General features: G+C 36.5%; 2 protein-coding genes and 1 long non-coding RNA gene across 16 annotated transcripts; 2 read left to right on the top strand and 1 right to left on the bottom strand.

Annotated features, from left to right (window-relative positions):
- The first annotated feature begins 81,033 nt into the window (after positions 1–81,033).
- On the top strand, positions 81,034–98,455 carry LOC127474708 (uncharacterized). Its single transcript, XR_007905965.1, has 3 exons — positions 81,034–81,778; positions 97,804–97,869; positions 98,407–98,455. It is a non-coding gene; the product is annotated as an uncharacterized LOC127474708 (long non-coding RNA).
- Positions 98,456–105,230: 6,775 nt separating this feature from the next.
- LOC127474685 (translation initiation factor IF-2-like) lies at positions 105,231–200,290 on the bottom strand. Of its 12 annotated transcripts, none has more exons than XR_007905940.1 (5): positions 198,707–200,290; positions 197,298–197,417; positions 192,683–192,901; positions 184,601–188,100; positions 174,442–175,028 (listed from the first exon to the last, which is right to left on the bottom strand). XR_007905940.1 is itself a non-coding variant. In XM_051795854.1 (3 exons), exons 1-3 carry the CDS (start codon positions 199,455–199,457, stop codon positions 148,521–148,523), a joined length of 870 nt encoding a protein of 289 aa, XP_051651814.1. In that variant the 5' UTR covers positions 199,458–200,290; the 3' UTR covers positions 148,153–148,520. The 12 variants fall into 12 exon arrangements, 1 of the variants encoding a protein (XP_051651814.1); XR_007905934.1 differs by having other exon boundaries at positions 184,601–184,692; positions 197,313–197,417; XR_007905938.1 differs by lacking the exons at positions 174,442–175,028; positions 184,601–188,100; positions 192,683–192,901 and adding exons at positions 105,231–105,341; positions 148,454–148,534 and having other exon boundaries at positions 197,313–197,417.
- On the top strand, positions 198,459–278,095 carry SLC16A7 (solute carrier family 16 member 7). 3 transcript variants are annotated; one of them, XM_051795822.1, is made up of 5 exons: positions 198,459–198,692; positions 243,273–243,516; positions 266,903–267,046; positions 268,672–269,484; positions 272,060–278,095. In XM_051795822.1, the coding sequence occupies exons 2-5, from the start codon at positions 243,303–243,305 to the stop codon at positions 272,329–272,331; spliced, it is 1,443 nt and encodes a 480-aa protein (XP_051651782.1). In that variant the 5' UTR covers positions 198,459–198,692; positions 243,273–243,302; the 3' UTR covers positions 272,332–278,095. The 3 variants fall into 3 exon arrangements, with proteins under 3 accessions (XP_051651782.1, XP_051651784.1, XP_051651783.1); XM_051795824.1 differs by lacking the exon at positions 198,459–198,692 and adding an exon at positions 237,808–238,430; XM_051795823.1 differs by lacking the exon at positions 198,459–198,692 and adding an exon at positions 238,474–239,457.
- The last annotated feature ends 10,263 nt before the right edge of the window (positions 278,096–288,358 follow it).

The following is a 288,358-nucleotide window of genomic DNA, read 5'->3' as shown; positions in this document are numbered from 1 at the left end:
ATTTATATTGATACAGATTTTATAGAAGTCTTTACAAAATTGTTTAAGAAGAAATTACTTCCTATTAAATCAACATTTTGGATATTTTTATTACATGGTTTGTAAAAAAAATTTCAATACACACAGGAGGACTTGTTTGTGTATGTGTGTGCACATTTTCAAGTGTATGTATGTATTTGTTCACAATTCAACAATGTTAAAATCTGTAAAAATAGTGATGTATTTTGGAACTATTAACAGACTTTCAGAATAAAGTATAATACAGACAAAGAAACAAGTGATAGAATAACAAAACTAGTCCTCAGTTTGTAGATTACAAATTATTTTAGTCATGAATTGCATAACATGAATGTGTTTTAGTTTATGTATTTTACCAAAAATACCAAATTTCAAATGGATCTCTTTTGGCAGAAGAAAATACAAGAGTGTTTTTCTACAGTGTTGTCCTTCAGGGACCTTAGAATGCTTTATAACCATTAATTGAGCTTCAGAACAGTGCTCCGATGTATTTTTTTTTTGTGTAAAATGAGGATCAGAGTGACTAAGTGATTTGTCAAAGTCACAAAAGCCTTGACTTTCAATTGTTTTGCTGACAAAAAGGAATTTTTTTACCACAGGATAACTGAAGGCAGGAGAAGCAGAGCAACATCTGTAGACTTCAAGTGCAAAATTGTCTGCAGGCAAAGCAGAATATGTATACACTTCCTTAGGGAACTGGCAGTAGAAACTACAATAGTTTTATTTATGTTAAAACTTTTAAAAACAATGAAGTACCACGCACATTTTTGTAATGATGTTACTTTCCTTCTAACTTAACACAAAGTCACTGAGGGCTGGTGTAATGGTCCGAAGAGGGGACGGGACACGAGGAAGGGTGCAAGTTCTTTATTCAGGTGTGCGCCCGATTCTTATCCGGTCAGGCAGGGAAAGGGGCAGGACATAGGGTGGGGATCAGACAGACAAAGGGGGGAGCAAATCATTAGGGCACAGGCAAAAGGGGGAGGAGTGGGGGAAGCAGGGAGCAGGCAAAAAGTCCCACCAATCGCTGCACACTTCTCTCCACGCCCGGAACTGTTCCCATCCTGAATCGTGTTCTGCCACAGGCTGGTGTTCAGATAAGCCAAGCAGAAGGAGGAAAATTTAGCATTATTCCCAGAATGCCTTGCTTTCAACCTGTAGACAAAATATCAATTTTCATATAACCCTGAAGAAATTAATGATCTTATGTACAAATATAGGCCTTTTTGTCGGTCCACGACTGTCCAGAACAGTATGTGGAGAGAATAAAATATACATTGACCTTTTTGCAAAGTGCCAACTTGAATTAGGTAGTTATTGCGCATTGCACAATGGAGCTCCCTGGTGCTTTTGCTTAGAATGAGCACTTTGTTCTCTATCAGATACAGATAGTTTTTATAAAATCTTTCTTTCAAAGTACCAGCCATGGTGCAGCATAGGATTGTGAAATTAATGGATACATTCTCCACAGATATGTACAACAAGTAATATTTACTTGTGACTATTTGTTCAGTCACTTTCAAAAAGCTCTGCATTTTGTTAATTGTCTCCCTTTATGTACCCTTAAAGACTTTATGTAACTTGTCACTCTTCTACCTTCTTTTTATTACTCTGCTGTGTTCCTGTTATTATAGCTGTTGAAGAGTACTGCAGCTTCCTACATTGACATTACTCACATTCTTATTTAGTCATGATCTGGTTGTGGAGGGGTAAGTGAAAAAGTGATGAGAGTTTGGTTTATCCTTAGCCTTTATTAACGGATAGCCACAAGGAAATAAAGCTTTGATCTACTTCCTTAGGAGGCTAATCCTGGTGATTATGTGGAGATATGTGTAGTGGGAACTACAGGGATATATGTCTTTAATCTCTTGGTGTTGAATACTTAATCCAGTAAAGACTCTTGGCAAGAAGATTTAAGAAAGAACAAGATAATTAAACTGTTCACAGTATTGTTTTCAGGAAAGCAGATTTGGTAGCTTACTACTGAAGGATCTAGGTTTTTTGTTTTTGTAAAAGGGCACTTAAATAATATAATTGTGTCAGTGTATTGTGAAACATACTGTTTTCATGGTTGAGAACTCTTAAACACTCAAAGATCCAGCTTCATGTTGCAGAAATAGGGCTCTAGTATGTGTAGATATGAACAGGGTGACTACAGCAGTGCAGAAATTTCATTTTTCTTCATTCAGCTTTAGGCCCAAATTTTCCTTTTTAATGCAAACTGACTATGATGAGCTATAAAGACAACATACAACTGACTTCAGATTTGTCCAAGTAATCAAAATTGGAACCTCAGTGCTGATCACTGACATATCTGCATACTTGTGTACACAACTCTTCAGTTACTATCTCAGGGAGATGAAATTATACCATGCATATCTTAGGAAAGAACATCATCCTGATTATCTGTGGGTTTGATTTTTTTTCAGACAGATTGATCTTAGTTGTGCACCAGTTATGTCTATTTGCAAGCTTTAGTATCTGGGACAGAAATCCCCCTCTGTGTGTGCATGCACACATACTCATGCACTCAAGATCTGGGGGTATGTACTTAAAGCAGACAATGCTAACATCATATTCTCCCTGGTATAAGACAGACTTTTAGATATCTATTACCAGTGTGGCTTTTCTCCACAGTAACAAATAAGAATAAATAACATAATCAAACTTTTTAATATTACAAATCTGCCTTTATTACAAGATGGTCACAGTTAGTTTGAACAAAAGGAATATAAGAAAAAAGACTTGCACTTCTCAGTGACATTTTAACGGTATTCAGTGTTTTATTAAAGATGTAACAATTATAAAAAGGCATTTCTTACAAGTTTAATTTATTCAGCTTAATGAGAAGTGGCAGCTGTTCTGAATATATATGCTCTTTATCAACAGGGGAGAATGAAGAATGTATCTATCTGTTAATGGAATAGTAGTGAAGCTCTTTTCTTTCTCAAACCCAGAATTACTCTACAGTTTTGTTCTTTGATAATTTATGGTAATGACATGGTGATTTAATGAATACTATGCTGTATATTTTAAATTGACAAACACGTCAGATGAAGTTCCTGTGCACACACAGAACTGGCTGAAATGAAAAAACATTATTTGCAGCCCAGAGGTAGGATCGGGCTTGCAGATACCATGGTTTGTTTTGTTTGTTTGTTTGTTTGTTTTGCTAGGAAGGTCATACATTAAGACTGTGTAATTTCAGTCTGAACAATTATCCAGCAATATATTTTTCATCCCTCTAAGAAAAAATTTTGCTTTTTAATCTTCCAAAATTATTGTAGTTCTTTCAACAAAGTTATAAATTACACTGAAAAACACACTGCAGGATCTTGTGTAGAGCTATGCCAAACTGCTAGCTATCATCTTCCCTAGCATTTATGAAGGCTAGGAGCACATCTTTTTTTGATAGTAGTGGACCCTGGGCTTCTCTATTGTTAAGGTTTATGAAAATGAACTCTTTACAGCCAGTCCAACTTTTAAGATTAACAGTCATAAGAGTTCCTAAAGTTCTAGTAGTCAAAGAATATATACTTACAGAAAAAACATGAAAGATGATTTACACAACATCATGTGAGTATTTTAGCATGAAATTAGAATGCTATTTAGCAATTTTAAAGAATTATATTAACCATAAAAACATTCACAAACAATTAAATGTTATCCCAAAACAAAATCCAGTTATATTCCTAGTTAAACTTAAATCTAGGAACAGCTTTGGTGAATATGATAGAAAACATTTGTTTTTCTTCATTCCTTGCTGTTATCAAGTCTTGTGTTTAAAGAACACAAGGAGCAATTAACTGATGAAACTCACTATCACAGATTATCATTTATGCATTGTTCACAAGTTCAAGAAGGAGTTAGATAAACATTCAGCATGGCTTTCCAAGCTTACCAAGAAGGATGATCCAAATATTGCCTGTGGCTCAGTCAATCTCAAAACTACTATCTGCCAGATGCTGACACAAAGGGATCACACTATAGGCAGAGGAGTAATCAGCCTCTTTGTGTACTGATTCCCATACTGTTTTGCTATCTGGCACTAGAGGCAAGATGTGCACCTAGGCTGATGTTAAATGTTTAGTTCAAACTAAGCACTTAAATTTTTCCTTAGCAGGGAGAGACGAGAGAGAGAGAAAAAGAATCTCTTGAAGCTATTTTACACCTCTCATTTTAACATAAACAAATATGAGATGAAATGGCTCCTGGAGGAGCCCATTCCTATACTAACTATTAAAGAACACTGAATAACTTACATTAAGACTGCAACCTGATCTAAATGATTTTCCATAGTTCGTCTATTCAACTTGAAACTTAAGTTCCATGGAGCAAAAGCATAGCAAGTTTCTCATGGTAATTAGATGCTTATATAATAAAAAAATATAAATGAAGACTTTTAGAGAGCCTGGGAATGATCAAGGTGCGAGATAGCCTCTCATAACGATGAGGAGGACTCTATCGCAAAGAAACTCCTTCCAAATAAATTAACCACTAGATCCTATTACAGATTTTCTTACCCATTCCAGTGAAATGGTTGGCAGTTTTGGCTATCACATTCCTGCCTGCATGCTGCTGAGGCTGCACTCTACTTCAGCCTGTCCCCTATTATTTGACACTGACATGAAATGGCAGTCTACAGGAAGTACTTAGCTCCTCCTTTCTCCTTCTTTGTTCACAGAGCAAATTCTTCTCAGGGGTTGTGCAGATAGAATTTTTTATTTTTTTTTTGTCAAAGATTGAAACAAGAAACTGAGAAAAGTTGAAAGAATAGGTATCAATCTAAAATTAATTTTTCCCTTGCTCAAGCAATACAATTTCTCATTTGTTTTTGTTTCTTACCTTTCAAAAATTCAATTTCATCCTATAACCTCATATGGAAATGAAGGTTCTAAATTCAATATATTCTCTTCCTCAAAGTACAGATTGCTGTGGCTTGCATATTGCCCTCCAGGCTCATGCCTTGACACCATGATCTGGTAACAATATTTTCAAAAGCTTATTTGTAACAACTCAGGCTTTATTTTCTTCCCTGTGGGTAAAATTTCCCATGTGATATTTGTGTGTCACTTAAGATCCAATTTTTTGGCTTAGAGATGAGAGGTGACATCTTCTGCTATCCTTATGTTTTCATTTTCCTCAGTACACTACACACAGGTTCACATGTGCATCTTTATCCATTCTTAGTCACACACCTTCCAGACAGAAAAGATTATACATCTTGGCTAGGTTGAAAAGAAACAAAAGTGAGAAACTGTGAGTGTTACTTCGGTTCAAATGTTGCTCAGACAGAACTGTTATGTTTAGGTCATAAGAGTATGTAAAGAGCACTTTAGTATCAGAGTAAAGGAGTGAAGTTTTCTTATTTCTGTCCTTGTATGCTAAGGAGGTATCCTCTTGAAAGACTAGGATGTAAATCCCATTGTGATTTCAGAATCAATATTATTAAGCTATTAAAAACATGTAATTTTTGATTGCTGATGTTCCTTCACTGAAATGTCAGGTTATCTTGATCAGAAGAATAACATAGCAGTGAAATAAAACTAAAAAATTAAGAATGTTTCCAAAGTACTTTGCTGTAAGAGTCAGCTTTATCTAAGTGACAAGGATGGTGCACACCTTTGATGTCTTGCTAACATGATTCAAGGTAATTTTCTTCTCTGGTCTACATCAGTCCTGTACCTTTCATTCCAATGGAAGTTATTCCATTTGAACAGAAAAGTGATCTAACTCCTGTTTAATGAAGACAGAGCTTACTAATTTTCTTTGAGAATAAAAATCTACTTTGATAAGATCCTCAAAACTCAACTTCATAATTTGGACAGGAGACTTTGCTAAGTAGTTTGCATTGTAGATAATACACCAGCTGGTTTCTGGATAACAGAGGGGATGTTCTCTATTGACTTTCAATTCTCAGTTTAAGAAGTCACACAGCATCATTGAGAAGGGAAACACTTGTTACAAATACAGCTGACAAAAAAAATAATCTATATTTTCTGTGATTGTTTTTCCCTTTTTTCCCAAAGAATAATAATAAAAAAATAAAGATATTTATGGAATTTTTGAAGGAAAGCAGTACATAGATGCAGAAATATCATTCAGTCACTACCACTGCAGTAAATTTACATGCTAATCTATATCAGATTCCTCTTCACAACAAGTCTTCAGACTAAGGCTTGCTATGATTCTCTTCCCATGCATATGCTAAACTTTTCTGGAAAAGCAGAAGGGAAAGACAGTGCACATAAAGGTCTTTCCCTGACACATACCATATCTCACTGTACCTGAGAACTAAGAAGCCTTCCTGGGTCTCTCATCTCAGGTCTTGTAGGTGTATGCCTCACGGGCCATAAGATCAGCTCTTCTCATTTGTTGCTCTTTGATTGAATCCCTTTTATTACTGACCATTTATTGCTGCATCAGACTGGTAAATAAAATGTAATTACCTTCACTGTGAAAGTGAGCTCTTCATCTGAACCACAATAAACTCTACAGTAAATTTCTAACCTTAAAGTGTGATGAATACAAATGCATTCTTCTTCTTTAAGTGGGAGTGATTCATACTTGTATCACGTCCATACCATAAGTTTTTTTTCAACATAGGTACAAAAAGATAAAACCTTAAGGATAAAGAAGTTCTCCCTCTGCCCTGAAGGAACCCTCATTTGGAAAATAAATAGAGACGTTTACTTTCTTGCTTTGCTTTCTTCCTGTTTTGTCTATGCTATGTGGAAAGAGATTTCAATTAATCCACCATTTACATTGAATACTCTTGTCTAGATGATGGTGTATGTCACATATATAATGTCCATGTGAAATGACACTTTGATTTATACTAAGACAAACCCATGGCTTTATATTTTTCTCAGTTTATGAGTGTATTTCACTCTTATTTCTGGATTCAAAACTTTAGGTAGATATTGCTATGGAGAATAAGGTCATGGAATAAAGTCAAACTTGAAGATGTTCCTGCTTTTTGCAGGGCAATTGGTCTAGATGACCCTTTAAAGGTCCTTTCCGATTCAAACTATTCTATAAATGAATGTACAAATCAGCAAAAATCAGTTTATTTTGTTTAGACTAGCAGAGAATGACTCCCCTTGAGGACTTTGGTGTCTGGCAAAAACATGTAATTTTTTTTAATTTTATTTTTTCTTTAATTTACAGCTGATTTACAATAATTTTACCACAGGACAAACATGATTTTACTACTTACTACCTAAAGCATATAAAGGATGAAATTATTAACTACGTGATGACCAATAATTCTCACTTGCATTGCCATGCATACATGTGTCAAGGCCCTGAGAGCACTAATTAGTCTTAACAGCCCTGACCAGCCTCACTTGGAGCCTGCTCCCACACCCAGTGAGTCCAGGAGCTCTGTTTAACCTCAGCCCAAGGTTTCACTGCTAACTTAAGCTGTGCTGTGTAAGCCCTAAAATGTGGGTCCAGTGGACCTGTTCCTCAGCATCTAGACATACCTACTGGCTGGCCTTTGGTCCCACCTTCTTGTAGTATCTCTGTCTGGCCTGGACCTGATCCTAACACTGACCTACAAATTGGCTTCCTAGACTGACCTCAGACCCACCTCATGAGTGTAATACAGGCTATGATCAGGACTCCTGTGTTTCCTTGGTTAGGAGCCGTGGGATGTGCCCTGTCCTGGCCGTTCCCAGGGACCAGCCTTGCTCTTGCTGCTTCTTACCAAGTTACCTCAGGCCTCCTCCAGCCCTGAGTTGGGCACCATGGACCCTGGGTTTTGTCCATGGCCTTGCCCTACAGATCTTCCCAAAGGTTTAGCCTTTGGGCCACTTGGTCTAGTGAAAATTGTCCCTGCCATGGGCAGCAGGGTTAAAATGAGATGATCTTTGAGGTTTCTTCCAACTCAAACCATTTTATGATTCCATGATTCCATAGTGAATGAAAAGCTGTGTTTTTTGGGCTCAAAGTGTAGCTGCTAAAGATTTGAAGTCAAATTGTCAACTGGTTACAAGTGGCACTGCTCAGGTGTTGATAGTGTAGGACCTCCCTAGGTCCCTTACAACTTACGTGATTCTATTTTTCTAAACCTGGGCAATGTTACCATCCAAAAAAGCAGCCCCACCTCCTCCTTTATGTGCCCACTAGAAATTGTGAGTCTACTATGCTGAGCTGCCTCCATTCATAGGAAGAACAGACACCTCTCCAAGATCCTGGTTAGCAACATCTAAGAACTTTTTAGATCAAAGCCAACACTTTGTAGAGTATGTGGAATTGAGAAAGCTGGTTCAGTTGTCAAATAACTCCTTTTCTCTCTGCCTTTTGGTAGTAACCTCCAAGAAGCAAGTCACGAGTTTTCTTGGATTGCCATTTCTCTAATTCCATCCAGTAAAGTCAAGCAAATGAGTCCCTGTAAGCAGACGACTAAGCCAAAACACATTTTCTAAAGATAATTTAGGCTTGAAGTGTAACCAGGGAATGAGAAAAGAGATTTCTCTACATACTCCCAACTAGAGATAGACAGGAAAAAAACTTGTAGTCAGAGACCTACCATTCAATAAACCAGGAAAAGATCTGACTTCATCCCTGACAAGAAGAGCATTGCAAACAACTTTGTTCTGTAGTGGTGACTGCAGCAAGGACTGGCAGACACTGAGAGCAGTAAATGACAGGCATTAATAATATTCCTTGTGGGATGAAACACTGACTGCTTAACAAAATTAGCAGGACTGTTCCAAAGCCCCTTCCCAGAGCTCAAGATCTGACCATACTCTGAATGCTGGGACCACACACGAACATGTTGCTCTGCTGTCTCAAAGGGACAAGACAAAATTACACCCAACTAATAAATCTTACTGTCAGCCAGGTCTCCTTGCTGTTGGTTATTTTTGGGTTTTGTTTGTTTTACTCCTAGCATGCCATCTTGGATAACTGCATTAAGCTGAAAATCTTATTTTTATCTTTAGAAGTATTTTTGTTCTCCCCTGTGGCTGTGAATGGTGGGCATGTGTGGAGACTGGGGGAAGGAATGAAGTATATTGTTTTTGTTACGCTGTTCATTTATCATCAATGACTTGAGTATATTTGCTCCCTGTATGCTATGTGTACATCCACTGGGTTGAAATCTCTCAAATACAAGAGTAAACTCTTTTTATGGGATGAGGAGAAGAAAAGAGAAACATTGTCAGGGTCTTTTGCACTGTTTATTATCTCTGATGAACCACACTTGGTATTTTAGGGTTTGGCCTAGGAGAGTTTGTCCATTCAGTAAATTCATCATAAGTGCAGTTGCATCTGGAGTACACTGTAGAAACTGGTTTTAATATTAGAAATTTGCATGTAACTGGAATAAGCTGTGCTGGTGCAAATCACGGCTCAGAGCAGCTTTGTCTAACTCTGTTAGAGGCTGGCAGCGACACAGCTGTTCTGATGGAGAGCAAGCAAAGGCTGAAATCACAAGAAATCCACAGGGCATTTCAAGTCCTTGCCTGAGACACTGCAAATGACAAGTGTTTTGCAAAGGCTGGTCCAGTAGACAGGGAAGACAGCTACCCAACAGCAGTGTCTGATGTGGTTTTTCTTGATTTATTTTTCATATAGATTTTTCATAAGACAGAAAATGAACCTTAAGATTAACACATTTTTGCAAGGTGTACTTGTTTTAAGAGAACGTTTCTTGAGAGAATTCCCCACCCTTCTTCCTTAAAAAAAAAAAAAAAATCACTTGAAAAGAAAGGGAAACATCTCTATGCACCTCAGAGTAAACATTTCCTGCTGGGCTCCTGGCAGGCACTGGGCCCACCCCTTCAGAAAGAAATCAGATCCTGAAGCAAACTAGGTAAAGGAAAAAAACTAACATACAACCTAAAAATGCAGCTGTTAAAACATTTGGGCTCTTCCTTCAACCTAGTGCTACAGATGTGATCATTTCAGTTCTTTGGCTTGTGTGCTTGAAGTCTCAGACCCTCTCCAAGGGAACTTTAAAGAGGATAACGTGGAACATTTCCATTTTGTTCTTTCTCACCACTGTCCTCTTCATCACTGCCTTCCTCTCCACATTCTTGGAGGACGCTCAGAAGATTTATTGCATAATTTCTTTGGCTGCTGTTCACTGAGTGTTCAGTTACATCTTGGTTTAATTAAGAAATTAGAGTGGGTTTTTTTATGTAGGTCACATCAGTTTTTGATTCCAAATCTCATGAAGTTCTAACCTTTCTGAAAAGTCAGCAGTGTATCTATAGGTTTAAAAAAATCACTTTCTTAAATGCTTCTGTTTTTTATGCCTGCAAATGTTATTGACCCTTTACTAGACAAATTGTCAGAGAGACCTTTTTTTGAATGTGGCATTTAGTGAAAGCTATTGTTTTACAGCAGAGTGTTTTCAAATAAGATTCATAAATACAGTCTGAGCTCCCAATTTTTTGAAGCATGACCATGCTGGAAAAGGAACAATGGATGATTTGAGTTTCTTTTCTTTGTCTCTCGTCACTACTCATATCAATTGGAATTACATAAAAATCAAGTATTCACAGCCTATTAGAGAATAATGATATGCTGGCTCAGAGATATGAATTTTTTTATATTATCTAAATTACTGACCTCACTAAAAGGGAGGAGCCTGATGCCTACAATGCTTATAAATTTATTTTTTTTTCTTGGTAATCAGACAGCATTCAAGTGCATTGGTATTGGCTACTGCTCTCAGTCATCTGTGTGACCACAACAAAAACAGCCACTCAGCAGCTCACTCCCCTGTTACATTAGACTGCCAACCTCCAGACTGACTCTAGGTCCTGTCACTCTGTCCATCCTTTCTTCTGAAAGAATCCTTATCCCTACATGAGATACTTTAAATCAATTTAAATATTTTAGAAAGCTTCCTGGTCTTTCTCTGACTCAATATCAGCAGAGTTAATGCAAGATTTGATGAATATTCCTTAGAGTACATTTTTAGATAATAAATGAAAAAAACAGTTATTCCTAAGTAGTACAGCATCTGGTCTCTGATCAAGGTTTTCATGTTCTTGAAGACTCAAGTTATTCAAAGAATTTTGTAACCCATTGAGAAGGTTATATCATCTTCAAAAACATCTTTATTGCTCAAGTAAAATAAGCAATGCACAATGGACAAGGTACAATGTCTTAATTGCTCAAGGACAGGAGGTGCCTCTACCAAAGTGCAACACTAATGTATACAGGAACTTGTTTTCCCAGTATTGACCCAAATCTCAGCAATTAACTCCTGCAGGAACTTAGGACCATCACAGGCTGCATTATCTTCTGTTGTGGAAAGCCTAAAACTGAGAGTCCTCTAATTTATAAAAACACAACAGCAGTAAATGCTTTATATTAAAACAAAACAATAAAAATCCCAAATAATGCCAGACACAAACATAAAAATCCTACTGAATCAAAGCCTTTGCTGAGGTCTGCTTTTCTTCTTTTGAGACTGGTGAAAGGACAAAGAGTGTGGCAAAAATGGTAGTCACACAAATTATTTATACTAAAAAAATAAAACTGGTCAATTGTGTGTCCCCAGGTGTGAAACTGGCATACCTACAGTTAAACATTTCCCCTCTCCTGTCCTAGTTCCTATTGACTTCTAGAGATCATCCTGATCTGTGTGTTCCCCCAAACCATGTCTGGAATTAACTGGGATAGTGCTTACAAGTTTAAAATATGTAAGGGATCATGTTGACATGTATACAGTACGGACAGTCACAGTCCAATGCCCCAACTCTACATAATTTTCTTGTGTAGATGTAGTGTAGAGTTAGATATATTGTAGAGTAAGAGCCAATGTAGTCTGTTAGAAAACAAGATACAGCAGAAATGAGAAAAAGGACAGACTCAGATGAAAAGATAAGAGCAAGTTCAGCAGAGTTTACAGCATATTACTGAGGGAAAAATCTCAGATCTAGGTGTTTAATATCACACTGCAGGCTAAACAGCACTATCTATATCATCTGGAGGTAGGATGCCAACATAATGAAGCACTGTTTATTAACCTTTTTGAAGGAGACTGGAAAGGAATGCTATCCCTCTATATCTGTCCAGGAAAATGTTTCAAAAAAGACTTACAGGCTGCATGGAGGGTCCTACTTTTCTTGCTAGTTCAATGAAGAATTGTGCTTTTCTTCACCCTGGATAGTATTTATCCACTCCTCACATCTTTTGCAACCCTTCCATGTGTACCTGCTTTCCTAGGCTGGCCCTGACAGCAAATACTTGTGAAACCAGAATTGCAGCAAGCAACAATTCTTAATACCAGTGCTGTTGCAAGCAGTGGTTCTTATTTCAAAGGCAGGTTTCTCAAAAGTGTGGAGGTTAGCCTTTTGTCAGATATAGGACTTGCAATGATATCTGGCATTATTTTCTCAGGATCGACCTGAACTGAATTAGAGGGAACCAACATTGTAAAACTCAGCAGTGGCAGTGAATTACAAGGAAATATTCACAAAGCAGCATCACGTCCTGAGATGCTGCAAAAATCACTCCCTAACATAGCTTTTACAGGGTCCTAGATAGCAGGAATGCACTTCTATAATTGAAGCTCCAGCAGCTTCTTAAATGAAGTGCTCCTTCATGCTCTGGTATCCAAAGTCCACTTCCAAAAATTGCTGGAGCCAAACTTTCTGTATCAGTACGTTTCTTCCTTCTGTAATGTTTCTGTGCCTTCAGCATTTATACTGAACATGAATTTGCTGAACAAGATAAGGAGGCACAAAAGTTTTTTTTTGCTGTACCTACAGGATGGATACAGGTGCCTCCTAGTCACATGACAGTGTTGCTGTAAAGCAGCTGTGCAGTTCCATCCCTCCCACTTGAAGGTCTGATTTGTCCCTGCTTCTTAGGCTGCAGCTGCATTTTGCAGAGGCAGCCACAAAGGTTTTCATCAAGTATAAGCAATTGTTCAGTATCTTTGCTTCCTTAACCAAACTTTTGCATGAGTTGAGACTATATGATTTCATTATTTTGAAGTGAAACATGAAAACCTGTCCTTACAGGTGAGAACAATGAAATAAACTTCTCATTGTTTCTTTTGGATTTAGAAAATCTAAAGAACAGTTTTAACTGGAACTTTTTTATGCTATTTTATTAATGTTTGGTTGTAAAACAGTTGGTTTGTAATTTTATTCCAGAATGTTTCCTTCCCTTCCCCCACATTTTTGCTGAAATAATCCGTATTTTCCAGCAGCAATAGGGAAAAAAACCTTTGCCCTGGAGCAAGCTCATACACACTTTCAAAAAGCATAATTCTTCACAGTCAGATATTCATAAGGCAAAAACTGGGTAGATTCATGCAGCAATAGTGAAGGGCTGCAGACAGGCTGTCTGGTGGATTGTGCACTAGGCTGGGATCCAGGAATGCTTGAATCTTAGTGCTGGCGCTTCCACCAGCTTTCTGTGTGGTCTTGGGCCTGGGCAAGCCGCAGCCTCTGTCTCACAAGTTGCCCATGTGTAAAAGGATGAAAATATTTCCCTGTTTCACAGGAGTCAACACTCCTCTGTTAATGTTTTTGCAAAACTCTGAAAAGCTTAAGAGCTGCCAAAGTGTTAAAGCTTTCTACTAAGAAAGGTTTTTGTCTTTACATTTAGAATGAAACTTGCTTTAGTGAGCAAAAACATTTCTACCACCTGCAAATCTTTACAGACACTGTTGGATATTCAGTGATGTTTTTAATTTACATGAGTCAAATCAGAAAGAATTTTTTAAAAAAAGGAACAAAGGAGTGGTTTTGCACTTTCTGTGCACTTCAGTTGACTTATTTATCCCCTTGCCCCATGTTCTGTACTTTATATTGTACACTAGCCAACTGCTAGATTCCTAGCAAGTGATCCACTACTGAATTTAGCAAGTGAAATCTATTGAACTCATATGGTCTGTCTTTCTGTTTGCACATCTGACATTCATGCAGTCAATCTTTTCAGTAAAGTTAAACTAGTTGACATTACAAGGTATGCAAAATAAAATCAGGATAGTCCATGATAAAATTGCCTCAGTCAAGGGCAATATTAATTCTATCCTCTTGAGCTATCAAAGCACTAAGCCTTCCAGGAGCAGAGTATGTCCACTGCCATGCTCGAGGTCCTGCATCTAACTTGACCCAGACATGAAGATGCACTTCTAGAGAAATTCTTTGAACAAGTTGTGTAAAATACATAGTGTGGAGCTGTGGGAGAAGAGAAGAGCTGATTTTAATTTTTTTTAATAGAAAATCCTCCTCCCCTCCCGTCCCCAATATAGCTCCAGGGGCAGATGAAGCCATATGTAAACTGAGGTTGAATGTCAAGATGCATTTTGGTTAACATGACAAATGTTTCAGAAACCATGAAGCATTTTGTTTAGATGTTTTTGTTATGCCATTTTTAAACACCTCTTCTGATTCAAACTTTAGAAGGGAGTGACCAGTGTTAAAAAGCCAATGCCCAGCAACTTTCCAATAAAAGTAGCATCTGCCTCTCTGAGTTCTTTCTCTGCTTCATTACAGTGAAACTTTTGATATTCTTAAGATTGTTCTCTGGTGCAACTCAACAGTAATGCAAAAGAAAAATAATTTTTCCCAGATTAAGCTTGGCCAGCCTGTGAGTTCAACTGTCTTGCAGAATGGTCTGGTGAATACATTGCACTGGCTCTGGCATGCCTTGGGGAGCATATTGGGAATACAGGAGAGCTGGATGACTGGAGAATAAGAGAAACATTGCCTTTTTTAGGGATCAGTAAGTTTGCACTTTAATTCATTTAGTTATCTAGAGTCTTAATAGGGCTACGACCGGCAATATAGGTATATTCCAAGTTGCAGGCTCAGTAGCAAGCAGGTCATAACTCCTTTCATATTGACTCAAGGAATAAAGGTGCAGTTACACGTGTTAGAGTAGCTAGTTGCAGCTTTTGTGGCTGCATAAATACTGAGTCCAATGTGAGGGAGGGGCAGAAATCCACTACCCTGAGTCAGTGTGGCAGGACATTACCTCCTGAAATGTAACCAATATAATGCCCTATTTGCAAATGTATCAGTGGTGGGCTGTGAGGAGCCAGGCAACGTTGAAACCAGTCTGGCTTCAACCCTGAATTAACATCCTGATGGTGAGGCAATCAGCAGAGTCAGGTGACCGTCAGTCAATCACTTTACACTGTAAAAGTCCAGTCCAGTTTCATACTGTAAGGTTCTTCTAGCATAACCCTTCTTGGGGGTGGAAGATTCTCTGTGTGAGGAGATTCCTCCCTTGGGTGGAGATGCCACTCTGAGAGGTTGAGAGAAGAGATTTCCCCACAAATGTTGGTATGGGTGAGTTACATCAGTTTCTAATTAATAATTATTTCTTTCTCTAGCTTTAATATAATTGCTTCTGTAATTGCTTCAATATAGTACTCTATCCTATAGATAATTCTAATCAAGGTCTTTTGTCTCATCATTTGTAATAATAAATTATTCATTTTATAGAAATATTCTCAGTTTGCCATCATTAAAACCTGCAGGACAAAAGTGGTTCAATCACACCTCTATAATTCCTTAAATTTAAACTGTTGACAAAATCTGAGGCTAAGACTGGATCCGGCTGCACGTAGGCTAGGCTCCTCTCAGAGAAGGAGTTTAGAAAGTAAGGGGATCCTTTCTGCACTTTGTGACTCAATGGCAGGACTTTTTAATAAATTTTGTCTAAGCCTTCCACTCCCACCCATGACAGTCAGAAAAGATGAAAGCTCCATGTTTTTTATCACAGACACCAGTTAGATCTGATTCAGCATAACCTGAAATTGTACCCTAAGAAACACCGCAGTAGGGAATTTTGAACAAATCTTAAAGAGAGGCCTAAGGTATAGAAAAAAGAATGAATCACTAGTGTTTTATACAAGGATGTAAAAATCTTGTGACAACCAAGATTCTCAGTTAGGAGCTATACTCAGGCCTAAAAGGTGAGCCACAGAGGGTAAAAGAAAGTTTTAAACCTAATTTAAGTGCTAATTGAAACAGATTTGTTTGTTCCTTCTGCTACACCTATGCCTTTAAATGCTCTGTTTGCTCTTTAACCTATTTCGGCTTAGCAAATATATACTTTTATCTTCATAGTAGTTAAGTTCAGAATGGTTTCAGTGTGGTTGCATAATGTTGAGGTCTCCCAGCTGTTGGAAAGAGCAAGTCCTTAAATTTCAGGGTGTTTTACAGGGCTTTTCTCCCCATTCCACCAATTCTATCTCGTTTGTGAAACCAAGCAACACAGTGCCAGCCTGTGCAGCACCACCAGCCAAGAATGGTCTCTGGCTTGCAATGATTTGCCACATAACATGCCTCAACCCCAAAGATTCCTGAAAGTTACTATCACAGCTCCTTCTCTGCCACGTCAATGGGCAGGGGAACTGCTTTTCCAAAAACTCTGGTATGCAACTGTTTATATCACATTACTTGTCCTAGAATCACAGAATCTTTTATATTGGCAAAGACCCTTGGGATCATCCAATTTATGAACTGCAGGGAGACATATTGCAATTACCTTATTTGAGTATTATCTATAAAAAAGGAGTTAGAACAAATGACTTTTGTTATTTGATATATGATGATATTGCATACATATACAACATTTTATTTTGTATAATTATATATGAATACATAACATTTAACTGTAACTTGTATAAGACATATTAAGTTATTAGAATAATAGAATCATAGAATGGTTTATGTTGGAAGGGACTTTAAAGATCATTTAGTTCCAACATTCCTGCCGTGAGCAGGGACACTTTCCACAAGACCAGGTTTCTTAAAGGCCCATCCAACCTAGTCTTGAACACATTCAGGGATGGAAATGTCAAATGTAGACAATGTGTAGCTGAATTTTTTACCACAGATTTTGACTTTCTGACAAATGACAAGGCTGGGCAAGAACACAGAGCTGTAGATCAGAGATTTACATTAATATGTAAGTATCTACCTTCTTCAGGAAAAGGATATTTTCAAATGTAAGAACCAATATTTTTTAAACTTTTTAAATATCTCTTACAAAATAATATAACTCAATATAATTCTTCAGCTTCTGACACCACAAATCAATTTCCTTGGTTTTATATCCAGATTTATTATATTTTATTTGTATAGAAGACATAAGGAAACAATCAAAATCTGTCTTCTCTAAGCTATGGGAATGACCGCACCAAGAAACATCTTTTTTGAGCACCTTCTTAAAACATCCTTTAAAAATTCCAGAAGTCTCACTAATCTGCTTGACAAAAATCTGCACACTGAGAGAAGAAGAAGAGGATTAAATGAAAATCTTTTGAGAATAATGAGAGAGTGATGCATATGGTTTCCAGGTACCATTTCTAGCAATCACTGGTTATTCCTGCAATTTTGTTTGAATTGTAAAATTTGCATCTTGCATTTAATTTATCCAAAGTCTCACATTTTTACAAGGAAACACTGATTTCCTTTACTGATGAGTTGAATGACTCAATGCCACAAATCATACACTATGCCTGGCACAGGCCCTTTATACTGTAGCTTCCACTTCTATAATTTTCTCAGTTGGTGACAATTGTGTTGCTATTCTATAGATGAGGTTGTGGAATGTGGAGATGGAAAAAATATATAGGTGGAAAAAAAATCACACTCAGACCCATTTATTTTTCTTGTTCATAGTGCAGGAATCTGTTTGAGACATTTTTTCCCATATGTTGTTCTTTTACATTTTAATAGTTCCACAACAAGGTCTGCTACTGCTTTCCTTAGAAAAAAAAAGGCATTCTAAATGATCTTCAAGATCAAAGTTTCAAATATGTGGTCTATATTTGACATTTCTGCATTTTTTTCTCTATACATTTCCTCTGTTTATATTTTCAGTAGTGTTTTCCCTTGCTGGTATTTTTTATAGCAATCAGATATTTGTAGATCATTCTTGAAATAGACAGGAAATTCAGGTAGATTTACAGTATGCTCAACTCTATTAACCATCCAAACTGTAATAGTATGAACTGATTTCTCCTAAACCTGCTCCTGCCCTTTTATGTTGCAGCTGCACTTGGAGAACTATAGTAGCACATAACCATATGTATAACCCACCATGTACAGCTACATAATCATTATCGCTTTCTCTCTTTTAGCAGATAATCTTGTAAGGAGTAAAATTAGTAGGAATTCTAATGTGCCAAGCAGAATAGGCACGTTATACACTACACACAGTGTAACCTCAGCTGAGGGTCTGTATTTAGTATAGAATACTGTATCCTGCTGCTAAAGTACTTTCTCAATAGTGCAATAACTGAGATTGAGAATTAGCAAGGCAGCTGGACACATGCAGAAGGTTTATAAATTATTGTTAAAAACAATAATTTAAAAGCTGTAATATGATTTAGATTTGGCTAGACTAGAACTTTTTATTTTACCTAATTTTTTGTCTCAAGTTAAAAGAGGAGTTTGAATTTTTCTACCTGCTTTTTCCTGTGTAACTGAAAAGGGGTTTATTAAAGGAAAAGAGAACAAAATAAACTGAATCTTTTCCAACACATTTTATTGGCTGTTGGGCTGGAAAAAGAATACCACCACACTAATGTAAAATAGCCATGAAAAATGCCTGTCTTCAGTTTGATTCCTTACCCTCTGTTTATATGTAACAGAATAACATTACGCTCACTGGTTCTTTATCCTTGAAACATCTTTGGAGCAGGGTAGTCTTTGAGTGCCTATTATTTTCTTTGTACATCCTTGTATTAGAAGTCATCATCATCATCATCATCATCATGGCTGGGCTTCACGAACGAAGATTTGGGAAGGGCTCTACCCACATTTGCTACAAGCACACTGGTGGCTAAAAAGGCCAATTCAAGATAGACAAATCCGGTTACAAAAAGCACAGTGGAAAGACTCCTTAGGTGGTATCGACAAGACACGGTTCTTTCTGCGTTGTCTTTTCTCCTTGAGAGTGATCCTGCGTGCATTCTCAAAAGAAGCAACAGTGTTATAGATGGTGTGTCTCCAGACCTCCCTATTTGAGGTCAGAGTAGACCAGTGATGATGATCAATATGGCCAAGGCTGAGATGTTGTATCTCCTCTTCAAGGCCCCTCTCTTGCTGCAGCCAGCGGGAAGTTCACCATAGAGCAAGATCTTAGGTAGCCGGTGGTCCTTCATCCTTGAGACATGTCCTGCCCAACGCAGCTGTGTTGTCAGCAACATGGTCCCAATACTTGTAACTGCTGCCTGTTCTAGAACAGACGTATTAGTCACATAATCTGACCAGTGGATGTTTAGGATTGTACGGAGACAGCGTTGATGGAAGCACTCTAAGAGTCACAGGTGGTGGTGGTAAATGACCCATGATTCAGATCCATATAAAAGAGTAGACAGCACTATGGCTTTGTAAACACTGATCTTTGTACTTTTCTTCAAGTATTTCTTTTGCCATACTCTTTTATGGAGTTTTCCAAAATCTCCATGGATTTGCTAATATGTTGTCTATCTCTCCGTCAATCTTACCGTCCGAGGAGATGAGACTACCTAGGTAATTAAACTACTGGACTGATTTGAGAACTGATTTGCCAATGGTGATATGGGGATGATGGAAGACTTCCTGAGGTGCAGGTTGATAGAGAATTTCTGTCTTCTTCAAGCTGACTTTCAGCCCAAAAAGCACAGCAGCCTCTGCAAAGCAGGATGTTAAACACTGCAGAGCTACTGCTGTGCGGGTGACGAGGGCGTCATTGTCAGTGTAAAGCAGCTCCTGGACAAGATAATTTAAGGTCTTAGTGTGGGCCTTCAGTTGCCTGAGGTTGAATAGGTTTCCATCGGTACAATATCGAATGTAGATATCATCTTCTTCTTTGAGGTCTGCCATGGCCCTTTGGAGCACCATGCTGAAAAAGATTGTGAACAGAATTGGTGCAAGAATGTAATCTTGTTTCACACCAGGCTTTTTGGATCCATAACTATTTCTAAATATCTAGAGCTTTTAAAAATTATCTAAATGTTATATTAAAGATTAGTTATGATAGGGCTTCAATAGGGTACACTGGGACTTAGTAGGTAAAAATGTTAGCATCACTTTTTTTTAATAACTACATTAATCTCTAAGACATACTTCTGCTTTGTTCATTGCTAGTGTGAAATTGATAAAACTGATTCAAACTGATAAAAGAACAGAAGGATCAGAGAGAATTAAAAGGAGATAAAGGATTTCTCAGCCTCTGATCTTTATATTGTCTTAAATAATAATAACTTCAGCCACAGTAATTGAATATGTCACTAACCTTGCAGGTTTTTTGATATATCAATTAAAAGTGAAACAAAGTGCCTCATGGAAAATAAAAGGAAATCAGATATCAAAAGAAGAACAGGAAATGTTCAATGAAAGACTAAGTGTGAACTGCTTGACAGAAGACTGAGGAGAAAAAAAGATTTGTCCTCATTCTCCGTAAGTGAAAACAGAACCTCTTTTGCGTAAATCAACTTCTTGGAAATTTTCATGACCTGTTGATCTCAAATTTTGAGGATGCATAATAGACCCTCACCATGGTTTGGTGAGAGGGACTGATCTTATTCTTTGGTGAAAAGTTAATTTACGCAGTGATAAAGCTTATGAGTTTTATTTCTGTCAGTAGGTGTTAAGTTCTGGCTAAGCAAACAGATTGTAATCTGTTGGATGTGCTTGGGGCCCCCTGGTGGTCTAGTGGTTAGGATGCAGCGCTCTCACTGCCGCGGCCCGGATTCGATTCCTGGTCTGGGAACCCCTCCGGGCAGATGGAGCTCGTCCATCTAAGGGAAGGTCACTCTAAACAAACCTACGTCCTGAGGACCTCGCTGCCACCGTCCGAGCTTCACTCGGCCCTGGTAGTTGAACCTCAGGATTAAAGGGTGGGCTCAGTTCAGCGCACACTGTGTCTCACCTAAAAAAAAAAAAAAAAATCCACTGCGCAGGCTCGAAGGGTAATGATCTTTCCCAAATCTTCGTTCGTGAAGACTGGCCATACCTGTTGGATGTGCTTAATGGGCAGGAACAAAGTTAAAATATTGTCAAATTCCAAGAACTGTATTTATTTCTTTATTTACTGTGCTTCCTCTTGCTTAAAAGAATGTTTGCTTTTCTCCCTATACATTTCCTTATTTTGGACAACCATTGGGATGCTTTGAACTGTAGTGTAATACAGACCAGAAGCAACCAAAGAGATCATCTAGTTTAGACCTCTACTCAAAGAAAGGCTAAGTTCAAGGTAAAGTAAGATTGCTCGGGGCCTTGCCTGGTCGAGTACTGTTATTTCCAAGGATGGGTATTCCACTACTTCTCTGGGCACTGATTCCAGTGCTTAGCTACTCTCATAGGCATTATTCTTTGTTTGCAGTTATCCTGAGTTACCCTTGCTGCAGCTTGTGATCACTGTATCCTCTCTTTTCACTGTATCCTTCTAGAAGTTCACTTTCATCTTCTTAATGGCCGCTTTTTGGTAGTTGAAGACTGAAATTGGATCCTTCCTTAGCCTCTTCGTCAAGCTGAACAAAGCCAGCTTTCTCATCCTCGTCTTACACGACATCTATTTCCCCCCTCCATCATTTCTGTGCCTCTGTGATGGTTTCACCGCAGTTCAACGTTCTCTGTTGTACAGAGAGGGAACAATATTCCAATTGTGGCATCGTGAATGCTGCATAGAGAGAGGTAACCACTGCCCACAGTCTGTTGGCTATGAATTTGCTAACATAGCCCAATATGCAGAAAATCTTCATCACCAACAGGCCAGACTCATTTCCTGTTAACTGGATTGTCTATGTAGCCAGAATTCACCTTTACAGTTATCACAGGAGACTTGCAGGAACTATTACCTAAGTACCTTAATTTCTATAATAATATACATGTTAAAGAAGTAGAGGCAACAATATTCAGATGCTTTCTACTAAAAATGTCTCCCCATCTTTAGACACATATATTTGTTTTCTCATGATTTGAACATCCACTGAAATTAGTGAGCATAACTCTCAGGTCTCAGTTTATACAAGATATATTCCTTTATGCAATCAGGTGTTGAACTGAGAACAGCCTCCATCCAAAATGCAGATATCTATCAAGAGGGGAGGTAATTCAGAATTGTATTAGTAGATTCTAAGTACCTGGAAGAAAAACATCAGTTATATGAGTAAAACCACAAGAGGGGCAGTAAAGATGAAAGGAAAGATCCAGTGGTTATACGATAGAGAAATGCCTGTACAGAGATGTTTTGTCTGCTTTGTCTGGAGAGACATTATAATATAAATAAAGATCAAGAGTAAAACACTTAGAATATACTGAAAGCATACTACTAGGAAGAATGGCTTTTTTCCAATATTAGCTCTTGCTGATAAATACACCCCTATTTGGCTTTTATCACTATTAGGAAGACATGACTTTTACAGAAAAATAATAGGGGTTTTTATAGTGTAAAACCTTTCAAGTGTCTAATTTGTTTGAAAAGAAAATAGCTTTACAACCTAACAGATGGTGAGCTTCAAGGAGAATCTACACACCAAAAATGTACCCATTCAAATGGTCATGTACCAACGCTGTACAAATATACCACTCCAAGGAACTTGATTTTAATGGGATGCAGTTTGATTACTGCAATAGCTTTCAGCTGTCAGTCTTGAATTAGTCTGGTTGGTTCATACTGTTATTTTTAATATAGTTAGGTATCCTTAAAGCAAAATTGACATAAGGGTCTGGGATTGAACAGCCCACAGCAGAAGTCTGAACTGATTTTTAATGATACCAGTTTACTTCCCTTGACTGTAGAAGAGAATAGAGCAATGAACATAGACATAGCCGTCCAGACTGAGTCAAATGAATCAGATATATGAATGAAGTCACTCAGTGGCTTGCCTGGAAAAAATGCCATTTCCTGCTACTGAAAATTAAGGCTCTTTCTGCTTAAATGCTGAGGAAGGGCTACATATATCCTTGAGGTGGTAAGGGTTAGTGTCTGAGAGACCCAGTAAGCATGTATACTGTGTAAGGGAATAGAGACATCAGTCTGACAATCATGGCTTTAGTGAAGACATAGGATCCATGCCATACTAATTACAACCCTTGTATATCTAAGTTAATGGCTTAGAACTTTTCTTTTTTACACATATTCCTGTAACACACCTATTTATAAACTGTATACACATGCAATAGGAACATCAAATGTTCTGAATATTCCCTCTCCTTTCCATAATACGTCATGCTACAGCAATGAAGGAAAAGTGCAAGTATGAGGTAATTTATTGTTTTCATAGAATTAAAACTTCAGCTTCCTTGCTTCCTTTCCTAGCTTGCCCTTTCCAGTCCCTGTTGGGCCCTGTTTATGTCACATACATGTGAAAGAGTATGCTTAAGTAAAATACGTTTGTTTTGAGAATGCACCAAGTAAAGAATAAACCTTTGTTTATCAATACTTTATGAGTCCGCAGTGTTATAACCTCACGTTATGGACTCAACTTGAAAGTATAATGCAGGGCAATTAAGGAAAAAAAATTAAAAAACAATTAGAGCCTATTTTGTACAATTTTGTCAATTATTTAAAAGGTCTTTTTGTGGTTCTCATGGAATCCAAATTGCCATGTGAGTCACCTGGATATCACTTTCCATTTTCCTAGCAGCAGTTCAAGAAAAGGGTGTTGTTTAAGATCTGACAGGGTTCAGCTTTACCAAACCATTGCTCACACCCAAACATGCACTAAATTGTGTGTTGAAATCACAAGAGAAACAAATGAGGCAAAAGTTGGCTGTGCAATTCCTTATGTTTTGTATTTAAATATGGGCCATTCCTCTGCCGTTGCAAATTAAAGAAAGGTCAGCAGGGAAAACGCTGTACCAGCACTGCTGTGCAGAATGCATGCTGTGCTCCATGGGGAGCTGCTGTTACTGCAGCATTCACTCACGTAAGGAGGCACCTGTGCTTCAGGCAGCAGGAGAGGAAGCCAGTATCTGCTTTCATGGTCGTGTTTGAGTGGCCCTGCCGGTTCATGCAGAGACAACATTTACACACTGCTACTCTGGAAGGAAAAGAGGCTTAAATTAATTCCCTGTGCACACATGAAAAAAGCCATATTGGTGGCAGCCTTGGTCAGCTGCACATGCATTTTTAACTACTCTTGTCCATCACCTCCTTCATGAATGTTGAGGTATCAGTTATGTCTGCTCATACACAGCATGCTCTTTTTGAGTTGACCTTGGTGGTGTAAGCAGTATTCCTTGCTTTCGATCCAAAATAGAAAAAAATATTATGAAATTCGCAATGAACTTGGTATTAATGTCTCAGTGGAAAATGTTAATGCACTGTGTTAATACTGGATGTTGGTATTTTATTCTATACACCTGCAGTACACTTTGCTCAGTCTGAAGTTGTTAATAACAATGATGGAAGAGGAAACACCTGACAAGTATTAGACAAACTGTTTATCATATTTAGGCTATAGATTGGGGCCCATATTCTATGTATAATCTTACAATAGGTAAAGTTAATAATGGAATCTGCAGGGTACTTCTTCCTCTTCATCTGACACACACAGGGTAGTCTGGAAATGAAATAACAGTAGAGGATTATGGTGTCACTCGGACATTTCTTTTGGAGCAAATTCTGTCCACAAAAGAGATAAAATAGTGTTGGGAATGATGATTTTAGAAGAAGGTGGTCCTGAGCTACAAAAAAAGAGGAGCATTTCTTCACCATTCACAGAACTTCAGTATTTTTAAAAGAGTGTGAAGGGTTTGTCAGAGCTGCAGTTAGCCAGAAATCTAGAATTCAAAGCTTAATTTGAAGGGCTTTTGGCTAGTCACTTTTTGGTTTTAGCTGATAAATGAGTATGAAACCTACCAGCAGCTACATATTTTAGTTCCATCTGAATGTTAGACAGAAAAAGTAGGATTACATAAAAAAGAGTGAGCATGACAAAGTGGAAAAGGGGAAGAAATTTGACCCCATAACAAACAATGGTGTGTTAAAGTGACTAATTGTTTATTCTAGGGGCTTGCTTTATTATTTGATATTAAGTCCTTGCTAGTTTCTTTGTACATATGGGAAATTTATATAAAATGGAAATTAATTTGTCAAATGGAGTTTATTAGCCATCTGCTGTTCCAGTTCTTGAAGGCAGTTCTTAATCAATTACAAGCCTCTGTGTTACTTTTATGACTCCATTCACTCACTGGTCCATGTATAACAAGTCAAAAATAAACCTGTTTCCTTCTGTGTGTGCTTTACTCTCTGCCTCCTGCTCTTGTACAATCAGGACATTACACTGTAAATGGTACAGAGAAGTGGGTAGAAGGCATACTACAGGATCACAGAAAGAATGACTGTTGCAGCAGCTAGTAAATCCTCACGGAGCATCCAAATACCTGGTATAAATAAATAAGACTGCAGAAACTGTGTACACTGGCCAAGGTCAAATGACAAGATCAGTCAAAAGGCAAGCAGACTTTATAGAGGAGTGTTTTAATATAAGGTTGTAAGCCTTAAAAGTATCTGTTTGAGTTACATGCACTAAGAGTAGATGAGTCCAGAAAGTGAGGGAAGGTTAGAAAAGCAAAAAGAGCTTATCATGTAAGAAAGCTAAAAGCCAAAGCAAAACTGACCAAAGGGTTTCTTAGGGGAGGGGGGAGGGGAGAGGAGGGGGAGGGAAGGGGAGGAGAGGAGAGGAAATTGTGTAAAGCTGGAAAGCGGGTTGGTGATGGAAGATCAAACCATGGTAGCCTGACCTTTTTTCCTCCCCAGTAACACCTGTGACAAAAGGACTGGTTGGAATAGTTAGTTGGAGTGTGGAAGTTCTACCTTCGCATATAATAAGAAATTTAAAAGTCAAATTCCTAAGTCAATGCCCTTACCAGTATTCTGAGAGCTGGTATTCTGAGCTCATTTGCTTTTTGTTGATGCTTTCCAACTCTGCATCAGCTGCTGCATCTGTCCTGGTTTCCAGGTTCAGTTCACTACCCACACTGCTATACCAATACACTTGAAGTATTGGTACAAGGGCAGAAGTAAATGACTGGAGTGTGAGAAGAGAGTAGTGTGCTGTCCTCACAACTGCTGCCAAAAGAGATGCAGATTAGGTCTGAGCTCAGGCTCAGCAATTTACAACAAGGAGCAGTGTTGCCTTGCTTTAGTTGGAACTGCACAATCTGACCCCCAGCAGACAACTGGAACCCGCCACCTTCAGTGGCAGCTGGCTGATCATTTTTAAGATGTTGCTGATACTTTAACAGAAGCACCCAAAGAAGGAGATGAACCCTGAAGTACTTTTGAAGATTCATACCTCTGTGAGCTTGGTGTACATAGGCACACATGTGGCAACTTTCAGCATATGTACACAGGAACTACAGAGCTGTACTCCTCTAAGTAGGTCAGTGTGACTGAGCATAGCAAGCCTCCTAACACATACTTTCTCTAGAAATATTTCAGCTGCAGAGGATTCACTGTTTGTTTACTGATAAAGCACCTCTGGTTTGTATGCAATGTTGCAAGCAAAGCTCAAATTTAGAAATTCACACCATTCCCTCAGTGAAGCAGCTATCCCTGCTGCTGTTTTGCTGAGGCAGTGATGTCTGTGTAGGGTCTTCTCTCAGCAAAGCTTTTGGTCAGGAGTGGGTACATCTTTGCTTGCTTTGCATTTTATCCAAAGCAACAGGAGTCTACAGTTTAGGCACAGTTATACGTAATGTAATTGATTTCACTTGTACTGATGTCCTAAATATGCATTTCCCCAACTGATTTGGGGAAGTGCTTAGCTTGGGGTTGTGAGAAAAATATGCTATTTACACCACTGGAAATGTTAACTGCAATCAAGTAAATTAACTGGAGAGGGAGAAAAGATGGACTTCATCAGGGGAAAAGGGAGCAGAGGAACTTAAGAAAAGTTGCTGTAAGAGGTGAAGAATCTTTTTATCACTGTAACAGCTCCTGCATTAGAGCTTCATAACAGTGGAAAACAAAACATCAGATCATTTACCAGTACTGCAACAGCAGCATGCATTTTACACACAGACCATGTCTAAGCCATTTAAATGCCATATAGGTGTGGGTACACAAGCTGTGATTTTTCTGCAGTTTCTAGATGAGCAGGAAGAGATCATCAAAAAGGTGATTTTGACTTTTTGAAGTACTTCTTTCTGATTGATTCTGTGAATGTGTATATGTGCCTGTGTGAAGAGACATAGGCATCCAAAGGAAACTAGGGGGCTTGTGCTGTGGCTTTTTGCTGTACTAGTGAGGAATACCTGACAGTTCCCTCCCCCTGTTTTGCCAGCCTGATGCTTAAAGGGTGAGGGGTATGAAGGGGAATGGCTGTGGAAAGCGCGGGGCTTGGCCCTAGACCAGGTACCACACCTTCTGCTTATTAAGTCCAGGGGGAGCCTCCCCCCCTGCAACGCCTGTTGAAACACCAGAGGAGGAAGATGTTTCTGTCCTCTTGCTGGACCCGGGTAGCCACAGCCACAGCATGGGTTCCTCTGGCCTCACTGGCCACCTCAGCTGTGACAGGCTAAAATGAGGCTGCTTTTTGTCAGATGTATATGGTGCAAAGCAAAACCAGAGTATATCACTCAAAAAGTGTGGGGACTGAGGTGAGCATGCCTGCCACAGGTGAGTAGCAGATTCCCTGGAATAAACTTCAAATTACTTTTTTTTTTTTTTTAATTTTTGTTCTTATTCTGCTGCTAGCTTTACCTCAAGGCATCTTTTTGGCTCTGTGATGGAGACACACTAAAGAAGCCTTGGAGTCTGCTGTGGCCTTTACTGGTTCTCTAGATGTATTTCCTCAGGAGGCCTTTTCTATGCATAGGTACTGCATTGTTGAGCTTCTGAGCCTCCTCAACACTCAGTAAAACATCCTCCCCATTCCAAAGGCTTGCATAGCTTGTGAGAGAATGGTACAACATCACATGGTGCCTCCAAATAGCTTGTGTTACTGTACAAGACTGTGTATGGAGCAGCAGGTCTGATGGTTAGGATTTTATAGTCTTTTTTTGTTCAGTTTAGTAAGGTAATGTGAGCATTGCTCAAGTGTCTCTTAAGGTGTTGCAGTCTCCTGCAGCCATGTGGTGTCACATTTGTTTTGAAGCAACCTTTCTGGCTTCAGCGGAGCTCTTTTGAATGCCTTTCTTTTAAACATCTTCAGAGAAATCAATCTTCTTTTGAAGGTTTAATCTATACATAAAATTAATTAATGTGTTGGTCCTGACCTTTGTAGCCCAATTTTGATTTTGATTTTTGATTTTAGATCTATGAGAGAAAATTAAGAAAAAATTTGATACAGAAGTCCTAAACTTCATATTTATTCCTAAATTTCAAAAATGTTTAGAGTATCACAAAACAAGAAGAAAGCACTTTTTTTTTTTTTTATTATTCCTCAAGAGATAAAGGAGCACAGGAGTTAAACTTGGGTATTTGGATCAGAATCTGCAATACTCCTGTCATTCTCAAAAACACAGAAGTACCTTACAGAGTCTCTTCCAGAGGCTTCCATGGCCTCTCTTTCAGTTTTTCCTCATAGTTTCTACATGAAGTTTTTCTTAATATTTGATCTGAATTTTCCTTGCCACATAAATCTCTCTACTGTACTTTTTATTTCTCTGTGAATTCTGTTATTCTTTGCAGATTCTTTCATTCAGTTCTTCCAGTCCAGTAGTGAGTAATGGATGTAATATTTCTTCCCAGCTCTTTACAGGCTTTCAATCTACAGAAAGATAAGCCTATAGGCAACTGCAATCATAGCTCTATGATTAAAGAATTTGCCCAGTGGGAAGAAAGTAAGACTCAACTTCTTGCATTATCACAGATCTTGCAATGCTGACGGTGAACTGTGTAGACCCACATCCAAAGAGGGTTTAGGCTCTCATTAAAAGCTTCTTGTTCTACTCAGCTACAAGCCTAGCCTCTCTCCTACATTACCCCTTTCATGCTGGCAAGTTTGTTGAGAGAATGCCTTTCAAGTTAAGGTATGCAGTGGAAATGAACGGGGGGACCAAGTTTGCTGGCGTTGATGAGGCTTAAATTGAGACAGAAGCCAAGCCATTGTCAGTCATGTCAACAGTGATTTACTTTTAAGGCTTTGCAGACCTAAAATTCAGGCATCTGAGGAAATGCAGCAATAAGAAATGAGGTGCTGATAGAGTGTGGGCACCTCCAAAGATTAGCAGGAGTTTTGAAGAGCTCAGTTTTAGGTTCCTAAATTGAAAGTCTCACTTAAAAACATCATCACCTTCCTTGATCCAGACCTTGTGATATCTGTGTTTCTGTGACTGTCTGTTTGGAAAGGGATTTGCAAATATCTACTCTCACAAGTATTTGTTAAGTGAGATAATAGCACTTGAATATTTAATGCAGTCCAAAGCTGAATATTATCACAGAAACTGAGAAAAGCTTGCATATTCATCTTTTCCAAACTGCAAGTTCAAATGAAAAAACTGCTTTAGACTTTTCTCATAACAACCTTTAATTCATTCCTTGGTTAAACAATCTAACCTGTAGGCTTGTCATATAAGCAGAGAAAATAAGGCTAAACTATAGAATCCATAGCTCTGTGGACGTGAGCTTCTCAGTAGGAAAAACAGGGTGTATATGGAGGTTCTTCTTCCAGGAACAGACATGATTTGAAGAGAATTGTTTCAAGATCACACTTCTGGATGTAGTCTCTTTAATATTGACATGACTCATTCTGCAAATATTTGGCACATATTTTTACATTACATATACTGAAATATATGACTTACTTCTAAATCTGAGAAGATGTTGAAAGTTGTGAAAAGCTCAGGTATTACAAAAGGATAGGTTCCAATAAAGCACTCAGGAGCTTGAGTTTTTATGAAAACAATAGAGATATTTTTATTGCTAATGTGCAAAACTGAGTTCAATTTTTTTTTTAACATGTCTTTATGAAATGTCTGGCACTTCCATCCTGGAAATACCACAGTCTCCTTCACACTGGAAGGAGATTCACAATCCTGTGTGTGGTCCCAACTAGAACTCCATCAGAGAAAAACCCAGACAGCTGGGGAGAAAGAACAGCTCATGCAGTTTCCATCCTCAGAAACTGGTTGGTCTGGGATACCTAGAGAGGTCACTTCTCAGATCTCAGTAGATATTTTTGGAATAGCATCTCCTAAAATTTTCTAAAAAATTTTCTTGAAGGATGTACACACATCTCTTTAAGGTAATGGAAGAGGTTTTTTACAGCAAACTATTTGTGTTCCTAAAATGCTATCTGCAACTTTTATAAATCCTTCAAGTGACTTTGAGGCTTTTAGGCAGACTTTCTGTAGTTTTTTCTGAAACAGAGAAGTGGAGACATAGAAAGATTGAGTCTTGTAGGTAGAAATGTGTTAAGGGTGCTATGACTTGCTCGGAAGAAACACATAAACAAACAAAAATTTATAGTGAATGATTTAATTAACCATTTTTTGTATTAAACTCTCTGCTGATTTCATAACTTAGTTTTTGTTACCTAGTGATGTGATAATACTTCTTTCTATGGAAATATTCCACTGATTAAAATGTAAGCAAAGAGGAACCTGGTTCGAGCCTCCAGTTTATTAAAAATATTAGTTTAGCTGTTATATACAAAAATATTCTAAAAGGATTACTGAAAAACAGCCAGTATGGTTAAACAGAAGAGAAAAAAAGCTTTCAGAAATAAATATATAGCCTTTCAAGGAAGTAGTATAAATCACTTACCATATGGCAATTTAAATTTAAAATGCACACAATATTCAAGGTGAGGCTGCACCAGTGCAGAGCAGAGTGGAACAATCACCTCCCTCAACCGGCGGGTGATGCTGTGCCTGATGCCCCCCAGGACACAGTTGGCTCCCCTATCACACTTCTATTTCTTTACCTCACTTCTGGCTGGGCACTCCCACTGTCCAGCAGCTCTTCTTCTCATCAGTGATTTTCATAAGCGTACAATATGCCTTCGTGTCGGTGCCCAAAGAGCAAGAGAAAATGAAAGTTGTTTCTTAAAAGGGATACCAAGAACAGTAGATTCCATGCAAGCTGACCAATAAAAAAATAAATTAAACCAAACTGAAATTAGAGAAAGAAAAATGTACAGCATGTAACAGGGAAAATTTACACAATTTTTGTAAAAGAAAACTAGGCCTTACAAATCTCTCACTTAAAATATATTAGGCAAATAAACAGAGAAGATCTACTTTGTACCTGCATTTTCACAGATGCTTATCTCTAGATGCATTATCAAATTCTTCTAAAAACCTATTAAAATCCATTAAAAGATCTCATTAAAATATTTAAAATAGTAGGTAAGTATACTATAATGTAAAAAGAAAAAAAAATACTCCTAACTGCATAATAAGAAGCACAAAGTTGAATTATTTAAGAACAAGATCTAAAAGCCATGGTGGATCATAAATCTCTGAAAACATCAGCTCAACATTGATTCAGAAAAGCAAGTGAATTATTGGAAAAACAGTGATATAATATAAGACATTAGTGCATTGCTATACACATTTTGATCTGAAAGTTTCAAACTGAGATTATATATAGGTAGCTAATATTTTTAGAAAACCACTTTTTTTACTAAATATAAATTCAATAATAAATTCAATAATAAATCCAAGTTTTAGAACAATGTAATTCTTTCAAAATTGCCGTTACACACATTCAAGTGGAAAAAAATAAAAAGGTAAACCAAAACAGTTTGATAGGTTTCTCAGGCTGTAGGTTAATAAATATTGTAAATGGACCTAAGTGCAGTACTGAAAGAGGAGTGCCATCATGCTGGCTCTTGTGGACTAGGCACCCTCTCCCCTGCTCTGGACTGCCCTGAACACCTGTACAGCAAAATTAAATAGCATCTTCTTCAATGAAGTTTCAACTCAGATTGTTTTAAATTGATCATGATCATGAGCTGGAACTTCCTAACACAGGTGCCTTTTTAGGTCTGGCTTTGATAGCAGGCTGAGAGATGGTTAATGTTCATCTCTATACATCTGTGAATTTAAAGCCTTCCTAAAACTACCACTTTATAAATATCCCCATAGGCTGTACTAGGTTAGCCCTATCCAGGTGAGATGAAAAGGCTGAATCTAAACTACTTCCAGTACCTAAAAGAGCCAACTTAGACATTTGTTCTTTACTTTCTTTATTTTTTACTGTTAAATTGCTATAATTTTAAGAACTCCAATTTCTTTTCAAGAATAAGCATGCTGCACAGAAAATACTACATTTTTTCCTCTCACAGCATATTTTTGCAAACTGCAAGATTAGCAAAAGGGTAGGGGTGAAGTTCTTGTGAGCAGTAATTCTGAGTAGGGACTGCTGTCACAGAAAATGTTCTCTAAAGCACCTGGTGTGTCTGTTGGTCTAATAACAAGTAAGAATTTTAAAAACATTAACCATATGTGACCCTACCTGACAAGACAGCTTTTTGTAGGCTCTGCTCCCTGTATAGGGTATTGTTTGATGATTGTCTGTTGGAGAGTTTTTATCCCTTGAAATCCTATTTGATCTCCCTAGAATTGCACTTAATGGGAAAGACACTGAGCAACAAATCAAGGAGTGATTTCTACAACCAGAAGGGACGTAGAGGTGAGTAGATTCATTATGTAAATAAGGGTTCAAAGACAAGCCCATAAATGTGTCTGAAATGTCATTTTTCAAAAAGTAGCAGAAAAGGAAATGCCAGAATAAAGATCATCTCTATTTTCAGTTGCTTGTGCAGTGTACCATTAGAAATGAAACAAAAGGAAAGCAAAGAACAACAATCTAAATTTTCTTTTGCCATTTCTTTGCTATAGTAGAAAACTGAAACACCAAGAACAAACTCACAAGATTCACCCAGACCTGGGCAATGCACCTGTTACATTCTAATGCTACAGAAAATACCATAGAAAGGAAACTCATTCTTTCCGTTCTTTGACCAAAGCCTGACACAGGTTTTCCACACGTGCAAATCTGTGGAGCCCTGAGCAAGACACCCTGTGCATCATTCCTTTGAAAGTTCATGGGTAATATTCTCCTGCAGATGAATACTGGGCATCTTAAAGAACATCCTTCATAGCTTCAAAGTCTCATTGGAAAAAGTTATAGGATGATCCATCTGCACAGGGATTGCATAGTTTCTGTAGAAGTCCTGACTTGTCTTGATTTCTCTGTTAATCCTGAAAATACACAAGCCAGGGACTTTTTAGTCTTATGCCATTTGCCTATTTCCATGTTATTGCTGTCCAGTTATGCCCTTTTGTTTTTCAGCAAAAATCCAGGTGGCTGTCTGTTGCTTACTCTGGGCTGAAACACTCTTGTGTGTTGCCAGGGCTTTGCAAAGAGCCACTCATCATTAAGGATATTTAAAAGCCCAAAGAAATAAATCCTGAATCATCAAATGAGAAGACCTTGTAGGGTTTCCCACTTTCCTACCTACTCACCCTGGTAGCCTGCTGTTGCAGCATGGCTCTTGAAAGTCTCTGGGAAACAGAAATTTGTAAAATGACGCTGAGAATATAGATCTCCTAGTAGGTATGTAACTCTCTAAGTCAAGAGCTTCTTATGGGAGACAGCCAAGCCACATAATAGGAAGGCAGTACCCTTTTCTGCTTTAAGGCTAAAGGTAAACCCCTCTTTATCCTGATGATAGAAGTAACAAAGAATCTTTAGATCTGAACAATTGATAATTTTGTTGAGCACTTCTTTTCTGTAGGAGGGCATGGTAATATGGTAAAAGCATAATGTAATTATCATAGCTAATGGAAAATAACTTCTATAAAGCTTTTTCTTATTACTAGAGTTCTCAGTTTTCTTCTTACTTGTTATGACTAGAGTAGGATGACATTTTCATTTATTTCTCTTTGTTCTCATTGAATATAGTTTGTCCAGTCACTGTCACAACTCCACAACTATTTGCTTCATGGTGTAAAACTTTGCCATTTTAAAAAGGAAACTACTTAACATGACAGCACAACAAGCAAAAGTAAGGATATTTCCGTGTATGTTACAGAGCTTAATTTTAGCTGACTAAAATCTTACAACTCTGAGTGGCCCCACAGTAGATTTCTTTTTTTCCAAAACATGGTTTTGAACAGTGAAACACTGTATTTTGTTGGCAAACAGTTACAAAAATTTAAACGTTTAATCAAGCTCTGCTAAATGCTTCAGTTTATAAATTGTTTATGAGTTAACCAGGACTTTCCACTCAAATCTGTTTCACTTTAATAATAGTCTGGAACTTTTCTACACAGTATTCTGTCTGGTACAGTCTTCTACTGTTCAGATCTGGCTACTGTTAGGATCCAATCCAAATTAGTCTTACTTACAGAAAAAGCTTAAATAATGTTCATGAATAAGCCAGTGCTGCTAATGTTGAATAATAATAATAAAAAAAGCTCTCTAAAGATCTTCCTTCTGGCTCCTGTCACACACTGTAAAGAAGAAAAGCAGGCACTGATTCAACTCTGTCTACCTGCCAGCCTGCCTTGGTAAGCCTGATTGATGCCTTGGCACAGCTGTTTCCCTTTGCCAGCCCAGGCTGAGGAGTTCTGATTTTGCTCTGAGCCTTACACAGATGCAGTTCAGCTGTGCTCCTGAGCCCCGCAATCATCCAGGGGGATTAATCAGCCGTACTAATGACAGGTCAGTCTGTTGGGTCAAAGCATTTTGTTATGTTGTTAAGTGCTTTAGGAACACGCTTAGACACTAAATACCACCAGAGGGAAAGCACACTGGGTCACCCTCCTCGCAGAGAAGTGGTGAAACAACCAGTGGCAAACCTGTTTGATGAGCATTCCTGCCCTCTCGTGGTAAAACTCCGCTAAATTTAGTTATTACATGGCACACAGGCTTGTCAACCACAAAAAAAAGACTAGTAGAAGAAAATGATAAAATATTTATACTCTCATATTGATTCACATATCTTTTGGTGTCTGAATTTCAAGAGGTCTTTGTAGGGCTTTTGCCTGCACCAGATGAGATTCTAATAAATGTTTTAAACTTTAGGTAAAAACCCCTGTCTCTAGTTTAACCAGATGTGTGAGTAATATTTCACATGGACAAAAAAAGTGAAGATTTTTCCAGTTTTATGGCTACTCAGAGATTATCTGTTTGGTTGTTTAGTTATTTTTTTTTTTTAATTTAAACAATTCTTAGGGAGCCTTTTAGTAACCAAAAGAAAGTAAAATTTGGAAAGAAATGTGTTGTAATTATATCACTCTCAAGTTTCCTCACAGCAGCAATATACACTTCGTTATGCTGAAACACAATGTACTGTTGCCCTTTATTTCCAAAATAATTTGGCAACTGTCTGAAAACTAAAGCTACAAGGAATCCTTGTGTTTATCAATGTTTAGAAAAAGACTATTTAGATAGAGAAAATCATGTCTTTTTGACAGTTCCAAAAATGGCACTCTGAAGAATCAATACTTTTTTCTATTTAAGATGTACAGCTTACATTCACTGTATTACCTCACAGTCTTGACAAGGACTGAATCATATTCATACTCCATCTCTACTGGCGTTTGTCATGTGATGTGGTAAAGTCAAGCCCACATTTAGACAGGTCTAGGAAAAACAGAAATATCATCTGGATTTACCTGGTGTGAACGTTCTTTCATCTTGTCATAGTGAACAGTTATCTGAAGGAAGTTTGTACATGCACACACTCAAGGGTATGTGCAGAAATATAAAAATTAGAAAATCAAATGGTAACACCAGGTATGAAACAAAGTATTACAAAAGTGGATAAGAAGAGTCAGCTAGCAACATGTCTATCTTCATTACACAAGCATCATATATTACATTTTCTTCTTTCTTTTCATAAAAAAGGAATCAGCCTATCCAAAACAGGGTGTTGAGAGCTTTCCTGTTGCACCTAAGAAAGAAAAAGTGTCTTCAGCTGTCATATGGGAAGGGACTGTAAACTTTTCCAAGAAGAAAAAAAAAACTAAAAAAATATTCCATTTAGCAGAGAATGTGAAAAGAAGCACATGAAAGAAAATTAATGTAGAGACAAATGTCATACACATTGCAATGAAGAAGGCAATTTTTTCACAAACTTGTCTCTGAACTAGTCATATACCTGTAACATGGAAATCTGGCATTTTTGGTTTTGGTTTGTTGGTGGGTTTTTTTGTTTGTTTTGTTATGTTTTGTTTTGGTTTTGTTTGTTTTGGTTTTTGTTTTGTTTTATTTTGTTTTGTTGGGGGGTTTTTTGAGTGGAATTTATTGCATTTGTATAGAAAGTCTGATCCATTAATGAAAAATCCAGGGCCAAGGTTTTCAAAAAGGACTAAAGATTTTGAGATCCCAAGTCCAAACACCTCAAATGAGTTTTGTGTTCACTCACACAAAATTTCCAGGTGGGGATGCTGGAAATAAATGCATGCAAAAGACATGAGACACCAGATCCGTGCACTGAGTTTATGGAAGACAACTCATAACAGCTTTACCCACTCTCGTAGTATAAAAGTTACTTTGTGAAACACATAACCCTATGGGACTCTCCATTGATGGAAATAATACTTTCTAAATAATACTTTCTGGAAATAATGCCTTCTTAAACAAGAGTTTAAGTTTCAAGAAGCTTATTTTGATTTGCTATTTTCTATAATTGCCTTTCATTTTAGGATTCTCAGAGTTTTTTTACTGCTCAGTATATTTATCTGGGTAATTGTTTAAAAGAAATACACAGTTTTAAACAACCTGCTACAGGCATCCTTTTCTTAAGGGTCATTAATATTGTGTGGTATTCTTAATTTGTTGCCTTATAATGAACTTTAAAATATGATTTACATGAAATAAATTAAAATTATTTAAAAGAGAATATTATTAGGGTCATGTTATTAACTCTTTCAGATGTCATAAAACAAAGATAGAGATCATAAAAATTGTCGTCAGTGCTAGAAATAATATGGCATATATTGGTGTTATCTACATTCCTTACTCTTGGGCTGCATCACAATCCACGCTACTGACCACTGCAGGAAAGAACGAATGGGACCTGTACACTAATGCCTCATGGACATATCTTTTTCCCTCAAGGCAAATTGATTCTTGAAAATAAAGTTGAAATGAGATTTTTATCCCTCTTCCCTTAGATTCAAGTAAGAGAATGAAGATAGTTGGATACTTTAGATATATAATACATGTCTCTTGTTTACCCTTGCTGTGTATAACAAAAATTTAAGGGAAGGGCCCCTTTTTAGTAGTGGAAAGTATTTTAAGAAACTGTGGGTTTTTTCTGAGTTAATTAGGGAGTACCACAAAGTCCCCATAGAAGTGCAGAACATTTTTCAGCCCACCTAACTTTAGATTCTACATTAAGATATCTACATCAGAAGCCTGCTCACACAAAGGTCCCTTAATCATTGACGGAAAGTAACAGATGCCTCCACACAGTAATTCAGATGGTGGGCTGAGTTGCCTTTTTGATTTACCCTCCCCTATTGACTGTGAAACTTTTTATTGATCCTCACCCACCAATTGTTGGACTTATTATCATGGCTCTTCCAATACAGATGTGAACTGAGTGTCGTTTTATTTAAACCTGCAGAAGATAAACTTGTTTTTCTCAGTTGTCAGACCTTTCTGACAACTGATTATAGATACAGAGGTTCCTTGGATCACAAGTTGAAAATCATTTCCATGTAGTAGCTGCTACAGCAGCAAGGTTTCAACAATGCTTAAGCAATTAGCCATATGTGGAATGAATCTGGGCTTTTATAAGCTGTTATACCCTGATTTAAGGAAAATAGATTTCAAGGCGTCGAAGATTTGTATTGAAGGAGAATATGTAAAATGCAAATTTGTTCTCTTCCACAGAATAAGGGAAGAATAACTTGCATTACTTAAAATAAATGTATCTGTCTTAAAGTAGGAGCCAGTAAAATAAGTCAAGGCTGTCTAATATTTCAGGAGTTATAACTTAATTGCCAGCTTTCAAGAACAAGCAATGTGCCAAAAATAGGCTCTATATAGAGAAAACAAGGCAAAGAAAATATCACAATTAAGTGGTAAATGTTTGAGCCTTAGGGTCTAAATGCTCATTAGAGTAAGCAGGCTTATTAGCTTGCAAATGTGGGAAATATACAGATTTTTGTTCCAAGGAAGAGTCAGCAGCCCTGTGACTGGAGCACTCATTGGAATAAAGTTGCTTGACAGAAATAGAAGTTGTTTGGAGCTGCCAAATCTGGAAGCCCAGTAGGGGCAAGGCTGCTGCAGCTTCCTGATGCCTGCAGGTCCAACTTGAGGCTGACCAATGTACTGTAGATAGCCAGGTACGTGTGCACATACACACACACACATAGACCCCAGGGTCTCTCCAGCAGTTGGCCAGACTGCCTGCTATCCCCTGCTCCCAGTAGACCATTTCTCAAGGTGCCCTACTGCCAGCAGCTCCCTCTGGCCACATGCCCCATCTGCCAGCTAGTCCAGCTTGTTGCTGGCCAGGCTGGCACCATGGACACACAGGATTCTCACCCCTGGTCCACCCCATATACACAGACAGTCCAGAGAGACCCACACCCAGGAAAATCACAGAAATAGAGTTCAGTGAGAAGATGGGACAGACTGCACTGGTCAGGTACAGGCATGGCCAGACAAGCTTCCTAACCTACACCTGTTACACAAAACTAGATCCTTTTCTTCCCTTCTGCCACTCTTTTCTCGCTCTTGTTACTCCCTAATCCACCTCAGTCTATCCCTTTCCTCTGGTCCTATGCAGTCCCCAAATACTCTGCTCTCTACCCCACAGGAAACCCTGTACCCCAGACAGTGCCCCAAGTCTGTCGGATCACCCAGAGAGTCTCTTCATTGGCTCCTGGTACTGGTGTCCCCCAGGCATATGGGACTGGGGCTGCTCCAGTACAGCTGAGGGGCTGCAGTGGGGTCTCTTGTCTCTGACTGGGACACTGAGGTTCCCTTTGCCATTGTGTCTTTGGGGTTGTGGGGATGAGATTTTGACAGGGTGCTGTCTCCTGTGAAGCCCCAGGAGGACAGGGGCCTTCCCCAACTACAGTGCTCCTCTGCAGTCCCTTGGTGATGGGGAGGATGAGGTGGGAGGAATTTTTTGTAACATAAGCTAACAGCAAGTTCAGGGACTTTCATCAAAATTAACATCTAATGAAAATATTTTAACCATTGGATTGTTAAGTGTTCAGGGTCATTCTCCGAAGTTTCTCATCCTGTATCCAAAAATTCTTGAATAAGCATTTTACAGAATTTTATATGCTTTAGGGGGAAAAGCTCCCAACATTTTAATGAATCAACTCTTTACAAGAAAAATTTTAACCAGCCATCATTACACAGCTCTAGTCCTGCACCTCCCAGCTGCTATAATCAGAAGTTGATGGTTATGCTTCTGTTGTACAGACGAGAAGAGAACATGTGTGGGTATTGATTTTAGCCAGGAGAGGAACGTAGTGGAGTCTTCCAGGAACACTTGGAAGTGGTGCTTTAATTTAATTATGTTTGCCCACATAACTTCCAGCCAAAAAAAGACTCCTACTAGCTAAGTCTTTTTTTTTTAAATTCCTCAGTTAAAACCTGTATTGACTTCATTCGGACTTATTCTTTGTGGGGAGCTATCGAATGTTACGTACTTGTGAATAGTTTGGCTTAGCACAATGACTTTCACACAGCTGCACAAATTGCGTTTGTACTTATAATTTGACCATAAAACATTGGCCATTCTTAAGAGAAGACTCATGCACTGCAGATGCACTTTATCATACAGGCTGCTATTTTCAATTGCATTCTAACTTATGCATGGTCCACTATGATATGCATTTTGATAAGTAGGTCAACAAAAATTGAACAGTGAAATTAATACATTTTTTTATTCCGTCTATATTTTGCCTGTATCTGTTAGTCTTATTTGCATGGTGTATTTTATCAATGAAATTGAATGAGCACCTCTCAGAGCTGCTTGAACAATGGAACTTTGAAGGCCCCAAGGCCTCAGGGCCTGGTTAATTCTTAATGGTTTCTAGAGCAAACATATGGGTTTAAGTATAGGTTTAATTGTTTATTCTCTAAACATATATATTTTCAGAATAGTTTCTAAATTGTTTAACTTATTTTCTTATATTAACTTGTCCTCATTTTCTTTTTGTTCCATGTTCCAGACATAATTTGTTTAACACAGTAAGTATTGGTCATGGTCCATGGAACTTTTAACTGTGAGGAAGAAATATACTTTCATTAATACAGATCTGCATTTGGTCAATATCTTCTCATGAAGTACCACAGTCTCCCCTCCGACGACTTTTGGCTGCAACCTATTATACTAGTGTTTTGACTGGTAGTCCAGCCCCTAGCAGAAAAAAAAAAGATCCTCAGTTGGGCTTTTATGTTTCTTTAAAGGAACAGAGCCGAATCAAAATATTTGGTTTTCGGGCCTCTGGTCATTAAGGAAAATGAAATAAAACAAAAGCAGTTTTCTATGGAATGCACATAGTTTTTGCTAAGAAAAGAAAATTGATTTGGTCAAAAGCCCAATTTTCCATTAAAAGAGTTCCAATGTAAAATGTTCAAGTAGCAATAAAATATAGTTACAAATATAAATTAATTGAATTTAATCTTTCAGGTATCTTCTTGCACTCACTCACACAAACACATATATACTCTGGAGGGACTGCTAGCAGGACTGTAGTATTCATTTGACTTGTTATTTAAAGAATCAGGAATAAAACAGTGAAGAGATATTTTCTATAATCCTCGAAAAATTTAAAAAAATTATTCTCCTGCAAGGTGTATTGAGACCAACATCACTAACATGATACTCCACTGAGGAACTGCTTCCTAGCTTTTAATGTAGACACCTGTAAAAGATAACTGAGCTTAGATAAATTTTTAGAATATTAGTTCACTGAAAAAGTGTGGGTTCTCCAACTGTATAATTTTAAAAGGAAAGATAAGTGTGGGATGGTTATGGTATTCCCTACACTGCTTAATGAGACAGAATTAGCTCGACTTCAGGTGTGTCATATCTGGTAAGTGAATGGATTATTAACTTTAATGCAGTAAATGCAATGTTAGTCTCACAATTAACCACATAAAAGTCCAAGATAATGGTTGGGAAACTCATGAAATAATAATCTGTACATTACAAGTCCATAGTAAAAGTAGTGACCTGTGTGTATGTTCAAGCGGATAAGGTGGATGGTGAATAACAGCAAAAGCAGTAGAGGAGAGGAGAAGGGAGGAATAAAGACTCATACAAGTGGCTATTTACAATGATATCATCTAGAAAGCAGCCATAACCCATGTGGTTTCTACTCTTGTCACTGGCTAAAGCTCAAACACTAAGTGATTATGCTATGCTAAGGAAGTGCATGAACCCTGTTACCAGGTACTGGAGAGGGCACGTATATGCTTGATTCTACCCAATCCATTAGGCTTGCACAGAAGATAGATCAATTAGGCCTTTGATTAACATTATTAATTAAGACATATTCAGAGTTTTGTTTTCTAGGCTGGAATCGTGCCTCAGGTGCAGCATAGATATACACAGATAAACTCCAATCCCTTGTCATGCCATACAGTGTTCCTAAAACTGCACAGGAGCATTCATTAGCTGACATAGGTGTTGGTCTGGACTGCCCAGCTGTGGGATTTTCTGGATGAGAGATCCCTGACTTTCACCTATGTACCTTGGGATCAGATCTCATGCGTTTAGCTATGAAGTCCTTTCAGAATGCACATAGTTTTTAGAGGTGGAAAAAAGGCAGTTGTATGACAGCTTTGCAGGAAAACAATTAGAATGTGGGCCAATACAGTAAAATATATGACTAACTTGCAATTCTAGTTTGTAGCAATCCTCAAGATGCTGAAGAAACATTAAGCTGCTGTTCTGGCAAGACAACAGAAGAAGTTATAAGCAAGTATGCAAACCATGTCTTTTATTTTCACATATCCTGAAACGACAGTAGTCCTGAAAGCCCTCAGGAACCAAAGATACCGTCTTTTGCTCATTTTCACACAGAGAGATCTTGAACATGCTGCCCTTGAAAAAAGCAGCAGTAGCACTATTCTGCAGTGCGGGATGGGACTCTTTCCAGGCAGTTGTTGGCTGCTCTCTGCTTTGATCTTAATAAACAAAATCTTTCAGAAATTAGTGAAGTAATGAAATTGTCTGAAGACAATTAAGCAAAGGGCTACAGATTCCTGTTTCTGTTATAGACCAATTAGTCAGCAAGCATGGAGTGAAATAAAGCCAGGTTAGCTCACTACATTTTATGTACTTGGGATCAACAGAGGTGATTTGGCTATTCCTTGTATGCTTTTGTGCTAAGTTTAGGATAGTTGGTTTAGTAAATACTTGCTTACTATCAGACATTTTGTTCCATGGAAAGAATCTCAAAGCAATAATTTTTATTTGTAGAAGGATGTTGGAAAATTTTATATGAATGTAGGTTTTGAGTATAGTGGTTTTGTCAAAAATTACTTTATCAATCTGAAAATGTAAATGCAAATAGTGAACTTTAGTTAAATTTTACACATATAAGCATCTAAGCACTATAGGAACATATGCAGTTAGATGCTGAAGTGAGGCTTTTGGACCGGTTTATTTTCACTTAGGTATTTCAAATAACACTCTGTTCTTCTGCTGTCTTTTTTTTCTAGGCATAATTACAGCTGTGTAATGTACATTTCCAAATAGGAGGTTGAATAAACATAAAAATTGAATAAACTTTAAAGAGAAGAATCCAGGGTGGGTTTTTTACCTGGAAAGGAAGAAACTTATTCAGGAAGAAAAAGACCAACCCCAAACCTTTATTTTAAGGTCATGCTGATTTTAAATAAAGTATTTTCAAGTTGTTATAATTTTTTTCTTCTTCTAAATAAATAAGAGGGTTGAGTTTTGGTGGGGGTTTTTTTGTTTGTTTGTTTTTTGTTGGTTTTTTATTCTGAGTGTACTAAACTTTCTGAAGAGTATCCCAAATGACAAAAGTTGGTGAGCATATTACAAGCTACAATAGTAATTCCCTCTCTGCAAGGCAACACATCAAGAAACAGTAAAAATGTAGAGATTTGAAGGATCAAGTAAACAACAGCAGAAAAATCTTAATAATCTCATGGAAGTATTTTGAGGTATCTTTTGAAATTAGAATTAGAGTATAATGACACTAGGGATCACTATAAAACAAGGTCATCTATAACTGACTTATATACTTCTTTTCTGTAGATGCAGCCAATGAGAAAGTCATAACATTTTGTTACCTCTCTCCAAGATTATGAAGTTCTCAATTGTAGCAATTTTTTCTTGTTGACATCTGACCCTGTTCTACCATGTCAGAAGAAAAACTATTGTGATTACAGTATATTAGTACAAAAGACTATAAAGCATAGTTGTAGTTTGAACCCTTCCTCCTCCCAAACCAAACTGTTTTATTCAGCAAATCTCCTTTCTATTTGCATTCAGTAATAGTCGCCTGTGCCAGTAATATAAATAAGCTTTCTCTCCTGCAGAGCCAGCACAGCTAGGAAATACAAAGCTGCAAATTTTGTTCCATCTTGTATATGATCAACAGACCTGTTTAATACCTTTCAGCTGGATACATCTGTGTGATTCTGTTGAGGGAAACAGGGTGATAGTGCTATCTATAGAGAGCTTGATTTGGAATTTAGTGTAGCACAGATACAGATAGGATCTCATTTGCTTTGCAGAACATTTATAACAAGCACTGATAAGTGACATGAAAACCACCCTAGAAAATCTTACTGGATTCTAAGGAATGCAGAGAAATCAGTCAGAAAAAAAAACAATCAAAAAAACCAAAACCAATAAGATGCCAAACTTAAATACCACATTTGATTTCTAAACTAAGCACATCTGATACAGAAATTCTTCAGACACAGTGATGTGGAACCCACAATGCCATTAGCACAGGTATTTTTCAGGACAGGGCCACTTATATTAATAAATCAAAAGCCACAAACTAAAGTACTGATTAGTCTGTACCAGGTCCTTTTTTTTTTTTTTTTTTACCACTCTGGAAAGAGTTTTATACAAAACTGGCAAAATATACATTCATTCTGATGGAAAAATTTGATAAATATATCCAATATAGCCAACATGACAAAAAATTAGAATTACATTAATTTTATGATAAGATCAGCTGCTCCCAAGACCTAGAAATATTTGTTAAGACATCTAATCCAGAGCCTTGTTTTAGGGTGAATTTTGCTTGGAAATGAGCTGTATCATGGTTTGTGTGGTAACCACGCAGAGCCATAGAGTAAAGAAAACTAGTTCTTCTAAACTGACTATAAAGTTGTATTCATTCATTGTCTTAGACATCTGTCCTACACCTGTGCATGTTATAAAATGTTGTCAGAGGATTTGTTTGTCTGCACCTGCCTGTATAAACAGTCTGATCACAGGTTTTTTAGACCCTGTATTGCTGTTAATCTATGAGTCAAAACTACAAAGACAAATATTTGTGTTGGAATTCTTAATGATTACAATCAAAAGCATTTGAAGAAAATTAAATTTTAGTAACTTTCCTTTTCATTTATTCAGGAAGAAAGGCAATTATTCTGACGCTGTGCTTCATGGGTCTTTTAGGAAATTTTAGAGTGAAATCATGAGAATATTTTTATGCATATATAGTCACAGAAAGTCTTTTATAATTGTAGATTTTCATGTATCTTAGTAGAGTTGTAGTTCATTATATCAATATTTTGTCGATGTAATTCAGTCTTTCAATCTATAAGACAGTTCTTCTATGATATTTTCATGTATGATACTAATTCTGCAAGTCCAAATTAACTATACTGATGTATAAACTGTAATCAGATTTGGAGATGTCAGAATTGTCAAGGTATTTCACATAGTATGAAACTTTCTGCTGCTTTGATGAAAGGGATATTAAGGTCTTCAGCAGATGAAAAATATCTCACTTCCAAATAATTTTTTTTCATTAATTATGTATATCCATCTATATTTTGGCTCTTGACAGAAAAGTATGAAATAATTACTCTGATGTTAAAAATCCAGTTGCAATGTAGCACTTTTCTATGTGCTTTTACTTCTCTATCTCTTTTCCCCTGCCTTCTCTGAAAAAAGATCTTGTTAAGGTCTTTCCTTGCCTGCTTTGATTTGTATTACTATGATCTTTTTATGTACTCTGACCTTTTTATTGAAACTTCTTTCAGATTGGATAGCCAGTATGATTTATTATCACCTGTTTCTTGTAGGATAAGCATTTGTCTTAGGTCCAGTAACAGCCGACTTGGTTTGTGCATAGATAGAATTTCTGATCCTTGCTTTTAAATTCAAAGTCATTAATTTGCTCTCTCACCAGATGAAGTAGAATATGTTATTAAAGTAACTGTACAGGAACTGTAGAGGTATCAGTGTCACTGTCTCTCACTGTGATATCCAAGCCTGGGGATAGTTTCCCTAAAGTCCCAGATTCTGGAGTCATGTAACTTTACAGATTTTGCAAAAATTGTACAGATTTCCTATGGCCCTAAAATTAAGTAAAATAAATGAAAACTACTGGTTTTAGCTCCACATTTTAAAAGAAATGGTGGTCTGACTCATGACTTTTGGCAATATTGATACAATCTTTCTGGCCAGCTCTGACAAAAGGGTTAGAAATGTAGGTGTACACTGACTTTTAAAACCTGTCTATCTAGAGACAGACATGAAGAGGAACTGGGGCTTGAGCAAACAGAAACAATAACTCTTCCAGACAAAACCAAATGAATAAAAATGAGGAACTTTACGTGTTGCCCAGTGTTAGGTGTGCCTTCAGCTGCTGGATGCGTTTCCATGGTTGAAACCTGTAACTACTATTGCTGAGCTGCTATTCAAATCCTAGCAATGCTTAGACACAAATATATCCCTCCTTACTGAGAATTCCAATTGGTGTTGCTCATTTAAGAGAGTAAGTTCATTATCTTCCTATTTTTGCTAAAGAGTCATCAGCAGAAATCACAGAGGAAAAAGTTGTTAAAGTCAGAGCAGGCCAGGCAGTCTGTTGAGGCATCCATTCTGCAGAGCCTGCAGACCACGGAGTCTTGAGCCTATTGATTGCTCCAAGTGAAGTTGGAATTAAAGATGAAAGTCCCTCATTTGCTATAGGAAGGGAATGGGAATGAATGTCCTAAGATTTAAAACAGTAGTGATGTTCAGTGATGATCCCATGAAGCAGAATGTTTTCCAGACAGTGAGGAAGAGACCTAAGCAGCTGAATCGTCATCTCTTATTGATTACAGAAATCATTAACTTGCAACATTATGTGTCCTAGTATAAATGACATAGGATAAACCCAGAATCTCATAGTTGGGTATAGATCATACTCTCTACATCATGACTTCTATGTAAAAAAGTCTACATTTGTAAATATGTCTCTGTATATCAATTTTGTAGATCAAAATATTTCAAAGTCACATGGGTGAACGCCTCAGTTATGAAATGCAAGTATATAATAAGTGTGTGTGCTCAGAATGTGTCTGCTTAGAAAAAACTGAAGTAAGCAGGATCCTATCTTGGTTATCATATAACAGTTCAAATAGCTAATGGGAAAAAACTATTCTCCAAGAATTATTTATATGACGTGCACATTGGCAATACTTCAATATTCAGTCTGAGTCTAGCAAAAGACATTTATCTCCATTCAAAGACACCTTAAAAATCATGTTTCCTAGATAAATCATTTTCATAATGTAGTAAAAATAGTGATTTTTAATTATTAAAACAATGACTCCTCAAAAGGACTTGAATCTGGAAAAGCATATCACAGGCAACCAAAAAGAACATCACAGTGGAAATCACTTCTCAAATCACAAAGTGGAAACAAATGGGGAATTGCTTTTTTTTTGCCTATGAATAAAATTGAGAGTTAAAAAAAAGAAAGAATTTTGAGGGAATATTTTATGATAACATGGACATAATATAATGATGATGAAAAACTCATAGTTGTGAGTGATTAATAATTAGGATTTTTGAATTGCTTAAACTTCTCTACAATGAAAGTGATTAAAATTTTCTGCATGAATCATGTTGACGAGTACAGTCACAATAAAATAGCCAATGTATATTCTACAGTTAGCATTTACTTAGCCCCCTACCTCTGCTAGCAGGAAACCTGTCTGGAAAAAAATGTTGGTGAAATGGTAAGCTATAAAGAGTAACATTGGTAAAGTCTTTGTAAAGAAAATATTTTAACAGTGAATGACTGCCAAGAAATTCAGAAAGTGATTCTCAGCAGAAGCATTTTTAATTCCTAATTTTGCAAATATATCCAAATGTGATTAAAATCAGTCTATTCTGCATGTAAAATCAATCATCTACACCTTTTTTTAAAGATAAAGACATTTTTCTGTAAATATCTATATAGACTTGGAAGACCCCAATCCTGCACACAATCAGTGGCATTCCAATGACAAGTAGAATGCCCTTTATAGCAGCAATCTAAAATTTATACTGTGGTGGCAGTGAGTCTGTGTGAAGTAAAACATTCCTTACTCAGGAATGCATTGAAGCACAACCTAAAACTTTATTCATGAATGTGCTCCAAAAAATGCTCATTAGGACTAAAATACCTAAATCCCACTGGCCCAGTTTTTTTCTGAGAGAGCCTGTGTTTCTTTCTCCTTCTCTATCTATGGACATTATACTCGCAGTCCAAAACCACACTCATGACACAGCTTCTGCTTTTAAAAAGTCAAGTTTGGGAGCAATCAGTTCAGAGAAGATAATCTCTCAAACCTGTCTAAACTGTATCTCTTCTGTTCCTACTGAACTGCTGGTAAAGCACTGTAATTTGCAGTAGTTTGATATATATCTTGAAACCGTAATTTGTGGCCCATATTGTCTCACAATTTAAAATATCAATAGACAGTCCAGAATTTACTAAAATGGATTTTTACTACAAATCTTGCTCCTGTGATTTTCTTGGGCTTCTTCCATTTTGATACTAAATCTATTTTATTCTGTTTGTTATTTTCACAGCAAGATGGACTGAAGTAGTTAGAAAATAAAGCAACATTGTGTGTCCATGCACTCAGGAAAATTTTGGTTCATACAGACTTGTCAGGGTATTAGTCTGATGGCCACCTCAATGTAAGCATGGGTATTTTTTAAAATACTTTTAGAAACAATACTACAAAAAACTAAAGTGAGAAAATATTGCAGACAAAGTATTCTGTTGCTCTTTCCATGTTGTTTTTTCTATGCCAAGATATTTCTTAAGCTGCTTTGGATGTTTCATACTGTCCCTGACAGAAGATACAATGAAAGGACAAGTGGGGGGAAGGTGTTTTTTAAGACTGTTTTATTTCTCGGTCTTTGGCTCTTATCCTGTTAGTAATAAATTTAAGTACTATCCGCACTTTGAGTCTGACCTCTCCCAGTTGTTATCTTAACTCATCTCTCTTCTCTGTCCAGTTGCAAAGGCAGAGTGAGAGAGCAGCTTTAGTGGGTACCTGGTAACCATCTAGGGTCAACCCACTACAAGGCTATAAGATTAGTGGGTTTTTTATAGGCTGATTTCAGTGTGAAACACAAATGGCTGCAAAAATTTTAGGGGAATTACTGCAGAGGAGGACTGAAGTGATTCTCTGTATTACAGAGAATCTGTATTACAGATAATATCTGTATTACATTTCATGTCCATGCTAATCTTTTGTGATTTGAACCAAGAAGTTTGCTTTCCAGCCGTTGTTGCCCCCACTGTCCCACAGTGACATCCAGCTGAATAGGAACCCTGGCTGGGGAGTTTTCTTCCTCTTCATTTTTAGCAGAGAGGTACTGGAAGGCTTCACCTATCTGGAAAAGAAATGACAAAAATAAGTACATCCTATTTATAATTACTTTCAAAAAGAAGAAAGAAAAATCAGATTCTTTTTCCCATTTGCCTCTCATTCTCACTTAACAATAGCAAGTGCCAGGGTCTCTGGGAAGTAGCCTCCATCAGAGCAGGCTAATAAAAGAGAGAAGAGGGAAGCTGCTAATTACTTTTACCCATCATTGCAGAGAGACGGTTTCTAATTCCCACTGCTCTGATGATCAGAAAGATTGTCTTATTTTTTAACCTAATTTTACTCCTGATTATTTAGCATATTCATTCTTTCATCAGTAATGCCTTTTATATTATGACAATTATCTCGGTTATTCACAGAGAAAGTTGTCTATCACAGTTTTCAGTCAGCAGTCCCCAAAGTCAAGCCTTCCTCCAGAAGCCAGGTTGTCCATTGGATAATTCTTCCAGGAAACAGTTTGTGTTGATACCAGTCACAGATGCACACTGAGTAGACTCCTCCACAAATGCTGACCCACGTGGCTAAGTTCAGTGGCACATACACCAATGTGTAAAGCAAGCAGCTGTGAGCAGTGATGAACCGCTGAGAGCTGTGTTTGTAAGTTACACTAGGCTGCATGCACATGGCTGTGTTGCTTCTGGATGCAAGCTAGCTTGTGTGGAACTAACTGGGATAACTATTTACCAAATTTTCTTGTGTTTCAAGCATCAGAACTACCTTATGTTCGCAGATGTGGATGCCTCTTCAGTATCCTTAAATTGTTCTTAATTTCTTGAGTACTGTAAAGGCATAACTTTTCTTGCCCTCATCTATTAAGCCAAGTGAGACAAAATACAACTGTCCAGTTATAGGGTGATTAAATCTGTCTTTTCTTCCTGGAAAAAAACTGTCCCACAAACAGTGAAAGCACACTTCATTTTTCTGCATTTTGAATACATTAACCCTCCTTGATGGTAATACCTAAAATAGTATTCTCACTGCCCTAATTTTTTTTAGATGTATTCATTAAAAAAGAAATTACTAAATGTGACATTATATCCACAGACTCGTGGATATTGCAGTCTTCCTGGAAATAACTACCATAACAAGCTAATGGCATCATTGCACAAGCAAAGGAATTTCTGCTTGGTTTTTGTTTAATGATGTGTTTGTCTTTAAGGGTTTTCTTTGCCTTTTCACTCTCTTATATTCCAAAGGCAGTATAAAATTTATCTTAATGAGAAAAAATACAGATCTATATAAAAAAAAATTGGCTGAAATAATGAATTATATAGATTTCCTATATTCCTGACATGTATGAGGAAAATTGTTCTGGATATACAATTCAAAATATTCCATCTATTTTCAGCATGAAGTTGAATATAATGACTCACAATTCTATAATGGGTTTCAGTTAACTGCAATTGAGCCAGCAGAATAAGTGATATTCAGTGCTCTTGTTTTGCTTAAGGAAAACAAAGAAATGATCAAAGCATCCTCATAAGGATGATCACTGCCCTTCGTTGATGCTCATTGTTAGGCTGGAAATTATTGTTAGATATACTAATGTCTTCTGAGGTTAAATAATTTGGAGAGTATGAAACCACAGCTAAATTAATGTGGTTTGCTTTGTCTTGAGAAGTTCTTAATGTAAACCTAGACATTGATTAACTGGGATCGCAGGTCCTTGGCCAAATAAGAGAAGCTTCTACTTCCATCTCCTTCCTCCATAACGTAAAAGAAGCAGTGATTAGCTGGCAACCTTAAGTATCTTCACAACTGCTTATGGGCAGTTCAGGTACCACCCCTTTGCTACACAGCAAGAATGAGTTAAAATCCCCATCTTCTTTACTGATCTATCATCAGAGATCTGCCACTTCAGCAGAAGTGGTCTTTCCTTTGTCTCAGTTTAATCACTTCCCCTCCATGGTTTGTCTCTGCTATCCAAAAAGAAGCATAGTGTAGAGTTGCAATGTTTTTCAGTTACTTTTTGCAAGTCACTGAACTAACACTGATTTTAACTCAACAGCACATCTTTAAACAGGATAAAAAAGTAATGTTTAAATCTATTTTTATTAATTTAAGGCTAATGTACAGCCCATCAGTCTGAGTAGCATCTGTGCCTCCATGAATGAGTATGTAATGTCTTGAGTGAATAAATGTTTCCATCTGTTACTGGTCCTTAACCGAGAATTATTTTTTTCAACAGATATTCAAGTGCTTTATTTGTAACATTTTCTTGATAAGGTATTACATTGTCCCACCGTTCCAACTATAAAACTAATTTCATCCTATTCCAAAATGTTATTTGAGTTTTTAAGATTGCTTAAATTATTATCTACTCCACTCAATTAACTGCACAGACACAGGGAAAATGAACTCATACTAAAATGTTGAAGTAAGATGTTTTTGATTCTTTCATTATCATTTCAGATTGGCAGCTAACCATTATAAAGTAGAAATTAATTTTATGTTCTCTATTGTTATGCAAACCAGTCCAGCTAAACTGAAAAGAGCTCTATAAGAAACCAGAAAAGTAACTAAATGTGAAACATGGCAGAGAAAAGTTTTTAGTTTCTAACCCAATGGTGAGCGCCCTCAGGTGGGAGTGAGAGAGACCCGTTGTACACACTTCTCTCAGGAAACATTGCTGTTGTGGTTTAACCCCAGCCAGCAAATAAGTACCACATACTCACTCACTCCACTCCTAACCTCTCCATGAGAAGGAGAATTGGAAAAATAAATTAAATCTTGTGAGTTGAGACAAGAACATTAGGATAACTAAAACAAAATAAAACAATAACAATTATTATACTAATAATAAAAATGATGATTGTAATGAAAAGGAGGGAGAGAGGAATAAACCACAAAAGAAACAAGTGACACACAATCCAATTGCTCACCACCCACTGGCCAATGTCCAGCCCATCCCTGAGCAGCCCCTCCCAGCCAACTCCCCCTAGTTTATATAATGAGCTTGATGTTCCCTCATGGCTTCTTGTGCACCTTCTCACTGGCAGAACACGGAAAATGGAAAAGTTCTTAACTTAGAGTAAGCACCACCTAGAAAAAACTAAAACATCAGTGTGCTAGCAACATTATTCTCAGACTAAATCCAAAAGACAGAACTGTCCCAGTTACTGAGAAGAAAATTAACTCTATCCCAGCTGAAACTGGGACAAATGCCCTGAAGATTTTTGCCAAGTCTTTCACATGCCCAGATTTCCCCTGCAAGACACTACTGAGCTTTGCACATTCCCAGGAAAATTAATGTGCAGGATATGTACTGCACATGCAGGTGTGCAGGTCCAGCTGATGGGACTAAGAATTCATCCCACTGATGATTAGGTCGAGGTGTCAGGGGAGATTACACCCAGGCAGACAAGCACTTCAAATCCTTCTCTACTCTAAACACAGTGAGGAGGGAGATGAAGAATTTCATGTTTGTTCCATAAACTCCTCCCTGACACTTTAACAGTATGTCTATGTCTACAGAAATGACCTCCAGGGGTGCCTCTTGAAAGAGCCTGAGGACGAATTTCCGTAGGGTATTTCTGTAGTCTGAGTTTTCCCTTATTCAGGATTATATAAGAAATTTCAGCTACATGCTTACAAAGCAGGTAAGTAAAATCAAGGTATGTTGATCTATAAAATTAGCTCTTGACAGGTCAGCAGTGCTCATGGTTTACTGTCTTTCCTGAGAGCAGATCCAAAAGGCCAGAGAAGGAGCTCTGATTTGCTCAATTTGACTAAACTTTGTCAATTACCTAGAAGTAAAATGCTTAATGTGATCATCTGGAAGAGATATTACATCCATGATGAACATTGAAGCCTGTAATTAATGGGACCATTGGTGAACAATAACCTTTTCCCATTCAACCCTGAGTCTGAGATAAAATTAAAAGCCAGGCTAGGTTATAGTACTAAAAAACCCCAAGGCCAAATGACAGTACATGGCTCACTTCTACCCACCAAAACAATTTTTTATGGAAAGACTTACTGCGTTCATAATGTTCCCTTTTGGGAACAATGCTTGTCATACAATCCTCTTCAACAGTGCCTGGCACTGTTTTAAATAGGCTATAACAATACTAAACATCTAAACCATGACAGCAGGTGTGCTGGTAATTAAGCAATATATCATGTCATTGCTTAAGGCTGTGCCTTGTTTTTTTTACTAGTTTAGTCTATGGGAACATTGACTCCACTCTCAATGTGTGGTTATGTCATAGTTAACTGTATGCTGTCCTTTCAGATTTTATATAATATACATATATAAATATATATATATATATATATATATAGTGGATTTTATCAAAATCCTGTCTATGTCATATGGAATTTATTTTTTCCATTTCCATTACTGGAAAGACCATTAGATCATGTAGTATGACCTCCTATATATCAGACACTTGCAGTTCACCTGTATCAAAGCCCATTAACTCCCATTTCACTAAAGGAAATGTTTTCTAATGGCATTTGGTCTTGATCTGAAGACATGTAAAAATTGCACTTGTTTTTGTATTTTGATTCTGTATAAAAAATGTTCTTCCTGTTATCATACTTTACTTCTAATTTAAACATGTCTTCAATTTCAACACAGCAGTTGTTCTTAAACATCTGTCCCCCATATTGGAAATTCCTTTAGCACTATGTAGTTTCTTCTAATTAATTAATTATGCATGGAAGCTAAATAATAATCTATTTAATAATCAAATATAAACATACACATGCATAGATGAATGTATTTCTAAATATCATTTTAATAAATATTAGTACAATATTTATTAGGGAATGCTTACAATGTCTTAATTTTTGTCCAAACACAGTTGTATTGCAGAGATATTGTGCTTCCCTACATAGATATATACTGTACAGAATCATTTTAGCTCATTTTGCTGACTAAAACAGAATCCTAGCCTAGAGCCTAAAAAATCACAGAATCATGTGATTTTTTTTTTTTTTTGAGCATGTGCATAATTTTTGTGTTGGAAGGGACCTAAAAGAACATTGAGTTCCAACTCCCTGCCATGGGTAGGGATGCCATTCACTAGACCATGTTGCTCAGAGCCCTGTCCAACCTGGCCTTGGACACTTCCAGGGATGGGGCAGCCACAGCTTCTCTGGGCAACCTGCTCCAAGGCCTCACCACCCTCACAGTAAAGAGGGTAAATTAAAGAGATATTCTTCCTAATATCCCATCTAAATCTACTCTCTTTCAGTTTAAGCTCTTCCTCCTTGTCCTGTCACTACTCACCTTCAGAAGCAGTTTCTCGCCCAGGGCAGTGATTCTGCCCCTGTACTCGGCACTAGTTAGGCTGCACCTTGAGTGCTGTGTACAGTTCTGGGCCTCTCAGTTTAGGAAGGACACTGAGGTGCTGGAGAGTGTCCAAAGAAGGAAACAAGGCTGGTGAAAGGACTGGAGCACAGGCCTTATGAGGAGAGGCTGAGGGAGCTGGGGCTGTTTAGACTGGAGAAGAGGAGGCTCAGGGGAGACCTCATTGCTCTCTACAACTACCTGAAGCTGGAGTGAGGTGGGGGTTGGTCTCTTCTCCCAGGCAACCAGCAGTAAGACAAGAGAGCACATTCTTAAGCTGTGCCAGGGAGGTTTAAGTTAGACATTAGAAATAAATTCTTTACAAAGTGATCAGACATTGGAATGGGCTGCCCAGGGAGATGGTGGAGTCACCATCCCTGGAGGTGTTTTAGAAGAGATTGATATGGCACTTAGTGCCATGGTCTAGTTGACAGGGTGGTGTTGGGTCATGGGTTGAACTCAATGATCTCAGAGGTCTTTTCCAACCTGGTTGCTTCTGTGATTCTTGTTGGTCCCCTTTAGGTACTGAAAGGTTGGTCTAAAGTCTCCCCAGAGCCTTCTCTTCTCCAGGCTGAACAACCCCAATTCTCTCAGCCTGTCTTCACAAGGGAGTTGCTCCAGCCCTCTGACCATCTTTGTGGTTCTTCTCTGTACTTGCTCCAACAGGTCTAAAAGCCAGGAAGGCTTATATTATTTTTTTCATTTTAACTGATCGATTTTAAAGCATATTTTGTAAGAATAATCCTGTCAATCACAAAAAAACGCCAGACATATAATATGATGGTCATTTTCTCTTCCTTGGTTTTCATCTAAGCATTCCTTCTTACCTGTGTACTTTATTGTCTGTGATTTCATGTTTGTTTCAATTTCATTAATGCACATATTGAATTCAATTCACAGGACAAAGTCAGTCCCTGGAGGACTTGCAAGGAAGCCCTTCTATAATGCTGAGTTACCACAGGCATTTTCTTTCTCTGCCTTATTCACTTAATAAATGAATGAAAATGTTTATTTATGCCTCATTGTGACAGTATGGTCACAATATGTAGAATGCCACAGTAGTGGCATATAAAATCTTCTGCCACTTCTAGACTATGTTTATTAGTCACCTTTATTGAAAAATTTGTATCTCATCAAAGAACGAATGCAATTTTCTTTGATAGTATCTCTGCTCTTTAAAAGCATGCTTCATCATATCACAGCTAGGCTTCACAAACGAAGATTTGGGAAAGGCTCTATCCACATTTGTTACAAGCATGATGGTGGCTAATAAGGCCAATGCGAGATAGACATGTCCGATTGCAAAAGGCACAACAGAAAGACTCCTTAGGTTGTATATTCTGCGAGGCACGATTCTTTCTGCGTTGTCTTTTCTCCTCAAGAGTGATCCTATGTGCGTTCTCAAAGGAAGCAGCAACGGTATAGATGGTGTGTCTCCAGGCCTCCCTATTTGAGGCCAGAGTAGACCAGTTTTGATGATCAATATGGCCAAGGCTGAGATGTTGTTTCAGAGAGTCCTTGTATCTTCTCTTCGGGGCTCCTCTCTTGTGGCAGCCAGTGGCAAGTTCACCATAAAGCAAGATCTTAGGGAGGAGGTGGTCCTTCATCCTGGAGACATGTCCTGCCCAGTGCAGCTGTGTTCTCAGCAACATGGCCTCAATACTTGTAACTGCTACTTGTTCTAGAACAGACGTATTGGTCACATAATCTGACCAGTGGATGTTTAGGATTGTACGGAGACAGCGTTGATGGAAGCATTCTAAGAGTCACAGGTGGTGGTGTTAGATGACCCATGATCTGGAACCATATAAAAGAGTAGACAGCACAATGGCTTTGTAAACACTGATCTTTGTACTTTTCTTCAAGTGTTCATTATGCCATACTCTTTTATGGAGTTTTCCAAAAGCACTGTATGCCTTTGCTAACCTGTTCTCTATCTCTCCGTCAATCTTACCATCTGAGGAGATGAGGCTACCTAGGTAATTAAACTGCTGGACTGATTTTAGCTCTGATTGGTCAATGATGATATGGGGATGATGGAAGACTTCCTGAGGTGCAGGTCGATAGAGAACTTCTGTCTTCTTTAAGCTGACTTCCAGCCCAAAGAGCTCAGCAGCATCTGCAAAGCAGGATGTTAAATGCTGCAGAGCTGCTTCTGTGTGGGCCACAAGGGTGGTGTCATCAGCATAAAGCAGCTCCCAGACAAGATGGTTTAAGGTCTTAGTGTGGGCCTTCAGTCACCTTAGGTTGAATAGGCTTCCATCAGTACGATATCGAATGTAGATACCATCCTGATCATCAAGGTCTGCCATGGCCCTATGGAGCATCATGCTGAAAAAGCTTGTGAATAGAGCTGATGCAAGAACGCAGCCTTGTTTCACACCACTGGTAATTAGAAAGGGCTCAGAAAGTGCATCACCATATCTGACTTGGCCACACTGATCCTCATGAAAGTGAGATGATCATTTTAAGGAACAAAACGTTCCAAAATCTGCCATAGACCTTTTCTGCTCACAGTATCAAAAGCCTTGGTGAGATCGACAAAGGTTACATAGAGACCTTTGTTCTGTTCCCTACACTTCTCTTGCAGTTGTCTGAGAACAAACACCATGTCTGTGGTACTCCTGTTGGCTCTGAAACCACACTGGCTTTCAGGAAGAATTCCTTCTGCTATAGCGGGTATTAGTCTGTTCAAGAGTATTCTTGCCAGGATTTTGCCAGCAATGGAGAGCAGAGTAATACCACGGTAATTTGAACAGTCTGATTTAACTCCTTTCTTCTTATACAAAGTGATGATGACTGCATCACAAAGGTCTGATGGTAGTTCGCCTAGTTCCCAACAGCGCACCACAAACTCGTGGAATTTGGCATGGAGTGCAGGGCCCCCATGTTTCCAGACTTCAGGTGGAATTCCATCAACCCCAGCTGCCTTGCCAATTTTCACCTGCTGTATGGCCTTAAGGGTTTCTCCCAAAGTGGGGGCAATATCCAATCTTTATTTCCCCTAATAGCCTATGCTTTCCATTGAATTCCTTTAAGTGTAGTATTAGTTTTGTTGTAATTTCTACTTTTACTGATCCAGAAGAATGTCTACCGAAATCATCTATTTATCTGTAAAAGAAACCGATTATTTCATAGATGCTTCTCAAAGGACCGCCTTTTATTCCTCTCACAAACACACTATGATTTTCTGATGGAGAATTGCAGACTATGTGCATCATTTTTTTTCAATTTTAGCAGTTAACTTTGCAGAATAGACAAAAGAAAAGTAGAAAATAAATAGAGCAAAGATGGAGGAGCAGCCAAGCAGCCCAGTCTCTGAAGAAGCCTAGAGGGGTGGAGGAACAGGCTCAGCGCCCCCTTGCCTCTGGGGAGGGGAGGGGTAGCTAAATCTTTGCCTCTTGGTCACTCAGTCTGGTGGAACCCTGTCACTTTGATGGGTCGCTGGCATCTCAGTTTTTAAGCAAATAGTCTGGAATAGAAAAAGAGAAATTTTCTTTCTCACAAAATGAAACTTTTGTAGAAATCTACTCCACTTAAATACATTCACTTGACAGGAAAATATTTTGGCTATTCCTTGCACATACAAATCAAAGAGGGTTTGAACCTCTACATGTTCCTTAAAGGTTAGATTAGGCCCTACAGAAAGACTGAAATGATATCACCTGAGCTGTTGTGTCTCTTCTGCAGGTCCATTTTATTCATATCCATTATGATTTTTAATTATAATTTTAGCTTATACAGTTCCTCAACCAAACTATTGAATTTTCCGGTACTTCAGGAATCTGACAACTGGAATGCTAGCTAAAATGTCAACAAAATTCTGTCAATTATAAAAGGAATATTATTTTTATTCTAATTTTTCATCTGAAATGATTCCTTAGTCAAAAATACTTTCAAGCACCTAAGAAAAAACAATTTTAAAATAAAATGACCTTTCTGAGACACAATAGAATACTGCATGCCTCATTTCTGAATAGTATGATAGGAAAATGGAAAGATGAGATTTATTTTTTTCATCTTTAATGAGCTGAGTAATAGTAGGACACATGGTGAAATATGAATAATATTTTCCCAGAGGCCATTTCCTTCTGATGCATAATGCTCTGTTTTCCTTTAGCAGGCATTAAGTTGGTTTTATACGGAAAATTCAAAGAACTGACAGTAAGGCCTAAGTTACTGTTCAACTAATTGCGGGGGGGGGTAGAAATTTAATCTTTAAGTACCATTTATTCTGGTGCTAAAGTGTTGATTTAATTTTTTTTTTTTAATGAAATGTAACATTTCAAATAAAAACAGAAAAATAAACATCTAAAATATTTTTTTCCTTGTACATTTGCTCCTATACAGTACTGTAATTATCATCTAGAAAAAATAGAATTAAAATTATGGAAATAATGGGTCAGTAAATTTGGAATTACCTCTTGGTTCATAGGCTAACCAGTTACTACACAAATATGTTAAAGAAATTAATTTACCACAGAGTATGTTATACAATAACTAAAAACTTAATTTTTGAGTATTTTTCCAGAAATAGTTACATTCTCCTTCTAGAAGGTCCCGATTGTCTTTCCACATTAAATTGGCTACCATTAATGTTTACGTCTTCTTAACCCAACCTCAGTATAATTTCAATATTGTGTCAGAGATGCTTTTTCTTCCTTCTACAGATAATGTGGATTCTAAAACTGATTTATCCCTGACCCTGTGAATACTTAGAGACACAAAAAGAAATTACATTAGCAGAGGAATAGGAATGGTGGCATTTCCATCAGGACACAAGTCTAGTCTTCCATATTTCAGCACTTTCCTACATTAAGACATATAATGTTCTGAACTTGAGTGTTCTTCACCATGTGTGAGGCAAGAGCTTCAGACTTTGCTGGTGAGCCTGGGACCTGCTTCTGTCTAAACTTTGCAAAATGTAATATCAATATTTTCAGAGGAGAAGTTGTTTCCGGGAAATTTTCTAACCAGTTCTGCAGTTGAATGGACTTAGCTGCTTAGCACACAAGCCAGTGGTTCTATCTCATTTGAAGTATCCAAGATATAGCCTTAACAAAGTAAAATATTCCTTTCCCTGACAACTTCAATGCTGACATTTTAAATGTTAGGTGTCTGCTTTCAGCTTCAGGTGCATTAGTGTTGTCCACTAGCAGACATCCCAGTCAGAAATTCCAGTTAGAACTGAATTCCTGAACAAGTGATGTTGATTATTAATCACATTTATTTGACCAGATGATTTTAAGTAAATATAATCTTTATTTCTTTTTGGTTTACATAATTCATCCCTTGATTCAATTATTTTCCCTTTAAATAAAAAAAGTGAAAAGAGCTCCAAAACAGTGAAAGAGCTCTAAAAAACTTTTCATGAGCTTCAAAGAATCACTGCTTAATTTTCATTGGTGACAAAGACCTTAAGAATAACCAATTAATTGTTTCAACCAAGAGAAAAATTCTTCTTGCAAAATTTATGACAAGAATGTGTTACAGAGATTTGTTATAATTGATCTGATCATGGTGCACCATCAAGTACCATTGATTCTTCTCAGCCTTCAGTATCTGGAAAAGGCAAGTTCACATGATAACCTTAAAATTGTATCACCAAATAAGAAGCTTTCCTTTCACCAAGGAAAACACACTTTGTTCCTTCCTCTCTTTTGTGACTCAGTACAGAGTTTTAATATCTCTACTTGGCAGCCACGTAGGTTTCAAATAGCTCTTACAGGGCTGTTGCTGCAGTCCAGATTCCTGTTTGAGCTGTTGCTATGCTTATTATCTAATATAAGGAACAGTTTTTTACACAGTTACCTCCTCTTCCTGCTGTTTCTGTTTACCCTGTGATAGGTCAAACTCATCTGAACTCACCTCAGACCAGACTTAAACTGACTGGAAAATTGTGTAAAGCTGTAGGAGATATCTCTGTGTTGCAATTTGTAGTATTTCACTTGCAAGGACTTCTTTGGTTACTAGTATGGGGTGTCATAAGTAAAAACTGCAAAAAAGGTTGTGGTATGCTATGAAGGATACCCAATTCAGATGACGAACAGTGATTTTCTAAATTGGACTATGTTACTAAGAATGTCTAAATTTTGCTCTTTTTTGGTGCAGTTTTTTTTTTTGGTAGAGATTTTTGTTTGTTTGTTTGTGTTTAGTTGATTGTTATAGGTCTGTTTTCATTTTTCATTTTTGTTTGTTTGTTTGTTTTGAAAGGAAAGCTGCTATGTTATCTCCAAAGTTAAATACTGCATCTACATGCCCATTTCTAGAAAACGTTGAAGCAGGCCTCGGTATAACTTCCCTGCAGAGAGAAGTTCCCCTGGGGAATATCCAGGCGGAAACGGAAAGTTCAACCGTTTCAGGTGCTGTATTATATTACTTACTGGACAGGAAAATTACACACAACAAATAAATTAGAAGAGTATGGATCAATAATGACACAGCACTCTTGCATATCTAATTACAGATATGTGCTAAACTAATTGAGCTTAATTTTACAATTCTTATGTTTATTTTGGTCAATTTTATTTCATAGCTCTCATTTCTTACCTTTATGTACAGAATATAACTTTTTTTGTTTTCCTCTGATAATTTGAGTAGGATTTGTGACATATCTTCAGAAATACCACTGAAATGGTAAGTAACCTACTGAACATTTTCCTACTGAAATGTTGTACACAGAAGATGAACAGTTGGCCAGAGTACAAAGCTGTGCAATTACAATCCCAGATGTTTTTTGTACTACAATCCATTCCTTCAAATTGTTTCATTAGAAGAAGAGACTCTTTGGCAAGAAAGTGTTCTCATAAAACATTGTAAGCGCTTCTGACTTTTAGCTAAGTCTATATGAAAGTTAGTTTATTGACAAGGTAACCTCCATCTGAAACTTCCTAGCTGCAAAGTGAGCTCCCAGTCAGGCCACCATGTCCTGTTGCTTTCCATGATGTACTCTCAAAACTGCTGTTGATTTTGTTGAGAGAAATTTAAGCTTCTCTAAGCCTTGCAATACCTTCTATTACATTTCTCCAGCTTTCATTATCTATTAAGAACCACTGTTGTAAAAAGCCAAGCATGGAGGACTTATTAGCAGATAAGAATCTCAAAGCATACGATGCTAATTTGATAATGGCTATACAATATATTAGAGTTGTTCATTTGGGAACTGTCAGAAACAGGTCCACCAGCCTCAACAACATAATCCTTAGCAACCGCTACAGTTTTCTTGCAGAGATACTATTTTGTGACTCAACAAGGATTCAATACATCAAGATATATTGCCTAAATTAGGCAGTATATTAAAATGTAATGGCAGGAAAATTTCATACAATTATAATTTTACCTGGGGGACTGTTCATTACTTGATTACATGATGCTGTTTTCTATTGGTTGTGTGATATATTTATAGCTGACAGTGAAATCAAATAGCCAATGAATAATTATCTCCCCTGAATAAGTGGCAAAAACCGTAGTAACTTTAGCATAGAGAAAATGTGACTCAGTATTATTAACAACTGTGATGGACAGATACATACTTGACTTCCTCAGCACTTGCAGCACCTATCCTTATCCTACACTTTGTCCACTTCATCCTTCCATCTGCCATATTACATGAGTGATGGACAAACATACACCCTAACAAGGCTGAGAGGGGATCAGCTCCCTCACTCGTAACCTCTCAGAGTTGGGGCCGGGTTGTGCAAGCCCCGGGCCGGTGGCAGAAAACACGCGGTACACGCTGTGAGGTTTGGTGGTGAAAAAGCAGTTTATTCAAAGCAGCAAGAGGTTTTTATGGGTTTCGAGGGAGGGCTTAGGAAGGAGGCCGTGATTGGGTACAGACTCGGGGGAAGGGGGTGGTTTGGAGACTCGGCTGGCCAACAGGGGAAACAGGAGGATAAAATCCAATAGGAACCCAGGGACTGGGGAGAGCCAGGTGAGACAACCAATGGGGTTAAGACAGGGCCAGGGGGCTGGCTCAGTGAAGAAGGCAATCATGGTGCTGTACAGGGAGACCGCATGGGTGAGGGAATAACAGAGCTTTAAAGGGACCCATACAATAAAACCACAAATAAACTGTGTTTTCAGTTCACTTCATTCCAGAGCTGCTTCCTTTCCTAAAGGCATTCTTTCCATGATTCGTAATTCACATGTTCTCCCACAACACCCCAAACTTCATCTATTATGAAATTTACCCAGTGACAGGAGAATCACAATTCAAATGGCACTCAGCATACGTTTGTTGCTGTGTTTGCAGGAAGTGTAGGAAATGGTGGTAGCCACCTCCTGATGCAGAGAGCTAGTCTGCAGCAGCCATTGTGAACTGTAAGGGACAAGAGGAACATTTTTGGAATGTTCATGATAATGAAGGTGGCATTGTCCAACTTTGCTGTTTGAACACATTGTCTCCATCTTCTTACGATCTGATCTTCATATCAAGATTTTTGTCAATATTTTTACTGGTCATAAAGCATACGGAGCCATAGCAAGAACCCAGTCCAAAAGCCTCAAGCTTTACTGAGAGTATTACTTATATTTAAGATTCCCAAGTTTTTCCACCAAACTTTTCCAGAGTCTTTTAGTTCTTTATACCTTGAGGTCACATAAAGAGAAAACACAGACATATTTTCTCAAGAGATTCTTTTTAATTTAGTGAGAAAATAGGCATTTTGGCAAAAGGTTCACAGGAGTAACATACAACCAAGAAGAAGATTCCACAAAGCACTCAGTAAACACCAACCCACAACTTAGTAAAATACCTGTCATTTTAAGTTACCCACAAGAGATTAAGGAAAGAGTAAAGAAAGAAACAGAGATTAAGAGGAGTAAAGAGAGAAGAGAAAAAGAGTAAAGGAAGAGAATGGAATAACAGAATAGTTACCGCCAAGAATCCTTCACGTGGTGACGGCCAGTGAGGAGAAAGAAGAGTCTTTGTGCCCCTGTGTTTACATGACCTGGCCACCGTGGCCACACCCTCCAGGCAAGATGCTGGGTCCACTGACCACTCAGTGCCCTCCAGGCCAGAGTGAGAGGTGGTGCAGCCAATCATAGGCTCTGGGGGGGTGGTGTGGGAGGGCTACCAGGAGGGCCACTTTGACTGACAGCTGCTCCAGGTGGGCTCCAGCCCGGCCATGTGAGTTCCATGCTGCCATGAGGCTGCCATGAGGATACAGGCCTGACCACGAGGGCTCTGGCCTCACCCCTCCCGCAATACACACGCACAGTTTGTTCCGACACAATAAATTATCCAGTGAGATTAATCCAGTCTCTCACAGACATTTGTAGAATTAATCAGATGGCCACTTCACAGCAACCCTTCAAAGGCTGCTTTTAGTACACAGCCTAAGGAGAAGTATAAAGTGAGATGGAGTTTGCATGGTGGATTGCCATCTTTCCTCACTTCTTTGATGAGTTTTTTTCATTCAGGTGCTTGAGAAAATGAGGCTGTGTGAAGAGTTTAAAACTATAAAACCAGTCAGGACAAGTCAAAAATCATTGAATGACAAGTTCAGTTTCTATGCAAAGATTTATCAGTGCCAACTTTGAATGAATCATTCAGTTTCTTCTGATCATTCTCATTCTAGGAAGGTCAGCATAGTTCCTCAAGCTTTGCTCATAGTAACTAAAGCCCAACTTATTCAAAAGGTCTAAAGAAATTAGTAGAGTAAAATACTGTTGCAGAAGTACTGGCACAATCTTTGGCTGATGAATATTTCTGTATTTTATTGCTTCTGAAGTAGTTTCTGAATGTCTTGGACTTGCATGGTATTAGGTTAAAAACTTGGTAGTTGACATAAGCAATATAATTTTTTTATTGCATTATTTCTTATTTCTCCTCTTTCACAAGTTGGTCAGGCAACTCACAGTGTTGATACATTTATTGGTATTTATTAGTCTGGATAGAGATGAAAATGGGATGTACAGGCTGCTGTGGCTGGTGATTTCTTATCATTAAACGAAGGAGCACATGTCTGTGTCTACTGACTCTCTTTGGTTTTGTTGTGACCTAGGTTCAAACCTCTGTAGGATGCCTTTTAGTTCTTTCTGTTTGTTGTTTTTTTTTTCCTCAGATATCAACATATTTCTGAACAACTGATTTTATTGTAACAGAATATCAGAATAACAGATTTTTATAGCTATTGATTAAGTATAAGAGCTTTTTTAAAACTGAACTGTAGTCAGTCATATTAAAGTGAAGTGTTGTTTGGTTGCTCAACAGAACAACAAAATTTGTGGCCATTTTTTCCCTGCAAGTGAAAAAGGCCAGATATGTTTTTAAACATAATTTCCCATTGGAAAGTCTCAAATGGAAATACTTTCCATTTAGACAGAAGATCACTGCAGTTTCATTACAGTGTGATGAATAATTTATAATAACAATATGCTTGGTAAGAGTAATTATTTTAATTCTGTTGGAATTTTATTAGATCTTGGATATAAGGTGAAGGTATTGAGAATAAAAAATAATAAGGTTTTTCAGTAACTTACAGTAAACACTTTAATAAAGTCTAGACTTACTTATCCTGCTCTGAAAAATTCCACAGTACTTTAAGTGATGTCTGATAGCTCCTTCAGATTTGTTTGCCTCGACAACATAAAATATAAAACTACTCTAACAGGCTCTGAAAGTCTGCTCAGCTTTGTGCTGAGAAGGCTGGGGAGTAGGGAAGGTCTGTTCTCCCACATTTAGTCCTTATTTTACTTATTTGCTGATAGTGTGGAAGACAGAGTGTTGCTTCTGAAGCCTGGCTGTTAGGTGTTCAGAAAATATTGCAGGATGTGTCATGAGACTAGTATATACCATGCTCTTGAAATTATTCCATCCCTATTATTCTATCCTGTGATGCCAGACTGAATCAGCATAGACTGGTAGAAAAAAGGTCCATAGTAGATATTGAAATTACTTTTTCAGACAGACAATGAAAAACAATGGGAGGTGGAGGGAAGATTTAATCAGATTAAAGGAGATAGGACACTAGAGCAAAGCATTTATAAATTAAAGTTTCAGGTACTGTACTGGTGATCCGGACCTACTGAACTCACTTCACATCTTTAACAACTGCTGGGTCAGACAAGTTTTTGGAAATGTAATGGGCAATGACAGATTTCCATGCTGACATTCCAAACTGTATTATATAGTGCAACACAGTACAAAAATTTGTAAGCATCAGTCAAAGAACAGCAAAAGAAATAAAGCATGTCTTATGGGTTCTTGATTATTACTCATTTAATTCAAAATAATAAAATATATATTAATATATTCTTATTTTGAGGAAAAATATTGTAAAATGTATAAGCTGTATTGATTACACTTTTAAACTGATACAAGCATATAGTTACATATTTACATAACTAAGAAGTGTTTATTTTTAAAACCTTCACAATGAAGCTGTATGGGGTAGGTCATGCCTGATTAAATTTATGGATTGCACTGGATAAGGCTTGGTTTACTTGCTGAACTCAATATTGTAATAAAATTTTCACTGCATGTTTGAGGACACAGAGTGCCATTTTATTGTCTTGTGTAGGTTGCTGTCTAGAATTCTTCAATATTTCAGGAAAATCTTTTGGCATAGGTATGTTTTCCTCTTTGGAAATGCATAAACAAACAAAAGACTTTATTGAAGGCAAGTGTATTTAAGTGGAAACTGATCACTGCCTTCAGATCTGCTGCCTGTTAGTAACAGTAGACTCTGCTGGTTTGTTGGGGTTTTTTGGGGTTTTTTGTTTGTTTTTTGTTGTTTGTTTTGGTTTGGTTTTTTACTATTGAAATTAACTGCAACATTGCAGTACAAAACAACTCCATATCCCAGGAGCTGCAATGGAAGAGATATCTACTGTCTAAATCTGCTTTTTGTTTTCTATTTCCCTCCTGCTGCCTTGTATGTGCAGAGATGCAGAAGAACTGGATTGGCTACCTTTTGTGAAAAGAGATTTGGAATCAGTGAATGAGATGTTGTAAAATTATTACATGGCATGGAGTGAAATAGGTACTTCGAGAGCATAAATACTCTGACTCTTTAGACAAACATCATGGAATGAGATTAATTGCCCTCTAGAGAGTCTTACTTTTCTTCATGGAATGAGAAGGGAAATAGAATGACTAAATTAAACTTAGATATCTAACTTTTGGATACTTAAATTAGGGAAGGTATACTGCACTGTTTGATCCAACATATTTTTATAATATATTTTAGATCTTCTAAACACCCACAGCAGTCTCTTTCTTTTTAGTATATGCACACTGTATCTTCTTTTCGTCCTTACTGGAATGCTCAAATCTCTTGGAATATCTTTTATTTTTGGGTCTGTTTGCACAAATTCAGATAATATTTACCTTCAGTGAAAACCCAGCATAGCTACATACTCTGATTAGGACTTTGACTTCATGGCTCTGGAAACAAGACAAGCTGAAAATGTGTATAATTTATGGCCCCATTTTATTCTGAAATGTTGCAAATATCAACTTATGTGCCTGGAAATAAACTCAGGACACAGGACATTAGAAAACCTATAAGCATTTTAAATCATCTTTTAGTGAAAAACCTATCATTGAAGAACTATCTGATTAAGAAGCACTGTCAAGAATTCTATACAAAAGACAATTTCATGATATTATAATTTGTGGGAAAGAATAACACTTTTTTGCAGATGATGTGCAAAATTTTTCTCTGACAGATGGCATGCACATTCAGTATATAATTACATGGTCACTTAGATGCAATACAAGTTTCTGATCCCACCAGTTCCCTCTTAATTCCTTTTGCCTGTTGGTGTGATTTCCCTTGTACTACACTTTTGTGTGTCTAAACAAGGAGCTAGATCTAGATGAAAATTAACTATAAAAAATTCACTTTCTTTTCAGGTGGATCAGTACCTCATCTCACTGTTCAGAGATATAAACTGGCTAAAAGAAGACAGAACAATGAGTTCTGTCTCCCAATGAGTTGGGAGCGAGGCAAGAGTAACATTTCAGTTTTAGTTCTCTGCCAGGCTGCTTTCCAGCTGATTGTCCCTGGGCCTGTACTGCACCCAGGGTTATTCCTCTCAGGTTCAGGACTTAGTTTGTCTTTTGTTGAACCTCATAAAATTCCTGCCCAATTCTCCAGCTTGTCCAGGTCCCTCTGAATGACAGTACATCCATCTGGTGAAGCCACCTCTCCTTCCAGTTTTGTATCATCTGCAAACTACCTGAGGTTCCACACTGTCCCATCATACACATAATTAGTGAACAGATTGTAGTGTTTGCCTCAGTAGCACCCCTAGGGCACATCAGGGTGCTCATCTGGTGCTCCACCTCATCTGGAGTTGGACTTTGTGTTAGTGATCAGTACCATTCGGGACTGGCTGTTCAGGCATTTCCATTCCACCTCACTGTTTACTCATCTAAGCCATATCAGCATCTATATGAGAAGCCTTCTGTCTATATGTGCTATAACTTGATGTCCTACAATTCCCTTCAGCCTACTTAGAGATTATTAATGTTATTAATACACTCAGTATTTTCTTTTATTCTGTATTCTGTGCACAGATTAATCTTGCATTAAATGTTTGGGTTTTTTTTATTTTGTTCCTGCCTTTTTTTTTTTCCTCTAAGTGAGATGGTACCAAGCAGGTAATATAAATTCAAGAGACAGTTTTTTTAATGATGCTTTTTACTTGTCTTTCATTGCAGTGCACATGGCAACTGATTCATTTCCTGTTGATGGCTTTGAAGATGTGTTGTGTGACCTGAGAGGGAGTGAGGTTAGTCTTTGGTGGTGCATGTATATATTCAACTATGGCCACATGCTCCACTGTTTCTGGAGGCCGAGTACAATATTAAAGCAAAGAAATGCAAACAATCCTTGTCTTATATCATCCCTTGCCAATCTGTCTTGGGGCAGAAAAAGCATTCTAGGACGAAAACATCAAACAAAATAATTTGTGAACTCTTTTTTTTTTTCCCTTTAGAAAATGCAGACTGCATTACAAATAGCAATAGATTTCATAAACTTCAGCTTTGTTCATGGTAGAAGAATACAAAATGTTGACAGTAGGAACCTGGCTCTTTTTATCAAAGCTGTTCCTGCTTACTGGATTTATAAATGGTGTATCCAGATGGATTTTTATCTTAGCTTTCACCCTGTAGTGGGTTGACTCTGGCTGGATGCCAGGTATCCACTAAAGCTGCTGTCTCACTCCTCTCTGCAACTGGACAGAGGAAAGAAAATATAACGAAGGGTTCATGAGCTGAGATAAGGACTCAGACAGATCACTTACCGATCGCTGTCTTGAGCAAAACAGACTCAAAGTGGGGTCATTAATTAAATTTATTACTAACAGAATCAGAGCAGGAGAATGAGTAGTAAAATAAATCTTAAAAACACCTTCCACCACCCGCCTCTCCTTCCAAGTATTACTTCCTCCCCCCCCCCAGCAGTGCAGGGAGACGGGGAACGGGGGTTGCAGTCAGTTGTTGTTTCTGGTGCTGCTCAGGGATAGGAGTCCTTCCCCTGCTCCCCATGGGGTCCCTCCCATGGGAGGCAGTCCTCCATGAACTCCTCCAGTGTGAGCCCATCCCATGGACAACAGTTCTTCACAAACTGCTGCAACGTGGGTCACTTTTCCAAGGGGTGTAATCCTTCAGGAACAGGCTGCTCCAGCGTGGGTCCCCCACAGGGCCGCAAGATCTACCATGAAGACCTGTTCCAGCACGGGCTCCTCTTTCCTCAGGTCAGCAGATCCGTGCCAGGACCCTGCTCCATCATGGGCCTCCCACAGGGTCACATCCTCCTTTGAGCATCCACCTGCTATGGCATGGGCTCCTTCACAGGCTGCATGTGGGTCCCTGCATGCCTGTGGGCCTCCATGGACTGCAGGGGCACAGCTACCTCACCATGGTCTGCACCACGGGCTGCAGGGGAACCTCAGCTCCAGGGCCTAGAGCACCTCCTCCCCCTCATTCTCCACTGACCTTGGTGTCTGCATTGATGTTCACATGTTCTCTCACTCTGCTCTTCTCTGGCTGCAATTTCATCTGCACAATAACTTTTTTCCACTTCTTAAATATGTTTTCTCAGAGATGTTACTGCCATTCCTGATTGGCTCAGCCTTGGCCAGCAGTGAGTTCATCCTGGAGCTGGCTGGCATTGGCTCTTCTGGATATTAGAAGCTTCTAGCAGCTTCTAATAGAAGTCACCCCAGTAGCCCTCCTGCTACCAAAACCTGGCCACAGAAACCCAATACAGAGCCTGATGCTATTTCACTTTGATATCATGACAGAAACAGTAAGCTGAAGAGACTTATATGTTTACCAGAGGAGAAAGTTGTGTTTTACATTATCGACTAAAAATACATATTATTGCCTGAACAGTATATATCTGGGAGTCCTATCCCTACATCTCAGAAATAATGTAGTTACTAGGAATAGAAACAGGACTTGTCCTTAGCTGCAATGTGACTTTTTTCCTTTCTCCAAATATCTCTCCCCAAAGTAGTACAAACAACTTATTTTCTAATGTTCTTAAAAAACCCAGTTTGTATATAATATTATATAATAGCATTAGTCTATATTGAATGATAGAGAAAATGTAAGTCTGGCTGTCTTGAAATTAGTTTTCTTAATTTTCAGTCTACAGCTCCAGGCAAAATGTTGACCTGCATAATCTTCTCCAGCAGAACTCCCCTTAGCAAGCAGTCTCAATCAACTAAGCAATAACAATCACTATTTGCAGTGAAAAAATTGGGACAATTGATCATGGCAGGCTAAACAAAAAACATATGCTTGAAGAGAAAACCTTTTAACCAAAGGTTAAAATACAGATGAGCCCTTCCTTGTTTCACAGGCATCCCCAAATCAGTATTTCAGTAGAATGATTAGCCATTACTTTCCTGTAGATGTTGGCATTAATAGAATTTTCTCTAGAAAGAAGAGATAGACAAGTGTCAGCAAATGTTATTTACAGATTATTTATTATGTGGACTTAGTCATACTTACGTAACCACATTAAGTGAGTATTAGATACATAATCTCATTATCCCCACTATATATTTTGTTTCATTTGAATCTGGTTTCTCTTTCACTACTTAATGTAAACACTTATATTTCAACTCCATTATCCTTGTTTTAAGATGAAGGATGTGTGGTAACTTTCACTTGAAATATTATGGTCTCAGCTCTGTCTTTTTTCAGGCGTGTATACCAGAAAAAAATCACAGAATTACTGAATCATTTAGGTTGGAAAAGACTTCTGAGACCCCTGAGTATAACCTCTGACTGATCACCACCTTGTTAACTAGAACATAGCACTGTCACATCTAGTTGTTTCTTGAACACCTTTAGGGATGGTGACTCCACCACTTCCCTGGTCAGTCCGTCTCAATGTTAAAAACTCTTTCCATGAAAAAATTCCTCCCAGTGTCCAACGTGAACCTTCTCTGGTGCAGCTTGAAGCTCTGTCCACTCTTCCTGTTGCTTGGTGCCTGGGAGAGGAGGCCAACCCCCACCCTGCTACAGCCACCTGTCAGGTAGTTGTAGATAGTGATAAGGTAACCCCAAGCCTCTTTTTCTCCAGACTAAACAACCCCAGCTCCCTTAGCCAGTCCTCATATGATTTACTCTTTAGACTCTTCACCATCTTTGTTGCCCTTCTCTGAACACACTCCAGCACTTCAATGCCTTTCTTGAAATGAGGGGCCCAAAACTGGACACAGGACTTGAGATGTGGCCTCACCAGTGCCAAGTACAGAGAAACAATCACTTTGCTAGTCCTGCCAACCACATTATTTCTGATGCAGGCCAAGATGCCATTGGCCTTCTTGGCCACCTGGGCATGCTGCTGGCTCATGTTCAGCTGGTTGTTGACCAGCACCCCCAGGTCCTTTTCTGCTGGGTCACTTTCCAGCCACTCTGGCCCTGGCCTGTAATAGAACATGAGGTTTTTGTGACCCAAGTGCAGGACCTGGCACCTGGCCTTGTAGAACCTCATACTGTTGGCCTTGATCCATTGATCCACGCTGTCCAGATCCCTCTGCAGAACCTTCCTATTATCCAGCAGATCAACATTTCCACCTAACTTGGTGTTGTTCATGGAATTACTGAGGGTGCACTCAATCCCCTCATCCAGATTATCAATAAAAATACTAAGCAGGATGCACAATGCAAAAAATTCACAGTGAAAGAAAAACAAAACAGAACAAAACAAAACAAGCCCAAGAGACTGAAGAATCAGAAAACTTCCCATTCTGGAGGCATGGGAACTTTGGATCTATTGCTCACTGTGTGAAGGGTTTGGTATTGAAGGAGTTGTCAATGCAGCCAGTCACTGGGAATGGAGAAGACAGATACTTCTTCCATAAGCTGGGATGCAGTAAGCCCATGGTGAGCACTGAAGAAGGCCTCTGTTACTGCACTGCAGGACATGCTGCCACTGAATTCAACTGCTGTCTTGAACCTGGAGTTTCATATGAGTAATCAGTGTGGATTTCATTGTGGAAAACCCTATTTTCAGATTTATGCAACCCTATCAGGGTGAGATAAAACATGTTTCAGTTTTTAAAGCCAACTAAAAGTCTTTATTCATTTTTATTTTTACTGTCACATAGTATGATTTTCTTGCAGTAGCACAGAGGCACATTTTGGTATGTAATAGAAAATGTCATATTTGGGTTAAACTGTGCAATTGTTAGTTTGGTGCCAACAGAACCAGGCATGTCAAAAACTATAATCCCAAGTCAGATGACCAGAGACACTTGACTTTCCAACTTCCGAATAGGTGTCCACAGGCTTCACTACCCCAACATAACAGGGTGAAGCAGTAAAGAGAAATTCTCTAGCAACAAAAAAAATGAAATTATTTTCTAAGTGAGTTTTCATTTGTGAAAATGCCTAAATTTATACTTGTATGCCTTTAGATTTCATTGTTCTTGTGCAGATTATTCTGCTGTTCAGAAATGCCATTCAGATGAATAACTATTAGCACAAAAAGAATATCCATGGGCTGTTGGTGCTATCTATTATGAATTAAAATAGAAATTAAATTGGTTATTTGCTCCTCTAGAGCACATCATACCCAACAGCACCTGTTTCTCATGCAGTTTTTCTGCTTACTTGTGAAAAGTCTATGGAGAAAAAAACCATGAAATGTTTTTAAAAAAAAACACAACTGCATTCTTGCTTTAAAAAAGGCCTGTCACAAACTGTGTAGCACTTCAACCAAGTGCAGCTAACACTTCCATAGTCTGATAAACCTTTCACATATTTATGCAGCATCTTCATGTCATCAGATACCCTCATTATGTCATATGAGAAATAAATTATTTACACATTTTAAAATAACACAAAAAGAACTTGGCATGTGAAAAATACAATACTTCAAAATATTCATATCTGAGGCAATGAAATATATCGTACTAGCTATTCTGGCAGAAAAAAATATGAGATCTTGCCTTTACCAGAAGCTAGATACCAGTGAACTCTTGTAGTTGTCAGAGGACGACTGAGTCTAAGCCTCTCAGTCCAGTCGATACTTACACCTCTTACAAAGTCCACAACACATCAGGAGGCTTCTCCTTCTCTTTGCACTGTTTATTCTCACACAAGAACTCTGCCACAAATATGTAAATCATAAACACCACCACCACCACGCAGTCTTGCATTCTCTGTTCTTTGAAAAATGTATACTATAACTTTCCTCTCTCCCCCCTTCCCCCCACCAAATTCTTTATTAAAAGGACATTTCTGAATTGTGTTAACTGGAACAAGAGTTTGAACCTTGACCTTCAAGCTTTTGTTTTGAGTTATATGGTACAGCAAAGACAATTTTACTTCTTAAGGAGATTAATTTCTGAAACCCTTTATGTCCCTACTTGCACGTCCCACCATCAATGATAATTAAGACTTGGACAATCCAGAAGGCCCAGAGATCAATATGAATCTAAAAATTAATAGGATGTAACTAGACTGTTAAATGAATACAGACTCTACTAGCCTGGCATATTCTACACGGGAAGAGAATTGTTAAAACTGTTCATCTTTCCTTCCTTAAGCATCTTTTACTAACATGAGAAGTTACTCATGAAGCCAAAGACAGGAATGGATGACTTATCCTTTCCAGTAGCTTGTTCTTATAATCATAGAATCAAGGAATGGTTTGGGTTGGAATGAACCTTAAAGTTCACCTAGTTCCAACCCCCCTGCCATGGACAAAGATGCCATTCACTAGATCAGGTTGCTCAGAGTCCCATCCAACCTGGCCTTCAAGACTGCTAGGATTAGGGCATCCACAACTTCTCTGGGCAACTGTTCCAGTGCTTCATCACTCTCTGAGTAAAGAATTCCTTCCAACATCTAACCTAAACATACCCTCTTTCAATTTAAAACCATTGTCCTTTTTCCTGTCACTATCTGCCCAATAAAAGATTCTTTTCCCTCCTTAAAAAGAGAGGGAGAGATTAAATGATTTGCATAGGTCTCTGCTTTAATTACAAACAACCTTTGCCTGATGACGCAACTGGCCTAATTAAGTACCATTACAGTTCCCTTGGGAACTTTCTGATTAAGAATGCCCCAATTATGTGGAGTATACAATATGAAGGTAAAACCCATCACATTCTCTGATTGTTACTGCACACGGTAATGATGTAAGCATCTCTCTTGGGGCCAAAGGATATAAACAGTTTGACTGTGCTTTTAGAAACCCAACAACAATTTCCAAACCTAACAATTTCTAAAACATTGACAAATGTATTTAGGGTTATCTAAGGCTTTTTTAAAATGTTGAAAGAATGGATAAGCAGTCAACAATGGATTTTTGAAACCCCAGTTTTTCTTTCACCTTTGTTAGATATCAGCGGCATGAGAAGTGTTTGTCCAAACACCTGACTTTGATGCTAGACTTTATTCATGCACAAGACATTTCTCTTATCAGTAAATTCAGCAGAATTTTACCTAGTTTTGTGACTGTTTTATATAACTGGTCTGTTGCCACAGTTCTTACTCCTAACAACATATATTAAAACTCTACGAGAAAGGCATATGAAGGCATAAATGTTTCACGATGTCTAATAGGCTGATTGGAAACTGAAATTTCCCTGTTGATCTGAAACAGGGAAGAAATGTCTTCTGACTAAAGAAGATGCATTTAGCTAACAGACATTGATGCTGTGAAAATTTAATTCAAGTATAAGCAGCCATTAATTTGAAGCAATAAAAAGATCTTTGAATGTTTCCTTCTTCAAAAAGTAGAACAAGGTGACAGTAACAGAAATTTTGGACAGATGCGAGTTCTCCCTTTTTATAGGGTGTCTTTGTTAAAAACACAGTAGACCTGCCATGGTGATCTCTACTAGACTCCCTCAGACTTTTAAAAATGTAAAAATAAGCTTGTCAAAATAATATTAGGACTCATTCCTCATAGATATAAACATAAAATGAATTTTAAAGCTGAAAAAAATTAAAGTGTAATCTTGTCAAAGGAGTAGCTAGATAATTTCCCCTTTGTTCAATTCCCAAATGTAAAATTGAGTTGTTTTCTAAAGCAAAGGAGTCATAGAAGTTAAAATATGATGAAGGGTAGAAAGGCTAAAAGACCATAATTACAAAAGAACTATTTGCATGAAAAAAAAGAGGGATCAGTCCTTAGAATGCAGATTAGCTTAGTTGATTAGAGGATAGTGTTAACAACACCAAGGTCACAGGTGTGATGCCTGTACAGGGCATTCATTTAATAGTTGGAGTCTATGATCCTTGTGGGTCCCTTCCAGCTCAGAATATTCTGTGACTGAGCTAATTTGCCCATGGCATTATCTGTTACCCTGAATCCCTAAAACAGTGAAAAAACCATGCATTAGCATATTATGAAAATCTAACAGAACTGAATATATTCTTTAAACAATCATGACAGAGCCTGCTTTATACTTTATTAATTAACTTCTTCAGTAGCCCAACATTTATAAATAAATTGAAAGGCAGTCCACATACTTGCCAAAATTATTCCTTTGATCATGTGGGTGTTTGTTTCTTCAAATCATACCTGTTAATTCCAAATAAATGTATTTCACTGAGTGTGAGCTGTTCAGCATGCTGTCTGTGTGGACAGTCACCTGTGAGATTAGTGTCTTCATTTGCTGTTTCTTGCACCATTGTTTACTTTACATAGATATGTGTATATAAAGTGATATGTGTGTATATGTTAAAATGACAGACAATGAAGATATCACCTCATGATTTCTTTTATCTGCTGGAAGACCACTGCAGTCCTATGATAATGAAGAAGGAGACTAAGTTAAAATGAAGGTTTTGCTAAAATATAAAGCCTTAGGAAGTAATGAACTTTTTTTATTTTTATTTTTTTTTTTATTTTTACTTGTAACAGCAGTCTCTCTGTTTCAGTCACACATCACAATTTCGTTATGCAGTCCTTCAAAATAGTACTAATACATGGGGGGGGGGAAATGTCAAATAATGGCTACAGTTGCAAAGAAGTTATTTATTAATTGAAAAATGCAACTTCAAGGTAAACAATAGTTATATTTTGGCTGAAACAAAAATGTTAAACTGTGTCAAAAATTTTTCTTGAAATGTAAAGAAACTTCAAACTGGGCATTTCTGAAATGTTTTCATTTCTTGTAATACTGAAAAAAAACTACAAGACACTAAACACATCCTGTCCCCTTCTTTTTCCCCCTTCCCCCAATAGGATGTGCAATGTACAAAAAAACATCCTATTGCTGCTATCCTTATACAAACAGCCCATCATTTCTGAGACTGGGTCTCAGAACCACAACTAAGCCAAAATGAAAAAGGTTCACCTGCTGAAGATATTGTTCTTGCACCAACATCAGCTAGCAATGATTGAAAAAACTACAAGCTGGTACATCACCTCAACTGGTCTGATCAGATGGCCTATACACAAACCATACATAATCCAGCTAGTAGATCCAGACTTTTTCTGTGTTTGTGTTGTCTTCTAAGTAATGAACAAATAATAATACTACTAAAAATGGTTATTTGTGTATAATAAACCATTTGTAGATCAGAAACTCTCTAACCCACAGGTCTGTAACAATATGATTATTTCAGGTAAATATCAATGTTTTCTTCTCCAATTTTCTTTAGGTGTTTAGTAATGGCCATTCTTATACATGATTATTATTGGAAATTATAACTATTGAAATTAATCTTTGATCTGATCCCTTATTACACTTCTTACATTCCCATGGTCATATAAATAGCCTCATATACAAAGCTATTTGCAATGCTTAGCAATGTGACTACTTAATCCTAAAATCCCAGGAGATACGCTGTGTGTTCTCAATCACATTTTATTGGCACATTAAGAAGCTATCACAGATATCGTTATCTTTATTTTATGAATGTTTTCCTTCTGTGAGCTAGATGTTATGGGGCTTAAAGGGTAAGAAGTTGTTAATTAAATTTATTTAACTCTACTTTGCTGTAACACCAGTTGAGAAACTCAGATGGAAAATACACAAATCAGTATCTACTTCCTACCTATTGGATTCATTTACCTCTTTTGCCTGTAAGCAAAGCAAATGGACAATGGGAAGGGTTTAAAAAAATTAAAGTCTGATTGTGACTTCTGGAATGAAGTCTTACAAGGTAAAGTAGAACCTGGAGGGAACCTGGCCCATATATTAAGAGTACCTCAGACAAAAAAGTCCGCCTTAATCCCAATATTGAGAATTGGTTATTTTATTAATTTACTAACTTTTGTTCTTCTGTGGAAAAATAAAGAATGCTGTGTAGGACCACAGACTGCAATTTCATACCATATGCTTCATAGCCAAGATATTTTTTCCTCAGATTATTTCTGAATAAAAATGAATTGTTTAAGTGATCACGTAGAAGTCCCCCTTAAGTTTCAGGAAGTAAAAATTTCCTCAGTCCTACTTCTGATCTAAATGTTCTCTTTCATAAAGTTTTCAATAAATTTACAGAAGTTATGCTTGTGGTAGGCATCAAGGTAAGACAGAATTTTAGCTGATCATGGAGATACCATTGATTCCCTTCCTGGCATTCTGCTAGCCTGTGCCAGTTGGTAACCTGATACGTCATGTTCCCCAGCCATGGACCAGGGAATAGAGGGCACTGCTCTCAATGGACAGAAGAGATGCAGACAGCCCATTTTGGAAGATGAGAATTCAACCATATGGGTGCGATGGGTTGTAGCACTTGCTCCCACAGGCAGAAAACAGTTCTTTGGTCATTTCATTTACTGATGCATTTTAAGACATAGCCAACTGGGCACAGTCAGGAAAGTCTCTAGTAGGGTGAAAACCCAGCTCTGCCTGCAAAAGACTTGGCAGAGGAACCAGAAAGTTATGAACTGAGACTCAGTAGACTGAGCAGTGGGACTGCATCCTGAGAGAAGTATAGGCATGGTCCCTGACCCTTACGCCCTACGAGGAGACTGAACAACATGGTAAAACACACAGCTTGCTTTGAAACCGCTGCATGGGTTTACTAAATGCTGAAATATATCTGGGTATCTTTTGTGTATGTCAAGACTAAAACATCCCTTTTTTCCACTGTCTTTTCAGTCCTTCTTTCTCAGCCCTGCACAAAGGGATCTGGAGGTGCTGGTTGGCAGCAGGCTCAGTGTGAGCCAGCAATGTGCTCTGCCAACCAAGAAGGCAAACCACTTCCTGAAGTGCATCAAACATAGCATCACCAGCTGGTCAAAAGTGGTGATCCCCCTGTATTTCGCATTGTCATGACCTCACCTTGAGTGCTATGTGCAGTTCTGGGCTTCGACATTTGGAAGAATGTGAAGGTCCTTGAATACATCCAGGGGAGAGCAAAAAAGCTGATTAAAGGGTGAGAAAGTTGTCCAGTGAGGAGTGGTTGAGGACTTTGGGCTTGTCTAATTTGGAGACAGGAAGGCTGAGGGGCGACCTCACTTCTCTCTACATCTTCCTGAGGAGGGGAATTTGAGAGGGAGATGTCTCTCCCCTCCCCTTCCCTACCCTCCCCTTTTACAACACGCTCGCATAAAATCTAAACTAAGAAAATTTATTACTTTTTCTTCAGGGAGATTTGACAGAAAAAACATTTGAAGAATAAATATATTGAGGACAGTAGTGGATGCCACTTCCATCTTCCTAGATGTACCCAGTCTTGTAGCTTCTCTCCACAATGTTCCTTCTCTTCCAATTTATGCCAACTCTTCAATAAGTGTTTTTGCAAACATATCTTCTATTCTAGGAAAATGTTGCATATTAGATTGAGTACTGGCAGGTATGTCCATTTTTCTGATTCTAGCTTTTCTGGGTCCCTAGATACAATCACAAAACTAAAGCAAGTGTTTAGAACTGAGAGGCTAAGAAATACCAGCTTCAAGATGATTTGTTGCATCTTTTCCACCACACTGTTTGAAAAGATTTCTTTTTTCATAAAGAAAAATCAGTATTTTTGTCACCAATTTGACATTGGCATCTGCCACCTCAACAGCTGTCACTCTTACATAATTGCCCATTTTGGAACAGGAGAAGAAGTTCTGTTAAAGAAATCTTGAAGAGCAACATTATGAAGTGAGTCCAATATTCCATTTAATTATTCCAAACTGATAGTTTTAAAACATTTTGCATCAGCCCATTAATGAAAAAAAAATAACTTCTCATGTAGACAGTCTTGGGCTGAATAATTCTGGCATAAAAGCTAAAGTTCTGCTGATGATTCATGGAAATCATTCTCCTGAAAACAATTCTGTTCGTAATGAAAATAAGTTTATTTGGATTTTTCTTCCTTCATATCTACTAGTATAATCATCAAAATAAGATATTTATTGGATGAGTAATTAAATATTCTATGTTTTGTTGCTTATTCCAGTTAGGTCTAAAAGTTGAAGTAGTTTGGCATGCTGGCCAAGAGATGTTACTAATAAATGTGCTACAGTTGTTTTTAAAAGTCAGAGTTATCAATGTTAGTTTCTTACCTCTTTGCTACTTGGGCCTGTGAACCACTTCCATGATAGTGGAAGAATTACATAGAACAATTTTGCAGTGTTAATCCTTGCTTCATTGTGAATTAGTGCAGTTAGGACAGAAGCAGTGAAACAAAATTAGGCTACTTGAGTGGACACCAGATGACTATGAATTTAGATGAAAAGGGACAGGCTTGAATGTGTCATATATAAGCAGAGGCAATATCTCAGATTCACATGAGCTTGTGGTGCGACCAAGAGAAAATTAACCGTGTAATTTGGCACCTTTATTTTTGCATGTGCAAACCTACCTACACCTGCAAATAACTGCATATAAGTACCTTTATTCAATGACAGCATGATAGCTAAGGGTAAACATTTAGTCAGATAACTACATCTCAAAATCAAACAACTGAAAACATTGTCATTGGAAACTTTTATTCAACTAAGTAATATTGCAGTGCAGACACAAAATATGGTCCCTCATACTCAGGATCAGATTGAAGCCTTTAACAGAGAAAATGTTGGCATGTAGGAACTCCAAAATCTTAATCCACCACAGCAAGCAGTAAGTGCCTGTGTGCACAATTTGTGTGTACAAATTGTTGTGGGTTTTTTCCAGCATTAATTTAGGGAGGACAATTGCCCTCAGTACACTGGACGAAGCCCTGTGTGTGACAGCCAAGCAAAATGAAGACCATTCAGGGACTTCATCAGCCACCACAATCTGTTCAACTGAACTGGGAGATTGGTCTCTGACGAGCTTTGGGCTCAGGACAACTGGCCCTCTCCCAGACAAAACTGGGCATGATTCAGCATTTGTGAGGTCCCAAGAAACATTCTCAAAATGCGGCTTTGCCATCCCCACTTTGGAAATTCTAAGACATGTATAAACATAGTTTGTCTTATGCCAGCTGATCTTTGTGCCCAGAATACTCCTAGACGTGTTTCATATATGAAGATAAAGATAGGCAATGAAGATTCGGTACATTTGAAAGATGATTTACGAAAATAAGGGAAGTAAAAAGTAAAAACAGCAGAAGCTATTACAGCTTCTTTTGTCTAAGGTGATCTGCAGGCTTTTCCAGACTAGCTGATGATGGATAGTCCACTTACTTGTTGCCCAGAAATCTGGCTCAAATTCTTACAATATTTACCTCTCAGCTTGCCAAGGTTTCAACTTCTCATTCCTGACTCCATCATTCACACTTCTGACCCCTCATCAGGTTGTGTGCCTTAAAACCTTTCAAAAATTTTTACCTAGTGGTTCTTTCTTCTAGAATATGTACTTTCTAGCCCTGTTATTTAATTCACAACTTTTAGCAGTCAGTTTCCAATGTAGATTTATAGATTTGTCTTTGACCTTTTCCAAAACAGTTTGAATACTGCTTAGTTGGGACTAATTTCTCTACCTGTGCTCACAGAAGAGCCCTACGTACCAGAGAAGGTCTGGATTACATGAAGGAGACAGGCCTAAGGTAAAATTTTCAGTCTGAGCTCACTTTTCCTCTTAGTTTGACAACATTTGATCTTGGTTACATGCAAAAATATTTTCTTTTTCCAGGATTTTGCTTTTAAGAGAGGATGTTGACTGATTGATGCCTATTTTATGAAAAAAAATTATGCCAGACTGGTAAAACAGAAGCAGATTTTTATATGTGCAATAGTGTATGTACTTTAGTACAACTGACAATATTACACCTTCACAAAGAAAGAATTAACTTCTTGTTACACTCCAGATTTTAAGCCATAAACTGCCCAGAGTGGTTACATTTTATTTAAGACTTTTTAAAAGCCTTTTTGTTCGTTATAACCTCGAATTCACATCCAGAAAAAGAGTCACACACTCTTCTCTAAGATAAATTCTTTTAATTTAGTGAGAAAAATAAGATATTTTGGCAAAAGGTTTTACAAGAGTAAAGTACAACCAAGAAAAGCATTTTACTAAAATACCCATCACAAAAACTTAGTTCACAGAAAACACCTATTGCAATCAATATACCAGCTTAATAAACAATTAATTGGTTTTAAGTTATCCACAAGAGAGGGAAAAGAGTAAAAGAAGAAAACAGATTAAAAGGCTAAAGAAAAAGAGAAGAAAGCAAAAAAAAAAAAAAGAAAGGGAAGGTGAGAAAGGAAAGGAAAAATGGTTACTGACAAGATTCAATGATTCACATCATTCAGGCAGCAGGAGAAAGGAGAGAAAAGAGTCACATAGAGTCTCGTGTATTTATACAGTTTAGTTTTCTGTCCCAAGTAGGATATCTGGTCAGTGCCTTCCAGGTCAGAGTGAGACGTGCTATAGCCAGTCACAGGCTGCAGGGGCGCAGTGTGGATGGGCTCCCAGGCAGGCCTTCCTTGACTGACAGCCTGGCTGCAGGGCCTTCAGTGATCCCACGTGCTTTGCATGGGCACAGCTGTGTTGGCCGCAGCCCCTCTGGCTCTGCCCTGTGCTCTCAGGGCTCGGCCCTGTTGGCTGCAGGCCCTGTGCTCTCGGCCCTGTGCTCTCAGCCCTGTGCTCTCAGCCCTGTGCTCTCAGCTGTGCTCTCAGCCCTGTGCTCTCGGCCCTGTCCTCTCAGCCCTGTGCTCTCAGCCCTGTGCTCTCGGCCCTGTGCTCTCAGCCCTGTGCTCTCGGCCCTGTCCTCTCAGCCCTGTGCTCTCAGCAGGCCTTACCACGGACGTGCAGGTCCAGGCCCAGTCCTTCCACACACACACACACACAGAGTTGGTTCTGACCTGTATTAATAATTCAGCGAGATTCAGATCCAGTATCACACCTCTGTTTGTTTACCATTGTGTAAAAGGTTGCTAGTTTCATTGCTGGATTTTCACTGTGTATTTTGCCCAGGTTTAGGTAGGATTGTTATCCTTACTGTTGTCATTTTTGTTATAGTCGTACTGCTTTCCTTTTAACTTCTAAAAAAAGTACCTGTACATTTTTGGGGGAGCATATGCTATTGTTTTATTCTTTATTGCTGTTAGTAGTTCTGAATACCTTTTCTGTGAAGTTTGAGTGGAGAATGCAGATGACCTTTCCCACTATCTATTATCTAGGTTGGAAGAGCCATATTTGAATATATTTTAAAGAACACATTATCTTCTGTTGTTAGCACAGGCATATGCACACTAAATGTATGGAAGAACTCAATTTGCACATTTATTAATTGTAGCACTATGTTACATGAGCCTGAATGAAACTCTGTTCTGTAATCCTTTAGCAGCAATATCTCAGATTTCCTCCTACATTTCAGCACAAACTGTCTCCTAGTCTAGAGATGAAAATCCATCAACTTATTTCTGCACAGAGGCATTTTCTTTCATTAACCACATCATCATATGAGGAATAATTGGGAAAAAAAATCCAAATAAAAGACACATTTTAACATAACTTATCTTAGTAAGTTAAAAACAAAGAAAATGATCCAGGATACATATAATGTGAATTTTGTTTTTAAAGAATATTTTAAAAGATATGAAGAGAAAAAAGGAGATGTAGCATTGTGGCTCTATATGGACTGCCTACCAGTGCTGATTGCAGAAGTTTATGTTGCAGTCTGTTCTGCAGATCTTCAGTCTACTTTAGACACACACACAGTTTGGCACCCTAGGTGATGCAGCCTTCTGCTACCTAAAAATATCACCCCTCTCAAAAATGCAGAAGAGAAACAAAGCAAGTAGTGTACAAATGATATTATTTTACTTTTTCTGCTTTTACATTAGATGCTTTTAAAAGATGAACAGTACCTCAAATATTTATCAAGGGAAATAATAATACTTTTCCACTAAACCAAAATAAACAGATTTATAAATGAACCTTAATTACCAGGGTGTGGAATTTGCTACTGTCTTGAGGTTGCTGTAACTTACACACTTTGACTTAATTTCACTGGCAAATTTCTCTTTTAATATCAGGTAAGTTTGGAGTCCACACCTAAAAGTCTGCCTGGGGGGAATTTAATTAAAGTTATCTGAATAAACCCATGGAATTCTAATATTCAATAACAAATGGAGAATTAAATATTTTCTTTGGGACTAAAATGATATTCTGTGTCTTTCTGCTTATTCTCTCTCTGAAAGCCAAGAGAACTTCAAAAAACTTTTTGGGCCACTGTCGACATTCTGGAATGCTTTTTCATTTCACATAGCTCATGAAAATGGAAGCTTTTAAGTGACAGACCTTTGAGGCTCAAGTCAACGTTCTTCCATTCTCTGTCTTACTTTCTTTCTAAAATTCAGGACAACAAAATTTTGTAAAACTGTTCCAATTGTTTCAGCCATATTATCTTCTTTCTTTCTGATAATTTTCAAGAAGCGTTGAAGTGGGTGTATGGCCTGCTTGTATAGTTTCAATTTCTTTATCCATGAAAAACGTGATAGATAAATTACATAACATGATCTATGTGGTTGTGTAAGTAAATCAATTAGGTTGATATCTATTCTACCTGAATAACCATGGACACAAAACAATGGGAAACTGTCTGAGAAATACAAACCCTGAGTCTATCTGCTGTCTGAGTTACCTGTACTGCATAAGACTCACACCAGAATCAGATCATATGATAGTTTCACATTAAAATTCTGTAAAAGATACCTAATCTGCTTGAAGGCAGAAGAAAGGTCTATTAAATCTACTGAATTCATTATATTAAGAAAAAATTCCTGCACTCCAATCCAAGACATTAAATTCTTACCAAGTTCTAAACACCTTACAAAAAATAATAACTTAGCCAATATTTGTATTTAAAGATTTCTCCCAAAACACAATTATTCTCCTCTTTAAAAGTCCCAGTATGATCAGGACCATGTCACTGACCCAATGAAAACTTCATCTTCTGAAGGCTTTTAACCTTTCACAGACAATTTTTTTTAAAAAGCTTAAGCAAGAAACAGAGTTTTGCAACAAGCCCCAAATGTCCATAAGTTCAAGTTCTGTCACACTGTGAAAGAAAACACTCTGGAAAAATATATGTGTTTCCAGAGACCAACTGAAAACCAATCTAGTCTGTGGAATATGGGTCTAGAGCATACTGTAAATAAAGCACAATCTGCATTTTGGACTAGCTGTGTTTTCTTACTGATTTTCATGCATTGGTCAATAAAAATCATATTTCAATAAACTAAATCTGATATTTAAAAGATTCAGCATTACAGTTCACAATGAAAGAGAGATATGCTTATCCTCTATGTTCTGGTTAATTCAAATCAGCCCATGCAACAGGAATACCAGCATGATTTTTACTTCATCTACATACCCATTAATACAGTCATGAAAAATTTATGCAGGTTCCTCAGGAACAACAGAAGCAATAAATCCTGCTTGGTCATGAGCTAAAATGTGTTACCTCTGTCTTTTTTAACATGACTTTCACAGAAGTCATTCAAATGCTATATAAGTCCAACAGCACTTTTGCTTTCTCTTGATACACCTTCTGAGTTTCATTTAAGTTAGAGGTGGGAGTGAATCAAATTGGAACAAATCAGGACTGACAAACAAGTAAAAAAAAATTTTTTAACAGTAACTGAAATAAAACTCAATAAAAGTAACAAAACCTCCCTGTACCACAATAAAAAATTGTCTGAGCCCTGGAAAGAAGAGAACCCCACAGATCTGTGTTTAGGAATGGCTTGTGTTTCTACCATCACTACTAACTATTCAATGTGTTTCAGAATCACTATTAAAAAATAGGAAAAGCCAGAATCAAAACTTAATTTTTCTATTCTGATGATGGTTAAAAGCAGATATAAATATCTATAGCATAGTTTCCAAACTGGTCACAGTAATAAGAAATAATTTGACTAAATGCAATAAATTCTAGGAATTCTGGAAGAATTGCCTTGGCACACTTATCTACTGTCCCTCTAAAAATAAGGGAAGGATGAAAAATGGAAGAAGGTCAATATACCATCAATGTGAAAAGTCAGATTTTCCTAAGCTGTCTGGATAGCTTCTCTGTTTATGGTATCATTATCCAGGCTGTCTGAATAAATTCAGAAAAACTATTACTTTTGCTGTTATTCAGCAAACAAGTCCAGAGCTGTCTTTATTCATCATTTAAGTCTTTTAGAAAAAAACCTCTTAGAAATCTGCTGGTGGTTACCAGCTAAAGGTCAATGTGCTGGTTTAAAGGTAAACTGGCAGGAAAAATGAACCCAACTCAAAAGAGATTATAAGTCAGAGGTACAATTTAATAAAAATAATACAATAAAACAATTACATGGACAAACAATTTGCTTTAACCCACAAAACGCAGATGTATAACCCAGCACCCTGGGGCACGAACAGAGTGGTGTTCATTGGCCCCCCATGCTGAACCCCACACGGTCCCCCTGAGTCCAAAGTAAAAGGAGAGGGAAAACCTGTTGGTGAGAGTGCTGGTCACAGTCTGGTCAAAAGTGGTGGTCTCGGTCTGGTCAAGATTCTTGTCCTCCTCTGGATCCAACAAGTGGGCCATAAGTCCCAAGACCCCAAGATTATATACACTCAGCTTCAAGTGGGAACGCCCAGTACCTCTCCCAGGGCGGGGAGTTCCACAATGGGTGATGTGAGTCGTGAGATATTTTTGGAATCCTTAGTGGCCCGTTAGCAGACATGACCCCTCAGCCCGGGTGTGGAGTTGCTCATGACTCCCTGGAGGAGAGTTAACATCACCCATAACTATAGCCTGAGGAGTCAGGTGTGCTCTGGGCAGCTGCTGTAAATGGTCTGTTATTAACAGTTCCTGGGAAATGACATGGAGGATGTAGAATGCACAGTTTGGATTACACCCACACAGTGATGAAACTGGTCCTGGCTGCTCTAACTAGGACAGTCAAGCACAACAAAAGTTTGCTATCATAAAGGCCAGTAAGGCTATCTGTAGAGTTTTTTCTGTGAAGTAACTCAGTCTGTATTGTTTAAATGTGAGGCAAAGCACAGATAAATCAGTCAAGTGATTTTTATTTTTTGAAAATCAGCTAGAGAAGAAACATAAATAAAAACTGAGCAACCAGCTCTTCAGTAATTTCATGATTTGAGAAATCTTCAAGTCCACTAGCTCACCATCTATTCTGCCATATTGCACCCATGAAAGATAACTATAGACAGGACCACAAATGTAGTTTTCCAAAGGAATCCTTTCTTGCCTTTATTTTCACTGGTTTTCTGAAAGCAGATCATGCTCAATTAAGCTAATTTCTTCGATGAATCTACAATGTTATACCAAGTGGGAAAGACAAAAGGAATAAGGTCGAAATCTACATGACTTTAAAGTACTCTTGCAGCCAATTCTGAGAAATTAGTGCTTTTAGCCCACGTTTTAACCATCTACTTTGGGATGAAAAGAATTATGTTGATGAAGTCCCAGTTTGCTCTATTGCCTACAAAGGGAACCCAGGGTGCCTAGGTCAGTCTTGCAACTGAAATACAGACAGTACACCAAAATCAATGATACGTTGGTTTAAACAAGCAACATATGAAATATGATTTAAGAAGTCTTCCATTTTTTCTATATTGAATATGAGTTAAACTATTTTATTGCAAAATTGAAAAGGTTTGGAGGCTGTGGTTCAGCACGGACAAGTCTATATTTTTCTATCATATTTCATCATCTACTTTATCAAAATACTATTATTATATTCCACATAGCTGTCAGATTTAAGCATAATAAGGTTAGTATTTATCTGAAATTTAGTCATGATTGTTTAGCCTGGAATAAAGAAAAAATAGCAGATACTTTTAGTAACTGAACAACTGAAAACTGGAAATCATATAATAATGGGACCATATAAGATGCTTGATAAATCATGCTGAAATGTACATGCTACAAGCATTTGTACATCCGCAAAATAAAAATGTGTATATTTTGTATTTTATTTAAAGGATTGTGTGTTTCCTTTACTATTTAACTGCGGTATTTTACAAAATCAAACATTTCACTTTGCATGTTAAGTAAGTTTCTCTAAAATAGCATTTAAACATTTTCAATCTTTGAAATTATGCACATTTTCTCATGTCTCATAATCTCACAATTAAATTCTGTATAGAAAATTTTACTTTCATATGTTGTTGAAATGCCAAAGAATTGGTTAAACTGGAAATGTTGAATATTTCCATTGCTGTTTGTGGACAATAAAATATTAGTTAATTTTAATGTCATTATAATTATGATTACCTGGCAAAGGTATGTTTCTCAATGACAAGGAGAATTAATCAAATAATTAGTACTTTGTGCTGCTGCCCATGTTCTTGTTCTAAATGTAGTTCTCATTCTCAGGTGGTGATTACCCATTAGGTGAAGACATGCATGAAATACTCTTTTATTTCATAAATTTTCAATACAGTTTGAGACCTAAAGAAACGTGTGATTAATCACTTACTAATTGGATCATTCCTTCACTGTCAATAACTAACAAGCTGCATAAAAGGCACTCAACTCTATTGTTTATGAGATCCAAGTTCCTCAAGAGAAACAAGCATACTTTACAGGAAGACAATCATCACAACTGCAGCAAATATGTTGTTCTCTATTCAAATGCAAAATGCACTCAATTGAACCATAGTACCTTCATAATACTTCTGCTTGCTAGCAAAAAGGAAGAAAAAAAACAGTAAATAAAAGAAATAGAAACATTTCTGAGCAAGTATATTGATTAAAACTCTAATTCTCCTTCTGGACTAACTTACACAGCTTTCACTTGTTCTATTGAAAGTGAAATGTCCTAGATGAATACTATTTAGCCCAAACATACAAATGACTCAATTCTCAGTATACTAATAATGACATCTATAAAAAAAGCCTTGATAACATGCAACAGAGATGAGATCAGATCTTGCATATCTGAGCTTTGAATTTGAGGATGAATATTTCCACCAAATTCAGTTTTACAAGCTATGCAGAAAGAAAGGTTTGGTTATAATACTTCATGTAACTATACATGTGTGTGTGGGTTCAAGGTAAACCAAGTCTGAGATAACACCAAAGGCTGTAATAGTTTAGTCTAGATAAGACTACTCTTCCTTTCTCTAAGAAAGTATTTACATGTATTCACTTCAATATCTTAATATCTTTCTCTGCTGTAGAAGTAGCTTTGTGGACTGTACATTTAGCCTCCCAATAACTGAGTTCAATGTTTAATTATTTTAAAGTTTTTTTTTTTCTAATTAGAGGTGACTTCCTTACATTAAAACTTTGTGACATCCTACTGAACAGCTCCAGGAGAACAGTAGATTTAATTTGTGTTTGCATTGGGCCAGATCTCAAACTATTTGTTATGATTAAAAGTAAAAAACTAATAAATTAATGGGAAATATACAAGTATTAATTTGAAAGCATTTACTAGCAAGTATATACTCCAGTGGAGGATTACAGCAAAGACTGTTTCTTCCTTCTTAGTTCACTTGAATTTCCATAAAAACATGCAAATATTATTTTTGATTGTTACATAGATAATAAATTCAAAATTAAATAATTGGGTGGAACAATTTACTTAGTGTTTAGAAGTTTCAGGTCACACCAGACATGCATAGACACACAAACACACACATGCACTTACATGTTGATCCCAAATGCATGAATAGAGGACAACTGGAAAGGACTGCACATTTTCTTTAAGGCCTCTGAATTTACTCTCTCATGAGCTCATCAATCCAGGAAACAACATACCCCTACTAAGACGCAGGGGAAAAAAAAATGAAAAGAAGTATAGTTCATCTATCTTTCTTGATTTCTGTGTTATTACGAGTCCCTAGAAACAGAGCTGAAAATTGAATTTGGAGCAGGGGGAGATGGCAGGATATTTCTGACTAAAATTTCTGATGAAATTATCAGCTCATTCTCGCTGTGTTGAAGTCACTGAGCTGTTACCATCCCACAGTATTGCTTTGCTGGGTATTTTAAAGTACTGGTGGAAGGAGCTAACAGAAGTAGAGAGAAGATAGGTGCTGGTTCAATTAATTGAAGCATCCAGAATTGATGAGTGTTGTCAAGAACTCACTATGAGGAAGGCTAACAGAGGAGACTAATGAAGTGACTGGGAGATATCAAGATTATTACAGTATCTCAGGAAAATGGCTGAAAGGAACAGAAAACAATGAGAGAGCACAGTGGGCATGTAAGAAAGTGGAACAATACCTATAAACCAAATTGTGCATTCAGGAGTGAATAACGTGCCAGGGGGAATTAAAACACTGCACAGTAAATATAAGCTTCTACTTATCAATGATCAAGACACCACTAGCTTGAGAAGATAATATTAACTTATTTAGTTCTATGATAGCATTTCACGTACACTTAATGACAGATATAAAAGCTGTGCGGTTGCTATTTTCTTTCTGGATGAACTTCCAAAACAGCAAAAATAAACCCTATTGTAGGATTTGGGTTTCTTTTTTATTGAAGATACTGTGCTGAGTGTCTTTCAAGTGTTATAAGCAGCTGTGATCTCACTGAAGAATGTGCTTGGCTGAGTGAAAAAGTAGCAATGGATATTTTACAAAAATAATTAAAAAGAAAATATAGACAACACGTAGTTTTATCACAGAGAGGAAAAAGGGCTAAGGTACACAGAGAGTAAGAGGCAGAAAGAGAGTGAAAGTGTTTTACCAAGCAGTCTAATCCTTTGGATGACTACAGAAATAAAAGCCTGTTAGCAGGTTTCTTGGGAGTCTGAAAATCGATTATGTGTATTAGTTCCCCTGTGCTTCCTGTGCTGAGAATGTCTTTTTAAACTGCTGATTTCACAGTCTACGAAAGGGCTGACGAAAGAGGCATTGGCTGTAATCTAGATACAAGGTTGAAAGCTTCAGAAACCACCTTGAGAACATGATAAATACTTCTGTTTCTCCCAACACTTCAAAGAATTACAGTCATGGAAGATGTGAACTCCTCGATTAATAAGATGTAGTTCACTTCGCATAAGCCTTCACTTTACAGCTGAAACAAAGCGATACAAAAGTAGAAGTCTGGAATAAGATTGATCAAGTCACTGACTCAATGAATTTGTTCAAAATACATTTGTTCAAAATCTGTCTACTCAGTAGACAGATCCTCACTCAGCGAAACTTGCTATGATACCTACATGAACAGTCCTTTTTAAATGTTCAAGAAGGTAACACAGCCACAACAATTTACACCGAGGATCTGATGTAAGAATTTTTCTTGAGTTATTTGACTCAAGTTTTTAATGAAACAGCTGTTTCCTTCCATTATTCTTTCCAGACATTGGTTAAACTCACAGTAACATTTAGACTTGTATGCTGCTTCTGTTTATTTGCTTTGTTGGTTTTGGGAAATTTCTTGTTTTGTTTTGTTTTTCATGGATTGAGATTGTTTGTCATATTGCAAAATTATTTGCTGGAACAATCCGCTTCTTTTTATTAGACCCTGCAATCATTGTTTAAACTATAGCGTATTTAACCTTTAGAATCAACCCTTTTGTCTCTGAATAAATTTTGTAATTGTAAATGCATCAAGGAAGAGGAATAAAGAACTGAATGTGCATTATTGGCCAAAACATGGTAAAGAAAATAGACATTCTTTCAGAAATACAATAATACAATATAACAATCTGTAACATTGTAGCAAAATACAATTCTATGCTATCCAATATACTACTGCTATGTTACTAAATTCTCATCTAACTTAAAAAAAAAATTGAAGAGTATTCTGAATGTCATTGTGATTGGGCATTTACATTTTATGTTTTAAAATCTGTTAAAAAACCCCTTTATTTCAGGAATTAAGGATATTTCTTTCAAAAATTGGTCACATTTAACTCTCTAAGCAAAATAGTTAACAGGACTGCTGATTTCTTCAATCATCAGAAAAAGTGACATAGTTATTGTAAGATTCATGTCCTCGAAAAATGATATATTCAGGATGTAGTAGGAAATATCTGATTGCTTCATTGGAAATGTATAGCTGTAAAGAACATGATGAATTGAAACTGTATTCAGGAAAGGGCTAATTTTGATCAACTGGATTTTTTCATAGTGTATAACACTTGAGTCAGTTAATTTGGTATTTAAATTAATGAAATGAGATGGAATGAAATTGAGAAATTAAGTTTCAAATCTAAATTTTTAATTCAAAATGGATGTTTTCCAAAATTCCATTTTGCATGAATGATTTAGTATTTTGATTTTTCACCCAAAACTGAAAAAATAAAATGCCATCACCTAGGTAAGTTTGAAACAATTCTCTTGATGGTCTTACCTATTGTTTTGAATAAACTCAATAACTAATACTTTGAATTGGAAATTTTCCAGTCATGTTGACTATTGAAATGTGAGTTCGTTTTTCAGACTGATAAGAAATTCTTGCAATGTTTGTATCATTGCAATAGGCAGAACTCTTCCATTAGATGTCTTTTAGCAGAAATTTAACTGCATTCTGGTAGAAATTGGTATGCAGGCACTCATGAAAAAATAAGCAAGATTTCTTAATTCTACTTACTATGTTGCTTAATTCTACTTACTATGGTAGAATTACGTAAGAATTGAGGCCATCTTCATTCTGTCATGGTCATTGCTAAGCATTAACTTTAATGATAATGCCATAGTTTTATAAGTTTGGTCCAAAGATCCACTGTGACCTGTGATAAGTTTCTTACTGACTTCCTTGTGGTAGGAACAACAAGGAAAAATTTATCATATTTAGTAGAAATCAATAAGGTACATTCATAAGCATTGTTCAAATAGTTTTTAAACAAGTTATATGTAATCATATAAAAATATTGATCCCACATGACTGTGAGCTTTAATCTGATAATGCTGAAGTACTTGAGGCAAAATGACTTTAAAATGCAAGGAATAACATTTAGAATATACTGTTGCGTGTGATACACACTGAATGTCTGTGAATGTTGCATGGATATATGAAGATAGGTAGGAAAAGAGCAAACACAGTGCATTACAACAGACTTTCTGTGAGTTTATAAAGATAGATTACAAGTAAAATACCAGTTTTGCAAACTGAATATTTCAAGAAGTCTGAAACTGAAAAACTGATGAAGGTGTCTACAGCTTATTCAAGAAATTAACAGTTCCTATGCAGTGTGCAGAGCAGTGTGTGAAATCACTTCTCTGTGAGTTATGAGGGAGGTGAATTAGGAATGCAAAATATATAGGAGAATAATATTGTCAAAATGGAATTTTCAAAGTAAAAAAAGCCCAAACAAGAAGAGTTTTAATAATGGTGTGGTATTAGCCAGTACGTAGTTCATTATTTGCATAAAAAAATGTTCTGACTTTACTTCTGTATCCTGTTTACGTAAGAAACCAGCGCAACAATACTCAAGAGAGATTAAAACTTGGCTTTTTTCATTCTGGGAGATGTTTACACTTCCTTGCTCTAGGTCCAGGAGAGAAGGAGCTGAAGCAACATCTTGAAAGAACCCAGGTTTTTGTCATTGACTGTACTGGCCAAGACCAGCTACTTGGTCAAGGTTTAGTTGCCATGCACTGCTTCTGTGAGGGAAAAGTAACAAGCAAAAGAGAGTATGAATCTGGAGAAAGAAATTGTATTTGGACAAATAATCTAGCTGGGAGTAGAGGAAAGGCAGAAGTAGGTGTGTGCAGTAGGCAGGAGGGAGGAGCGGGGGGCTGCTGCCTGGAGCTGAGACAGTGCAAGGTCCTGGAGAGGGCACAAGTGAGTGCTGGCAGGCAGCAGCAGCAGCTATGGAGGCAGGAGAACATTTTTCAATGCTTTATGAGACCAGAGATCTCACTGAAAATAGTCATCTTTGTTCAGTGTTGGCAACTCTTCCGTCCCCAAAATGCAAACCAGGGTTTTTGAAGCCAGAAAAAGTGGGGTACTCCAAACAGCTTAGTGAATCATTTTAGTGACAGGGAAGCACAAAATTCCTAGAAATATCCCAAATAATGGCTCTCTGACCATAATTAATTCTTGATAATGAGAATATGGGAAAGATAGAAAATAAGTGTTTCTTGAGAAGGTTGCGATTTGTAGGGAAGTGACTGTAAGTTGATGCCAAGTGCACACAAACAACATCTATCAACATTACATTTAAAACAGTTCTGTGATATGCAGGTTTGTTATTCGGACAGGCAACCTGACAGCAGAAATTGATGCACCTATCAGAGAAGAATAAGAATATAAATCTCTGTCTTATCATAAGGAGAATGCAGGGAGCAGATAGGACTGAAGTGGTAGACATAATCTATTTAGGTTTTCAAGAGACATTTGACATTGCATGGTAGAATAGAATAATATATCTTCAGTTTAGCATGTAAGTCTCAGAAGACTCTTTTCCTTCTAGGCTTCTTAAACTACAATGTATTGATTCCCAAGTGCAGAACATAATTTCTTCACTAGTTTTCTTCTCAGCCTGCTTTTCTACCCCTTTTATTATCTAGATTTTCTTCTAGAAAATCTCCTTATATCCATCTTCCACTTTTTTTTCTTTGTACTATCTTTATAGTTTCTGTTTCCTTTTATTAATCCTGACTCCTTTTTATCTCTTATTCATAAGAGTGCTGATGAGGCATCCTGACTCAATCGGGTTGGTGTGATGTCTTGACATCCTGAGTCTAGCAATTAGAGAATGGCCTTGGGAACTACAAAAAACCCCAAACATTCCCAAATAAAATATGACTTCCTGTCTTCACTGTGGCCTTTCTTCAGACTTATCCATGACCAGCAGTATGGATTTGATACAAGTATTGCATGAGCTTCTTAGGTGAAAATTGGATTCTAGAACTCATATGAGTAACAGTCCATAAGATACAGACATGAGGAGGATACAAAAACGTTAGTAGCACTAACAAAGGTTCAGATACCTGCAGCACTATTCAAGCTTCTGAATACTTTTATATATTCCTTTGTTTCTTACATTTTATCTCCAGGTATTCCATTTTAGGATGCTTAAAGGCAATATTTGGTCAAAACACAGGAAAGAGGAAACATACCCTACTGAAGTATACATTAATCCTCATACACTGCCACTTGCTGTCCTCTCTTTTGCATGAAAAAGAAAACACCTTTGATGTGTCAAAGGACATCCTCTGTGTCAATACACATACCATTCCGTTTGCAGAGTAAAGCAAACTTGTCACTGAGACTGCGTCAGTTCTAATAGCAGCCTCCATTAGAAATTTAGGTTGCAAAGTAGTGACATGTCTGTTTTATGTCAGGAAAATATAAAAGTTGTCTTTGGCAGCAAGAAAAGCATTGCAATACAGAATGCAAGAGATTGTAGCAATGCTAATCAGTTACGTGTTTACTTCAAATAATTGGAAGCCATTTGTATACAATACAAAGCAGATCATTCCTCAGAACTCTTACACTTCTCAGAGGATATGACTTCCAGATCAATCAAATTTTCAACATCTATGGGATGAGGACCCCTGGGGGCCTTTGGGCCCTGCATCCATGTTCTTACCACCATCATTGCAATTTTTTTTTCCTTATAGCCAGTCTGAATTTCCCTTTCTGCAACTTGCATCTCTGCTTTTATGCATTTGCTGTGCACCTCCAAGAGTCTGACTCCTCCACAATCCTGCATCAGATAGGTGAAAACAGTCTTTCAGTTCTATCAACTTTCTTCTTTTCAGACTGCATAAACCCATTTTTTTCAGTGTCTCTTTGGTTTTCCAGTTCTTCAGTCCTCTAAATTGTGCTTAAGAATGGCCTTTTGCTGGACTTAGTTTTTAAAGTCTTCCTTGCACAAGTGATTCTAAAACTGAATGCAGAATAGACGTGATGTCACAAGTGCTGAACAGAGGGGAATAATCATTTCCATTGACATGCTGCCAGGCTGTGACTAATGCAGTTCAGTATACAGGTAGCTTTCATCTGCATAGCAGACTGCATTACTAAAAGTACTTTAAGATTTTAAGATGTATTGCAATTTCAGTTTAGGAATATCAGTATAGAAAATTTGCAATGTTTACTGCCAGTAACACCCAGACTTACAACTTAGAAAAATTTACACTAGAAAATGCACATACAAGAATTGTTCCGGAAAAAAAGGAATTTTTTTTTTTTTTACGTAAATGTAATTGTGTACAAGGACTAGCACTTGGCAAGGGAAACCTTTTACTTGATGAAATAATGTAAAAGAATTCTTCCATCAAATAACCCTTTTAAGTAATGAACACAAATGTATAATTTATCTTCAGAATTTTCTCAGTGAATTGAACCTGCCCTTTAAAAAAATGGTAATTTTTGAGTGAGATAAAATTCATATGAGTTTGCCCTTTCCACTGCTGTCTATCAAATTTAGTCAGGAATTCTAGGTAACAAAATGATCTTTAATTTCTTCTGACACAATATAACAAAGAAACAATAAATAACCATCAACATCAGCAGGTGTGCTGCTAATTATGGCAACGGTGACCTATTCACACCTACACAGTAGGGCTGTTCAGCCTGCATTTGCATACTGATTTATGGAACCGTAAATTTATGCAGATGTGGATGGAATGAGAAATCAATTAGATATAAAAGGATATGTTAACAGAGGTGAGAAGAAAGAAAGAAATTTCATATAGGGTAGAAAAATAAGATCAAATGGTGCTATCTTTCCGAATTAATGCAATCATAATCTAAAGACAAGGTTCAACTTTTGTCAGTACTATTGTGCAGAATTTTTTTCTGCTATGCGTATTGCATAGAAGAGAAAAGTAGAAAGATTGCAATAGCTAAATAATGCAAACAAAAACAACATGCAAATAGTGTTGGGCCAAAACCCTGGGGATTGACTTTGTTGGACATTCCACTTGACAAAGTTGAACTTAGGTTTTTAGGTTAAGTCTACCCTATTAAACAAAATAAGACTAAGGCACAATTGGATTCAGTGATAGGAAACCATCTGTGGTATTAATTGTAAGCAAACTCATAGGCATGGTTTTATCTTTGCTTTCTCATATTTTTCCAGACAATACTCAACATAGTTGTGGGAAAATATACCAGGGGCTGTTCCTAAGACTGTTCATAATAATACTCTCTCCTCCCAATAGGGCAGTTAAATGAAATGCAAGTGAAGTGATCTGATCACAGATACACCTCTGTGCTATGAATTTATTATTAAGTTCTCCACGGCACCTTCTGCAAGCAGAGTTCACTGCCCATCAGCCTTAGGATACCTCATGGACTTAATACCACTCTCCAGGGTTTAGTCTGCTTTTTAGCCTGTGTTAGATCACAGAACTGAAGAAAAAAGTCTATACCTTTTTCAATTTTCCCCTTAAGCTGTCTGCCATTGGAATTCAATATATTCTACTCTATACCCATGAAAAAATCTATGAAAATCTACTATGTTTTGGCTAGTCTGGGAAATAAAAATAGGTCCTGAATTTCTGTATGTAACAGAATGCAGCATTGACAACACTCATCAGTAAACTTAGATATCTCAGTCTGGATTGCCACATCTGAACAGGTTAGTTGTAGTATATGAGTATTGTGAACTATTAGTCAGATGACTACATTTGACCAGATGAATCATTGTTCATGAAGTTATGTATCTTTGTTAAAAATATAGTGCTTAGTTCTACTTTACAGAGGGGGTATAAAATGAATATAATAAAATCCCACTCCACTTTTATGGATTGTATAAAAAAAAGAAAGGTGATATTTCCCAATTGATGCAAGCAACAGTGTATTGGCAAAGAGAGTTGTTATCCTTGGAAAGTCTGGTCTCCCATCCTAAACTTCAGGAACTCTGTCTTCAGACAAAGTACTGAAGTCTGTCACCTAATCTGGAGTAGGTGAATGGTCATCTCCAAAGCAAACAGCAAACCAGCTTTGATTGTTGTTCAGCTGGACAAGAGCTTTCAAAATTTGAAAAAATTTCTTTACATAAAAAAAAAAAGAACAGAAAAAAAAAAACCAGCTTATTTCTCCTCACTGATGAATTAGTTCCACGGTCCTGAGAAAAACAGAATGAAATGGTCTTAATTCACAAAGTGGAAAAGCATTCAATAGAGCAGTGGAAAGAAAAGATTTGAACTTTACACCTATTGCTATTGCCAGCTTTGTGTGCAGCCTTGACTAAGTCACTTTTCCTCCTTACGTCTTCAATTACCTGGCTGACAAATGAGCAAATCCTAATGCACTGAGTGTTGCAAAAAATAGTCATTAACTTTTGAAAAGCCCTTTCAAGGGGTCTGGCACAGTATAAATGACGGATACTTACTTTAGACAAGAAAGTAACAGATACAACCATTTTGTTTCAAGGATTTTCTAAAGGAAAACAGAATTGCTGTCAGTGTAAGCTATTTTCTAAAATAGTAGCAATACAGAGGTAGATATCTCTCTATTGTAGGTGAACACAACAGATATAAGACAACTACTTTTAGGATGACACATTAAGAAGCTGAACTGGTTATATGAAACAGCTGAGGGAGTATGATAACATTTATGCTGTATCTCAGGTTTATGCTATCATTATTCTACATGCCATGAAACATACGCAGAGACACCCTAGTATGTGACAGTGCATATAAATTCTTACCAAAAGCTTTTTGGGGAAAAAAAAAGTATTCTTAATGTTAATGTACTAGTATGAAATTTCGTGGAGTGTGATGAAAGATATTCCCCAGGGAATATATCTCAGCACAGATCACATGGACTGAAAAAGGATTTTGGAATTCTTTGTAATACTCTCACTGTGAAAGGATCGATTTCTTCCAAGTCTGACATAATAGACCTTAGACTTATTAGAAGCTGCTAATTAAAATGGTCTACACTTCTGAATATCCCTTTTAGAAAAAAAAAGTAATGAAAAATGAGCTCCCTTTCTGGTTTACATGTTTTCAATAAGAAGGTATGAGTAGAAAGAACAATACAGTTATGTGAAGGAAGATGGAAATATATTGCTTTTGATTTTTTTTTTTAACAAAACTTCAAGCCGTTCAGCCTTCCCCTTCTCTCTCCAACACAGTGGCAGAGAATTTGTTTTGGACCGAGAGCTGGAAGAGAGGACAGTAGAGAACACAACAGTGACAAGGTTCCCTTCTCTTGCTCATTGCTTTCAGGCACAGTGCTAATGCTTATATAGCTTACTGGAAACAGTATTTTCACATTTCAACCAAATCTCGTAGTCTGAAGGGGAAATTCAGCATTTCAGACTGTTTTTCTTTCCAAATTAGCACAAAAGCATAATTTCTGTAATTATCATTGAAAAGAGCACTTCCCTCAGTCCCTCAAAAGAATAAGCTTGGACTTCTTGGAACCATGCATGTTGACAACAGCAAATTTTTCTAATTAAATATCATGTAAATGAAATATTATTTATTTTGTATAATATGAGAAGAAAATAATTTAAATATCAAACACAATTCAATATTGCCTGAATGTAATGTTTTAGCATTATTATTGTAGGAAAATCAAGGTAATCAGGTAATTTATTTTGCCCTAGAGAAATGTTATCATACTACCACACTCCCACAGGTTATTCCAAGTGTGATGAAGCTGCATTTTCCAATGGGATATCATTGCATTATTTTTTGATTTATTAATTTTAATTAGCTTTTTTGTCTAACAGCCTCTGAGCAAGTCATCATCATGGCAGACCCAGACCAATTGTCCAGACGGCTCCCTGCTCTAACAGTCTAAGGAAGCAGCACCTGCAGGACTGTAAGAACTGAATCAAAACAAGCTATTATTTTATATTGTTTAAAATATATATGAATTAAAAAAAAAATCTGGTATGTGTTGACTTGCTTTTTTAAAAAAAAAAAGTATGTTTACCAAAATTTCTTGTTATAATTCCTCTGCAGCCTTCCCCATGAGAAGTCAACAATGAAATATCAGCTGGTGTTGCTATTAATGCTTGGGAGTACAAAATACTGATGATTCATGAAGTGCATGAGTCTTTCCTTATTTTCTGGGTTTGGATAAATTGAGAAGTGTCCTGAGTTTTTAGCAATGATTTAAAAGGTTTACACCTTTCTTAACACACTAGAACCGCAGCTTAACAGCAAAGCCAACAATTTTTTCCCCAAATTTCTCATGTATTAAAGGCAACTGGACATATCTATCTCTAGTTACTGTTAACTGCTCAATTCTGAAGGAGTCTGGAAACATTGGAAAGGTAATTATGCAGGATTCAGATACAGTGATTTTTTAAATATAAGCATCTAGAGTCATCAAGATGTAAACTATCAGACGTGTTCACATACAGCTGGCAGTTATGACACAGGACCTACTAGACAGGATACCCCAGGACATTTCATATGATATTGGGGGTCTGTACTGGCAGCTGAAGCAGGCTGAGGGGCTAGGATTTATCTCTATATTAAATATTTGTGGCATCTACATGTACATGTGGCTAAGCTTCTTATGGCTCTCCCTAGGCAGCAGAAACTTACCCAATATGTGGCTACAGGTCCTGTGACTCCTGGACAGGACTGTGTGACCTATAAGGCAATGCTTAGGTTTAGTTTCCTGTTTTCCAGTGCCATTTTTCTAAGAGTATTTAGCCTGGCCTAGCTCTAGAGACAAGTGGGTGTGCCTTAAAAATCCTATCATAATAAGAAGTCTACTCCCATGAGATGTTTTGGACAGTCCAAGATGTCAGAAAAGTTATTGAACTCTGGTGAAACTGAGTCCTCTGCACAGCTTGGTCAGTAGAACAGCTCTCTAGAATCCAGTGGCTTTATTAACTGGATTTCTAGTAAGCTCTGCAATGAAAGTTAAACACAGATGGAAACCCATGAATCAAAAAGCACAGTCTTCCATGAAACTTACCACTTAACAGCCTAAGATTGGTTGAATTATGAGAAAGCATGAGAAAAAAAAAAAATTCTTTTGCCAAAAAATTAGAAATTAACTTCAAAATCCTACATGTCTTGCCTTGTGTTCACACGGAGACTGGGCAGTATTTTTGGGTCAGATTGAGTTAGAAATGCTTCATTTATACATAAAAGTATAATGCCTAAAGTAAGATACTACCAGTAGGACTACCTGTGCAATTGTAATTCACATATCTGGATGTTTGCACTACAGCAGTCATTTAAATTCACCACTAGGATTTTTTGTCAAGGATCTTTGCTTCACATCACACCCAAGATTTAAAAATGCCTAAATTTCTGTAAATTGTGCTACCTTCACAACTCAAACCCTGGCTTGTACTTCCTAGATTTTACATAACCTATAACAGTTCTTTTTCTATATAATTTCCTATAAATATCGAAATGAAAACTGAACAAATAAATTAAAATGAAGAAAATTCCATTAAACCTTTATTTTTATTGTTGTCACACATTTTATAGAGGTCCCTGGTCCTTTTCTGTGCTTAGATATTTAAAACAGTCATAACAACAGCTGTTCCCAGCTACAAAATGTGCCAGCAGTGTTTAAAACCAAACATATGTTTCTAAGTGTATTGTCTCACCTGAGCCCAGTTCCCTCACAACTTTGACAGTTTGAGTTTATGTGTGCGTGTACTGATGAAATGGCCTCTGAATCCTCTGTTGTATATACTTCAGTATAGTCATAAAGTCTCTGGAGCTTGAGGATTCAGCCTCCTTCTTTAGTATCTAAGAGATGCTCTGAACAATGAGAAAGAATTTTACCTCCTTCCCTCTACCTAGCCTCATCCATGCCAAATCCCTTATATCTGGCAAGAGTCATTTTGCACTACTCAGTTCATTGCCATTAGAAAACACAATGGCTGAAGATTCTCCCTGACAACAGATTCCCACACATTTTTGTATCTGACTATTCAATAGAGCCCATTTGCCTGATGTTATAGAGATTCCAATTATTTCTAGTGTTGCCAGTATAAAAAGGTTGTTGTATACTGAAGCCAGCATCTGGCTAGCTTATTTTTGCTACATTCAGAAGGGATTATTTAAAAGAGAATAGCTCTTTTCAGAACTTTAGACACTAAATCATATTCAACAGTAAGCTCTCCGTCTACCCTTTATTCTCTTTTGTCTTTTCAGAAGTCTGCTGAAATGCTCCTGTTCCTCCACACTTTTAATGCTGGGATGGGTGGACAGCAATTTCTTGAGTTTCTGTATGTTTCTGCATCTTCTGACTTCTCTAAATCTAAAACTAATAAAAGATCCTGTACATTTTCAGTGGTTTAATACAGTTTTCTGTCTTCACGTTTATACCCTTGTTACATTAACCATCATGAAGATCAAACTTAGAAAACTTACCAGCATTGATGGCCTTCTGCCCCTTTATGCAAGCAGATATGGATCAGGTAGGACAGACACCTACCTCATACCTTGTGGTTGCACACATGTGACAGAAGAAAAGCAGTCCCAGAAACATTTCATTTCAAAATGAAAGATCAAGAGCATTTTAGCTCTGACACATTTAATCTAAGTACTTTTCTGAGTATAACCACCTTAAGCTGCTAACCAGAAGAAGAAATGAAGCTGGTACCTCCAGAAAACAACTCATGAAAGGTTTTAGGTGGTTTGAATTGCTCTTTTAAATTGCATCTGTACCTCTCTGCTGAAGGTCTAGAGGACCTGCTCTTCTAGGTTAGGCATGTCATGTTTCAAAATTGAGGAAGAGATGGTTTCAGGGGCTCTGTGTAATCCTTGCCCTCATCAGAGAATTATAACAATAGCAGAGATATCAGGTTATGTTCTGTAATGCAGGGCTAGGCTCCTTTTTGTCAGTAATTGTTAAATTCTGCAGTAGGTCAGCAGAGGTGTTTTGTATAATAGGTGGGAAAACTTTAATTAGTTATTTAATGAAATCCCCTTTTGCTTTAGTACAGAGAGCAACCTATTTATTATCTTTTTCAGTCTCAAGTGTGCACAGAGAATTCAAAACAGAGAAAATAAAATAATTTCTACAGAAAACTAAGGCCCCCTTATGATATTCCCAGACATTTTTATTCCAGGCTACAACAATCATCCTTTAAGGGCCATATTCCTCCAGGCTTCCCTCTACTACGGTAGAGGTAAAAAAGTTATACTAGCACAGGCTCAGACCTTTCTGACCTAGATAGTATGTGGCTGGGAATGTTCTCAGTTCTGTACCATCAGGTAGCGTATACAGCCCTTTTGACAGTTAATGGCAGTCTATTGAATAATTTCATATGTATAGTTATACATAAACAAGCACCTTACTGGCTATTCATCTGTACTTGAAATAGAAAAATCCCTATTATTCTATCCAGCAGAATTACCTAATTTTCTCAGTTTGTTGAAGGAAGTGTTCCAGAAAACCTGTTCTCTCCCTTTTTCTTTCTCTTCAAGCATCAAGACCAGGTGGGAGTGATGACTTTTAGTAGGGGAAGAATATGGTAAAATAATTATTCCTCTTCTTTATTAAAAGTCTTTTAAGTGGCACTTGAGCTCTGTTTGTACTCTTTTATCCGCACTAACCATAATTATACTCAGATGTATTTATCTTGTCTGGAGGTACCAGCAATAACTACTGTCATAGAAGCTACTCACAAAAATGACTGATCTTTGTCAAGATCATTCTGAGAATATTTTATACCTTTTCTGATTTGACAAAACAGGAAATTTATTAACCTTTTTTCCCCCCCTTTATTTTTTTTTATTTTTTTTCCCTTTATTTTGTTTTAATTTCTTTATTGAAGACTAAGATTTACAATAATTTGTGTCTCTGAAGAATTCACATTTTTAGAATATCCCCACCTGGAATTAATTCATCTAACATCAGCATGCAATCAGAGTATCTCAATTATCAGCACAACAATTTGAGGCTCTGCGTATGGAGTGTCAGCTAGGGAAAGACAGGTATTTCTGAGAAGATGAGCCAACCCTTACATGGGATGAATCATCATGTACATACAGCATTGATTCCACAATAAAACAAAGACAACTGTGTACTTATTATGGGTACCTCAAGTAGGTCCCTGAAGTTAAATGAGACAAATCTAGATTCAAGTTACTGCAAAAAATACGAGTGAAAATATAATTTTACATTCTTAAGGGAAAGTATCGTCTTTGAAGTCAGATGGCAGATACACTGTGAAGACCTGTATCCTTCATCATATAATACACTAAAGCAGATGGCATTTATTAACATGCTATAACAAGTTTGAGAAGCCCTAGGCAAAATAGCAAACAAGATGTGAAGTTACAAGCAATAAAACAGTTCAGCTCAGAAAGAAAAAAGCGCTGCAGGGGATATACAATGCTAAAAAAAGAGGGATAACCTTTGTCTATGACGGGGAACAAACAAAAACCAAGACTAGTAGATTTGGGAATGAGTGTTCTGAGACAAGTACCTTTATCACAGCTTAAGACAGAGTTGCAACTAGTGTCACTGTATCTGCTGGTCAGGCACAACCAGGAAAATAAACAAGGGAGGTATACAATGAATAAAGTAATGGCATTAACAGAAGGACTTACCCTGCAGATAGATACCTGCTCATTTACCTGACAGAAACGTGAAGAAATACAAAAAACTTATGTAGGAAAATCATTGTACCTGCTCCTGTAGCCTGATGGACACCAAGCCGGTTCCTGTTGCTTGGAAGAGATTTTGGAACCACTGTGGACAGTTCATCTTCTCATTGTTCAACAGAGTTACAAACACATCTGGTTCTGAAATGGTGGTGAGAGATATAGAAAATGAGACAAGAATAACAATATATCTCTGAGAAAATCCATATTGTACTACATCTTGAATGATGTGTGGATTATTTTGATCACTTCTGTGCCAAAAAAAAATGTAGCAGAACCAAAACAACACAGAGAAGCAAGAAAAGGATATTTGGAGCTATGAAACTGCTTCTGTAAAAGATCTAAATAGATTAGGACTTATGAGCTGGAGAACAGTTAAGACAGGGGTGTTATGAAAAAGATATAAAAAAATCACTAGTGTCTTTCCAAGAGAGGAAGAACTGAGAACTTTAATTAGAAGGAAATATATATAAATGAGTCTGTGAAGTTCTTTCCCCAGGATATGGTGAAGCCCAAATTGTAAAAGGCTCTTTAATAGTGAAATAAATTAAAAATTATTAGACAGCAAGTGCAGTACTCCTGAGGATGACTATAACCCCTATCATTACCTAACACTCAAATTATCACAGAAGGCACAGGGAGGAGTGCACTTTTTTTATTCTTGCTCTATTCCCAAACACTCACTGCTGGGTCTTGTGTGGTATCCAAGAGTTGCAATCTGACTGAAGAGGAGGGTGGAGAGTAAAAAGTCTTGCAGTCAGAAAGCCACACATAGTAGGTGATTACATATCAAGATTTAAAGCCAGTAAGCAACACAAGAGTTACAGGACCTCAACTTTTTCATTCCTCTGAGTACATCCAAATCTAAAAAGCAAAATAAACTTGCCCTTGTTCTTGAGAGAAAGACTTTTTAAAAATCACTCAGCAAAACTCTGAGGTGTTAAAACTGGTGGCCTGTCCAAAGCATCCTCAAAACCCAGACATTTGAGCAAAGAAGTGCAAGGCAGAATTTTAAAAAATTAAGATAAATGTAAACAAACATAAATACCAGTGAGCCTGTAAGAGTAAGCAACAGTAACCAAAGAGAAAGGCTAGAAAACCAAATGAGATTTTTGTCGTCTGTAGCTGAGAGTAAGGTAGCTGGCCATAAACAATTGACCATGGTCCTATCCTTGGGTTGCCTAAAATTAGTACTTAAATAAAACTCTAAGACTCAATTTGTGAGTTTTAGCAGGCAAGGATTCTTTTATTATGGTGCACCAGATGATTTCAGTGTGCTGGATGCCCTAGCAATCATTTTACCAAAAGTGCACACAGAGGTACCTTCGCTGCAGTTTATATATTTATATTACATGATTATTCATTTTCATTCCCTGCATTCCTGTTACATATTCATGACATTTCCCAGCATTTATTAGCAGCACATATACACATCCTTATAACATCTCTGAGGCGCTTCACCAAGTGTTTCTGGTGGTTTTTTCTGCCTGGAGCCCCCAATGAAGTACTTTATGGACTTCATGACAATACACCTGGTTATAGAGTAACCTGGTGTTACCTGCTTGGCTGCTCCAGTTCCCTTCTTCATTGTTTCTTTACTTTGCTTGGCTAGTTCCTTTAAATCACTTGGCTCAGCTATACACAATTTTCCATGGTACATTCCACTGAAACCAGTACTAGTCCTGTTACATCTCAAAACTCTGGTCTCATTTGTTTTCCCTGAGAAATAATATTTGTAGTAGAAAGACACAGAGAGAACATTGTAGTGAGGTGAGGGTCAGTCTCTTCTGTTGTGTCAAGTTGAAGGGACAAGAGGAAATGGCCTCAAGTTGCACCAGGGGAAGTTCAGATTGGATATTAGAAAAAAATTTTCTCACTGAAAGAGAGGTCAGGCATTAGAATAAGTTGACCAGAGAGGTGGTGAAGAAAACACCTCTGGAAGTGTTCAAGAGGTTGGATGTGGCACAGGGGGATATGGTTTAGGGGTGATCATGGTGGTGCTATGTTGACGATTGGACTAGATGATCTTGAAAGTGTCTTCCAACCTGGATGATTCTGTGATTTCATGATTCTGTGAGCATAAAAACAAGAAAGGCAGGCAAATACTATGCACAGAAGAGATATAAAACCTCTTGTCATAAGTCATTAAAAATAAGATCCAGTTTTAGAACTGGTCACACACAGACTGACTGTCCCTGTGCGGCCAAACTAACTCCACTTATTTACAGAATCAAGACTTAACGTGTTATCTTCTCCATCACACAGCACATCTAGCTGCAGAAAGGCTTGTTTGCCCTAAAGACAACAATGAAATATGGATATTGTATTCTCGGTTCTGTTGGTACTCTCTTTAATGATAAAACTACCAAATATTGTAGTTTGTTTTTACTGTAACAATAGAAGTCTATCAGCATTTAAAGCATTATGATAAACACTGATTTATTTTAGACCTATAGTTTGGGTTTCTTTCCAGCAAAACAATACCTAGACAGGACATAATTTATTGAAATAATTTAAATATTATATTTCCTGTTACCCTGTGCATGCAGTACATTCTTATCTAGTGAACTATCTAGATGAAGAGCAAAGCAGAATGCACTGTTCTCTGAAGTTAATTGAGTTAATTGTGAAATATGATCCTATTCAAAATTACTTTTCCTCAAAAACAACACAGTTGATACATGTTTTTTTATTTATATTTATTTTTTTAAACTCTATATCTGCTGTAGATCATTGCTTGAAATAGGAGATGGGGTCAAATCTCTTCAATAAAGGATGCACTGAATTATAAGGCATTTTAACACCCTTATCTCTAGGCAGTTTTTATTATCTTTCTCTTAAAACCTGTGTTAAAATATATTTATCATCTGCTAGGTACAATTCACATAGGTAAAAATAACTGAACAAAAATTTAAAAATACGAGTGTTATGATCAGGTTCTTTAACATTATTAGAGAGATGCCTCTGCCTAAATTAAGGTGTAAACGAGACCATATGCCAAAGTCAATAGTATGGATTTTTATTTAACAGTAAATGTGAGATAGAGAGAGATAGAAAGAAATAATGAAAAGAGGGAGCAGAGGAGAGAGAGTGACAGAGAGATAGAGTAAGGAGAAAAAGTGTCACCACTCTGTCGATTCCCACGGTGTCCCATTGATCCTCTTTGTGTGACCTTCTCAGTGGTGAGAGTCCCAGTCTTGTTGAAGTGATGGTTGCAGTCTGGATTCGTTGAGGGAAGTCCAGGGTGGTGAGGGAAGAAGCCTGTGTGGTGAGGGAAGTCTGTGGGTGAGCAAAGAAGCATGATATGTTTATTATGCTTAGATTAGGTAGAAAGGCCCCTCGTACCTCCTCTGGGGCAGGGAGTTTTACACTGGATGATGTAATATTGGATTAGGGAACATTTCAGGAGTCTTTGTCACCTTCTAAATGTTACAGTTGCCTATTACGTCAGTGAAAGTGAGTCCATTATAGATCATTATGGCCCATCAGCAGAGATGAATACCTTCAGGCTACGTGGGAATTGTTCTGGTAGTTCCCCAGAGGGGAGTTATCACAGCTGACTAATTTGTGTTAAGACAAAGAAACACTGCCCCACCGCACAGAATTTGCCTCTTTCCTTATCCTGTTCAACACCCAGCTTGTAGCCTGAGGTGATGGTGTGCATCCCCTCAGCACCTGGGTGGTTACTTTGCACGTATTGATTGCCTGAGCCATCAACATTCCACTCTTTCACACTTGTGGATACATTCTTCTCCTGGGATAATTGGATGCCTTTATCTCATCTCAAGTTGCCATCATAGCCCAAATGAGTAGGCATATTCAGGGAGGGGTGGACTTGGTGAGCAGTTGGTTCTTTGCACAGTTTGCTACAGTGGACAAAAGTCTTTCAATGATTTTAACAATGTTTAAACCATTAACCAATTTCAGTCTCTCACAACAAGTAATAATTACAAATTCTGACAGTTCTGAATTATTAGGGTTGTTCTGTCAAATTCTGATCATCTTTCAGTAAAAGAATCAAAACAACTAAACAGTTCTATCTATTTCAAAGAGGAATCATAGCAATGAAGATTAATTTTATAAAATGCTGTCATTCCAGTCAACAAATCAGTGTTCTGGATTTAGCCAAGGACCTCTTTTTGTACTTTTAGGGTACCCACTTTTACAATTCATGTCACTGCAGAGTCAACATTATTGCTAAAGTGTAAAATTTTTCAGTTCCTTTGTTATCAGTAAATTCCTTCTTAAGATACTGATATTCCCATGAAATAAGAGCAAATATAGATGTTTAGTTATCCATATAGCATCATCGAGGATTCTGAATTCATACTCACCCACAGAATTAAAGTTGAAGATTGAGCAAGTAATTAGAGCTAGTACACTTTAATTTATTTCAGCTTGTGTAGGCTGAGAGGGGTTTTGCCTGCAAATAATTGCACCTGCAAGTTGAAAGGTCTCCAAATTGTGGACCTTTGTGGATTCTCATTCTCCTCTTTCACAATACCTCAGAGAAATTAATGTTAAACAGAATATTAGTTCTCTAGGTTCCTGCAGAAGACAAATTGTGGCAGGACTGTAATGCATGCAGCTTACATGTTTGAAGAAAAGAAATAAGGGACATCTAGGTACAAGTACTTTCTTTCTATCTGGCCTTCTGGATTCAAATCACCCATGGAAGAATAATCCTTGCTCCTCTAGCTATGAGTTTTGTGTAATCATACCAGTTTCAAAGCTCTAGAAACTGTCTCTCCTGTAGACCATTTGAAATTCAGCTCTTAATTCTTTGCTATGCAATCCATACAATCAAAAGAAAATTTTATTTTTGAATCCCAAATTAACTATGAAGAGAGGGAGTTCCAAAGAAATCTTCACCATGTTTACCTTGTCTCCTACATTCCCTGAAAGACCCTTAAAAAAAAATTCTTTTTGCTGATTCATTTATAGATACTTTCTAAAATTAAAAGTATGTTTTTAAAAGGGCTGGTTTTTTATTTATGTATTTTGAGTTTTTATTATTTTAGTAGGTACTTTTTTCTCTACTGTTGTGATTGGTGGAATTCACATGAACATCTGATTGCAAACAATTTGTTGTTACTTAACATAATTTGTAAATACAAAATAAGATTACCAAAGTATTTATCATGTATGATTCAATTTCACATAGACATTGAAATAATCCCTTTGATGGAAAAAAGTCCAAAAGTAGTGATGTAAATTATTCACTCCAAATAATTCAGGCAGACCTAACCAATGCACTAAAGAGGAGTTTGCATGTTGCACAAAGGGATCGTTTTAAGTCCTTTATCACTTTTTTCACCTCTCCTGCCCTTCTTCATCTCCTTTGCAATTCCAATAAGGCTGCAACATCACTGCAACACAAAAAGCATTAGTGGTTCTATTTAAAAGGTGCCAACCTTGTTGATCATCTGCCTACTCCATTATCAGTATAGAAACATGCTTTGTTTATATTCTGAAAGGGATATGGGAATTATTTTGCTAAGTTAGTGCTGTTCCCCAAGTCTGTACCTCTAAACAAAACCAAACTACTGCTGAGGTTGTATGGTATCATAATAATTTTCATTTTTTGAATGAACAGGTTATTAGTTTGGATTTGTATGAAGGCTTCCAATTTTGAGTTGTCATTATAACTCACTATGGAGTATTAAAAAAAAAAATCAACCAAATTCCAAAAGTAAAATCATGCCTAAACTTGCTTGGTTTGAAGCATAATGCTTCATTCAACCACTCTTAGGATGACGCTAAGAGATACATGTCTCTCATAACACCTCCATTTCATTTCTTTGGTTTCATTTATACACAGACAACACCTCTGTGCTATGGCCATGCCCCACATCTGGTCCCAATGCTTCAGCCCAGTCCTTTCCTGCTCAGACTCATCACGGCAAGGCAGGGTGTCTCCAGGGATTCCTGGGTAAACTGTGACTTCTGAAAAGAGGAAATGCTCAGAAATGCAAATTAACCTCTATTGCTAATCCTTCCACAGCCTGCTCTGATCACTTACAGCATGCTTTCCCCAAACAAATACCTTAATATTTTATGTATTATCCTAAAGGAAAGGACCTGAAGTTTTCTGTTTTAGAAAATACATTCAAATCTTTTCAGCTGATTATCATTTGTAAAAATAAGGGTTGGAAAGCACGATAGATCAGCTGTAAGCCCTTGTTTCTGTTTTAACACCCTGAAAACAACAGTTAAATCTCCATTTTGTCAACAGGAACACAATTTGTCAAGGGGTTATATGACCCAGATCCCATAATTTCGAGTGCTGGGTTAAGCTCTTTTTCCTACCTTTCCAGATGATTAATGTGTTCAGTTTGCTGTACTTGGTCTCTTTAGTACATGAGAAGGAGAACTATTTCACAGGATTGGTTATTTCTGTGCTTTCTCACAGTCCAATAAGTCCTGGAAGGTATTAAAAATCGGGCAGAATTACACAGAAGGATATCTGAAAACTTTCTGAGATATTCATGTGGTTGAACCATATCATCAAGTTACAAAGTGGTCTCACAAAGCATACAGTAGGTCACCATTTCATGAAGAACTTATAATCTTTATTTATAAGAAAGTGAAAGGAGAGAACACCAGATTTCCAGTCTGGACTGAATCTGAGAAAATTTCTTGAAATCTCTGTATCTGTGCTTATAATTCATCACAGAACTTCTTCGGTCTATCTTCAAGTTATAGTGTATATTAAATGAGGATTTTAAAGATGAAATGAAAATTCCCCCCAGTGACACATTCTTGCTCTTTTAGAAAACAGATGTTATCTGAAGATGTGAAGACAGGGCTGCTGATGCCCGATGCCTTACCTCTTCATTTCTTTGGTGCATAGCACAGCAATCCAGTCAGTCTTCGGGCTTCATTGCATCTCTAACATTAACAACTGCACATTTGCTTATAGCACCTCTTTGTGTTGCCAGCATCCCCTTGCTGACACCCTATTTTCTCTGCTTGACACTCCACTTGCTGTTGACTCTTAGTGAAAGGGACAGAACTGAAAGCCTTGGCATTTCGGTGTGTGAAACAAGGCAATAGCTGATGAAGTACAATTTGTTACACTGAGAAATTATTAGCTATATCCATTTTGGGAAGACTTTCAGAACTCTCTTTCACAGAGCTGTCTTAATGCTTTCTGAACTGAAGCCAAATCTCTAGAACATATCCATTCATAACCATGCTATGAGTTCTTATTGGGTCTTACTGAAGAAAAAGCCTAATAAAGTTATGGACTCGCTGGCAAGTGATACAGAGAACTTTGTGTAATTAAAATAAATGAGATTGTGTCACAGATTAGAAGGCATTTGCTTTCAGTGCTACATGGAATTTTTGACAGACATAAGGAAACAAAGTTATTATTTACTGACATAATAAAAAAAATACAGCAATGTTAATAAATACAATTTCATTTCCTTTAAATTATAACAAAGTCTGATAAAAACACTATTTAGAGAGGAAAAGTTGCCATAGTTATTTCCAAACTAACTTCACATAAAGTCCATTTTATCTCTTATATTTCTCTGCAAATTAAAAACATGTTATTACAATTTCACATGTTAGATTTCATGCACTACATGAAATGAGATGAAGACAAAATTCAGGAATAAGCTGGACAACTATGAGGTAAAATCTTGGCAAGGTGTAAAGTAAATCCATCTCCAAACAACTATGACTTTTGCTTGGTCTTCCTGTGTCATGATTTGACCTGGCAGGCAGCTAAACACCACCCAGCCACTCACTAACACCCTCACTGTGATGGGGAAGAGATTCAGAATAAAGGAAAAACTTGTGGGTTGAGATGAAACAGTCAGTCTCAAAGCAGTGGGATGCCCATCCCACACCCTCTGGCACATCCCTCCACTTCCGCCAACCAGCTCCATCCAGTTTTATTGTTCAGCATGATTCCATGTGGTCTGGAATATCCCTTTGGTCGTTTGGTGTCAGCTGTCCTGGTGATGGCCCCTTCCAGCTTCTTGCTGGCTGGGCAGTATAAGCTGAAAACACATAGATTAATTGTCCAGGCTCTGCAATGCCATAGTTTGCAAGAGTATCTGCAATATCACAGGAGCCAAGTAAGACTTCCATCAAACCCAAGATCCATATACCACATGACATCTTTTTGTCTGGGTGGCAGTCAGCTCTAAGACTCTGTACTTCTGAGTTTGCTGCTTAGCCAGTTATCAGAGTCAAATACATTTCTCTGGTGCACAAATGAGGATATTCATTCGGGTAAGTAAGAAGGGGCTTTATTGGCCTGCTCCTAAAAGTCCACTACCCCAAAGGTGTCTGTCTTAATCAAAATGCACAGAGGTATTTTGATGATTTCTGATAAAAGTAGCATTTCCTTACAAATAGCATGAGTTGCAATTTTCTCTATAGGCAAGCATGCATTTATATGTCTGTTCTCACATTAAATGACATGTTATGCCTTCAGCGTGGAAATAACTATGTATGTGTTAACTGCCACCTAGGTTAACACAGTTTTTTGATTCTGTGTTAACAAGTAATTTGTATTTCCTAAAAACTGCAGGATATAGAACTCAGCAAGACCTTAAGAGGTCAATCTAGTTCAACAGCTTACCCAAAGAAGGAGCAAACTGTCTTCAAACCATTCTTGAAAGAACCTTCCATAACTTATTTTTTTAAAACGAGACAAGAGAAAACCCTCCACAGGCACTCCTTGTGCTCCCCATGGGTGTTTACTATGCTCCTCCCTGGGCACCCTATTCCAGTTTTTGATTATCATCATAGTATAGGCTGTTCTTTTCCTAATATCCAACACAAATTTAGCCCATAATTACTTCTGATTATTGATTTTCTTTTTGAAACAACCTTTTGCCTTTTGAAGAAGTATTTCACCTCAAATTTTCTATGGCTTTAACAAACTTCCTGTATTCTAGTATTTTCTCAGGTTTGCAAGCAACATGAAATTACGCATGACTTGCAGAAAACTGAATCTTGCAAGACTTTTGGTATCTCCATTTTTCTTTTTCTTGCAAACATCTTGCAGGAATAGACCTACATTTATCATTCAATATTAAAGGCATGGTAAACAAAAAATGTCTGTCACACTGCACTGTTGTGCAGTGGTTAAATGTTAGTTTCATATATTTCTGTGTTTCAGGTCCTTTACTGAAAGGAACAATCCTACTGAGACTCAATAGTCATCGTTCCACCTGGAAATTCAGATACTAAAAAGAATCTAAATTAGGTTAGACAACTGATGCAGCATTTTTTATATTCTAAACTAGATTTTGATATTATTTTTCCCACTTTATATATACATCGATCAAAAATATATCAGTCACTACAAAATCTTCTGCATTGTTAAGTGAGCACTTGTTGACAGGTGAATCTTTATAATCAAAGAATGAATGGAAATAAATGTTAAAGGAAACACTAGGTATTATGTTATAGATATCTTGTGGGAAAAAATAAATCATGCTTTAAAAGTAACTCAGGTATTTTTTAAAAATTAATTTATATTTTTAATTTTTTTTTCTCCATGTATAGTCTTTCATCCCAATTCTTTTATCTTACTTTCCTGCTGCTAGTAGATACTCTCCAGCAGTGCATGTGGAGTCTGGCTGCATTTAACCTACCAAGAAACGCATGGTCTGATCATAATGAAAAACTACAACTACCTGCCTTCAAAAACCACCAACTGACTAAATGTGCAGTGGGTATAGTGCATGACTGCTGTTTTTTTTCTCCTTTTACTATTTAACATTTTTCCATCTAAAATCGATGTATTTTTTCAACCCGTTCATCCAGTTTCCCTGGACAATGGTGATGGGCAGCTGCAACGGTTGACTAAATCCCTCGTACAAACATTTAAGATAGGTAGATTGAATCACTGCTTAGAAGTATATCTGTCTCTCTTCAGCAGATATCAAGAGGGCACCATGCCCTTTATACCTCTGCTCTTCAGTGTCTTTGTTCCTCCACCTCCTTTGTTCCCAGCTCTGAGATTTACTCTACCATCATCCCAAAAATTGCACCTCCACCAATGTATGAAGCAGTCTGGTATACTCCTTAAGTGTATCTCAGTGGATATTGTTGTTGCAATATAACTTCTATCATACCTTCCAGGTTTTTTTGGTCTTTCACTTCTGTTCTTGAAACTTAGTATATAACACCAGGATCACAGAAATTTCCACACATTGCTTACTACCTGACTCTCACCTTTGTGTTTTCCAAGGAGGTCTTGATTCTCACAGTCAGATTTCCAAGACAATATTCCCCCACTGTTCCCTGCTATTTTTTATGTTTTTGATTTGAAACTTTTGATACAACAGAGACTTTCCACACCATACTATTTCTGCCTTATTTCAATGATATAGACAAATACAAACTCCAGTTTCAAAATAATTATGTGTACAATGAAAATGGATGGTTCTATTTCATGATTGTAGATCCCCTTTATATTCTTGAAACTCCTCCTTAGACTATGCTTAATAATAGTAAATGCTCATCAAGGTAAATGAAAGTTTTCTGATGCTGGTTGATATTTTCTATGTCACTTATCATTCAATAATGTTCTTGTTCAGATTATAACAGGAAATATTCAACTGAAAAGAAGGCAGAGAACAGAAATAAAAATGGAAACTAAATACACACCAGATTTCTTTCTTGTGCAGGACAACTTAGGTAATTATGCTATTACTGTGGGACAAGATTTTGACTGAGTCTCAATGCAAAGGTTAGTGTCTAAAAAAGCTTTAAGCCCTACCACAGCCCAAACCCTCAATATTTTCTTTCATGCACTTCTGAAAAAAAGATGGTTGTGTCTTCTGCAGGGACACAGCCTACAGATTTCCCCTGAGCAGCTCCAGGATTCATGCTGTGCTGCTTTTCATTTGCTCTTTAATACCTTTGTTTCTATACCTCCTTTATTTCCATCCTTTTTCCATCCTCTAAAAAGGTGCAAGTCCATCAAGATGTTTGAAGCAGATTATGTTTTTTAAGTGTGTCTCAGATTTCTTAATACACTTTAAAGAATACGTCAATGGTACAAATATAAATTACACTAAGCTGAGTGTATTTTTTAAGTCTGCAGAAAAGATGTTGGGTATAGACAGCAGTTGAAAGTAAGTAGCTGGGGCTGACTGACTGAAGGATCTCAAACTTTGTTGCAGGGGAAAGACGTGGACTTTCTAAGGTAGGACTTGCAAAGCTAAACTTGCTGCTTGATTTATCATCCTCAGTCCTTTCAAGCAGGTGAAAAAGAATGAATGCAAGTTCTTGCAGGCTAAGTGAGAAAACTAAATTAGTTTTTCCATTCACAGATGAGTTCAACTTGCAGACCACTAAAAATTAATACGATCATGTTAGAATGTGCAGTTATGGGGTTTTTTGGGACAAGTATGTCTTCTGAATTCTGACTGAGCATAAGTAGAACTAGAAACTGAGCCACCAAGCACTAGGGAATCCTGGACATAGCAGGATCATTGCTCAGAGGACAAGAAACTTTCACAGTCAAACAGCGAAACACATTGGGTGGGATCTTTGACTTAAGCACAGGTTGTTCTTGTCATTTGCTCTCTTGTCATTTTCCCTAAAGCATCTCAGCGATGCCAGCTGCTGTTCCAGAAGACTTAAGGTGGATAATCCTTTATTGTATTTTTTGCCTTTGTGCACGCATCTTGGATACCACAAGTTATATAAAATGACATAATAAATCTCTTCTTACACATGCCTAGCAAATATTGCTCACCTTGCAGTAAGGAGGGCGGCTGATTTGGGTGGTAGTTTTGGTCATGGATGTTTACGGACAGACACGATGTTTCATTAAGGCTTTACAAGGTATAACCGTGTTTCAAGATGGCTCATTTCCATTGTGGTATCAGTCTCAGGGGTTCTGCTCCAAAATGGACACACAAATTCTACAAAAATGAGACATTCACGTATTACACACCACCTACTAATAATCACTTCCACTCTTTTCTAGCAGTTAGTTCTCCTCACAAAAACAGCACCTGTGGAAGTGACTTTCCATGACCTTTCTAAATATGCCAGTAAACCAGCTTGACGCTTTCTCAGCGTTTAGCTAAAATTTTTGTTGGCTCCAACTGAACATTTTCCAAGTCTGTCCATAACGAAATAAAATTACCACTGCACTTGCAGCAATTTTTGCCTCGGGAAGAGCTCTGAAATACCAAGTAATGGCAGCTGCTTCATATAACTAACTGGCAAGGTTTTAAGCAAGGACATGACTATTTTGCTTTCACAAGTTATGCCTGTTAATATGAATTTTGCTGACAATATTCTTTACTTTAAGTGTGCTTACTGCTGACAATCAATCTGAAAATTATTATTATTTTTAATAAACGAACTAGCAGCAGTAAACCTACAGGTACAATCTAGAGCAATATCTATTGACTGACAGAGAATCAGTCCTAATCCCACTTTTGTTTTGCCAGCAATCATTTTGGCTTCTTTGCAGTTTTCTTTGTAGCCTCAAGTGAAAACTGTACTTTGAAAAGAGCAAAATGCTAGATAAAATGAGGAAGATTGTCCAGGACTCCTTGAGTTCTGTGAAACAGCTTTCATGCAGCAATCTGAGATTCAGCTTCTATCTGACAGCAGGTTTGAGTCAAACGAGGAGGGAGGGCACAGATTTCCCCTTCCGTACTCCAGAAAACCCAGAGTGACTTTGTGCTGTGACTGTTATTACAATTCAAATCTCCAGATCAGATGCTCAAAACCTACAGAAAAACAGTAACATATATATAACTTAGAAGAACTGATTAGGAGATTAAAGTGTAGTCAGGTGGAATTGAAGGAATTGAAAGGGAGTCTTTGCTGTTACACTCTTTCTTGGTAAATAATTGCATGAAATAATGATGAAAAATGCATCAGATGCATCAAGGAGTTTCTCAACACCCACTGCACTAGTTCATTTAAAACGTTTCCATCACTTGGGAAGAACTGAAGTTGCAGCACTGGCTATTAATAGTTCCAAAGGAATTCTGAAGTGATTTGTCACTGGCAGGGGTTTGAAGTCCATAGAAACCCCTTCTCCGCTTTGAGTAAATGAGATGAAATAGCACGTGTCATCCTCCATTTTAAGAACTAAAGTACTACCACTCATCTACCTCTAAGGGCAGAAGACATAGAAGATAATTAAACACAATTAAGCAGTATGGAATGCTAAGATCACAGTAAAATTCTTCTAAAAGCACAGTAGAAAAATGCATAGTGCCTCTTTTGAAAGCATCTGCTCACTGAATCACACAGCACCTGGGCTCCCATTGGTGCAATAGTTTTAATTTGTTTGGTTTTTTAACAAAACCTCTCATATTATAACATTGCCATAATATTGATAATAAGTAGCTTTGTATCAAAAAAGTCTAACTGGTAATTCAAGTGTACAGTACAGAACATATTAGTAGTTGGGTGTGAATCAGAACATAAGAGGATAGATTGACAGGAGTTATAATGGACATTGATATGAAGAGGTAAACCGAGCAGCAGAACTAAGAAATCTGTCATCTTCCACTATTATGACCAGATTCCATGCATTTTCCTGTTGTGTTATCCATCAGCAATAACATTCATAACCATTATGTGCTTCCAAAACTACTCTTAGTATTAGAATAAATGCTTTCCTTCTGTAATACTTTTCTATTAAAAATGAGTTACAAACCACAACAAACAAAATGCACACACATCTCCTGCAAACGGTCTGCTGTCTTCCACGTCCTTCAAAGATTTAGCTATGTAATGTTGGTTGCTGTGGACTGAATAGAGTTAAGCTACCTGGGACTTAGTTCATGAAGATTGGAGAGATAACCCTCTATTTATTACTTTAATAGGTTCTTTCCTTTGTTATATTAGGCTTTTCACTATTCAGACTCCTATTATGAGATAGTAATGCTTTGTTTCATTGAAACATTTCTTGTTGCTCATTCAGAGCTATCAAATGTCTATCAACATAATGCATATTAATTTGTACCCACAAAACAACTTGTATTTTATGTCTGCAACTTTATAAGAAAGGAATAACATCCCAGATTCACTTGCAATAAAACTGGAGGAGGATTTCTGGCTCAAGAATTCAGAATTTATGAAAGCTCTACTTCAATCTACAGGCATTTCATCTGCCTTTAGAACTTCTTGGGTCAAGATATTGCTATTTATTTCTATTAATAAATGTCTTGCCTAACAGACACAATTTTAAAGGGATAACAAATTCTGGTACTGGGTTTGAGCAATTATAACAATTCTGAACCGTAAAAGATTCTGATTTGGTGAATGTTATTATCTTTTTCTTGCTATTTCTTGCTGCTTTTGTATTGATTTATTTTGTACTGTTCTTGCTGTCCAATCTTGTCTAAAATTTGCATTTATTATTTTAAAGTACCAATTTTCTTAATGAGAGAGTGAGACACAGTGCAAAAAATACCAAGGAAGAAATTGAGAAATATTCTTTAATTACTAACATATATTAACAGTGAAAAATAGCCTTTTTTTCAGTGAAGGTTTAGGTCAGCAAGCCCAAAGGGAAGGAACACTGTAAACATTAAATCCACAAATGACATTGCTGAACCTTTAGAGGAAAACTTGTTTTTTTGCCTGGAAATCAGTTGGAAGCTCTAGGTCTGTATATAAGCATGGAATCTACCACAGAGATGCATCTATAGACTAAAACTGAAAAGCCTAAGTTAATGAATATGGTTTAGTCATGTGGTTGCATTTCTCTATTTTTTATTTGGTATTGGCAGACAAACTAATAAGCAAATAAATCTTCATATCACAGCTTGTCAGAAACACCTTGATTGTAAATTGTAGTCTGTCGATGAATGTGTCTACTTCCCTGATACATTCCTTCTTAAGAAGAAAGAAGGGGAAGAAGAGGAAAAGTACTGATACTTTCAAAACATTCTATTTTCACATTTTCATGATAAAACATCTTAGTTTTCTTTTTTTACTGTTTCAGTGGAGCCAAAACATCTTTAAAATAATTTTTTACAAAGACATTTTTATATTTTAGATTTTGTAAAAAAAAAAAAAGATTTCATACAAGATGAGAATGACTTGAAACTAAAAAATCTTTTCAAAATGCAATTTTTTGTTCTTGGTGTTATCTATATACAACATGACAGATACACCTAATGTTTAATATATGCCAAAATGATTCTGTCACAAGATGGCATATTAAAGCCACAAACTTGTTCTGCTTGGAGTTAGTTGAATCACACTGTGCTCTAGTATAGTCATGACAAGGTTACAGTAAAATAAAGGGGTATATAAATTTAAATTTTTTCTTCTAAAATTATGAGATTTTGGTGTGGGACTACTGTACTTCCAGTTAGGTTTTATTTCTAAGGGATCTCACAAAGGCTTCTCTGTTGAGAGTCTCTGCTTGAGTATACTTGAGTGTTACTGAGCAAGTCTCTTCACAATTCAGTGTAAGAATTAGCCTGCTGCTAAGCAGGCCAGAGTGTCTTTCATAATGAAAGAGTCACAGTCTGAGCCCAGTCATGGGCTTTCCCTTTTGCTGACAGGAGAAGCAACTCAACACTTCATGAATTTAATTCCTAATAAGATTTATAGAAATTCTCACATTTTCCTGTGTGAGTATACTCAGTTCCCATTAGCCAAGTCACTGGAAATTGGCATCACTCATTTTTAAAGAGCTATTCATTTTCTGCAGCCAGGATTATTTGGCTGGTTTCAAAATTCACTTTGTATTTCTCCTTTTAGACTTCCCTTTGCTTGAGACCACTATTATATGCACATTTCAGCTTCATGTTTCTAATGACCACCCAGTGACAAGGAAAGTTAAACCTCCCACTGAAACTGGAGTGCTTTTAAGAACTTTGCATTTTGGCTTAAACTGTTCTAATTCTGCTATCAGAATCTTTAACCTGCTCTCTTCCAAGGTTCTTGCTGAAGTGTGAGGTGATTTACACTTTTATTTCTCAAGTTCATACCTATAAATGCATTAATATCTTTTTGTTTAGTCTAATGCTATTCATTTTACCATCACATCCATAATGACTGTCAGATAAAGACTGACTCTCTTCTAGTTCCAACCCTCCTGCCATGGGCAGGAACACCTTCCACTAAACCAGGCTGCCCCAAACCCCATCCAACCTGGCCTTCAATCCTCCAGGGATGGGGCATTTACAGCTTCCCTGGGCAAACTGCACCTCCTGTCTCACCATCCTCACAGTAAAGAATTTCTTCATTGTATCTAATCTAAACTTATGCTCTTTAAGTTACGTGCCCCTGTAAAAAATCCCTCTCCAACTCTCATAAGCACGCTTTAGCTACTGGAAGGCTGCTCTAAGGTCTTCCCAGAGCCTTCTCTTCTCTAGTCTGGACAACCCAATTCTCTTGGCCTGTCCTGGTAGGAAAGGTGCTGCAACCCTTTGATCATCTTTGTGGCCCTCCTCTGGACTTGTTGCCACAGGTCCGTGTCCCTCCTATGATGGGGAACATTTCTTCTCTCTCTTCCATGTCAGGTACGTAGCAGTTAATCTGGATTGGTTGCAGCATGACCATCACTGTCTTGATTTTTAGAATTAAGGAAATAAAAGGAATAAAAATAAAAAAAACCCAAACAAACAAAAGAGGTATTACAGGCTTTACCTCAGATCGACCTGCTGAGAATAGCCGGAAAAAAAAAGAAAAAGAGAAGATATAATGAAAAATTTTTGTTTCTGAAAGCAGTTCTTTTATGACAGTCTAGTGCTTAAAGGGCAGAGGGGCCTCAACAGGAATACAAATAAGAGACCAAGGGGACAAAGCCTCCAAAAATGTGGTGCAGGTAAGAGAAGATACTATTTCTTTGCCCACTGAAGTGTCCTTTATAGAGTCCATAGTGTCCTTGTTCCTCCTTAAGAAAGTAGTTAAGTGCCTTCAGAATTAGGCTGAATATGAGAGGTTACTCAATATGAGTTTACAGGCTCCCAGGTCAAAGAAGTTTCATCTATGTTTCAGTCTATTTTGTGGCCTGAAAATATTTTTTTGTATCTATGGAAAATGTAATAAAACATTAAGTTTCACACATGATTTCTTAGATTTAAATTTACCACTTAAACAATAATCTATCGTGTTTATCAGTAGAATGTATTGTTTGAAATGTTCTACAAATTAGTAATAAATAAATCCAATTAATTATCCTTATTTAAAACCTTATGCTCATTTAAGTCATTTAGGCTCCAAATCAAGCTAAAACCTCAGATATTATAAACAATAATACAACAATTCAGATTCTAGAACAATAATTCAATGAATATGTATTTTAAAAAGGTGACATTTATTAACTCAGAAAAACCTCCTTATTATTATCAAATTTTGCCAGCAGTGCAGTTATTATATAACTTACTGTTGCTTAGCACCTTTCTACTTTAAAAGAATCTATTTTTTTGTTTTATTTTGAGAAGTCTTTGTGCATAGATCAAATGAAAAGAGTGAAAATTTCACCAGATTGTAATGACTTAAATAATCTCTTTGTTGGACAGAGGATATACATGTATGCTAGGACTCCTCTGAGGTGCTTTATGCAAAAGAGTATATATGTGCCAGGATGAGATTTCAGAAGTTTGGATTAATGTATCGATGCTTGCAAAACCTTTGGCACCTGCCTCTGAATGAGGAAAAACTTCCACCATATGGTGTGACTACTGAAGAATACCTAAAGGAAATATATCTGCTTCCAAGACTGATCCTGCTGTAATTGTCATCATCCATTCCCCTCTCAGAGGTAGCAAGGGAGAAAGGAAAAAGCCCATGGAGTGTACTTTACCTTTCTGTCCACAAATACATTTTTCTCCTAACAGAGATTTCAATAAAAATGAAATCTGATAAATAAATGCATGGAGATTATCTTTTTTCTCTATCTCCTTTAACAACTCTGTTGTCACTATTATTCTGCTTAAAACTTTGTCATTCTGCAGTTCCCCGTATGTAAGAAATCAGAAGATTTTAGAAGCCTGTTCCTGGGCTGAACCATTTGCTGTTTCATCTGCTTACTCATTCTCTTTCATTGTAAATTATCTCCCTACACACACATACATGCTCACTATCCCCTGTCTAAGCTTGATAAAGTTATCATTAACGGATAGGGGAACAAGATGGGGAAAACTGAGTAATTACCATCCTTTATTAAATTATGCAGCATTAATTAATTGACTGGGTAATTCAGAGAGTGTGTCTGCTCATATCAGAAAGGTGTTTTTCAGTTCTGAATGGTACCTGTTTCAGAACAATAAAAAAATTTTATAGTGTATGGATTATGTCACAAAAAGAGAGGTGTTGCTTTCATCTGTCTCCCTGCCACTTGCATGCCAGAAATAAAAAGCAAACATCACTGTGCCACAATCTCTGCTGGACAAAAAGGCTGAAATAAATTTTGCAATTGAGTTTGATAGCAAATGTAATAATTCAGATACATTTTAAAGGCAGGGGAGATTAATTTGGTTTCTAAAGACTGGTATTTTTTGATGATGTTGTTTCACTTTTTGTGATGTCCAAGCTTATTTTGCTTGCACTAAGAGAGAAAAAAATGGCTTTGACTGATCCTAGTATCGGTTTTCAATCCATCAAAACACAGACTACTCTTATTTCTGCTGGAAATAAATTGAATTATATAGCTTCTTATTCTAAGAAGCATTGAATTCTTGTGCATGAAAAATACCACCATGGGTTTCCTTTTGGTCTTGTAGGTTGTAGGCCTGGATCTACAATTACACATCATTGGTTCAAATGTGGCAAACACCTGAAAATGAATCCTTTTGCTTTGGTTTCACAGTGTCAATATTTGCATGATACATCACTAGGCATTTGAAGCAGGTGAGAAAGCTGCTATAGCATTAAAAACAGATGGACTTTTTTCATCTAAAATACCAGCATTAGAAAATGTCTGTAAGTCTCAAAGGGATTATTAAAATCAGATTTCATTTAAATAAAAAAGGAAAATTAAAGTACTTTCAGCAATATTGTAGTACTTTTTCAGGTAAAGGAACAGAATCTCAGCAACTGTTACTACATGATTTACTGTTCACAAAAGCTGTAATGTATACTGTATATCTATACATATGTATAGCACAAATATATATACATACATATATATACATATATATGCATACATATACACACACAGGTAGATCATACTAATATATGTATGCTACAAAATACTGTAGTGGCAATGAATAGGGAAGGGAGTCAAGTAACCAGAAGTAGAATGTACATCTTTACTAAGTTGATCGAAGAGAACATAGTGCCTCCCTGTCAGTCACCAGACTTTCCAGGAATGACTCCTGCCCTCCAGATGCCAGAGCTGCCAAGGTTATCCAGTTACCTAATGAAAACATATGTAAGTTTTTCTTATTTGTTTTTAAAAAGATAACCTGTGAGCTTGCAGCTTCCAGAAATTAGTTTCCAGAAGGATTTTATAAAAATAGAAATTGCAAGTGACTTTCATTTCAGAATTTGGTTTTCTAATGTCACCAGTAGCATGCACAGTGGATAAAATATTGAATACAATACAGTTTCCCCTCTAAAGAGCTGGGCAGTGAAATGGCTCTAGCAACTGAGAAAGTAAAACGTTTTGCTTTGCTTTCAAAGGTTTGTTCTTGTAGATAATTGAAAATTAACTCATAACTTCCTTTCTTTCTATAAATTTTGAGTGTTTTAGATTATTAAGCTGCTTTGATGTTTTTTACCCTCTTCTCTGCCCATCCCCTACTTCTGGAGAGAAATTTTAAATAAAGGATTTGGATTATAAGTCATGTTAGTTCAGCTTGAGCTTGTTTCTTTCAGACAATTTCTTTCACAAAACCAAAACCTCCAAGGGAACCCCCAAGCACTGCAACTTCAAGGCACACACAAGTCCTCGTTATTGTTAGAGGCCCCACTGCCCCTCACACAACCCCTATTAAGAAGTCTGAATGCTGCCTCTGGCTCTTCCTTTTACATGCGAGTCAGCTTTCTGTTTAGCCAGGGAAAATAAAAGGAGTGAGAAATATGCAGAAATTCTGTAAGTTGTTTGCATTCCCCTGAAATATTTCTTTAGCTGAAGGGAATCAAATCAATGAAATATAATGAAACCATATGCTCATTATTTCAAAATAGAGCAGCTGCTTCAGGGAGTATTGAGAAGATTTATTAATTCTACCAGCACTGCTCATTAAATTTAGGTATCTCCATACCTGTCTTCCTCAACAAAAGTCCTCGATAGCAAAATCACCCCTGTGGAGTTCAAACTGATGTTCATCTTGGCATTCTTCCTGTATTCTTTCAGGGTAGAGAAGACAATATGCTGAGCTGATGCTGCTGGAGAAGTGGAAAAAATCATCTATGTGGAAAAAGCTATCTAGCATGGGTACAGTTTGGAAAGTCTGTAAGAGGGATGTGTGTTGGCAAAGACTGATTCTGCCTGCTACGGACCGTATGTGCATTTAATTGAGTTTGCAAGTTTCCAGGCAGAATGCCAAATGGACAGTCTACCATCTGATAAGAGTTGATGAAGTTTCTCCCCTCTTGTTTTCTCACAAGTTTTGGTTTTATAGAGATTTTGAGAAGTAAAAAAAAAAAAATCTGTCCTTCTCCAGGACTGATATTGGGATGTGTATAAGTAATTAAACAAATATATTACAGAAGTTCAAAATACCAGATAACTAAGAGGTTATACCTTTAACTGTAATATTGAATCTTGAATAAAAGATATAAATTAACATGTGTGCCTCTCCAGCAGTATTATCTGAGTCACAGTTGTTCCCATGTTTTTCTCTTCTAAGGACAGGGAAATAAATTAAGAAACTCACTTCCAGTTATAAAGTGCAGGAGCTGGAATAGGCTCAGGAAAAGAGAATTAAATAAGACACTTTGCAAAACCAAAGTAGACTGAGGGGCTGTGTTTGAACAGATGCTGCCAGCTGATTTCCAAACTTTAATATGGTCTGGGAACATCTCGTTCCAGGCACTGCTGTATGTCTGCACTGTTGAACAAAGAGGTCAGAAGCCACTTAAAGAGCTAGGTGCCTGTTGTACAGTTATTAGCTTGCTTCTTGACTCTTTGTGGAGGTGATCCAGCTTCCTCCTGGCACTGGCTCTCCCCGAGCCATACTTGCCACAGAGCAGTGTGGGACAGGCCGTGCACAGTGTGGTCATGAGTGTTTGTGTTGGTGTGAATTATCCTTGTGGCATTTCCCCTTCTGGTTAGTATAGAGCTGCTGGATCTCATGACAAGACCTGGAGGAAACACACTAACCACTCTCATGAAGACTGCTCAAAAGTTTTCGTGATTAAAAGAATAAGATCCCCATAAGGGCAAGGCACAGTGTCTTCCATGAGAGAAAGTCATACAATCCTGCACCAAACTTTTTTATTATGCAGAATAAAGGTGATATAAGGACTGATGTTCTTTGTGCAGTGATAATCAGATTCTCAGTGTTTAGGTTGTGGTTTAAAAAGCTTTTCCAGGAGATCCTTAGAGCAGAGTTCAATAAAAGCTGAGAATTCTCAAATTAACTAGGATGTGGTCACCACACTAGGCATTTTCACTGGTACATTCAGTCTCCAAGGACAGCTCTCTTTTATTCATAAGGTGTAAATTTGGCTATTTGGATGGCTATGCAGCCTGAAGTCTGCTGACCAAATCTCTCTCACTGACAGACAGAATTTCAACCATAATCCAAATTTGCTGGCAATACTCAAAATGAAACAGTAGTAAGGAAGGTTAGGTCCAGAGTATAAAGTAGTCTGAAGAAACTAGAGGATGGTAACCCATAAAAACAATGAGCAGAGCTTAGATTTTACAAAATACATAGCTCACATCTCAGGGAACAGAGAAAATAAAGAGCAGATGCAAAAAACCAAGGGTCAAAGATGCACCACAAAGCTGCACCTATCTATCACCCTGAACTTAAGCTGTGTGTCCTTGTAAACCTCTGCTAATATTATAGTTTGATGTTGTCACCCAACAAAAGAATTGTACAAGAGAATTGTGAAGGTGAGAAGTTGCTTCTTGACTGGTTTCATACTCTACACAGTGGTATGTGATTTGAAAGCATTTTAAAACAATGGCTCAAAGCATCCTTGATGTTTCTATTATAACAATATTGAGCACCACTGTAATAATAGCCTTGCTACATGCAGCTACAGGTATGCTTTCAAGAGCAGAAAAATAATCTAAAATAGTCTAAAATTTTTAAACCTCTTGGCTTTGGGTATAATTTTTCTAGAGCAAAAGAGAGTCATAACATAAAAAAAGGGAACAGAACTGTGTTTGTAGTGAACATGAGTAAATTGAATGTGGGTATGAAAAGAAAAATATAATGCATTCTTGAGAAGAAACAGTAGCATGGGTACATTTCACTAAATTCTTCTTACTAGTCATTAATTAACCTGTGCTATGTGAGGGGGAGGGGCACAAATGCAATCATACCTTCTTACTTCTTAAATAAAAGAAGTGTATTCACAACAAATTTGTTAATTTTTCAGACATTGCTACTAGGTTTGGTTTCTATAGCACTGTCTGAGATTGCAACACAACTTACGAACCTCTTACAGCCATGGTCAAATGTCTCTGAAAGTCATGATCAAACAGATTTTTACTCACAAAGAAGAAAAATGTATATTGTTCTCTTAATAATTTTTATGACAGAAATATACTGCAGTCCATTTTTGATTGAGGTCAGTCTTTGACGTAGCCTTGTAGGAGTTTTTCCTATTCATTGGCAGAGTAACTGGGAAACTGTAAAGAATATCCCAAGGATATTCTTTTGTTAAGGAAGAGCAAAAAAAAAAGCTAAACAAATCACATTTTTGTATCATCTGCTCAAAAAAAAAACATGTCTGGCATGAACTCTTGTAACAATAGTCATTAGGAAAGAGACAGCAAAAAAGCAAAAAGAATGTAAAGTTCATCTATGTGATTATGCCTGTGGATTACATTTGCTGTAAGCATTTCTCTGAGATTTTTGATTGATAGTAGGGCAAGCCATCAGCCAGCAGCTATGTATGAAGCATAAGGGCCTTGAGAATACATTAGGAGATTTCAAGAACCTCAGCTATATTTCATACTGATTATTCAACACAATGGATGCTTAAGTGATTTTTGGTCACCATCAATACATATTTGAAGTACCTTCAATGAAGGTAAAATGTACACTATTCAGTGGAGTTGAGCAGATTTTGTCCTGTTAAGCTCAGAAATGTAAAGCTGATGAGACATCACTGAGTAATAAAAAATATATTGGAACCCATTTTAGTTGTGCTTATGTTTAAGGAAATCATCGGTTGTGTTGTTCATTCCTTAGTTAATTTCAAACACACTTTGTGAATACCTAAATATCAAGAGTTTCTAATTGATTTATCTGAGTAAGAATTCTTTATTTATGTGTTCTTGGAGAGAGTTCATTGTTAGCAGGCTCTATTTTCTTAGTTGATCTTTTATTTCTACAGAACATCTTTCCTGTGTTTTGAAGAAAAATACAAGTTTGAATCTGTCCAGGACTTATTATTCCTAGAAAAGACTCAGCCATTGAAAATAGTCAAGAGTACTAAGAGAGTACTACGGATTGTAGCTTAAGAAAAATCCTACTGATAAAAAGCTAATAAAAGAAACCTAAGATTTCCGAGAAAGGATTGGAATAAAACCAAGCACAGTAACTCTGAGATTTGTACAGTGGTGAAAATAAGATATTTTTATTTGTTCAAAAGACTTCCTTTTTTCCCCCCCTCTGTTTTATCTCAACACTCCTCTCTAAGAGCATTCAATGTGAAAGTTAGCTTGCAGTAATTTATCTTCTTGGAAGTATTGAAGCCCAAGGTACTACTGCAGATATTTAGTAAATTTTTAAGGTTATAGAGGTTCTTGCCCAAAAACATACATCCTCAATTTCTCATAAGTACTCTAAAACAAAAATAGGTGACAGAGTCAAAATTATTTTAAAGAAAACATCAAGGTAGAAACACATAAAATGTCAACATTAAATAAGCATTTCCTCTACTGTATCCCTATTTTTCATTTTTAAGTAGTTAAATTCTGAACTGGTACAGTGGTAAAATTACTCATGTTTGTTATGGTATTATATTATTTTAAATCAGTTATGTACAATGAAGTTTTATGACTGTTGAATTCCTTCCTCTGGCTCCATCTTCATCTCAGCCTGTCCACAGTGGCTGCTGAGAACATGTAGTGAAAACTCTGCAAGAAGAAGGCTGGGATATTTCACATCAGAATCAGAATTCACCTAGAGGTGTTGAGAACTATGTTTAAAAAAAACAAACCACACATAAACACAAAGAAACCCACCATAAAAAACCCTACAACAAACAATAGGCTGTGGGGTGGAGAAGTAGGGTCAGAAAAAAAGGATGAGACCTGAAAAAGAACTGACAAGGCTAACAAGAACTGCAAATCCAAAAGCATACAGATTTGAGTAAATAACATAATATAAAATATTATATACATCATAAATATTTTCCATAATTACACCCTATTTCCAAGTGTCTGCAACCATCAAGAGCTACACTAAAAAAAATAGTCAGAGATTAGTGTCTTTAGGCTTTTGTTTCCTCCTCTGTTATCCAGCCAAAACAACTACTGTTTCTACTACAATGAATGGTCAAAGAAGGCAAAGAATTGTATGACAGTCTTTTTGCTAATCATTTTACCTATGAAGATTTACATAAATATTTCCTTCCTTTACTTACTTCCTTTTCCTTACTTCCTTCTTCCAGTGAAGTTACTCAGCTTCAGTGAGTAGTTTTAGTAGTAAGAAATATAAATCTGAGTGATAGGACAAAAATTTGGTTAAAACTTTAGAATAAAAGGGGCAAATCAGGAGTATATTTTCACCAAAACCAGATTTCTTCAAAAGACTGTTCCTGGTAAGAATGTAATGGGTCCAAAAGACTGTGACATGATCCTATAGTATCTCTTCAAAATCATGCATTTTTTAATATTATATGAGTTCTTTTCAAAGAAGAAAGGTATTTGAGGACATAGGGTGCTTTGCAAATCAAACAGTATCACACGCTTTGCTCAAAGAATAGACACAAACAGTGTGTACAAATGGATATCAAACTGTCATTTCCAGACAGGCAGTTCTGGCTTTGCACAACATGATAGCCCATCCCTGATAGCATCAGATTCTCTGAAGTAGATTTATAACTGATTCTTGATTGCACAATCAAAAATGAACAGATTTTTTGAGCATATTTCACTTCTGCTTTGTAAGAGTCACTCTGGTCATCTGCTTCTTGGTAGGTAATCATCTTCAGACTGCTGTTAGTAGTGTTTGAACAGATTAGATCAAGCTGCTTTGAAAAGAAAAAGTGTCAAACCTTTTCTAGGAAAGAGGGAGATGGAAATATTTTCATAAGGTACAGAACAAAAGTGTGAGGAATTGGGAGATCAGTAAACGACTCTATGTTAAGCCCAGATACTTATGATGATTCCAGTCTCACATGAGTTTTACTAGAAACACGCACGTCTCCTGGGTGAGGTGTGCATATCCGGTGGGGATAGTTAGGGCAATATGGGCACTTACTGCTCCAGAGCACTGAGTGTAGATGCACTCTGTGTCCCATAATATGATTCCTGAACATTGCTGCTCTTCTTTCCACAGTGTGATGCTGGAGTGCAGAATTAAAACCTGAAAGGACCCATGGATGTAGTGTAGCAACCTGGTAAAAGAGTTTCTGCTGGTGAAAACAGGTTTTTACATTTCTTCTCTAAAAATTTAGATTGATTTTGTATTTTCCATGTCTTATGGTCTTCAGATTTGAAGTAAGCCATGAGATTTTTTTTTTTTTTTCAGTATGCCTTTATTTGCTCAGCACATATGAAGGAATTGTGTTATCACCCTTCCACAGATCATAATTCCCTTTAGCATTTGGCTATATCTAGAGCAATAATAACAAAAGAAATCAAGGAAAAAAACCCTTAGAATATCTAGAGAGTGAACAGAACCATTAAAACTTAGGTAGGGTCATTTCTAACTGAGGTATGGTTAAACACTTGTTTGAGTAGTACTAATTTTATGTTTAATTTTAATATTAGTTTAATATTAGTTTTTAACTTAATATATAAGATCTTTCTATCACCATAGGTCAATACTAAGTGGGTTTTTCTGAGAAAAAATCTATAGAAAATAAATGCAATCTTTACAGAATACAGATGATTTAAGCTAGAATGTGTTCTGAACAAATTCTTTCATGATATATATAAAAAAACTGCATTAACTTTAATAGCTCTAAGTGATTTGGACATGGAATTTATTAAATAAGCATGTCAGTAGCACAGAGCATTGTGCCAGGGGATAGATCAATACAGAAGAAAAACAAGAAATCTCGAATTATTATTGAACTACTTATGAGTTTTAGATCTTATTTGCTGATTCCCTTTGAAGACTTGATTGAGTTTGATGCTGTTTAATTTACGAAATATGATATAATCCTAGTTCATAATGGTGTGAAAACTGGGAAAATAAGTGGTGCATAAGTGAAGGAAAATACATTTATTTTTTCTTCACTTTTGGTATTTCACTGCTGTTGCTCTATTGCAATGAAGATGTTAGACAGCTTTAAAAAAACTTTTCAATGTTTTCATGGCCTATTCATAGCTTAGCAACAACATTTGTTTAGGAGTCTAAAAATATTTTTAAAATACATACTTTGAATTTTGTACTAAAAGTTGAAGAGCAAGAGAACATATGGGCAGGCGCTTTTATGAGTCTTAAGGCTGCTACCGCTAAAAATTGCATATGGAATTAAATTGTGCACAGATGAGACTTAATAAAGTTAAAATTTTGCAAGGAATGTGTAATTGTAATATCCCTTGATATAAAAGAGAATGGTAAAATAAAAAAGATAAACTAACCTTTAAATTATTTATAAATTATAATTTTTTGGATGTATTTATAATCTTGATTTAAATGAAATTAAAAAATCAACTAGCTACTAGTTGTCCCACCATTACTGCATAAATTGTGAGATTCTTTGGTATTGTCGTTTTGGTTTGTTTGGTTGATTGGGTTTTTGTTTTCTGTTTCTTTGTTTGTTTCTTTTTGTTTGTTAGTTTTGTTTTTTTGGGGTTTGGTCTGGGATTTTGGAGGTTTGTTTGGTTTGTTTTTTTTTTTTCTTTTGTGCGTTGGGCATTCAAAGTGTCAGAGCAGGGGAAAAAGAAAATTAAAAAAAGTGAAGTATTACATCAGGATCCAAGAATTCTGGGTACTGCCACAGACTGTGGCAGTATCTTGACTAAATATTTTAGAATTCTTTCCCTATGAAACAAGACAACAGTGCTTTCTTACTGTAGAGTGATGCTGTGAGCTGATTTGACTGTATGGTAACGAGGGATAACACTGATTCTTTACTGGTGAAAACTTCTTTAGAATCATCATAATTCTGTAAGGCACACATTTCTTCATAAGCAGATATTAAATACTTCAAGAGTGATATTTTAAATAAAAAATATTTATAGATTTTTTTTTTAATCCAGGCTATATCTAACCACAATGTAATTTTCACTTTTATTTCATTATTACTTCTGTCAACTCAGTTTCTACTATGAACAGTTGTCAATTTTAAAAGAAAATCATCCAACTGATTTGCCGCATAATTTGGACTCAACATTTGTATTTAATCTAAGGACAGGTGCTAAAAGGTGCTGTGACCTTTCATCTGCAGAAAGTGCATTGTTTGTTTATGTGCTGTGATTTGTTTCTGAAGAAGACAACCATTAATAGCAACTATAATTTAAACTGGTTAATTAAAAGATAACCAAACTAATTTGCATCCTAAGGGCTAAAGTGGTTATAGTCTTTGGTTTCCTTTTGAGTCTATTTAGAACAAGAAGGAAAATGGAGAGGGCTGAGTTTAGCTAATGAATATTTACACAGCTAGGAAAACGGTCTTTATTGAAGGGAACCAGAAACTATAAAACAGCTATAGTGTTGCTCTGTAGCAACAAATATCACTGTGTCAGAACAGCTGCAGACATTTTTAAACAGTAAAACTACATATAAAACTAGGCATTTTGGCCTTCAGCTCCACATTTTATTTCAGCTCATAACTTTTTCCTCTTAGACCAGCTATTTCCTTTTGTTAAACTGACATTAAGAAGCAAAGTCACACAAGCAGACACATTCAGTCCCATAATCTCATTCCTTTCCTCAATTCTTTTTCTTTTTCTTTTTTTTTTTTCATGATCTGTTCTTCCTTCCAAGTGTTTGCATCATCAACACTCACATCAGTGAGCTGCTTCCTTGGCACAACTCCTGGAACATGTCCTTCAGATGTCAGCATCTCCCAGCAGCTATATGAAAAAATAAACTGGCTGGGTTTTTTTCACCTCTTTATTTAATTTCTCTACAGTATGTAATTGAGCAAAAAGATAAATAGCTAGTCATGCACACTCTTCAGATATGGAATTTTAATCACTATCTAAGCATCAAGAACGATCTTATTAAGGCAAAAAAATAGGGTGCATTTTATTAGGAAAAAATTCCTAAATTAGTGCTTTGCACAGCAGGGATCATGACCCCAAGGAAGACTATGGCAGATCACAGCAAAGGACTTACTAGGGATTTCTTTTTATCTGTTATTTAAATGAATGTTACAGTTTATATAAAACAACTGCGACGCAACACACAATCATTGTCCTCTTATAGAAGGGAATTGTGGGACATGAAGTCATACTAAAAAAAATTAAAGGGTGCAACAGTAGACTTTCTCAATATATTAATTTTTAAAGTGTCATGAAATATATCTGACTCAAAATTATTGCACTTAATTTACTGAATTGACAAACTTTTCTTGCATGGATTGAGAAACAGTGAGTCAAGTACTGTGTGAATTGAACCATCAGGCTTATGTATACTGCAGGAGGATCGCTCTAGTTTTTATCAATCTTGTAGTGAAAGATCAAATAAAACCTAGCTTGAAAAAAATATGAAGTTGAAAGAAAAATTCAAGAATATTTCTATCTCTGAATTCTTTGAACTCAAGAATGGTCTAGTCTAGGTACAACAACTTGATCAGCCAAATTCCTATTAGACCCATGGAGGCAGAGATGTCAAGACCATTTTTTCATGTCTATATTCACATGGATTCTGCTTCACAGGAAAGGAGTTACAGTGCCTGTACAGTAAGGAGAGCAGATAGTGGGCAAAAGCAAAGGCTGTGTTGAATGTATGAGATCAATGAAAGATGGTGGCAACACTTCCACAGACAGTTGTGCCTCACCGTATGTTGCCCTGCCCTCATATCACTAGATCTAAAAATCAGGTAAAGGATGCCAAAGAAGTGGATACAATAAATTTTATGGAAAAGGAAAAACATTCTGAGAAGGGAAAGTCAGACTGCTTCCTATCACTTGCTGTCATGAATCAATTACGTGAAGCAATACATCTGAAATTATACTTCAGATTTTACAAAGCCAGTGTCATTTCCCATGATCTGATCAGCTTAGTATTAGGATTTTTGATAGGATGTACAGATAAGTCAGAAACAGAGGAAAAAGTGTCTAATCCTTGCTGCATTTGATCTGTTTCTGTTTCTCTATCTGCCATGCATAAATAAAAAACTACACAAACATCAGAGCTATTTGCAATTGCAGAAGTCACCTGGGAGTTGGAGCTTTTGAGGGAAAGCCAAAGAATGGTACAGTGAAAAGCCAAAAGAATTGAAGAGGAGAATTAAACTGGTAACTTAGCATAGTCCTTTCTTCCATCTTTTTTAGGAAGAAAATTGTCAACATAAATCACACTTTGGGCTTTCTGTTTATTTCCTTGAGTTTTTTATATCATTAAAATGTAATATGCAAAATAAAAAGGAAAGATAGTAAATTAAAGCATGAGAATATATTCTAGCTTAATTTTCTCCAGAACAAATCTAGGTTTTGCTAACTAAAAACACCTTGAAAAATAAAGCATCACGTAATAATTAGATAAATACAGAATTGGGGACTAATTTGGAAGATATACTGGTATTCTGAAAAAAAATTTTACTGCAGACCCATCCACAGACTCCTGCTGTCACCTTTCCCAAAGCAAGTGCTACATACACTGTGTTGTGCTAACAATTAAAGCTTAGTCATAAAAAAAAAATTATGACCATTTTTCAGAGGAAGATAACAAGATGAGCTTTAAATTGATTAAGGACATTTGATTTCAAAAACGTGAAGACTGGAGATGATCTAGAAAAAAAGAAAATAGGATGTTAAACCAATGACCGTGTTAAGTAGATAAGATGGATCTTTGTGGCTTATTTGAAACAGTTTGAAAACACTTTAATCATTTCCTGCACAGCAAATTATGAACCCTGGTATAAATTTTCCATATGTAAGGAGACTTCCTCAAGGAGGGATTTACACTGAATGGCAATACAGCTTACCCTAACACTTCTAAAGGTCTTCTGTGAATTTTAGCCCTTAACCTGTGGAATAGATCTGAACACAAAACTAAAGATACACAGACTGTATTTGGTCTATTCTGAAACTGATAAGGAGGTGAAACACACTTGGTACTTTCTGTGCTGGCAACAGGCAGTTGCATTGGGGCAGAGTCTGATCATAATCAGCCAGGGTACCAGTAAAATACGAGCACTGCAGAAGTAGCATCTGCTTCTGGTTTAGTATGCTGAGCCTTATTGTCTTACCATTAGGCTTCATAAATTCTGGTTGGTTACCTTAGCAATGAGGTAGATTTATCCAGAAATCACAAGAAAACAAATGGCCAATAGTTCAAATAAGATGCCCAGAAAAACAAATCATTATTACATCACAGGAACATAATTCCATGTATCTGGAGTGGAGCCCAGCTGAAAGCAAACAGAAGCTGAGTAATTCTGCAGTGAATGACTCACTGGCACAGAAGGAACCTATGAAACAGTCAAACTGATGCTGAGAAGAGGAAGTTGAAAGAGAAAGGCAAGCAGAAGATATATGCTGGTAGACACTAAAATAATTTTTGAAAATATTCTACCTTAATGCAAGTGAAAGCTATATCTGATTAGTTAAATGACCTGTGCTCTTCTTTCTGTCGTTGGTTTTAGACACCAGCTTGATAGCACCAAAGGCATGGATAGACTTGTCTGGTGGATAGGGACAGCACTAGCAGAAGGCTAGTGACAATCACCTGCTTTCAAGGTAAAGAACTTGTGCCAGATTTCTAGGTGGAAGCCAAGAGCCAAAGTCAGGGGATGGAAAACACAGCAGTCATTGGGAACTCAAGCCAGGAATCAAGAGCTGCTCAGAGAAGCAAAGCAATTGTAGGAAGCTGAAGTTAAAAGACATGAAATAGAACCACACAGAAAAGTAGACAAAAATGAGACTAGCTTTGGTTTGGAAATCTAATAAAATATTTTGAAAGCTCAGACCTTCCAGGTGGGGCCATGGTTGAGCAGAACAGATAAGAGAAGGAATCTTGTCCCTCATCCACAATCGGTAGTCAAGACAGTAGTTAGTTAATAAGTTTGGTTAACAGTCAAAAAATAAATCTTTGCCCTTCTGTGGTAATGAAGAGTTGCATAAGAATACAATTTCTGGTTTTGTGTCCACTGGATAAAAAACAGCCACCGTGCATTCCTGTTTTGAAGTCTATATCTGTCTTACCCATGACTTGAATTACAATAATGTTATTGGGTGTGACATTAAGCTGATACCTTACTATGAAAAATTGACACTATCCCGATCAAAATACATAGGAGAAATCAGAAAAAAACCCAAACCCATAGCATATGGGGGAGAAAGTCACCAATCCCATTTAGAGACATGGAACTGAAGTACATGTGAATTTCCACAATCACAACCTGTATCTGTGGCAGAACTAGAGATGAGATGTCCTGTATGGGAGGAAGTGTTATTACTACAGTCAAATTGCCTCTTTTTGAGACTGTTATTCTCCCGTCATTGAAATACATATGTTGCTGTTGGTAAAAGAAGGCAGTGATACCACAAGATACATTATCTTGGGTTGATAGGCAGAACATGCTAAGCATGCTGAAGTTAGGCTCCATTTTCTTAGGACAGCAAGGCAGAGAAGTGTGTGTGATCCTATGAATTGTTTAGCAGACCTCTGAAAGGTAGAATAAGAGGGAGAAAGAAAGAGTTGCAATTTTATGGTTACATCATATTAACTGGAAGAACTGACTGAAAAGCACACAACTAGGGAAAATAAAACAGATCAAATTATTTTACAGAAATGAGTAATAACCAGTTGTTACAGTGTTCTGTTTGGGTTTTTTCCTGTTGATTTTTCTGTTGCTGCTGTTGGTTTGGGTTTGTTCTGTTTTATTTTGCTTTGGTTTTTAGTTTGCATTAACTCATGACTTCACTTCCTTGATCTAATGCCAACTTCCTAAAGAAAGAACCAACCATATGCATCTTTGGGTACTGAGCTTTGCAGGTCAGCATTGGTAACAGAATCTGCAGTGAACAGACATCTTGTCAAATACTTCTTGTCATTTTATGAGTCTCTGCAAATAACTCTTAAGGTTATTCAAGGAAAAACAGGCATATTGCTCTTATTGCTCTTTATTTTATTATGAACTATTAAAAGAGTATTTTTCAGGATCCAATAAAATATACATTCACACTGCAAATCTTGAAACTCTGTTAAAAGAATAAAAGAAGTGTTAGTTTACCAGCTGTCAATATAATCCCTGGGTAATAAATTAGCTTCACTGATTTTATGGCAGAGCTTTTGTGTTGCAGAAATTGGAGGTACTGCAAGGACATTGTAAATATAATTGCAAGCAACCATCTCCCCTGATGGAAACTCAGTAGAGATAAACAAATACATTTTTTAAATTATAGAAAACATAATAGAAGAACAAAAAACAGAGAAGAAAAATATATTTGTGCTGCTAGAGTGTTCCATGATGCCAGGCTATTGATCAGCAGTAATGGAGCCAGGTACCCAGGATGTGAGCTGAGAAGCATTCTTCTTCCAAATAAAAGAGCAGCCAAATGGAGACAGTAACTCACTCACCTGATAAGATGGAAATAAAGTCAAAGGAAACACAAAACTACAGGTACACTTAATACTTTGTCAAGAGTATCTGGGCCAGGGAAATGGTCTTAAGTTATCAGTGATGGAAACTAACTCTTCGAGCTTTAGCTTCTTGAAAGATGAAAACCGTTTTGTCTTTGCTTCCTCTGTATTCAAGAGAAAGAAAGAGAAGGAAGTGCCTTCAACCAGGAAGATTATCCTATCTATTTGGTATCATTATTTTAGTATGACATTATGTTTTATTGAGTGCCTCTCTCTCCACTGTAGGTAGGAGTAGCTGACAAAATTATCTCACACTGGGCCACTAACTTTTAGATGACTAAAACTGAATTAACTGACTTGCTGTTGATAGCTGCAAGCCATAAGGGAGTTTTCCACAGGAGAATATGCAAACAACTGAAAACTGGTGAAGTCAGTGCTCTTTCTACCTGTCTCAGATCACAGGGAGCCCACTGAACTAGGACCTTGGTTTTGTTCACTGACTTGTTACTCACTGCAGGTAATGACAAGTGCCTGAGAGGATAGTGCCTCTTTTAGAAAAGCTTTTGTGCTATCCTGTAAGCCTAAGCCATACTTCCATGCCATCTGGAAGATAAATCTCTTCTAAGGACAGACCCAGAAACTCATTTTTCAGGACAGCATCAAATCCACTGGACAAGTGGGAAAATATACAGTAGTTCTCAGTTTCTAAATTCACTCTACAGTAAAAGTTAATAGTTAGCCTGGAGTGAAGCATGAATGAGACTGGTAGTCAGAGCACACATTCTGAAAGTGGGACTTGCAGGGACCAGCCCTAGTTCTCAAGGATCGCTTTCTATAGAATGAATGTTTCATAAAGAACGGACGTTAGGATTCCTCCCTTCCCTCTCTCCATGGCACAGAGACCAATACAAACTATTGGAACTTAGGAAACTGCACAGTCAAATCCTGACCCCACAAAAACAGCGGACAAGAAATATTTCCTTCTCTGTTAGCTTTGTTAGGCAGCTGTTTCTACGTCCCCTGTAACACCAAAAAAATTACTTTTCATTCCTTGCCACTTCTGAAGCTAAATAAAATGTGTCCCACCTCAGTTTTGCCCATTCTTGTTCCCCATGTATATAGCCAACGGTTACACTTAGCTTGAGGAAGAACACCCAATGAATCCTCTTCTCTGTGGGTGAAAAACAAAGGTGAAAGATGGTTTTTTTTGATTTTGACATAGATTCTACTATGAGTATAATGCTGAGAAATCCTGATTTCACTGAAGGAAACGTAAAAAAATACTTTGGTTCAAGGGGACTGATGTTGTAGCGTTAATTATGCAATTTAAGCTTTTGAAATAATATAAAAGGATAATTTCCAAATTGTGCCTTCCTGTTTTCATTGTTGCACAGCTGCTAAACTTTGATGGAAAGCATATTAGAGAGTATTTGCCCTTTTAAAATTGACCAAATGAAAGACACCATGAAAGCCTATAACTTTTGCTTCACCACCCATGCAGTACTTGCCACATCTACCACTTTCTTTCTCTATGAGAAATGGTCTTTCAAACTTGAAGGATAATAATGCCTTTGTAAAAATAAAGCTGTAAGATGGGATAGGGTGTATTTATATTTCTCAGAATCAATTAAATAAAATTGGTTGGATTTGTAGCAATAATTTTGTAAAGAGAATTTAAATTTAAAAACATGTGGATGGCATTTTTACATGCAGTAGGACTACATCAAAAATCATACATGAAGACTAAGAAAATCTGGAGTCAAGAGTCTCTGTCAGTATGGAGAATATTGCTGTCAGACTCCAGTTATCAAAAATGAGTGAAGGAACACAGGCAATAAGTCTGAGTGGATGTGATTCTGTAACTATGCTGTGCAATAGCCCTCTATGGACACAATAGTACAAATAGAAAATACTGTTCCCTTTTTAGACTAAATAAGAGGGCCATTTTCTATTTTTTCTTTTTTTTTCCTTTTTCTCTCTTTCGAGAATTGATCACAGCTGCCTTCAACATCATCCTCTCCTTGTGTGCCTGTTTGAAAGCTAATTAAGACTTTCATGCTGAAGTATTTACAATATTACCAATATCCTTGAATATGATTATACAGTCATCTTGCATAGTTTATATCTTTTTTTTTTAATCTAGGAATTCTTAAAATAAATCAGCTAACATTTAACATGTCTCTAATGGTGACAAATGAGCCAAGCATATTATCCTTCCTAACATACCTTGCAAATTTAGTATTATAACTGTAGAAACAGTACCAATGTTCACTTGCAAAAGTAAAAATGGCTTTATGCTCTATTCAGTGTACTCAGTGTAGAAATTCTAATAATAAATAAATAATTGAACCTGAAAAATTGGAATAACTGAGCATACGAACATTGATATGTGAAAAACATACTTCTAACAAACAAGTATTAATTTCTAATGAGATAAACTATACAAAATAAACCTAGGTTAAGATCCAAGTCTGAGCAGTTTCAAATGTTTGAGAAATGAATCAGCACCTTCAGTTTGAGCTCATTTCCAATTACAAAGTCTTATGCAGAACAGACACTCAGCTAACAAATCAACATAATTTTCAAGTGGAGAGGAAGTAAAATGTAGTGTGACTTACTTCAGAAGTCACGATTCTGTGACTTGATGTATACATATATATTACATAAGGAGAACCACATTTGGAAGGCTACTGGTGTCTTTTATCCAAAATAGGAAAACAAGACCCAGGCTCCAAATATGAATTTTTAATGCTTTTTAAATGTTCAGAATTAAGTATGATATATGTACACATTTTTTATTTGGAAACTACACAATTTTGTATTATTCTTTAGTTGTCTGGAAGAAGTTGTACACTGAAAAATTGCACCCAAAAATATTTCTGCTATATGTATAGAGATACAGACAGATAAATGTGAGATCACCATTATTATTATTTTGCTTTCTTGTAATTTTAACAAGACATCCACATTGTTTCTGTTATTTAAAAAAAAAAAAAAAAGAAAAAAGAAAAGTCATGTCATTGTGTCAGTTTGTTATCATCCCTTATGAGAAGAATACTCAAAGGGAAAATACCAGATTCAAATATGATGTGGAGTTCAAAATTAGGCTACTCACCCTGGTAGATCCCAAAAGGGAATCCAGGTGCCTTAGAAAAAAGTCGAAAGACATACAGTGAGAGGTGAACTAGCAGCATGCAATCATTGGTAACTCACTGAGCACCACTCCACAAGAAAATCAAAGACAAATCATCGACCCTCATTCTTTCTCTTCGATACATGGAAAAAATTCTAGTTATTTTGCAGCACCCTCCTGGAGGTAAAAGTGTAATCTTTCTTCAAGGGCAGAGTGGGGGTCTCACAATTACAGCCCAGTTTTTAGATGGTGAGATGTAGAGTTATTGCCCTCTGTAGTTTTTACACCATGAAACTTGATGTTTCATGGTTGCTTTGTGGTGGTGTTCATTCCCTCCTCACCCGCTGCTGCCTTGTACTGCCTTGGAAAGCCAGGCACATAGGGAAAAGAGCAGGAGGAGAAGGATTATAATTTTTATCCCCATGTGCTTGCTCTTTTGGGGAACGCGTGCCTACTCCTAGGATTGTAGTGGTATTTTTCAGCATTTGTTTCATACATGTAGCTCTGAAACCAGCCTGACCAGAGAAGTTCACCATCTTCTCTGCCTCTCTTTCACAGGTAGTTTCCAGCCCAATAGGGCAATTCACAGTGAGGTCAAATGAGGAATATGAATTCAGTCCAAATGCGTCTCCCTCCATCTGTGCAGCGTCCTCTCATCATTTTACAAGGGTAGATTGTGATAGCACAAGTGGGAATAGTTTTAAACTAAAAGAGAAGAGATTTAGATTAGTTGTTAGGAAAAGATTCTTTACTGTGAGGGTAGTGAGGCACTGGAACAGGTTGCCTGGAGAAGTTGTGGATGCCCCAATTCTGGCAGTGTCCAAGGCCAGGTTGGATGGGTCCTTGAGCAACTTGGTGTAGTGGAAGGTGTCCCTGTCCATGGAAGAGGGGTGGAACTAGGTGATCTTCAAGGTCCTTTCCAACTCAAGTTGTTCTATAATTCTAAGTCAAAGTGCACAAGATATGCCCTGTATAATAAAGCCCACTAGGCAAAATTATGGAGGACCCTTAATGGCTAGATAAAACCCATACTTAACTTCTTAATCATTTCCTGAATACTTCAAAGTCCAGCATGTGAAAAGAGGATGCTGTGACAGCTCCAAGGCTAAGCAGAAGCTGACCACCATTTTTCATTCCTACAGTTTTGATTTTAGGGATTTGATCTTAGGTAAGTCTGCTTCAGCTACTAAATCCTATCTGAAAGTTTATTACAAGCTACTAGAACTGTCAGAAGACAAGGCCAAAATCAAGACTATTGGTCCAAAGATAGACATATTTACAGTTTGCACTGACCTTATATGTATGTAAGTTTAAAAATATCCAATGTAGGATTCAAGTTATTATAGCAGAGTATAAAATTGTACTCAAGTGGCTTGACCTCACTGTAGTTCTCAAGGTGAAACAAAAAATGAAATTGCCAACAAAAATATTAGAGCTGGTGATTAAGTGACTTTTTATACATACTTGGAAGGACTGAGAGAGATAGTTTTGATGGGAAAGACATGATTACTTCTGATTACTCTGTACTGTCCCACTGTCCCTCTGATACTAGATTTCAGAGGAAAAATAACTACAAAAAGTATGTGAAATATATATCATGTGACCATCATAAGTATCCACAACTACAATGAAATTGAATTACATATCATGAAAAATAGCACATAGGATGTCCCTTTTGAAACTTTTTTCATTTATATTATAGATATAAGGGTCTTCAGAGCTCAGGTATTTAATAGGAAGAAATATTGAAAGAGAAAAGGTGTCCCTGTGTGAGGCTTTTTAAAATGAAATTAATTCTATTTTATAATTTTTTTAAATACCAAAACATGTTATACACTGTTTATCATAATATGTTAATAAACTTGATGTCAGGAGAGGTGTGGAGAAGGTCTATTTATTTGGTCTTTACTGTTGTGACTGTGAAAGGATGGGCTTCTTCAAATGATATGTGAAGCAGGGGAACCCTACCAGATTATTCCTTTCTGCATTTAAAGCTTGTCATACTTCTGTACTCACTGACTGCATAAGTTGAAAGTGCATGGATACGTCATTGCTCAGACTTGTGTAGTCAGTTCATAGAGCTAGGGAGTAATATTTCGTAAAGCACTATGATAGGTTGGCACATTAGAAGGAATCATTAGGAGAAATAAATATCTGAGAGTTAAAAAGCACGTCTAGTGTTCTGGCACTCGTAAGACAAATAAGGAAAGGACAAGAATGTGTGACCATTAATTTTACAATGACAGTCTGTGCAACGATCATTTAGCAAACAGTTATTACCATTATTAATAACATGACATTAAATGGGAAACAACAGACTTTATCAATATACTTGACAGATATATGAAACTGCAGATGTCACTTTAAGTGGGATGGGGGAATACCCAGCAGATATCAACACTACTTGGCCATAGACCTGGCATTTATATAAATAAATAAGTGAGCCAAAATCTGGACTTAGTAAAGACCTCACATGTATACACTTGTGTGCAATTATTCTTGTGTCTACTAGGCAGATTGTAATTCTGGCTATGACATGCTTTTCCTCTCATCTGGGAAATGTTCCAGCCTTGTTCAAACTGGAGCTGTAGCAACATAGCCACAAAAAATCCTACTTGGGAACAGATTACAGTAAAAGTTTGCAAAGGGTCCTGCCTAAATGTGTGCCCCTTGTGATACAAATGAACAATCTACTCCTTGACTGTCTCTTGAAATAAAGCAATATGTTACCCACAATGTGTCACATTAAACAAATACAGCTTCCTGTGTAGTATAAGGGGTATATTGCTCCTAAGTAAGCATTTTTAGAGCCCTTTTTTAATGGATACAGGTTCATTCATATGTGGGTGTACATTGTAGGCATGTAGTCCACATAATGTAACCCATACAACTGTAAATTTATTGCACCTCACATAATGACCCTATTTTATTCTATATTATTTGAAAGAAGAAAGAAGAAAATTTAGAAACTTGTATGATCCTCTCTACAGGTTGTATAATCTCATGTTACTGAAGACCAGAAGATGCTGGCCATTACTCTTTCTTAGTAAGATACACTCAGATGAACATACCTGATTTATTTGTAGGAATGATGTACCACTTTGGAGAAAAGGCTATACTAAAAATAACTTTCCAAAATTCAGACAGTTCTGAAGCCTCTTTTATAATTCTTGGGAAAGGACTATTTCTAGACCTATCTTGATGGTATTCACTAAAGAAACTCTTAATAATGTGAACATTTCATCGATTTCTGAAGTAAATAGATACAATTATATTATAACATGGAATTCTGATTAAATGCTGCTAGGCATAAACCAAAAATTTTGTCAAGGCCTGGTTGAAGCAACTCCCATATATAATCTAGCTTCACTTAGTTTTGCATGCACACAGTTGTCAAATCTCTGGTTAATTTTGCAGGCACATTTAAAAAAGAAACTGCAGGACTGATGCTTATTTCGGAGTACTCAGAACTACAGTTTATTTTAGAAGTGACTTTTTAATATTCTTATGTTGAAAAACAACTATTTCTTACTTTTTTGCCACTGTAATCCAGGATCAACATATTGCAAATATGCAAACAATAGTTCTTCTCTTTCTAAGTCTAAAGAAATCAGCATTATAGAAATTAGATTAATGATATCGGTATTTGACCTCATAATAGTTTCCTGAAATTCAATTCTAGGTCTCCAAATTCTTAAATGTTTTGTAGCCTGGTCAGGGTTAACTGCCACCTTTGTGGCCATAAGAATAAAGAAATCTTTGAAAACTCACGTAGCATTTTGAGAATAAGTTTCCTGTGGGGGCTCCTATTATACTTGCTAGTCCTACACTTATTTCACACTAGGACAAATTTGGGTAGCAAATTCTGATGTGGATTTTCTCTTACTAGTGGAAAACAGAACATCAGAAAACATGTTTCTGGGTAATAAAAATGAATAATTTTACTGCAATTCTTTTATTTATTATTTAAAAATGCACAAAATATAAAAGATTCTTATATTTTTTTTTAAATAGAAAAAATTATACTTGTTCATTTCAATGCAAATCATAAATGGGGTGTTTTGATATTGCAATTTAATCAGAAATAAAAAGAAAAAAACCTGAACAAAACACTTCTAATGTAAGAAATGGCATCATAAGTAAACCAGCTTTTTCTAATGGAAAGTTGTATTTTTGCAGACTGATATAACTGTGTCTTTCATGCTTGTGTAGAAGCCAAGCACAGTTTAACACTAATCACACACTTATCGCTGGGAAGCAACTCAGGAACACATGAAAGCATTCATTAAAGCACCCTGTGGAGTGGGAGTGAACAAGTTAAGCTTTTAAATCTTTTCAAACAATAAAATTTTAGGCACTGTAGAGAACTGAGGCAAGAAATATTTAATGTTCACATAACCTAATATTTAGCCTTTTAATGTTAGAGAGGTCTTGTTCTTTGAAGACATATGTCTGGAAGAAAACTCTTGACTTCACCATGGCTGATTGCTGAAGACTTGGCTGTTTAACCCTAGCATTTTATTCAAGTTCAGTTTGTACATGGATCATATAACTTGGAAAAGGACCATGAAAAGATGCTATATAAATGTTCTATGTTTGTTTTGATTACCACTATAGCTAATATCCATTATTCAATCATGATGATCAAATGCCTCTTCAGGTCCAAACAATGTATAATGAAATTAAAGCTGTTTTTTTCTTAAATTTAATTTGGTTGATTAAATAATTACAAAGCATATGTGCAAGTATAGAATACATCTTCTATTTTACAAGGCAATGCAAAATTTGAAAAGAGTCAAGCTATTCTTTACTAATCATCACAGCTTTCACAGTGAAAGCTCCATCATTGGCTCGTAGATACAAGTCTGATTCCCAAATATGACTTTGTGGATCTATTTAGGTGAAGGAATTAGTCAACAAGGGATTGAATTTTCAATTAAAAAAGAACAATAAATATAATTATATCTTTTTGATATAATTCTATTAAAAAGGGTTTTTTTTAATTTTAAATTATTCAATAAAAATGTGAATATATAGCTCTTTCGTGCCTTTCTTTCACCTTTATAGTGGAATAAGGATCGCATCTACACTTCTGACTATATTAGAAAGTTTTTTCCAATGGAAAATATTTAAAAAGTTAGTGGCTCCAAGGAGAGTAGTGACAAGATGGAAATAATAACTAATATCAGAATAAGATAGAACTGTGAAATATTTTTCCATAAAATGTGTGATTAAAAAGAGGAGGACACATAAATTTCTCCTATACTCATTTCCTTCAAATAACCTTGAAGTGACTGGAGAGAAGGTGAGGGAAAGGCACCCTGTCTCACCCAATCATAGCTGAGGGAGGCAAACACAAATAAGAGACAGACAGTTACTTTCAGACGTCAGTTCATTCAAATTATGGCTGAACTACTCTCTAAAAGAGCACAGAGGGGCATGAAGCATTGAGAAGTTTAAATGAGATATTTAAATTTAAGGCAGTTAAAATTCAATAATATGAATTTGGTCTTATGGTTTTATGCAATGATATTGCTATTTGTCTTGAAGCTATTTGCATTGGCTTTCTTTGAATTAATGACGGGATAATACTAGAGTGTTATGGAACAAACGCTGAAAAAAGTAGAAATTATGAGGCATGTATTCAAGTAGGAATAATATCTCTGCTAAATATATATTTTTTTTCCTTCCTAGGGCTTCCTTTTGCTTTTGCTGACTTTTCCTGTCCTTTTCAGCTGCTAAATCAATACACCGAGATGTATTTAAAAAAGGACCCGAGAAGAGTATATTTTCATCAACAAATTTTTGTGAGAATTTTCATGGATAATCTGTGTCATAATAAATTAATAAAATAAACATTACCATTTTTCTGCCCAGAATCGGGCATAAAAGAGACTCAAGTCCCATAAGAACACTGCTACAGTGGAAAGCGATGCTGTGAGTTAATTGACTAAACCAGCTGCCAGTCTAAGTAGCTCTAAGAGTTCAGGGATTTTTCTTTTTTCTCCTAGTGAACAGTCATTATTATTAATTTTTCACAGAAAAACAAGCTACTATTTAAATAACCAAATAATTCCTACTTCAAAGTGCTCCTGGGCATAGCAAATGATACATCGTCCTAATGGCACCACAAGGTACACATACCAAGCAACCTGACACTTAAGCAATAAGCAAGGAGTATAGTCTCTCAGAAGAAGACTGAGAATACTTTTTAAATTAGAATTAAAGGAGCTGAGCCACTGCCTGAATGCATCATTCTACTGTAAATACTTGGTCTGGAACCTTGTTTATTTTGAAATTCTATAGCATAAATTTATACACAAGAATGTAAGTGACACAGCTGCAAGACATAAGAATCAAGCTCTCCAGAAACATACTCATGCATTTGAATTTTTTCCTGACATAATCTTCTAAAATTGAGGTAAATATTTTTTTCAGATTACCATGAAACAGTTATTAGTTGTTTTATGAAAGATAGCTAAGATTTTTCTTTTTTCTCATCTCTATTCAGGATGTACTTAAAAAGCCAACAATATCACATGAAGGGTATCCAGAGAACATAATTTTGGACTACAAACACTGAAATGTCTTAAGCTAAAGCAAATAAATTATTTGGCTTCTCAACAAAGAGAATTGATCTCAGCTGACTTTAAACAGACATAACGTTATAATATTCTCATCTAAACCACAAAATCTAGTTTCTTTAAAAAAAAAATCCCAACTAAAAGAAAAAACCCTCTCAAGATAAGTCTAGTTCAACTCTAAATGTACTTACCAATTTCTGAAAACTTGGAATTTCAACTCAACTCTTATGAAACATCCAGGAATAAATATAAAAATAGTTTTCTCTACTTAATAAACAGCAATGGACTGGCCATGGCAGGGTGTTGGAAATGAATGATCTTTAAGGTCCCTAAAAACACAGCCTATTCTGTGATTATATGATTCTATGACATTGTAAAAATGGTCTGGATAAAATACGAGTACTAAGCTGTGACTGAGATTATAGTTTTTAGTAAAGGGAGCCACAGAAGTATTTCAGTAATTAATTGGGACCTAAAAAGCATGGAATCATAGGAGTCATACAAAAGTATCCCATAGATATGAATCTCCAACAGTATAAACCCAAACTTTCCTTTGTTTTTGTCCTGACACTCCACTGTAGTTGATATAATTTAGCACTGGAGCTCATGTTATTTTCACTATGTTAGTCTGAAAAAAAGCACTGCTCCCATTCTGGGATTTTTAACCCTTGGCCAAGGATTGTGTTGTCATTTGTTAAAAACCTTATTTATTTCAAATCCTATGGGACAGATGTGTTTGTTTTTTTTTTTCAAATGTGTTTCAGGCTTTGAGTCATTTTGTTGACTCGGCCTCTGTCATGGCTTCTGAATCTGGCTAAAAGTACATAGCCTTCAGGTTGCTTTGCTGCATTTCAGTGCCAAAAAAAGGACAGCCTGATTCAGGAAGGGCATAAGGGGAAAGGAGAAGCAAAAATTAAGGCCAGGAGTAGAAAAGATCTGAAAGGAGTGGTTAAATCAGTGCTAAAATGTTGAAAGCATCAGTGCACTATGACGACAAGAGTGGTGGAGGCTGCCCATGGGTCAAGCAGTGTGGACCTCCACAAGCTGAGACAGTTCTATGACCTCTGGGACTTCAGCCATAAAGGTCCTGTCCTGCCCACTTCTGGGAACACTATCTCAAGATCATCTTTGTAACATAGACCTGGCTTTTTTTTCTTTTTTAAGAAACTGAGACAACTGGAAATGCTCACAAAGGACCTATTCAAAGTCAAAGGGTTTGACAGTAAAAGTAGGACCCATCCAAAATATCAGCCTCCTAAAAAGTTTTAGAGTTAAATTTAAGGTCAGCTACACTCCTTGTATAGTCCCTAATATGGGACAGGCATCTTGTAAAGATACTTTACTGTTCTGGTTCATTGTGTAATAACTAGAATTTCTCTCTTAGTGGCCAGCCTGGAGAGGTTGTCTTTGACTATACAAGGAACTTAAAGAGTCAGCTTGGGTAGACTATGAACTCTCAGGTAGTTAAAGAACTTTTAAGATAAATTTTCCCAGGATAGGACTGGCCATTCTCAGTTTGCAGTGGTTGGACTCTCCTGGCACAGGTGTAGCTCTGCTCTTTTCCCAAGCATCTGATCTAACATATCTAGTTTATCAGAGATAAGCTGACTCTCTGTCACCCTAAGTGTTTTTCTTTTTTGTTTCACTGGTTAAAAAAAAAATCTTACCTTGAACATATTCTTCAATTAAATAACAAAAATCTCACATCTTCTTAAAAAAGGTGTCAGTAAATATGAATAAAGAATTGTATGGGATACTATGTCCCTTTCTAACATAGGGCACTATAATCAAGCCCAATTTTCAAAGCAGTTAGGTTCTTTGAGATTATTAGGTGTAATTTCATCTCTTTACTGTGGCATAATTTATCCAGGAGGCAAACAAAAAAACTCAGAAAAGAGAGGAAAAAAATTATAAATCATACTGAACAAATAGTATTCCTAGAACTAAGGAATAATTGTAATCCTCAATTATAATTTCTGCAATGAAATATCAAGCTTCCTAGCTATGTATGCAACAAATAAACCTCTGTATAAACACAGTCTCTAAATAGTTTACCCAAAATCCTAAACTCAAAGCTGTTAGGAGAGTTAAGAAGCATGCACATTTTAGAGATGATAAAATATATAAGCCTTGTTCACGTAAATTGGCAATCTTTGCTTTGCTTTAGAAAACAATAATGAGATTGCCTTTAACCATGTGTGTAATTCCAGTGAATTGAATGGTATTCCGCATGATCCTGATGAAATTATGAATGTGGAAAGTTAAGGACATGCTTAAGTGCTGAGAGATGGCACAGAATTCAATATATTCCAGAAACAGAATCTGAGATGCAGTGAGGAGTATCTTTGGTTTGAAATTTTACAAAGAGGAAGTTAATTGTAGTTAAACTGATTAGATCATATGTTCAGATAAAAAAACCCCAACATAGTCAGGCTAAAAAGATAAGTTTTAATTCCTTCCTGGCCTCTTCTTATGTCTCTCACCACCTTACCTATTCACTAAATGCTTTAGAACATTGATACCACCACAGTACATCTGAAGCATCCCACAGGAAGCATTCATATGTTGTTTTCTGTAAAGAAAAAGAAAAAGTGGTTAGAGTTTAAATTCTTTGAGATGAGATAATGTCTTCAAATGTGATTGTAGACCCTGATGCTGATTTTACCTTCAATAAAAATTAGAAATATTACTATAAGTAGCCTTACCTCACTTTGTCCACAATTATAAAGCCGATGTTTATCTGAAACAATTTCTCAGCCAATAGGTGGCACTGAAAGTATTTAACATTTATCTAAATCTTCTGTTTTCATTTGGAAGAATTCGTGTTTCCCTCAAGTAAATGGTATGTTTTGCTCACAAATTAAAAGCCAAGGCACATATTGAATTCTGGCATTAAAAATATTAAGTAGTTTTAAACAGTTGGCAAACAGTTGTGAATTTAAAATTCCCTGGAAATATGGATAAGTGAATCATACTACTTGTATCTTTGTCCAAACAAAATCTAAAGCAGGAGATCTTTTCGAGATGCTGGGACCAATGACACTCCAGGGAGCATCTAACAACGATATTTAAACTGTAAATATCTGGGGAAACTGTGGCATTCCACGAATCAGTTTATACTGTAGTTTTTGCATGTTGCATGTCAATTTATTTTTTCCCCAACTGCTTTCTCATAGGATTTTTTACAATCCTTTGAGGAAATAAGGGGGATTTAGTAGTAAATATAAAGTAATTTTTCATCACTAGAATTCACCAGAATTTTATTAGGGCAAATTTTACAAGCAACCTCTTCATTCTCTGTGGTAAACAAGATGGTAAACTATTCTACGAACAGAACTAATGAGACATTTTAGATTGGATTTCTACATGCCTTAACATATTCACAAAGAAGCAACTTTACCATGTTAAGTTTTTGCTAATTTTAGTATATTATTTGATCAAGTGCACTTCAGAAGACATTAAGTATCAACATTTTGGTTTATACTGAGTGTAATACAGTCGATCTCTGCGCGTTGTGTTTCATACCTACACTTTACAATTCCTTCAAGTATTTTATTGAAAGTTATGCCAGGATGGTGAAATAGGAGTGACTTCTTCTGAAAAATTATAATATTATGATACAACATAGAACCTAACTCTTCCATTTTCAGACTGTTTCTCAACCACCTTTGCATAGCAACCTGTCTTAAGAACAAATGTAGGCCACAATAGGTTTCAGCTATATCAAATAAACACATGCAAGGATTCATCATACTCTCATCAACCAGAGTGTTACAGAGGATGAGAAGTGAATAACACTGAAATAGAAGTATGTCTAAAACCAGAGCTTACGTAGGAGTAAACAGATTAACTCAGCTGTACCAATGCATCTTAATTACAAGGAACTAAAGGCTTTTAATACATTCCTGCCTTCATCATTCCCTGCCAGCAGGGAAATTAAAGTACCTTCAAATAGTAAAGCAGTAGAATACAATAATTCAATGCTACAGCACCAGGCCTTGGCAAGGTATAAAACTGTCCAGCTTCACCTGAATTGGTTTTGGAGACTTATGACACTGCAGTTGGTAATGACAACAAATGTATCATATCAGAAAGTATTTCAAGTTAAAATTCAAGTCACTAATTTAAAGTTAGGCATTGTTTTCTCTGTTCAGGAAACAAAGCAAGGAACTAAATAAATCAGAGAAGACTAAACAAGGATGTAGACTTAGCAATACAACTGAAAATGTCATCCGTCTCAGGTTACGGGGAATATGACAAAAAAAAAGACCAATATTCTGGCTATGAATACCTTGCCCAGTTTATTCTTATTACACATTTTCTATTACCTAATATTAAACAGAGGACCATTAAGGTGTAAGCAAATAGAGAAGTATGAATTAATGAATTCTTAAATATTCCAGGAGAGAAAAGTATGGAATTTTACTGATATACATGTTTATAAATTAAATATTTTGAGCAGCTTTCAGATAAATGGTCTACTATTGTTTATTTTATTATTTACAATAAGTTTGTGGGTCAGATATTATGAGAACCTTACATATTTTCAGTTACTTTAGCATCTGGATATTTGCAAATATATTTGCAAATATATATTTGAGTAGAATTTGAATAGATCATTAAAAAGTGAGAAAAGACTAATACCACAAAGTCAATCTCAAGGTTATGAAATAAATAGGATGTGGTATTTCACAGGAGCATGTTCACAGGAATATCCAAAGTCCTGAGCACTCCATGAAAACTCACAAATCGTACTCTGCAAATTGCAAAACACAATTTCTGTGAGAGAGAAACATTAAGCCATACAAACAACGGGATCATCTACCAGCCCTGACTAAGACAGCCACTGGTAGTCATGAACAAAAACAAAATAAACCCAAGCATATCAATAAAAAAGAACGGATTGAGTTGTTTTTCTTCATTTATTGTTGAAGCACATAATGCTATGCAAGACAACAGCACTAGTGTTTTATTCAACTTCATTTACCACACAACCTGATGATTTAGACTTAGTCACTGTAGCTATTTCAACCTTTTTCAACAAAATGAAATCCAAATAATATATGCTGTTTTGGCAATCCTCCTTATGCACTGACATTTTTTAAAGAGTTTACTGATTTTGCTAGTTTTCCTATGGTATTTCCTACAATATTTCCAGTGTAAGGCAGTTCAGGATATTCCCTCTTTAACATCACAGATCATTAAACACATAGCAGCCTCCTAAACTGTCTTCAATCCTCTTGGTGAATATCATAAAGCCTTATACAGTGTGGGAGATTTTTAAGAAAGTGATGTGCAAGCTTGCCCAGTTCCATACAAGCAACACTTACTGAATTCACTGTACTCTTTATTTTTCCCAGATATCTTCCTTCTCCATCTATAAGCACTGGAGCACCAAAGGAGCAGCATTCTGAATGTATAGCAAGATTTGCTTGGAATAGTGGTCAGACACTGAGTGTATTTATACAACTGATTGCACCTCAAGATACACTAATCTTAGGCTATATAATTCACCCTGATGGGCCTTGGGCCAGTACTCTTTGTTCGCATGGATTCTGTCACTGAATGCTGGTATATCTAAAGCCGGTTGCAAACAGCGATTTCCTAAAGATGATAATCCATTAGTAAACTTATTATGTGTTATTTAAATGCTTAATTAAACTCTTCATTTCTCTATTTTTGTTTCTTTCATCATAAGGAAGTCCTAAGCCCACAGCTGACATCCTATACTAAATTCTAGAATAGGATCCCAGTCCAGAATAGATTGTCCTTGAAAAATCATCTTCTATTGAACATGTTATTTCTGGTCTACTTCATGTTCATTTGTATATAATACAGCAGCATATAAAATAAACCAAGGACCAAAACTCAGAATCTGCAATGCTTGCCTTGTCATACCAGCAAAAAGCACCACAAGAAAACACAACGTGGAACAGCAACCTAGTTATATTTTCTTTCGATCAATACAAGAGGAATCAACTTGCCATACATAAGTGGAAAATTTGTGGCTTTTTTTTTCTACCTACAAATAAGATTTTTGTGCAAAACCTTGTCAGGATAAAAGGACTCTCATCAAATACTTTCTTTACATTTGCTACACTGATGGTATAACATGTAGAAACCACAACAGTAAATGAAAAAAGCAAGTCCTGGATTTAAATTAATTGGAGGAGGAATTTGTTTGGTTGTTTTTTTCATTGTTTGGGGATTTTTGAAATTTTTTCTTATTTTTTTTCTCCCTGTAAGCAGCCCAACCAACTCTAATTGGGCTTGAAAGCCAGTTTAGAAAGTCTGAAGTCATTGCTAGTTCTTGAATATTTGTACCTCAAGCAGACATCTTCTAGCTAATGAAGGAAATCAGGTCTTGCTATAATGAAGGAACCAGTAAGATACTGCCTAATAGTGAGACTTGTTAAAACTCTCATTGAAAAGTCGCCTGCTGCTAAGTGAACAGGCTTGGCAGGCATGAATTAGAGACAGTAGCTACTGTAACCTGCCAGGGCTCTTTATAATGAGATGATCATGCTCATACAGAGAGCTACTAAAGAGAACTACTGAAAGTCTGCAAGTAACTGCTAAAGATGAGATTTTCACCTTATGCTTCAGTGCATACACTTTATAATTAGTGATGTGAAAAATTCAAAGCAATTTGAGAATCAGTTGAAATGCAGATAAATATCAAACCACAAATCAGTTGTTCAGACAAAGAGAGACAAGGTCAGCAGCTAGCAAGGCCAGTGCACCTGAAGCTAAGTCTTTGTTTTTACAGAGTCGACAATCATTAGAGAGTGGGGGGCCTGCCTAAGACTGCAGTATTTCACTGCCTGGCATTGTCACCTTAGCTTCCAAGCACACTGAGAAGGACCCACTCTGTGGCACACACCAGTTGCCTCATCTTCCCGTGTCTTCTTTCCTTCACTATTTTCACCTTCTCTTTGCAGGTGTTCTCTTGATATTCTTCTCCAATGAGATTGCTCAACACTGTGGAGCAGAAGCTGTGCTATCTCAATCAGAAAAGGAATACTGCAACTGTTGGGTAGTTGAAAGGTTTGAAGGGAGAAACGGTCAGAACAACCAAATGTGAATGGTACCAAACAAATTAAAAAAAAAGGTTATCCCGCATGGTGTCCAAGGTTAGATGAGAAAACAGATAAAAGTAGATAAACAAAAAGAAAGTATTCTCCCACTTTTGTAAAAAAACCTCTGAAAAAAAAAAAAAGAAAGCTCCACTGTATAAAATGTACATTATTATAAAATTATTCACTTGATTATGTTTTACCCTTTCATTATAAAGCTCCAGACTACTTCTTAGTTTCAAAATGCTGATAAAATTCAACAGTTGCAAAATTAAGCCCTGGCAAGCCAGGAAATACCAGAGTCAGTCTCCTACTGGAAGTATATTACAGTGCAGACTCTTCCACGAAATGAACCCACCTAAGACAAGACCCCTCTGAGGGAGCAGTGCTTCATTCTTCAGTGTATGGTTTCCTACTCTTGGTTTAAATTAGGCAAGCAGCTAAGCAACCAAATATTGAGTAAGTCAAGACTCGATCTGAAGTTCATTGTCAGCAGTTTTGTCTGTAAAATTTCCAGGAAGTGATAAGGATGTTGGAAGAAGATCTCACAGATCTCTGTGGGCCTCAATGCAAGCTCAGACTTTTTCTTGCATTTGGTTAAGGCTGCAAGTAAACACAAACCCTATAATTTCCTAACTTTTCAACAACTGACTTTGCTGTCTTACTGAGAAACATATCTTGTGATTTAGAAAAAAAACAAACCAAAACAAAAATCAAAGAACCATTAAATATACTCCTGATGATCAAAAGAATTGAAGAAAAGATTGGCAACTCACCCATGGCACAGCCTGCTGCTCTTGTACATAATACATACTTCATAAAAAGCATCACCAACTTTTGATCCAGCACATTGATCTACCCTACAGAGTCAAGTTATGCCAGTAGGTTTCACAGATTCTTACCAGCAAATGACACACTTATTAGAAATAAGTAGAATTTGTAGTAGTCACAGTTAGCTTAGTAGTAGGGGATAAAAAGGTTACTAGTTATGTAGTTGTCCAGCATAAGATAATACAGTGCCCAGAACATGGAGAGCAATATGCAGTAACCTCCATTTTGAAAATGTGGGGGACCCTCAAAGCCTCTAATGAACAAGTAATGGGGGACATGTAGCAGATGTGTGAGGAAGTCTGTAACCTCAGAGTATATCAGCCAATGGAGAAACGGGGAGGGACCTGCGTTTTGGGTAGAAGGGATAAAAAAGGCTGCAACCTCTATCAAGTTAAGAGATCTTATTGGAGATTGTCTAATGAACTCTTCCTTTTATTCGAATAAAATTTTAGTTAGCTCCTCTCTCTTTTGGCTATTTTTGAGTCTCTTAATACCTGGATTATTTTTTGGAATATACCCAAAACGTAGAGTCCTGCTCTGGTGCCAAATGTCGAGTCACCTGCTCCACACTGAGTTACTAGAGCTTGACAGCAGAGCCTTTGCAATTCTTTTACTTGTTTTTTAACTTGAAAGAATAATGTAGTTTTCTTCAGCACTACTCCAGGAAATGGCCATGCACTGTTTACTGATGGTTTCCACTGGAATTTAGGTTAAGACAAGTCTCTCAGATAGAAATTTTCCTTCCAAATTCTTAGAACCTGGCAAAGGCGTGAGAAATTGAAGACAAGCTATTGAAATACTTGTGAAACTTAACTTCATAAAATATTTCCAGACTATTTGTGTCCTAATAAAAAATTGTAGACACAAAAGTAATTTGGAATCAGAATTTTTGTTTGATCCATGTATCAGCAGCTTTTCTTTTTTCTGAACTGTGTTCTTCATGCATGTTTGTAGCAAAATCTAGAATTTTCACACTACTCTTGGTAAAAAGAAACAAGTAACCCTCTGTCTAGCCAGTCCAAAAAGAAACTGGCACATAGTAACATCCATTATAAATAATGAAGTGTAATATTACATCAATATTCACACTTTTTGAATATTGATGTACATTAGTTTAAATTGACCAGATGCTCTGAAGATGGCATTGTCAGGTGCAAATTATTTTTTTCCTGTCAGCAAATCCCATTAGTCCTTAGAAGTGATGCACTATAAGGGAAAGCAGCTGTTTGTTCCCCATAGGGACTGCATAGAAAGACACATCTAATGTCCCCTGGGAATTTCATAGGAGTGATGAACATGCAGAATAAGCTTGGAATCAGATCTTTAATCAACACTTTACCTTGACTGACTACACTTTTTACTACCCATTTCTCAGTACAATGATCTTGTCCTAGGATTAGCTATGCTCTGACCCCTTTCTGAGACCTGTAACTATATCTACAAAAGAAAATAAAAGAGGCTGTGGCAATTTTCTAACCCTAAGACCCTATGTGCCACTATGCTCTAGTTCATATTTATCTGCTTAAACACTCTCCTTTCAAAAGGAGGGAGAAACAAATTTACCAAATTTTGGAAATATGTCTATTGATTCAAAATCTTGCCAATTAGTTATTGTACTAACAAATAAATTTTACATACAGTCACACACTAGTGCTTGATTCCACAAAGTAATTCTGTTTTATTTACCAGTGTGAGCAAAGCCTCTAAGCACAATGAAGTCTTACTCTTAAAGCCTAACTGCTTATCCTTTCTGATTTCCATCTGCATATCCATCTGAAGGGCACTTCACCCTCTGTGAATTAGTGACTAGCTTTCCAAAACAGGCTTTTCCTCTTACCTTGATTCAACAGATGACCCTGCTTGGAAAGCAGTGTTCTTTCTAGTGCACTTTAGTCTTGACTATAAACATAATTAGTTGCAGTAGTATGAGTAGTTCTGCAATGTAGTTGTGTTTGCTTATTTCACAACATTATGTTAAAGTAGGGATTGCACTGTGTGTAGTGTATGTGAATAGCTGATGTTTAAAACAGTTATATGTAAGATATTACATGGGGTAAGGGAAAGAATAACAGTGTGCAGTCTGCTAGAGTAAGAAACAAGATCAGGATCAATCAAAGGAAATCCTAGGGGTTTATATTCTTACAATCTAAGCGCAGGTTTCGAGTCATTGGCTCCTGCTGTGTCTCTAAGCAGCTCACACACTCTTGTTTTGGGGTCCAGCCCCTACCCCCAGAGCTCAACCTGCAGCTCATCCCGCAGCTGCACACCGATCTACCTGCACTGAGTGTACCCCTCAAGAGTAGAGAGCAATAACATCCCCCCTTTGAGCCTTCTCTTTTCCAAACTAAACAACCCCAGCTCTCTCAGCCACATAATATGCATTTTGAATATTAATTTCTAGGTCACTGTGCTGGTTTTAGCTGGGATAGAACTACTTTTCTTCACAGCAGCTGGTATGGGGCTGCGTCTTGGATTTAAGCTGGAAAATGCCGATAACACAGATGCCTTTGTTATTGCTGAGCAGTGCTTACACAGAGTCAAGGCCTTTTCTGACTCTCACTTCACTCCAACAGTCAGGGAGCTGGGGGTGCATAAGAAGGGGGGAAGGGACACAGCTGGGACTGCTTACCGCAACTGACCCCAGGGATATTCCATTCCATGTGGTGTCATGCTCAGCATATAAAGCTTGGAAAAGAGGGAGGAAGGGGGTGACATTCAGTGATGGCGTTTGTCTTTCCAAGTAACTATTATGAGTGATGGAGTGATGGATCTCTGCTTTCCCAGAGATCTCTGAAAACCTGCCGGCCTATGGTGGATGAATCATTTGTTTTGCCTTGCTTGTGTTCATGGTTTTTGCTTTATCTGTTAAACTGTCTTTATCTCAACCCGTGAGTTTTTTCACTTTGACTGTTCTAACTCTCTCCCCATTCCAAACAGCTGCTGGTGCTTAGTTGTTGACTGGTGTTAAATCACGACAGTCAGTTTTAATCCTGTTTTGTATGCAGGGTTTGTTAGATATGTTCTTTTGATTCCTTTCTGAAAATCCATGAATACATCATACAGTAAATGTTCAATTAATGTTCTCTTCTTTTTACCCTCACCCATGCCTGTTCATGGCAAAATTATTTCAACTTTCTCTCTGAAAACAAGGTTGTCCTTAGTCACTAATAAATGCATACAGCTTCCTTTTGCTGATTGATGTCTGTACACAGTCTGAAAGCATACATACATCATATACACGTGAAAATCAGCTTCCAACAATAATCTTACCATTTGCATCAGATTGCTATGGCTTTTGAAACTTTCCGATTTGCACGACTTACTGAAAATAGGGCATAAATTAGTTCTTTGAATTTGTGTTGCTGTTTCTGTGTGTTTTAGGAACAGTAGCTTCTCTTCTGTTTTCCATACCCCAAAAAACAGCTCAGTAAATGAAAGAGAATGTGACTGTATTTGCAAACCATTACAAATACGAAGGATAGATTCACCCTCCCACCTTGCTCAGTGTGACTCTGATACTCAGACAAAATCAAATACAAATAGCTACTGCCACAGTCACCATTCAGCTTCATAAATGCTCGATTTACATGGCAAAGACATGGGCCAAGCTTACAGGAGTTTTACAGAGAAACAGAAATTGCCGGAACTGGCAGTGTAAATAGAAACAGCAGGAGGTAATGGTATGTGAACAAATATTGGAAAAGCAACTAGGGAACTGGATGGAGGCAACTAATTTTAAATCTTTTCTCCTTTGCAAAGATAAAAGCTTGGAGTCACTCATCTATAATGTAGATAGCTTAAACCTTTCCAGTTACTTGATACAGCTGCCACTGTAAGAAGCCAGGTGATTCAGAAATGTGAGAAATGAAAGTAAAGTTTGAAATACACACTTTGGGAGGTCAGATGTCTATGCTAGTAACTGGCTTTATTCCAGTAATCTAGTGAAGTATGACGTTCCCAGTCTCTCTAAAAGCTACCATCCCTAGAATTTTTTGAGATTCTTCATTGAGGCACCATTATCACATTGTTTCCTAGGCTATGTGATCTGATGCACTGGGTTGAACAGAATTAACAGGGAAGGAGGGTGAATAACATTGTATAACGTGCTACCTGTCATACTAAAGATGTTGCAATAGGTCAGTGTGATGAAAGCATATTTGAGTTTCATACCCAACAGATTGCAAAGAACTGATGTAGCTATCACTGCATTCAGATGTATTCAACACTCCTATCCCAAAAATCAGGTACTACTGAATTTATGGACAGCAAGAATGTGGAGTAGGACTCTACTCACAGAGGGAAGAAACCTTTGTTAATCACTGGAATTTCTAATTTTAATGGCTTAGTGACTCTTCTATCATTCTCATAAGTAAACTAACTGACTGTAAATGAAATAAAATGTAAACTAAGAAAATGAAGATATTCAACAATATCTGTAGCTCCCCTTCACCAAATTTATAAGGCTTCTTCTTCCCTGGAACCCAATGTAATAATTCATAAGCAGTCATTAGCAAGGGCGCATCTTATTGTCTGGAAGTATTTCACTGCGATCTGCTAATCCCACTCCCTCCTAATATACATAAAGTATGTTTTATACTGGGTGAGATCTTGATGTAGTCTTCCACCTGAGATCATTCCATGCTGAGGTGTAATCCCACCCTGGAGAGTGAAATTCAGATATAAATACTCCATGCTTAATTATCAAGATAAACAATGTGGAAAGAGAAGTTATGCTTCAACAGCTGTTGCTATTTCAGCTTGAAAGCTTGGGGGGAATAAAAGCAAGTCAAAAGGAAAAAAAACCCAGTTTTTAAGTATGTCTTATTCACTAGATTACAACTAAATGTTGGACACTACCCTTCTTATGTTTAAGGAGAAAAGGATCACAGATTTGTAAACTAATTCAGTCATATGTTCTGACATGCAGTAGAATCATATGATTGGAAAGATTAGCTGATATAATTAGCAAATTAGGTAAGCTACAGAAGAATTAAAAATAAAAAACCAGACTTTCCTTCTTTGAAAATTCATCATTTAAAAACAATATACTAAAAACTTCCTACCCATAATAAGCAGGCAAAATGACAATCAGGGAAGAGAGGAAGATGACAAGACTCAGAAAGAATAAGAAGCGCAAGGAATGAAAATTTTGCAATAAGAAAGAAGAAAAATGTCTTTATATATGACCCCATCCAGCCCCAGACAATCCATAGTTACCCAGTGGAATGGCTTTTGTACAGAAATATATTCCTAAACAAAGAGAGGTGCCTATATCAGTACACCATAAGTGCTCAGTTACAGACACAGCATGAATGGGAGCACTCCAGCAGTGACACTCAGGGACTGCATTCAAGTGCCAAGAAAAGCTGCAGCTGAAGACAAATTACAATTTGAAGGCATGCCTGCCTGCTCCCTCAGCTCCAGCTCCATGATCCAAGCTGTAAGGGAGGAATGCAGTTAAAAAGGCCCACAAACCAAAGGTCCAAATGCTTCATTACTTTTTCAGGCAAACCCAAAAGTCACATACTGATCTCAAATACTTTCTCTGAGAGAAAGGATCTTGAACTGGCCAGGGAATAGGAAGTACAATGATATGGGGGTTTTTTGAAGCCTGAACTTATTATCAATAAAAAGAAGTGTATAATCAAGGTCAGAAAAGTAAAGTGCAGGGCTGAAAGAGTCGGTGCACTGCAGGAAGTAGTACAACATTAAAAAGAAATCTACCATGAAGACAAACACCTACCAGAGATATCTAGCACAGAAAGGAACTGCATAAGCAGCCAGCTCTTCGAAGGGATGGAATTTTCTTTTTCCCACCTACAGTGCCTTCCATAAATAACTTCCTCGTGATGTTAAAGTTGCCATAGAGCTGCACACTGTGAAGCTCTGTCAGAAGAAAGGATAACTGAAGATAATTCTGTACTCTTTTAGTATCATTGCTCTGTTTTATCACTGGCATATAAATATATGGAAAAGGATACAGACATTTTTTTTTGGTCTTCAGACTAGCCAAATGGTTGTCAGGGCTCAGCAATGGATGGCTGCTCCCTCAGGGCTGAGAAGCTATGAGTGGCATTGGTCCCAGTGGTTGCTGTGTATTAGGCTGGATTTCTAATAGGTCTCCAGACAGACACGGACAAAGCGAGTGATGAACTAAGGCTGGGATCTGTATGAGAGATCCAGCCAGGAGACAAGGGCAGAAGAAGGTCTTAACACAGGTACAACTATGTCGTATCTTAAACCAGGATTGCCAGCCTGAGCTTAAATGAGAGTCCTGGAGCAATGGGCAGGGTGTGGATGAGGGGCCCCAGGTGAGGTTGGCTAGGGCATTTGAGACCTCTTAGTGCTCTCAGGAGCCTGACAGCACCTATAGAAGCTTAACAACAACTTGCCAGAAGAAACAAAGATTCCTAACACATTTATCACAACTTCAGACCAGCCAGTGCAGGCACCAGATCTGTGGGGCAGCTTGCTCTGCTCAGTCCCTTCATACCTTCAGAGTGCTTCTAGACCATATGTTCTTTCATATCTTCTGCAGTGAGTCACAGGCTTGGCAATGGGCTTGTATAACCCAAAGGTACACTACAGTTATGAAGTCACTATATGAAAAGTCAGACTTTTCATTTAACAGTTTTCGCATTAAGGAAAGTAGGAGTGGGACTGCACAGATGCTAGAACTGGAAAAAAATAAAAGGGAGTCTATCTCTTCTTGGTTGTCTGTGGTACACTCTGCTTTTCCAGCCTGCAAGAAATATGAAAGAAGAAGTCTAAGTACTGACCTAAAGAGGAAACAAGATCCAAATCTAAGGCTTATCGAGTTAAAATGGGAACAAATAGAAGGATGATAGAGTAGATTGTGGTTCAGAACTTGCAGAGAAGAAAATAGGACTGAAAAATATCCCAAAAGGAAAAAAACAAAACAAGGAGAAAAAGACTGGCAATTAGCAGGGCTTCAGGGAGTGGAGCTGCTGAGCTGAGGCGAGTACATTTGGTAATGAAACAGAAGAAATAATATAGGTGCTGTCAGATTAGGTTCACTAGAACTAGATCAAAAATTAAGGATCAGGCTAAGCAGTCAGAAACTGAGTAGCCTTAACACTGCTAGGTGGCTGTTAATGTCTCAGAACTAAGCACTGGCCCTCAAGGGGCTGCTGTGCCCCATTGCTCATTCCAATTTTCTATTTTCCCCAATACATACTCAAAACAAGACCTGGCCACACACTAAATACACCTAGTCTTCCCTGACAGGAAAGCCAGTCATCTCATCAGGGCAAGAGCTGCAGTGGGCACAACAGCTTCCCACAGCCTTCATGGATCTGGGAACCAGCCCTGAACTCGCACCTGTCCCACAGGTTGTGAAATTTCTGTCCTGGACTAATTTCTAAGGCAAACCTCTGTTATTTATCAAGAAAGCTGCAAATATTTTTCTAAGATCTGAGAAGGAAGAGGAAAGGTCTGAAGCTGTGCTTGTATCAAAATTGGCTCTCCTTGTGTACAGACATCAAACCAGTTTGACAAGAGAGTTCCAGAGGTGTTGCCTTGCAACAGGAAGTTACACATTACTTGCCCTTCAACAACCCTTTACGGAGAGAAAATTCACACCACTACATATTTGTTCTGTGTTTTGTTGCTCAGTACCTCCTCTGATTCTTTTACTCTCTAGCTTTTTATTTTTTAGAAGACAGGCATACAGGTCCACCTCTTTCCTCTCTTTTCTTGATGAAGGCTCTAAAGTATGTTTTCTATTCTTTATACTTTGCTTAGCTGCCACTTCCTCAGAATAAGGCAAAGTTCCTCAAAGATCCCTAGTTTCTTTGCCCATATTGTTACATTTTATTTGAATTTTAGTAACATACATATAATCCCAGTTCTATGGTGTTAACTGAATTTATACATTGGGCCTAGTTGTCTCCGTCCATCTTTATCCACCCTCCATATAGATGTATATAGATATGTATATAGCACAAATCCACTCACCAAGCTCTTATAGTATTTAAAACAGTATATAATAACATTATTTTTGGCTAAATATTTTAATGATCTGATTTCTGATTTCACTTGAACAACACTGGAACCAGTGAAAGGATCAGATTCAAGGATACTACTCTAATTTAACCACAAACTTAGTTGATGTAGTTTTATGTTTAACATGTATATTTCTGGTTCTAACACATGTAGAAAATAGCAACCAACAATCGGAAATCAACACAGAATAAAGCCTGTTGTTCTTAAACACAGTATAATCCACAGTGTCACAAAGATCTGTTTCAAAGTTGTTATAAGGGCAAGATATTAACAGCCATCACTATCTTTGGCAGTTTGATTTTATGTTGCAGCTTCTGCAGTGACAGATCATATCCTCTGAGAGAGGACTGTCACACCTTGTGAAGCACTTCTTCTGAACGAACTTGCCTAGCTCCAGTATCAGACTCATATGTCTTCCTATTTCACTTCTACCCCAAGCTTAAAAAAAGCTTCCTGTTCCCAAAAACTTTTCCTCTTCCACCTCTGCTTGTAAATTATACAATTAAAACTGAAAAAGAAAAGTTTCTGAAAATCAGAAGCCTTTTCTGACTTCTTTTTTTGTGGTCATCTTTCAAAACTCATGACCTTTTTCTACCAAATCTGATCTCCCTCAGGTAAAAGAAGCAACATATTTCCTTCCTTGCATGCAGTAAACCTTGAGATTCTTTTTCTGCTTTTACACACCAACACTTAGTCAATTCATGCTTTGGAAGCATATGCTTGAGTCTCAAGTGATCACTGTCTTTGTACAAGTATGTGCCCAAGGCCCTGCTTACAAGCGTCAGGTGACAGCTTTGTCTGGCACTTATTGTGCTTGAATGTCAGGACATTGTCTTCTGTTGGAATTGTGTAAGAATTTCAAACTCCCTCTTTGGATGGTATCTCTTCCCTTTTCTGAACTTTCATTTATTAAGGAAGGCCCTTAAGAAAGCAACCAAATAGGTAAAAACTTTCCCCAAAACATAACTTTCCACAAATTTTGGTTCATAATTTTCTTTCTATCGGTCAAGAAATCACCTTGTGCATATTGGCACATCCCACAGCCACACACTTTTCCTGATTATATGCTTTCTTTAGCATTGAATTTGTTGTTGTGTTTTAAATTTGCTACATGAACCAATTTCAGAACTTATCTCAATGTCTAGTTATGTTCCTGCATTGTTTCATCTTACCTTAGACTATCCTCTTTGTTACACATTAATAGTCCAAACAGCTTCAACCATTTATATTATTTGGGACTGTACTTCAAGTATAAAGCTAAGTCTAAATGTAAGCCAGCAGAGGCACAGTTCTCCAAACAAAACAAACTTCTTTTTAAAGAAAAAATATTATTACAAGCAATATAGAATATTGAACACTTTTTTTTTTTTTTTTTTTTTTGGCCACAAAATTTATTCTTTAGTAGCTAGGGGATGATATTTTTTTACCATAGTTGTACAAATTCTTTGTGATCATCTCCACCCCGTGAAATCTAGCTGCTGAAGAAAGAATCCATTCAGCATGCTCTTGAACTTTCTAGAACGCTCGATGTCACCAACCTACCTAAATTATTATTGAGAGGTATCTTTTGAGCATGGTAGGACTATTTTTACTACATGTGTTCCAGGATAATTAGGCTCTCTTCTCTGTTTTATATTCTGCTGATATATATTACCTCTTCTGTTAATGATGTCTTGAAAGGATATTTTATATAACCAAGGAATTCTGCCCTACAGTATACTGGTTTTTTAAAAGAAACCCAACAAAATTGTACAGAAAAGGAGCATTTCACTACCTTGTAGATATGTGGTATATACTTGTAGATACTTAGGTATATGTCAGCTGGTACTCCAGTTGTCTATGATGTTTAATAGGCAGAACTAGAATTATGTGTCTCACTCCCAGCTGAGAGTCCGTCTTTCTCTTCTCTTTTTTATGTCCACAGGCAAAATGAGAATGGCTCAATTTTAAGAAAAGGGATGAAGAGCCTACTCACACAAAAGGTCTTAGAATCTATTATGAAGGTGACATGCCCTGTGTTTCATCTTGTATGGACATCAATAATTATTTCCTTAGGTAGAATAAATACCAAGGGAATAGAAGCACTGGACACTTCCTATTGTTTCCTAGTACTATTTCCTATTTTTCCTTTTGTCCTTAAAAAGGGGGGTAGGTGTCTAGTTTAGGATTGGACCCTTCTCTGGGAAGGCTAAATTTTCTATAGTTGATAGAGGAACAAACAGAAAAAAAAAGAAAATTCAAAGCATGTCTGAAGATAAACTAATTTCATAGCTTCCATCATGGAACTCCCAATTCTGCTGTATGCCCCTTACTAATTTTACAGTTTTGAGGGCCCTATTCAATTACAAAAAATAGCAGGAAAAAAGTAACCTAATCTACAAAAATGTAAAAATCTTTCTCACAAAATCAAGAAACAAACAAACAAAAGCCAATAAGCTAGCATCATGATAGAGATGGGACACAGTCTAAAATCAGGAAGCAGGAGTTATATCAGCTTATCTACAGTATTAGACCCCACCCTCACTAAACTAGATCTTTTTTTGCAGATGTGTTTCTCCCTTCCTTAACTTAACATCAAATTTAAATTGTTTCTTTATCACTATACCTGTATGGAGCTTTCACACAGTGTGCTGTTTTACTGGGAAGAAAGAAAATTTGATAGCAATTTTATCACTGAAGACTATCTCAAAATCCATATACAATCTAAATAATGTTAAATAGGCAAACAGAACTGATATTCATCAAAGTTTTGAGTGGCCATCTTTACAATCTTCAAAAGGTTCTCTTCAGTAATTATCAACCTGTAATAAATGAGTAGACATGGCTGAAATCTCTCCAGGAACTTTGAAGTAAGTTATTTCAAAAATGAGAAGATAAATAAAACTATTGTGGGCTGTTTTAGATGTTTAAAATGCCTGTTACTTATTTGATTTAGTTAAAATGTAAGTAAAATTGCCTCAAAGACTACTGCAGAGAAAAGAATACTCTTTTAGTATACTAGTGAGTGGACAAAGATCTTGAATCTAGAAAGTTTACATGTTAATAGATCCATATGTCATTTTGAATAAAACCAATATGGCTATTTCTTTTCATGTTCATTATGAAGTCTTGGTTTTTGTTCCCCTACCACTTCTGTTTCTGACATCTTCTCTTGCATCTTCCTGCATTTGCCTCATCAGACCACTGAAGAGTAATTGCATTGTAGCCATGAACATCCCTCTCAAGGGGGATTAGATACTGCTAATGTATTAGACACTGCTAATCTTCTCTTTGCTGACCAGTCATAGGACACAAGGGAATGGCTTGAAGCTGTGTTGGGGAGGGTGGTGATGGTGGGAGAGGTAGTTAGGTTAGACATTTGGAAAAGGTTCTTCACCCAGAGGGTGATTGGGCACTGGAACAGGCTCCCCAGGGAAGTGGTCACAGCACTAAGGTTGCCAAAGGTCAAGAAACATTTGGGTAACACTCTTAGACACATGGTTTGATTCTTGGAATGGTCCTGTGCAGGGCCAGGAGTTCGATTTCAATGATCCTTGTGAGTCCCTTCCAACCTAGGTTATTGTATGATTCTGTGAATGAGTTATCCATACCATCCCTCACCAGGCTAGAATAGCTGGAATCAGCTGGAAAATTTTCCTAAATTAGTACATGTGCAGAAACTGCTATCTAGATAATGAATTAGAATCTGGAACACATGTTTTTTTCTTTCAGGGCATAAAAAGCAGTGTGGGAGAAGAGTCAGTATGGCCCATGTTTCTCTCTTCCCCTTACTGATGCTTGCCCGAAGGAGAAATAGATGCAGTCATATGCAAGAATTCAAAGTGCAATGCAAAACTTCACAGACCAGATGGAAAGACTGGGGGGTCCTGAAACACATTACTTTTAAAAACTTGAGTATTCTTTTGAAGAGGGGTGTGGCCAGTTCACAAGATGAAATTTCCAGAGCATTTTGCCAGAGCATTTTGCCTACAAAGGCTGAGTTCATTCAATATGGAGAGGTTGAAGTGAACTACAGCCTGTGTATGCAAGCTAAGTTTAATAATGGTGTAGCATATCTTGATTAAGAGTTTGCACTAATGTAGATAAGTGCTAAAACATAGATCACTGACTTTGTCAAGTCCTTCATTTCCTGAAAAGGCTTCTCAGTATAAAGCCTTCATTGATCAAAACAGATAAACAGATTTGCCACATAGACTGGACTTTCTATTCACCTCTTTAATGCACTGCTGGTTGCATTTTATTTTGATTATTTGATTCTGATCACACATGATGTATGACCATAGATTGTCTAATCTTTGATAACCTCTAGAAATAACTCTTACACTACACAAGGAAAAACTAATTCAAAGGAACATCTTGCACATTCTCTCAGCATTCGCTCTTTCCCTGGAGGTCTCAGTTTGCTGAGCCTAACTCTCTTTATAGTACTCTTGATTATTTACAAATCCCTATACAACCATGATCCATTTTACTTTAGCAGCTGTTATCACCTATTGCCGGTGATGATATACTCAATTCTGAAGACTGCTAGTCTGTGGGTAATCGTGAAAAGCAATCTAAGCTCAGCAGGTGCCTGGATTTTAGTTTCTGTTTCTTCTTACATGATTTAGGACCTTTAGAATTATTTCTTTCTTTGGTATGAATCATGAATAAAAGATTCATGATTTGTCGTCTTAAAAGATTTTTGAATTCCAACCAATAAATGTTTCCTTCTGCAAAGTTTCTTAAAAAAAAAGTAAAAAAATTTCTTATTTCAGAGTTTAAGAATAGTCACTAATATTATTATTATTATGTTTTTGTTCCTTAGGTGCTATTATAATATTTATGAAATGTAAACAAAGATGTTAATGGAAAAAAGTACATATTTTTAAGCAGCTGTTTGCATAATTTAGAACCTAAGACAGAAATGTTTCATAAAATGTATGAAGTAAAAAAACACTTCCTTCTGCTCATACTTGCTAATGGTTAGAAAAATTAGTTATTAATTACTTTATAGTAAGTCATATCTGCTATACACTTTAATGAATCTTAAGCATTGGCTGAAATTCCTAAATGGAACAATAACCAAAGATAACATAAGCAATACAAACTCAGACTATTTATTGCTATAGGAAACTTTGAATATATCCATGTTATCTAAAAATAAACAGGACAGATTTTTCTTTGTTATCAACACTGAAAAACCATTAAGGAGTTATCTCAGATTAGACAAAAGTAAAGAACAAATAAAACTTCAAATAAAAGTTCAATATGCAACACAAATTATCAGCACAAAGTATCCATCCACATCAGCAATGGATACTGTGAACTCAGGAGTTCAAAATTTTGAGTTGTGCATGTTCCTCGGAGTGTGACTTTGCTTCACTCAGAATTTAAATGAGAGGAGATGTCTAAGTTAGAGATGTTACAAACAAGAAAAGGATAAAATATTTTTTACATTTTGGGTAAAGTACATTTGATGAGTAGTCATTCTTCAAGACAAAAAAAAAGATCTCAATATTAGGATTAACCTGATGTCCTTTTCTTGTGAGTGAGGAAGGTGTTATTTGAATCGTGATGTTGATATGTCCTACTAAATAATGAATTATAGTATGGAAAGGATATTTTACATGAAAAAGAATAAACACATAGACTATGTTATGAAAACTTTTCCAAAGCCATATGTTGTTGAGGATCCGAACTTCGTGAGCTCATCTGGGACAGTGGACTATATGTTGTGGTATAAATGCAGTATTATCCAGATCTGAAATAATGTAAGTATCCAGAAATCCTCAATATCGACAGACACTGGGAGTTCGTAATAATTTTTCTGTGTAGCACCACTATTCCAATCACAGAGTTAAATGCTGATAACACCAACATAGCTCTACAGTCAGCTCCCTAAAAACAGATGCAGAAGTATTGTATTCACAGGCAGGCTCTGTGTTACAGTAATAAAGACACTATTAAAAAATCTGATACTGGTATATTTTTATTACTTTTTCAGATTCACACTTTTATCCACCATATCCTTATAAAATTATGTTGAGACAAAATGTTCTTTAGAGGGTTATTGGGTAAAATCCAGAGCTCTGAAGCTTTTGTGCACAATCAAATTAATGTGTGAAAGGCATCTGTATTTTTTGTTTTCTCCTTTGATTTTCCCTTTTTTCTTCTCCTTACAGCCAGAAGTTGTATCAGCTAGAGTCATTCTGTTATTTATAGTTATGCAATTTTAGTAGCTGTTCCTGCAGGTAGAAACTGAAGATTTATTTGTGATTATCCTGCAGCATGAAAACACCTACCTTGTATGTTATGATCCAAACTGTGTGGCAATCTGGCATTTCATCTGCATAATTTTGTAAAGTTTGAAAACTTTAGCAAAGTCATCAATTAATTTTTTTCAAAAAGAGTTTGTTTATTGTTTGATTTTGGGTTTTGTGTGGGTTTTTTTTCACTATGGAGTCTCTTTCCAAGGTAAAAATTTGGAGTATCAATTTTGTTAACAAAAGCAAAGAAGAAATTGATTCGATTTCATGCTTAGAAATGTTATTCTTCAAGGAAGCCTTGCATAACAGTTTGAAAAGTGAAATGTTTCTAAAGGTACTCCTTTTTTATGAATCGTGTGGTTATGACTTTCCTTGGATATCTTTATTCATGGCTCCCTACTGCCTGTTATCACCTCATCAGTAATCACCTCTTGTACAATGTCATTGCATGAGTGTAGCCACATCAGAGATGAATGATGCATTTTCTCTAACATTTATTCTATTTTTGCTTCCACCAGAAGGCTCTACCAGATTCTTGATAAGTTATCATAGTGGTTTTTCATATTTTTCTGGATGACTGGTGGTTTGACAATATTTTACTCTCCCAAGTCCCAAACTTCTGTCTTAGGACAAACAGAAAACTAAATTATTCACTTTTCCCATATAAAACAATGCCATAGACATCCCCATGTTCAAAAGAAATCCATAAAACTGTATTTTGTTTTTGGGCAAACTGTCTGCTGAAATTCTTGCAGATTCTGTTCTTGATCTTGTTCCCTCTGGTATTCACAATGTCTCTGTTTCCTACTGCTTAGTCCCAGGACACCTAAAATCACTGCCAGCAGCAAGCATTACAGAGAAACCCTTTGTATCTGTCATATACTTCAGATCCCAACTCTGGAGCTTTAAATCATGAAAACATCTTGTGACTACCTTGTTTTTCTTACTGAATCCTGAACATTCTTCTTACTTTGCTCTATTTGAAAAACTTTTGCATGACCTCAAGTATGTACAGCAGCTCCTAACAGGCACATAATCCCTCTCCCTGTTTCTCCACACTTTGTGTAAAACATTTCTTGGCAACTTACCTTGTTTGGGTCTGAAGCGTGTGGTACACAATAAATATCTGAAAAAAATGTCTTTTACCAGGATTTAAAATATCAGTACAGTCATGTTCCTTTCCAGAATGTTTAATCTGGTGACTTTCATATATCCGCAAACCAGGAAACAACAAGTTGATGTGTGTATAACTTAAACTTGTGAAAATCAAGAAAAAGAATGCTAAAATAAGAGAGTGAAGTATTGACTCTACTCTTCCTCCCCTGTTGGCAAAAATCCACATGCATTTCAACTGGATTCACTATGCTAAGTGCAGTGATATTGAATGGTGAAAGGATTAGTCAGAGAAGCTTGGCAGTGTAAGGAGAGCTGGATCTGAGTGTCTACTGAGTTTATTCAAGGAAAGAGATATGCATATGTGTCTTAATCCAATACCGGTGCAAAGAAATTCAAACCATCTCTTGTAATAGATTTTTCAGTGCTGTGAAAGCGAAAATCCTGCAGAAAAAAAAGTCAACTTAATTTACAGAAATATATAAAGCGATTGTAAATCATTGTACATTTGGAGTTACTTCCTAGCTGTAACCCACATGGGGATACCTTCAACTCACAGTAGTTCATCTAGCCACACCTTTACCTTTGAAAAGGTAAAAAAAAGTGTTAGATATCATTCTCTTTCCTCTCAAACATGACCTTGTTGGCAAAGACTAAGTGTGAATCTGTATATTGTGGACTTTTAAGGACATTGCTCAAAGGTGGCAGATTAACAGTTTCATGTCCTATGATTCAGAATATTCTGATTTTAAAATGTTACATTTCACTGACCCTAATCCGTAGACATAGGGCACAAACCTATGGACAACCTTAACTCGGATTTAATGAAACATTCTTTTGTCAGAGAAATGTGCACGGAATTAAAAAAGCAATGTCTTTTTAGAAGACAAACATGGCACCTATTGCAAATAATTGAAGTTGTACCTGCATATAAATGTGTCTGCAACAGAAATGTGGTTAGGTAACCATTGCCATCCTTCCCATTATTCAGATAAAGCTCTCCATAGGGAAATCTCACCACAGCTTTACAATAGAAATAGATTGTTATTTTAACTTTATGAAGAAAGGAAGATGGGGCAGAGAGCTGTAAAAAGCTATGAGCAGAACTGTGAGTAGATTTCAGATTTCTAGTCATTGCCCAATACTCCTATTGATAAATTTCATAATAATTTATGCTCATCTTTCTATTACATCTGGATGCTTACAAGATACTGATGTACAGTAATGGGAAATTTGGAGAATAGTATCTGAAGGGATGTGTCATAGAAATCACCTTTATTCCAGTGGCATAGATTATATAGACATTTGTTAACAGATTCAGGAAAAATATGCAAGAGGATTAACTTTCAATATATAACCTTTATCTAAATTCCCAAATAACACTAACCTATCTTTTGCACTACAAAGATCAGATGGAAAAAATATGGGACTCCACAGTTTGTCCAAAAGACCTCACTTATAGAATGTTCTTTTTGCTTGAAGTCAAGGGATCTTTGATACAGATATCAGAACAGAACTCTTGGAAGTATTTTACAGTCTCATTGTCTAGATCTTCTATCTCAGAGTCAGCTTTTATCTGTGTTTCAGGAGTTGCCTTTTAATTTTTAAGGTGTTACAAGTGCATTTGTTGCATAAATCAAAATCTCCAAAAATAGTCAAAAATACTACCTGAGATCCTAGTAGAACAGTATTTTCCTAAATTGTGGACCTCAGTGTTACAATGCATCCACCTGAATTTTTTGGTCAAAATACAACAGAATATAACATGTGAAACCTTGTACTGCAATGGCAGGTGCATTGACGTGCAAGCAGTAAGATAAGCAAGTAACCAAACTAGGTCTTTCACAACACACTTGGCTATCCCTTCATGACATTGCATCATGCATATAAATCTATCAAAGTATCCTCAGGGGAGAAAGCATCTTTATGGAGGCTCTACAACATGTTTCCAGTGGCACTAGCAAACGGCTCATCAGTCATGTCTGATTACATTTAGATGTAAAAACAGGAGAAAAAAAAGTGCAAAATATTATATTAAGTTTCTCCTAAAATATCAGATGAATTGTGCTTCTAGTAATTAAACTGAGCAAAGAACCCAGGGAAAACTATGAAAGTAGGCTTGGCAAACATCCTTACTTTATTCACAATGTTTCTTTATCCATTATCTGTTTTTTTTCATATAGATGTATGAAAAACACTGATTTACAGGAACTGCAAGTGATTAACAAGATGCAGGTAGTGCAACACTGAAGGGATAAGTAAGTTTCATGCTGTCAAAGGTTCTGACCTGACAAAAACTCAAAGCTTCTATTACTCTTGCCACTCAAATCCACAGACAACCTTTGTCCAGTTTCTCTTTCATTCCTATCTTGTCAGCCCAGTCTCTTGTACTATGTTGATCTAGTATGATCACTACTGAATTAAGTAGTTGCAGACTAAATATTCTAAAATTATTGCAGTAGGTCTACTGTTTGACAATGTGCACATGCTCTAGGAGGCAACACTTCATGGCCCATCAAAGGGAAAATATCATCATATTTCCTTTTTTCTTTTTCAAAACCTAGTCTTTGCAATAAATATCAAAAGTCTTCTTATACATGGGGCATTTGTTGGAAGCATCACTGAAAACTAGTGAAAGATACAAAGAATACAAATAAACTTTTAACTACAGTCAACTTACCAGTCTAATGAAGTTTCTTTCTTCTTTATAAACACAGTTTCTAATTTTCCAGCCTAAATATACTTACGGTAAATATCTAATAATTTGATCTTATGACAACACTATCCTTTAAGATTAATACTAAATAGTTCCTTCTTTTTAGCTTTTATTCTTTTTATATATTTATAAAACACAAAAATATTCTTTCAGAGGTATTCTTTCGCTCTTGCAATATCTGCTGTTAATATTGACCCTTATTCTCCACTCATTCTAGTAATTTACACATTTATGCAGCTCAGCTATCTTGATCATCTAAGGTATCAATCTAGTAGTCAAGAAAATACATCAGTAGTAGAGACTTTAGAACTCTCTACCTCCACAGAAAAGATCTTTGATTTCTCCTATTAGTTTGAGATGCTCCCCACCCCTTACCCAGTATAATTTTGTTGACTTGATGACTGATTGACATTCTCATAGTCCTTCCTTTTACTGATGCACCTCATCATATAACAGAAGTTGCATTATATGTCTACAGATGCATCACCTGGTGTTTGCAGAGCTAAATTCCACAAGACTATCAGACAACTACAAATCCCCTAAGAAGGGGTATTGAGAGGAGGCCTCTGGTTGGTCAATCCCACCTTTCCATCTGGGATGCACAACATTCCTGCATGGTTCATCACTCCATGAGGATGGTTTCAGTCTCTCTAATGACAACTGTACTATCAAGTAAACAAGGGTTTAGTTTCCAGGACCTTGGGATGAAACTTAATCCAAACTTCATATTGCTGAAATTCAACTTGGACCAAGACATAGTTGGAGAATGATGGAAACTGCTCACACAAACCAACCACTGTAATAACTTTCACTCTCTCTCTGGACAATTAATCACACTTTTCTCTGTACGTAAAGGTAGCCTGGAGCATCCTGCAACATGATGTAGCGCTTTTAAATGCATTTTAAAAGCTTGCAAGCTTAGTTTTTTTATTCCCCAGATTTTTTTTTAAACAAAATAATCAACTGTTAATTGGAAACTGTCAAGTCATAAACTTTAACAATATTTCCCCTATTTTTATCATGTTGGATTATAATGGCAGACATGCCATTAATATTTCGTTGTTATTAATCCAAGTTCTACGAGCCAGGATCAAGGAATCTTCCAGTTCAAAGTGTAGGGTTCAAACAAAACCATTGGCCACCTCCTTCAATTACTATGATGCACACATTTTGGACAGTCTTGTTTTCTGGTTTGCACCCTTGCCTCAGGTAAGGGTATTGAATGTAAATGTTGATTCATGAATGACTTATAGCCATACTTTGAGTTTCTTGAGGGAGTTCTTCAACTGAGAAAAACCTCAGCAAAATGTATTGCTCTATGCAGCTGCTATCCTGCTAATCCTGATTGCCTTGATCATTGCATTCCTCAAATCTTTCCCTACTGTGACATTCCTCTAGATACCAGATACTGTTTTTCTCCAGATACTGTATCTAATGACATCTCTATAGTTTTTCTTCAGACATTGTATCTAATGAAGTCCTTTCCACTCACCAAAGAAAGAGGATGCTACAAGTGTAAATGTCTTCTAACTATCCCAGACCATCTCAATGGAAAACTGATTTAATATTTTCCCTGTAAACTATTTATTAGACTACGTAAGCACTTAATGTTTGTCCTGTAAAATGCAATGTTTTCCTATGGGGAAGAAAAAGAAAGAAAGAAAGAGAGAGAGAGAGAGAAAGAAAACCAAACCCAGTTGCTGTGAAATTTTGCAATTCCATGTAATCTTCATAAGATTATGGCATTCACCATCTAGAACTATAAACCAGTGAATTACTGTCATGATGGCAGAAGGTTAAATCTTCTATGAGGTACAGTTTATCCTCTGAGATTACACCTGCAAGCTTAAACTGATTGACTGTCTTGTTGGTTTACAGAAATTCTGCTCATCTGCAGTAACTCATTGACATCTAATCACTGCAGCTCGATTCTTTATTCAATCATGTGCTTCCTAGAGCCTCATATGTGGAAAGAACATAAGGATTTCCTTTCTCTTTTACTTCTATAGTTCTTTGGTCTGCTTCTGAGCTCTACACATAATGATTGCAGGGTTACTTGAAAACATACTGCATTCGTTTCTTTGACAGCATTTTTACAGAAAAGTGAGGTTCTGAAAGATAGAAGAAGTATATAAAGGCACATTGCAAAGGGGATCTTGTCACCATAACATAATATTTGAAATGTTAATCTTTTCACTGTAAAGAAATGTTATTATAATTATCATAGTTTGTATATTGAGTCTTTTTTGATGAAACAAGAATTGCTTGCTCTGTTTGCAGCAGTTATATGATTTCCTAATTCAAATTTGCAGATTCAAAACAATATAAAAATATATATGGATATATATATGAATGCTTATATATGTATGAATGTGTGTATGAGAGTGTCTAACAGAAAAAAAACCATTGCAACATAAAACCCAGGTAATTATTGTAAATAACATTCTAGTTGAATATTTCTAGGGAAAAATGAAAAAGCATCACTTGGAATGAAAACAGATCTTCTTATAATATAAATTTTTTATTCATAGAAATGTCATAATAGCCATAACAGTAATACCAGAATGGTAAGAGCAAATTGTATTTAGGAGCAAGTCTGACCTCACAGACTCATTTTTCACTTTCAATTTTGTTAATAGCTTTTCAGAAGAACAGAAGAAAAATTCTTGAATTGATATTGTACTTTATCAAAATCTAGGCAACTGAATATTTCTAAGATAGCTGTTATTTTTTATTGAGACTACCTGTGTGTCCAATTTAGGAAATATGTGACAGAAGCAAAGGTTTTCGAAGCAGGCATTATTCTTTTGGCACACACAGGCATGCACACATACACAGATACACACATACACAAAGACGACAGGCAGAGCTCTGGGCTACATGTTCTTCAGTATAAATGGCTATTTAACTCAAGACTAGAGCTGTAAAGTCCCTTCCGAAGAAAGGCAATGCAAATTATGCTCCTCCTTTGCCCATCCTTTTCCTTGGAAGCAGAAAAGAACACCTATGAACCAGTCTTTGTTCATGGCCATTGTTATGTTGTAGAGATGGAGCAATCTGTAAAGGATAGAAAAAAATTATAATAATTCAATTTTTAAGGATAATTGTCTGTTTAACAAAGGACTAGGGAGAAAACTGTTTTGGTTTGTTTTGTTTGTTTTTTTCATGGGGATGTTAAGCTAATTTGCATGAAAGGAAGTTGAAGAATGGTGACCATGCATAGGTGACATGGGTGTGAAAAGAAAAGGTTTAAGCAGTCTGAACGTATAAGACGAGGAAAGAGCATAACCTATGCCACCCTTCATTTTCTGTTCAGTACAAGAGTCTTTCTTGACCTTGGTAGGTCCAATCTAATGAAATCTTATAAATCTTTCTTAATAAGTTATGTGCCAACTCTCAGTTAATTTGTTCTTCTAACCAGAACTAAATTATTACCTCCTCCTCAACCATTTACCACATTTTTCAGTATTCAGTAACATTGTACATTTGTGAGACACATAGGTTATTTTCCATGCTTTCAACATGGCTTTGGCTGCACCCAGCCATGATATAGCCTCTTGACAAAGTATTGAACACTGGGAGATTGTGGCTTGTCAGCCTGAAAGGGATCATACAGATGTCTGTAATTTTTCAAATATGTGGAGAGTTTTCCGAACTCATCTACCCTTTGTACATGTCAGGTGATTGTCTTAAACAATAATATCTCTGTGCAGATGCCTCTCTTCATATAAATGAGTAAATATCCTTGGTTGAGGCAAGGAAACTAACTGTTCTGAAACTACAATTTGCTTCTGTAGAGGATCCTAGTAAGGCTGAAATCTCTTCTTCAGTTACTATTTATATATATATGTATGTGGAAAAATTAATTGCAATAGGAGACATGGACACATGACTTTCTGATTGTACAGCTGTCGCATGTTTGGGGTATTAATTTGAGAGAATAGTAGGTTTAAAAAAAAAGTAAAGTTTAAAAAATATTAGTAAATGGAGCATGAACAGGTCTCATTTCAGAAAAGGAAAATATTTTCATGGGGGAATATCTGGGACGTATGCTATTTTGAATTATTTTTGATTGATTTGAACTCAATAAACTATTCTCTCAGAAGGATACTCTTCTGTTCCACTTACGGCCCAGAAATTTAGTTCTGAGTTCATAACAGTTCACTAACTTCTTGGAAGAGAGAAACATCAACACTCCAGTGTTGATGTCATATGTATATACTGACACCGTACCAATAGTATCACAGAAAAAGTTACATGCTGTAATAACCATAACACAGAGAAGTCCAGAAAAGAACAATATTAAATATGGTAGGTTTCTACTGACAAAATTCACAACCAAATTTGCTGTGGAAGGCATTTTGTCTCATTAGAAAGTAAAAATGCAAGACATTTGTTAAGATGAAAGATAATATTTCTAACGTAATAAAACACAAATATAATAGTTGCCATAAAAAGAGGGACAGTCCCAAGAGTGAAATTACTATATATTTCATATTTCTAATTCTAACACAAACATAACTTCTGTAAACTACAAATCGCTATACATTTTCCACAGTTCATGCTAGATATAGATAATAATAATGGCTTAATCTAAAATGAGTTTTACATTCACTGCTTATGAATAAAAAGGATAATGTTCACTAAATCTACCGAATAGTCTTCTATATCAAAATCTGCACTTAGTCCTGATACTTTTGTTTTTCTCCTTTAACATAAGACTGTGCTTTCACTGGACCTGATCAAACTCCTGCATTTTTAAGTTGAAATTATCCTACTAAAAGTAGAAGGTTCATGGTTGCAACCTTACTGCCTTGTGCACAAATATACAATAAAACATATATTTATGTACCTCATTTCACATCAACTTCAATGCTAAGCTAAAAATGGCAAGAAGTAAAAACCTGTGATAAGGGCACATGGAAAAAAAATGCTTTTCTGTCCAAATGTTGTGAGTTGATATTTATAACTGGCAAATAGCTGAAAGTGAAATATCTCACAGTGTTTTTATTAGGAATATGCAAACTGTTAATACAAAAATGTTCCAGACTATTAAGCATGTGAAAGCCAACAACAATTTTATTAAATCATCCCAGAAAATGACAGAAAGGTTATGCATTGTCTGAAGGACAAATCTGATGTGCTTAAAATGGGTTAGTAGTGTCAAGAACAAACTGTGCTATAAATTGATTTCTCAGGTAACAATAAAACTGGAAATACTGCAACCTTAAACTCATAAGATCATGTAGCAAAATCCTATGCACATATGCAGTGTGATATTTTTGCTACAATCTTCACAACTAAATCTTTTCACTCAGGTTTAAGCACTCTGATTTTTTCAAAGGTAGGAAACTGAAAAACTATTTCATTAACTCATGACCTGTTAGACATTATTACTACTTCATGTCTTCCCATTCCATGCAAATCATCATATTCTACTGAAAATGTCTTTTCCCTTGTAATTATTAACATCTCTTGAAACAACAGAAGCTTTGAAATAAGCATACATTGTGGAGAGGTAACCAGTGGATACAATATGCAAACTCTCTTCTCTCCATTGCTAGTGCAAATGAGTTCTAGAAGTAGTTTTGCAGCCCCTACTGATTTTTTTTTTCCAGGTTTTTAATGTAGTTGATTTCTTGTCTGTTAAAGGTTTGTATAATAAAATAATGCCCAACAGTTGGTGACAAGTTAGCCATCTGAGAAGTAAAGTGAAAACTGATCAACCTTTCATCATTATAGAGGATTTCTTCATGATAGTGTTGGAGACCAAAGAGGAGGCAGAAATATATATAGCAGAAATACCAGTAGCACATTATTGTGTGTGAGTTGGACACGTCAAACCACCTTTGGAATTGATCGATGGAACTAGATGCCTCAAGGGTAATTCATTGGAACAATTTTGGATTACTATGTTAAGGTAAGCTGAAACTTTTCTGTAGTGTCTATTTTCCTCTGTTGATTAGACAACTGGATAGCTAAGACTTTATTGCCTAGTTTTCAAACACTTAATTTAGGAAAAACCACATAAAATCCTAAAGAGGGTCATGGAATAGACTAAATTATTTGTCCTTTTGATAAAGAAATGTAACAAGCACATGGTCTAGAAATTATATATCTGAAGGGAAATAACTGGAATTTGAAACACCAAAAATCTTTATTTTATTTTTCACTTATCCTAAGTAATTTTTTACCTCACGATTCTCCATGTTTTTTACAGGTTTGGAGGATTTTATGTGTTTGCATTTTCAGAAATTAATGAAATATTTACTATTTGCAAATACCACTTTTACAAATTGGGATATTTATATTTTCTTCTTTGCTCTACTCAAACTGAGATTGTCAGAGAATTAATGAAAAAGCCTCCCAAGATCTGTTTTCAAGTGGAAACAGTTACACTGATGCATGTCACTGTATCTATAGCTTAGACTGTTTTTTTCTATGTGCATTTATGTGCAACTATCAGTGTCGAGTTTGATCTGTAGTTTTTAATATTCATTCACCTACGTCGTTCTGCAGGTGCTCAGAATAAGTTTCAGAGGCATTTTGTCTGAGTTTTTTTCTTTTTACATGATGTTCCTCTGAGTTTTTAGAGTGCAGAAATAATTCACAAACAGAAAGAAAAAAATGGTTATGGAATTGTTTATTCAAATTCAGCACTATGGAAACAATTAGTTCATAGATTTGTCTAGCCAAGGACCGATTCCTTGGTATTTTTATTTCTTTAATTATCCATCTGGTATAATAATTTATATTATTACAAGTTCCATTACCATGCTAAAAATTTACTAACAAAAAGCTGTGTCATAAAATATACTGCTTAGTATGAAGCTTTGCATTCACCACTTTTATAATATATAATTTATAATATATTGCTAATAGATATTGTTAACTTGTTAATCAGAAAAACTAGGTCCTTTTTTTATAAATTACTGTTTCTGTAGTTTTCAAAATTTATTTCATAAATGTGGGTTCATTTGTTACTGAACCTGTACATTTTTTCCTTTAAGATGAAATTCAAATTTAAATTAAAAAATAATGAGATTCTAGAAGATAGTGGTAAATTTATTATCCAAGAGGAGAAAGATAAAGACTATTTGCAGAATGTAGTTTTCTTACCCAGGAAACAAACAAAAGCTTTGCCTTAAACTTCTGAAGAGGGCCACTACTTTTTTTAATGAGAGTCATCCATTCAAATGTTCTCCTTGGGTATGACCATAAACAACCCTGTGATGTGTCATAGATAGATTCAGGTGATATATTAGCTATCAAATAAATACTGTGGGTATACACATCAATAGGAAAAATGACAGTAATTTTACCACAATTACTTGCAAATTCAGAATGAGACACGCCATCAAGGAAAATATCTGCAGTCAGATATTCATTCCCAGTTACTTGGAAATGTGGCAGTTACTTAAATAAAACTCTGGGACAAACTCAGCTACAGCATAACTAGTCCACAGTATAATTAGTTTTGTTTACACAATTACACAAAATAACAATTTCTCTTCATTGGTGTTTCTCAAAAATGGGATTTCTGCTCTTAAATGCAGAATGAGACCAGTGTTTTAATTTCTGCTTTGAATCAGACAGAGCCAGAGTTTGAATGTGGCTCTCTGCCACTCAGAGAAACATCTCTCTGATATTCAGCTGTTTCTTTCCTTTTTATTAATCTGCTTTTTCTCTCTCCTCTAAAAAATTATTCACACTTCTGACAAAAGATTCATAGTCTCACCAACACCTTGAATATATCTGTTGTGTGAAGAGTATTCTTTTCTTGATGAAGAGGATTAATGCAAAGCAAATGTCAGCACCAAGTCTTACAGCAATCCCTTCCAGTCCTTGTGAGTGCATTTTGGCCTTCTTGCTTCACTCACAATGATATCTGTATATTTCATCTGAACATCCTCCCTCTCTTTAAAGAGGCAAGGACAGAGGAAGGTTTTCCCAGCTTTAGTGGCAAATAATACCACCTGTGGAGAATGCCTGATTACAGTACAAACTAGTCTCTCTTGCTATCTGAAAATATCACATAAGCCCAGTAAAAAAGAAAAAAAAAAAAAAACAACTTTGGCAGCAAGTTGTTTAGTTTCAAGATGAATTTCACTTATATAAGAGTAAAAGGTGGTTCTATAGTCATGTAGGGCCAATATTTGTCTCCGTTGAATGGAGAACTGCACAAGGGTGAGGGAATTAATATAAATTATGTTTCCTCAGGATTTAGGGTCTCCAAGGCAGCAACTCACAAGACAGTAACACAAAATCCATGTTTTCAATAAATTACTTGACTGGGTGGCTAAGGTTGATCATCATCATCTTATCTGTGAATTTTAGAGATCTTCTTAAGCAAGACACTATACTTAAGTCAAGTTTATTGGGATGTGTGCTTGTAATTTGCTGTTGGAAGAAGAAGTACAGCATCTTTTCTCTTACTCATGAAGGAGACCTGGATTTCTCAGGTTCATCAGTATATGACTGCAGTCCTTTGAGCTATATTTTGAAAGAGGTGTCCTTAAGGTACAAAGCCTTTATGATAGATTTGTTCTCAGATCTTCATCTTTAGATGGTACTGCAGAGCATAGAGCTGTCATTCAAGCTTTTCCCACTGTCATCTTTGCTAGTAAATAATGTAGTTAATTCAGTACCTCTGCATCTTTATATGGCTGTCAATGCACTAAAAAATAACAGGCTAGTGCTCCTGCCAGAAGTGAGAGAGAGTTATAGTGTGGGGATAGTCAAAGGAATAAAATGTGTTAAAATTATATCATATCCCTCCTTCCCACCTTGGGTTCTTGATTTCTCAGTAAACACTTCTCACAGATTTGCTTATCCCCTTGAAAAATTAGAAATAATATTTCTCAGAGTCACACCATAAAGCCATGTCCATGAGATTTTAAAAACAGCGGGGTGATGATTTACTTTTCAATGACAAAAGGCTTGATCAGCACTTCTTCACTTCAGGCCATTATTCTGTGAAGACCTCTCACACTAACTCTCAAAAATCGTACTGGAACTGAAAGGTAAAAGCACTGCGTGGAGAATGATCTGCCAGTTCAGCCCTTCACAGATCCACATTTCTACTGCAGTCAATGCACATGCTTGAGGACGTAGTCTCAGCAATAAATTTGTCTTATTGAAATAAATAGTATAATCATGCAACTGATGATCACCTATAATGTTTTTAAAAGTGATTTAACATTCCTTTAAACAAATAACAAACAAAACCAACAGCATGGAGTGTTGTGAGGAAAATTATATGAAAAGAGATTTTTTCTCAAGAAGCAACAACAGTGTTCCGCATTTTAATAACACTATTAAGACTGAATTGTAATATGATTATAATTAAGTGCAATTAACACAATAGAATTATTTTATTTTTCTTTTGTATCACATTATTTGTTTCATAAGTTTGCCAGTTGCAATGTATCTTGTCATTTTGGTTGCTGTTAATGAATTCACTACAAAAATTTTCAACCAAAGATACACAAGTTATAGTAACGTTAAGAATAAGAATAATTTGAAAATCTACAAAGTCATCACTTAGAATAAAGTGATAATATAAAAATCCATAAAGGAGCAAGTAAAATGTCATATTTCCAGTTTATATTTTAGATGGCCCTGCATAGTTCTTGTTTTATTATACTTTATGGACATACTGTCTTAAGATGTTTCAAAGGTTTAATAATACTAATACTTAATAATACTAATACCTAAAAATACTTTAATAATTTTTAAGACTAATTGATTTGGATACCAGGGTTGGCCAAAGATGTATAATTTCCTTTTTAAAAATCAAGATGTCTTTCTGTTTTACTGACATATCTCCAGACTAATCTATTACTTGGATCTTCTATTTAAAACAAACAACTGAATAAAATGTGATACCATAGGAGTGAAGTCAATAGTCCTTCCAAAGATCTATTGTGGGACTAGGATGAAGGTGTCATTGCAAACTGTTGTAGTTATGAATGTCCTGTTTAAGACTCCTCTTTACCCATTTCCATAGTTATGGTTTTATGACACATTCATAATTCTTTCTTTATAATATATTCATAGTTCTTCTGTGATCTGGTTTCCTCTTTTACTTTCCATTTCTGCTCTGGTGTCCCTGCATCATTTCCCTTCTAACAAAGTCCACTAAACATGTATGTAGCAGAGGGTAAAAGCAGAGTTTATGTCAGCTGTGAAGGGGAAAACCAAGAATTTTGTGCTACCTTTGTCCAATCCTTGTTATTGAAACCAGCCTGATGCCCGATGTTATCTGCTTCTGTCTCCTTGCCTACTCATGTTCAAACATTTTTTTAGATTAGGGGAAAATGACCCCAGCAGTAAAACCTTATCTCATTTGTCTATGTCTACAGTGCTAAGTAAAATAGGACTAGAGAGCAAGCTCAAATCCTGAACTCAACTATTCATACTGCTTAATAATTAACATACTCTCTGGCGTGGTTTTCACCTGTACCATCTAACACTCTCCTGGAAAATGCATGGCATTGCAAGAACCAAGAGCCACTCCCCCACCCAGAGCTTTCTCTACCCTGCTATCACTTACTAACCTATTACCAACTCCAGCTGGAAAGCAAGTCTTGCACTTTGAATACACCCATAAGCCCTGTCTATGTCAACCCAGAACCTACAACAAATGCCCTCAGTAACATGATCTGAAAACAACATTCTGGGCTGCAACATTCTTTCACTATTTCAAACACATTAACTGAAAAATAAAGAAAATGACAAGACATTACTGTATCTCTGGATCAAAGTAGACTCTCCCAGGCACAGTCCCAAGGCCAATAATATTATGTGGCTGTGGCCAGTCTGTGTCAGCCGAAGTGTGCTCCCTGTTTACAAGTACAGGCGTCACCAGTTGTTGCAGGGTGAAGATGCAGGTCAATGCTACTGGTGATACAGAAAGTCATTGAATTTGCCAAGGTTTAGCAATTTATGGGTCACACATTCTGAGCATGGAAGAAAATAAAGAGTTTATAGGAAGGGTTTGACCAATCAGGGTTTTTTGGTTGGTTTGTTTGGTTTTTGTTTAGTTTGGGTTTTTGGGGTTTTTTTGTGGGTTTTTTGTCTGTTTGTTTTTCTTGGTTTGTTTTGGTTTTTTTTGGGGGGGGGGGGGTGTGGGGGGGGGGTTGGTTGTTTTTTATTTTTTTGTTCTACTCTAAAGAGACTGCATTGAAAATTTTGGACTCGTGCTAAATCATTTTCTCAGGATAAACATGTAAACAAACAGGGTCAACTTTTTTAAGGCACATCTGATGCTACCTACCCTTAGAATGTAGCTCACTATATAAATACGTTGCAGAGAATTACTTCTTTCCCTTCAACTCCAACAAGCTTAAATCCATAGTTTTCATATCTCAAGCAAATTCCCTCACAATACGGCTGTTGCTTAGGTTGGGGCTGACAGTGATACTCAAAGCACTCAGCAAGAAATATTAGTTTCAGATGGGCTCCATATTGGGTGAATCACGTTGTTGTTACCATTATTATTTTGTTTCAATCCTAAACCAAGTTTAATGTACATAAATTATCTAGGGAGTGATGATTAAACCCATGTATATTGCCTTCCATCAGCATGCACCCTAGTAATCTCATCTCTTTTCCAAGCCATGGTTTCTGAAGGAAGCAGCTGTAGCTTGCCGTAGATTGAACACTGTTGACAGTTCCTGAGACCATCCAACAAGAAGTTACTAGATTGGATCCTTTGGGAAACAGTCTTTCGGTTTCTAAATCATAGTGGAGTTCAGATTTAGAGTAGGCAATGCTTTTCAAGACAAAATAATTCTGCAATTGTATATGTTCCTACAAAGCTTTAGATGGACAAAGAGGGGCTAACTACATACAGACATCTCCAGGTTCAGAAGTAGCAGAAGAGTATATGTTTTCCGAGATATAGATATTTTGATCTGTTTCAGGTATGGAAAGAAGACAACCAAAAATTTAATCTAAGTGCATCATGGAAAATCACTTTTAAAGGTCTTAGCGAAAGACATCGCTCCATCAAAATGATATAAAGGTTACTATCTGAATTAGAATAGCTGCAGGGAATAGAGAATTCAGTGCTGAAGGAGTTAATTAGATTCTCAGCTTGTGTAGGATGTTGAAGGGAAAAAAAAATGCTGGGAGAGAATTTGCCTGGCCTCTGCAGATGCAGTAAAAGATTACTAACTTTGGAGGGAACAACTACTCGTTTTTGGCATAATTTTTATGATGTGCTTCAAAAATAGTTCTGTGAATGACTCACCCCAAAACTATTGTTAAATCAGTGGTTGCCTACTGTTGTAAATGGTCTCAATCAAGAACCAGGGTAAACTCCATAAATTAATGAAAATTCTTATACTTCTTAGTGGATATATTTAACGACATAGTGCAGTGAAGGAAATATTTCACTCATAAATTTACATCATGAGTTCTTTGAGTAAGTTTTATCCTTTCTTTAGTCAATACACAGCTAATATGTCATTAATTACAGGGAGCAACTTGAAGCTTTTAAAAAAAAGAAGTATCTTCAAAAAGGTAAGTCAGAGCTTAATTAAAAAACATTGTCAAAATAAGGTAAGGATATACATGTGAATAAGGAGAGTGAACAGAAACCTTGGATGTGGTTGATACTGTACCCCATTTCAGTAGAAAAAGATCATGACATCAGATAAGAGAAGCTCTAAAATGCATCCATTTGAAGTGAGGAACTTCGGGAGGAAAATATTTTCTGTGAAGAAAAGTTTATTTTAATATAGATGTCCAAATCTTAAAAAGTATTGTAACAACATAGTCAGCAATAGCAGAAGGTTGAATTTGATTGCCTTTGAAATCCTGTTTCTGAGATCTATAAAAAATAAACCTTGCATAACACTGTGCATGCACACTTCTCAAAAAAATTTTAGGTTCTCAGCAAGACACTTCAATGACTTCCCTAGAAACTCTGAAACTGCATAATCAAGAATTATTTTAGTTTAAACAAATATAATTTACATCATTCATGTTTCTTCTTTCAAAAACCACCTTATATAATACTATAAGTGAAAATTACTTATTTTCTCTTACTAATTTGGATTTAATTCTATCTACAAACTTTTAAACTATCAGGTTATGCAAACTCACGTATTCTTAATTTTCTGTATGTGTGTATGTGAAGGTGGGACAGAGAGAAAGAAGATTCTAAGGAGGTTCTAACATGGCACGAAATAGGATGGTTTGTAATTCTGATTGACGTACCTTTGTTCAGTCTATAAAATACACTGAGATACATGACAAAGAAAACAAAAGCTGTCAAAAATAGTCAAGGAAGTCATTAAATGCCATAAGCAGAGGAATAGAGGGAGTGACTGCTGTGTTTGCAAATTGCCTTTGTTCATACAGTCATGTTCCAAATTTGCAATGCATCAGCAATTTAATTTTTTTTCCTTAATCTTCATTTATGCTTTTCAATTCCTTAAGTCAAACAATTTTATTTTGTAACTCCAACACTTGGTGCATTTGACAAACTAGATAGTTCTTCTGCCCTTTCCTGTAACTGCAATAATTTAGTATGATGCAAAATGAAATGTAGCCCCATATCAAACATCCGTATTGTGCTAAGTGTTCCTAATGGTGTCTTTTAATTCTGCTCCATCTTCATTCATCGAAGGACTGCAGCTAAGGCTGATGTCAGATGAGGAGAGATGAGTAGAGATGATGGCGATGTTGATGATGATTTGACAAAGCATGAATTTCTCCAAAAATGCATTTTCAGTCACTTCCAAATTATGTGAGCACAAGCCAAATGTGCTCATTACCAGAATTCTGAAAATTTTATTACATACATACAAACATAGAACTATCATTATACCAGTTTAATCTAGTGCTCCTTACATCCATACAAAATTTGACAGTCTGTGATTAAATTCCCAGCTTTTTCCCAGACCCTAGGTTAGCATCCTAACATCAGAGTACAAAGAAGAAATGGGAGAGCATGTTTACCTTTTACTGTGCTGTTTTGTATTAGTGCTTTTAAATCCAGTGGTTCTTGAACAGTTTTCTGAACCCTGTACTATCAAGCTATTGCTCTCTCAGAGTCAGTATTGCTCTCTCAGAGTCTTACATAAAATGAAGTTTCCCCAACATATGGATATCCTATCTATAAATTTCCCAGTCTTCACATGCTCCACATCCCACCTCTTAGGGTGCTTGTCTGAACTCTTTCTGATTTTTCTCTTTCAGATTGAGGGTAGGAATCTGAAACAGTTTATTTCATAGGTTAAATTAATACTTTCTCCCAAGGCTATGGATATTCTGACAGTAACCTAGAGAAGAGAGAAGATAAGACTTCTCTTACTTTTGTTAGAATTGGCCTCTTTTCAAAACCATTCACAGCTTGGAATTCAGGATTAAAGAAGTTTAGAAGTCAATTCTCCTAAGATGAACTGAAAACTAAACCTAAGATGCACAGTGTAGGTGTTCTAAAACTCCAACAGAAAGAAATACGTGGCTTTCTCCAGCAGCTTTGTCTGGATCTGGTCCATTTTCTTCTTTTCTTATCTGTCTTTTCTTTTCTTATCTGTCTTCCAAGAAAATTGTTTATACAGGGCCACAAAATACTTTGATCTCAAACTAAAAAAAAACCCAGAAATTATTTCTATCACTTAATTTAGAAGGTAAATTGAAAAATCAATTCTTTGCACAGAAGAATTGAACATAGTCTCATTGACATAAATGCACTGAAGTACACAAGTGAATTGAAAGCTATATTCCTCTATTATTGCTGGGATTTGTCACAAGTAATTTTAGAATCATGTATTGATCTTTCATTATTAAGATTTAGAAAAGCACTCATTTGCTAATCTGAGCACTTCTGAGTTCATTCACAATAAAAATAATTACCATAATATCATCAAAACGAAATACTCAGAAAACCACCAATAAATTACCCCAAATATTATGCCAATATAAAGAGTTCCCCATTGGAACTTCTGGTTTGGGTTCTTTTTGGATGGGGAGCCGTTTGGGGCTTTTTTAAACCTTTTTAAACCACTCTATCTTCACTCTTTTTGTTCAGGATAGTGACAGAAATGTATGACAAAAGTACTAAAGAAACACAGTTCTTTAAGATGAAAAATTAACTGTATAGTCATATACAGATAACAAAACATGAGAGTTGGTTTATAAACAACAGTCTCATTGTGCTCACTGAAAACACGACTGTAATTTTTCCGACTTTCTCTTCTTCAAAAACTCTCACTGAGAGATGAATGGAAATTGAATTCATTATATATACATCCAATCTGCTCCCCTTTGAGTGTCATGCCTTATTTTATTTGATAATTCTAAACGATCACTACAAGATGACTGGTAGTTAGGATTTTGAATGAATATTACTTCTTTTACTGTATTTTTGTAACTATGGTTAGCTAAGTATTTGATGAGGGCTGTAAGAAACAGAGAATATAGCTCTCATATGGGGAAGAAAGAACTTACCAAACACAGTGTTTCCTATCATAGCAGAAAATAGTTTAGCATTGAGTATTTTTATCTGTGCCAAGTTTGAACACACTTGGTAAAGAGATATTTCACACAGGAGAAAAATATCTTCTCCATGAATGTCATAGATCAGCTGCCAGCTACTGGCAGGTCTATGGTAGCTGCATTGATGGCCTGGGCTCATTAGCCATAGCTTTGGACTTGTCAGTAAATAACTCCCATTTCTGCAGAGCTTTATGGGTGTTCAAGCCGTCTGGAGGAAGATTCATTGTAACTTATACAAAATACGAGTTCAGCAAAATTGTCACATTTTTTCACTTCTATTGGATAATACATCCATATTACAGGATCTTTTCAAAGTATACTTTTGAAATGGAGCACATTAGCAACTTTCAAATGGAGTACTTTAGCAACCTGTGGTTTAAGTATAGTGAACAACTGACCAACAGAGTTTTAAGTCCTTATGTTGAGGTGCATATGTTGATGGGCAGGCAGAACCAGGTTGAAATGTCTCTTACTACATCTAAAATAAAATCAGTGAAGACATCACAATCCACATCTTCTCCATCCTTGTCACTGTTCCGTGTTGGAGATTGCAGGAAAAAGTCTGTTCACATGCACAACTCAATGGTTTCTTCAGCTTAAGTAATATTATGCTTACCTAGGGCAGAAGTATCAGCAAAAATTCTGTGATAAGTCATTGTATATAGGATACAGAGAGGATATAATGAACTATTGAGCAGTCAAAAATCAGCTAAAGGCAGTATGATAAATTTGTTTTGAGTCCACTAACCACTTTTTCCATGAAAAAGGATGGCAATATGCAAACAAGGGAAAAGTTAGGAATTAAGTAATTTCATTTACCTTTAGATTTTTAAACTGCAGCTGTTTATACTTGTACTAACACCTTGGCTTGTCTTTGTAGCCAATAGCAAGAAATGGTTCCAGAACACAATTTCACTGACCCCTTTTAGAACATTTTGATGAAATTGTGTCCTTCAGATGCCTGCTTCTAACCACTGAGAATAAGGGTAACCTAGATGTTTAGGTCTGGTGTAGCTACCACATTCCAAAAGTTTCTTTTGGTGTGTTATATATCTCATGTAAAGTAACTGAAATTCAAAACATGACTGGCAAAGGCTCCTCCCTGCAATTGAACTCTTTAATGTGGAGTGTTTGGAATTTTGCTGACCTTCCTGCACACAGAGAACACTATAAGCCCTTTGGAAGAGACTGCTGTATTTCACTTTGTCTTTCACCAGAACTCATCACTGTTGGAAAGATAAAGGGTAGGAACAGTGGCTTGCAGTCATAGATAACAGGTCATCTTACTCATTCCTTTGCCCTCAGCCAAGAGCAGGTATAGCTTCTATCAGATACATCAAACCATATTTTTGCATAAAAGTTGTTAAATGATTTTATGAATTATTACTGAGGAAAAAAATTAACCATACTAGGAAACCTAACTCTGTGATATTCAGCTACCTCAGATTTTTGAATAGGTAGGCCCTTGAGAATAAAAACCCTGACAAAGTTGTATTTAAATGCTTTGACCGTTCTAACTACAGTAATTGTAAAATGTTCGTACATTCCATTTTATGGCTGTGATGATTTTATATAAAACCTATATCCATTGTTCCACTGATTTGTATGGGACAGAAATATCTGTATATCTAGCTAATCCACATATGCAGGCTAATGAGAGCTACAGGGTAAGTCTGCCCTTAATTCACTCACTTCCTTCAAAGATCCAGGTCTCTGTGCAGCCTATTAATCTACTAATGAGTCAAATCATTTCTGAAGTATGCAGGCATCACTTCCACACTTGCTAGGATTTGTTTGCATCTTTCTGGTTTTTTTCAATGTCAAAGCGCTATCCAGAGAATCAAGCCAGTCTATTTTAAGAGGTGCTTTCACAGAAAAGATGCCCTTATCAGGAAAGATTTTTTTGCTTAATAAGAAAAAATATACACAGTATATAGTGCGGACAAGCTACAATTTAATGAAAAAAAATCTATTGAAATAAAAAAAAAAAGAAGAGTTTGTTTCATATCTAGTACCACAGTTCTACAACAGATTTTCATGCTGGAAAATTGAAAAGATTTAGAGGACTGGTTCTGACATCATCTATATCCATAGCTAATCCTGAGTACTTCCTACAGAGAATAATGGGGAGGGTTGCAGACACCTACAGGTTCTCTGCATATATCTTTCTGTACTGCATCTCTTTTCTTCCTTTTTGAGCTGTTTAATTGCTTGGTTTTCAATTGTTAGGCCTTTGCATCAGTCTGCAACTATTCCGTAAATCATTAATATGCTTTATAAATAGAATAGGAAAAATAATCTTTTCATCTAGTGGAGATGTACACAGCTTATACATTATATCTGAAAAATGCACTTCCAGAGAGAAATGGGGCTTTCAAACTTTTTGTTTGTTCAAAGAACAATTAAAGTACACAAGACATTGTATACCATCATGAAGAGTGGGCTAGTTGGGATACTAGAAACAGTATACATGGGTTCAGAGATCATAATTACCAATCAAAGAACGAAAATCTGGATTATCTTTCCATAGACTGAAATGTGCCTGTGAAGTCATGGTCTCTCTTTAATGACTCAGTATATGATGTATTTGAGGGCAAAGATTGTTTATGATGTACCTAATGTAAACAATTTTTAAAATTAAATATGTCTCAAAAGCTAATATTTTTTAAATACTTTGGCTATGAGAAATTCTATTTGAAAACTTGCACAAGAAGCTTCAAGGACTTTGTTTCCAAGTAGGTGTTGTAATTCTTGTCTGAGTATGTAAGGATCTTATATAGCTTGTTGGTTCTATATTAGAGCAGCTAATATCTTAAGTCCTCCTCCTTTTGGCCTCATCTTCATCTGTTCAGGCACGCTGGCTGGCTGCCACTGCTCTGCAGCTGTCTAGGCTCTGTCTCTGTAGCTGGGTCAGTAGCCACCCTGTGTAACCTTAGTTCGACCATACTTTTAATGGTGTCCTTTGCAATTGCTTTCTGATCTTATTTGATGGTTGGATTCAAACCTGTTCTGTGGTATATTAGCTGCTGATCTTCAGATTAACCCAGTGCTATGAGAAGCAAATATTTCTAGGATAAGGGATAGATGATTTCCTTTCCCCCGATAGATAGAATCACTATAAAAGAAACAAAAAACTTAAGTTTACAGCAAGTATTTTATTCACATGGAACAGGTAAATAAGACACTTGGACACCAAATTGAGAATAACCTTCTGCATCCACAAATGCAGTCTCCCATTATCACAGGCTACCAACTCAAATAATCTTGTTAATATCTTAAATGTATTGAATAAGCCCAAGAGATCCAAGAACTGACATCATTACAGTGATAGTCATTTTCAGAAATAGCATATGAAGATATCCAAGATTGCTGTTAATTGGCTAAATATGTGTTACCAGCTTAGAGTACAGAGTTGTATGATGTGCATGAGTCACAGCAAATGACAATTTTACATACTCCTAATTTATCTTTGGGAGAAACTCAAGAAAATTCTTTTCACTATTTTTGTCAGGAATCTAATGATCAAAGTATAATATTTTTCCAGTTTCTGGGAATTTCATCCTGTAGAGAATGGCAAGACAGAAACTGACTACATTTCACACGATGCCATATTTTTTCTCTGTATTCAGATGGAGACTAGAGAACAACCCATCTCACTCTGAAACATATGCAAAGCAGTTTGTCAGCTGACAAGGCGCTGATAGGGTGCACAGATTGCACTGATTGTTGTCCAGAACAAGAGTTTATACATATAGCTGACACTTGAGCCCTTCCATATAGGTGTCTAAGACATCTTAATCTCCACTAAAGCCTCACCCTAGACCACAATAAATTTTAGCAGAATTCAAGCCATTGATCTTTTTTTGTTTTAGCAGTCACAGAATGAGATATGAAAAATATCCTCAACAATCACTACTTAGAACAGAATTTACAGAAGTACACAAGTAATTAATGTCCAGTATCATAGTAAAACAAATATTAAAACAATACATAAAAAATAAAAACATGTACATCCATTACTTTTTAAGAATTACATAGACTGCTCAAATGACTCATATTATTTCTGCAACCAGCAACATGGACACATGTAAATTTTGTTAATGGATTTTTTGAATCTAATATGTTGCTTTCTTAGCTAGTACTGCAACTGTAGCAACTAACACTCTAGAAATATTTGATGCATGTGTTTTGCTTTATGCTCTTCCAGTGTAAATGCACAAAATTATTATTAATTCTTGTAGACAGATTTTTAAATGTGTCTTGTAGAAAAATTTTTAAAAAGCATCTTTTAAAGCAAAGAGCAGCAGAAGTCTTTCTTTGGTTGGTTGGTTTTTTGTTTTTTTGTTGTTCTGTTCACCTCCACAAGAATTAATATTACATTGTCATCAGCTATTTCCTGTGGTCCACCTGAGTTGTTTAACAAAATAAAGACATGTCAGCAGAACAATTCAAACACTTCTTTGGTGGAAAAATGCTACTTTCTTTTTGGCAATATTCCAAAGACTTCTTCTCTGTGCCTGCTCTCACAAAAATATCTCCCTGTGCTATCTCCCTACCACCAATATAGTTCTACAAGATCTCAGAACCCAGCAAGAAGAGTTACCAAATGGTACCAGTTTCCTTACATGTTCATGCAAGATTTCACATTTTTCTGCAGACAGGAATTTGAGAATCATAAGAGTGACTTGAAGAGAAAGATTGTTTTTAAGACTTTTAAAATGGAGTGACTAAGATCAACACATTCTTTTACTTGTAGACATGAGCCTTCCCCTCTATTCTCTGTGCTCATGGTAGAGAAAACATGAATAGTTCCATTATCTTAATATAAATAGAAATCACATGAAAAAGTAATCACTTGCCCCACAGAGGACTACGGTCAGTATGGCAGGAATTCTATGTAATGGTTGCATGGCAGATAAAGCAGCATGGAGGGTAAGAAGGGGGTGGAACTACTTTTCTATTTTGGCAACTGTAATTTAGCAGAGGGCCATGGTGCTCCTAGGATTTTGGTCACCTGTCTTTCAGCAGTATGATCCTTCTTCATTCTAGTGCAATACTGATTTGTATAACTGAATACGCCAAACCACATTTCCAACAACTTGCCTACTACTTCAGTCATGATAGGCATGAACTGCCACTGTATTTTCAGTAGTATTAGACACAACCTGATCTGGGAGTTGATTTCATCAGTGACCTACCTGAGTTGTTGGCTCCCTTCTAGAAGAGAGGCTTATTATCTCTCCCAGGTTTCCAGATTGGTTTTCAATTATCTATTTATCTTTTGCACTTCTACTGACTACCTGCTTCAGCTGATAACTGCCAGCTGCCTCAAATTCTCTGTGAGGCTTGATAGAGATCTTTCACAGTCGAGTGAAAGTCCTGTAGTTACAATGTGCTGTGTTCTCTGTCACCGTGAGCTGTAAAAGAGAAGAATTTTATTGGGCCTAGAATAGACATGGTTGATGGTTATAGAGAAAACTGACCTCAATAGAAAGACATACTTTGGCTATATATTGTCATTAGAATTCTACACTCTAATCATAGTTAAATGAATCTTATCACAAAACTTGAAGTATATGTATCTCATTCACTAACAGGACTAGGATTAAGTTTTATGGTAATGAGAGAGCTATTTGTGTGTATGAATGGGGGTGGAGTGAGACACAGGTTGATGATTATTAGTTGTTAATATAAAGCTCACAGAAGGTGGCCTATATGATTCACCAATATAGTATTCATGATACTGTCCTGTGTATCAGATAGAAATGAAAAGAATGTGCACCCCACCAACCTGTTTATGGACATGAGAGAAGTTTGAGTTGGGTATATATGGAACCAAAACCAATCCAGAAAAAAACAGAACATAATCAGAATATAATCCTCTGCAGGCTAGAACAATACACAACCATAAACATGCACCCTTTAGATTCAAACTCTGTAACAAGACATAACCTGAGATGTAGCAGAGGAATCTAAGCTCAGTGGATGACCTGTAAAAGTCTTGCTTCAACTAAAATGAGTGGCATGTGGGGAAAATGGACTATTCTAGTAGAGGACTTACCCAAACAATAAGTGGATAGACTTACAGAAAATACCATCACATATTCAATGCTTGCAGCATTTTTTTTTCTCTAGTGAAAACTAACACTTACAAATCTTTTATGTTAATATCACTTAAAAGACCTCAAGCTGTTATCAACCAAAACAAGAGAGTGTTTAACATGCAGCCTCACAGAAATCTATCACACTATTGAATGGAAAAAATGAATAACTAGATGTGTGACTCTTTTCACAGACACACGTGTATATGATAAGTGGTTTAATTTCTTCTTTACAATTATTTCACTGAAAAATACATAATGCCACGCTCCCATACAGAGATACCTTTACACAGGTACCAGCCCTGAACTTTTGGTAGCTTCCAGAAATTCACTCAGAAATTATTAATTGCTATCACTCAAACATTTTTAATTCTTACCCTAAGAGGGTAGCTATGAACATTTTTACTTTGAATAATGGATTTCCTACAGCAAAGGTGCACCAACACTGGAAAGATGCAGAATAACAACAGGTTTTTTTCAGTCTGCAACAGGGAATCAAATTACTTCAGAGCCCTCATTCCACAGGCACTCACCGAGGACTGTATTCACTTTAAAAACCTGATGTCACTGCAATCAAAGTCAGAATAAAAAATAAATTCATACACTAACTTCTAGTCTGAGGGCTCATGGTAATTTTTATGACCTTAAGCAGTTGCAGGCACTAAGCTGTACCTGAACTTAATGTAGACTGTAGGCTAGAATAACATAGTTATAAATGCATCCAGCTTATGTTCAGACTCTGCCCTGGACTAGAAAACACAAAACTGCAACAGTAAGGAAATTAAGATGCATACATGTGGTGGTTTGACACTCCCAAGAATCCAATTTCTAAGTTCAAGCCCCTTCCCACAATTTGCCCCTGTGAGAGGGTTTAGTAATAGCATGGACTTGATATCTTCCTCACCTCATGTGGAGAGTTTTCAGACAAAACACAACTATTCGTTATTGGAGTAAGGGGAAAATATTTACAAATGTTTATTTACATACATATATATATTTACATTAAATTAAATTCCTCTTTTCCTTCAATAAAAGTCTAAGAAGAAAAGAGAAAACTCTTTCTCAGGCCACAGTTCCTTCATTTCAGTTTTTTGTGGCACTGATTAGTGTCCTTCATTTTTCTAAGGCAGTAGATTTAAGTATGGCAGTCAGGATTTTTGTTCTTACTTTGTGGAAGTTCCAACCCCTCCCCTTCAGGGGATTTTCCTTGGAGACCTTCACTTCTCTTGGATTAGAGCATTTAAGGCAGCTCTCAGTTCAGTCTTACCAGAGCTCCTCTGCTCTGTCTCAGCTTGCCAGCATGGTAGCAGCAGTGGAGGGCAAGGCCACCTCCTCCACATTCTGTTCTGGTTCAGCTCTCAGGATAACTCCAAGTTTTTCAGCTCTTTTCTCCCTCTCTAGCTGCTGCTGCATTTTGGGACTCCCCAAGGGTTTAGAAGTCCACCCCTCCTCTTCAGGAGGTCTCTGAGTTTTGGGAAAGTGATACAGTCTTACCCCAAAACAGCCCTGTTGAGTTTTCCTCTGTTTTGTTGCCAGCTCTCCCTCCTGCAGGAACATCTCCGTGTCTTTCAGCCGGCTTCACGTTATCTTGCTGCTACTGGTTATCTTTTTGGCTTTTAGCCACTGTTGTCTCTGTTGAGGACTGCTCCGCTGCCGCTTTCAATGTCTTCTGCTGCTGCTGACAGTAAGGAAACTCTTCCAGCTCTTGATTACAGGAGCCGGGTCTCCCGTAGCCTCAGCTGGGGGCTGGGGGCCCTTGGCCCCCAGAGGGGTTCACTGGCCCCCTGCTTCCTCCTGGCTCAGATCATGGCTACCTACCTTCTAAACTATCTTCACCACCTTCTCTTCCGTTTCTGTGGGTATGTAATTTCCGTAGGGCACATGTGGATTTTTGATTGGCCCAGTATTATCAGTGGGGCAAACCATTACTACCTCAGAGAAAAGGTTTTTCAAACCACCACAATACACCTTTCCTAAAAAGGGTGTTCTGAAAAGAGGTATTGAAAGAAGCTACGAGGCACATATGTATATAGAGAAAATGTATATGTCAATGTAATCATTAACATACACTAATATAATCTATATAGATGTTAATATATGCAGTATAATAAATCAAAAATTATTTGTAAGTACAGCATACATCAATTTGTATTGTATGTAGTACTGTTTTACATAGCATGCAGCATGTACTATGTAGTACAGCAAATACTGTGTATGTGATTTACCTTCTCAGAGATGTCACTGTGTAAAATTTATTGTCTATAACATACATAGGACAAATTTATAAATTTAAAAAACTATACATTTATATCTATAAAAGTATATATTTATAATAGTTAAGGCATACCAGTGGAGGAAATCATAAAATCAGCCCCGTTAGAAAAGACCTCTGAGATCATCAAGTCCAACCCTTGATCCAACACCACCGCAGTTACTAGACCATGGCACTAAGTGCCACATCCAGTCTCATCCTAAAAACCTCCAGGGATGGAGAATTCACCACCTCCCTAGGCAGCCCATTCCAATCGCTGGTTACTGTCTCTATAAAAAATTTCTTCCTAATATCCAACCTAAACCTCTCCTCGCACAGCTTAAGATCGTGCCCTCTTGTCCTAGTGCTGGTTGCCTGGGAGAAGAGACAGACCCCCACCTGGCTACAACCTCCCTTCAGGTAGTTGTAGAGTGATGAGATCTCCATGAGCCTCCTCTTCTCCAGGCTAAACAACCCCAGCTCCCTCAGCCTCTCCTCAGAGGACTTGTGCTTGAGTCCATTCATCAGCCTTGTTGCTCTTCTCTGGACCTGCTCCACCACCTTGACATCCTTCCTGAACTGAGAGGTCCAGAACTGGACACAGTACTCCAGGTGTGGCCTCACCAGCGCTGAGTACAGGGGAAGAATCACTTCCCTGGACCTGTTTGCCACACTGTTCCTGATCCAGGCCAGGATGCCATTGGCCTTCTTGGCCACCTGGGCACACTGCTGGCTCATGTTCAGCCTCCTGTCAATCCAAACACCCAGGTCCCTTTCTACCTGGCTGCTCTCCTGCCTGTAGCAGGCAGGGGTTGTTGTGACTAGAGTGCTTGGCCTTATTGAACCTCATCCCGTTGGAATCAGACCATTTCTCCAGCTCGTTCAGGTCCCTCTGAAGAGCCCTCCTGCCTTCTAGCAGATCAACACTTCCTCCCAGCTTGGGGGGGGGGGATTTCAGCACTAGTAGCTTTTCTATGAAAGACTTTTCATCAGATTTCATCATAATTTACACATTTTTAATCCTGTAATTGTGGGCCTGCCTAGAAGAGTTTGGCCACGGGCATTGGTACCCAAGTTTTCTTTGCTTGCATGCCCAAGAGTCACGTCTTAGCATTTGTTCTTTCCTCCAACTGGTTTAGTGGGTCCCTTGTGGGTCTTAGTGGGCCCCTCAGTGGACCCCAAAGCCTGTAGTGCAACCTGCTGCCCGGACAGATACTGTGCCTGTGAGGATGCTGGACACAGGCTCCTTTCATACACTTGCATAAGAGATGACTGAGACCGCTACCTAAATTAATGTAACTGTGACTTACACAAGCTGCCCTGTCAGTCACCATGTTTGTTTCTAAAAATGTCCCTGGACTCAGATATGTAACTCAAGTATTACTTAGTTTATGCAATGTCACAAAAATTATTCCAAACTGTTCAGTTTGTTTCAGGAAGAACAGTGTTTGCTGTCTCTACCAGTGAACTACTTACTGCTCCTTATGAGTACAGTGCCAGAATCTGCCCAGAGACTGTAGAGACCTGGCTGCTTTACAAACACGTGACAAAGTATTCTCTCCTGAATCTGAAAAACTTGCCCTGGAAACAGACAATACATAAATTATAACAATAACATTCTAAAGAATGAAGGAATGATAAAATGTTACATTACTGGTATCTACAGGTTTAATGATTATAGTTTAAAACAGAGAATAATTAATAACACTTCTCACATAAAAGGAAACAGATTCATAAGAAAAGGAGCCAAAGAAACCTGATTTCTGTTAACTCATGCTTCAGATGGCAGTCCTCTGTGGATGGATTCTTGAATGTGTAATGGGCATTGCCATTCATGTTGCCACTTTTTTGAAGGGTGACATGCTCCTTTCCAGATTATTTTTCTAAACATTTTGTGGCTGGTGCTAGCTAAGGGATTCAAATGTTATTAATGGAAAATAAACAGACAAAAAAAAATAAACTGCACAAGTTCAAGTCTTTCCTTCCTTCACTAGCAGCTCAGCAAACTAGAACATACCCAAGTTCTCTCTCCTCTTATCCATACACAGGCAGCCTCAGTTCCTTTACATGCCTGTAAAGATCCTATTCATAAAGCTCTCACTAACAAAGTGCACGCAATAAAGTTTTTTTTTAAATATATACTATGATAATCACATTTCCTTTTTTACATTTTGCAACACAATATCAACGACCACAATTATTCCAGCCTCCTTACACTACTCTAAATATTGTACATAATGTGCAACCTTTATGCATAAGAATAGGCATGACGGTAAAGGTTTTAATAATGCAATTATATGATTATGTTGATCTCTTTCACTACAGGATTTTAGCCTTAAGGACAGAATTTCTGGAGAATGTAGCGGCTCTGGGTGCCGCGGGGCGGGCAGGTGGGCGGGGAGGGCTCACGCCTGGCTCCAGGTGGCGCGGGGGCCCGGCCCTGCCCGCCCGGCCGCACCAGCGCGCTACAGCGCGGTACGTCCCGTCCCGTCTCGTCCCACCCCACCTCCCGCTGGCGCTGGCTCCATCCCCTTCTCCACGGGCCGGGCGCCGCGCCCCCGCCGGCCCCGCGGAGCCGGGTTGGGCAGCCCGAGAGGCGTCTCCTCCGCAGCCCCCGCCCCCCCGCGCCGGTGCTGAAGCGTCTCGGCCGCTCCCCGGCAGCACTCCCGGGACAGGGGCGCCCCGTCGGCCCCACAGCAGCACCCAGGCCTCTCTCCCTGCCGCCCGGCCCGGGCTCTCCCGCTGCCGAGGGCACCTCATGGAAAATAAATAAATTAATTCCCCCACTCGCACCCGCGGCAGGGAGAGGAGCCGGCGGCGGCCGCGAGATTAGATCCAGCCCGAGCTAGAGACCAGGTAACGTAACCTACCCGCCAGGAGGGAGGAGGAGGACGAGCAGCGAGGCCGCTGAGGTCGCCCCCACTGGGGAGGGCTCCGGGGGACGGAGAAGGGGCTGCCGCAGCCGCGGCGCGCCGCCGTGGCCCCGGCGGGCTGCGAGGGGCGGCTGCCCCGCGCTGTGCGCGCCGCACTGTCAGTCACACACACACACGAGCCGCCGCCCACGCAGGGATGGACGGATGGATGGATGGATGGATGGATAGACGGACGGACCCCGCGTGGGGCGCAGCCGCCGCCCTCGGTACCAAAGCAGCCACCGCAGGGAGACGCCGCACACCCGCCGTGCCCCGCTGCCCCGCGGCCGGCCGGCTCTGACAGCGGGGCAGGGAGGGAGGCGGGCGGCGGGGCCGGGCCGGGGCCGCAGCTCTGGGGGGAGCAAGGCGCGATCCCTCCCCCGCGCCGCTGCGCGCATCCCCGCGGGGCGGAGAGCACAGTGCCGGGGCCGCCTTTCGCCGCATCCCCGCGCCCTTCGGCAGCGCCCACCCCGAGCGGAGCCATGGTCCGGGGTCCCTCCGCCCCGGGGAGCTCCGCTGGGAAATATGGGCGGGGAGCAGCAAAAAAACGTGCTGCCGCATTTGCCGTCATCAGAGACGGGCCTGCAAGAAGCTCTGTGGTCGAGGTGACCTTGGAGGAGGTGGATCTGGATGGAGCTGCTGTTGCTCCATGCAACTGCAGAGCTGGTTTCCCTACTCTGGGCTGCTCTGAGCCCCACAACTCTAGCATTATTATCTCGAAACACTGCTGGCTTTAGTTAATGGTTTGTACAGAGCTCCTGGTGTAACTGGTACCAGAGCCAGGAAAATACTTCTCCATCATTCTCTTTACTTGATCTCTGCTAGCACACAGTCCTTGAAGGGAATGGTCTGAAGAGTCTCCTTGGTGAGGAGCAATTGTCCCAGGTTCATGCTTGCTGAAGTGGCCTCTAAAAGACAATGAGTTTTAGAAAAGAGTGAGAAGTTGCCCTGTTCATATTCCAGAGACAAGAGTGTCCCCAGGTGTGCCTAGAACGACATGTTTCCTGCAGTCCTGCAGAGTCACAGAACTGGCACAGGTTCTTCACTGCTTTTCCAGTGAGATGAATAGGATAACAAAACAAAACAGAGTAACATTTGCAAATAGCTGGACTTTCAGGTGCCATCCTACTCTTTCAGTAAAAGAGTTTTACTGAAAGTGTTATTGAAAGGTGTTTTGGGAAAAAGAGAGAAACTGAAGGAAGCTGATGCCTCATGAAGATGTCCCTTCTTCTTTGGTTGGCCTCCATAATAATCACTCCTGTTTCCATAGTGAATTCCATCTGTGACTCTCAAGTTACTAATTGAATAGTAATGAAATAGGTGCTTGCAGATTCCATTGGAGGATATTCTGCATATTCTTTTATGTACCAGTATTAAATATAGGAATAATGCACAAGTGATTCTCTTCTTATTTTTAAATCAGCTCTCTCCTTTCTCCTTCCATTGTTGTCTGCTAACCCTGAATATTGTACTTGAGCATGAGTGCTGAATATATGCTCCTTCTACATGGTGGAAAAAATTCAGAGAAGAGATTATACTCCAGATGTTTCTATTATTTGTGCAATTTATTACAGAGCTGTAACTCCATGTATCTGTAAGGGCCCAGCTAGCTTAGTTTGAAACACAGTGTTTACAATGTGTCTTCAGTGCAAAACAGCCGGTCATTTTGAATAGGCAGAGGGAGGCTGGGTATTAATAGATTTTCTTTTATGGCAGTTCTAAATAATTTAGGTTAATGAAGACTGCCTTATATTATTTATATGATGGAGGTGTGGAATAGCTTAAATACTAACTGTGGCCTTCATGGAAGGTCTTCATGGATGGTGGAAAACCAAATGAGCACAGGTAGGCAAACTCTTCAGATTGTGTAGTGATACACTAATCCGAACAGGTATTTTACATGTAAAGGAGGAGACTTTGAAATATTGCAAAGGGAAATTAAAAAACAAACAAACAAACAACCCCGCAATGTAGTTAAATATTGAGACTCTACAGCTGCAGTAAAAAGTGAAGGAATTCCGTTTCAGCAATTTCCACTGTAAATGAATGCAACATTAATAGTATATAAAAAAAGTCTCCTTCCAGCTCCTTAACTTAATTCCATCTGTCACTTCTCTGTAGTATATATAGGATTAAGCTCACTCAGCTCTTATTATGGCAAAATCGTCATTTAGAATCCAAATTTTATGGAGGCAGGAGATCCTTTGGGCAGCCTAAATTTATGGACAGGCAAGTTAAAGGAGAGAAAAGAGCAATTATTGAATCACAAGCTGGTGTTTTTTAAAATTGTTTTTCTTTCATCACTTTTCTGTGTTGGATTTGGTTCACTACACCATGCTTCTCTTCTAGTATATTTTTCTGACACTCATTGTTTTTCTTCATTTTAGAAAAAGTCCTCTTTAGTAACCTTTGTTTCTTAATTAAATTATCTTGTCCTCTTTTTACAATGGGCAGGTTGTTTTGTTTTCAGTTACTCTGGCTATTACTGGACCCATTTCAGTTCAAGGAAAGGGACTACAGTCACCTGATTTTATCTCCTATTGCAACATCACATGATGCTTTTGTAGAGATTCATTTTTCTCGAGGAGGATTTTGCTTTAGCAAGGATGGTGTCTGAATAGAATTCTCTATTAATTATATTCCTTAACACCATTTGCCAGAATTAAAGCTGTCAATTTTCTTCTGTGAGGATCAAGAATAATGTTCTTGGGCCATGCTAATAATCTGTGCTGCTAAATGAATTTTGTTCCAAAGTTGGAATAATTAGAAAAATGTAATTATATTTTGTTTTTTATTAAAAAAGGGTTAGGTCATAGCTATAAATCATTGATAGAGAATGTTACCAGTTTCTTTGTCTGTTTGTGTAATATATGTGGCATAATATTTGCCCAGAACCAAGGAGGAGGTTAGATAGGAAAACAGGAGGTCACTGACCACCTGTTTTATGTGTCAAATGAAAATGAGAAACTGGCTGAGTTCCATATATGCATCTCGGTCTAAACCTACATTCCTTGACTTGAATGTATTTGTGAGCTGTTAGGCCAACTTTTGTAATTTTATTTTGAGTCTTGGGACATTTGAAGAAAAGTTCGCAGTATTCAAACAAAAGTAATTGGGTTATAGGAGTAAAGAGATAATATTCCATGACTTAAGGAGTAGAGGATGTTGGACAAAATGACTGTGGAGCTCTATTTGGCTTTACAATCTATCTAATATTTTTTGTAGCTGTTAGTCTAATGATCAAACAATCAAAAAATCAAAATAGTGTTAAACTCTTATTGAAGAGCAAAGGGCTACCTAAGCAGGTCACAGTGGCTGGCAAACTAGAAGGAGTCACATTTTGGTTTTATCTTTGCAATCTTAAGATTTTTAATTCATAATATTTGTGGCAGGAAGAGGGAGTGGATATTGATCATGTTCAGCTCCTTTTTTTGAAGATTTTATCTTTAGTTTTAGTTTATGCACTGTCTTTAGGTAGTTTCTTTATTCGTATCTCTTGAAGGTCAAGCTTCCAGTTCTGTGCTAATATTTTTTATTTTCAGGACATGGTGCTTTCCTGTCTCATGACGCGTACAATAATGTGTCATCAGAGGGGTGAATGAAGAGCATTTGCTGATAAAAAATGAATAAGCATTTCCAAAAGTATATTAATGTAGGTAGAGCACTTTCAAAAATTTCCAAAAATGAAGGGGGAAAAGAATGGAGCCTTATCATAATATACTCTTTTCCTTTGTGGTTGTAAGACTTAAGATCTTAAGAAATGGAATTAATGTTAATTCATAAAATCAGGAAGCACTAGAGAACAAACTTAAGTTAGATTATTTTCTTTTCATTTGGTGCTGTTGCATTTTCTTTCAACTTGGTGTCATGAATATTGAATGTAAATTATTAAATATATTTCAGTTCCACCCAACAAGAAAGCAGTGCTCTAAATAATAGTGTAAATCATATAAATTGCCTAATAACTTTAGACTGTAAGGAAACTTGTACTTTAAGTCAGCTATCAACAAACTGCAGAATACCTAAACATTGTAGAAGTTCAAATATTTGAGAATAGGTGGATTTGACTTTCTTTTCATATGGTTACTATGAAAGATAAAGACAGCATCAAACCACATAAAATGGTCAAAGCATGAAACTCTGCAACTGGAGTTGTCCAAACATGCAAGATTGTTTTAACAGTGTTTGTTTTCTTTCAGCATGAAAATTTGTAGCCCCCAGAAGACTTCCAGTTGTTTTAACAGCGAGCTTGGTAGTTATTTCACTTTTGTCTCTCTTTAAGGTTTTCCAGTGGAAGACTCAGCTCTAGGTGATGAACAAAGTGTTGAGGGAACATTAAGAAAGCATGTTGCACAAAATAACTGCATTTCATGGCTTTTCTTATTTTGATATATTTTTTTAAACTTTGGTCCTTTAGAGTAAATAGCTCATCTTACTACACCTTCTGGCAGACTCCTGCTTCAAGCATGACCATTGCGTAGTGTCCTTCCATTATGTGGCCTCAGTATTAGCAAACTGTTGGCTGTACTCCCAAGTTTGGCACCTAGGGATAGCACATATAACAAAGAGTTGTGATGGGATTCAAAATGTGTTTGGAGTCAAAGAACTTTAGCCACAAAGAACTTTAGAACTATGGAGCAGACCCAGACAACATGAGTTGAGGAGGGGCAGGTCCTGTCTAACCAACCTGATCTCTTTTTATGATCAGGTGACCTGCCTGGTGGATGAGGGGAAGGCTGTGGATGTGGTCTATCTGGACTTCAGCAAAGCCTTTGACACCATCTCCCACAGCATACTCCTGAAAAAGCTGGCAGCCCATGGCTTGGACAGGGGCACTCTGTGCTGGGTCAGGAACTGGCTGGAGGGCTGGGCCCAGAGAGTGGTGGTGAACGGTGCTGCATCCAGTTGGAGGCCAGACACTAGTGGTGTCCCCCAGGGATCAGTGTAGGGCCCAGTTCTGTTTAATATCTTTACTGATGATCTGGATGAGGGGATTGAGTGTACCATTAGCAAATTTGCAGATGACACCCTGCTGATGGGGAGTGTTGATCCTGCTGGAAGGCAGGAGGGCTCTTCAGAGGGACCTGAATAAGCAGGAGAGATGGTCTGATTCCAACGGGATGAGGTTCAACAAGGCCAAGTGCCGGGTCCTACACTTTGGTCACAACAACCCCCTGCAGCGCTACAGGCTGGGCACAGAGTGGCTGGAGAGCAGCCAGGCAGAAAGGGACCTGGGAGTTTGGATACACAGGAAGCTGAACATGAGCCAGCAGTGTGCCCAGGTGGCCAAGAAGGCCAATGGCATCCTGGCCTGGATCAGGAACAGTGTGACCAGCAGGTCCAAGGAAGTGATTCTTCCCCTGTACTCAGAGCTGGTGAGGCCACACCTGGAGTACTGTGTCCAGTTCTGGGCCCCTCAGTTCAGGAAGAATGTAGAAGTGGTGGAGCAGGTCCAGAGAAGAGCAACAAGGCTGATGAATGGACTCGAGCACAAGTCCTCTGAGGAGAGGCTGAGGGAGCTGGGGTTGTTTAGCCTGGAGAAGAGGAAGCTCAAGGGAGACAAACTCCCTGAAAGGAGGTTGTAGCCAGGTGGGAGTCAATCTCTTCTCCCAGCAACTATCAGTAAGACAAGAGGGCACGATCTTAAGCAGTGTGAGGAGAGGTTTAGGTTGGATATTAGGAAGAAATTTTTTATAGAGAGAGTAACCAGCGATTGGAATGGGCTGCCTAGGGAGGTGGTGAATTCTCCATCCCTGGACGTTTTTAGGATGAGACTGGATGTGGCACTTAGTGCCATGGTCTAGTAACCACAGCGGTGTTGGATCAAGGGTTGGACTTGATGATCTCAGAGGTCTTTTCCAACGCGGCTGATTCTATGATTCTATGGTTTGCTGTCACTGCAGTGGTGGTATTGACAGTGCAATGATATACATTGCCTTCTGCATGTGTTCTGCAGTTTTACTAAAAAAAATTAGTAAAATCAGTCACAGAACAGCAGTACATCATCCCAAAAGATAGATTTTTTTTCAGAGAAATAGATTAATGAAAGTTTTAGCATTCATGCTTGCCACTCAGCAATTAGACATTCTTGCAGTTTACAATACAAGCAAAAAGGAGACAAAAAAAGACAAAGTCTGAATTTGTCTCTTGTGTTAGTTTCAAACTCATAGTGTCAGCTTCAGAATTGTACTTCTTACTGCTTGTTTTCTGAAATCAAGAAATACCAAGAACAAACATTTATTTTAAAGTATTAAAAACTCAAAGACAAAATCCAAAAAAGCCTCACCATTTCTGTGCTGACAAAAATGGCAAAAGCATACATGCAAAATGCATATTTGATTTTTTAAAAACTTAATCATTTCCTACTGCAATGTATTTGATTAGTATTGCAGATAGAGAAATGTGCCTACTTTCAGCATGCTCTAACGAGTGGTTTTTTAAACATTAGAAATTAGATGCTTTGTGACATTCTTTTAAAATCTCTGGCATAACAATATAAGTATTTGGCAGTGAGGATTAGAATTTTTGTAGTGATACAAGGCTATGTTCAAACTACTGGCTGTAAGAACCTGGCTTCTGAGAGACATAGCTGCTTTTCTTTGCTGACTTTATTGAGAGATAGAAATTTGAAACGTTTTATGTAGGATTTTTCAACAGTTTGCCATGCTATTGAATTAAAATGCCATAGGAGTTGTGATAACTAAATTGAACTCCTATAGTTTGCATTCTTAATATGGCCCTCAGGGCAAGTTCACAAAACAAAGAAAAAAAAGAACCACTTAATGATGCAAATGAGCTCCCCATAGTAATGTAGGTGTCTGATTTCTTAGCAATTGGAATTGCTAAATTCCTTGACAATTCTGCCTTTGCAGAGTATACTGTCCACTGAACAAATCTTTTCTAGAATTTAACTGCTTTTGCATGCTCTGCCATGGATGGATTTGGGTCTGAGTCTGGGTACTGGACCCTGTGTTCTCAGCAGTCCTTCCTGCTGATCTTAGAAGTGAAAATTGGTGAGATATAAACTGCAACCTGGAACTGAAGACTTGTTTCAGAGGCAGAAAAAAGTGTACGTAGGGCAGAGACTCAAACTGGATGAGCAAGGGAGTTGCAGTTGGGAGCAGGTGGAGAGAACAAAATAGACTATGGAGGGAAATTGGTGCTGGATGCTGAAGAAGGCAATGGGCCTATCATTCTATCACCAACCTATTTTTAGAATGTACATCTTTATAATAATTTGTACATATTAAACTAAAGGATTCCTTTCTACCCTGAGGACTTTTTAAGATCTCTACTCATTGTATCACACAGGGATCCTAACTCCCCATCTTCCATTAGACAACCTCTTTCCCTTCTCACCAACACTACAAAAGGTGAATCAGGGGACTCAATTATTAGAAACCACAACATCATATTTTAGCAAGGAATGAAAAAAGCTTGTGTATTTTTTTTACCTCTGGGTTGTATATTTAAGGAAAATAGGTAGAAAAGAATATGCCATAATACCCTGTATTTACAAATCACGAGTATGCTTTGTATTTGTGAAGAATAAGGAAAAAAGAGATTCTGTTTTCTTGTTCTTATGCAGATATAATTATGCTGGCTAAGGTCATAAGGTAGTTTTTTGTTTTTATGTTTTTCTGATGTAGTTATTCAAAATGAGATGTTTCGATGTAGTTATGCTGGATATGGGGGTGCATTATTTCAACTTAACTTATTTCCTCATTCATACATAACAACACTAGAGCATTATTAGTCCCATGCATAGACTGTGGTCTGTTTCGGTTTTAGCTACAGTTGTATAATGAAAGGGGTTGATAAGCAAAGCTAATGAATATAAGGGCCAAGCTCACGTAAGGTAGAGAAATCCAGGAAGGGCATTTATAACTGACATCTAAAAGCACTGTGGTGTTTTCTCTCAGTCACTTAATATGTCAGTGTTGCTTGACTGGCATTTCCTCTGTTTCTGTGACTCCAGGTCCATGCTTGAGCATGCTTCCTCTGGTGCAGTTCCACTGGGTTAAAAGGGGTAACTCGTGGTTTACACTCAGTAATGGCTGAAGAGATTCTTTTGACTGCTTCTCAAGACTCAGTTAGTTAGTCTTTTGGATCGCTTGCTTTGACTTGCCTGATTAAGTTAAATGGAAATTATTTTTCATAATGATTATCAAAATGATTTCTCTGTTTGAAATAAATACTTTAATGTGTCCATCTTCTCTGTTCTTCCTGTCTTTATTTCTGTGAAAGATTTGTCCTTCTCCCCATTTATTAGAATAAAAAAACTCAAGGTAAAGTAGCAAGTTACTATTCTGCTCTGCTCATCCTACTGGCATACTGGGTTTTCCACACAAAAACTGGAAACTCTGAGACATGTTCACTTGTAGGACAGCTTTTATATGGCACAACTGATGCTCATCCATAGTAACCAATATTTATATTTTACCATGCTATTTTTATATTTAGAGTTATAAATGTTTGCATTCTTTATCCTTCTGGTTTTTAATTCTGCCTCTCAGTTGTCATTATTAAGGTACAAAAAAAATGTAGCCTTATAATAATGACAAATGTAGAAGGTGAAAACAGAGTAGAAGGGAGAGACATTAACCTAAGGAAATATTTTGAAGAATTTCACAGAGGCATATATCTTCAAGCTAGCAGAAGTGAAATGATGTGTTATATTTTCAGAGTGGGTTTTAGTTGTCTTCAGATTTTTTAAATTTTTTTGTTTGTTTGTTTTTGAGAAACGAACAGAGAGAATGTTGGCCTTTGCTTTTATGATTTCTGTATGCTAATTGTAGGCCATAGCAAGGTTTTTGTTGCTGATGAGTAGTTGTGTTGTAATAGGATACAAAAGCCTGTCATTTCCACAATTAAAGTAGATTCTTCTTCTGAATGGAATAGCATAGAAAGGGGTTAATGAAACAAGATGTTGCTTTACTAGATAATAAGCTTGTGTTTCTGGATACACTTTGGCATTGCTGAAATACTGTATATGTAAAATGGTGACTTAAGTAATATTGTTCTCAATGCAAATGTATTTTAGCTTTAAGACTATGATTTTATTTTTTTGTATCTGTTTTCTGAAAAATTAGCAAAGCTACTGTAGGTTGACATATCCAAACTTACTTTGAAATTATTATACTTATATTGATAGTTTAATTGCACTGAATGATATGTTTTATTAAGGATCTAGGATCTAGGATATATTAAGTTTTTAACTTAAATAAGGTAGTTACAATTCTTTTCCTTACTATTTTTTCTTTCCCCCCATTTAGCAGTTTTATCCCTAATGTATAGCTACAGTAATTTTTACAGGCAGGACTATAGTCTTGTGATACCTAAATTAGCCACCTAAATTAGGATCTCTAATTTCTGTGTTACTGTATCCTGGGTAAGTAGGTTGTTATCTCTTAATAACTGAAGCTTAAATCCTACTTTTAAATCAATCCTCTCTACTAACCAACATGTACTGGATGAAACCAGAAGTTATAACTGTATGCTGAACAGCCTATTTTGTGAGTACTTTGAACAGCAGTTAGAGTTGTTTTATTAGCAGAGAATCTTACATTCTGCTGTTGTCTCAAGAAAACATCTACTTCCTTCTCATTATGGCATCTGAATATACAAAAGTGAGTAGATAGTTTTCTAATAGTAATAATTGTGTATACCTATATACAAGTACACAAGGTGATATGAAAAGAGGAAGAACTATGTGCAACATGGTGCATACGGGGAGGTGAAGTGGGGAAATGAGGAAAGCACTGGAAGAGATAGTGCCTGTATATTGCTTTGATGTTTTGGGAGGTTCTAGTATTGCAGTATGGTATTTACATCCTATAGTGATCTGCCAGGGGTACCATATATACATGTGTATGTATTTTTCATATGATCCTTTTGACCTCTTAGGAACAGTTCTATGACCAGCTGCATAGAAAGAATAGTGGATACAGATGGGTGATGGCAGTACAAGAAACAGTGGGATTGAATGCTTGAAGAGGACGTTTCGGTGCCATTACTTTGACTTGGCATGTGAATCGTCAGAAACAAAAGAATGATTCTTTAATCATCATTTAATAGTAAATTTAACCCTCCTAAATATTGAAGGACTTCTGTAATCAAGGAAGTTTTCATTCATCCAACCAAAGCAGAGCAGGTTCTATTTTCATGTGTCAAGTGGCTAAGGTTATTTGCTTCATAGGAATTCATGCTGCTCCAAAAGGGGAGTTTGAACTGTTTGGTCAATCCCTGCTGTGTTCATTAACTTAAGTGTGTTTGCTTCTGTTACCCCACTGAGAAGGGAATGGGTTTTGTTTGTCTTCGTAAGAGATCGGACCTGAATTATTTAACCAAACCCCACTGAGCACAGAACCTTTTGTATTTGGTTGAACTCATGCTCCCAGGCTCATTTACATCTGCTCCTGTGACCTTGTCAGAGGGAATCCCTGTTTGTTTCTTTGTTTGATAGAACTGTTTATCTGGGCCCTTCTGAGTATAGAAATGGGCTGCTTACTTGCTGCTGCATGAGAACCATGAGAGACTGTCGCTCGTCCTAAAGAGAGAAGGGCATATCCAAGGTGGTTTTTTTGATTATTTTTTTCCCTTCAGAGAACTGGTAATTTCCTGTCTTAGAGCATGTAGCAGTGATTTTTTTAAGCAGCAGTAGGGAAGGCTGATGACAGCAGTGAGAAGACGCAAGGTCTTGAAGGTAGAGGAAGAAGAAAGGTGATATAAGGTTTCAGGCTGCTGGGCTTTAATCCTCAAGATAGTCCTCAATGTACTGACTCATTTTCTGCCCTGCTTTTTAGGAGAGCCATAGCAGCATAAGCTACCTAAAAAACCCTCTGTGCCTCAACGTGGAGGCTGTCAAAGGACTGCATTTAATTTCAATCCTAAAATTCAACAGCATAATTAGAATAGATTGAACAGTTCTGTTGTGGACATGGGGCTGACTTTTGAGAGATGTTTTGTGTTAGTGCTAGGGTCACCATCTTTAAAATAACTTCATGCATAAAATAGCTACTGTAGAGCTACAGTGAAACTGTACGTTGATCTGCTTCTTTTAGCTGTGGCAGCTTAAAGTGTTGTATTTGTCTCAAATAGACATACTTAGAGTGGCTTGAAAGAAGCTGATTAGTCCAGAGAGAAAAAAAAAAAGTGAGCGGTAAGGGAAAGGTGCTGCTGTTGCAGTATTGAGGCCTGCTGGGAGTTGCATAAAATGTATCTGTCTCCTGAGGAGCCTCAGTTGGCAGGATTTGTGTGGATTTCTGCCCATAAAAAGAAGCCTGCTTTACCCTTGTAGATACTACAGTAAAGGATTGATCCCTCAGGGGTGAAAACTTCTACCAAAACAGCTGCCTCTCTAGGCAAACTAGAAAGACATTATACTACACTCTTTAACCACTAGGGTTTATATCTCCTTGTCGTTAAACAAAATTATTTCATCAATTGCTCAGTATTTTTATCACTATGCTTATATGTTTAAGTAATATATACCCTAGTCATTTTCCCACTATAACATAGACCTACACTTATTGCTTACTTTTTTTAAATGCCTCTCTTAATCATGATCCAAATCCAGATTAAAAGCTGAGTGTACCTCCAAAAATATAACACATAATTAGCAACTTACATATCTGTACATAGATCATAAACTTTCAAGTTAGAGAACATTTTCTTGCAGGTGGGAAACAAGTAGTTTTGGTTAACATAGTAACTGTGCAACAACAAGGAGTGCTAAGTTGAAGGTAAGAGTTACAGGCTTTCACAATTTTTACCATTAAAAATCAATATGCCAACAAAGGCAGTAGTACCACTGCATTCAGGTTCATTATCCTTTTCACTTGTATTTTGCAATGTCCTCATAGCATCCTCTCCCCTCCGAAGAACACAGTTTAGTTTCTAATACTCAGTAAGTCTCATGAGTGCACTCAGTTTCACTGAACTAGGCTCACATACATTATTTGATCTGACTAGAAAAAGATATTTTTCTACTCAAAAAAAAATACTCACAGAATGCTTTCCCACAGATAACTTGTGAAAGACAAGGGAATGGATTTGGTACAAGCATCTAAAGTGATCTGAGGAAAACAGAAAACTTACAGTCATATATTAGTGACTTGGACATATTTGGTCTTCATGAACTACTTCAGTGTTTTAAAGAACTGAGAATGTTAGTGGACAAGTTTATACTTCTTTATTTAAAGCTTTAGGTGATATTCAAATAAGCACAGCTAAACTCTGCCCTGGTAGAGTAGCCTTAAAAGTTACTTTTAAGGTATTGCATCTATGTATTCATATATGTACATTTAAATACAAGATAGTGAGGACAACTGAAGGGAAACCAAGGAACCAGGGGAAATGAGAGCTAATGTGCAGATAGTGAGAAGGAAATACTGCTATTGCTCTTTAACCTCTATATTTGCAACTTGTTAACCCATCGGTGTGTTTGGATAATTCTGAAGGGTGGTATACAATAGGGGAGTTATTGCCATTTTGGAGACTGATGAGAAAATCTGTATTTCACATTGCCCAGGTACAGCAGGTCTGGTCTGCTGTTCTACATTCATGGTTCCTTACGGTTTTCTCCATTCACTCCTTACTATCTCAAGTCTACCCACTGAAAAAGAATGCTTACACAGAAACAAACAGCCCAAAAGCTGGCATGTTGGGCAATGTGACATGCAGCATACTTTTCTGATTTGAATTTCCTTCATACTTAACACACACTGTCACACCCTACGGCATATCTTATTACTCAAACTCTTGTGTATCTGCAGTTATCTAAGTCAACAAAACTTCAGACCTGCATGATAATACTTTTCAAATAATTCACAGAGAATAGGTTTTAAATTAATATTGCTCCCCCACCCCTTTCTTCTGCAAATGGATCTTCTATGGAATACTTGAACTTATTCAAAAAGATGTGGCAGTATCTTAGGCAAGCAGTTACTGGGTTTTTTGGTAAGTTTTGAGCTGTCTCTGATGCATATTTGGTATCTACATCATCAGAGACAGCCCTAGCTATTTTGTTGCCTGAATAAAATATATTCTGCTGCCTCTTTTCCACATCTGTCAAAAATAAATTGTATTTCATACCAGGTACTTTTATAGAACTTTGGAATGCCACATATTCAGATACTATAAAAGACAGTTTCACAAAATTCCATAAAAATATGAGACATTAGTAGTATTTATCATTTTATCATTATGAAAATTAATGTCTTTGTAACAATTTAATCAGTACAGTCACAAATTGGCTCTAAAAATGCTGCCTCTCCACTTCTAAAGCTCTGGGCAACTGTCCAACCTTTACATAAGATAAGCTGCCCTCTATGTTGTTCTGTAAGGCATTGAATGTTATTTCAAGTTTTAATGGGATGGTTTATGCAGTGAAGTAGTTGACTAAATTGTGAATTAAAATTGCACATATGAAATTTGTCACTTTTTGTCTTACAAGACATAGATTTGCTTTCTTATGTTTTTTTACATAAGATTTGAGTTGAATATTTACTTTCAAAAAAGATAGTATTAGCTGTCTATGGTATGTAAATAAAGCAGTTTATCTGCACCTTCCATAAATTTTCTTCTATACAGCCATGATAGCTACAAAAATGCTTGTGATGTAACATTCCTGAGTTACACATTTTACAAACACAGAGACAAAATATAGATATTGCAGCACATGCTTTTCAGAGACTCATTACTCAGCTAAACTGAATGTATTTTTCTCAGCAATACAGGAAAGATTGCAAAGTTTCAGATTTCAACAGTATGCTGTTAAACTGTGGATCTGTTCAAAAGAAAATGAAAAGAACATTTTTAGAATCCAGAACATACATTTTTTTCACTGTCTTGTTTCGTAAGAGCTAAATAAACAAACAGAGTAACCCTTGTCTTGCCCAAAACACTTAAGATTTAAAAGCACTGAAATGAAAGAAGGAACTGGGTCACTGTTTTCAGTCCACTGCAGTACTGAGAAACTGTACTATGAACATATAGGGCTGGGTTCATCCGAATACAGAGTTCAGTATCATGTGTATCTATACTTGAGCAATTTATCTAGATATACTTTATATAATGGAGACATTTAGGCACTATCGTTTCATTATAGATTAGATGTCTTTAACAGGTTAGTGAGAGGTGTCCCAGAACTTCACTTCTGTCCATTGACTGTAAGTGGAATCTAGGTATCCAGATCACATGCAGATGTCAGCACTGTCAGTGTCAAAATATGGCTGTGATGAATCCTGCCCTTAAATCAGACAAAGTCACAAATTGTGTGTAAACCAAAGAATATCTTGCAGAGCTGTATTACAAGCTAAAATCTTCCCTAAATTGTGTAAAGCTAGAGTATATACTGGTAGAAGAAACAGGAGAAATGGAGATTATCACCCAATAATTGAGGTCTTGCAGGGGATTAGACCAAAAAAACATTTAGAAATTCACACCAACAGAAAACAGTTTACAATCAAACCTCCATTATTAGAACAAAGCTCTGTATAGCTTTAGGTACTGTTGCCACTGAGAACGTAAAGCATTCTTTCAGGAAGACCAACATCCTTGGATTGTAGCTGAAATAAAAATTGTACTGCAATATTAACAGTATCACTTGACTTTATGCAAAAAATATTATTTATTTTAAAGTGTCTATTAATAAACAGACATTGTACTTGAACAGATGAGCTGAAGTTCAGATCAGCATCCAGACTAAATGGTTATGATGAGCTTACTTCAATTGTACCACTTAATTCTCATGATCCTGGAAGAAAATCTCAGTCTCCTTCCAGGAAGGAATAGGTACATTTAATATGTGCCTATGCTTCAGTAAACCAGCTACCTCTAGGCACCTTTCTCAGAGGAGCTCTCGAGTAGCCGGATTTGTATTATATGTAAAACTCCACTGCCATTATTATTCACAAATACACTGCAATATTAGTCTCATATGATATGGTGAGTTGAGTAATAGCCCTCTTGGTATTGATACATTTTTATAGACAATGGTCCAAGACAGTATTAACTTTTGTTTTTGTCAAGTTCAAACTGACAGTGAACTGCAGGCTAGCTGCCTGCCACTGGCATGCCCTGTGCCAATTAGCACTGTCACTCAGAAGCATACTTTAGCATTAGTTCTGACCTTCTACCTCACACTCAGTTCCCTGAATTTAGAAGCTCAGCTTTGGTGTGGGCACAGATTTTAGCCCTTCTCATTGCTTTCTGAAGTGGATGGACAAAAGACAGCTATAGTCCCTCACCGTGATGCCAAGCTGGTGCTGTGCTGTGCTTGTTCATGTGGACCATGTGGTCAGCATCCCTAGAAGACATCTGCAGGCTCACTTGTCCAGGGACGCTGCCATGGTATCAGTTAGTTATTCCTCTTTCTGTGGTTGTTTCTCACAGATTCATAAATCTTGAGGCCAGAGATGATTTTCTGTTCCCCTTCCTGGGGTGGGATGGGGATCCTGTGGAAGGAAGAGCCTACTACTGAAGGGCACAGCAGGGGAGAGCAGCTTTGCTGACACGAGTGAGAAGCTGTACCTGGGACTAAACACAAGTTGTCAAAATCTAACAGAAGGTGTCCAGCAATAACAATACCTCCCTTCCTACTTCTCTCCAATAATAGGAAACATGGTATTGTTGTCACCACAGGGTCTCTGTCAGAATTCAGCAACCCATGTTTACTTTCTTTGTAGTTCTCTTCTTATGTACTTGTGTCAGCAAACACGTTCCCTTCCTGCAGTTGTCCTCAGTGCTGAGATGAACACCCCTTGCAAGTAGTCCTCCCCATAGTTTGGCATTAGAGGCTCACCTATCACTCCCATGCATTATCTCCAGTATATTTCACCCTTTCTGAAGGAACTGTTTCAGATTCAAATTAAAGTTTTAGACAGTACAGAGATCAATTAAATGATAATGCTTTCTCATGATAAGGCTGGTCTTTCTCTTTAAGCAACTTTCTATTGGGTGAGCTTCCAGGAATTCAAGACCTTATCTCACTTTTAATGTGAGACTGCCACAGCCCTTAGAAATGCAGTTCATCATTAGCATCATTATTTTCAGATAAACTAAAAAATATATTGTGGAAATTGCTTTTTTTTTCTCTGTGAACATTCAAAGTGGTGGGCAGTGAAAGTAACAGCAGTTTGCTGTTACATAAAATCTCTCCTAGACACTGCCAAAATTCTCCAACAAAGCACTTCTAAGAGCTTTGAGGCTTTAATATCAGTTGTTCAGTGAATATCTAGGACAAGAAAAAGTTTAATTTTTTCCAACCTAAGTCATCAAAATGTTTTTCTGTTTCCTTTGGCCAGGCAGTTTCATCCTTTCCAGCGTTTCTTGGGACAAAGCCAGTATGGTGTCTGAGACTGATGAAAAATAACAGTTGCCAGGACATATATACCTTGTTAACAAAATAGTTAAGGTCACTTTTGTAATTAAAAAGGAAAGGCTTTTGATGTGAACTTTAAAAAGCATTTTGCTCATAATTATTGAATGAATGTATGATCTGGTATAAGGTACAACCTGCCTTCTAAATATGCATTTATTTTATCAGTTTTGCAGATGATTCCATTTTCTCTTCTATACAAAAATAATGAGTCTTTGTAAAATTGAAGAAATAATGGAAAATAATTTTTGGAGCTCTGCAGCAAATTCTGCATTATCTCCAGCAAAATACAGCTTTTTTAATACTGTCCTGATTAGCATTGCTTATTAATACAAAGTTTCTAATTACTCTATAAAGCCTAGTGCAGTATTTTGTACTATGACTGTTAAAGGAGCAACCTAAAAAAGTTTAAGTTAATTGCTTGTTTACTGTTATTTGCTGGACAATTTTGTTTAAATGAGAAAAAAATTGGACTTTTGCAACACGTTAGTTGCGGTGAATGCCTCTAATTTTACTTTTAAGCTTTTTCTCATGGTCTTTAGAGCATTTTTATTACATTTTTAATTTGTTGAACAAATTAGTATTAATGCTGATCTTAAATTACTGTAGGTTTTAAAAGGCAGGTTCACAACCAGCATCACCATACATGCTGAGTTCCCGTAGCATTAGACACAAACTATGTTCAAGGTCCCCAGATATTAGCACTCATTTAAAAGGCTATAGCATCTAAAAAAAATTTTGAATCTGCATTGAGGATGATAAGGAAAAATCCTTCATGTCAGACAAAGAAACTGTGAAAAAAACCCTAAACAGACAATGTAGCATTTATAGAACAAGGATGCCCTTCTGTGCAATTGTGTTCTGAATGGTGAGCTTCACCATAACCTCTTGTGCCTCAGTAATTTGAGATGCTTGTTGGTTTGGCAATTGGTCACACAAAATAAACCATCCAAACATCATGTGTGGTAATCAGCCAATCAGGTCTCCAAAGAGTCTTTAAATGTTCAAACTGAACAACGGCTCTGTATCTGTCAAATTCAGATTATTGTCTTGGACAGCAGCTCTCTGCCAGGTAATGTGCTGTTTTTCTATTCCCTTTTAGCTTTATTTAGTAGCAATAGGTAGTTTTAGATTACTGTGGTAATTCATGCAAAACTAATTGACTAATTAAGTGCAAGACAAGTCAATGCACCAGTGCGTTACACAATATTTGCTGTTGGGTTTTAATGCTTATCTAACATGTATTGATGAAAGAGTCTGAAGCACTTCAAAGAAGAAATATTCTTATACTCTGTCTACTCCTAAAAAGTTCTGACAGGGATTAAGGACTGAATGGTGACAATTCCCGGTCTTGCCAGGCTTTATAGATTTGATGGACATTTTTTGTTCATATATGTTGCCAACATTTCTGAGAAAATAAAGACTTCAAAGAAGAGTCTTCTGAAGACAAACTTAAAAGAAAGGGAAGCTTCAGTATATCTCAAATCAGATAGGGAGAGTTAATCCCACGTGTTTTGAAGTAACATGTCATTTATAAATGCAACATCAATTTTACTTACAAGTCTTCATGATAAACATCTTATTTTCATAAGAATTTAGGAGGGCATCAATAACATAATCCCCTTGCATGAAACCAAGGGATGGAATGAAGGCTATTCAGCCTTGCTGAGGACTTACACAGATAGTTCTTCTGCAACACCAGAGATTTTTATAATAAAGGATGAAAGGTTGCTTTAAAGCAAACAACATGACAACATGGGGGTGTATTTTACTGACACAAGTAACTCTGTTTCGGTCTTTTGCAATTTCCTGACTCAGTGTCCTATTCCTCTTTTCAGCTGTAGACACTTAAAAATTATTAGATTCCTGAGAATCAAGTGCAAAAGTAATTTCCAATTCTGTTTTTTCATATATAACAGCCCCTCTAAAATCTCCAACCAACCTAAACAGGTTTTGCCAATAGTTAGTCCACCAGCAGTTTTACAATGGACATAATTTCGGAGAGAAGTTTGCTGAGTTTATTTCATGGAGATAACCTGGTGATTTTTGGTGCTGTTTTTGTTATCCCTGTTATCAAAGTTTGAAGCCTCAAGGTCTAATTCTTTGTTTACTGAGCTCAAAACTGAGTGCTAAGCTGTCTTTGATTTTACTGGGGTAGGCTGATTGCTTAGAGGCCAGAGTTTTGGCTGTTGTCTTCATGACCCTTCTGATGTCAGAAGCACTGTAGAGGTTTATCAGACAAAAAGATTGTGGACTTAAGTGGGTCATACTGTAAAAAAACCCAAAAGCCAAAACACCTCAATGGTGACAGTTTTCACACTTATTTTCAATTTTATACCTTTCTTTTATATATTTTTATTTGTATTTGCTCATTATATGATTCTCAATAAATCTACATGAAACATTATTCATAAATTGTTTTTAAAAATAAAATATTGGGGAGGTCAAAAAATAGGTAATATTTTGTTTTTCACCAGTGACTGAGACCTTGATGTATATGCATGAAGTTCCACTCTTGTGTAGAACTGATATATTGGAACTCTTCAACACTAAAAATATTCACTTGCCTGCAGTAAAAACAGATGATAACAGAAAGGTATTCCTACAAAGTAATGGTAGAGAGGTCCCCGAGTACTTAGGTAAGGAGTCATGCTTGAACAAATGATTTTTCATAGTGCTGCATGCAACCTTAGTGAGGTTTCAATATGAGGAAAATTCCTTATTCCTTATGTTTGAACTTACCTCCTGGAAAACCCGTTTTTTTCAACTGTCACACAAAATTGATTAATCAGTACAACTCCCTATTCCCTTAAGCAGCTACAAGAAGGAAAGAAATTGAGGCAGGAAAAAAACCCCAACAAATCAACCTGTCTCTTCTCCCCAAAGTCACAGAGAAAAGGAAGCACCATGTTTGATCCACGTAACAGGGGAAAGCAGGAGAGTGAAAGATGTGTATGCAAGGTTGTTTACAGACATATTAAAACAATCACTACATGATGTTTAAACACTGCTTTATGGTGTTTCCACTGAGATGTTCCATTAGTATGTGATGATAATGAATCATGGTAGTACTACACTGCATACACTTCTGGTTTTTTTTCTACCTGTGGATTGCACAGGGAAACAGGGGAGAGAAATTATTTGAAGAATAGAACCAGAATAAAACCCGTAAAATTATAATACTGCTTAGAAATGGGCAAACTTTTCAACACGGCTTTGTTTTGTTTTGTCAATATTATTTTATTCAAGTTAGAAGTGCAGCTTTAAGTATAGTCTTGTGGAGAATGTGAAAGAATGCCTTTAAAAATGTCTCTGGGCAGTGCATATGTGTTGACAAAAGTGGGGCGATTTCTAATACTTTTTTTTTTCACTTCTGTAGACATAGCTTGTCTACAGCAACTAATTTGAGAAAGAATATTTTCAACTAAGGAGAGGGATTGAAAAAAGATAAGTGCTTCGTTACTGGTAAGGGTCTCAACATCAATACAGCATCTCAGTTCAGATGGAAATGTTTCTCCCAGATCTTACTCCTACATGCTCAGATGGTAAGTCTTTAGAACAGGGAGAAGTACCATCTGGTGATTCAAAACAATACAAAACTGAAGGAATCAATTTCTTGTAGTTTACAAATAGAACTGGTCATCAGCCTCAAATAAATTGCCATATGTGATGTTAGGCTCTGAAGATCCTTAAAACTGACAAAATATTTGACTATCTCCATCGTCAGATTTCCGTTTAAAATTCTATTCTTTCATTGTACTGCAGCAAATTAATATCATATGTTTAGCAGCAGTAGATCATAATTAATGCATTTCAGTAATCACAAAACTGTCAGTGTATATGATATCTGCTGATACAAGAGCTTTATACCATATATACCCCAATTATATGAATTATTAAAATTATATACATTTATAGTTATATTTTTCCATTTAGATTAGATTTTGAACTTTGATCCATGATTTGTCATTTACACGAATATTATAGAACGTGTGTAAAAGAGTATCAATACTATGTGATGTATGAAGATACTAGAGAAGATAATAGCTTAAAATAATTCTCTTTTAATAATAAGTTAAAAAATATTTGACAGTTTATAAGGTGATGATGCACTGTAGGCCTCAAATTTAAGAACAGAAAGACCATGAAAAAGGAAAAGGTTGGGTTCTGAGTTTGCAGAAAAAGAGAAAACAGATTTCTTTGAAGTCAGGAGCTATTTCAGAAGTTCAGACTGTATACGTATTTCTATAAACAAATCCTTCAGTTTAAAAAGAAAGGAAATACATAATAAAAAAATGACATTTAATGACTATTAGACCAAATCCCTTTTTCTAAATTTGTAATTTGTGTGCTTAAAAAGGATTTACTGCAGAGTTGTGTTTATACATCACGGTTAATATATCATCTTTTTTACTTGAAAGCCTTTTGAAAAGAGAAAAAACACAGAAAAAAATTATCCCATTGAACACTTCTGTATCTGAATAGAATCATAAAGGCGTCTTTTGCATAGAAATTCTAATTATTTGCCAAGTATGAACTTAAGGTCTCTTGTTGTACCCTGTGAAGTTATAACACTTTTTGTGCACAGTACAAAATAGAAATATTTCTCAGCCAAATCCTATTTTGTAATCCCCTTTAACCTGCTTTTTCATTAATTTATATTAGTGCCTTGTAATTTAAACCCTGGTGTGAATCAGCACTACAAATGAATACTGTCTTACATGGTATAGTTAACTTTATCATAGCAGACAGTATCTCTATTTTAAGGAGATAAGATGAGATGATAATTCTTTATATTGACACACAATGACTAGTTGGGTCAGGGTGAGTTTGCATAGTGGAATGAGCTCCCTACAGTTACATCCAGACACCTTGATAATAAGAAGTGTCATGAATGTTTCATTTATTCATTTCTTTCCACTCAGAAGGTCAAAATGAACTGGTATCTTCATTTCTGTTTCTTTAAGTTTTCAAATGAGCTTTACTTTTTCGCTTTCAAGCAATATTTAATTTGAAATATCAAAAGAACAAAATTAAACTCTTGGTGTCTGTACAAAGTTAAGAGAATGAATAAAAGATAAATCCAGTTCATTGCAAATTTCAATAACAACAGTCTAATTTTAATGCAGCTTAACTGTTTTAGAAGTCAATTGATAGTCAAAGCCAATGTTGCCATAAAGCAGAATGACTGAAAGCTATCATCCTTGTGGTGACTGGAAACTGATGATGACCTTTTTGCATCTATCATGTCATTAGAAAATCAAATAATTTTCTTCTTCAAGGACAAAACATCTCAAACTGTCAACAGGTATATCAGTTTCTGTTCATAAAACCTTTCACCTTATCTCAAAGAAACAAAAAAAAGAATTTAAGGAACTAATTAATTCTCAGCACAAACAACAGATCTGGACTATAAATGACTGAATTGCTTAAGGAGTTGATAGACAGTTTAGGATTTCCACATTTGCAAATAAGAATTACTTTTCCATTTTTCAAAATGGTTAACTTTGCAACATGTTGAGGAAATAACTCTAACAGTGGCTGCAAATATGGCAATTTTCTGTGTTTTCTGAAATCTTGACCTGAGGCAGAAGGATAAAATACCAAGAAAACACCACTTTAATGTTTGTTCAGAGAGAAAGGGATGAGTATGTGGCTTTTAGGAATATTTGAGGAGTAGGATTTCTAAGGGAAGGGTAGTGAGGTTTTGTTTGGGTTTTTTCTCCTTAGGTTTCAGGCAAGGTGCAAAGTTTATTCAGGGAAGTAGAATGAAATACAATTCACTCTTTGTGGATTTGCCTTAAAAACATGCAGCATTAAAGAATCTGCTTTATCATTTATTTGAGTAGCTCGTTATTGTGAGAAATAACACATAGTTGTTAGCTACTATCCTTCTCTATGTCATTGTGATTTCACTGTGTCACAGACACAGAGCGGTAAGAATATCTTTGAATTGATTGTGAAGAGCCTTCTGATGTATTTCACTTTAGTCTGGGTGGCTATCTGTGGTGGCTTTATGAAGTATTAATTCATTTTTCCATTCTCCCTCACTGCTGTCAGATTCATTAAGGCTGAAGCACTTTCCCTGGTTGATAGTAAACCTCAGGTATTTGTGAAAGAAGAGTATGATAGAAATGGATATGGCAAAAACCCCTCATGTTTTGGCTGGTGTGTTTGCTTGTAGCGTGCACTTCCTTGGGAATGCAGAGATGGAGACAGGCTGGTTCAGCCTGGCTGCCCAGATTTCTGGTGGGAGGGAAGGCAGGGTGCACACTGAAGCCAGCGCTCCTAGGAGTTAGGAGGTAACTTGCGCACGTGCCTAAGCTGCTGGCTAACCCTTGCCTGAAGACATCTGAATTTGGGTGCCAGGAGAAGAAAAACTGAATCTAGATTATGGCAGGTTGATATAACTTCAGCCTGAGGTCATTATAACTTCAACTAACAGCCTGATGGTGGTGTGCAATGCAGGGAATGACTCTGGGGGTGCATTAGGTCCAGAGAAGGAGGTTGAAAAGCAAAACTAGAACAGGTGACCTGTGAGAAAGAAAGTCTTTTTGAGCCCCTTAATATTTGTCATTTTGCATAAAGGGAATGATGGGAATGATTTCACTTCATGAGGTGAAATCTTGAAACATGCAGTAGAAAGGCAAAAGGACTGAGGAGGTATCTGGGATGAAGAGAGCATGTGTGATATATATCATGAAGAAGACTCCATGAGAAGCAGCCAAAACCCCCTTTTCTTTTGGTGTTTGCTGGATTAGGACAATGGAATGGGGCTACAAGAAAGAAAATCAGCTGTTTTGGGGCACAGTTAGCTGAGCTTATCTACTCAAATGCAGAAATCTTAAAGCTGCAAGAGGAAAAGCTATCCCCCTTCTCTCCCTATAGTTTTATTACAATCTTAAGAGTGGAAGTCAACACTTAAAAAGATTTATTTGGATGAGAGCAAGATTACACCTTCTGCAAATCAGAAGACTAGGCATAGTGTGAGGAGGAAGCAACTTTCTGTTTTATGCACCTTCATCGTCACAAAACAGGCACTTAAAGATAGTGGATACACACTGGACAGAGAAATAAGGAAAAATGGAAAAGAGAGAGGAAATATATGAAAATATTAAAGTGTTAACTACAGTCTATAAAAAACCATTGTGAGATGCATTGCATCTTTCTCATAAGATACATTTTTTTCTGTCCCTCAGTAAGTATTTTCTTGGTTGAAAGTGATGCCATGTTATTAATTTTTGACTTGGCAAGAATGATATAGATCAACAGTATGTACTAACATCTGGCCACATCTGAATTAGTCATGTGATAGCAGTAAGAGAAGAAAATGGCATGCAAATATACATAATTTTAGGCTCAAGGGTCCAGTATTCTTGTGCAATGCTTATTAAACAGACTGACACAGCAGAGACAGTGTTAATATGGGAAAATATATTAGTTCCAAAATAAAAGTTATTAAAATTCAACCAGTAGATGTAAACTCAGGAAAACAGTGCTAGCCCTGTGTGCAATCAAATCATACTGTAAGGCCGATGATTTGGTGGTTGTTGTAGAGTTGAAACAGAAGACTTGAAGTGAAATTGCAGCAGCAAGTCCTTCACAAATAGAAGCATTATACATGTCACAATAAAATAGAACGACACAAATGCAGCTTCATTAGTTATTGCAACTATTCTATCAGCTGAGTCACCAAATTGCTTCTAAAGACTGGGGTAACAGTTAATATCTATTCTTGAAGAGCGTTTAATTTCTAACAGAAAGGCATCTGAAAGGCAATTTAAGCTTAAGTTGATAGAAATGTAGTTTCTTAAAACAGAAGGGAAATGTAGTTTTTTAGCTAAATATAAATTCCTCATCTTTCTTTCCCTGCTAACCATTATGTTGAAGAAGTTGAAAATGTTTCTCCTTCTCTGCCATATTCTGAGATGGAAGGGACCCACAAGGACCATGGAGTCCAACTCTTAAGTGAATGGCCTGTCCAGGGATTGAATCTGTGGCTCGATGTTATCAGCACCATGCTCCAACCAACTGAACTAATTGCGGGGTTATGAAAACCAGTTAATTCTTTTTCTCTCTCAGGTATCTCTTTATCCATCTTTCTTTCTCTCTCTTTTTCTTTCTTGCATGTTTTACCTCAAAGTTACCTGTTGTTATATCAGCACATTTCCTCAAATTTTTTTGTGCTTATTTTAATCTTTTTATCTGTTCTTTATTTATTTTCACCTTGATTTCTTTTTCATCATTTGCACACATATATATTAATAGCCAGAAGTGCCTTACCTATTTAAACAGGTATGAGGATAAAATGTTTCATGGAAATCTGAAAGGCACATTCAACTTTTTCAGTTTCTGATCATCCTACATCTTTATGAATAGAGAACCAAGGTTGTATTTCTTTTCTATGCCCTGTAAATGAGGATGAAGTCCATTAAAGATAATGAATTGATGCTATCATGATATCATAATTGAATGTCAATACATCCTTCTAGCCTAAAGCTTGCTTTACAAATTTCTCATTTCATTGTTTAATATGATGCACATACCTGTAATGCTAGTAAAAATCATTTTATTGCAGAATTATTGTAATCTACAGAATAACAGTCATGTTAATAATTAAGAGAATAGCAGTAGGCCCAGCTTCAGGGAAGCAATTATTTGCGGTGACTTTCAATTTTTATCGCATGAGGTTTTCACAAATTTTCTTTTATTACCCTGTGCAGTTGCCATAATAACAGCATGTCTGTTGTTGGAAACCTCAGGCTGTATTTGTCACAGGCATACCATGCAACTAGGAAAATTGTACTTAAACTGTGCTGTGGTACGGCATGACTTGGTTCATTTATCTGGGTTTGGTCAGCTGACGGTGGTTCAGCACGTTTTCTGTTAATATAAAATCTACTTCCTTGTCATTTTTGATGGATCATTAATTACCCTTGTCAAGTAGCAGCAAAGGATTTTGTAGTTTAAGTCTTGCAACAAGTTTAGTAGAATGTAGGGTTACTGCTGACCTTATGTGGAAAAGAACTAAAGTAAGGCTGGTTTTGGTTTGGTCTTATACCTTTTGACATAATTTCAAGTGTTTCTCACTGTACTTCAGTTGTCTTGTTGCTTGTGTTTCATAAAATACTACATATCATGTGTGACAGCTTAAATTGGTTTTGCTACATATAAATCAATGTCTTGGATATGAAATATTGTGATCCTATTCTTCATTTACATTATCAACTTGAAGTTTCATATATTTCCTTAGAAAGAAAATTTTAGTTTTGCATTTGGAAAGTGAAACGAACAGCATTGCTACTTAATGAATTTTGATTTAATAGGTAATTTCTAAATACATTTGGTCAGTGCCTTGCATATATGGAATGAGGTTTCTCTTGCCTTACACCCTAACTATACCATGTTACTTTACAGTGTGTATGAAAATGAACTCTACAGTTTCTGAAAATAAATCTTTTCTTTGTCATGAGTTGAATACTCAGAAATTGAGATTCATTAAAAGATGATCATTTTAAAAAATAATAATTTCTGTGTCTCATTGAAAGCTACACTGTTGAAAGCGTTTGTTTTTTTTCTAGAGAAGCTTCTTTTTAAATTTTCATGCACTGGTAAGACAGACACGCTTCAAACAGAATGAATCTGGAGAATTAATTCAAAGCGGTTTAAAATCGTATTGATTTTGTTTGTTTACCTATTTCAATCAATATTTTTTCTTCAACTACTTTGGCATCAACATTAACATTTCATATTACTTTTGTCTCAGACATGTTGGGTAAAAAACAAACCCAAAGCCCCAGTTCCGTATAGGTTTAATTTTTGGAAACTGCTATTAAAGGAATCTTTGAAAAGTTTTACATAATTTTGCTCCAATAACAAAAGGTGGTTGTTTTTACCCTCTTTGTCCCCCTCCCTTGTGTGTAAGACCTCTGAAACTAAGGAAGGAAAAAAAGGTTTATGGTAGATATTCCTATCCTCTGACCCTAGTTATTAACTCCGCTGTTTTTCTCCAATTTGGTTCAGGATCTGATTGTTCAAGGTCAAAAACATCTTTACTGCTGTATTTTCTTCATTGTAGCTGATCTTTGACTGTGCTTGTACTGCTCTGTTGGCCAGCAGTATTTTGGAAATCAGGATCAAGCCCATGCATCTGCATTTCTTGCAGGACATTATGAATCTGATCATTGCAAAGAAAGAATTGTGTGTATGCTGGATGCCAGGAAACAAGCTGAAGAGTAAGAAAGCAGTTACAGAGAATAGAAATTATTTTATATTTGTTCGTAAAATTAATGTTTAATCAGACCACTTGATGAAGAAAGTATCAACAGTTAACTATCCCTGAAATTCTATGTTGTTAAATTCTTTCAAATAAAACCCAGCAGTTTGGCCCAGTTGGTTATATTGTTTCCTAAATCTGTTGAATGACTTCACAGTTGAAAGCTGCTTGATGTGGCAGTTCTTCTCCAGAAATACCATGGCATTCTGTGCTGGTCAGCTGAGGTGAGAATAGCTGTTGGAAAAAGTGCTGCAGGGTGTTAGGAAGCCACAAATAGTTTTCTAAAATACCTATGATTGTACCATAGTGTACCTTTGTTCTTGTGTGAAAGACAGAATTTTTCTCTGGCTTGACTAAAAGAGCCCAGAAAGAAAGAGACAAATGAAGACCACAGGGAGATACAAACCTTACTGAGAGCGGAGAGTCAAATGCTTCTTTTCTAAGAAGTGCATAAGGTTATACACATTACTGAGCCTGCCCACATTTTCTTGCATAATCCTTCCCATCTCCTTGCATGGCCTAACTCAGAATATGGTGTAGAGGCAATGTCTGTGAGGGTGATCCAAAAGCTCTAGTCATGAAGCTAAAAGGTGACCTTATTCTGCTGTGATGCCAAATATCAGCTGATGCCTTCTGAGAGATCCTTGAATATGAACACAGATACTATAATATTGGAGAAATAAAAGATAAATGTGATTATACAGAAGGCAAAATGAAATCAAGCCTTCAAAAATGTTATGCATGCAATGCTAATCCCCCAGAATGCTTTCCTGTTTTGTTTATGGCAACTTTTTCTTTTTTATAAGTTAATTCTACTTTGGCACAGAAAACATGCTAATCTGCTCCTCTGTGTGTGTCTTTTAAACAAGGACCTGTTCATGCTGCAAAATGCAAACAGGCAATAACTTGACTAGGCTGAATGCGTAGATTTTGCATGTATGGTTTCAGCTCAGTGATGTATAACACCAAAGCCAGCATTGATTTCAATTTTCCCAGTAAACCCTTATATTTTGGGATGAATGACAAGTCTTTTATGGGTTGCTTCTTTCATTTGCAATAAGTAAAAGGAAGAAGTTATTGCTACTTTATGATTTCACATTTTCAAAATCAAGATGTCATATGTTTCCAGTAGAAGAACTCGGATGTTGGATTTCCACTTGGTCCAATGAAGATGGAATCCATTGTATTCAGGATAATCAAAAATATATATTTCTTTGCCTAGGAGAAAGAAAAACGTGAGATGAACTGCCAAGAGACTGTTGCTAGAATGTAATCAACAAATTTACACTGCTACTAGGCTTCATTCACTCACAATTAAAAATGTGATTGGCAAGTTTGTACTAAAGACAAAGGGAAATATTTTTGCAAAGACTGAAAAATTACCTTTATTCTGTAATGGTTTCACATATCACTAAAAATTCCCCTCATTAGAAATACTGACTTTAATGCATTTTATCTCTTTTTCAGCTAAAAACAGACTTGTCCACCCTGCAAAATATATCTGTAAATCTTAAATGAGTATGCTAGACCAAATAAGGAAGTTGCATTCAAAAGTCTGGGCATTTTATGAATTTTTGCATGCTTTTTGTTGCTGTTGTTTTATTTTATTTTGGTTTGGTTTATTTTATTTTATTTACTTTGGAAGAGAGAGTGAGAAAGAATGTTTCTGAAATAACTTTTTTCCCATTGATTAAGGTTATTTGCATAAATAAACCATTGATGGTTTTCCATGAATATGGGCAAATAAATATATTAAAAAATGTGAAATTTGGGATTCCCCACTACCATTCTCATTTTGGAAAGTTTTACGCAGAGCCTAATTTCTTTTATGTTTCCCTTGATTGTTCAAGAGAAACTTCATGGTATCACAGTACTCTGAACACATATATTCTACTGCCTATCTGCAGACAGCTTACCTGTTGTTTTTTAATCTATGTACACTACTCTAGTGGCAGTGCAACAGTGATAAATGCTTTAAAAATGCAGATAAATTAAATAAGATGTGACATTGATCTGTGCAAAAGGCAGCTTTAAAGGGCGAAAATAATACAGTGTTGAAGACCTTGCCTTGAATAGAATACATGTGGTCTCACACTAAAGACTTGAGTGAGGAAAGAAACAGCAGATAGGCAATATCCCTTACAACAGTCCCACTCATCACTGTATTCCCATAGTGTCCAAAACAAAGATGACAACACCGACTATATATATATATATATTTATTTATTTATATATATATAAATGGAGAGCTTTTCATGACTGGAGAATAATTGTCTTGGTTTCTGTTTGCATTGGAGACATGTATTGGGCCAGTTCTCATCATCTCTTAATCTACTACAATAAAATCTGATAAAAAAGGAGTATAGGCTTCATATGTAAGCTTGGTATATAAGTTTCATACATACATGATAATAAAAATAAGCATACATATAAACTTCACTAATCAAAACCTCAAAGAGCTGCTGCATGATAGTGAAGGCCCTTAAATTTCTTTTTCTAATTGATTCAGAGTTCTGCATATCTAGCACATTCAGAAATGCCCCAGCCTTTATTATGATGGATGTCTTACTTCCACTGGGATCTATTAAGTAAATAACATGAGGTCATTTGGTAGGTCTGGTCTGTTCTACATTTCAAAAGGTTACCTGGTCAATAGGTAATCACACTGTTGGTTGTGTTAAGTGACATTGGTACTTCCTTTTTGGACACTTGCACAACGATCAGAACATTTCCTAAGGTTCAAGTTTGCTTTCTATGCAAGAAGATTCTAGCCAACATCTTTTCCATTTCAGGAGAGTACTTCAGTTGTGAGACTATTCAGGAGGCCGTTGTCAGTTCATCTTGATAAAATTGCTCTATTTTGGAGAAAATACTCACATATTCCTTGGCTGTTGAAAATGCAAGTACTAACAAAATGCAAGTACTAACTCCTAGCCTAAGCAGGAGAAATTGCTGCTTTGGAGATGGATATGTACACTTTAGATTTTCCTGAAGTGATTGTCTTTCCACTACAGACATTAGACACCTGTAACCAACAACCACCTTGCGAAGGTCTTGAGCCTAAATGTTTTGTTTGAAATACAAATGGATGTGTGCACATTAAGCTCTTTGTTGAACTGAGACATGAAAGGCTTGCCTAAAATTAGAAGAAAAGTTTGATGCAGAATGAGAGAATGGGTCACGGGAAACCTAAGTCATTGCCTTTGATTAGAAGACAGTGCTTCTGTGTCAGGCATATAGTTAGAAATAGTCAGGTATATACTTTATATTATTTGTACACTCATAGACAAATACAGATGATGAAAAATTCATCATTAAGATGAAAATAAATACAATGGAATCTATGGAAAAGCAAGAAGCTTCAAAAAAGGAGGAATTAAATGTGTCAATCAACTTGATACAAACCAATGAACTCATACTGGGATGGAATTTTGTTTCAAGGTGTACATTAGCTCTTTCAGCTTGGAAGACTTTAAACATCTCTTTGTTCCATGTTTCTTGTGCTGAGTGCATCAACCTATTTAAAAAATAAACATTATTTTTCACATTCAGCAACTCAGCATTCATATCCAGAAGAAAAAAATCTGCAGCCAATTATATTTAAATTTATCTGTATGTTACATTCTTCTGTGAAGCATAATATCCTGGAATGCAGATAATAACACTGTTTTGGATAGTGGTTTGTTAATAAAATATATCTTTATTTGTAATCAATAAGGATAAAGACTCCATCTCAAATTGTAAAGAAGACATTTTATGTCAGTCCCATGGTGAAAATATGCAGTAGAGCCATCTTTGCATTGCTTAAATAAGCACTTTATTTCAAATGCTTTATTGGCAATTACCAATGATTTTGTAGTTACTTGACAGCAAAATGGCAGAGTAATATTACATTATTTCACATCAGAGCAGGTATGTAGGATATATTAAATAAATCATCATTTTACTTTGTTTACCGACAAAAAAATAATTTTCTTAAGGAAGGTGAAGCTATACATAGCTTCATCAAAAAGACTTGTAGAGATATAATGTATCCGAAGTATTTAACTGTAAGTTATTTTTTCCTTATGTGAATGGGACAGAGGCCCAAGTACAATTTTTTTGTCTAACTCATGTCAACATCATTACTATGTCTATGTAATTTTCACAATTTTGAATAATTTTTGACATTATATAATCATTATTTACAGAGGTTATTGTCCTATTTCACTTTCTTAGGTTTTTAGAGAAATATACTGTTTGTAAAGATTTTCTTTCAAACTGTTAACTTGTAAATGTTTTTATTGTAACTAAAAGAAACCAAATCAACTAAATAATTCCATAGTATTTGCATTAACATATGAGCAACATAAGAGCAACCCATAGCAATGAAATATGCAGATAGTTGTAATATGTGGGGATGGGGTTCTTGATATTTTTGATATCTGGATAAACAGAAGCATTTATAACAGCACAATTTATATTAGGTGATCCAGCCACTGGTCTGAAATACATCTATGTATTAAGTAATGAGTAATCATTCAGTCTTATCCTTGAATCTAACAAAGTATTGCTTTAGTATCTGTTTTACATGTAATTTTATCCTATGTGCCTCAAAGGAGATGAGTGCTTTGTTTTATATGTTTTTTTTTCTGGATCACAGAAGCGATGCAGCTTTACATGACAGCAGTGATGGTTGGTTGGTTTATTTATTTATGTTTTCTTTTTTATAGTGCTTCTGGACACAATTTTGATCAAATTCTCTTATTTAGCACTATATTGTAACTCTATGTTTGACTTCTCTAATAATACAAATTAAGTATAACAGAACAAGTTTTCTGAATGCAGAGCTTCAATCTGTTCATTTTATATCTAAGAGCAATTCAATTATTACAGTATCTGTTCTATTTAAAAAAGGTTTAATCTTTTAATTTTTTGGGACAGCTTTCCATCTCAGAAGTAATTGTCAAGTCCAAATGAAGTTCAAGGGAGCTTTTTCTTTTAATTTCAGTGAGCAGTCATTTTATTTTGCAGGACGCAGATACGTAAACGTGCACTTGTTAGAAACCACCACCTGCATGTTCAAATGTGACATGAGAAGTGACAAAAATATGTAAAAGTTTGTTATCATTTAAAAACAGACTTTTGCATTATATGCCATTGTTTTCCTGCTCTTTTATTGAATTGGTGTATGGAATCACCACTCTGTCTCTTCCAGAAATATGACTGAAGAAGTGTATATTAAAAAATATTTTTGTTCATTTATGTACAGAATTTGTGCATCATCGTTGCATGTCTATGTTGTTTTCTTTTAAATAGTTGTAAAAAAAAATCTATGAACTGACATATGAAAAAATCCTAAAATAGTCTTATTTAAGGATGATGCTAGAAAAATATTTTCTCTTGATTAATGAAAAATTAAACAGTACTCAGTGCTAATTTATCATTTAAAATATGCACAGCGTCATAGGTAATAATAATATCTATTTTGTAATGTGTATGTACCACAAATGTGTGCAAGAATGCAGCTAACCCTTCATAGCAGGTTTAGGTCAAAAGTGTAACAGATAGAAGCTAGAGCCGATTGAAAAAATCATAAATAGTCAGAGCTGGATGACATCTCAGGTACTCCACCCCAAAGCCCTTTTCTAAATGAAAGGTTTTTGTTTTGCAAAGAAAATTAGTTACAGCTTTACTCACATTTTGAAGATGAAAACAACACTATTTGCTTTATCCTACTCTCTGATACTTACTCAGGAAATCTGAACAGGTACATTCTATCACTGTCCTTTCTTACTTCCTAAAAATTTAAGACTTATCTGTGCTGCATCTTTTAACAGTCACCTTTATTCTGCAGGGGCCAATCACACTTTTTCCCACAAAGGGCAAATGAAAAATTCCGTGCATTCAAATTTCATTCCATAAGTATATGTTCCGAGATGCACAGGCACAAAACCACAAGTTAGGTATGTTTTTCCATCATATGCTTCTTTCATCATGTAAACAATGAAATAAGTATATAAGTGGCATTTTACAGACATAGTTTTTGAATGAGTAAACTATAACTAGGCAGAAGAGAAAGAAACAATCCATGCTTTTTCTACACATAAAAGCCATACAGATTTATTTGGAGCTCATCAGGGCAGTGTTCATTTTACCCAACTGTTCTATTTTAGTAAAAACATTTTGTTGACTAATGAATCTCATCATGCATAACTTACTGGGAAGAAAAAAAAAAGAGCAAACCTGAAATTCCATGTTTAATATTCAAATTGCAAAATGTTATGAAAAGGGAATAATAATACTAAGGTTGAACAGATTTTATGCTTGAATCAGACTACAACAAGTACAACTTCCTCTTGGTAACAGCTCACAGGGTGTCTAGTAATATTCTGAGAAGTAAGAGAAATATTGAAAAGTGTGTTTGGAGAAGAATCTGCAAAGAAAAAGAAACATACTTAAACCCAGTCATCCCAGAAGGTGGTTGTTGTTTCCTCTGCAGACTGAGAAAGGATCTAGATAAACAACAATTAGAAACCTGGATTTGGAATTTAAATCCATCTACTCTGCTTCGAAGTCAGTTGGGCTGTACATAAAAGTCTATGTATAGGAAGTCTGTGCATAGTCTATGCATAGCTGTGCATAGGTAGGATAATAGTTTGAGACTTCAATGGAAATGAGTAAAAGTGGGGTCTTCAAAGGTTTTAGAAAAGCATATAAACTCCAGAGTTCAGTGTTCTGTACTCAAAGAAGATTACTGTCTTGAAGATTGAAAGAGTAATCCTCAGTGGAGTATAATGCTTAGACTGTGAATCCCAGCATTTTATTGCATTCTCAAGGAAAAACCTTGAGATTTACAAAACTCCGCTGCCACTTCCTAGACAAAATGAATAGGTATGTGGAGTGTGCTGTACATGTTTTTACACATTATGAACAAATTTGTATATAGAAAGTTTGGCCTTTAATAGAAATCATATGAACAATGAAATGTGTGCATATATCTGCTTTCTACTAGGAAAACCACAACTCTGTTTTGCCTCTAAACTGATTAAACTTTTGTCCTGAAAGGGACAACAGACTCTTTTCTTAGATTGATGTGCTCATTGCCCTACATTCGATATGCCTTGCTCTTGATTTATTAAACTTCTAGATAAATATGATTTAACTAGTCTCTTCTGTGAATATTTTTACTGTGCCCTTTTGCTAATTGGAAGCTTGCAAATGCCACAGAGATATTTGTATTACTTGTTTCATTTACTATATACTTTTGTAAACTGTATTGCTGTTTCTATGTAGCTATTATAGTGAAATTTTAAGGATTTGAATTCTTTTGATCTAATGAGAATAATGAGTATTATGTTATCAAGAAGCATTTGAACAATACTCTCAGGCACATGGTGTGATTTTTGGGGATGGTTCTGTGCAGGACTAAGAGCTGGACTTGATGATCCTTGTGGATCCCTTCCAACTCAGCATATTTTCTGTGATTCTATGTGTGTGATATAGAAATGTAAAAGCTGATGCTTGTGAATCTGTTTACATTGGCATGGCTTAGGCAAAGAAGGGTTATTTAGAGCAAAGCACTTTGGTACATGGGAGAAGTTTTACAATTAGAGTCCAACATAAATCAACAAAAACAAATTTTTGTGTTGGATTTATCAGGTTGCTTTTGAGAAATGAAACAATGCTACCCTGTATTCTCTGTCAAGCAAAATGACAAATTTGCCGGCTAAAACAAAACTAATGCAATAGCAATTTTATATCCTGTAATTAGCAGACCATTGCACTTCAGGGCTTCAGTTTTCAGGTCTGCTTTTTGGGTCTGCAACACAGACAGTGGTGCATTTGGTTTGTCCATAGTAAGAAAAGGAGTTCCTCTTGTCTTAATGTTTGAAAGGAGCACTTTCACACCAGGCTGAGATAGCTGGTAAGTTAATGTCAAAAGGCCTATGTTCCAGAAGGCTTATGTTTCCCACTGCAAAGGGAAGAAATGGATGTTATTAAGTTAAATGCATAATGCTGGCATTAAATGGAAAATTTGTAATGGGAGATTCAAATATGAAAAATATGACCAAAAATGTGAAAAAAATTTGGTTTGTAGATTCTTCAGAAATTGTTGAGGTCAGCATGAGAAAGGAGGGATTTGAGAATTATCTAGCACTTCTTGTGCATCCTGCAGTGGTTGGTCATCTCTTCTGAGTGTATTGACAAGCACTAAACAACTTTTCAGTGCCACTGCACCAGAGCAGAACCACAGGCTCTGTGTATATATTTGGGTGTTCTATGAGGGTTTAGTAAATGGCAGAGTAAAAAATTGCAAATGATACGTGTACAAACAATATTATTTATATTGAACTCTTGATAAATTCTAAAGCTTGTTGGAAATTAGTTGAAGCTTGTTTTTCACTGTAGCATTGTAGAACTCCATTCTGAGAGGTACAGCAGTGTGTTGTACTCTTTGGGTGTTGTGTACTTACTGTGTTAGGAAAAAGTGTCCTCTGTAATAGTCAAGAGAGGGTTTTTGATCTCCCCATGTTCAATTTCTTACAATGGGTGGAGGAATACATGTCAAAATTTGATTAAACCATCTTGATCTTTAAAGTTGTTTTGTATATATATCAGCAGGTCATCTCATTAACACTTGGACAAAGTACATAGTAAGTTTGTAATTAAACATCCTCTTCCTTCCTATGGAAATCAAATGCAATCATAACTTCTTCCTTCCCTCTATTTGTTTGTGCTAGAACATTGCCATTGCCTAAATTTTATTAGTTTTGGTACATACTTCAAATGAATTTTTTATCATCGTGTTCCAGATTGGGTAAATAAACATCATATGTGTACTTATTTTACGTAGCACAGTGCCATGATACTCAATTAGAGCTAAGTTGCCTCAAAGAGATACTGGGCTAACATAGCTAATCTGTTCCTTTTACCCATGTTTAGTCATCAAGAGATGACTAGTGTATCTCTGTAGTACTACACTGTCCTCTGTAAATGTATGCCTCCCCATTTGTTTAGTGTCTGCTCAAAGTTATGGATTGTCAAATAGGAATAGACCTTCTTTTATGATCTTTTAACAGCATAAATATCAACATGAGAAAGACTGCAAGTTGAGTGTTGTAGACATAGCTTCAACTTTAATGATAGGTGGTTAGAAATGTTACATTCCTTTGCACAGCTCTCAAGGTACTGTTAACATCTGATTTCTGCACTTAAGAAATGGCAAGTGCATGTTCAAGGATGGCCCCTGGTTGGACTCAAACATGAGCACTGTGTTACCATATCTATCTGCCTGGAACTGGAGACAGTTGGAGAGAGGAGCAAACCTTGCTGTCATTTTTGCTTTTTCAGAGCCATGGATATCAGTGGTCATGAGATTATTCAAATGAAAATTAATGTCTCTAACTTGAGAAAATTCTCAGATATGTCTGTGATAAAAGTGTTATTATTTTTAAATTATTCCACTTTCTTTTATAAAGCTAACATTGATTCAGTTCTAAAAATGCTTTTATAAATGTATAAAAAAATTACGTCTGCTAAATTCTGTTAAGTCGGATGAAGTTCTTTCTTTCTTTCTTTCTTTCTTTCTTTCTTTCTTTCTTTCTTTCTTTCTTTCTTTCTTTCTTTCTTTCTTTCTTTCTTTCTTTCTTTCTTTCTTTCTTTTCTTTCTTTCTTTCTAGCTCCTAACCTAGTATGTTTTAGTAATTCTAGAAGGATTTCTGGATTAATTTATTTTCTTGGCTATATTGTGCTTGGAATCAATGGCTCACATTTTAACTTTTACTGGCAGAAAGAGCTCACACATCAAACCTTTAAAGGCACAGCTGAATCAGGTGGATTTTTCAGTTTGAATTATCTGTATGTTTTTAATTTTATTTCATACAAATAGGTGGCTTACTTCTCTACTGTCACACAGTTTTTAAAATCTACATCGGTTGAATGGTGTCTTACTTATGACCTAGATCCTGGGGAGTTTTTAGACTGGATACCCACAATTGCAGAAACTGTTTTTTCCAAGATGTCATAGTCACCAAGTAATTTCTTTTAAAAGCTATTTACCTCATTGTAATTTTTGGTAGCTCTGCCCTTTTCCTTTTTGCCTCTTTTATATAATTTTCTATATAGTACCTAAGCTAACTGTAGCTTTGCTAACAGATGATTTATAATTCATTACTTTCCCAGTTCACACTTCTGAAAGACTATGTCATCAGAAGCGTTCCTAAGTTTTTCCATTTTATTAATAATATAGAAAAAATTCTTAAACTAGTAACAGTTTCCAAACTGGCAGGAATAAATGAAATGTGAACCCTGTGTAAACTTTTGCCGTCTGGAGTTATTTTCCAGCCTTGGCCTGCCATATATTCCCTGTCATATGCTTTTAGGAACAGAATCCAGATCAGTTTACTTCCTATTACATAATCTAAGTTGTCACTGAGACTTAAGCATTAGTAACTATTTCCACCCATGGGAATCATGTGTTTCCACAAGAACAGAAGAAAAATATTTTCCCAGTATGTGTGAGATGGTGCTTCCAGGCCAGGATTTAGACAAGTGGTAGGACATATACAAAAAGTGCACTGGGCCATAATACTGGAGCAGAGAAGATAGCCAGGGGCTGGATTCTAATCTCAAGAGCCTATAGTAACTTTGATAAAGTTTACAGAATTCTTTTTTTTATAACATTTATTCAACGTGAATTTTAGAGAAGATGTTGAAGTAGTGGAAAGGAAAATATTATCAAAAATGGTTAAAAGTTGGTCTATAAAGAGTTAAAATATGAAGCATCTACGAGTTGTAAAGCTGGTAACTACCATAGTTAAATATGAGGGAGTAGTTCTAGAATTTAAAAGATGATAAAAGTGGTTAGAAATTAATTAGTAAGTGGATCAGTGTTCTTGCAGTACAGAGAGCTAAGACTTTGACTTGTAGAGGATGTGTTTAGCTGAGCTTATTAAAACTGGTCCTTTAATAGCAGAACAAAGTTTTGGTTTGGGTTTTTTTGAAAGACTGATTAGTTTGGTTGTTAATTTTTTTCAGTTCTGCAGAATTTTTCATCAACTTCAATCAACTTATTGTTAAAACTGATTAATTCTTCAGACTGAATCACTGACATTCTCAGTTTAGCCATCAACATTTAATTTCAGTGCACTTCAATTTGGGCAGAGTGCCAACCTCTTTGGGCTAGATATTGTATTGACTGGTTTTTTTGAAGTAATTAAAACAGAATTGCAATCACTTTGGTCAGAATTCATTTCACTTAACTGTAGTCAGGTAGGTATTTTGTCATCCAGAGTAAGCCAGTCATTTAGGTTTCCCTTAAAATAGGTGAAAAAAAGGTAATAACAGAAGACATGATGAATGGAAGTCCAACTCATGACTGTGACTGTGAATACAGGTAATGGTTCCCTAGGAGAATGTGTGGCAGCACAACATATGAAGTTAAAAAAAAAACAACAAAAAAACCAAAATCAAAACCCAAACCCAACAAAACCCCAACAAAAATCAAATTAATTATAAATGCTACAATAATATTAGTTTTGACATATTACATTTGTCATCTCACTACTGACTCACAGTGCTCAAAATCTGATTTAAATGTTGTAAGAATTCCAATATATTTTCAATATAATTTTTTCAGATGAGGGTTCCAGTATTGTAAAAGCCTCACTGACTGACTTAGTAATAGGTTTTGGCTTCAGCTTCTATTTAAACCATGATGAAGTAGTGCCTTAGTGCAAATGCAATTTTAATTACAATAACAGCATAATTTATATGTTTTTGCTATTTATAGGGCAATATCTTAACAGGGATCACTTCTGTGTCAGTAGTCCTATTTTGAGTCCTCAAACAGGAAGAAGGAATTACATGATGTGCCTTTATTCCAGTCTTGTTGATAAAAGTGAATTAGACATTCCCGTATTCCCACAGCCATCAGGAGCTCACATCTGTAATCATCCTTGTTTAGCAAACAGTTTTTGCTTTTACATCTAGTTATCTGCCCAGTTGATGGTGTTACTAAGAATCAGCCTACTAAAATACCAGACCCTAAGAAGAAAGAAAGTTATTTGGATTGGTTATTTATTTTTGTCTTACAGCATATGCCTTTCTCTCCCTTCTGCTTCCCTCCACAGAGCCTGCCTCTGCCAACCTCCTAGACAGTTGGAACAGTGATATAAATGTTTGTTTTGGATGTATGAGGGGCTCTTACTTTCCCACACTGTCTTCAAGAACTTGTGTTGTTACTGGTTCAGTGGCTTACAAAGTATATCGCAATACTGATTCTTATTCTTAACTGTAAATAACTCCATATTCCTTCATCTCCTCTTCAAGAAAAAAAAAGTTTAATTTTTTTTCTCAATAAGTTGTAGCTTTAGACTTAAAATACTTGTAGTAATATTTTTAATATTATTGGATATTGTGCTGTTAAAGACTGAAGTGAAATAGACTTTAAAATTAAATAAAGCAGGTGATTTTGTTGTTTTGTGGTTTAGCAAAACTTTTAGCAAAAGTATAAAATCCTAACATAATCCTCATAAATATATTTTAATATAATATGCTATATATAATTTATGTTATTGTCACATAGAAGTCTGGAAAGCATTCATAGACGTAATCCTTTGATTGAAGCCTGCTGGAGAAACTTTATAAAATCCAGGATCTTTCTAAAATGCTAGGTAGCCTAGGCACACTTTTAGCAGTTTTGGTGTATTTGTCCTGCAGGCTAGACCCTAGTGGAAAAAAGGCAGTGAAGTCAAACTCTGAGTGTATCGTCTGCCTGGGTTTCATTCATCACATACCCCTTAATCTCTAAATACAGACAAAATGGAGACTATTTTCCTCTTTCAGGAAAATTAGCCCATTCTTTAAGGCTAGGTACCAGAGCTCATTAGGAGCTACTTTGTCTTCAGATCTGAATAGTTAGAGCTAAAAGCAGAGAACAGGCTCTCTTGATACCTTGTAGTCAGAGTGTTTTCGCATCCTCCCTCTCTCCAGGAAAAAAACCCAAACGAGTAAGAACAAAACCGTCTCACAAAACTAACAAGGTATGTTTTTCTTCAAAAACTGAATATTGTTTCCAAGATAATGACAATAACTTGTAGGACTTGTTGAGGCAATACCATTGGATGAGATGATACCTGCTATTCTGCCATCTTGGAATTCATTAGAGTTGTTAATAAAAATAAGAATATTGGAAATTTTGCAGCTTTTAGGCAAGGACCTTTTATAGGAGTATCATTCATATATAACTCATTATTTTACTAATGCTGAAGCAAATTAACTTATTTCAAATACAGCAGTGTAATTAACAGTTGTTAAAGGTAAGTTGGAGCAGCAAACTATTCAAACGTGTAAAGCAAATGTTGTACCCTACCTGTGCTCCTAACCCTAGTATAAGCAGTACATTTAATCTGAATTTGCTACTTAATGAGATTCTAAAACACACATATACTTAAAAATTTTAGTCATAACTCACAGCTTATTTGGGCATTACTCCATATCCCAGCTCTGCCACTGATCTGGGACAGGATTTATGTTACTTAGCCTGTTATTACATTTGTGTCCCATGTCTAAAAGTGGATGATACTACTCAGTCAGCCCACAGGGATGTTACATGACTGATATTGGTCAAAATTGCAAAGCTGTTTGTGGTTCTTGGCTTACTGTGTGGAACTGTGCACTGTGTGCAGTGCACTCAAGCCAAGTATTCCCACTATCCTACAGCAATTGGGGACAGATTTTTCACATACCAGCTCTTTTAGTTTGGGACAAATGGCTGCTGAGTCAAGTGGTGATGGGGCACATTCAGGACAAGGCAGACAAAATCCAAGCTGGAAAGCAAACAGTTACTCTAATATTGCAGAAAAACAAGACTAAATATCCCAGTAAAATCAGAGTCTCTGTAAACAAGAGAGCAACATAACCCCTTCTTAGAAGGGTCTTTGACAAGCTGTTTTATTGATATCTGATTCTGGCAGCTGGCAACTGCAGAATATTAATGAAGCATGGGTACAAGAACAGTTTGAAAAGGTTGATTGTAACTGACTGAAGTCTACAGTGCATGATATCAAGGTACATTATTTGTCTGTAGCATTTGCTCTTAGTTTGTTTTGACCTTGTTGTTTGCTTGGTACTTTTTTCCTTTTTTTTCTTTTCTGCCTCATTTTCCTTCTTTTCCTTTGTCTTCCTTCCTTCTTCCCTCCTTCCCTCCCTTTCCCCTTCCCTCCCATTCTCATTCTCTCTTTCATTCACTAGTTTTCATATGCCTAATTAAGTTCAAATGTGCTGAAAACTACACAATGAAAATATTGAATATCAGATGTTTTAAAAGTGCCCTCTTGTCTCTCTCCTATTGTTTCTTAGTAGAAGCACGCAGGTCTTACTACAGTAAGCTATGTTCTTGTTCACTGCTTACGTAAATGGGATTTATACAGGGGAACTAGAAAGAGCTTAGGAGAAAATCCTTCTGCACAGTCTGACCCTTACAGGTATGTAAGGGCTGAGCAATCTCTGTGTATCTGACAGAGAGAAGGGAGATTGATGGCCTCACTCAGGACACACTTCAGTCACTATTCCCCCGCTGCTTTTCTGGGCAGAGGGCAGGGAGCATTCCTCACCCACTGCTTGCCTATAAAGGCATAGGTATGAGCAGTGCTTGCTTGCTAGCTTTAAGCACATGATGGAATTCATATGACTGACTAAAAACAGTGGTGGTGACCCTCATTTACTCAAGTGCTGCTTTTTACTTTTTTTCTTTTGGTCTGGCACTATGTCCTTCACATTAACATCATCACACATGCCTGGTTTTATGATTTCTACCATATTTCTTTTTATTCTCCCCAGCTCATAATAAACTAAGAGTTCTGAAAAGGCATTTTGCTTGTCACTGCTTCATTCCTTCATTCTGTGCCTCTTCCTTTATTAACATTTGTATCCACTCATGTAAAATCCTGTTTTGATTTGGTTGGTGATGGATTTTGCACTTTTCTGAATACTACCTATACTACTCAAATCTTACTAGTTAGGCTTAGGTTAGAGCTAGGTATATTTATGGACTAGACTTCTTCAGGAAGGATTCAGTTTCAGGGATATTAAGTGCAGATTTTACGACAGAATATAGCTTTAGCTCCTGAGCAGGTATGGAATGTTTGAGATTTGATGTTTCTGACAAAATGAATACTTTTTTCCCTCTGGCTGCAAACATAATTTTTTTCCTGTTCACCTTTTATTAACTGGAGCTAAAATTGGCCAGGACGATCATAAAGGAATATCAGGGAAGCTATTATTAACTCTACTTTGTGGAATAAACAGGAGGTGTGAGATACAATGATCCAGGCTCTTCTTCGTGACAACGTAATGCCCGGTGCAGGTTGGCAGGCAGAGCCATTTCAGTGGGCTTTGAAACAGTTAGCCTCTAGGCTGAGGAACAGGAGCAGCCAATGCCCCTTTGCTTGGCTCCTTAATGCCTTCTTAATTTACTGTGAAGCATTCGAAGGGAGGAAAGCACTGAACTGTCAGAGCCTGTTCTTATGCCCTAAGGGGCATAGTGAACCAACCAAAGCATTGATTCTTTAGTGACATTCAGGAACCTCCAACATTTTTCTGACTGATATGGTGGCTGTGATTTTTCAAAGTGGTTGTATATTATTTTTAGGAGAAGGAGTGCTTCCTTAATAAATTGATAAATCCTTTCCATTTTTGTGAAGAGCAATGTGTTGATGTTGTGTGCCATTACAAAAATTTGTAATAGCAATAGAAGTGTTGACATCTGAATAGTAAATATGAAAACAAATATACTCAAGCCTTTGAAGTGTAGAAAACAATAGTTGAACTTTTTTTCATGAAATAACCAAAAGTTTTCTCAGATGAGCAGAACAACTGCTTTCTGGGATAGATAGCAGTCTTGTTGTTTACTGTCACTTAAAAACAGTTCTGCTTTTCATACCAGTTTGAGGTTTGTGCTTTTGAATGCAATCAATCATTATTATGTGTGCTCTAAATTATAGTAGGCTTTCTGAGATACTCTTCCTTCTATGTGTCCTGATTAGCAAAAACAAACTAGTGTTTAACTGCTTTGCCGAAGTTAAGTCTTAGCAACCAGAATTGTTTCTACTTCTCCAACTTTTCCTGGTGGCAGGCCCGGGTTTTCCTCTCTGATGTGTGTTGGTGAACTAACATTAAGCTGTAACTAGGATAAGCAGAAACAGAGGTTCTTTCTGGACAAGCGCATAAAAAGATTTATGTGTTCTGTGTACAGAGAAATAGATACCTATTGCTGCCAGCAGCAAATCTCAGTTATATGGTACAGAAATCAAACTACCTGGGCTTTTTTTATCTTTAATAAAAACCAGATGTTTTAGTCCTTGATTTAGCTTTCCCCAAAAGGTCTGCCAGCTACATCAGATTGTAGCTGATATCTACAGTCGCTTAAGTAAAGTGGAGAATCAGAAGTACACTGGGTTTCTATCACCTAGTGATAGGTAATCTTAAAAGCAACACTTTGCTTGTTTTGTGGCATATACTACATGGCATTTAGCCTGAAATACTCCAGGCACTATCCTAAGAGATTAATATAAGGTGACGCAGTTAGTTTTTCAGTTTTTGTTAAGGTAATCATATCACTCCCACTGCTAATGCAGTTTACTGCGAGAAATTGGAATATGCTGTAAGTGGCACAGAAGAAATCACGTAGAGACTTACTGGTAATCATAAGCATAACAGCAACTTAAACACTGTTATCATCCACAGCTTTCGATACTGGTACAGCAGGAGACCAGTGAAGAATAATAAATTATCTAAATGCCTGAGAAAGAAACAGAGAGGAAGGAGGAATTTGCAGTTCATACTGTCTGTGTAGGCTGGATTACACAGAAGAAAACACAGTGTACTCCAGGACTGTGTTTAATAATAAAGAGATTTGATAGTGGAAAAATCTCAGAATTAAAAAATGGATTATCACTGCTACATGTTTTCTAAACATGTTTCCTAAAGGAAATGCAGAATGTAGAAAACTTAAGGTTTTAGATATGAAGATGACATTAATAGGGTGACATTTATTTCAGGCCTTATGAGTTTTATGTGGATTATCTATGATTTCTTGAGCTGCCTGAATGCATTGGTTACACGTCTCAGAACCTCTATAAGATATGGCTCTGTTGGCATCTCTGTGGTCAATTCTAAGGTAGAGAATAGCTGTGGAAAGCTTGTGAGGTTTATTAGGGAAAGGTTTCCTGATGTCTTCTGACATGTGGAAACAGCAAAATTAACTCCATCAAACTCCACTTTGATCCTGCAAATAATATCAACATAACTAATATGAAGATGAAAATCTTGAAAAACAGAAGTACAAAATGGAATTTTAATATTTTGTATTTACTTATGGGTACACAGGGAATTTTAAATCTCTGCTTAGAACTTGCTGTTCAGTTGTTTGCAGTTCGTTCCTTTCTGCTGTTGCTGATGATTTTGCTGTGGTACCAATAAATCTTGCTAACACAATGGCATTTAGTTATAATTTAATGTAACTTTTTTCCATTGTTTCCCATCCATACTGTAGATGGTAGAACTATGTAAATTAGCCCACACAAACTTATCACTTTCCAATAAGTGAATAATTGCAAATGCAGCTTTAGTGACTGAGATCAGTGATTTGTAACAGTTGCCACATGTTGAATAGGCTATTGGAAATATTCTTGCCAAAAGCCTTTTTGCAGAACAGGTTTTGCTTCTAAAAACAGGTACTTGCGTTCTGTGATTCCATGAAAGTTGGAAATTTTTGCTCTTTGCTCTGAGGACTCATTATAATCCCTGCAGATGATGATTGAATACTATAGTTTGATATGGAAAAGAGGGAAAACTAAACCCCTGTTTCTTTTCTTCTTTTCCAGCCTCGTTGGCGAAGAGATAGAGACCAAAAAATGCCACCAGCAACAGGAGCGCCAGATTACCCGCCTCCTGATGGAGGCTGGGGATGGGTTGTGGTCTTTGGGGCTTTTATTTCCATTGGATTTTCCTATGCATTCCCCAAAGCCATCACAGTGTTCTTCAAAGAAATACAAGAAATCTTCCACACATCTTATAGTGAGATAGCTTGGATATCATCGATAATGTTGGCTGTCATGTATGCAGGAGGTAAGAGATTTGTGAAATTTGTAAATACCATTGTTTGTTTGGGGTTTTTTCGTATGCTCTTAAAGCGTTTTTTCCCCTTAGGGCCTTTTCTTTGATCCTCTACCTAACTCTATTTTGCAATTTTTTCCTAAATTCACAATTTCTGAGAGAATCATTTTTCCAACAAATCAATGCCCAAGTAACTTCATCTGGGTCTGGGGGTACATTTAATCAGTTTTCACTGCCTTGGTGAGATCTCTCAGTATATCTGATGATGGAGCTTAATCATAGAAATTTATTTTTATAGGGTTCATTATTCAGGCACAGGTATTCCTGTGTAGTCAGGGATTTTACATCTTGTACTTGTTTGTCCTAAAATCCTACTTTCCACTTAGGCCAAGAGTGATGTTTTAAACAAGCCATCTCTATGACAGCTAAGATGCAGACAATCTTATTTTTGGGACTGAACAGTGAACATAAATTCGCTGATATCTTTTTTATTGTGAATAAGCAAATAAAGAACAAGACAGATGAAAAATAATTTTAAAGTATAAAGCTATGTTTAAGAACTGTCAAACCTGCTTTGACAGGTTTTGTGTCTATCAGCCCCAAAGACTAACTTGTTAAATTCTGCTTGGTTTCTTCATTTTTTTCAGAATTTTTTTTCTTTTTTAAGTATTGTTGAGAGCTAGCTGCTGCTTAGGCAAAACACTTATTCGGGCAGTCCAGAGGTCTGAATAAGAGATTAATTCAGGCAATAGATCTGGCATTTCCCATCTCAGACTATTTGCAATGATGGAGCAATTACATGCATAGATTTATAAATGTGTGTATATGTATAAATCTATATACATGGAAACTGAAAACATTGTCCCAATAGCATATTGAGATTGAAACTCTTTAATCACTGAAAAGCATACTTCAGTATTTTTCAGAACTGATATCTGTTTAACAGCAGGTCCTACAAATGGTCTGTTGAAGGGTGCATGAAGCCTCATAGCATGGTAATTTTTATGACTGATTTCAGCCTACCTAAGTTTTGACACATGAATGGCCCCAACTCATTTAGCAGTCAGGGAAGGGAGGAACGTTCCTACAGAGAGGAATTCAGGCTACCTGAGTTGCTCTCTCTAAGTACCTCTTTTTCCCCTCTAACTATAATAGTGAAGCTGAAGCCAGCATAGCATTAGCTTAAGCACCTCAGGTAAGTATTTTTCAGTTGATGGGATGGAAAAATGGATCTTTTCTCAAATGCTGGCAGTCACAGAGACACATCTTGACAAGAGGAATCAATATCAACAAAAGCTTCCTGTTCAGATATTTTGATGTATTTTTATTCATATACTAGTAGAGAATCATAAGTTATTCATATACTAGTAGAGAAATATAAAGGATTTTATAGGACTGGCAACAATAGGCAAGTGATTCACCAGGTGAAGAAGTAACTCAGTACAAATAAGACTGAAGTAAAAGACCAGGTACGTCCCATCACATTCAGGTCCCCTTTAAAGTATCTGTTTCTTAAGGGTGCATCAGCATGTGCGCTGTAGACTGTAACTTGTAACTGTGGAGGCCCCTGAACAAGTGCTGAACCCATTTGGAACAGGGGAAAAACAAGTGTTGAAAGGCTGGAGTTTTTTTCTTTTGCTATGCTGTGACTTGCTGACCTGGGCTCTTTTAATCATGTGAAGCAGGTTTGCTTTACAGCGCAGGTGCTGTTTTGTTATGTTCTTTGAATAGCATTTAATTTATGCTGTTTCTGTCAGGTCAAAGTTCACCCAGGTTTTATTAACAGTACAGATGCAAATCTCAGGACATTCAGCTGTGGTCATTTTTATCTGTGAGTTTCAATGTGCACAACTTTTTATATAAAATACAAAGGATTTAGTACTCCTGCCTTTTTTTTTAATACTTCTTTTACTGTTCTGAATACCAGCATACTAACTTCATCTCTACATCGACATTAAAAATTACAAAATTATTTGCTATTCATTCTGATAACACCTACCCCAGTCACTATGAAGATTATCAGCACAGGAACAGTAGGCAAAGTTGTTTGGACATCTAGTTACGGACTCGTGATTTTAAAATGCTGAGAATGACGACCCTGCCTGATATAAACACTCTTTGAAGCCATACCTTCTCTAGGACTACTTCCTAAAAAATAGGCCATTTAGACAATCACTGGCAGAATATGAAATAGCTATCAGGAAAAACATTTCTGAAGGAAGTCACTTCATTGTTTTTATTGTCTGAAAGTGGTTTGATTCTTCCTTCTTATTTGATGTGCTGCAATGTGAAATACTTGTTCAGGCCATGAGTACAAGGTATATTGTTTACTGTGAAGTGTGATACGTACATCTGCAATGAACACTGTTCATCATACTACTAATTAAGGTAACCTGAAAACATCTAAGATCTGCCATCCTCATTAGAGCTTAGCATTCAACCTATTAATCACCCCATTGGGGTCAGTGAACAAGTTAGAGTCTGTGCAGACACTTTTTGCTTTAGAGGCTGCAGCCTCTTGCAGTAATTAGCTGGCATCTGTGTTTCAGCAACAAAATATTAACTTACCTTTCGATGCCTGAGAAAAAAAAAAAAAGAAACCAATAAAAGGCATCCAGTAAGGAGCTAAAAGAATGTTAATTATGTTTATCACTTACTTCATGCTTAGAATAAATGGCATTAAATTATAGTAGACCATCTGGCAATCCATATGGTCTCCTGCAGTTCTGGTTAATTCCAGCAAATAGGTCAAGCACAGCATTCACCCTGTTAGGAAAGCACTAGGCAGAGGTGACAATTCTGATAAATCAAATTGATATGAAACTCCTTTTCCCTCTCAGTCTGGCACAATATGCACCTACATCCTGGTTTTTGTTGTGTTTTGAGGGATTGGTTTGTTTGTTTTCTTAAAGCTCTCTCTTCCTCCTTCCGCCACCCCTCAAACCCATCTCCTGAATCTTTTTTAGAGTTTACTAAAAAGCCATCCCAAAAAGCAAGATGTGATATGATCAAGGTTACAAGCCTCAAGGTTGCACATCCTCTACTGTTCAGCCCGTGCTTGATAAAAGCATCCTCTGGAGAAGAGCAGTAGTTCAGTCTCCATGGTAACTCCTTCTTCTGCCTCTCTTGAGCAGAGATTGTCAATTGCATTAAATTAAGGGTGATGGTTTTGTGATGGATTCCTATACCCAAGGGACTGAGATTGAGACCACCAGACTTTTGTTACTGGAGGACAGAAGCTGGGATAAAATGGAATTAGTTGAGTTATACTGACAGGTCAGGCTGTATTTCTGTATGTGTGCAACCACATACGTTTATAAAATGCATGTCCATGTATGTATTCACATATATATGAACTATATATGTATCCATATACTTATAGAGCCATATTTCTGCTCTAACACATGCAAACATCAAGTAACTAAAGAAAAAGATAAATACATTTGACCTCAAATTTTCTTAGTTCATTCTTCTCTTTTTCAAAACTTTACCTCTCACTTTGTGCAGCATTGACAGCCAAAGGTGATTAGGGAGCCTCTTATCAGAGCTCTATCTGTTTCCAGTAAAAATGTTTTCATTGTTTTCAGTGTGGATTTGATGGGAGCCATAGTGGCAGCTATGAAAGCCATGTGACAAGTCTGGTGATTTCAGACAGAGCTGACCTTGAGTTTTAGATTTCCTCAGGGAAAACACAGTTTGTTTACTCACTAGGCTTTAACTCTTTTTCTGTCATTTTTTCAAGGACAATTTCCAAGGACAACTCCCAAGTTTGGGGGTTTTGTTTCTTTTGTTTGGTTGTGTTTTTTTCCCCAAAGAGAACTTTTTAGGTATGACACTGGGTTAAGATCAGCTTGAGAGCTGATAAATTCTTCAAGCCATACTCAGCTGTGAAATGTGGGACAGTTTTGCTGGTCTAAAGTTCAGAAAACAAAAAAGATTCATTTAAATTCTGGATGATATTTCTAAGTAAATAATTTAAAAAGCATCTTTAGACCCCTTTTGAAGAAAGATGCTAAGTGTATGTAGTAGGCATTACAATTTTTCAAAATACATTTTTAATTAAAAATTGAATCATTTATTCTCTTTTTCTTTCTTCTCTATTGCTTAAGTTACTCAAGTTTGAAGTTAAGTATTTCCAAGCAGTAGCAAACCCTTAAAGGATTTTTTCATGTGACAGCACAAAAGCAACCTATAGGCAAGTCCTCATTTTGACTTTGTCAGATGTTAATTTGGAAAATAACATATCATATGGTATGTTCAAAATATTTGTGATTTTGTCTCAGTGGGTGTTTTGGTGATATTGCTGCGAAGATGAAATGGTGCACACAGTGGAGATGACAGTTGTGAAATCCATGTAACACAAACAACAGATGGTTATGGATTTTTACTTTTGGACAGGACCTGGTTTCCTACACTTTTCTTCCTCCCTGGTAACGTTTTCTAATTTTGGTTTTACAAATACTGGCAAGAGGAATTCAGTGGCCATGGATAAGGAGATTGAGAAGCTTTCTTGAATCAACTTATCTCCTTTGTTGTCAGACAAATGTTTTTCCCCATCAGAATATGCAAAGTGTTGAATTTTAATAACCTCCTTTAGAGTGTCCTTGAAAGCAGAACTTACCAACTTTCTGAATGCCTCATGGGTATAAGGGAATACTTCACATTTAGCCTAAAATGTATGTAAAACATTGGTCAAGTTAATTTCAGACTCACAGATAAAGAAAAAGGAGTCATAATGAGGTTTTGCAAGAATAGAGCATTTTGAAACTGACTAGCAAATGGAGATGAGTACAAAAAAGAGGTACCAAGACTAACAAAAATATTATAAATTTATATTAGTTCAGTTTTTAAAAAATAAGATCTGAATGCTAAAGCTTCTGAAGGGTAATACAGACAGGTCTTATATTTCTTGAAAGGCTTTGAGTTTCAGTAAAACTGGACCTTGTAGGGCAGTGTTCTGCAGTAGCAATGGCTGTTTTAAACAGACGCCTTCCTGGATGTTTAGAAAACACTCTCTAAAATGATCAGGGTAAGAAAAATGAAAAAAAAAAACAAACAGATCTGTTGTAGATGGTTTTAAACGGTTTTTTTCCAACAGATTTGTTATCCTATGTACAGGCACAAGCTGGTTTTTCAGTCTATGACTTGTTACATTTGGCTGAACAGATAAGATCTAATTGCTAAATATCCAGTGCCTTTTGGGGATCCAATTTTGTCAAGTTTTCATGAAACACAGGTTTTGCTGGAATCTACTGAGACATACTCAGGAAGCCAGTCTCAAAGTTAAAGACATGTTTACACTGAGAGAAATAAGGGGTTTTTTGTCTTTTATTGTATGCTTATATTAATTTTGAGTAATTGTCAGAAAGACATTATATGACATAGAGTTCCCACTGTGCTTCTACCAACCTCTCTTGGTATTCCAACCATAGGTTATTAGTAATGGTTTGATGCATATAATGACTTGGGGGACGTGGTTTAGTGGTGAACACAGTGGTGCTTAGTTAGTGGTTGTATTCGATGATCTTAGAGGTCTTTTCCAACCTTAACGATTCTATGATTCTATGATTCTATAGAAATATTTAATTAACTTGAGCTCTTTACTAAAACAGGTCTCATTTACAACAAGTAGGCAATGTGGATTACATAATAAACAATAATTAATCACTCTTTTCCTTTGTAAGGCTTTCTGTAAGTAACCAATTTTGACAGATTTTTTTATTTGCAAAAATTATTCTTTTTTATCTCCCTCTGAGTTTCAAGTAATAGGTCAAAGTCTAACAATAATAAATAATGTGCATCTAAGGGGCTAAAACTTTCGGTTTGTTTAAGAAAGGTATCAAGGGACAAACTTACGCCTTTGATATGTTCATTGGGCTTGTAAAACTTAGACGAAAGAATGCTTATTTTGTGTGCACTACTAATGTTGGATGAGTTCCCATATAGTTTTCCACTGGATCATACAATGATTGTGTTCATAATGTGTGTCGGGCAATTCAAAGGTAATGAAACAATAGTGTAGTGCAACTGGGAATCATGAGATATTTAAGCAGATACCAGAGAAGAACTGCAGGGAAGGAAAAGTCTGTGTATACCATTGTAGTCACCCAGCACTTCAAATGAAATAATAAACCCAGCACTTTACAAAGAACTTATTATAGAATTTCAGTGGTCCATTGTTTTGGAATGTCTAAGAACTATTCCCTTGTTTATTTTGAAGGGTATATTCAGGGGAAACAAAGCTGTACTGATATGTTTAGAAGGTATTCTAAGCCAGTATCAAATGGCAACAGCTGAGACTGTGATTCATAAAGATATGTAGTTCTGTAGTCATTAACAGAGGTAAGTGGGCCAGGGACTTAGTGACAGGTTTATGCTGATGGCAGAGGAACAACAGAAATCAAAGAATTAGGTGATTTTAGAATGTCTTTTATGACTATGTTAAACATTCTTTTAACTGATTAACTGATTTTGAAGATTTTTGCAGAGATCAAATGACATGTATTTCAATGTATATACCACATGAAGAGTTTTTGAAGAGTCAGAACCTTTTCTTCTAAGAGTGTAATTCTGTTAAGATTCTGCATTGTCAAAGAGCACAGACAAATGCGGCTTTACTAGCTAATGTATGTTTTGGTGGTGCATACAAGCAAAAGAAAAACTTAACTTTCTTTTCCACAAATTTTGGTATGTGTTTTTTTCATTGTCAAGAAACAGTTAAGTATTTTCACTGCAGTTCTACCTGGTTTTTGTTTGGGTGAATATCTACTATGACTAGACATCCAAATGAAAGAATGTGATTAAAACAGGAGATTGTACTGTGAAATAAGACATTGATTTCCTCGTACAGTTCAAACACTTCTTGTAACACTTTCCCACTGATGACAGGAACTTGTGCCCTGTTTGCTTTTCTATGTGTAATGCTTTGAAACAGTTGCCATTAAGTGCTTTAACTTTTAGAAAACTTAGAAGGAATTAGTGGTATTAGTACAGCTTTTTAGCAATAGTAGCTGGAGATTATATGAAGAGGATTTATGTGTTTAGTCTTCCTCAGCATAAGCACCTACTCTGATTCAGTTGTCTAGACATCTTCTGTTGTCAGTCAGTAAAAATGGGAATTTCTAGTTCATCCCTTCCTAAGTTAAATGTCCAAAACAGATCAAATGAATCATGTTTGAAAGACTTCTCTGTCTTTCGAGTGCTAAAGGAATCCAGAGGAAAAGTTCTAATGTCCATTTGCACACATCTGAGATGATGACACCTTACATGATTGTTGCCCTATACTAATACATTATATTTTGCTACCTAGAGACCTTAAAATATAAGAATTTTCTTGTTAGAGACATGCACCCATGGTTAGTGATTTTCAGCTTGTTATGTCTTTAAACTTCTTGTATGTTGCATGGGTTATAATTCTCCCATGTTTCAGTGACACTGACTCAGTTGTGCTACTTTTAATACTATTAAAAATATTTGGTTATTTTAAGATTACTAGTAAATCTTCTCTCATCTTGAAATGACTTTCCTCATACTCACAATTCCTTTTCTTCCTTCACCAGCTAAGAAAAAAACACAACTGGGAGAATAACTGGTTTGTCTAATAGTTGGCCAGGTTTACATTCATTTGTAGCCGATTTTAAGCTGATAGAAATCTATGGATCTGTTGTATTTTCTTCTATTCTTTCAATGATTTGAAAGTTGAATATAGTTCCATCTCTTTTATAACAAGATCCCCAAATACTTCTCTATCAGTACAAGCTTGCAGCACCAATTTTGTCATGATACAAACCTTACTCACTGGTCTCCTATGGAGGAATCCTTTCCTTTTCCTGGAACAGAACTTATTTGACTGAAATTTTTAGTCCTTTGGAAAGGATGAGCTTTTCTGTCCTACACATGTTGCTTCCAGATTTACAGGACTTCTGCAACGGCTTTCTGGATAGGACTGGCACAAGAGAAGGCGGCAGCTGTCTTATTTGGCCTACCTTAGAAGGAGGAGTAATCTTAGGTCCTTGGAAGAAAAATTTCACTCAGAAGAGCTTCTAGAGGAGTTCTGTTCTAAATTGCTTGAATTATTATCATATACTCAAATGGCAGAATAAATCCCCCCTCATTGTGGCATTTCTAAGCTTTAAGTGTGTTTAATTAAATTGCTGAATCTGCTGTTACTTGCCTCATCAGAATAGTTGTAATTTCCAGAATAACAAGTAAATAAAGTGCAAGTGGTTTTACTTCTGGACTGTCTTTTCAGGAACTATTCAGTCCATAAGAAACCAAAACTCCGTATCTGTTACCATGAAACATTTAATTAAGGAACTTAAGGTTTTAAAACATGAGAGAATGAACATTTTCACTGATGATGTTATGCTCTTATCAGAGACTTGTAAAATAACTGCCTGGGACTGCATTCCAAGTATGGGCACTGGTGCTAATCCTGCAATAAATGCTTAATTTTGAATACCTTAGTGATCTTATAAGGTTCAAAATTAAATTAAAATTTTTCCCTTACCTAAAGTCAACATATAAACGTTTATATATTTATGCAAATATGTTTATCCTTAGGTGTTTGTAACATCAAGATCTCTTGACAGTGTACTTTCAATGACTTAAGTGCTCCCAGAGGCACTCATTAAAATCTCGTTTTTATTTATATTCACCTTAAAAAGACATGATCCATAAATGATTCATGTATTTTTCCCAAAATATAAAAAAAAATCGGATACGAGCTTTGAAGATTTACAACAGTTAAGCAAAACTAATGGTATTCAATTTATTGAAGTACTCATTTGATTAAACTTTTGACTTCTTTGTTAGTAAGCTTATCTCTGCTTCATAAACAGAAAATAAAAATCTAAGGACACGGTACAATTTGACCTTAAATATGAGTCCCCTAACTTTAATTTTAATTTATTGGATTCCATAGAGTCTCAGTGCCCCAAAGTGCACTGAGGAGTGGAGAATCAGGCACTGTGACTGTAAGGATTGTTCCGATTTTTCATTGAAACAACAGACTCTGTAATGAAACACTTTCAGGTGTGACCTGGAATTGTATGATTCTCACATGAGAAGAGAATATAATCAATATTAGAGGTGGTTGTAAGAGGCTTGTGGCCCCTTACATGAATAATCACATTGGCTTAACACGTTTTTATTGTCATAGAAAGGTATAGCAAATCTAAAAAAAGACACAACAAAACCAAACCAGAAACCACTGTCTTCTGTGGACTAGACTTGCAGAAGGACTACACCTCCTAGAATGTGATGTGGCAATTCATCTCAGAATAAGGTTCAACGTGCGTTAGGTGACTGCATTTACAATAATGAACAACACAGTCCAGCAAAATACTATAATAAAAAACTGTAGAGCTGCAATTTTTCCAAGATGCTTTGGTTACAAAATGCAATATGGTACCTAATAGCCTTAAACAAAATGTTTATAAGTATTTTGACAAGCCAAGAGGAAGAATTAGTTTACGGTAATGCCACATAGTTATATTTCTAATTTGTTTATTTGTATGGCAGAAGATGTTTGAGATATTCCAGATTGACTTTTTTGAAGAGTTTTAATTTAACTGAAAATTCTGAGACTTGAAATTTTTATTTCAGCTTGGGAATAAAACCCACAAAATTGGTTCATGCAGTGCTAGTTTTAATTTTCTGTATTGTTCCTTAAAAATCAAATAGCATGTCACATAATACATATGGGAGTAGTTCTCTTGTCTTTCACACAGCACCATAGTTTATACCTGTGCAAAAAGTGTGCAAGGTAACATTTGCCATTGTGATTTAGAAGCACTTTATATTTACTTACTCAAATGTAAACAGTAGCCTGAGTGCAAAGCACTTGACCCTATGCTCAGAGAAACAGAGCTGATGTGGCAAATGGAATTAAGAACAAATTTGTATCATGGAATTTCTTCCAGACTATTTCACTTGATGTTACAAAAAATTTACCTGACAAGGTGTTCAGATATACATATTGCCTAGATCAGTCAAAGTTCTAACCAATTGCTTTCCAGTAAGATGTATTATCACTTACTAAAGAAACATAGATCTTCCTGTAGGAAGAAAGTAATCCTTTCCTCAGTAAACCTAAGTAATATTCTCCTCACAGGCACAGATTTTAAATCCTTGCAGAAGCAGGTATGTTTCACTGGATTATTTTAATATGTTCTTGCTGAAGAATGTCAACGTAACTCTTCAGATGAAAGGTGGCTTTAGGAATGCATGATATTTAGGCACAATCTGTAATACAAATAATGAGAAGCCTATATTTTAATGGGCACTAATTTATTATTGTGAATTTATGATGCATCACAATCATTAGAAGTAACCTGCTTGACATTACTAGGTGGAGATTAAGGTTTTTACCAGTGGCAGAAACAGCACGCAGGTAAACCTGCTTTTTAACACAATAGGTAAAAACCCCCACCTTGTTCAAAAGCCACACAAATACTATCTTCAAGCAAAAAGATGGGACTAGGTTACCAAACCACTTCATGTTGCTTTTTGCAGGAGAGCTCAAATATTCCTTGTTCATGCAAGCAGACCTGATCTAGACTTCCTACACCCCCACATTTTCAGAAGATCTTGTCTATGGAGGTGTATCCTCTGCTGGTACAAGGGAGAGGACTGTGTAGAGAACAGGATAAACGTTGTTTCCTCTCTAGTCCAGGCGAAACACAAAGGCCATAAAGACCTTTTCCCAAATCCTTCATAATATATTTCTTTTCCACTGCTTAAATCCCAGGCTTCTTATACTAATTTTTCATAACTCTTTCACTCCTCACTGGGTCATAATTTATGATAATTTTTGTTGAGTCCACAGAATAAATGCCATGTGACTCTACATAGAGAATATCTGAAAATGTGAAAGACTTGTCAAGTAAAGCTCTTTCTATTGTAGATGGAAATCTAAAAATGACAGTTCAATGGCAAATTCAACTCTGATGACAAAAAAGTATGTGAGTTGGATATAGGAACAGGCAAAGATAAACTGGCATCTACTCTGATATATAGATTAAAAAAAGGTACCATTCTCTTTCAATTTGATTGGATAGAGTTATTCAGAGACATGAATTTTGCTGTATAAGGCTAGGGAGAAACAAGGAAAATATAATGAGGAGAGAAGAGATTAGAGATCGCTCTTAAATTATTGATTAATCAGTAAATATTTTCCTGAATATTATTATTTTTAAAAAGCAGTTAAATGTGGGTTGTCTTAAGTTTAAGTAAATTGGAAAGTCATAGACTCAGAGTCATAGAGCGGTTTGGGTTAGAAGGGACCTTAAAGGTCATTTAGTTCCAACCCCCCCGAGAGAGGAAGGGACACCTTCCACTACACCAGGTTGCTCAAAGCCCCATCTGACCTGGCCTTGAACACTTCTGGGGATGGGGCATCTATTTCTCTGGGCAACCTGTGCCAGTGTCTCACCATCTTCACAGGGAAGATTTTCTTCCTAATATCTAATCGAAACCTACTCTCTTTCAGTGTGAAACCATTAGCCCTTGTTGTACAACTACATGCCCTTGTAAAAAGTCTGTTTCCATCTTTCATGTAGACTCCCTTCAGGTACTGAAAGGTCGCCCTGGAGTCTTCTCTTCTCCAGGCTGAAAAATGCCAACTCTCTCAGCCTTTCCTGATAGAGAAAAAGTTCCATCCCTCTAATCATCTTCATGACCCCGATGTTATACTCTGAACTTGTGGGACACTTTCAGAATTTGTACATGTTCACTAAGTTGTCCGCGAAGTTTCCACTTCTTTAAGGGTGTTACAAAGGCTACTGCTTTAGGCACAGTTGCAATAAAAAATGCAGTGAAAAATGGAAAGCATAACGTAAGTCTTGTTACTATTTTTGATCAATAGTATAATATTTTGATAACTTTGGGCTGTTCACTATTCTAGTTTTGACTTTTTTCTTCATGTTTCTAGCCATTTAACAGTTTATATTGCTTTTAGTCTTTTTGACCTGGAAGACAATGTTACTTTACATATCATTCTATAATTTAACAGATTTTTCTCAATATAAATACATCCTATTTTTTAACTTATCTGAAAACAGGAAAAAAGCTCACAAATGAACTTCCACAAAGATTCTCAGTTTTAGTTGAAAACTAAATGTAGTTTGGAAAATACTGGGAAAAGGCAAATTCTGTGTCTGGTATTATCCCATTAATATACTACCATTGTCTGCATTTATACTCTAAATAGGTGCCAAAAACTAATGAGAATGCTTAGTTCCCATTTTATATGATATTCTTTGAAACATAAATAAATTCCCTTCACCCTTCTGGTTCCTTTACCCTTTTTCTTCTCCTTGATCCTTCCTCTTCCCCTTTCCCTCTTTCTTCCCAATCCCTCAGCATTTATTATATTGTTAAAAAGAACTGTGTCTTGTTGATACCACCTAAGGAGTCTTTCTGCTGTACTTTTTGCAACTGGGCTTGTCTATCTCACATTGGTCTTTGTAGCCAACAGCACGCTTGTAGCAAATGTGGGTAGAGCCCTTCCCAAATCTTCATGCTAGACATGATGATTAAATATTAATATTATTAAATATTTACCTTACACAGTTCTTTATAAATGATCTAATTTTGGGGTTGTAAGGGAATTTGGGAAATTCCCACACTTAAGTTTCTAAATCTTAGAAAGATTTAGCCATATGTGAAAACCACCATATGTATTTGATTGGATAGTACAAATATAAAATTATAATTAAAATTATAAAATAATGTTTTAGCATTTTTTCTATAAAACAGAGTTTAAGCTTAATGATACTAAAGTGTTAAGTGCCTTCAGAAATAATCTTGTTCTTGACAATGACCTAAATATGATGACTTCTCAGGACGCTTCCAAGTTATAAATTCATCTAGATTTATACCTCTCATCACATATATTCTAAATATGTAGATGAGATTTAATGATCCACTCATGATCCATAATTCACAGTAAGTGGTCCGTGAATACATCGTGGGTAGTAGACTGAGTATTTTCAACTTGAAGTTTAATTATACAGTGCAAAATTGAGACCAGAAAGGAATATGATAAAGGAGCAACTGGGAAGAAGCAAGTATCTTGTGCTTTCTCTGAAATTACATATTATTGCCTGTAACAATATATAAGGAATAATTTCTAAGCTGCGTTAGTTATAATATTATTCTGGAAGAAAACAAATACACTGTAGGATGTGCAGGATGAAAATGGGATATTGTATGAACATTAATGTGATGGGCAATTTGTAGAAGACAGAGAAATCCAAATGACAGTATTAATCTTAACTGAAATTGGCTGAATTTTTCACAGTGAATGCATTATCTAAAAAATATACTGATTTGAGTTGCAAAGAATATACCCAACATTCATAAGAACTGCTAAATAGCCTGAGCAAGGTCTTCTGAAGTATTTTCTGTGACTTTTTTGCTCTCTACAATTCTGCTAGGCTTCCAAATGACAAAGTATTATTCTGCTTCCAGGAAAAGTATCTAGAGATAATTTTAAGTAGGGGTATACAAATAGTGAATGAGAATAGGGAATAATAAATAGGAAGTGGTGAGTAATGAACATTTGTGAATATTGTGTTCACATATGTATACACGGATTTTCAGAAAAGACAGTCATTCCTCAAAGAGAAAGAAATTAAGAAGGAAAACCTTTGTAACTATCTAATAACATAGTCAAGGAAAATGTCTATGAAGAATTTAAAAAAAAACTGTTTGGGTTTTTTTTTAGTAGGGTTTTTGGGGGGGGTGTTTTGCCCTTTTTTTGTTTGGTTGGGGTTATTTTGGTTTTGTTTTTTTTTTTAGTTCCCAACAATTATCTCTGATATTAACAACATATCCCTTATTTTCAAGTTGCTATAATGGTAATTGTGACAGTAGATACTGTAATCTCTCTTTCTTTTCAGTTTTATGATCTGCAGAAAATTGTGTCCCCTTTGTAAGAGCAGAATATACGGAACGTGTTTAGCAGTCTAGTTCATACATATTTAGCAATGTAAAGACAAACTTGATAGCTAAAAATTGTAATCTGCTTTGGCAAGGCACAAAGTACTAAACACTAAGTGTTCAGTTACAAATTTTCAAGTTCCTCGGAACTGAAAGAGTTAGTTCAGAAGGTTTCCGGTGAAAAATACTTACAAATGGGATAAGTACCTTCTATTATCCCAGGAAAAAAAACCCTCGTTTTTGTCATTAGGAGTCCAACAACCAAACAAGGAAAAGTGTTGGTTTTTTTTTTATTTTTATGGATGTGTTTGTGTGAATATGTAGCCTCCATGTCTGGGTAAAGCAGTTTTTTAGTAAGATTATTTTTGAGACAGAAAAACTATTAGATAGAAATATTGGATAGCTATGAGTGAACCTCAGGTTTCTGATTAGTAGTAATTTCTCTTTGTTCCCTGAAAGTAGACATACTAGGATTTATTTTAATATTTTCAGAAATGTGATGCTTCTTTCAATACATGTGCTAAAACACAGATATTACCAAATTGAACTAAACCTTTCCCTTGCAACCATTCACAGAGAAAGAAGGAGCAGCCACTGATGAATGGATAACGCTTCAAAGATGAGACCTGTGAAAGAAAATCACTACACATTTTCATGAGCAATTTGAGTTATGCCTCATTAAATTCCTGCTGAATCCCTGAAAGGGGTGCAAATTTAATTTATTATTAATACCTTGTATATTCTATACTGCTATAGGTAATTACATTTATTAATATTTATATATTAATATTATTATCTTTACTGTATTTCTAGGGGAGAAAAGTCAGGAAGTCCTTGTTTGGTCTTCCATTTGAAGAAGTAACTTTTAATGGCGCAGGTTGTGAATTCCACAGTAATATTATTTAAGTGAAATCCCCAGCACATTTTTTGAGGTTTTCGATTCCTGCAAGCCTGTGAAGTCCTGAGGAGTTAATTGCTGTTAAATACTAAGCTTTAAAATTAATTGGTTTTTATTCTGGAGAAAAATTTCATTCATTCTTCCCAGCACTTCATATTTGCTACTGAATTTTCTAATGTTTATATTGATACACTATATGCTCAAGTTACAAGCTGATTGCTTTGGTTTTCTGGGAAGAAAAGAACATTTTTTTGAGAAGGTAATTTGCAATGAAATATCATGTGCTGATACTATTTTCATCTATCTCAATTACAGAGGCTTGCAGATCTGTGCCTGGTGTTACAATATGTCTATTTATATACAACTCTCTTATAGGTGCTTTAGTTCCATCTCATCACTAGCTTGTTCCCTCCTTTCTTCTTTCTTGTTTGTCACCTTTTTCTAGATTGAAAGACTACTTTTTGCAAATATCTATGCACAGGCATCACTTTACTCGGTAATACTGAAGGTAACAGGAAAACGAATAAAAGGAGAGTTAAAAAATGCTGAAATATTTTGCTGCATCTGATTCCCATTCACAGCTTTTTTAGTCAGTGATCATATATGCTTCTGAAATCTGCTGAGTGTTCAGCAGCTCATAGAGTTAGACAAATTTCCTATTAAATATGATGAAGTTTGATATTGCTCATTTCAAAAGAAAGGTCGTAATTTCTCTTAAAGTCTTCTGCATTGTGATCAAGTGTTTTAGCCTTTCGTGAAAAAAATTCTGCAGCAGAGCATGCAAAACATAATTAATTCAAAGCATTGATACGTATCCATGAAAATAATAATCAGCTTGGCTACTCCTTGATTAAAAACAGGGCATTTTTCCAACTTTTTAAAATTCATAGATATAGAGTAATTTGCTAACTTGAAGATGTTTTCTAAATTACATGGCCCATAATTCCATACACATTCACACCCTAGCAAACAAGGAAAAAAACTTGTAAGCTAAACAACAGCTTTAATCAAAATACGTACTACCCTTGGTTCATGTCTCCGATGTATCACTGGAAAACAAACATAAAATACCAAGGCAGATCAGAGATCTGTAGTTCTTCCATAAAAGCAATACATTTAGAGCAAGTTCTAGCACCACTGATTGCTCATTTTGTTTCTTCTGAACATTTCAGGAAAAAGACAGCTTATATCTGCAGTCAGACATATGTTTTTCTGACTTAAACACATCAGTTCAAAATTATCAAAGGTAACTTTTTTGGGAGGAGGAACCATGAAGAATTACTATGTTTCATATAAACGTCCTAAGGACTAGCTGAAGGTCAAATTAATCTTCATTAGAGATCAAGGATAAAAACTTGATAGACTTCAAGGCTCCTTCAGGACACAAGTGAGAATGTGAGCATTCAGGGTAATGACACTGAGGAAATGTAGTTAAGAAGTGGTGAGCAAAATGTGATGGATGGTTGAATGACTAACTGCATCCTCCCTGGCAGGTTGTACTTTCAGCTGCTGAGCTATCCTAACTCATAGTCTAGCAACCCATTTCTGTTTGGTGGTATTTATTGCAAGAGCATTTTTTTCCTCTTTGCTTTCTGTCAAGGTTATTATATTATCCAGGTTTATGGAATCAGAGCAGCTAGTTGTAAATGTTATATGAAATGCAAAAAAAAAATTCTGCCAAATGCACAGAGGAACTACAGAGAAAGCTTTCCAACAATTGTTGAACTATGTTACTTTCATTGATGTTACACAAACACATAGGATATGTCAGAAATGCAAGTTACCATTCCCAGAAACATTATAAATAATCTAACATAAAAATAGGTGCATGACATTTTAAAATTTACAAATTTATTGATATTATTTTTATATTTTTTTCTGTCTGCCTTCTCTAAAGCCTGCCCAAGAGTACTGAAAGAATTTAGCCAAAGGTTTTTGAACTAGAGATAAGACTGTCATGGAATGCTTAGTAATTTGACTTAGTCCTGCTTGAGAAAAACAGCATATTTTGAAGGTTTTTTCCAGCTTAATGAACAGGTTTTAAACATGTTCAGAATCAATTTTGAGTTGCCTTTCCTCTGAATGCCAGAGATAGCAGTCCAATAGCAGTACTAAGTATTTGCTTAAAGCCGTTGCAGTTGAATGAATTTTTGCAAGTGGACTTTATATTTTATAAATAAAAAATAAGAAAAAAAGGAAAAAAAGGGAAAGAGAAAAAGAAAGTTCAACTGATCTTAGTAAATAGTTGATACTAATATTAATTCTTGGAGCACCTTGGGTTTTTCCAGGCTTGTAGGAAACAGAAATAAAAAATAGAACTGGGATGGAAAGATATCTGCATTGACTTTTCAAAGCAGATGTCTGAAAATGTGTCACATTAGGTTGAGATGTGGGAGGGAGAGTGGAGCTAGGAGATTGGATTTTGGGGCTATCTCAAACCATGACAATCACTTGACAGGATGGAATCTACAATGTAGCATTAGTGCGATTTGAAATAGTATATTGCATTTATTTTCAACTTCTTTCAGCTACTCCATTTAAATAAATGTCATATTGTTCAGACTGAGTCATGTTGCTTTGACTTGATGACACTGTGAGCACTGTAATGACATTGTCAATATATATTAAAAAAATTAGTGTTTTATCATGAAAGTTCATCTCTAGTTCTATACTAAAATTAATGCAGGTGTAAAAATAAAAACCATAAATGCACTGGCAATATGCGAAACAAATTACAGAATGATCTTTAATTATATCACTGCATTACAGCAATGAGAAATCATACTAGGACAAATGGAACAGATCCTCCTGGAAGCTGTGCTAAGGTACATGAAGGACAGGGAGGTTATTTGAGACAGCCAACATGGCTTTGCCAAGGGCAAGGCTTGCCTGACTATTTGGCCTTCTATTATGGAGTGGCCGTATCAGTGGACAAGGGAAGGGTTACAGATGTAGTTTATCTGGACTTCTGTAAAGCCTTTGACTTGGTACCCTACAACATCCTTCTCTCTAAATTGGAGAGAGATGGACTTGATGACTGGACTGTTAGATGGATAAGAAAGTGGTTGGACAGTCACATCCAGAGGGTAGTGGTCAATGGCTCAGAGTCATGATGGGCTAGGTGATGTTTAAGGTCCCTTCCAACCCGTGCCATTCTATGACTCTATGATTGTTTGATCTAGTTCCAACCCCACTGCCATAGACAGGGACACCTCCCACTAGACCAGGTTGCTCAAAGCCCCATCCAGCCTGGCCTTGAACACTCGCAGGATGGGGCATCCACAGCTTCTCTGGGCAACTCTTTCCAGTGCCTCACCACCCTCACAAGGACGATTTTCTTCCTGGTATCTAATCTAAACCTGCTCTCTCTCAGTATGAAGCCATTCCCCCTTGTCCTATCGCTACAGGCCCTTGCAAAAACTTTTTCCCCATCTTTCTTATAGGCTCCTTCCAGGTACTGTAAGGCCATAATTAGGTCATCCCAAAGCCTTCTCTTTTCTAGGCCAAACAATCTCAATTCTCTTAGCCTTTCCTCATAGCAGAGGTGCTCCATCCTTCTAATCATCTTGAGGTCCCTTCCAACCTAGGAAATTCTATGATTCTGCAAAGTAAATTAAACACTAAAACGTAGATTATATGCTTCTAAAAAAACTTTCATTCCTACAATGAATATACGTATAAATTAGATCCAAAGATGACCTCATTATGGATGTAAAAGACAATGATGACAGTTTGATACTGCTTGTATCCAATTGCTGCTATTATAACCATTCTGACTAGTTATTATACATTTTTTCATCCCTCAGAGAAAGTATTGACTATTTATGGGAGAACTGTCTAAAGTATTTCTTTTTTCATTTTGGTAAGAAAAACATTGATGAAAAAGAAAAGGCAGCAAGAATTCAAGTGTCCTAGATTCTATTATAGTTGCTGTCTTATTCCTTCTCACAGCCTGGTCATTTGCCTGAAACGGAAAGATATAAAACAAAAATACAGCTGGGAGAGTGTTAGCATATTATGATAATGATCTTAAATTTTGTTTACAGAGTGTATAATCTTTTGTGGCTGATGGTTTGTAGGTGTTAAGGGAGAGATCAGAATAAATATTCTTGTGGGTCTCCTGACTTAACATCTGTTACTTCAGGCTTCGGGAAAGTAGATTCCAAGATCCAGCAGTGCTTCAGTACATTAATATGCATTAATGTATAGCAAGATTCTGGCAGGGTTAGAGTATATAAACAGCTTAATCTTCCTTTAGCTAAGAAGAAAAAATATGCGAGAAATATAGACCCATGCTGGCATACGAGTATTGCTTAAATAATTGTAGAAGATATTACATGTGAAATGAAATTTGTACATGGCTATAACACATATGATGTCAAGCAAACAGCTGGAATTTATGTAGATTCGTCTATGTAAAGGTATGAATATGCAGTGTTTTACAAGTGTATGCACAGATGTCAGAAGAAAATTTTCAACCTACTTATCAGATTGAAAGGGTTCCTAGATAATTTAGGGAGCTTAAACTGACTTTGTGGCTTATGGAACAATTAATATTCCCCACATGCACAAATTTTAAATCAAAATACTGGAATACACATAAAGAAAACTTCAAATTAAGTGGAGCTGTGGTCGTAAATACACATAGCTAACTTAAGGAAAACATCTCAAAGAGAGTATTATGTTTAAAGGAATTTTCAGTTCATCATACAGTCCAGATTTGGGTCATTTGGTAGTACAGAGTCAGACTGCTTTGCCTTTCCTCTTGTGTCTTCATCCACTGCCTACCTAAATTAATAAATCCATATTTGAACTCAGCCATCAGGTCTTGTAGGTGAAGATAACATTATCTGCTTTGATCTGAAGATCTGTAACTGGCCTGGTGGTCCTGACCTAACTGCCACAGTGAAGACAGGCAGAGATGCAGTTTTCTTGTTCCTGATAAGGAACTGTCTGCACAATGATTTCCCTTAAAGGAGAGGGGAACTTAACATTTCTAGACAACTCTCAGAAAATGCAACCAACCAAACACTAAAAACAAATTTCTTCCCTAAACCCCTAAACAAACAAGACTGCCTCATTTTCCTGCAAGTCAGGAGAAAAAAGGAAGGGTTGATGGAACTGTTTTAAAATATATTAATGTTTTAGTCAGTGCTCCCTTGGAGTGAATATTAGAGAAGAGCTTTGATTATGGTTGGAAAACTTTTGTCAGTGCATGCTGTCTTTTTGATTCATAATTTTATTTAAAATGCTAAAAATATAGCAATAGTGTACAACAATCTTTTCTAATGTCATTCTTCTCTTTTCAACACTTGATATCTGTGTGTGGTTTTTTACATCATCTTTTTCATTTGCTCTCACAGCTTTCTTTCTGGCTTTTCTTGCTGTCTTTGTTTAATGGGAAACCAAACAGACTGCTAACAAGTCTATCTACATCATACCTGAAGTATTTGTGTAAGGGTACAATTCCAAATCCTGTCTGTAGTGAATGAATTTAGAAATAGTATGGTCAATTATTTCCCTGCTACGATACCTCTTTCCTGTGGAGTATTTACAGGACAATGGACACTTTGTGAACAATCCATACGACCAGCTCTGAGGAGCAGTAGGCCTCACTTGAGGCCTCACATAACTTTGGAGGTTATTAAAAGAATAGTTTATAGTTGCAAGTTGTGTGAAACTGTGTTTATAGTTGCAAGTTAAGGGAAAACTGTGTGTATGTGACCGATAAAGAGAAAGCTGAAAAGTCCCTGAGGTGGATTGGTAGGAGGGACTTTGGGCGGTGCAAATGACGTCAGGACACGTGGACAGGGCATCGGGACCAATGAACTAAAGGCATGAAGCGCGTGCACGGACTGAGCTGTCCAATCGCTTTGTTGTAATCACGTACCCAGAAGGAGCTGAGTGTATAAAAGCTAACTCATTTAAATAATAAACTGAACATCGTTTGATCATATTGATTGTCTGTGCGTTGTTTCTGAACTCCTGCCACCGCGCTTTCCTACATTTTTCTGTGTCTCATCAAAGGAACATTTTAAGTAAGACTACAGCAAGGCAACATTTATTGCAACGCTAATTAGAGAGAAGGTTGGAATGTTAACAAACATTAAACAAATGTTTCATTTTCAATTTTGTAAATATTTCCATCTCAGCACAGGAAGAAGAACTTGGAAATAATTTTTAAAATAATTTTTTAAATCATTATTTTGATATTTTTTAAGTGAAATACTGTTATTGTGTTTATCAATAACAACAATTAAATATTTTTTTTAATTGCCTTAGGTTTATTTTCAAAATTATAAATATTATTTGATATTAGGTTGAAACTTTTTGCAAAGAGTTCCAGTTAAAAGGGTCTTTCTTTGACTCAGGGAAAATATTTATGTGGTTTATGTATTTCAAACAGGCTTCCTTTCTAATTCAAACATGAGCCAAACCACTGATTTTCCAAACATAGCTCTGTAAAAAAAAAAAAAATTGTAACTGAAGTTATGCTTCAGCATAGTTATGAGAGCACAATTTTATTAAGATAGAAGAAGTAAACATGATACATTTGGGATGTACTTACAGTGTAACTTCTCTGTCCTTCATGTTTCACTGCTTTCTCCATATGACCTCAAAGGGAAAAGCCTACCTTGTCACCATTCTGCTCAGTGGTTCCCCCCAAATGGAAGTAAAGAAATGTTAGATATGTCATCATATAAGCTGTTGGTTACATGTTTTAATGCTTCGTGTTTTAAAGTCTTTTAATAAATCCCTGGAGTATTGTCTATTTGGTGGTCCATTCCATGCTGAGGATGTTTAAGTCTGTTGATTTCAATATATGGTTATGCTTCAGCTGCAGTTCAGTGAGCAGCTGAGATCATCTCCTATGCTTCTGTCTGTTGAGATGAGTCCTAATGCCTTAAGTCTGAGAATACTTTACCTTCTCAGTAAAATAGACACCCTGTTTATCCTCTATGCCCCACCTACCTTGAACTGGGCAGGAAAATAGATTACATTTACTGGTGACAAGCTGAGTGTACTGGCCAGTGACTGTACTGCTTGGACAGGAAGCCTATAAGACCTTCCCTCGACTCCTTGGCAGCCAAGCTATTTAGTGAATGCACAAACTAAGATCTAAACATCACTCAAATCTTTGCTTTCTAGTCAAGTTAATTTCAAGTTGACCTCTGTATTCACAGAGCTATTCGAAAACACTGGCAGGCCCAGGGCAACTCTATTGTAGAAGCTTTTTTGCATAAGGAAGTAAGCTAAAACTTGATCATTTGGCACATCCTTAAAGCTTCTGTTGTTGATATTCAGGTAGTACTTAACATTTGCTGTCTGTCCATGATAATACTCTAATACATTTAAGGTAATTCAAAGAGTGGAGTCTATAATAACATGATGCCTGTGAAAGCACACTTTTAAACTTGGCTGGATTTGGCTTTTTCAAAACATGGAGTTTCTGGCATTTATTCCTTTAGATATTTTTTAAAAAATACTACTGTTAGTGGTACTGTTGCTAGTGCATGATTTGCAGTGAATCAGCTGCAGAGCATGGCATTCTACTTTATACCATGTGCCTACTTTATCTTAAGTTTGAAACGCATTGATTTTATAATATTGGGTTGGTTTGGATTTTTTTTCCTTTTTTTGAATTGGGTAAGTTTAGTTATTGCAAAAGCAAGACTATTTGTAATGGTTTGGGCCAAATATAGTGCAGTATAGTGCAAATATAGTGCAGATGCTATGGAAATTTACCTTAAGAGCCTTGACAACCTCTTAATCTTGATATGTAGCACACCATCTATTCTAGTCATGGTCATTTAAAAAACATATAATGCATGTCATGCTAAATTGCACACTAGATGTTTGTTTAGTATGGATGCAATTAAACCATAAACTGAATTGCAATTAAAACTGAAAAATAGACCTGTAGCAATATTTTCAAAGTTTATAGGTCTTTATGCTAAACCACATTTTATATTTTTCCAAACAACTTATAGTCATCTTACTGCCTGTTAACACTCCCCTCTTGATGAGGTAAGGGAAAATGGGCCGCAGGGGCCAGGGATTTACATTCTGATTTGACAAGCTTTAAGTTTTAAGCTTATATATGGTTCCAAGTAGGGATGCAGGACATGCTGCAGTATTAAGGGCAGGTTTTAGTTTGCTGTGCCTGGAGATTCATTCCTCCTGCTCTGTGAATTGTTTTGATATCTGTCTCATACTTGAAATTCTTCCATCCTCGCACTTTCAAAACTTCCACTGACCAATCTCAGTATTGATTACTCATTAACTGTAACAATCCTTCTTGGTTGTTTGATATCTTTAATCTTTTTGTCCATCTCCATAATTAATCAATATTTATATTGTCATGGAGACAATATATCCACATCCAGGGTCATGCATCTGCAAATTCACAGAGTATGTTTGTAAGACAGACTGGTATAGAAACAGCTTAACGCTTTCCCAGATCGAAGAGGAAAGCATTTCAACATATTGTAAATACAAAGACATGTATGACAGAGTTACCTGTTACCTGTCATTGCATTTTCTTTCTACCAACAGGTCCCATAAGCAGCATTTTGGTGAATAAGTATGGTAGCCGGCCTGTGATGATAGCAGGTGGTATCCTGTGTTCATTTGGAATGATTGCAAGCTCTTTCTGCAATAGCGTCCTTGAACTATATATATGTATTGGTGTGGTTGGAGGTAAGAGTCCTCTTTAAAAGGTTATATTATATGTTGTTATATGTTGTTATATTAAATTACATATATTATTATACAAAATTATTTCTAATAATGTTCTACCAATGAGCCTTACTGATCAAGAATCCTCTGTGCATAGAGGCAATCCAAGAAGGTAGCAAGATCAGTTAATTTCAGCTACCTGAACTATCTACTCCTTTAAATTAGCTGGTAGGCTGTTAAATTATTTCTTTTGATAATTCAGAAGCAACTCATGAATTTATTCAGTCAATGATGTATGTATGGACTGTTCCACACTGCACTATAATAATGGTATAAAAATTGATTGGCTTGTGACAACACTTATTACAGTCATTTGTGTACAATTTCACATTCATTCTTCTAGCTTTCTATCATGTTGCACTGCAAGCAGGTTGAGAGATGCTAGTAGAATTTTAGTAAAATTGTGAAAGCTTGTACCACTTTTCTTTAGGTTTGTACATACATATAGTCTTTCAGAAAAGTATAAACTTTCAGTGCAATACTTTTCTGTTTAAAATCCGCCCAGTGTCAATAATGAAATTATTCATAGTCATCTATCTGAGGCCTAGATATTGCCTAAAGCAATGAACTAAAGTTATCGCAATGCCAGTGAATTAAATAACCTCCTTTTCAAAAGTTGTGGGGTTTTTTTAAATTCCCTTCTCAGAATAAGGAAGGCGAGGAGAAATATCAACAGGTAATAAATGAATGTATATTACATAAGAATATGTATTATTATGAATTGTATATTCAAGCTCATCTTTCTTTATGTTGGGACTAAAGGAGTCCTTCTTTATTTAGTGATTAATACTTAAATTTCTTACTTTTGATATCCTAAACTCAGGACCACTGAAAGAATAAAGTCAGAGTCCAGGAATGGACCATCAGAGAAGAAAACTTCAGTACCATCAAGCAGATGCAAAGCTACTTATATCTTATTGCCCAGATGTCTTTATAGAGAGAGAAGACCTAGAGGTTCAGCTTAGGGTTCAGCTTATACATTCAGCTGATGTGGATGGGTGATCTGATCCGATGTGTGTCCTCTGTAACTCTTCCACTATTAGTGATGACATGGGGAACGGGAGCTGAATATGCTCTACAATAATTTGCTATTTTAAGCTCCAGTTTAGTAGACAACTTGGATCTTAATTAGGGTTGGAAAAAAAAAAATAGGAGATTTATGCATTTAAATACACCCTGCATTCATTATAGCTGAGGCGACATTTAATAACTTTGATAAAATGAGCCAAGAGAGAATTGCATTATAGCTTAGCAAATATAAAAGTGATGAGTCAAGGCATTGGTAACCATAATTCCTCTCAATGTGATTGCCCTGACTCTATCATTGCTGAAACACATCAAGGAATTTTGGCTTTTAATGCAGTGCTACAGGGGGGAATGGACCAAATGCCACCATGACACAGTCTTGACATTAACACACGTAGACGGCAATGAAACTGTATTTCATCCTCTGATGCTAGTTGGTTTTTATCTTTATTGAGAATCACTGGATTAGATAGTGGTCATTTTAAAAATAACTTGAAAGAGGTGCAATATGTTTTTCAATGCATGACCTGCAATAATATTGTCTTTTATGTGTTGTTTAGGTCTGGGTTTAGCATTCAACTTACAGCCTGCCTTAACCATGATTGGCAAGTATTTCTATAAGAAGCGTCCCATTGCTAATGGATTGGCCATGGCTGGAAGTCCAGTGTTTCTGAGCACATTGGCACCTCTCAATCAATTCCTCTTTAATGCTTTTGGCTGGAAAGGAAGCTTTCTTATTCTGGGAGGACTTCTTTTGAACTGCTGTGTGGCTGGGTCGCTTATGAGACCTGTTGGACCGAAAAAAGTCCCGACTGTGAAAAAAGATGTTGAAAAAGGCACAGGAGATTCTGCCTTGCACAAAAACAACAAGAAGTCTTGTTGGCAAACTATGAATAAGTATCTAGATCTGTCCCTCTTCAAACACAGAGGGTTTCTGATCTATTTGTCAGGAAATGTCATTATGTTTATTGGTTTCTTTGCTCCAATAGTGTTCTTGGCTCCTTATGCCAAGCACAAGGGAATTGATGAATATTCTGCTGCTTTTTTGCTATCTATCTTAGCCTTTGTAGACATGTTTGCTAGGCCTTCAATGGGACTCGTGGCAAACTCCAGGTTTATCCGGCCAAAGATTCAGTATTTTTTTAGTTTTGCTGTCTTGTACAATGGGGTCTGTCATATCTTGTGCCCTCTGGCAAAAAATTACACTGGCTTGGTGATATATGCTGTATTTTTTGGGTTTGCATTTGGAATGGTTAGCAGCGTTCTTTTTGAGACATTGATGGACCTCGTTGGGGCTGCCAGATTTTCCAGTGCGGTTGGACTTGTCACCATTGTGGAATGTTGTCCTGTGCTCATAGGCCCTCCTCTAGGAGGTAAGAATCTATTTCTTTCCATTTTTTCAGACATTACAGCGTAATCTTGCAATTTAACATTGAATAAATATAAACATTGTTCTTAACGTTGTTTAATGTTTTTGCTATGACTAGAAGTGTACTGTAGCAGCAGTATCTTTGGGCTTTGCAGCTGCAGGTTCACATGAGAATCTAAAGGCATTTATTGTGTGCATTTGCAAAAAATAGATTAAGACTGTATCTCTACTGGCCCATAAATCCATGTGGTAAATGTATGTTTTCCTGATAGCACATAGAGCTAGTTTTGCAACCTTGAGTTACATATATTCATCTCAAATTTGCTCTTTGACAATGAAGTTCTTACTGTCTTGAATTGATTGAGTCTGTTTTTGTGAAGATCTCACAGAGTGGCTTATAAATTCTCCAACCTAGTGACAGCTCAAGGAGCAATCTCTTACACTCGCTTAAACAATTTTAGTTTGTCTACACAGAGAGGATTGACATTTCCAGAGAGAAGAAACTAGTAGGGGGGTGGCAGAAGAACAGGGGCATCCACAGTAGCCTAGGCAGGGTGCATGCATGGTGGGATTCCATCATGGAGCGTTGCGCCCTAGCATGATTACACACCACAGCTCTGCTCACATTCAGTTCTTTCACATGTTCCTATAGCCAATGGATAAGGCAATTCAGAATGTGAACTGACTGAAAGATGGCAATGTTACCAACTTCTCTCTTTCAAGTGTAAGGGGAGCTTGAAGAGAGCCTAGGTGTATAGCTTAGACTACATTCATAACTTCTTGGCTTCTTGCAGCAAAAATGATGAAATCTTATGTAAAATATTTTCTATTTGCTAGCTTTTTAGTCAGTATTTAGTAATGCTGCTAGTAAGCTTTATAATTTTAAGGTCTCTGATGATATAAGAAATGAAAAGATAGATGCTCAAATCTTGTTGAGAAGCATTAGTGTGTATCTTGGTGTGTGTGTTGCAGTGTAAACCTAACAATATGAGAATACAAAGATAGTGAGATTGCCAACTTTGTGAACATATACTATACCCACATAAACACTGCCTCAGAAGTCAGCAAGATTATGTGTGCCTAAAACCATTTCTGCATATCGAAGTGTTTTAGATTACTGTCAGTATTTCTGTGAAAATAGCATTGTTGTGTGCAATTGTAAATATGCAAAAACAATTGCATATAACTCCTTTCAGTAAAATAATATTTGTACAAGTAAATTTTTAATACTTCTCAAGGCATTCCATATTTTTATCATCATTTAGCATACAAATTCATAAAAGTTGAACAAAATACATTTTTCTCACAGAGACTCTTCCTATGCCACCTAGTGGGGGGTCTGAGCCTGTGACCTCTGGAGTGCAGCCTTTTCAGTCAGGTTCTGAAATCAGTGTTAACTCTAAAGATATTAAATCTAATATTTATGGAGCAATAGCTTACACAACTATTTTTTTCAGTATATTAGCTTTTCAGGAGTTTTGAAAAACATTTGATTGTGCTATAGTTTTATGAATAATTGATTTAACTTGTTAAATAGAGACAACAAAAGGAATGAACACATGGAAAGGCTAAGTTCCAGTTTTGACTAGTTCATAGCCTTTAAAATATTATGCAGAAGTAATGCTAATTCATAATTTAATTTTTAAACATCAGTTTTATGAGACTGCTCATCAATAAAAATCAGCAAATTGCACTATTTACACTAATAAGTGAATTGTACACTTGCAGTGCTATTTTGAGTTTTTTCTAATACTAGGTTTGTGGAAAAAAAAAAAGTCTAGAATAATTTAATGACTTCTAAATGTGTATCCGGTGAATAGACTAGCATTATGTCTTCAACACAGTAAAAGCCTCTAAATACATACTAAATTGAAGTGTGAAGGTTATCCTGAGAATTTCAGTTATAGTGTAGCAGAGTTCAGAGCTAAGTACTTGGATATGTACAAATGTTGATTTGGGAATTGTGAAAATTTAGAAGGAATGGCTGATAAATGGAAAGAACTGTTATAATTTATTTTCCTTGCCATGACCAAGTTAATCACAGAGGTGTGAACGTAATTTTTACGTACAGGCCTCATAGTTTAAACCTCATCAGTTAAGCATGATGGTTGAAGGGAGAAGTCTTTCTCTTTCAGCAGTCACAGGAAAGTAAACTTGAAAAGCAGGCATTTAATGCACAGATAGCAGCCTAAGAAGGCCCATACTTCTTCATCCTATTGTGTGTATACAGCCTCAGTGAGTACCAGGCATTCCAAAACAATAGAACAATTAGAACATGAATAAAATGAAAGACTGAAAATAAAAGAGCTAAAAAACTGTCTGTCATTATTCATTAAGCTTTACTTACATTGTTCTTCAATATTCTATAATTGTCAGTGACTCCAATGACAATTTGCTGGCTTCACTAATACAGGTTTTGTTATAGTTCCACTGTCTATGTTAGAAAATTTTAACATGTTGAAAATACTTTTCTACTCCTACTTCAAAACCAAGGAATATATAGATATTTCTCCAAGAGAAGGATGTGGATTGTATTTGGCATCCTAGTCTAAATACTCTTTCTTGTCTTTGTATTTCAGGTTGGTTAGTAGATGTTACTGGTGAATATCAGTACATGTATTTTGTCTGCGGAGTGATTGTGACTGTGGCCAGTATCTGGTTGTTCATTGGCAATGCCATCAACTACAGGCTTTTGGCAAAAGAAAAGAAACTAGAAGATGAGAAGCAAAAAGCTCAGAAGAATGCTGACTCAAAGGAAGTGGAACCATTAACAAATAACGAGAATGAAGATGCTTCCAGCAGAGCCGACAAAGCTCTTGAAGATCCCTCAGAAAGAGAAACCAATATTTAATCTGCATTATAGCTCAGAAGGCAATATTTATGACTTCCATTAGGAATCAAGACACAGACCAAGTTTTGTGGTAATAATGATCAGTCACAATATTGGATGGGAACAGATTTTGCCCTATGGCAAAACTCTAAGTTAAATTTCTATCTACAGTTTATTTATTTCAGCGATACAAAATTAAGATTACAGAGGTAGTGATTCCATGCAAAGGAATCCATCAGACTTTGACTCTGGACAATCAAGAGTCAGGTAAACCAGACTATAAAGCCTTCCAATGACAAACATTTTTGTTTCAAATGTATATCTACTACAAAAGTATCTTCTACTCTTATTTGGGAAGATACTTGCAGTCATCCTTAAAGTATGGTTAAAGTCAGTTGAAATAATCTGCCCAAACTCTACTTACCACTAATATTAAAGAGAATATAAGTTCAAAGATTTTTTTCAAAAGAGGCAGAGTACCTGACTGAAAGCACACAGAAACTCTTTTTGTATTTTGTATTCCCACTAGATAAAAAATACATTTCTGTATAAACAATTATAATGTGGATGTAAAAGTTAGGGGTAGAAGATGAACAACTAGTGGGCACCATCTCTAAAATACAATAAACAGCTGATTTATAATATATTCCAGAAGTAGTTTCCTCCTGTGATAGCTGACTACATTGTACTTCAACATACGCATTTGAACACAAAGTACATTCAGATCTCACTAATTCAAACTAAGCTAAAATCTCCCTGTACATAAAAGATTTAAACCCAAGATTTGCATTGCTAACAAATGTGGCAATTAGTTTGATTATGCATTCCTATGTGGCTGAATGATCTGGATCAGACTGTGAAGCCTTTTTCCTAAAGGGACTAGATTCAGAATCTGCTGAAGTTAAAAGGATACTAACCCTTGGCTTTTGTGGCCCAAAACAGTTTTGTTGCAATGACTTCAAAGTAAATGCTTGGCTTTCTTGGCAAGTCACTAGTTATTTGATGGTTTCCTGAGAGGAGATTTAAGGTCTAACTTCAGGTCTTTGCAGATAGGTATCTTCCTACCAGTTCCCTTTCGCATGAATTTAGTGAAAAGCTGCTGCTTTTTTTTTGTAATGCTGCTTTGAGCAAAAATGCTGCAAGGCATCTTGACAATGCCAATCTAGAAGCTTTGGGAAGGAAGCTTTGTCTGGGAGCTTTGACATATCAGTTCTGTGCAGAATATTTAGTCTTGTGTGTACAATTTCACACAGATACTCATATAAATTAAAATGTACACAATTGTCCTCCTCCTTTAGACAAAAAAAAGCATAAGTCTACAGTTTTACCTTACAGAAATCATTTAGCATTGCATTTGAAAGCTAAAAGTGCAAGCTTCTGAAGGTAATAAATGAAAATATTTCTGTTGTATTTCTAGGTAAGGAAAAGTGCCATTTGTTTTGGAGAGATGCATATAAATGCCTCAGAAATTGTGAAAATTAAGGATCTGATTCATAAAACATTTATGCACTGTTTATGCAGGATAAACTTACATTGAATTCCAGGAAAAGAATATCATTCCTTTTAGCCCTTTTCTAAGTCTCAAAAAGTTGGAAATATAGTGCACAGCTGTGGTAAACACACTTTAAAGTGCCAATAACAAAATAAAAAAATTATTAGTAAAATTTAGCAGAGTGCTTTTAGGAAGTTATTTCTTAATATTATTATGTTCAACATGATTACTTTAATTTTTCTTCTAAGAATTTTGGTTGTGCTTATTTCAGTTTTTCTGGGTTAGCCTCTCATATACTATGATTTTCCACAGTAGTGCTGAACTTTTTAATTATCTCAGCACTGTTTTGGGGGAGAAGCATCATGAATCTACTCTCAGCATGGTACGGAAGTTAATACCTACTTTTTACCTAATTATATTCAGGAAAACCAGACATCTCCAATGAGTTCTGTAGTTTTACAGAAGCATCAGCAGCAAAATATATGCATTTCAGAATTTTGGGAGAAAATATGTTTTGGATGTTCAGATTTGAGCAGTGTTCTGTGTAAAGGAGAATGATTTAGTCCCAGTAAAATTATAGTTCTTCTCCCAGCCCCCAGCTTCAGAGAGGAAATAAATACATTGCATCTGCTAGCACCCCATGAGATGGAAGCATTGCTCTCTTTTTTGACTATACAAACATACTGAGTGCATTCCAGGACCTGTGGAGACCCCGTGTGCCCATAGCCAGAGGGTGATGAGGACTCTCATAGACACTAAGCTTTCATACAGTGAGGAATATTGGTTATAAATACTGGATTGCAAAAGAAGAACAGAAATTTTAGCTAAAGTGTAGTCATCAGGAACATCAGTCTGCTCTTACAGCAACTGGTTAAAAGGCAGAGATTATTTGAAAAGAGATTAATACAGAGACTGAACAAAAATGTCTGAGGCAAAATTGTAGGTGCCTGTTATCTCTTTGCAAAAAACAGCATGAGTAAGAATACGGGGTAGAAGACAAGTGTCAGCTTTTGACTGAAGGCTGTTAAGTGTTGCTGTTGCTGAGTAAAAATGATGATTAAAAAAGTGTCTCAGGAAATATGCAGGGAATTTGCCTGTTCTATGCAGGATCTCAGAATACAATACAAAATGGCATAGGAAATAAGGGAAAAACAAGGTTCCTTGAGCCACAGACACACCTGACCACTAGTAACAAAAATTATGTTACTATCTCAGAGGAAATAAAAATTTCTATAAACCCTCTACGGAGATGCTGCTCTTTCATCTCTTGTAAAGTGTGGTAAAAAATAATAGGAATGAAAGAGCTACTTTACCACCACTGACCAATGTACAGTTTTTAATCCTGTAAGGCTAAATGATGCAGCAGACAACTGCATATAAAGTAGGAAGACATTTCCTTACACCTCTTTCATTACTTTTCATCTTAATACTAGCAATAGAATAAAAACCATCAGCATACTCTTGATATTACTGAATATTAAAGAAGTTAAAATCCAGAGATTAATGGAGAAAATTGGAACCATATCTATGCAAAAACTGCCTTCAATTAAAAACCTGTGTCTTCCAAATAACGTGTCCTAAGGGGGCAATTGCCTCATAGTAGAGGTAGGTGATATTTCTAAAAGTAATGATAATAATAAACTGTCTTGAATCAATGATATACTGAGCAACAAAGTAGCAAAATGAGTATAACTTGCCTTCAAACCCCTGAATATCACTCTTACTTGCACAGACCTGTAATTTGTACTGTAAATCATTTCATCATTACATTTCCGCTTTTATAATTAGACCTGAGTATATAAACCATCTCTCTAAATTCCCCTGGTTTCTTTCAATTACCTCACCCTCAGTCTGAACCACTGCAGGGTCAGGACTGAGAGATTCCCCTGCCCAGTGATGAAGAAATATACCACATGCATCTGTTATGCACTATAAAAATCTGTAGTTTCTGTCAATCAGTGCAAGCAAATCCTTAATTGGTCTTATTCTCATTTATACTCATGTATAGCTCATTCTTTTCTCTGCCACAATATGACTAAGCCTAATTATCCTCTTGCTCTTATTTGATCAATCCAGAAAACATAATGCCAAATTTTAAAATTAGTAGGAAAGTGGATAACATCAATAATATTTTTTTCCCATTTAACATCAACGTCAAATTTCAAGTTGTTTTAGTGAACACATAGAGATACTTTTCTTTCTTTAGGTTTTTTGATATAGAACTCTCTACTGGCTGGAGGGTTCTCTATTGCCCTTTCCACTTCTCACTATTCATTTTCTCTACTATTTCAGGAACATATAAAAATTTCACCCCTTCCACCTTTTTGCATTGAACTGTGGTTGCAATTGTTGTCAGTTCTGTATTTCCATTCATGAGTTCAAAAAAGCATCTTTTTGTATGAAATCCTGTGCATAAATAGTCAGATTACAATGCTTTTATTTCAGGAGTGTGATTTGTGAACTGTTTTGACAGAGCTAGGGAAAATCTACTTCACCTTAAAAAAGATTTTTTAAGTGATGCTGTCCTTATGAGAGGAATTTCAAATTTTACTGCTGAAATGAATGGCAGGAATTTCACTGATATTGTGATTCAAAATTCGTGTGAATGTTGATGGTCACTTTGCATATCAACATCTAGTGTGCTTAAAAACATTTGTCAATATATACATGATTTTTCCTCTTCAAGAATTCTTGTTCCTCTTGAAAGTTTCCCACTTCCACTACCCCATCGCATTTTTCATTTTGATGTAACACAGAGAATTTGGACCAGGAATGTAGTGACTTATCTTTAATGCTTTCTTGTAGTTGTTTTTCCTGAAATGCCACATTTACCATGCTGCCAAATGCAATGTTTTTCACTTGCTACTTTCAGGTCAGGTTGTGGGTATTAGTGGAGAGGTATTACTGAGATACAGAATAAGCTACAGATACCACATAAAGCCAGATTTGGGGCAGCTATCAGGATTTCACTAAACAAAGCCAGTGACCACTTTTATAGAGGAACATGCTGACGACACTGACAATTTTGCCTATAAAAAAACTGAATCAGGCAACTTTTGTTAGTTTCTCTATAGATGACTATTTTTCTACTCACAGAGAGGAATATAAAGGGAATTTTAAAATAATTATTTTCAGAGATGGCATATCAGTTTTAACAAGGCTGTCTGGATTTTTTTTTGGGGGTGCACTTCTGATATTTGTGCATATGTATACATTGAAAGTTCTTGCATGTACTATCACCTTTTTAATCAAAATTTGCATAAGCATTGCTATGTGATTTCAACATAGTTTGCATGTTGTAATTTTGCAGTTCAAATTTTTCTCATCATCTACCTCTTAGTTGAAGTTTGGAGACTTGCACAATCCTGGAAGAATAGAGTTGACAAAATGCACAATGGTAAAACCTGTACAGACTATTAGAAAGTCTCACAAATATTTGAAGCTGCTTACTGTTCTATTTTTAAGGCAGTGCATATCTATGACCAAATTCTTTGAATCAATTGACATAGCTTTATTAAGCCTAAAGACTTAACCCATACTTATGAAGTTTTTGCATCACTGACCTGGTATAAAAATTCAAAGTGTGATTTAGATATCCGGAGTCTACTGACCTTTCTGCGAGATGTTGGCCTGCCTTTCTTTTTTGTTTGTTTTCTTATAATTTCTGAGTTAGTGAAATTAGTAAAGTTAATACATCCAGTTTTTAAAAGTATTACAGAACACTTTGCATTTTGTATCCCTGAAAAAATGGTTGTGTTTTTTTTTTTTTTAAATTTAGAAATAATATCAAATTTTAGCTTGTTTTTCCTTTCATGGGGCAGTCGAGGGAGATGATCACAACATATTGGGTTGGGGCCACGAATAATGATTGTTCTTCATTCGCTCTTTATAAAACCAGAGATGATTGTTTCTTCAAAGATATTCTTCAAACCATTCTTGCCTTCTAGGACCTAGTACAAAGTCCACTGAAGCCGACATAAAAATACCTATCAAAGAGCTTTATCAGATGTTGGGGGTGATGTGGCTTCAGTGGAGGCTTGAGCCTTATTTTCTCCATACCAAATCTCAGGAGTATCAGCAAATGTGGAATTTGTTATAACTGGCAAATTTGCTATGCCTGCATATTCCTAACTAATCAGTCCCTAAATTAACGCACAATGTGTATTATTTTAATAGTCTGTGTATATAAATAAATTTTAAGAATCCCACCATAAACTCTGAATGTAGATTAAAAAATATAGAGGACATATTTAAATAAATATCCAAATAAATATCTGTTAACCCCAAAGGAAATTATCTGTTTCCTTTCAAGCCTTCTTTGAGCAGTGTATAATCATTCTTTTTCTTTCTTCTGGAGAAAATGGTTTATGTCTTTTGTGAATGTATATATATACATATATATATAAGGGAATATATATGCAGAAGTGGTATGTGTGTATATATGTATTCCCCTATATATAAAACTCTAATTTATATATATTATATATATAAAATATATATAATATTTTACAGTAAGTTACATATTGTGCCTGATAAATTCAACATATTTGTAAACAAATAAAATACTTCTACAAATGACAGAAAAATTTAAAGCTTTTCTGTAAGAGTGTGTTATTTTTCACTTTCTGCCAGATTTATTTATAGTAGAAAATCGTTCAAAAAGCTGCAGTATTACATAACACTGATTTCCAACCATGATTCAGTTCAAAGCAGCCTAAGATCACTGAGAATTTTCATTGATGTAGGTGGTAAACCCTACATTGTTGGTGAATTTGATTGTTGGGTGTTTTTGCTATGGAAATCTTAACTAAATGATCTTTGAACAGACTGCAGTAGACTGAGTTTTCATTTATTGTGGTATGTATGACCAGTTCGTACAAAGTATCAATGGACGTGATATTCTTATAACAAGTATGGAAAATGAGAATACTCTTGGGCCTACAAACAAGATCTTGTTAAATTATTATGGGAAACTCTCCAGAACACTAGTCACTAAAAACACTGATAATTTATCATACCTTTTTAGAGGTTTTGGTGTTTTTATTTTGTCTGCAAGTGGGCAAGCCCATGAAAAGTCTACATGTGGCTCTCACTCTTTAAAAAAGTGTTACCTTAAAATTATTGATGGGTTTTTTAAAAGTGGTACATAAATCACTTACATAAATACCCTTCCTGCAGAGTGATATAGCTGCATTTTCCATTTATGGCCTACTAGGAAAGATCACTGTATCTGCAGTTTATCAACAGACTTTGGTATTGCTATGCAATAATTAAACATGCAGTAGCCATTGTTGTTGTCTAATAAAATTGTTTCTTCCTTTTTGTATTTTGCAATACTCTATGGTTTTTACTTGAATATATTGGCTAGATTTTTTTTGACAATCATTTATTAGCTAGAGGTGCTATTTATGTTCCAAAGAGATCTGAGTGAATGACAGCATTCTCTTTCTAGATGCCAAATTCTTTTCTTGACCTGACAAAATTAATTGTTCATAGTGTATATTAACCCTGTAAAATGCTTATGCATTGCATTTCATTGTATTTAAACACATTTTTGCTCATTAATTTCTATTCCAGACTTGTACTACTGTGTAATATGTCGAGTTTGTCCATATATATTTATGGAAAATTACAACAAAAATTGTGTATAATAAGAAATTGGGGGGGGGGGGGGGAGAAAAGAAAAATTAAAATAAAATTTCCGTGTAAAGTTTCTGAAAGGATGTAAATGCTGTTTTCTTAGACTCCTTAATAGTCTTACACCTTCAGAGTGTGCCAATATTCCTATGTTATTGATTGATTCATTATTCAAATATAGCAAAAAATCCCTTATCCTTGCATACAGAAGCAGAACTTCAAGATTTCCTATGTAGAAAAGATACTACTAGTAGCAGAACATGCTACCAGCTACTTACTATTCCTGATTCCACCATAACTAAGATTTAATATCATACATTACTCAAATACCACCTTTACAATAAGGATTTTTTTCCCCATTACTTGAATTGGAATTTTTTTTCTATATTCCATGTACATGCAAAAATCATTCTCCAGTCACCAATACTTGTGTTGATACAGAGGAGGAGTTTAACCATGTGGCTTGAAACATTGTATGTAGACAACTCTATTTTATAGCAGCTTTCTAAATGTTAGAAGTTCCTATGTTTTTGTCAATTGACTTAAGTCTACAATTGCTTGCCTCAGTTAAATAGGTATTTATTTACAGAAGGTGATTGGATATTTAAAATTAAGATATGAAGGAGATGTTTGAGACATTATTAGAGATACTGACTTTGCATACTGTCTAAACACCTTTTACACAGACGCACAGTAAATTACTAGGAAACAAAGGTGTAACAGATGAGCTATTGAATAAGAAAGAAATAATTTCATCAGAGCAAATGGTTGTTATTTTCATATTTCTAGTAACTGTAAAATCTATTTTCAAAGAATTATGTCTATATCCTCTTGACATGAAAGTTTTGATTCAGCTACCAGAATATATTTAGATTTTGTTTAAATTACCCTTGTAATATACGCATATCTGTGTGTTTTAGTATTCATAAAAATACATTTTCAGGAATTATCCGGGGGAAAAAGAAAAAGTTAAAAATACATAATGGTGAAATTGTCCGTTTGGCACAACAAACAAGGTATGATATTGAACCCTGCTCAAAGACATTAACAATATCATTTTCATGCCTAAGAGTATGTTGCCTCACAGAATCTGATGGCATGACTAAAATACATTGTTAGGAAATAAATACTGAATTCAGAAAAATCATTCCTCTTCCTGAAGTTTTTTATTTTGATAGTGTAGTGGCAAGACAGGTGGAGACTTCAGTCTGTAGTTTGTCTCTAAGATCAGCTGTTACTGTTTTCCCACATACGGTATTTTATTCTACTAATGAGCCCTTTTAGCTCTGCAGGTTATCCCGAGTTCAGTAAATAGGTTACATTTGCCACTGCAGCTCAACATTAATAACTTCAACAGTTTTATTTCTCTGACCAGGAGTTAAAAGCATTACCATTCAATAAAGTTCTTAATCCATAACATGCAGTCAGCCCTTAACTTGTGTGGGATCTGCGCTCCAACTGGTTCCCTCTAAGTCTATGGGACCTGATGGGTTTAATCTGAGAATACTCAAAGAGCTGGCTGAAGTCATCATGAAACCTCTATCAATGATTTTCGAACCGTTTGGGGAATATGAAGAGGACCCAGTTGACTGGAAGCTGGCAAACAACTGCATTTGCCATAACATATTATGCTTTTCTTCATTTTCTTATATTGAGATAAGACAGTGCCCTAGAGATCAGGGATGCTGAGTTTATTCTTTTAAATATAGAAGTCTGAGTCATAAATCAAAGAAAATTAAATGCTATACATAGTGCATTAACAAGAGACACATAATTGGTGATTGTCATTCACTGGTCAAAAAAGTAGTTCAGTTTTCATTGGATGACTTCTAATTACCAGTGCCTGGTGACACCAAGATGTAAGTCCATCCCATAACATAACAAATATGTTTTTTTCTCATAGAAACTTCTTACAGGATCCTACTGTATAATGTAATGATGTTCCACCTCAAGACTCATATGTGAAAATATGATTCTGTTCTTTCTTTACTGTATGAGACCTCCATCTTGCTGTCTTTTCTGTACAAAGGAACTCTTGACCTAATCTGCGGTTCCACTATTTTTTCTCACAAAATATAAAAAAAGATCATACACCTGGACAAAATACAAAACCACTGAGACAGATTGATATTTTAAGGACATTTTACCCACTTTTTGTCCTTTAGCATAGATGGATCTTAAAACATCTGGAACTGTACTGTCTTAAATTCAGTTTAAAATTTTAGAATTGCAGATTTCACATATTATTTGCAAATTACCTCAAATCAATATTTCAGATTAGTATATCAGAATGAAAAGTAATTTTTCAAAACTAATATTAATCCTAGATGATTTTCTTTTTTAGGATTTTGTCAAAATTTGGAGTAATGGGCCTGGAAGGTAATTACTTCCCCTCTTTCATATGTTCTTCTCCTAACTCTTTCACTGATACTGATCATACAAAAAGTACATATCAAGTATAATAATATATTTTAGCTACTAGACATGGATCTTCTTCTAAAAAAATACACCTAAACAACAACAGAAAAGGTAAAAAAAGAATTATTTTCCAACCATTTGGAAAAACAAAACCCCTCAGACCTTATGTGATAAAAAGCATCTCTGAGAAATTTCTTGGAAGTGGCAAAGTCTCCATAAAGAAAATATTAATCCAAATGCTTGCCTGGAGGAGATACTGCTCAGCATTTAAAGATATCATCCTAAAATCTTGCACATATTATTTTAATTAAAGAGAGAAATAGGTGTTAATATCTGGAAATTGTCAATTTTAATTTGAGTGCTTTTAAGCAGTAGTATCTATGCAAGGGTTTCTTTTATTTTGTAAAAAAAAGTCAAAAAAACTATGAATTTTCTTTCTTTTGATATGTCTCTTTTTTTTCTGGATTTAATTATATTTTTTTCTGATGGAAATTGTGTAACTTTATTTAATCAAGCAATATATATTTTCTCTATAAAATTGTGACAGCAGAATAGTTTGGGTGCTTTCGACATCGACTATCTAGAGTCCCAAACAATTCTTATGGCTGTTCCTCTTCCTACTTCCCTTCGTATCATTTTTCATAAACCAGAAATGTGTGCAATCTGTTTCGACACTTTAATGTCTATGGATTTTGAATGGAAAATTTGCTAATGCCACTTTCCTTGTTTTTTAATTTAATAAATGTAGAAGTTCATCAGAACAATCTGTTTTGGTTTTGTTGTCCTCATCAAAGCTCATGGACACCTACAAACAGTATGAGCATTTAACTAAACTTTTATATGGCATTGAATTCATGGCGCAAAAGTAATGTGAAATATTTAGTAAAAATGTGTTATTTGAACATCTTAAAACTCTCGAAATTTTCTTTTAAATAAGTTTAAAAGTAACACTAAAAGAAAACATTTGTTTTATATGATCTCATTCAGATATCCCTAACTTGTTTGTGCTTGTATTTTCCACAAAATAAATATTTTCAGAAATGGTCCTCTAGAAGCCTAAAGCTGTATCTAGGTACCAAAAGAAATGGCAACATTTTCTGAAATATCACAGATGTATCAGTTTTCACTGACAAAGGGTTTATGTTGGAAGAGCAGTGATTCATTTTGCCAACCATCATTATATATTTTGATTAATAACTGCAATTCCAGTTTGGCCTGAATGATAAATGAGTAACAGTTAGGCACTATAATTATTCAGTTCAATCACTGAACTGAATAATTGGGGGAAAGTGGTTGAGGTTGAAATGAAGGGTTTTTTTTCCCTTCACAGAAAAAGTGCTTATTTGCTTTAATTACAAAACAAAGCTTTTCGATTTCATTTTGAACCTTCTAAATGGAAATAAAGAGAGAACTGGGTATGATTTATAAAACAACAGGATTTGGCAATGATCACATGATTCATCAGACATAGAGACAGATTCTGTTCTTTCTTCTACCTGGCATGAATGAACCCTGATTCCCTCTTCTAAAGCTGCTGGAGATTCAGGACAGAGTTGCTATCCTGCTGATGATTTTTATTGCTGCAGAGATTAGCAATCCTTTGTTCCAATTCTCATGCTGACACTCTACCACCTGGACTATATGTCTTTGAACAGCAAATACTTGATGCAAATTGAAGGAACAACAGTAAAAGGAATTTCTAATACCTGCACACCAGAAAAATCCTATGGAATTGTGTTTGGGGTATATCACCACAAATGCATTGGTTTGAAAAGATACAATACTCATGGCTTTTGAAAGACTGAAAAAAAAGTATATTAGCATTAATAATCTCTAATTTCTTTTTACTCATGTCCATTTTACTAATGTCCAGTGCAAATAAAAAGGGTTTTTTTGGGTATTAATAAAATCCATACTCAGCTGTTCTGTGTTTACACTGACACTGGACTTGTTGTATTTGTTTGAGGTACAGTCTGAGTTGATTGAAAATTACTTCCTCATAGAACTAGATATTTTTCTTCTCATCCTCAAACCCAGAGGGGTAAAAGTTTGGTCTGGATACAAAAAGTAACTGAAAAAGGGAAATAATGCCCCAAAGTACAATTATTTTCCAAGAGAATTAATCTTTCTGGCAATGTTATTCCCACAAGTAACAGTGTCATTAAATAATTTTAATTCTAGGTTCCACTCAAGTTTATTAAAGCAAGATTTTCTCTTAAAATTAATCAAGTGAAAAGATATTAAAAACTCATTCTTAAATTCTGCATTTGCCACACCAGCAGCAACAACCTGGAGATTCAGTGCATCTGGCAAAGGGTTGCAAGTGGGCTGTTAAGTATATAGTCCGAGGTGCTCAAAAGTGTGACATACCTAATTGCCCCCCAGAATTTGACATTAACAGGAGTTTGCAGCCAGAGGACTGCTTTAAGTTCTGCACTTGGTGGAGGGCATCAACAACAAGCATGAAACACCGTGGAACCATTTACAACTCCATTTTGTGTATCAGTTAATAACTTGTTCCCACATCTCTGTCCTCAGACTCAGCAATGTGTTTTCTGTTTATTAAAGCAACAGTCATTGAGAGGTCTTCTCAATAACCTTTCTCTCACCTTCCTCCAAGTGCAGACCAAAGGGCTGACTGTAAAGCCTGGAGTGGAAATTGCTTACTTCACACTTTTTGCACATTCTCCAGAATACAGTTAAGCATCCACAAAACACAACAAGTAAACAATACCTTGCTTCAGTGTTGCAAGGTGCTCAGGTCAGTGCCTTGTCTCACTGGGTTGCATCAAGCAATATCTGTTCTGATGACAAAAGTTTTAGGATGAGCAGTTTGTGTGATTCTTTCTCTTCTATTTGTAAGCTTCAGTGTGCAGGAACATAATGCACGGGGAAAAGGTTTTAAATTTGTGGAATTACCTTTCTGATAGATTTTGCCAAAAACCTGAAGAAACTCACATGAATTAATCAAAAAGCTTAGTGAATAGATTTTTGCACTTCAGGGTGCCTGTCCTTAGGAGGGTTTGTCTGCCAAGAAATTTTCAGTTACTTTATGGAAAAATACATTCTTGGTCAAATTTTTTTGACCATCGTATGTGACTGTGAAAATTCTTAGAAATCACATGCTGGAAGTACCTTAAGGCAGTTTGAAGGAACATGAAAAAACCTTTAAATATAAGAAAATTCAAGAAGAACACATATATGTCTCTACTCCTAAAAAACTTTTCTCTTTTGATACTGATTTTATAGGAAAGCTGATAATATTTAGAAAGTTGTCCCTATAAACAAAAAGAAAATGCAAGATAACTGGATTTTGTTTCACAACTGTAGTATGGATTATTTTAGGAAATTTCCAGGCAACTTTCTGGAACTGATTTGTCTCTGTTTTCCTACATTTTTGAGTATATGAGGACTTGTGCCTAGACACTTTTGTAAAAAAAGGTGAAACCTATGAATTCAAGGGATAATATCACTGATTACTCATATTTTTGTGTTCTCAGAACACATACTCTGTTTCTTGTCACTTTCAAGCACTCGAAGGACCACTTCCCCTGATACAGAATTGCAGACAATGAGTTCTCAGCACGAGGTTGTTAGCATCCCTCAGAAAAGAGTACCACGCCACTACTCACTTTCTAACACCTCTGGCCTAGAAAGAACTTCATAGTTCAGCCAAATTCAAAGAAACTTACAGACATTTCTCTAATACTCTGCTTTTTTCTAAGTTAGTTTTATTACCATGGGAAAGAATAGATACAGACATTTCTAAGAGTGCTAATGGAATAGATGCTGAGGAACATATTATGCTCTCTGAAGCTAAAAATATAAATCAAGCACTGGTTTCAGGAACATCATCTAATCTGTCATCTGACTCACAGTCACCATATGTCCTTTTCTACTATGAAAACAAGTATCTGTGAATCCATCTGGTTACCCCTACATTGAACCAGTTGGTTAAAATTATGCAGTTTTGTGGACCTGCAGAGGGTGTGCAGGAAAGGAAAGGTCCATGCAGCCTCCTACTCCCTTGAGCATTCCTAGCTGCTGTGTTGAAACACAGACAACTGCTTTTTGTCACCAATGGTTGAAGAGAAGGCCATATGCTGCTAAACTGGTGTTCTTTTTCCATCTTTTCGTCCATTTCACAAGATAGGGCATGCTCTCTCATTGTATGTCTCCCCAGAATTTGTATCTCCCGGGCATGTCCCGGCTTGTTCACTTCCCTGCTCCCCTGATTCTCTGCTGGTTGGCCGGAGAAGCTGCAGAGAGGAGACAGCCCCCGTTTGCCCTTTCCTTCTCCGGCTCCTCCTGCACTCCTCCCCCTTTTGCCCTTGTCCCTATCCTGGTTTGTCCCCCCGCTTGTCTGTCTCATGCTCCGTCCCATGTTCTGGCCCTTTCCCCTCCTGAGCTGATAAAAAACCGTGTGCACGTTGGAATAAAGGATTCTACCGGCACCATACCTTGTGTCCCGGACCAGTGCTGTGCCACGGCCCCATCCGTCCTTCGGACCGCGGCAGACAGTGTCCTCTCAGGATAGGGAAGTAAGCTTTAGATTCTATAGCACAAATAAAAGGAGAAGGGAGGAAGGAAGCAATGAGTGCAATCCTCAAAGGACATGATCAGCTCTATTTGTTTCTTAGTTAATGTCTCGTTTTTGAAGTTCAAAGTGTAGCAGTCTCTTTACTCTCTTTGCTTCAGTTAACAATATTGTTTCTGAAACTTTTTATGAACTAATGAAGATCATTTTTAGCCTCCTGCCTTCAGTTACAATACGTGACAGAGACTTACAGGTGCCTGCATAGTTTGTGCCTGCTGTGATGAAATTCTGAATGGTGCTTTCTATTTAAAATATTATTTCCATTACATTATAGAAGAGTTGAAACAAACAGATCTTTAAGAAGGTCTGTGGGCTTCTACAGTTAACCTTTTAATATAGCACAAGAATGACCATGCCTATTCTGATGTTCATCCAAATGACTGGATTTACAGAATTTCTGACTACATATGAAAACACAGAGTCTTCATGGAGCTCTACAAATTTCAGACTTATCCAACTGGTTTTTTTGCTTGATTACAACCTGATTTAAATGAGTTGGTGGTTCTCAGCTGGAGATGTCAGGATCAGCTTTGAAACTACCAGCCATATATTTCATTGGGTAAATCTTACCACTGAAATCTATCACCTGTTATGCAGGTAGCAGTTCTGGACACTGACTGTGATTGCAGTGAATTGCAATTTTAAATAAATTCTCAGGAACATATATACGTATGTATGTATGTATATGATATATATATAATGAATACAAACAGAAAAAATATGCACAAATTTTTAAAAATTGTTTTATCTCATTTATATACACATTTTATTTATGTTCAATAGCTTGTAAATGTCCCTAAAGACAAAGGAAGAAAATAATTTGCTTCAGAAAGCAAATACTTCTCAGAGCTATTTACTTGATCTCTTTTACATTAAATGAAAATAGGGTTATAAAAAGAGTCAGTCAAGTTTTCACTCAGCACTAACAGAAAAAATTCTCATCCCAATCAAATAATTTAAAATGTCCATTCTGAATACATCTTTTATCTCTTCACTTTCATTTTGCCTAGCATGTATGCATGAGGTTCCATAGGAATCTGCTGTACTAAGTATACAATTTCTGTGGAACTCTCCAGGTAACTTTCAGCTGAATTTCCATTTGATTCATTTCAACTTTAAAATATTAATTATTAAAAAAGTTTCATATTTCAACTTTTAAAGTTTTCCTGCTCATAGGGAACAATCCTCATTTAATTCAGGCAGTTTTTCTATATTCATAATTAACTGTCTATTTTATATTTCATCTACTTAAGCTCTTTTGTTAGGAAGATTATTAAAAAAAGAGCATATATGAAAGTGTCAAAAACTTCATCTGCTTTCATGGATCAGTAAATGAGATCTATCCTTATAATGTGAGTCATCAAGAGAATCTTCTCAGAAGATTAAAGGATTGACCCTAAAATGTTCTGGCAATCAAAGTCATGTAAAGTCAAAAAGCATACTTGCTGCTCTGTTCATGAAATCTGTACTTCCACAAAAGTAATGAAAGGCTTCTTTGGCCTTCTCAAACTTCAAGACTGTAGCTTAGAACTGAGCTGAGGAGAATAGAAATTTAGTTTTAACCCTTAAAAGAGTGATGCAAGTCTACCTTTAAGAAATCCAGTTGGGGCTCTACGTCTTTTAAAATAGTTTGTTGTACTCAGGTACAACAAATTCTACCCATTATAAAAATTAAAGTTCATCAAAAGCCAGGTTAATTTGCTGAAGCAACTCTTTATGCAATGATCTGAGAATTTTCAATTTTATGTCCATCTACAGCTTTCTGACCCCCTCTCTTAACTTGATGTTCTGGTGTGCTGGCAAGTACATTGCAGTAAATACCAGTGCAAAGGAAGCAGTCCTCTTTCTTTTATTTCCACAGCATTATGGAAAATGTCACCATCATGACTCTCATCTAGCAATAA

The sequence above is a fragment of the Manacus candei genome, unplaced genomic scaffold (genome assembly GCF_025592945.1).
Source record: "Manacus candei isolate 608988 ecotype Guabito, Panama unplaced genomic scaffold, ASM2559294v1 h1tg000043l, whole genome shotgun sequence".
NCBI lineage: Eukaryota > Metazoa > Chordata > Aves > Passeriformes > Pipridae > Manacus > Manacus candei.
The sequence above is the reverse complement of the archived record's forward strand: the minus strand, read 5'-3'. Positions and strand labels throughout refer to the sequence as shown.

Bases quoted from the DNA above. Each gene is read 5' to 3' on its own strand.
- LOC127474685 (XM_051795854.1), bottom strand. From the start codon at position 199,457: ATGCTAGAGTTGTGGGGCTCAGAGCAGCCCAGAGTAGGGAAACCAGCT. The intron at 197,418-198,706 runs GTAGGTTACGTT...GTCTGTTTCCAG, and splicing joins CTCCTCCTCCCTCCTGGCGG to GGCAAGTTTTTCAGATTCAG.
- SLC16A7 (XM_051795822.1), top strand. From the start codon at position 243,303: ATGCCACCAGCAACAGGAGCGCCAGATTACCCGCCTCCTGATGGAGGC. The intron at 243,517-266,902 runs GTAAGAGATTTG...TTCTACCAACAG, and splicing joins GGCTGTCATGTATGCAGGAG to GTCCCATAAGCAGCATTTTG. The intron at 269,485-272,059 runs GTAAGAATCTAT...TTTGTATTTCAG, and splicing joins CATAGGCCCTCCTCTAGGAG to GTTGGTTAGTAGATGTTACT.